The following is a 288,358-nucleotide window of genomic DNA, read 5'->3' on the forward strand; positions in this document are numbered from 1 at the left end:
GTAAGGGAAAACTGAAAACCTTTTAAAGGCCAAAGAATCTGCTTTGCTCCTTTATCCCTGGTGGAGAAGGGTATGTCTTCCCAGAGGTCCAAAGGGAAAGTTCTCAACCTGCCTCCTAGACTCCAATCAGACTGACAACTGCCATGGTTTCCAAAACTATAGCATCCAGCTTTGGGTAGAAAAGTTTGGACATTTGTCTAATGAGACAGCCAATACCTACTCTGCATCAGGCACTGAGGCGCTAAGGATGCAGACTGTGAGAGGCCTGCTTCGAAGGAGAAGCAGGTTACAGGATCGCTGAGATTCCTTCCTTCATATAATTTCCTCACAGGGATCAGAATTGGAAGGTAGCTAGAATCCAAGTGAACTAATGGTTTGGCCAAATATAAAGTGAGCAAAAACCAAAAAGTAGGCTCCCTACTCAGCCCGGGGGAAGAAATGCTGGGAAGGCTTCCTGGGGGAGGGGGTTACTTAGCAGAGTCTTGGGGGACAGGAAGGAGGTGGGCAGACAGAGGAAAGCAGGGGTGGGGGTGGGGGGGGAGGGGGGAGCACCACGCAGGAGGGTGCTGCACCAGGGGAAGAGTCCTCGGAGAAGGTGGGGGGTGAGGCAGCTGGAAGTGCTGTCGGTGGAGGGCGGAGATGGCTCTGCCAGGGTGACCAGGGCACGGGGAGGTGCTGAAGGAGCCCGTGCAGAGGGCCTGGCACAGCTGATTCAGGAACCCAAGGAGCCAGGGAAGGGTTTGCAGCAGAAGGGTATCTGGATCAGATCTGAGTTTTAGAAAAGGATCTTGACAGCACCTCAGGGCATGGGTTTGAGGTTGGATATTGGTGGAGAGGGGCAAGCTGAACAAGGAGAGAAAGCATGAAGTGTTAAGTCGCTTCAGTCGTGTCTCTTTGCCACCCCGTGGACTCCTCTGTCCATGGGATTTTCCAGGCAGGAATACTGGAGTGGGTTGCTATTTCCTCCTCCAGAACAAGGAGAAAGACGGGGCCTACTCTTATGCCCAGAACTGAGGCTGTAGGGATAAAAGGAGGAGATGGGTTCTGAGAAGGCAAGAGTGGAAGAACTGGGAAACAAATCAAGCAGGCTTAGCTGAGGGATACATCTGCTGGGTTGGGTATGATTCTAGAATGACTCCCAAGTTTCTGGTTTAAGCAACTGAGGGATAGTAGTATCATCCACTAAGATAAATAATAAAGAGCAGGCAGGTTTGCAGGGCAGGAAAGACGGTGATTTTGATTTTGAACACACTAAGTTTCTGTTGTGAGGTAGATCGTATTTCCAGAGATTATCCCAACCTTATCTCATGCACCACATGCTCTTATAACAATGTGACTCTAATATGTCCACCACTGAGGGTCTATGTTCCTTCTCCCTAAATATGGGTGGGCCTTTGTGACTGCCAAGACAAACAGAATATGATGGAATTGACACTAAGTGACCTCTAAGCTTGCATCATAAAAATTTCATGCATTTTGTACCTTGTTGCCTTGGGATGCTTACTCTCAGGACCCAGCTGCCATATTGTAAGAAGTCCAACTGGTACCAGCTAGAAAGACCACATGGAGATGCCCTGTGCTGGTCATCTAGACAACAGCCCAGCTGAGGTCTCAGCCAACAGGAACATCAACCACCAGATACGCGAGTGAAAACATATCTGGATAATTCCATGTCCAAACTGACAAGCTGTCCCAACCTTGACTCTTCCCAGTAGAGGTCCCTGACATTACAGATCAGCTATCCCTGTGGTGTCACCTTTGAAATCCTGACCCACAAAATCTGCGAGCATCATAAAGCAGTTGTTTTACACCACTACATTTTAGGCTGGCTCGTGAATACCTGGAACAATCTGTGTGAGAGATGTTCACCTGAATAGGTCCAGTGCAGAGCTGGCTGTGTGTACTGGAGCTCACAGCTCAGGTTCAGCTGGAAATGTTGAACTGGGCATCATTAACACATAGATTATCACTGAAGATTATCAATACAGGGGCTCTTTTAGGAAGTGTCTTAAGTAAGAAGATAAGAAGGGTGGGTCTGCACCTCTCAGAATATTGGAAATAAAAGCAAAAATAAACAAATGGGACCTAATTAAACTTTAAAGCTTTTGCACAACAAAGGAAACTATAAGCAAAGTGAGAAGAGAGCCTTCAGAATGGGAGAAAATAATAGCAAAAGAAGCAACTGACAAAGAATTAATCTCAAAAATATACAAGCAACTTCTGCAGCTCAATTCCAGAAAAATGAATGACCCAATCAAAAAATAGACCAAAGCACTAAACAGACATTGCTCCAAAGAAGCCATACAGATGGCAAACAAACACATGAAAAGATGCTCAACATCACTCATTATCAGAGAAATGCAAATCAAGACCACAATGAGGTACCATCTCACGCCAGTCAGAATGGCTGCGATCCAAAAGTCTACAAGCAATAAATGCTGGAGAAGGTGTGGAGAAAAGGGAAACCTCTTATACTGTTGGTGGGAATGCAAACTAGTACAGCCACTGTGGAGAACAGTGTGGAGATCCCTTAAAAAACTGGAAATAGAACTGCCTTATGACCGAGCAATCCCACTTCTGGGCATACACACTGAGGAAACCAGAATTGAAAGAGACATGTGTACCCCAATGTTCATCGCAGCACTATTTATAATAGCCAGGACATGGAAGCAACCTAGATGTCCATCAGCAGATGAATGGATAAGAAAGCTGTGGTATATATACACAATGGAATATTACTCAGCCATTAAAAAGAATACATTTGAATCAGTTCTAATGAGGTGGATGAAACTGGAGCCTATTATACAGAGTGAAGTAAGCCAGAAAGAAAAACACCAATACAGTATACTAATGCATATGTATGGAATTTAGAAAGATGGTAATGATAACCCTGTATGTGAGACAGCAAAAGAGACACAGATGTATAGAACAGTCCTTTGGACTCTGTGGGAGAGGGCAAGGGTGGGATGATTTGGGAGAATGGCATTGAAACATGTATATTATCATAAGTGAAATGAATCGCCAGTCCAGGTTTGATACAGGATGCTTGGGGCTGGTGCGCTGGGATGACCCAGAGGGATGAGATGGGGAGAGAGGTGGGAGGGGGTTCAGGATGGGAAACACATGTACACCCATGGCAGATCCATGTCGATGTATGGCAAAACCACTACAATATTGTAAAGTAATTAGCCTCCAATTAAAATAAATATATTTATATTTAAAAAAGAAGGGTGGGTCTGGAATCTAAGACTATATATTTGGGGAGCATTTAGAAAACAAGAAGGATGCAGAAGAAGCTAAGAGTAATACTGGTCTGGGTACAGAGTAGAAATGAAAAATAACTTGAAGTATTTCAGGAAGAGATTTGAAAGTGAAAGTATTAGTTGCTCAATCCTGGGTGACTCGTTGCGGCCCCATGGACTGTAGCCCATCAGGCTCCACCATCCACAGAATTCTCCAGGCAGGAATATTGGAGTGGGTAGCCATGCCCTTCTCCAGGGGATCTTCCAGACCTAGGGATTCTCCAGGGGATCTTCCCAATCCAAGGGTTGAACCCAGGTCTCCTACATGGCAGGCAGATTCTTTACAATCTAAGGCACCAGGGAAGCCAGTAGAGATTTAGGTTCTTATGAAATTACTGGAAAGACTGGTCGTCTGCTCCTAGCTGCCATAGCTGTGGTGCAGCTTCAGAGAGCTGCTGCCACCTCCCAGAGGACAAGGATCTACAGAGAACTCCTTGCAACCTCCCCGATCCATCTCGGCCTTGACCACTAGGTGGGCATGGAGACTGGTGCAGAAACTTCTCTTTGCAGCCCGTGCATCTTTTGTCGCTACAGGGGGAGAAGAATGACATTCACTTTCTAAACCCAATGAAAGCATCTCATGGCATCCAGAGTGCAAATGTGGTCCAGGACTCTGGAGCAAGAGAATGGAGAGAAATGCACCCCAGGCTTCTCCTACTAGAAAGCATAAAGGGGGGTGGAGGAGGCAGTGAGAGTGTATGCTGATTGCAAAAAAACAAACCAAACTGAACCATACGCAACCCAAGGGCAGTCCAAAAGAATAGGGCAGCTGAAAGTACAGAATACAATCCACCTTCAAAGTCAAGTCAGGACGTGAAATTGAGTGGTGGGGGGCAGTGGCTTATGGAGCCCAGCAATACTGAATTCCGATCCCCAACTGAATCACGGGGCTCACCGCTTTTCCTGGCTCCTGTTTCCTCAACTGTCAAACAGGGAAGAAAATATAAACATTGCAGTGTTGGTTGCGGGGAGAATTGAAGACAATACATGCTGGGTGTTGAGCAGAGAGTTTGGAACATGGCAGCAGACACGGTGGCCTTGATTGTTCCTGAGGTGAGGGGTCGGGCATGACTCCCTCCAGCAGTGGCGAGTCCTGCCCATGTGTGAGATTCCATCTAACTCAGTGGCAAGTCCAGTGGTGGAGCAGAAGCTTTCTGAATGGCACTTGGTCAGACTTTATCCAACAGCCCTTGATTTTAACACAACTCCTTTAGAGATCTTTAGAAAAACGGTGGCTGGTGGCTCAGACAGTAAAGAATTTGCCCACAGTATGGGAGACCTGGGTAAAATCCCTGAGTTGGGAAGATCCCCTGGAGGAGCGCATGGTTACCCACTCCAGTATTCTTGCCTGGAGAATCCCCACGGACAGAGGAGCCTGGCGGGCTACAGTCCACGGGGCTGCAAAGAGCCAGCCAGACACGACGGAATGACTAAGCATAGCATATATCCTCTTTAAGAGTTAGTTTCAACACAGACTTGGAAGGGTGGAAAGAAAGTGGGCCAAAACAAGAGAGAGCGCCTAAGAGCTCAAATTCACGCAGATGATAATGAACTGCAAGTTTTAGCACCAATTCTTCCATTGCAAGCTTGTCTGATCCTAGGCGAGGAGGCTTGCTTAGCTTTGCATATCTTGTGAATGCCAGTGTGTCTCTGCTTCCAAGTGGGTTATTTCCACAGTTGAATTATCCTCCAAAAGATGGACCAGGAGAAATACAGTGTGTAGTATCCTAGAATGCTTGGCATAGTGTAGTCGAAAGAGCATAGCTGGATTCAGATCCAGGCGACGCTACTTTTAAACTGGGTCAACACAGCTACATTCTGAACCTCTCTGAGCCCGTTTCCTCACTTTTATATTAGAAAAACCAAACAAACAAACCAAAAAAGTACTAACTACCTGGCAGGATTGCTGTGAAGATGAAATGAAATTAGTAAAGCATGGGAGCTGCCATTTACTGACACGTGTGTGCCGGATGCTGTGCTAAATGCTTTACACCAGTTCAGTTCAGTCGCTCAGTCGTGTCCAACTCGCGACCCCACGGACTGCAGCACACCAGGCCTCCCTGTCCATCACCAACTTCTGGAGCCTGCTCAAACTCATGTCCATCGAGTCAGTGATGCCATCCAGCCATCTCATCCTCTGTCATACCCTTCTCCTCCTGCCCCCAATCTTTCCCAGCATCAGGGTCTTTTCCAATGAGTCAGTTCTTTGTGTCAGGTGGCCAAAGTATTGGAGTTTCAGCTTCAGCATTAGTCCTTCCGGTGAATATTCAGGACTGAGTTCCTTTAGGATTGACTGGTTGGATGTCCTTGCAGTCCAAGGGACTCTCAAGAGTCTTCTTCAACACCACAGTTCAAAAGCATCAATTCTTTGGTGCTCAGCCTTCTTTACAGTCCAAGTCTCACATCCATACATGACCACTGGAAAAACCATAGCCTTGACTAGATGGACCTTTGTTGGCAAAGTAATGTCTCTGCTTTTCAATATGCTGTCTAGGTTGGTCATAGCTTTGCTTCCAAGGAGCAAGCATCTTTTAATTTCATGGCTGCAGTCACCATCTGCAGTGATTTTGGAGCCTCCAAAATAAAGTCTGTCACTGTTTCCATTGTTTTCCCATCTATTTGCCATGAAGTGATGGGACCTGATGCCATGATCTTAGTTTTCTGAATATTGAGTTTTAAGCCAATGTTTTCACTTTCCTCTTTCACTTTCATCAAGTGGCTCTTTAGTGCTTTATATACAGTTACTTAATTTAATCCTTAGAATAAGCCCAAGAGGATTTGCTATTTCTAATTTGTAGGTAAGGAAACTGAGGTTTAAAGAGATTAAGCAACTTTCCCCAAATCAGCCAGATACTATATGTGCTTTAGAGGCAGGATTTGAACCCCTGTTGATGGAAGGGTCTGGCAGGGGTCTGGCATAAAGGAAGTACTCAGGAATGGAAAATGTTACTATCCAGCCCACCCCTCATTCGATACACCTCTAACTGATTCAGAGAGTGACTTGCCAAGGGGCACCGGGGGTGTTGAAACTTAAACCTCCTGATTCTGAGTCTAGCACTTTTTCTCTTAACCTAAACAGTCCTCACTGTATCAAATCTTTTTCTGGGAAGACTAAACTTGAAGCTTAGACAGGCTGGACATGAACCATCCCATGTGCGTGGCAATAGCTCCCTCTGCTGGCCTCAAAGAGAACTGACCGTGGCTCTCTGGCTGTTAGGACTTTTGGTCTCAGCAGAGTTTGATTACCCTCGACTTCCTCCTTCATTAGAAAAAGCGGCGGGCGGGGGGGTGGGGGGGTGGGCACCCTTACGTCTCTCATTTACGTTATTACAAGAAAGTCACTGTTGGTCTCTGTAAACCTTGTGACCCTACTCAGACGGGCACGGACCCGGTCTTAGGGGTTCTAACATGTTCTTCCAGGCCCCTCTTAAAAAGATGTCCTTTTCATCATAGGGAACTGAAATGCAAAAGTAGAAAGTCAAGAGATACCCGGAATAACAGGAAAGTTTGGCCTTGGAGTACAAAATGAAGCAGGGCAAAGGCTAACAGAGTTTTGCTGACAAAGGTCTGTTTAGTCAAAGCTATGGTTTTTCCAGTAGTCAGGCATGGATGTGAGAATTGGACCATAAAGAAGGCTGAGCACTGAAGAACTGATGCTTTTGAACTGTGGTGTTTGAGAAGACTCTTTAGAATCCCTCGGACTGCAAGGAGATCCAACCAGTCCATTCTAAAGGAAATCAGTCCTGAATTTTCACTGGGAGGACTGATGTTGAAGCTGAAACTCCAAAGTAATGTCCAAAGTAATGTCTCTGCTTTTTAATACACTGCCTAGGTTTGTTGCAGCTTTTCTTCCAAGGAGTGAGCATCTTTTAATTTCATGGCTGTAGTCACTGTCAGCTATTTTGGAGCCCAAGAAAATAAAGTCTTTCACCGATTCCATTGTTTCCCCATCAATATGTCATGAAGTGATAGAACCGGATGCCATGATCTTAGTTTTCTGAATGTTGAGCTTTAAGCCAGCTTTTTGACTCTCCTCTTTCACTTTCATCAAGAGGCTTTTTAGTTCCTCTTCACTTTCTGCCATAAGGGTGGTGTCATCTGCATATCTGAGGTTATTGATATTTCTCCCAGCAGTCTTGATTCCAGCTTGTGATTCATCCAGCTCAACATTTTGCATGATGTACTTTGCATATAAGTTAAATAAATAGGATGACAATATACAGCCTTGACACACTCCTTTCCCAATTTGAAATCAGTCTGTTTTTCCATATCTGGTTCTAACTGTTGCTTCTTGACCTGCATAAAGGTTTCTCAGGAGGCGGGTAAGTTGGTCTGGTATTCCCATCTCTTTAAGAATTTTCCACAGTTTTTTGTGATCCACACAGTCAAAGGCTTTGGCATAGTCAATGAAGCAGATGTTTTTCTGGAATTCTCTTGCCTTTTCTATGATCCAATGGATGTTGGCAATTTGATCTCTGGTCTGCTTCCTTTGCCTTTTCTAAATCCAGCTTGAACATCTGATGCAAGGCCCTCTTATCTCAGCTCTGCTGAGTCAATCTGAGCCCTTTGTGCTTCTACATATATCACAGAAACCAGATACATTCTCCAGGGGAGAAATCCAGAAGCTCTTGGAATCTGACTCCAGAGGTCAAATAGACAGTGTTCAGTGATTACTACATACTCATTGTTTAATATTATGAGCAACTGTTAGTGTTACTAAATGATGGACACACTGATGGTCAAGTTCCTGCTTCACTGAGGGTTTAAGGAGACATTATGTATAAGTGTGTACTGCATGGTGCCTGCCACTCAGACAGCAAGAATTAATAATACAGTCACTAGAACAAAAAACAAAACTATGCCACTGTGTTCTCAGGACCAGTCCAAGCTCTCTAATCTCCTCACTTGCTTCCACAGATCAGGCACTCGCAGGCTTTTTAGCATGAGAATCTGATTGCTTGGCATTTCATCCCCAGTGCCAATCACCTGCCCTCAGTAATGCTGGAATCATCAGCCTTCTCCTGGCATTGGAAACAAACCTGTCATTTTAAACATTTCCCCCATCAATCCTCTTGCAATTACCAAGAGAGTTTGCTTTTTGCCTTTTATTTTCAAATTAGAGGAAATTCACCAAAACTTTTCCTTGATAGCATTCTTCCTGAAAAGAAGATAGGGTTCCAGGTTCCAGAGAGGAAAGGAACTCCATTACAGCCTGACAGACTCTGCCAGTTTTCACCAATGGGGACCAGGCAAAGTCCTGCTGATATATACAGGTCAACAGCAGTTTTGTAGCTACAACAAGGCTGACTGAATTTGTATAATTGTTTCATCCAAAGAGGTCAACTGGTTAAGGGCACAGACTGAGACAGTCCTGGGCTCATAGCCCCATCAGTCACCTTCTTGCTAGACAGTCTTAGGCAATTTGTTAATTTCTTTGAGTTCTTCAACCCCAAAATAGGGATAATGATGACAAGATCTCTCCTGCCAATTCTTGTGGGGGTTCTAGAAGATATTAAATGGAAACTTGGGTCTCTGCATCTGGCACAAACCAAGCATCACTTGTTTATTTAACAAAAATTAGTTGCACAGCTACTATGTGCTGGGCGCTGATCCACGTTCTGGGGATTCAGGAGTGAATGAAAGAGCTCCCAGCTCTCTGAGACCCCACCCTCTAGCTGGGAGACACAGACGCTAAACTTACAAGCTAGAACATATCTGGAGTGATACACTGTGAAGACAGAGCAGAGTAAGTGCTTTGAGGCAGTGGGGGGCATTGTTTTTAACAGAGGGCAAGCTGCTGCTGCTGCTGGTTTTTCTTTTTTTTTTGATAGGGAAGCCTTCTCTGGGAAAACGGCATTTGGGAAGAGACCCGAGTGAAGTTAGGAGACAAGCCTGGGGATACCACAGGAAGAGTGTTCTAAGCAGGAAGTCAGTGAGTGCCAGGCCTGCAGCAGGCGAGCTGCAGTGAGGGGCTGTGGGGAGTCAGAAGTGGCTGGGAGCTCGCACACGCGCTGGGGCAAGCGAGGCATGGGCAGCATCAGTCAGTGAGTGGGGAAGGCATGCGGCCCAAAGAGCCAGTCTCCTTCTGCTCCTTCTCCTTGGCCCTTCTTCCCACCTGTATTCAGAAATAACCTTCAAAATCATTCCAGTTCATGACCATCCACCATCTTCTTGACTCTGGAGAAGGTAAAGACTCGGGGAAACTGGATCTTGGCATATCCGGTTGAGAGCAGGCATTTGAACAAACTCCAATCCAGCACTCTTCCTGCCCTCTCCATTTAGTACTGTTCCTAATGTTATGAATATTAAGTACTTCCTAAGAGTGACTCATTGTCTTTACTGCCCGGGAGGGTTGTGCAATTATTCAATTGAAAAGCTTACCGATTAGACTTGGAGAAATCTAGACTTTGCTTATCTAACAAATATGAAAGCTGCATTTCACCTTTCCCAGGGCCAAAAACTAGTTATTGATTGCCTGATTTCCTTCAGGACACAGAAGTTAGTATTTTATTTTCAAACTTGAAAAAAATTTCAAAGCAGAAAGTCTTCCTAAAAACAGAAACCTGTCTATCAGAAATGTGTCTGATGACATCTAACAGACTGATGAAGCTACAGGAATCCTCTTCTTGTATCAGAGGTGGAATCTTGTAGGATATTTCAAACTAAATCTAACCCGTGTGTATATACGTGTGTGTGAGGTGCGCGCGTGTGTATACACATTACAGCTAATTGAGTACACAGTCGGGACCAAGGTGCAGACGGTGCAAGACGGTGGCATAGGTTCCTGTCACCAGTAGCTTGCAGTCAAGTTCACGGCCATCACTACCTGACATTTCCACAGAGCTAACATCGGCCTCTCACAGGCCTGGAGAAAGCTTCTGATTCCCTTAAGGAAAGAATCTTCAGCTTGGATTAAAACATTAGCAGGTGTAGTATTGGCCTTTATTCTTAGAAAAAGTCAAATAAGCCAAATGATAAAACATGAATTGGGTCTAGAGTATGGATCTGAAACAAAATGAGGATGGAGAAATCATTCCTTTCAATTACCTGAAAAATTCCACCAGGGGAAACGGAGTTATAAATGTTACTTAAGATTCCAGAGCTAAGTAGTTATAAGAGGCTACAGAGAAAGGTTTATGCCAGGCAGGCACTTGCCTACTGACAAAGAGCTGGAGATAAAAAATATCTCCAGAAACATTGAAATGACAGTAAAGTAAATAGCTCTATATCTGGAGGATAAAGGGCATCAGATAAACATATAAATAGCCAAGAATAGGAAGCACTGACATAATCATGAGTACTTCTCGCATAAAGAGACCTGGATTTCTGCAAATGATATTTAGTTAGCTAAATGTGAAAGTAATATTGCTAAGGCTTATCTGAAGAGTCAGAACACAAATGAGACAAGAATTAAACCAGACATGCTGGCTAGAATGCCTTTAAAATCTGTTTTCCGAGTCATAAAAATTGTTTGGAAAAGCCAGTGATCTAATAACTGTGGAAAACCCAAAGCTCGTAATAAATATTGTTTATCTCCAGTCTCAGCTCTTAGTCTGTGATACATGTACATACACTTTGTGAGCTTCTCAGCCTTGAGGATGTGCTCCTTAAGAGTCAGACCTCCATAACGTCCCAGGAGCACTTCCTGCTCTAAAAACTTCTTCTTTTCAAAACTATGAACACTCTGAGAGCAGTCTAGATCATGTTTCGATCTCTAAGAGCCCAACTCCTGGCACACAGTAGATAATCAGAATCTGCTGGTAGAACGAATGAACGATAAAGTGGAGGAACTGAAGGAACCTGAGAGAGACAATGCTGTGATCCCTTGTCCGAGAACGGTCTCGCTGGACCTTCAGCTCCTTCAAAGAACCACCGTCCACAGTGGGAAATGAAACAGGTCCCCAGCTTGGATGGGGGCTCCACTCTAACACTGCCGCCATCACTTCTAGGACTACCATCATAATCTAGGACTTCTGTCTCTCTCCCATCTCCTCAATCCACTTTTTCTATCTATCCCTCTCTGCTGGAGTGGGTTTTCCAACATAGCGTTTTCATGACAGGGTGAGCGGATAGAGCAGAGAGGTAGAGGCTGCCCATCCATCCATTCATCTTCAGTTTCCTCATCTGCTAAATAGGATTAATAATACTACCCATTAATAAGGCTGTTTGAATATTGTTATTGCTTTATAAATGCTGAGAAACATAAATGTTTATTAAATAAATAAAATCACTGAGATGTCTCAAAAGTTGTTACTCATTATGCCTTGAAAGTAAAAGTTGCTCAGCTGTGTCCAACTCTGCAACCCCATGGACTGTAGCCCATCAGGACCCTCTGCCCATGGAATTTTCCAGGCAAGAATACTGGAGTGGGTAGCCATTCCCTTCTCCAGGGGATCTTCCTGACCCAGGGACTGAACCCAGGTCGCCTGCATTGCAGGCAGATTCTTTACCATCTGAGCCACCTGGGAAGCCCAATACTATGCCCTGAGTAAGTAAGTGTAAGTAAGAGTTAGTCGCTCAGTCGTGCCCAACTCTTTGTGACCCCATGGACTGTAGCCCACCAGGCTCCTCTGTCCATGAGATTTTCCAGGCAAGGATACTGGAGTGGGTCGCCATTTCCTTCTCCTGGGTGATTAAGGAGACATGATTTTATAGACATTATAGCTCAGAATTTTTGATGATTGCAAACTACTTTACTACTGGCATTTGAATCTTGTGATGGTACACTATCCCTGGGCTTGGTGATAAAGGACTTGCAAAGTCCTGCCTTGAAATACCATTCACACAGAAATGTGGTCATAAGACAGCATACCACTGGCACAAGGTCTGCGCTATAAGATGGGCTACAGAAATTTGGCCTTTATTTTATACCTGAATGTTCACCTGGGTCAAATTTTCAATGGTCTATGTCATTGTCATTGGATTTGTATAGTCATCAAATTGGGTGACAGTGATTTATGCCTCTGCGTGCTCTACTTTTCTGGGCTTCATCATAATATTTGTGCATAACTACAGAGAGGAGGATTTCAGTACAGGACCGCTTCAGTGTTAACCAAACATGCCATTACCTTGAACCTGAATCTCATCAAACAGCCATCAAAGATCTGTTCTGTCTGGCTTTGTGGCACTTCACATATTTTCCAACTGTTGCTTTCTCACTCAAGACTTCCCACCCGAGAAGAGACTCACACTCCTTCCGAAGTGGTAATTTTGTGATCACACCTTCTGGATGTGTGATCACATCCAGAAATGGAATTTGCACGAGAGATACAGAGTCACAGGCAACTTGAAACATGCTTACAGATATTGCCAATATGTTCATATGCAATTGAGTTTCACACTGCAAAATTAGCATCGACTGAAACATCTGCTTGCAGGAATAAATTTTTGAGTCACCCTTGTGATTTTAAATACAGGGGCTTCCATCTGAGACACTTAGAATCCCTGAATCCTTTTTCTTGGTGTTTTAACACTATTCCATCAACGTTGACTAGATCAGAGGGAAGTGTACCCTTTAGGCCCGTGGACAAGCAGCATCTCCCCATGGGAGGCTCATGGACACAGTGGGCTGTCCTTAGGAGGGTGGGGTGATAGCCCCTGAGTGAGTTGAAGGGGAAATAATCTCACTCTGCGGGCCACAGTTCTTTAGATCAAAGTTGAGCATGCAATCTGACCTTGGCCAGACTCTCTGTTTGGGGATGCAGTGACCTTCGGGATTTGAGTGCGTGTGGGACATGTATGCTTGTTTAGGACTCCGCCCGCCCCCTGCCCCCTACCAGTACAGCATATACATCTTCTTTATTTCACTTCTTTACTTTTCAAAAGTGAAGAAAGAGAAAAGCAGATGTGTCGTGAGAAGACAGATCACTTGGTAGGAGGGCGAGAAGCAGAGGGTGATCTGAAGCTGCCTCGGTTCCTAACTGCTCTCCCGCCCCTGCCCTTGAGTCTGTGAAGGAACCCCAGTCCTTCCAGCGTCATCACCTCCCTTCCCCTTAGCCTAGGTGGAGTGCGGTTCTCGTATATTTAACCAAGTAACCCCTGACTAGGACAAATGGGTGGGCAAACATCGAGGAATACCGACTGCGCCAGCTGCTGCCTGGGTTTCGTATTGTGGCGTCCGAGTCCTGCTTTCACAGACCTGTCGTCTCAGAGGCGCCACCTCGTGGTGCGGCAAGGATCTGCCTTTTTTTCCCCCAAGCTGTGGGGTCTGTGCTGAAGAAACCAGCTAATCATGAATTTTTCCTCCATTACTCAGTTTCATAAATATTTAGAGAGCACCTTTCTTGAGCTGACACACCTGGAGATGCACTGAAGATGCTTAAATAATAAAACCAAGTCTCAGGACTTCCCTGGTGGTCCACGGTTAAGACATTGAGCTCCCACTGCAAGGGGCCTGGGTTTGATCACTGGTCAGGGAACTAGATCCCACATACTGAAATTAAGAGTCCACCTGCCACAACTAAAGATCCTGCATGCTGCAACAAAGACCCAGCACAGCCAAAAAAAAAAAAAAAAAAGTCCTTTATCTGTAGGAGCTTGATGCCATTAGGCTAAACATCTTCTTCAATCAGGCCTGTGATTCAAGAACAAATTTCATTTTAATTCTATCAATGACAAAAAAACCTTCCTTTCTAAACTATGGCAAATATTCTAATAAGAAGCCTTGAGATATTTTAAAATTTAGAAATTAGATAATCAGATCTCTAAAAAGAAGACTTCTGATGGTATCCATATAATTTCACATATCCATTATTTATATAGAATGATTGGGTATTTAAAAATCCAACTTAAAGTTTTATGGCAAAAAAAAAAAAAAAGCTGCGCATCAAACTTTCCTTTGCCTTGGCAGTGTTTAATTTCTTTGCTCAAAAAAAATTGTCTAGCATTGCTTTTGTATTTCTGTCCAGGGCCCCAGAATCTGACGCAGTTGCTATGAAAACTGTTTATTGGTGCCTTTTCACTCAGAAAGCAGCGTTTTCTCAGATATCAGGTACTGAGGCTCTGGGCAGAGGAAAGAGACTGATTTTGTATTGTACACTCTGATAAAGCTGTTCCTTAGCACTTAGAAACAGGCAAGGAAATGGAGCAGAGGGAAGGGGGAAAAAAGGAGAGGAACTGATCGCAGAAGAAATTAAACCCAAACAAAGGGTTCCAAACACACGGAGCTATTTTCCTCCCAGCTCTGCACTTCGCTGAGTGGTAAGGTGCTGAAATAGAAGAGACTGGGATGTCTCAAGCTCTGTCTCCCTCTGGTGACCACTCTTACTATCTTCGGACTCCTGCAAAGGCTGCGGCCATCCTTGTTTTCCTGAGAAGCTGAAACTCCATTGATAAAAATGCTCGTTCTTTCCTTTTCAAGACTCGGATGGGAGTTTCAGCTGGGGCGGCTGCGGAACACCCATAATGAACGACACATGCCTCAGGTTGAAGGTCAGTGTCGCAGTTTACCATGAGGTATCCTATGCATCACTGAAACCCTCTGAGCCTGCTTCCTGTCGGTACCATGAAGCGGAGAGCTGCAGGAAGCAGAGGTCTTACGGGCAGTGGTTGAGATATCCCCATCAGCGCTTGCACTGTGCCTAGCACAGCGACCATGCTGCAGAGGTGTTGGTCAGAGGAACTGGACTGGGATGGATGAGAGCGATGGCTTCCTGACAAGCCAGGCATCTGCAAGGAAGTATCAGCTATGAAAGGATGAGGGTGTGTATAATAGGAGTCGAGTTTCCATGCAGGAATTCACAGCTCATGTTTTAAAGTCAGATCATAAGTGGCACAAAAGATAAAAAACATAAAAATTCCCCAGATCTTAGTCACTAGAAGGATTTAGAAGCTTCTATCTCAGGGAGATTCTGGAGTCTTACTCTTTAGGCCAAATCCTGATTCCATCACTTTTCAGTTTGTTTGACTTTTCTGAGCCTTGGTCTCCTCCTCCATAAAACAGGAGTAAGATCACTCTCCACGCCCACAATGTTCTTGGGACTGATGGATTTAAATGAGACCATCCGTAGGAAGCACCCAGTAAATAAATAAGCAGAGGAAGTACTCAACCTATGTTACATACGATCCACACCATTCCAAGCTGAGCTTTTCACCCCCCAGAGGAAGACTGCACCCAGCGTCAAGGGAGAAACCTTGCTAACTGTAATTTCAGAAGCAATGGGGCTTAGCAGAAACAAAGCCGCTTTCTTTACTAAAATGTGGTTTTCAGAATTAACTGCATATTAGAATTGTTCAGGGAGCTTTAAAAAATGTCGAAATCCGGCGCCACCCTCAGAGGTCCTGATGTAATAGACCTGGGGTGTGGCTTGACACTGAGGTTTATAAAAGCTCTCCAGATGATGGTAGTGTGTTAGCCAAGGCTGGGGGCCATTGTTTTAATATTCAGAGTATTTCAACACACCACCTGCATGATGTTGGATTCTCTTCCTGGGTTTTTTTTTTTCACCTCATACAAAATCTGCTAAGGTGTACAAGTTAAAAAGCAATTTAAGAACCAAGAATGTTTGAAACCAGAGCAGCTTGACTGACGTTCAAGGATCAGAACACAATGGCAACGGACTTCGAAGTCCCACCAAGTAGTTTCATCAGTTGTAATGCTCTTCAGGGCTGTAAACCTGCCTCCATTCTCTTTGAAATCCCCTTACACTTTCACTCACACAGAAGGCAAAAGTCCCCCGCCATGTCCCGGAGATCCAAAGTGTGGGGTCCTTTGTACACACACGTACAACCCAAGTCAACAGCCAACACGAAAGGAAGCTTTTAAAGGAAAGAGTCACTGAGGAACTTAACTGCAGGGCAGCAAAGGAGATGGAAACATAAAGAACAGCGGAGGAAGGAGAGGGTGAAATGAGTTGAGAGAGTAACGCCGGAACATATATATTACCGTATGCAGAATAGATAGCCCGTGGGAATTTTCTGTGCAATGCAGGGAGCTCAAATCTGGTGCTCTGTGACAACCTAGAGGGGTGGGAGGTGGGAGGGAGGCTCAAGAGGGAGGGGACATATGTATGCCTATAGCTGATTCATGCCGATGCATGCCAGAAATCAACACAATATTGTAAAGTAATTATTCTACAATTAAAAATAAATACATTTTAAAAAAAAGAAAATAAGAAATGTAAATAAAAGGAAGAGTCTTTTGAAACATATGAAAGAACACAGGGAAGGGGTGGGGTGGGCATCAGTGGGAAGAATCCACCTCTTTCTTTGTGCTAAAGGATTTTGGAAGGGAGCCACCGGTGCTCTGTTTGTTTGAGGCCCAGAGCTCATTTGGGAATAATGGGGCCAAACCCCAGGAATGAGTATCTCTGGTGAGGGAGGGTTTGAGGGTGGTGAGGGGCATGCAACAAGCAAGGGCTCCCTCTCCAGCTGTAGAGGTCTGCACCTCTACACAGAAAAACATCACCCTGATGAGAGAGGGAGAACACATCCAGTGAGTCTAGGGACACAATCAGCAATCAGAAGGAGCCTTCGAATATAACTTGAAGTGTCCCTTGTCTAGTTTTCCAGCCCAGAGTATGGACTCTGGAGCCTGATGAATCTGAGTTTGAATCCCCATTTGGCCACTTACTATGTGATCTGAGCATGCCACTCAACCTGTCAGTGCCTCAGTTTTCCCATCTGTGAAATGGCAGTAACAAATATCACTCACTCCATAGAGTTGTTGAGAGGCTTAAAAATAATAAACAATGTCAAGTGCTTTGAATAGTGTCTGAGAAATGCTGAGGAACACATTCAGTGTTAATATTTTCATTATTTCTGATCCAGCTATGAAAAAACATTTTTAGGTCTTAAAAAAGGAAAATTTAATCAAAACAAAAGTGACTACAATCAAAGGGGTTCTAATGGGAGAATTCTTATACCCCTGCAACAAGGACCCTTCTTTAACTTTAGTAGAAGTGTTGGAAGAATGCCGTGGCTGAGATCAAGCTAGGAAGAGAAAGCCAAGTCAGGTCAAGGCCAGCTGGTATCCTCCAAAGCGACAGCAGGGGACGCTGCAGGAAAAAAATGCAGGCAGGGTTGCAGCCTTTTTGCCTCAGAGGAGAACTTTATAGGCCGTGAGGTGAGCGCCTTGGCAACACTGGGTTCCAAGCATAGGAATTAATTTCTATCAATTTTTTTTGTAGGGGTGACCAAAAATGACCCTCTCCATTGTCAGGTCTTGTAACTCCATTTTCCACTTAGCTAGACTGACTTACTGACCAGCTGGTCCCCAGCTGGTCCCTGAAAGCGTGAAACCCAATAAACCAGGAAGCAGACATTGTTCTCATTACACCATCTTTGGGGGCAATTCTGCTGCACAAATTCTCAGGGGTAACCTTAGGGGTCTTGAGACCTTTTGGAATATAAGATAAAACCCCTAAGGAGAGACCCAGACCCTCATCATTTACCCTCATCGACTCTGTGGCTTTTCTCACATTGCTATGTGGTAAAGGTAGGAGTCGGGGGCAGGGGGCAGGACCTTGTTGATCGCCAGAGTCAGACAGGACAGTCAGATACTTGGTCAAAGATATCAGAGTAATCAGTTCCAGGTTCACTTAGGCAATGATTGAAGAGTTAATAAATTTCCCAAACAGCTTCAGACTCAAGAGAAAGAGTCTGGAAATGCTAAGAATCAGACTCAAAGGGTAGCATGATAAAAGAAAAAGCTATTTCATGGTCTGTGTTAATGAGGCCACCATACGAAGTTTTCTCAGAAAAGGTTTTTCCAGAGGCTTTACAGTTTTTTAAAATTAATTAACATTTTACATTCAGCATCCCACGGATTTCACATCTGCCACTGATTTTCTCACTAATTGGAAAAGCTGTTGGTGGAGGAATTGTTAGATGTTTGTACCATCCACATTAGGGCATAATTAGAAGGCGGGGTGTAAACTAAAGAGAGGCAAGGCTGATGAAGCCGTGTTTACAGTAACAGAGGAATCTTCCCTCTCATAGACGCCTGAGCTCATTTCCACTAGAATCCTATGTGAGCGTAGGTACACATCCTTCTTGACAGCTGGCTGGTTGCTGTTTGAAACCATACAGTCTTCAGAGAGATCTGCCCTCTGAAGTCTTTTAACCTCAAAATCCCACGGAGACTACAATAGCCATGTAATATCTGTTCCCAGGTGTAATCAGGTGAGACTGCAGACCACTCCCATTACTATCAAACAGTACTTTGGAATGCTTTTCGATATATAGCTTACAGAGTTTTTACACTCTGTGGACGCTCCAGCCTGGCAGGAGTCAAACAGTTCCAGGCTAATAACGCAGACAGCGAGGCAGGGGCCAAGCTGAAGGTCCTATGACCGCAGTGTAGTTCCTGACACGACTGCTCAGCCCTTTTGTATGATCTTACTTAGGATACTGAAGACAGCATGCTGCTTCAATTTAAAACAAAAAAGGAGTACGAGCTGTTTGGCTAACATATAGCAGTTGGTCCTAGAAGGTAACAAGAGAAACATAACGTATTGGGTTGGCCGAAAAGGTTTGGGTTTTTCTGTAAGATGGCATGGAAAAACCCAAGTGAACTTTTTGGCCAACCTGGCATTTCCCCAGTCCACAGAAAGCAACTGTCTAACCGAAGAGATAAAGTAGCTACTGCAAATCAATACAAGAGAGGATAGGAGTGGCTGGTCAAAATGAGGCCACCGTGAAGGTTTCCGAAGCCAGAGCCCCTGCCTTGTGCAACAGCAGTGACATTGATGAGCAGTCAGAGCCCTTGAAGGACGGTGGAACTCCCGTGGGGTCTCTGCTTTCCTGCGGTTCTGGTGCTTTTGTACAAGGAAACTGCCACTGCATAGACTGACACAGTCATGTCGTGGGGGTCCCTTCCCCCATGATACCAGCTGTTGTACAGCACTGCCATCTTGGGGAATCCCTGGCCACTGTCAGTCAGACCGTCCCAAAGCCAGCTGCAACTTCCACGGTGACTTCCTCTAAAGCCTGCGGACCTTCCCTCTATCTTCTTGGCTTTGACCACACCCATAAGCTCATTCTTTGATTCAGCACTGGTTGGGAGAGTCTCTGCAAGGACCTCCGCCTGCTTACCATGTTGAGTGGTTTGTGCAGACTTCCATAGGCCTGGTTATTCCTTAGGCCTGGGTGGTGTATCCAAAGTCCCTAGGACCAGAGAGGTAACACGGGGGGTTGTAGAGGCGCTGGAAAACCACAGGGCACAGGCTCCTTCCATAGAAAGCAGCCACCACGCAGTTCTGGCCACGTGGAAGCGTGGATGGGGCATTGCCAGATCTTTCCAATTTCGCAAGAGAAACTGGAACAGTGGATGTATACAGGAAATTTGCCAATTTTGGAAATGTTCAAAACAAATTCAAAACTTTCAAAAACCGCAAGTCAAACAAAAGAACACACACACACAAAACTCGGACTGTATTCATTCTACACGTGGCCCAGATGGAGTCTGCCTTAAGCCGATGATCCCAGTCTCCAAAGATATAAACAGAAAGTGCCAACAGAACTGAGAGATGGGTGGTTTTGACGTCAGCTTGGGAAATCATGGAAGACTGGAAGAGGAAAGACCATGATAATCCAGTTGCTTCTCACCCTTCCCATTATCAAATTTTTTTTAAAAATTATGAAATATTTGTAATTTTGGAAATATTCTGCTAATATAGGCCCCTGTTAAGTCTCTCTGTCCCTAGAAAGCTGTTCCTGGCAGTTTATGCATGTTACTTTATGATGTAGTATATTGGGATAGAGGAAAATAAATCCTTGAGGCAAAATATATTTTCAAAACAGGAGTTTTAGTACATATCATTTTAAAAAATCTACAAGAGTGGCATCTGCTAAAAGAACATTTACTCTCTGAAAACATATCTGTAGCTGAATGTTGCCTTCAAGGAACTGGAAATGCCTCAGTTTTACCAAGAGCCTGTATATGAAATAAGATTGACATTCCGAAGATAGCTATGAAATGTTCTTTCATATGATGACGAAGTCATGCTTCTGTAACAATCTGCATCTTTTCTAATATAATATTTTTAAGGGAGAGAGCTGCTTTTAAATTTTTATAATGGTCATGATTACATACTAGAGAAAAGTGATTTATTTTTCATGGTATGTTTAAAATTTTATTTTTCATTAAAAACTTAATTTATGCAGAGTAAAATTCACCCTGTTTTGTGTATAGCTCTATGAGTTTTGATAAACACACACAGCTATGTGACCTCTATGTCAGTTTGATGTCATAAATCAAATATTAATACAAAGACAGTTTATAGTCTCACATACAGGTAGCCAGCAGGCACATGAAAATATGCTCAACACAGCTAATTATTAGAGAAATGCAAATCAAAACTAATTGAGACACCTCGTCTCACTGGTCAGAATGGCCATCACTAAAAAGTCTACAAATATCAAATGTTGGAGAGGGTATGGAGAAAAGGGAACCCTCCTACACTGCTAGTGGGAATCTAAATTGGTACAGCTGCTATGGAAAACAGGATGGAGATTCCTCAGAAAACTAAAAATTGAGTTGTTGTATAGTCCAGCAATCTCACTCTGAGGCATATATCCAGACAAAACTATAATTCAAAAAGATACGTGCACCCCTATGTTCATAGCAGCACTATTCACAACAGCCAAGACATGGAAACAATCTAAATGCCCACTGAGAGATGGCTGGATAAATGTGGCGTACACATTTACAATGGAATACTACTCAGCCATAAAAAAGAACAAAAATGTGTGGTCTGCAGTAACATGGATAGACTGAGAGATTATCGTACTGTCAGGGGAGTTCGTAATTTCCTCGGTTATGTCTCGCTCCAGCAAAAATATGAAGTGACTGGCGGATCGGTGTTACAGCTCAGTTTTATTTGGCAAGCAAAGGAAAATACACCCTCGAGGCTTGAAGACGGGCTGACCTAGAAGACGTGAAGAGAAGAGAGGCCCGAGACTCAATTTTGGCTCCTCTTTTTATGTATGTTTTCCTCCTCTCCCCGAGCCTGCCCTATGTAAAGTGGGGTAGCCAGGAGACTGTTTGCTTCCCCTGGGGTCCTCACTCCAGTCCTCGGACCTTCCTTTGTTGTGTTTTCGTGGGCTTTTCCCTTCTTTGTCTTTCAGTCACCACCATTCCGGACTCCTTTTTCCTATTCTAACTACCTAACAATACTAAGTAAATCAGAAAAAGGAAGATGGATATGATATGGTATTATGTGTGCATGGAATCTAAAATATGACACAAACTTATCTATGAATATGAACAGACTCACGGGCATAAAAGAACAGGCTTGTGGTTGCCAGGGGAGGGGTGAGTGGGGGAGAGATGAAGTGGGGATTTGGGGCTAGCAGACACAAACTGTAATATATAGGATGGATAAACAAGGTCGTGTTGTCGAGCACAGGGAACTGTATTTAATATCCTGTGATAAACAATGGAAAAGAATGGAAAAGAGAATGCATATATGTATAACTGAGTCACCTTGCTATAGAGAAGAAACTAACACAACACTGTAAATCAGCAATGCATGCACTTGTGATCGGTTGGTCAGTCCTGTCTGACTCTGTGATTCTATGGACTGTAGCCCACCAGGCTCCTCTGTCTGTGGGATTTTCCTGGCTAGAATACTGGAGTGGGTTGCCATCTCCTCCTCTAGGGAATTTTCCTGGCCCAGGGATCAAATCCCCATCTCCTGAATTGCAGATGGATTCTTTACCAGGGAGTCACCACGGGAAGCCCAGAAATCAATGATCAGTTCAGTTCAGTCGCTCAGTCGAGTCCAACTCTTTGCGACCCCATGAACTGCAGCATGCCAGGCCTCCCTGTTCATCACCAACACCCGGAGTTCACCCAAACTCATGTGCATCGAGTCAGTGATGCCATCTAGCCATCTCATTCTCTGTCATCCCCTTCTCCTCCTGCCCCTAATCCCTCCCAGCATCAGGGTCTTTTCCAATGAGTCAACTCTTTGCTTGAGGTGGCCAAAGTATTGGAGTTTCAGCCTCAGCATCAGTCCTTCCAATGAACACCCAGGACTGGTCTCCTTTAGGATGGACTGGTTGGATCTCCTTGCAGTCCAAGGGACTCTCAAGAGTCTTCTCCAATACCACAGTCCAAAGGCATCAATTCTTTGGCGCTCAGCTTTCTTCACAGTCCAACTCTCACATCCATACATGACCACTGGAAAAACCATAGCCTTGACTAGATGGACCTTTGTTGGCAAAGTAATATCTCTGCTTTTTAGTATGCTACCTAGGTTGGTCATAAATTTGACACTTCAATTTAAAAAGAAAAAATAATTTCAAATCTCAATTCATTGTTTCAGTTAATTCTTTTCACTCATTCAATCATTTAGCTCCTAAAATGGACCAGGCATAGAGAATACATGGCCCCATCCTTCAAGGAGTTTTCTGCTTTTTGATGAGCCAGGTATCTTAAAAGTGACAATGCAGTAAATAGAATAAACGGCTGTAAAGGATATCTATACAAATAGCATCTCATTTATTCCCTTAACTAATAGAATCTGATCCACCCAGTAGGATCAGGCCCCCTGTGAAGCACTGGGAATGTAACTATGGGCAAGGAGAGCTTGGAGCAAGCTCAGAAGCCAGCCAGCCAGCCGGGGAGGGACTGGATACAGAGAGGAGAGTGCCCCGCTGGGGAAGAACACAGATCTGTGGGGCGAGCACAGGGACCACACCTCTCGTTGGGAGCAGAGGAGAGCCTGTGCTGGGGAAGACGTAAAGGCGCTTCCGGAAATCCTAGTGCAGTTCCTCTAGCACTGCCCACGTCTGGAGGGGCTGAGGACACTGAGAGATACAGACACTGCCTAGTAGATTTATCACTGGTTCATGACGGAGAAAATGGATGAGTGAGCATGTCCGCTAAACTACAATCCAAGAAAGCTTCTGTTTGCATACTCTAATCAGGCCATAGATAAATGGCTATCTTGTTAACAGGGAGCCCATGATACACACACAGACAGAGCCCAGAAAGCCATTTATTAGGAGGGGGAGGACAGAGAACAGGCCTGGGTGTCTGGTACCAGCAGCCCTGCCCAGTCCCCTGTTGGCTCAGATCCAGGTGATGATAGCCTGAGCCTGGGCCTATGATGAAGTAGGCATGGCGGAGTTCACTCACAGCCAGCCACGGGGAGTTGGGATAAGAGGGTTACTCCAACAACCCCAGGGGGGCAGACAAGGGTCAGAAGGCAGCCAGGGCAAAAGGTTCCCTGGACTGGAATGCTTGGTTTTGTTCAGAGCCATTGGTATCTTCCGTATCCTCCCCTATGCTGGGCAGTGTTCCTCAGCTGACAAAGGGGATAGTTACTTTTTTTTTTCTTTTTTTTTTGCGGGGGCGGGGGGGGGGGGGCGGGGCATGGTGGTTGGTTCCACCATGTGACATGCAAGATCTTCCCCAACCAGGGATGGAATCTCTGCCCCCTGCACTGGAAGCATGGAGTCGTAACAACTGGGCCACCAGGGAAATCCTAACAGTTCCTGTGAATGATGCCCGAGTTTTTTGACTTGAATTCTGTGGCCTATTCACTCCCATCTCTTCCTTACAAATGAATGGAGATCTGCATCTCAATAAGTTCCATTCCCATTCATCCTCTTCAGCTCCAAGCTACACCTTTGCAGTCTCATCTGTGTTTCCCTGTATATATAGATGCTGGATGCTTTTCAAAGCTTGAAGTCAGGTTTAGAGTCAGATCAGTGGGGACGTGGGGGGTGGGTGGGGCAGATTTTCAGCCTCAGCAATACTGACATTTTGGGCTGGGAGATTCTATGCGGTAGGGGTGGTCCTGTACATGGCAGGAGGTTTAGCAGTGTCCCTGACCTCTACCCACTCGATGACCACTGCTCTCCCTCTAGTTACAGCAACCCAAAATGCCCAGGCACTATCTGGGGTCATTAATAATTTAATATTAGTAAATATTCTGTAGGGGGCAACATTGTCCCTTTTTGAGAAACACTCAGGTGGACCTGCATTCTAATTCTGGTTCTGCCACTTATTAAGTTTCTTAGGATCTCTGAATTCCAGTATCCTTGTCCATAAAATATTTTCTATGGCTGGTAAAATAATTGGAAAATTATATGGTTGATTAATTCCTGTCATGTGGCATATCTTCAAAAGGCAGCTATTATTACCATTTGAGTCCTCTATGAATTTTGCTAAATTTTTGGGTTGTAATTCCAGATTTCTGGTGACCAAAGAGTTCAAAAAGAACTGTGGAACTGACAGGAACTTCCTTGGCTCTCTCTCTGGCCAGGTAAAGAAGCTTGGCTTGGTTTGTATCACCTAAGAGTATAGTTTGGAGTCTCTCTCTGGGAAAGTCGCTGTTTTCAGCATTCCTGTAGAATGGGATCAGCAGCCCTATGGGCATAAGAGACTTCAGTCTTCATACAGCCGGCTCTAGGGTTTGAACTGCCTCCTTGACTTCTCAGCAGAGGCATGTACGTCACTGATAGTTCCTAAAGCCAAGGTTTGAATCCTCAGCCTTTGGGATTCAGGGCTCAGGACAGATGCAAAGTGATTTAGTAGTAGAGTTTTAAAATGGATTGTGAAGAGGGAAATATTTCTTGGAATAAGTTATAATTTTAAGAAAATGGCCTTTTAGCCTTGCTGATCAGGGTTTAAGGAATGTTCCCTCTTTCCCTCCATCCACCTCTATTCTCTTCACTTTCTCTCTCATTTTGAAGTTATGAAGATTTTAATACAATGGCATTGAATAGCATCCTTCAAGAAATGAACATTCTTCTATTGACCAATTTCTAAGAAAAGGGAAGTGGAAGGAGGCATAGAAAGAGGAGACAATATTTGTGGTTTATGAAAATTATGAGGTAAGATGTGAGCCATTCTCCTCCCTCTTTACTCTCCCCACCTGCCCTTTCCCTCTCTATAAACACCTTTCTACTTGCTCTAGGACCAGCCATGCATAATGATACGTGCAGGCTTAGGACATACACAGAAGTAAACAAGAATGGCAAAATTAATTGTTTATTACATGGGAGTGAGTCACAGGTAAAACACAAGTGTACTCTTCAGTTGCACACAGATTTTGGTTAAAGTTTTATTTCTTTGGAAGAATATGAGTGTGACATTCCTAGGACCCAAAGAGGAATATAAGACAATCTGGGTACCCAAGAAGTAGAGAAACTAATTGGGAGAGAATAAATAATAGAGCTATTGATAAGATTAAACTAGAAAATTGACTGAAAAGAGATTAGAACAATGCTCACATAGAGTAAGTGGTTACAGTAATAGATTTTAGAAGAGGAGGAAGCAGAGGGAAGAAGGGGGGGAGAAAAGGAAGGAGGGAGGCAGGAAGAGAGGATCCTATAAAATAGCATCCATTAAATGACAAATGAGAGCCACAGATAATTCTTTGGGAATTTAGAGAGGATTCCAGGACATGGGTTATTCAGAGAAAGCTCCTTAAGGGAAACATGGAGAGACATATGAAATGCCAAGTAGTGAGTAGAAACAGAGGTCTCGGTTTAGCCAATAACAAGTATTTCTAAGAGATAAACACTCATTAGGAAATAGTCTACTAAACATGAATTCTTCTGAGTTGCTACAGTTCTCTTCTGAGCTCCTCGAAATATCAAGCTAATGAAGGGCAATAAAGCCCATTGCCTCTTAGTATCTTAAAATGTGTATTTTTAGGTCACAGGCTTAAGATTTGCCTATGTAGTGAGTATTCCATGTCTGATGAAAACACCAAAATACATCTAGGAAACGGGCACAGTTATCTTCCCCAAAGGCAACCAAAGAGCTGAGACATGCCCTTGCTTACCCACCCCTAAGATGGAAGCCAGCAGTTTCTCTCAGTGAAGGGTTGTAAGTGCTTTAAGTCACTACCTGCTGCGGAAGTAGTAGCTTCTTATATGGTTCCTAAGTTTACCTCTTTTGGACTCTCAGATTCATATCTGAATCTCTCAAACATTCCAGTTCTCATATGAAGAAAAACATCGCCAAATATTTCATCTACCTATTGGCTGGCACAGTTGCTTCTTGCCTGGATATTCATATGTTTTCAGAATCTATTGGGATCCAGTCTTTATTTCCATTTAGGTCAAGAAGGAGGAGGATGTTCGTAGAAAATGAGATGATAGCAAGCCTGGACCCATCAATGCGAGGCTCTGTGTGAGGTCAATAATTTGGAATTCCTTCAAATGATATATTCTTTTTTATTAAATTGGGGTATAGTTGCTTTTCACTGCTGTGTTAGTTTCTGCTGTACAACAAAGTGAATCAGCTGTCTGTATACACATATCCCCTCCCTTGTGACCCTCCCTCCCATTCCCCCGGCCCAACCCACGCCTCTAGGTCACCACAGAGCGCTGGCTGAGTTGAGCTCCTCTTTCTTACACATGGTGGTGTATATACATATCAACCCTAATCTCCCAATTTGTCCCCCCTTCCTCTTTCTCTATATCTGTGTCTCTATTCCTGTCCTGTGAATAGGTTCGTCTATCTCGCTTTTCTAGATTCCACACTCATGCATTAACATACAATATTTGTTTTTATCTGACTTCACTCTGTATAACAAACTCTAGATCCATCCATGTCTCTACAAATGACCCAGTTTCATTCCTTTTTATGACTGGGTAATGATATAGTCTTTGTGTATCTGTTTGACCTTTACTCAGAGGGGTGGGGAATTATCAATTTTTTATTAAAACAAGTTGTGCAATTTTTTTGTTTTAGTGCTCAAAATTAAGACTTGCTCATATGTGAAGTAGGTAAAATTACTTATTTTCTTTTTACTTATTTGCAGTTGCCTTGGAATTTCCCCCTTTTGGACTGATTTCTTGGGAAGCCGGTTATCTAAACTTCAGATGATAAAACAATCCCTTATTCTTAGTAAACAGCTCTCTGGTGCAGTTGTGATGGGCAGATAGCCCTCTGAGAAGAGTAGTATTTACAGTCTACTTGAGAAGTTGTGTACTTTGTGAAAAGCAGGACCTATTTATATTTTGCCATCATGATCTGTGATCTGGACGGCAACTCGAGTTAACAGGTGTTATGTTTTGTTTTCAGTGTTTTCAGCCCTGTTGGCTGAGCAACTGGGCACAGCCTTTGGAGGTGCCAGGGCCAGTTACTCTGGGCTCCTCTCTGGCCATTCCAGAGGGCTCACTACTTAGGAACTGCTCCCAAGTGACTGGTCTCCCAGTGATAGGTAATTCCATTGCAACCCTATCACATATTCCATGGTTTTAAAAATTACAATTATGTCTCTCATTGTGTACTTTTCTCTTCAAATTGTATTAGGCATCCTATTCATTTTGAAGATGACTAATCCTGCTTGCAATCTGCTTTTACTCTGGTGGTCTACTTTATAATGTTTGATACTGGGAAAGTACGATGTCATAAAGACAGTCTTCAATTTCAGAAATGTAGGGGAACTCTAAGTTACCTTTAAAACCTTCTGTGGAGTTGGGGTGGGGGTGGACAGGAAAAATTATACCTCTGTCTTTGGAAAATCACTTAAATTGTTTCTACATTTCCTTCAAGGCCCTATAACTCTGCATGATTTTTTCCTTGTTTATCTCTGGCCTCTCCTCCTATCACTCTGCCTCCGCCACTCAATATTAGTCACAGGGCTTTACTTTATGTTCCTTAAAAATGCCAAACTCATTTCCAAGTCAGAGGGTGGTTTTGGTTGTTGTTGTCATCTGGAACACTGTTCCCAAGTTTCTACCTAGTTCATTGTCTTACTTCATTTAGGTGTCTAATTCAGCTACCACCACCTCAGAAGCCTTTCTTAACCACTCTGTCTAGGCAAGTCACCAGCCTCAGACTCATTCTCTAGCATCTTAACTTTTCTTCTTTGATATCACTATCTGATGTTCCCTGGAGAAAGAAATGGCAACTCACCCCAGGATCTTGCCTGGAGAATTCCATTGTCAGAGGAGCCTGGCGGGCTACAGCCCCCAGGATTGCCAAGAATCGGACACAACTGAGCGACCATCACTCATCTGATGTGACATGTATGTGTGCATGCCTGGTTGTGTCTGACTCTGCGACACCCTGGACTGCAGCCCACCAGGCTCCTCTGTCCACAGAATTTTCCAGGCAAGAATACAGGAATGGATCCTGCTCCGGGGGATCTTCCCGACCCAGGGACTGGACTCTTGTGTCTCCTGCATCGGTAGGCAAATCCTTTACCTTGCATCACCTGGGAAGCCCATCTGATGTTATAGTATGTATTATTTTCTTCTCTGGAACATAAGCTCAACTAAGCAGGAGTTTTCTGTTTTACCTACTACTGTGTTTCTAGTATTGTATCTCTAGGGCCCCAAAGAGGTACCTTTCGCTACAGTTTTAGGGGTTAACATAAAGGATATAGTAGGTAGTTACCTGGAGAAGGAAATGGCAACCCACTCCAGTATTCTTGCCTAGAGAATCCCGTGGACAGAGGAGCCCGGTGGGCTGTTGTCCATACGGTCACACAGAGTCGGACATGACTGAAGTGACTTAGCATGCATGCATGCATTGGAGGAGGAAATGGCAACCCACTCCAGTATTCTTGCCTGGAGAATCCCAGGGATAGAGGAGCCTGGGTGGGCTGCCATCTGTGGGGTCGCACAGGGTTAGACACAACTGAAGCAATTTAGCAGCAGCAGCAGCAGCATGTAGTTACCTAAAGAGCACAACCCCACAATGAGAAAAATTTATGGCCACCAGCTTAGAGTAGGTAGACAAAAAGATGTGGTATTTCAGGGCAAGTTTCTGACTTTGATTCCTGGCTTATAGCAGGGGCTTAGCATTATCTATTCTTGCATAAATCATTAAATGCCTCAAATTAAGAGCTGGAACTAGATAATTTCCAATGTCTTCTCTAGTTCTAAACTTTTACAAGTCTTTAAGATCTTAGAATTGTCATCAATTTAATGAAATAGGATGTATGAGATCCTAGACTAGGGGAATTCCATCAATATCATATTGACAAGAGAGAATGTTTAGGGAAGTAATAAGCTTGTGTCTCTTTTTTTCTTTTCCACTGGACTCAGGAAGACATAAAAAAGAATCAGAGTGTTTTCAGAGGGAAACTGGGCTAAATGATGGTAGGTGTGCTCTGTACTTTCCAAAGTGCCCCTGCCGGCCAACGTGGAGAGAAGTTTAAGAGTTAACAACTGTCACCAGGGCTGCAGGCAGGGTTGTAGAGAAGGGGACTAGAGATCTGCATTCCAATCTACCTCTTCCTTCCTGAGTCCACTCTTTACCCCATTTATTGTACTCTAGCTGTTGAATTTCCTCCTGCTGCCATTTGCCTTCTAAAGCTTCCCCTTTTCTGACTGCTCGATTGCTTTGGACAAAGATTTATCTTTCTTTTTCAACCAGATAGAATTCCAGTTCCCTGGTTCTCCTGGTAGCCCAGTTGATTAAAAACTTTTATATTAAATGGTCAATAGGACCTAAAGAAAACCTGAAGTTTGAAAAAATGATCTAATGTCTTCCTGGTTTTCTAGGGCCTGAAATTCATGGAGTTAGGAACGTCATCTTACATATATGCATCTTACACACACGCACACGCACACACACACACACACACACACACTTCCCCTGTTTAAATTACTCTTCAGGCTAGGAGACAGCAAATAAAGGCTTGCCTTGGTATAAATCCTAAGTGACCAATAACGGCCATCTACACACTAAGAGTAGCATATACATGCTCATGTATATCCTGATATTCATGGGTTTGAAGGTACAATCTTTGACGTTTTTCTAATCAGACCAAAATGAGCAAATAATGGTTTTCAGAGAAAAGGCTCTCGTAACCATTGCAATTTTTATGGTCTCATAGAACAGACTACAGAACAAATGTACTCTGTGATTTCATAGGATACTTTAATAACAATCCTAGAGGTCACCTTGATATGCTGCCAGAGTAGAGACCCTCATTCTCACTTTGCCATTACGGAATATCATCCCTCGTCCTGGGTCCCAGGGACAAGTGGTGATGATGAGTAGGACGGATTTTTGCATCTATGTAACCTTTCCTGGTGAGTTTGGAAATGACTGAGGGGAGAGGGCCTATGAAAAGACTGGAGTTTAATGTGTCTCAGAGCCCTGGGATGATAAAAGTGACATCATTTCTCTCTCAAGATCCTTACACTTGAAAAAAGGCAGTTCTTTAAAAAGTGAGACCAGTGCCGAGTGGCAGCCCTGGACATGAGGAGGAACTGAATTTCAGTACAGAGCAGGAAATGGCAACCCACTTCAGTATTCTTGCCTGGGAAATCCCATGAACAGAGGAGCCGGGGGGGGAGGGGGGTGGTGGTGGTGGCTGCAGTCCATGGGGTCGCCAAAAGAGTCGGACATGACTGAGCAGCTAAGCAACAACAGAGCCTTGGAGCAGTGACTCAAAATCCAGTGCAGCTGGGGTGTGAGCAGTGAACACAGGACAAAGCACTGTGGCTTTGCCTTGGATTTAAAGTAGATCTAACATCAGAATTTCTAAGGAAAAGGCCCCCAAATCTGCATTTCTAATGAACACCCCAGGTGACTGTGATGTACAGCCAGATGTGGCTGAGGAGTGGACAAGGGCTGGGGAATGTGTGTGTTGATTCCTAGAATCATAGGGACTATGATCCCTCGGGAAAGGTTCTGCATGAGTTTGCAGCAGGGGCTTACAGTACACACAGGGTCTTGCATAGTGGTGGGGCAGGAGTGGGACAGTCTTTAGCAAATGATTTTTAAAAATCAACTTACTAAATACATTGAAGTATCATTTACATACAGTGAAATGCATAAATTTTATTAAACAGTTTGGTGAATTTTGAAAAAAATATATTCATCTGTATAACATCCTAATCAAGCCATAGAACATTTCCAACACATGAAAAATTTCCTACCTGCATTTTCTATGCAGTCAGTCCTCTTACTGTCTGGATCCACACTCCCCAGAACCCCTATTCTTTTTTGCATCAATTTAGTTTTGTCAGGTTTTGAAATTTATATAAAGAAATCACACAGTATATAGTCTTTTGTGTCAGGCTCTTTTTGCTCAGGATAATGTTTCTGAGATTACACTACGTTTGTTACATCTATGAGTAGTTTTTTCCTTTCTGAGTAGTATTCCATTGTATGAATGTGGATGGACACATGGGACTTTTCCAGTTTTGTGCTATTATGAATAAAGTTTCCATAAATATTTTCTATGCTTTTTTCCAAGCTTTTTGTGGATACAAGTTTTCATTTCTCTTGAGTAAATACCCAACAACAGAACTGCTGGCTCATGCTGTTGGTACATGCTTAACGTTGTAAGAAATTGTCCATTTTCTGTACCATTTTGCATTCCCACCAGCAGAACCTTGAGAACACTTGGTATTGTCATTCTATGTAATTTTAGCCTTTCCAGTGATTATGTGGTGTCTTGTTGTAATTTGGATTTCCCCGATGACTAATGCTGTTGAGGATTTTTCTCAAGTGTCAGCTATATATGTATCTTCTTTTGTGAAATACTGGTTCAAATATTTTGCCTTTTTGGGGGTTGTTTGCTTTTCAGTAATATAAATATAAACATGTGCCTGCATGCTAAGTTGCTTAAGTTGTGTCCAACTCTTTGCGACCCTATGGATTATAGCCCACCAAACTCCTCTGTCCATGGGATTCTCCAGGCAAGAAAACTAGAGTGGGTTGCCATGCCTGCCTTGAAGGGTTCTTCCCAACCCAGGGATCGAACCCAGGTCTCTTATGTCTCCTGAATGGGCAATCAAATTCTTTACCACTAGCATTACCTAGAAGCCTCAAATATAAACATAAGAAAATAGAATTATTTATTTGTATGTTACCTGCTTTGCAACAATAATTATCAAGAACATCTTTCCATTAAATAAGTTCTGCAGCATTATTTTGTTTTAATGTGCATAGTTTTACATACTATGGATGTATTATACAACATTTATTTAAACCAAGATTCTCTTATTGGATAACTTGGTTGTTTCCGATTTTTCAGTTGCAACTTGTTTTGATAACTATTTTCATATAATAATCTTTGTGCAACTAGGTTTTTTTTTTCTTTGTATAATTTGCTGTAAGTGAAACTATTAGGTAAAGGTAAAATAGTGAAGCTATTAGGTTTCCTCTTTCAAGGCACTTTCCTGTTTTAATAATGACTTTTTCTTGGGCCTAAGCCTATAGATTTTGCATGGTGGCCATGTATAGGCGTGTGCTGATTTACCACCCCAAAGCATTGTCACGTGGTCTCTGCACGCAGGCATTGAAATTTCCTAGTGTCCGTGACTAATACTCTATCTCCTACTTCCTTCTCCAAGAAATTCTAGACCTCCATCTGGTAACCTATCAGATTTTTATCAGTACTTCCAAAAGGAAACTTCACTTTTCTGAGATTCAGAACAGAGATCTTCTTCTCAATGATTTAATAAACAAGTTTTTCTAGGTTTTTCTAGTGTCTATAGAACTCTGCAAACATATCGTTCATTCATGATGCAATTACATTGGGATCAAATGATTAATGTGGGATGTTCCCAATTTCCATACTTCACTCAGCCAAAGAGAATTATCAACTGACCAGATCAGTTTCCTGATTCTTTTCTTCTATTAGAGAGGTCAGGTCAATCTATATCATAAAGTGATGCAGAGAAGAGGGGAAAAGCAGAGAAAAGGAAAATGGTGTATTGAGAGAAGTTATGAGGAATTGTGCATTGAAATGCTCTGCACTGGCAGCAAGTGTGAGGGGGGTGGGGTGGAAGACGAAAGACGGTTTTAATAACTGTTGTTATGGTCTTTGAATTTGGATATGCTTTATGGTTTTTAAGAAACATAAGGGTTCGAGTTATTTTGAAATTACTATTGGCTGTGGGAATATATTTCTTGACTGCAACCTGGTTCCAAGATCAAACTATGTCTGCTCCAGGTTTATAAAAGTTATATAGGCTTAGGAATAGGTTTTCCTTGTTCATATCCTTTTAAAATTGTGCTGTGATTGTGTTAGTTTGCTGTTCATGAGATGGTAAGTGCTGGACACCTGTTTAAACAGATTTAAGACTGTTCCTTCTGGCCAATAGTTTCATTCTGTGCTCTTTTTTTTAAAAAAAAAAAAAACCCAAACCAAGACAATTGAGACATAAATTTCTGTTCTCCTTTTCTGTTTATATTTTTTATTCTATGATTTTTCTGAGGTAGGGAGTCCACATTAAAGGTCATAGTGCTTCTGGCTCTAGGGTTTAATTTCTTAAACACATCCCAGGTCAACTGGAGTGCTAGAGTTTATTACTTTTTAAAAACCAAACCCCTGCCAAGTGAAAGGAGAGAAGGGCATGTTTGGATGAAAGTGCTTGATGTTCAGATTCTGCAGTTTGTTGACATTTTATTGCTCAATGCAATTTTTCCTACCCTTCAGGGCATTGTGCTTAATGGTTTCACAAGAAACCAGTATGATGAGGCTTCAAAGCAAGCCCCAGGTTTTAGCAACAATGTTCTTATTCCAGTTTATATGAGACACATGTCCAAAACCTTGTATAAATCTGAAGTTTTTCTCATAAATACTCATGCCCAGAAAATATGGTAAGCCATGTTAACAAGCCATATTAAATATCATACACTAACATGGAAATAAACCAGGCACTCCCAATGTAATAACAGATTATCTTAGAGGTTGTGGGGAAGAGAGGTGTACCTAAACTAGATTTTAGATGTACTGCAGTAAATATATTCTGGTCTGTCACCAGTGGTCTGATAGTGCTAGCTATTGGGTATTAATCATTAAGAATTAGCTGTGTTGGTGTTATGCCTTAAATATCGAATTATTACAAATACATCAACAAGATGATGGATGACCCCAAGAAGTCTGCCCTTCATAGGTATTTATTCATGAGTATCTATTCCATAGGTTAAGGGAAACATGAGCAATTTATTACCTTTAAAGTGGTTCTCATATTAAACCACATACATACCAATAAAACATGAGTTTATGAGGGGATATATAGTTTTACGGTTAAAAAATGAAGTGCCAGTTCTTACACTTAGCACTTGAAGTAGTATCTAATCCCTCTTTTACTATTATCTGCTTCAGAAGCTGACTCTTTGCCCTCTTTTTATATTTGCACTGGATCAGATCCTTGTCACGGTCAACAGGCTTAGTTCTAAAAGGGCCATCTCTGGGAAGGCAGGCCCACAGAAATGAGTAGGCCTGCAGGAAGAAAGTCCTGGCATTAACGGTTGCCTCAACCTAAAAGTAGTTATTGACAGGGATTGTGGCATCTTATTCTCTGGAGCTTTATTAAAGAAATACACATTTTCTGCTGTTTGGAATGGTAACCTTGTGCTTCTTCTAGCAAGCACTGGGAGGCAAAGGGTCTCTCAGTTCTCTGCCCAGCATACCATACTTTTTTTAAAATTTATTGGAATACAGTTGCTCTATAATGTTGTTTGTTTCTACTGTGCAGCAAAGTGACTCAGTTATAGATATACATGTGTGTTAGTCTCTCAGTCACGTCTGACTCTCTGTGACCACATGGACTATAACCCACCAGGCTCCTCTGTCCGTGGGATTCTCTAGGCAAGAATACTGGAGTGGGTTGCCATTCCCTTCTCCAGGGGATCCTCCTAACCCAGGGATCAAATCCAGGTCTCCTGCACTGCAGGTGAATTCTTTACAGTCTGGGCCACCAGCGAAGCCTATATATATATATATATATATATATATATATATATATATATATATATATATATATATATATATATGTGTCCCCTTTTTTCGATTTCCTTTCCATTCAGGTCACCACAGAGCAATAAGCAGAGTTCCCTGTGCTACACAGTAGGTTCTCATTAGTTATTAATTTTTATTGATAGTATCAATAGTGTATATTTGTCAATCCCAATCTCCCAGTTCATCCCATCTCCTCTCATTACCCACCTGGTATCCGTAGGTTTGTTCTCTACATGTGTCTCTATTTCTGCTTTGTAAATAAGATCATCTATACCAGTTTTTTTCGGAGTCCACAAATACACAGTAATATATAATATTTGTTTTTCTCTGATTGCACTCTGCTTCTTGATGTGTTTATTACTGAAAAGCAGAAGAAAGGACTCTCTAACCTACAATAAGAAGATCTAATAGCAGGCAGGGCGCTTCCCAGGTGGCACTAGTGGTAAAGAACCCACCTGTCAACGCAGGAAACATAAAAGACACAGGGTTGATCCCTAGATTTGGAGGATCCCCTAGAGAAGGAAATGGCAACCCACTCCAGTATCCTTGCCAGAAGAATCCCATGGACAGAGGAACCTGGTAGGCTACAGTCCATAGCGTCTCAAGGAGTTGGACGTGACTGAAGCGACTCACACACAATAACAGACAGAGTGGGTAGAGTCACTCTTGGCGGATGGTATCCAGCAGGGTAATCCTTCAGGAACTAAAGTCAGCCAAACCTGCAACATTTAGGAGACTGTGAGGTCTGAACGCCTGTTTAGGAAAATGTTAATATGTTCTTGAAACTCCATCTGACAGCTATTCTGCAGTACTCATTGCACAACAGAGGAAATTTTCAGCCCTGGTTTTAAATTTTCTTCTCTCTTGTGGGCTTAGGGATGGACCTCAATGTTATTTTAACTTAGTTTCCTCCAGGCAAGGAGATTTACTTAATTAGGTAGCCAATCAAGAAACCCTGTGACTGAGCACTGGGTAGACTGCAGTCCATGTGCTCCTAATGGTTTGTGGTGTGTCTGGAAAACAGAAGGGGTGCACGAGAGGATGCCCAGCCATTTAAAATGTCTAGCAGGAGGCTGAAGGAGATGCAAATAAAGTAAGAATTTTAAGTGTCCACCATGCCAAGATAAATTCTGGTAAAATGGTTCTAAAATCAGAGGTGTGATTTTGCTTTGTTGTCAGAGTTTATGTCCAAGAAGAAACCACAGCCAAGAATTCACGTGGAATGCTGCTCTTGTACATACAGGAAGAAGGGAGCACTTTCCATTCCCTTCTGATAACTCTGAAGCTTAAGGATGAATTGCTTCCTCCTGGAGACATCATTACAACCCAGCAATTGCTCAGCATGTGAAATCATGGGATTTGTCTTGCAGATGTGTCTGCAGATCCAGATAAACAGGGAGGGTTTGCAGCCATGACGTCAGGAATCCATTTAGACAGGCTACAGTAGAATGGTTCCTTTCTCCTTGAAGTCTTCACAGGTTTTAGAGATGGGCTGTGACAATAAATCCTGCATGAAAAGGTGACTTTCCACCCCCCCACCACCAAGAGGCAACCACCATCAATAACATAATGATGAGTAACTTTCAATCTAACTTATTATTTATTCCCTGTATCTGCTACACACTGCCTGTAACAAACTTAGGAAAATTTAAAATAGCTTTATAAGTACATCTCTCTCAACAGAGACAAATTTAAGGGAAATCAAGGCTACAAATAACAAGAGATAAGTTCAGTAATCCGTTGACATGTTCTTTGTGTTAAATTAATTCAAATATGGAAAACGTGAAGGCCAAAACTGGGGTGAGAGAAGGGAAGTGTGGCTTATTCACCTGTGAGCAGCAAAACTTTTGCATAAGAGATGCAAAAAAAGAGGATGGAGCTTAACATAGGATGAAAGCTCTCTTCCACCTTTTTGATAATTTCTTTCTTTGAACTCAGGTGACATGTTTTACCTGTGTTACAGGGAGAGTTGCACTCAGTCACACGTTGCCTCTCCCTGTCCCACCAGCTTAAGGGAACAGAACATGACTTTTTTGTGATATAACCCAAGGCAGAGAAAGGAATAGACTCTTTCAGGACAAGTTACAGGAGACATATTGAAACATACCAGCACCAAGTTCATCTTTGCCAAGGGAAGACCCATGCCCCTCCCCACTTCCACCCACAGGATTCGAGGCACCATCCTGCCCCCACTGTCCCACCCTCCCTAGGCAGGGGGAGTAAAGAAAGTTAGAAAGGAAAACCCAAGCTGAATGCTTACGCCAAGAGGAGGCTGAACCTTGAAGAGGGTGAAAGAGTAAAAAGATGTGGCTCTAGGGATGAAGGTCAAGGAGTATGCCAGTTAAGGTCATCTGACAGGCAGCCATCAAAATGGGATTAGTTGGGCAAGGAGTCATTGAGGGGCAGGCCTGGGAAGGACCAAGGAGGGAGGAGCAGGCAGGGAGAGCCTTCAGATTGGCACACAGGGCTGACACCTATGTAGGGAGAGAGACGAGGAGAGCCTCAGACTGCAGAACATTCTGGAGAGAGATCTGGCCAGGTGATGGGAGTCCTGGGACACAGCCTGCCCTGGGAGGAGCTCCCTGGCAGAAAGAGATGCTCTGACGCCTCTGCTGTGCTCAGTCTCCAGCTAAGCAAGCAAAGGGAAGTGGGGCCACAGCAGAGCTGAAGGAGCTCTGCACAGCAGGGCATCTTGCATGGAGCCCGGCAGGGCTAACTGCATGGGCACCACCAGGGGGCATCCATGGTGTTGACCCAGGAGTGCCTGCAATGAAAGCTCTGAGCAGCTAGGATTCAGGTCCCAGGCAGGTGAAGAAAGTAGAGCTCCATTTCTGAAGCTCTGCCTACCTGTCTCCGTGTTAGAAAACATGCATTGCTTGACTAAGTTAAGGGCTGACTGAACGTTTGCCAAGATTCTAGTCGGATAAACTACCAGTAAGACCATTTGGCTGTGGACATGCGCTGCTGTGTTCAAATATGTGATTCACATTTTGACACTTGATACACAGCATGGGGACTGGGTAGCCAATCACTGTACCTGAGGATATCTCTCTGCTTCTACTGAATGGGAACTCACAGGGCACAAGCCTGGCCTCAGCCAAACCAAGAGTGAACTGTCCCTGCTTTCAACAACAGTGGTCATGGAGCACCATCTCTCCACAACCCCCAACACACACACATTGTTTCATCTTGCACTTTACATACGTGTGTGTGTTTGTGTGTGTGTGTGTGTGTGTGTGGTCTCTCTTGTCCTAGATCAACAATGAGCAAGTCGAGGTGACAGTTTCTCTTATTCTTTGAATCAGCATTGCCTTGCACACAATTGGTGTAAGTTTCAACCACAGTTAGAGAAAATGAATGGACAGGATTAGGGAGACCAGGGGTAGGTAAGTTGTGGAAAGAACAATAGGCACATTTATTTCAGCCTACTTATTTTCAGAAGATTTAGGGTGGGCTTATAGTAGTGATATGGCGCAACTATTAAAAAAGGATAAAGACGTAAGACCAAAGAATGAAGGTAGAGGTGAGAAAAACTACATACAGCTGGCCCTCCACGGCCATGGGTTTCACCAACTGCAGGTCGTGTCCTGTGTTACCAGCCACAGTCGAATGAACTGAGAATGCAGAACCCAAGAACAGAGAGAGCCAACTATGGGACGTTAGCATCTGTGGGCTTTGGTATCTATGGCGGGTCCAGTAACCAATCCTAAGTGGACATCTAGGCAAGAGTCTACTAGAAAAAACTAAGCTAAGGACTGCTACTGAGATGGAATGCAAACTTTACTTTTGACCTTTTCCTGGCAGGCAAGACAAAAAGGAAAACACAAGTTATATAAGGTTCTTGTTAGCTAATAAAAAGACACATGCCAGTTTTTCTATAGAAGCAGATTTTTTCCTAACACTAACTCTAAGAAGAATTTATTTTATGGCCCCTAACAGAGCCATTGGCTTTTTAAACATATGATGGTTTCAATAAGAATTTTATAAAAAAAAATACATAGAAACTTTTTTCTTTATGGTGATTTCTTATATTGGGAGATGACATTCCTTTGGGGGCTGAAGATGTAGTTCAGCCATCAGCAGTGAAATAAGGTTGATGGATCACATCTGGGGCCATAGCCTATAGAAGGACCCTAAGAAAGGTACTTGACATAATAATGACCACAGGCTACTACATTAAGTATCAACTTGATATGATTGGTAAACAAAGTTGTATGCAACTAGAGTATAACTTTGGTTGCACTTCTTTGAAATATGGCTGAATAGTTCTACCATGGCACAGGCATTCTGATTTGACATTGGTTCATAATACGGGCTTCCCTGGTGGTAAAGAATCTACATGCCAGTGCAGGAGGTGCTGGTTCGATCCCTGGTCTGGGAAGATATCCTGGAGATGGAAATGGCAACCCATTCCAGTATTCTTGCCTGGGAAATTGCATGGACCGAGGGGCCTAGCAGACACCAGCCCATGGGGTCACAAAAGAGTCGGACACGACTTGGCGACTAAACAACTTTGTCATAATAGTCTAAATTCTATGTACACATAATGATTTAGAATTGATTCTAGTAACTCCCAAACTCATATTAAGAGAAATTGCTCTGGAGGATGTGAAAAGTGTTCTAAAATCCTCTGGTTTACCAATCAATTCAAATACATAATGTATTTAAACATGTTTCCTTTGTACTCTGAGATTCTTCAAAGTTTGAGCAGGCTAATAATATCCTGTCATAGTCCAAGTTCCCTGGTAAGTGGGCTTTGACCTGCAGATTAGCGGGCAGGAAGTCTATTATAAATGGTTCTTGTTGGGGGTACAGAATAAGGCAGGGGAAGAAGCTGGGCCAAGCCCATGGGGAGCTCTGGAGCTAGAATGGCTTTTTGGAGTTGTTTCAAGTTGGGTGAGGGGTTGAGTTTATCTATCCCAACACTGAACAGTCCTTAGATACAGGTGCCCTGAAAAGGGCACGTCCGTGGGCAACGTGCCTCTCTTCAGCTGAGGGCAATCTCCAGAGAGGGCTCACACCTGAGGTCTCTGGCCCAGGAACACTGCCAGCAGCTGGGAAAATAAATCCTCTGTTTCTGAAGGTGGTGCATTACAACAGGTTATGAGATTTTGTCTGCACAGTTCACCAAACTAGCAAAACCTACTTTAATCCCGAAGCACAGCAAACATCTAGACCTAGTGGCAGAAAGAATACAATCTGTGAAATGTTCCTTTATCCCAACGAACTGGATGTACACTCCTTATTTTGCACGATGAGTACGTCAGCTAGGTTTCCTTTTCAGCTAGTACTACCAGAAGCCAGGCACCAGTGATTTAGTCAATGAAAAGAACTTATATTGCTCACCTAGGTAATATGCAGGACAGTCCAGGGCTTACATGGTGGCTGCGTCTCTTCTCTTTCATCCTTGGCACGTGACTTTGTTCTCAGGGCTGTGAGGTGTTGCTCTACCACACAGGGAAAAGTGCTGGGGCAAAGACAAGTGCCAGACAAATGTCTTCCTTCACAAAATTCTCTAAAGCTCCACTTCACCATTTTGGAACTTCTCAGGAGGTGCCAGTGGTGAAGAATCCATATGCCAATGCAGCAGACACAAGAGATGCGGTTTCCATTGGGTGGGGAAGGTCCCCTGCAGGAGGGAATGGCAACCCACTCCAGTATTCCTGCCTGGGAAATCCCACGGACAGAGGAGCTTGGGTAGCAAAGGGTCGGACACGACTACGCCCCCACGCATGCACGCTTGATTTCTACTGATATTTCATTGGCTAGAACAGAGTCACATGGTCATTCCTAATTTCACAGGCATCAGGGAAAGTAATTTTACTGGAGAACATTTGACGTCTCTTAATTAGGAAAAAGGGAGAAAGGATACTGAGACGGGAATAGCCTTGCCACAAAAAAATAGTTTAACTTCTTCATTCCTTGTTCCTGACTGGCCAAAGGACTCCAGGAACTCATTCCACAGAAAGAACAAAAAAATATATATTTATAAAATACAAGTAAGATGACAACACAACAGATTGTCATGCTTTTCAAATTTAACTCACATTTTGCACATTACATCAAAAGCAACTATGCATCTATTACCATAGATTTATGGTTGTAGTTCCACTGTTAGGGACAGAGTTGTACATGTGATAGGTGTCAGTGCGTGTTGTGTAAACAAAGGAACGTATCTGGCACACGATATAGCGCTATACTGTGTAGTGAGCTCATAAAACACATGCATCTTGCTGGCATGTTATGGGGGGGCCCTGCAGGGGTGGTTGGGGACTGGGTTTGAGTCTTTGCTTCAGTGTGTTTTATCTTGGTGATTGCCACTGCCAGATGGGTAGCTTTCTGATGATTTCTATAAACAAGGATTTTAGGAAATTAGGGGAAATAATTGAAAAGCTAGCCACATTATGATTAAGCATAAAAGGGCAAAGACCCTATCCTTTATGGAAAAGTTATTGTTCTGTCTTCTGTGTGAATCAGAAGCCTTGCTTTCTAGAATTATTTGATTTATAAATTTCCTACATAGGCAACTATAGTATTGAATATGATATTCGGTTTACAGGCATATTCAACCTAAGAGTGCAAGGACCCCAACGATACTTCCGTAGACCTAATAATCTTTTCTCCATACCTATCCCAGGTGTAGGGGTATGTCATTCTTTCCCTCTCCTTGAGGGTCTTTTGCTGTCAACTTATCTTCTCAAATATTGTCTCAATAGATAGTACAAAGTGTCCATAACAAAATTAAAAATGGAGGCCATGGTAAATGCCAGAAGGAAGATTTTGCATTTCTAGTATGCTCGCAGTTGAGGCCAATACTGACAGTGCCCAGTGACACTTTGGTAGTAAGGCACTGGTTTCAAAACCTGACTGCACTTTTGGAGTCCAGGGGGAGATTTTATAAATGCTGATACTTGGTTCTATCCAAGAAGTTGGATTTATTTGTTACACGGTTCGGTTTGGGCATCGGATTTTGAAAAGCTTCCCCAGGTGATTCTAAAGTGCAGTAAAGTTTGAGAACTACTGTGATAATTGAATGAGAATACTTTTTTCTGTAGGTCCCTCTAAATACACAGTTTGGTAGACCTCTGTCTCCTTGTATGGCCCTCTACAGTTGATACTGACTTCTGGGTCTCTTTTAATTCAAGGAGAGTGCCTAGCACAGGGGTTGATTCTTGGCATGGATCAATCATAGATTGTTGACTACTCAGCATATAGAAGGATGAGTGTTCTACTGATATGCTGTGGTGAAGGGAAAGGTGATTGACTTTTCATTGAAAACATGGGTCCAACACATTTCTACTTACTGCAGTTTCTTTGCCAGGTTTTTTGCGAGGAAGATCATATATAAAGGGCTTAGAGATCTTGAGAATTGAGGGTAGAGAAGAGAGAAGAAAAGGGTGAGAAGATGACAGTAAAGAGGAAGGAGAGACAGCAAGGGAGGAACTGGAGAGAAGAAGAGGATGAGAAATGGGTAGAATATGATGAATGCGGGAGAGTGAGAATAGAACAGTATTGAAAAATTGCTAGTAGATATTCACTAACCACCATCTATGAGAGGTGGTTCAACTGAGATCAATGACAAAAGACTGTTGAGATCAACAGATTTATGGTCTCATTAGGAGACACAAATCAAATGCTTGAAAAGTTAAATAAAGCTATGCAATTGTTAAAGAATACTGTGTGACCAGAAGATAACACACAGATAGATCAACAAATCAGAGTTATGGGCAATGGAGAGCCCAAACTCCATTTTTATGTGGGGAAATTGTATCAATCCTGTTGTAATAAATTCCTTATTCTTACTTTGCTTTATCAAGTTAACATTAAGCTTATAGGAGGCTACTGAAGAAATAACATTTAACCCATCTTTCATCAGCGAGTCTTTCAGGGAAATTATTTAAATATCTACTTTATATTCATTTCCTCTAGCCTGTACCAACCAGGATGTGGTTTATGAATATTCACTTTGAGAAAACAAACTTCTAAGAATATACTTCTTTAAGATAGCCTTTCCAGAGTCTCACCATACTCCCAATGCCATGATATACATCTAGAACTTTCTTATTAGGGTGGTGGGGGTCACAAATTTTTGTGAGAATAAATAATGGGAATTCAATCCATTCATAGTGGTGAAGGTTTGGTATCTTGTTATCTTTTTCTAACAAACATTCTTAATTTGATGTGTTGAACTTTGGCAATACAAGCCCCTTTAGTGACATAAAAGCAGCCAGACTTTAAAAGACGCTGACAGATGTTGTGATAGTTTTTTTTTTTTTTTTTTTTTTTTTACAGCGGAGCTGAGTTCCCTGTTCGGCTGCATGTAATTAGGCATGCAGATAGAGCTTCACTCCTTTTACTAGTCCGATGGGAGGGAGGGAGGGAGGGAGTGGGGGCTGGGGCCCCAAAGCTGTGCTTACTAAAACGAAACACTCTTTCTTCAACATGTAATTGTGTCTTGATTTCTATAAGGATATAAAGAGTTTGTGTCTTCAGTTTTAAAATTCTGCACAAACTAAGTTTGTGGTAAGGAAAACATCATATCTACTAATTTCAAGCACACATAATTCACCCATGTCATAAGCAACTTGGACAGTAAAGATATTATACATGCGTGATTTAAGACCAGCATTTTTAGTGTCCTAGAAACATCGTTAAACATAGTATGCATTGTCTCACGGTCTGGCTCATCTGAATCCGTTCGACTTGCCTATTTTTACCTTTTTTAAAAAAATTCTTTGTTCTTCTCTGGTTAGTACTGTGGTATCTAAAATGATAGTTTCAACAAACAATCAGATTGCCAGAATGTTCTAGGTCAGGGTAGCATCTCTTTCTTTCAAACACCTCACATTTCCTTTGCTGTGTTTAATTGGAAACTCTGTGTCTGGCTCATAAAATCTCTGCAGAATGCCCAGCCCCCTTCAACTTTTGAGTTTAAAAACACAGTCTAAGAACAAAATGGGGGCCTCTGCAAGTGCAGGGGTGGGCAGGCAGAGAGAGCACTCTCTGGATCTCCTTCCTTTGTAGATGCCTTTCGAGGGATAAGTCCCGAAGGTTGGCTCACATATGACTCCAGGATCACCTCCTCTGCACTGAACAGAAAGCACAGGAATCCACTTCTCACGTACGCCTGCCATATATTCTCGGTTAGAATCTTACACACTAGGACAGAGCAGTGAAATGTAAGGAAGCAAACGAACAGGGCACGTCAGGTCAAGGGGCACAGTCAGAACAAGGCATCTCATTGGAGGAGAAGACAATGTGGTAAACGTAGAACCGCACACAGCACCAGGCTCTCACAGGACCCGGATGAGGACAGTGCAGACTGGCTGACGTTCACAGACATGCTGCTTTATGAGCTGGAAGGAACCTACCTCCTAGACGGGTATGCCAGTCTCCTCCTTTCCCCAGATTTATTAAGGAGGCAGTGTCCCTTGCCCAAGATTAACGGGGTGTCCAGGACCAGAGCCAGCACCATAGCTTCCTGTGCTTCCCAGTGACCCATGTGCTAAGAAGACAGTGCTGTGCAGGACAGATGGACAGTGACGTGAGGACAACGAACAAACCTGTACCAAAGCCAAGCCTGCTATTGCTAGTGGTGGTGCCTTGGACATGGAATTTATACTTTCCGAAGTTCAATTTTCTAATCTATAAAACGAAAGTCATAATACCTTCACATAAGCATGGCTGGTACATAAAAGACACTTAACCATTACCTCCTTCTCCTAAACTTCATTGCATGTCATCAAGCCCAAGTTTGTTGAATGACCCACCTTTCCAAAACTGCCTGTTAATTCAGTACCTTGACCTATTTTGCCCACCAGGACACAGAATGGTCCATAGTTGATGGCAGAAACATTGCTAATAATTGCTAATAGCATACACTGCTCCCTCCTACTGATAAGAATACATACTACTTTCAAACTAAAACTTGACAGGCCTCTTACAGACCATGCCAACGCTTTGAAAATAAAACTCTTGAAGTTGCAACAGAAATACATTTTCACATGATAGGACAAAACCATCTGGAACTTACTCTTACATGGATTCAAAGAGCTGCATCAACAATAGGGCTGTTATGAACTCAGGCTCCACACTGTCTCCTAAAGGGATTAGACAGGCCTCATCATGTGTTAGAGGCAGAAAAAAAAGAGACCCAAGAAGGGGCTAAATCCTTAGCTGTCATTAGTATTTTCTCTTGTCAACATTGAGATTTGAAAAGACAGAAGGAATTGACTTACTTTATATACTCGTTTGATCCTTTAGTACTTTAGTGAAAAGTAGAATGTTTTATTTTACCCCTATGGGAAAGCAGCTTAACTGGGCAGTTTGTTCCTGAAATAAAATACCAGCAGTCAAAATATGCTTCAAGCTCCTTAGAAATCAGAACATCACAGACTTATTAGAAAGTAAGTGCCCCAAGCTTGCAGGTGGTTGTTAACATTGTTTTATTTCCTTTATACAAAAAGTAGAAACGACAGAAAAAAACACTCGACAGAAAACAACAGCACTGACCTGGTCTCCCGGAGAAGCTGAGCCCAAATTGCCCATATTATGGGGAAAGGGAGGTTCAACCAGCATCAGCAAACACCCATGCAACTGATGAGGCAAAATGGTGTCAGTGGCTGGTGGATGTCCTGTGGGGAGGTTGAATCAATCTTAAAAAACATACATTTGCCCAATCATGCTTTCAAACTGCATCTCTTTAAAAACAAGTTATATATACAAATATCACCCCAAAATGTCATATATGCTAGTGCTATAAATTTAAGGCATCCTAATCGTCTGGTCTTCTGCTGGTGAGGCATTGTTCTCATGATTCTATTTCCACAGAGGACAGTCCAGAAATTTCCAATGGTGTCCAAAGGGCAGCAATGAGAGATAATAAAAAAATGATTTATAAGAAGAGTTCTTTTGATTCTGGCTCAGCAACATGCTTTATACTGTAGGATTTCTTCATTTTTCTACTGATGTCATCATGCCTAAGTGGAAGACAAACCACAAGGCCAAAATTAGATAAAACTATGGTCAAGTTACAATACAATGCCACTAAACAGCTCACCCCAAATGGAAATTATCCTCACACAAACCACACTGAAGAACACTTCATTCCAGAATGCAAATTATTCTTTTTTTTTTTCCATATAAACCGCTCCTTAAACAATAAAAGGAATAGTCACATAATAACATACTTTATGGATACTTTAAAATTTGGCCCCGAAAGTAATTACTCAATCATGCTGATTGGAATCCAAGTAAAATTCTATAGTCAAATGAATTTTATCAGTCAAACAAAGTAGGAAGAGTAGTATTGCTTGTTAAATTGAAACAAGAGATATTTATATTTTATTCATGGGGTTCACTGATGACACTTCTTATTCTCCAGTAAACTTGAGTATTAATAGTTTAAAGGAAATGCTTATGCTCTGGGGGTGTGATTACTGAGTAGCAGCATGGTGGAAAAGCACGAGTAGGTATATCTATAGTAAAAAGAAGAGCCTAGGGAACAATAGTGCTGTTTTCCCTTCAATACTCAATACCTTGTAAATCTATGGAAAGAAATACCAGCTCAAGTCTAGGAACAGTTTTGCTTTTTATGTGAATTTCCCCTGCGAAGAAGCATTCATTTTCACTGAAATATTAGTCCCATTCTGGGTGTAAAATCTCCCGGACAGGAGTTATCTTCTGAGTGTGAGCAAGTGTGCATCCTACTAAATTCCTTTTTGTTGCTAGGCCAGACAAAAACAAACTGTTACTGGGAATGGTACTTGCTCACATGAGGCCACATTTGAATGGAGAACTCCAAGCATGGCTTTATGGCCCTCAAAATCATGCTTGCTTACAAAGATCATGTAGTTTATTCTTAGACTGGTTAATAATGATCATCATCACTGTCTGAAAGTTGTAATTCTTATTTTTATTTAGAGTTCATCTGAACAGAACTTTAGAGAGATGTTCATGGGAAAGAAAGGGAAGAGTGTGAAAGAAAAACCTGGTTGGTTAAAAGATGTTCTAGGAACTTCTAATTAAGTACTATAGATGGAATACATAGCATTAATCATCCCTTTCTTACAAAAGAACATGCAAATGAATAAAAAAGGCACCAACCTAAATGAATAAGGGAAGTGGAAGAGGAGACGATAACACACACAAAATGCCAACAACATTTCAGAAAGAGGAAAATGGATGAACATGTGGAATTGATTTAGCAGAGCAGGCAGGAAAAGCAGAAATCTAAGCCTACAGTCAGGGAACCCAACAAACTGATGTTCATGATGCAGGAACTAGAAACACTATGTATTTCTGAAAGTCGCAGTGGGTGCTGTGTGAGTGCTGAAAATAGGAAGACTATTTTAAAACTTTTTGGAAGTACCAGTTCATACCCAGATTACCTTCCCGACCTAATGCAGCCAGGTGACTGTCCCTTTCCCAATGTTAAGAGAGACTGCAGGTTACAATTTGCAAGGCATGGACCAGAGAGACTCTAAATTCAGCTGAAGGGGTGAAAACCATGGGATTAGGTGAAAGTTATAAAACACAGTTGTCAACCCATCCCCTGTTACTTTAACCCAAAGATTCCTGGAAAGTAGGTTAATAGATCCTAGGAGGAGACTGGAGTTTCCTTATCTTGAGAAATCAGCTGCCAAAAGAAAAGTCCTACAAATACTGACAGTGAGTTTCCCAGCCAAAGAGCCTAGTACTTAACCAGTCTGTGTGATGCAATATCTACCAGTCAACAAGCCAGAGCTTCTATTCAGTTTTAGAGTCTTATTCTTAAATATGAATGAGTTAGAGATCACCAGATGTTTGAGAAGATTGCTACCATGACAGACAGAGACCAAGATAAATAGAGAAACAGCAGTCAAACTGAATAGAGACAATATAAGGGGTGATAAGAACTTCAAAAAATTGTAACAAGAAAAACTGAGGAAAAGGTTTGCTATTTGTATCACAGAGGGCTAATGTTTATAATGTATAATACATAAAGAGCTGCTACAAATCAACAAGAAAGACCAGAATCTCAACAGAAATGTAGAAAGAATTAAAAAAAATACATTCATACAAATAAAGAATCTATGTAAAAGAATTAAGACGCTCTCTTTAATGAATACATAAAGACCTCTAAAACGATAGATGAAAAAAAGCAAGAAGCAAGACTATGTGTAAAGGATGCCCTCTTTATTGTAAAAAGGAAGGAGAGATAGACATATACATTTGTATTTGTATTTGAGTATAAAATTTAAATAAGTCTTGCATACTTAATGCTATAAAAAAGAGAAAACCAATAAAATGCTACTGAATATTAACACAATAATCAAAGAAATAAAAAGTTAGAAATTTAAAAGTAGAGTAAATATCCTAGAAAGAATTTTTAGAAAAAGCAAAAGTATGGATAAAAATAGGAGAAATATAGTTAGACAATACTTAGAAAAATAGAAAAAATAATTAGAAAAGGATCAGTTTAGTGTGTTGAACATCAGATTAACAGTATTTTCAGAAAAATGAGCAGAAAAGCAGTAGGGGATAAAATTTTCAAAGAAATTATACAGAAACACTTCCCAGTACCAAAGCACATAATTTCGAGATTGAAAAAGCCTGCTGAATGCTCATAACCCAGAAATGAGAATAGAATCATGGCAAAGTATCATGAAATCAAAATACTGGAGATAAAGAGAAAAATCGTAAAAGCTTCCAATGGATTAGAAATTAGGGAGAAACTGAGCTTCTTGACAGACACATTAGAAGCAAGCGGAAAATGAAATAATCTGTTCAAGATTCTAAGGGAAAATAGTTTCCTATCTAGAATTCTATACCCAGCCAAATAGTGCTAATCCATATGAGGGCAAAATGAAGCTATTTTCAGGCAGGCAAGGCCTCAAAACTTTTACTACCCCCTCACCTCCACAGGATGGAAGTTGTCTTTACCAAAGAAAGAATATAGACCAACAGAAAGGGAAAAGACAGATTCAGGAAATCACAGTGGAAAAGCCAAAGGCAATTCCCAGGATAATGTATATAGGAAACTGCAGGGTCACAGCTGTGTAGCACTGCCAGATAGCAGCAATCTAGACTGGGGCAAAAGGAAAGATGGTGTCTCCATGAACAGACTGAAACAGAGAGGTACCTAATTTGTCTGAATGCACTGAAAGAAGGGGTTTTGTCTCTAGCAGAGTGTTCAGAAATTATATACTTAAAAATAAAAATTATTATCTTCAAGGAAAACAAAGTTACATAAATAAAGAAATGTAACAATAGTACATTGCACGTATCTACTATGATAACTATTTAGATAGCCATAATAATAATAAAAGGTCAGTTTTCATTCCAATCTCAAAGAAAGGCAATGCCAAAGAATGCTCAAACTACTATACAATGCACTCATCTCACACGCTAGTAAAGTAATGCTCAAAATTCTCCAAGCCAGACTTCAGCAATATGTGAACTGTGAACTTCCAGATGTTCAAGCTGGTTTTAGAAAAGGCAGAGGAACCAGAGATCAAATTGCCAACATCCGCTGGATCATGGAAAAAGCAAGAGAGTTCCAGAAAAACATCTATTACTGCTTTATTGACTATGCCAAAACCTTTGACTGTGTGGATCACAATAAACTGTGGAAAATTCTGAAAGAGATGGGAATACCAGACCACCTGACCTGCCTCTTGAGAAACCTATATGCAGGTCAGGAAGCAATAGTTAGAACTGGATATGGAACAACAGACTGGTTCCAAATAGGAAAAGGAGTACATCAAGGCTGTGTTTTGTCACCCTGCTTATTTAACTTATATGCAGAATACATCATGAGAAACGCTGGGCTGGAAGAAGCACAAGCTGGAATCAAGATTGCTGGGAGAAATATGAATAACCTCAGATATGCAGATGACACCACCCTTATGGCAGAAAGTGAAGAGGAACTAAAAAGCCTCTTGATGAAAGTGAAAGTGGAGAGTGAAAAAGTTGGCTTAAAGCTCAACATTCAGAAAACTAAGATCGTGGCATCTGGTCCCATCACTTCATGGGAAATAGATGGGGAAACAGTGTCAGACTTTATATTTTGGGGCTCCCAAATCACTGCAGATGGTGACTGCAGCCATGAAATGAAAAGACGCTTACTCCTTGGAAGGAAAGTTATGACCAACCTAGATAGTATATTGAAAAGCAGACATTACTTTGCCAACAAAGGTCCATCTAGCCAAGGCTATGGTTTTTCCAGTGGTCATGTATGGATATGAGAGTCGGACTGTGAAGAAAGCTGAGCACCGAAGAATTGATGCTTTTGAACTGTGGTGTTGGAGAAGACTCTTGAGAGTCCCTTGGACTGCAAGGAGATCCAACCAGTCCTTTCTAAAGGAGATCAGTCCTGGGTGTTCATTGGAAGGACTGATGCAAAAGCTGAAACTTCAGTACTTTGGCCACCTCATGCGAAGAGTTGACTCATTGGAAAAGACTCTGATGCTGGGAGGGATTGGGGGCAGGAGGAGAAGGGGACGACAGAGGATGAGATGGCTGGATGGCATCACTGACTCGATGGACATGAGTTTGAGTAAACTCTGGGAGTTGGTGATGGACAGGGAGGCCTGGTGTGCTGCGATTCATGAGGTCGCAAACAGTTGGACACAACTGAGCGACTGAACTGAACTGAACTGAATAATAATAAACACCAAATACTGATTTAACTCCCAAGAGTGGTACAACTATATTGATGGTGGGAAGAGGATGCAGGTGTGTATATGTGTGTGTGCTGTAACGGGGGGCAGTGCTGGTTGCCAAATTTGTCCAAATAGAGCTAGACAAAGTTGGTTCATTGTTGAGAACATGGATTTTGGAACCAAACTGAGCTGAAACCCTGGATACATAATTTATTACCACTGGTACTGTGTAATCTTGGTCAAGATATATAATTTCTCTGTGTCTTCGTTTCTAATCTGGAAAATTTAGATAATAATATCTACCATATTGTGTCATTCACTGTGAAGATTAAAAGTCAATATGCATGAAGTACTTGGAATATTTTTTGGTACATTGTAAGTGCTTTATAAGCAGCAGCTATCATTTTTATCTTCTATAGTAAGACGCCAATAGACAACAAAGATAATATCTAAAATTGAAAGTCCATATAACCGTGTTATTGAGAAATACAGAATACTAGAGAAAACACCTAAAAGCAAAGCAAATGTCTGATTCAGGGGAGCAGGAATGAGAACAGGGGAGGCTGGACACATGGACAGCCAGTTTTTGTTATAAGGTGTTACTATCACATGTACTTATAGCACCTGGACAAAAAATATAAAAATCAATAAAACTTAAAAAAAAGTCTAAGGATATCATCATAATTTAGACACTGAGGAAGTATTTCTACTTTAATATAAGGGGTGCTGTGTTTAAAAACACTAAAAGCACTTTGTGCAGAACAAAACCCAGCATGATTAGAGTTGAGTCAATACCAAGTAAAATGTTAATTTGAGGCTTTTATCTGAATAATATCTGGATGATTCAAGACTCCCTGAACCCATCAATTACTTAGTCCTGAATAACCAGTATTCAAATTTTTTTTTAAAAAGCAAAACTGTTTGGGTAATTCTGGCATGAATTATTCAGATAATTTGCTGCTCCTGATTTCATTTTTGGATATAAAATCACATTCTCTGTGACCAAAATTGGAAAGAAGGCTTAAATTTAAGTAAGAGTTTTTCAAGTAATCTAACCTGCTGACTCATCTGTGCCTGGATTCCATATTTCTACAGCCCAGGGTGACTAGATGGCAAGTTATTTTAGAGAATCTGCCTAAAATGGCCCATGAGTATGGACTGCATATTCCTACTGATGGCCAAAACAGGTAGGCTGACTTAGCTATTTCTGTGATCTCCTTCAGACCTTCACTGAGAGCATATCTGTAAATGCCCATGTTCTAAAAAATGAGATTCTGGTTCAAAGAATAAAAATATATACTTGAAATACTCAATATTAAACTCACTGTAGGGGAGTAGACTTGTAATCAAAAGGCCTAGGCTTCTACAGGGCATACCATTCTTTCTTCAGGATGACAGGCTTGGTCTTTTCTTTTCCCTTCCTTCCTCCTTTCCCTCTCTCTAGCTTCCTCTCCTTCACATATTCTAAAGTCCCTACCCTGTGCCAGGCACCAAGCTAGACACTGGGGTACAGACTGCGGTATGATGGTGCTAGTAGGGTCACCACTCCCAGGAAGTTCTTACTCCTTTCACGGAGTTGACCATGGTTTAACTACATCCTCTCAATTTTCTCTTGATCATTCTCTTGCTAAAGGAAGGAACACGCCTTACTCTGGCATGGCAAAATTGCTAACGACAGTATTGAAACAAAGGACACTGGCAATCCAGGGGTCTGACATCCAGGAGAGTCATACAGCTGCACTGTCCTCCACGTGGGAAGGGATAGCTCGGATGGCTGTGGTTGGAGCAGGGATTCTCAGTGAAGACACTAGAAGATGTTTGGGTAAAGTCTCTACCTGATACTTTAAAAATTCAAGTGATTTACGGCTTCCTTAAAACTCCAGGCTTAGGAGAGTTTATAGACAGTTTATTAATGTGCAAAGACAGTGTAGTAGTGGCAGACATGGTGCAAATAGGACACTGGTTCTACATTCACCCCCTTTGGAGGTTATACAATTCCAAATTGGACTGTGGGGGAGGGGAAGGGAGAGGAAAGGACGGTGGAGGAGGGAGAAGGGAACTGTTTGTTCATAGCTGTTGGGAGTATGCCTAAACCAGATGAGTATGCTGAAAGGGTGTATTTCTGATGGGAGGATTTTGGTTTCCAAGGTAGATCTCCCCTCTGCCCCCTCCTACCTGCAGCCCATAGGTGTTCCTAACATTCATTTCCTGCCTTCCAAGTGCAGTGCTTTGAGATAGAACATGGGTTCTTCTTTGCAATAGCTTCTTCTATATCTCAACTCAGCACATTTTGATACTAAACCTTGTTCTACTGTCTTCCTATGATAGAATATGCTTTCTCCTTTTCCCAGAGGGTATAAGGAACTTGTGAATAAAAACTCCATGTGTGAATCACACTCTCATGAATCTTGCAAACCCTGGCAGATTTTGTAAAGGGTTTGCTAAGCTGTGCCCAGACACTGGAAAGCTGATCATGTGAACAATTCCCCATCACATGGGCATTTTTCTCCACACACAAGATTCTACTAGGCAACAGCCAAGAACAATGCCAAACTGTGACCCATTTCAGAGGAGAGGCTGTCACTTAATGGATGTAATCTGGAGAAATGGTTCCAGACTGGGACACATCACAGGGACCTGTATGAAACACAGGTTTTCACTTTGAAATGAATGTGAATCCTAGGGAGGCAGAGGTGGGGGTGGGCAGGACAAGAGCTGAGCAGGAGGAAACTGGGCAAATGTGGGGAGGGCTATAGGGAAAGGAGACAGATGAGTTCTAGGGCTTTCTGAGACAGAGGTGGTTGCCCCAGGTACACCAACTTCTGGCTGTGGACCCCAGAACTAGTATATCAGATGCAAAAACACAGAAAAATATACTCACATCAGAGATCAGAACATAAAACTGCACTGTGGGGGCAGAAACTCTGCCTACAGGGTTACCAAACCCCCTTTTAGTACTAGCACTCTGACAAGCTTTTCTGAACTGTTAAATTGGTAACAGTCAGTGTGCTCTCAGGGATTCAGTCTAGAACTATGCAATCAACATAATCTCAGCTAGTCCGGTCACACTCCTATGACTGGGTAATTATCCCTTCAAGAATCTCTAAAAGTTGAAAATACTTTCAGGTCACAAATTTAAGATTAAGGTGTGGTTATTTCATTTATACCCAGAGAAATGATGGCAAAAATGCTTTAGTACCAGGATCAGAGATTCCTTTTTGTTCTCCCTGCATCTTCGATCATGATTCTGGAATGCTGTTCGATGGGGCCGAGGGTATACACTGCCTGGGACAGGTTTCAGCCAGGGCCTCACCTCTACCTTCCCAATGTCTTCCCTGTCTTTGGCTCACTTTTCTGTTTAGTAATCTTTCCTGACAATAAGGACAGGTGTGTGTGTGTGTGTGTGTGTGTGTGTGTGTGTGCGCGCATGCACAGTAGGGGTACCCTGAACTCTGACCTCCAACTGGGCACAGCAGATGACCACTGCCATACCCTTACATCATTTCACATCATTCCAGTCCAAATTTGCCACTCTTTCTGAAGTGGCTGTTGAACAGTCTTGACATCTATATGAAATACGTGCTGCTAGCTCTTGGCTCCGGATGTATAAGTCCCAGCGTGGCTAATTCCTTGGCAGTAAAACCCACACTAATGGTGTTTATTGCTTAATGTCTTTTTAAGGAGTCTGCTCCCATGTTGGTGATAGGATTAGGGGCTTCCTGATGCTAACCCCTCAGGCCATGGTGCCACTGTGCTCAGAGAGGATATGACCAGTGGTGGCCAGAGGTTAATGCCATCTGTCTATCAGGGACTGGAATCGATGCTCTCTTTATGTGTTACAGATCTCACATAGACTTAAACTCTGGGAAATGAATGTCTTATTGGCATTTTAAGATAAGTAACTGCCAACATTCCCTTGGAGTTGTAATAATTTAAAACCAACTTGTCCTTTATTAAAAAAAAAAAAGTAAAGATAAATCTGCTTGTTATAAACAAAGTCATCCTCTGCAGTTGAAACACACTGAGAAAACTATTCAAGTAACAGAGCTGAATCTAATTTTAAAGGGCATTGAAAAGACATTTAGATTCTTTGCTATCAAACTGTGACCAACTTGAAAAAGTAATAGCAAAGAGAACCCCCCTCACAGAGCTGACATCAGAATGTTGTATTCATTCTCTATTTTTCCTTTACTGAGAAAAAAAATCTTAAGAACTAAAACGTGATTCAAGGATAGGGCTGGAAGAAGGGTCCACTGCTCCTCTCTTTCTCCCAGGGACATTCTGATAGGGTCACCAGTGGCATAATGCTGAGAGCCAACTTCAACCCAGTGGCTGCCACTGCTTTCCAAAGTTACATGATCCCAGGCAATCCCTGCTCCCCAGAGGAACTGTGTAGCCTTCAAGAAAATTCTTGGGTCAAGATTTGAAGGCATCACTGATAGATAGGCATTTGAGCTTTTTCCTTTTTCCCCCTCTTTCTGTGAGATGCCTGTGCTATGGATCCCAAAGGCAAAACAAGAATAAATAGGTATTTTGCATGTTCACATTCCCATGCTAGCTTGTTTCTCTGAGGGATCTTTATTTCAACTAGATATAGTCATCCTTACTTTATCTAAGGAGAGACCTGGGCTGGTCCTCCCTACCTCTGTGTGTGGTTAGTGAATAGGAGAAAACTTTTCACTCTACAATGAACAAACTAGTGCATTTTCACTTTTCATGGAACACATGTCAAACTAAAACTATGATAAAATACACATTGATTTTATATGACAGGGAGGGGGAAGGGGTCTGGATGTTTATCTAAATATCTGAATTATAATTTGGGGGTTTCTCTTTATTACTGAAAGAAAACTGTCTTAATACATAAAACCAGTGAATCTGATAGGTTCAAAACTGAGTCTTCAGAAGGACTGTTCCTTTAACTGAGAAGGAAAGTGTTAACCCAGTTGTCAGATATCTGAGTAGACTCATAACCTCCTTTTGTGCTCTGATCTCTGTAATCCTATTATAGTAGATTGTTAGCTTTGTCTCCCTGCTTGTAAGAAGACAGGATGAAATATATCTAGCAGGAGAATCTACTGTGATACTAATTATCTTGTTTTCAGGTGCTGTGGGAGCCTGGAAGAAATGAGAGGTATTTTCCCTCCGGCTTCAAAGGAGTTCCCCAAGGCTTTGTGCTTCCTTGCCTTAGAGTATTATTGGTGATTTCCCTTTAAGGACAAAGTCAGAATTTTCCAGGTACTAGAAGACAGAACCTAAGATGCAGACACAGAAGGGTACAAGGACGGTCAAGATAGGCTGGGAGAAACAGAAGTGGGCTGATACCAACGTCTGGGAAGGGAATGGGTTATTTTTTTCTATTTCCTTCCCAACCCAGGCACTGGGCTCTTAGCACTGGCCAAGCCGCGCTGCCCCAGTGTGATGGGAAGCAGCCCAGACTTAGGCAACATGCGAGCCTGACCTGAGCAGAACGAGGGTGACCCGCAAATACCACAGCTCCAAGGGGCTTCCTTCAACTTATGTATGGAATTAATGAGATCCCTAGGGGGACCCTGTAAAATGACAGGTTTACTTTTCCTCTAGCCTGAACGGAGACATGAAGTGGATTAAATTTGATTTAGAGGGAAAGAAAAAGAGAGTGACATTTCTTACACCTTAGGATTCTGAACTAACATTTATATCCACAACACACTGGCCTATATTTGTGTAGCTGCAATTATTATATATAAACACGTCTCCTCACAAACATTTTGGAGGATTCTGGAAGGGTGCTAAAAGGCATGCCATAGTCTTGATCTAAACGATGAGTCCTTTTGAAAGGGGGTTAGGGGTTTACCTCTCCTGGAATAAGCCTGTCACGAGGCACTTGACTGCAGCACCTCCCTGTCAGCTGCTCTCTGCTAAGCACTCCCCTGCCTCCTGCTCTGTTAGGGGTTGTGTGTATCCCAGGGAGGAAGGAAAGCTATGCCCAACAAGGACTTTGCTCAGGGAGCAGCCTGAGTCACTGGGGACCTTGAGATGATCCTTCTATATACACAGTCCATGCCTTTTGAATCACAAATATTGTCTTGAAGAAAGGCCTTTTTTGGTTGTTGATGGTGGTGGGTTCTCACAGCCTGGCTTATAGACCAGCATTGCAGTTCTGAACGCTGAACTAACTGCAGCATGGCAGGACCTCAGCTCTCCTGAGCGCAGCAGACTGCTGACTAAAGGAGCTTTCAGTCTATAACCAGCAATGAAGAACCTCAGCTCAGTTTCAAAGTTCTGATTATGATAGGAGGCTGACTCACTCCACCCATGGCAGGAAGTGTCACTTCTATACTTAGTCATGTGAAAGAAAGTGAAAGTGTTAGTTGCTTAGTCTTGTCTGACTCTTTGCAACCGGATGGACTGCAGCCCACCAGGCACCTCTGTCCATGGAGTTCTCCAGGCAAGAATACTGGATTGGGTTGCCGTTCCCTTCTCCAGATGATCTTCCCAATCCAGGGATCAAACCTGGCTCTTCTGCATTGGCAGGCGGGTTCTTTACCACCTGAGCTACCGGGGAAGCCCACCATTAAAACAAAGACTGAAAGTCAAGGTCAGCTGGGAAGCACAGCTTGTTTGTGCTCTGAGTAGATTCCTCTGCCCTCTGCTACTGGAATGAAGCCCCTCCATTAGGGTGGGTACCTGCTCCCTTTCTAAGGACCAGTTACAAATCTGTCAGCTTCTATTTGGGGGAGGAGTCAGAATTTTCTACTACCTAGGTGTCAGCGCCTGCAAAAAGTGTGCTAGGACCACCATTTAAAAGGTCATGCAATTTAAAGTGAAGGCCTGGCACTGCTGTGGAGACACCCTAGCACCACGTACCGTGCATAGTTACGCAGATGCTCTTCAATCAGCGTGTTAGAGGAAAGATTGATGCAGCTGCCGTACATCTCCTAGAGAGGTGCAATTAAAAATCATCTGAACACATGCAACAAGCTCAGCACATGCACAAGTCTCAATAAACAGGAGGCATGCAGGAGACAGGTTAAAGGATAGATGCTTTGGACACACTTTACGGTGCATGGGGAACTGCTGAGATCTTTGACTCCTCAGTGAGAGGACCCATTAAGTTACCTGGAGAAGTTTTATTCCAGCAATGTAAGTTTGGACATATTTAATCCAAAAGGCCTGGTGTTCAGGGGCACAAGCGTGACTTTTCTAAGCTGAAGCAAATACATGCTAAAGTCTTATAACAAAGACAACTCGGTGGAAATCAATGTGCAATTAAAATTTGTGTGTTGTTAATTGGAGTGATATTAACTAAAATTTGATTTTGGTACTGCAAAAAGAATCTAGAAAGTTCTTAGACCGCACCAGAATGGGGTTGTACCTTATGACAAATAATAAATTATGCAGGTGTTACTCTCTAGTTACTGTGAAGGATATTCTGGGTCCTTCTGTTTCACAGAGGGTTTCACACGTTGGCGGCTATACCATGTTTTTAAGGGCATAACAGGCACAAAGCATGCAGGAAACATTACCTAAAAAGATGTTCGTATCTCTTACTCACAGGATTTAAATCCAGATTATAACACGTGGTTTTACAATAAATGCAATTATACAGCGCAGTTCATGGCACACACTCTGCCATCCCCTGTGTGTGGGCAAGCACTGTAGACCACCAGGGCTTCCTTAGGGGCTTGTGTCTTAAGATGTCAACGTGGAGGTTCCTGCGGCATATTTATTCCAAAGGTCTTTCTGAAGCTGAGTAGTTAATTCTTTAGAAATAGAATTTCTATTTGTATACTGTTTAATTGGGCTCGAGAATAAACTGTCCAGTCACATGAGGAGAACTAACTCTTCCTGGGACAGAATCAGGGATAAAGAGGGGCCTGATTTCACACTGATTTTGTAATCTAGTCCTATAGACATGCCTCCCCGTCTACAACTCCTAATTCTCAATGATCAAACTACTTGGGGAAATCGAGGGACCAGGATATAATCTCCTGTGATCTGTTTAATCATCCTCTCTCAATTTCCAAAGGAAGAGTAAAAGGTACTCAACACAACTTATCTCATTAGAAACCCTGGAGTCTGTTTTTCCATGCATCCTTTAGAATTCTTCCAGGGATTCCCTCAAGGTGGCCAAGGGCTGTAATCTGTGGTGTTAGGAATAACATAATTAATTTAAAAGAATAAAAGGGACATTCTCCAAACAGCACTCACCGCCTTATTTTTTCCTTTGCTAGCAGAGCTCCCGGTGTTTCCCTTACCGTCTGTCACCTTCCTCCCAAGGGAGGTTAAGGGGAGGGTGGAGGTCTTCAGCTGGCTGGATGCCTGATAGTTATTATTATTGTTCTGGTTGCCACTGAGTGTCTCCATAATGGATCGGAAGGTTCCAAAAGGCCTTTTGAGCTGATCCCCTGATTCGCTACCAGCAGACGTCCGCTGGAGGGTCCTGCCCTTCTCTCGCTCCTTTTCTCCGTTTAGTTCAAGGCTAGTTTGCTCCATCTGCACCACCGGCTCCTCAAAGGTCACTCTGAGTTTTGAGTTCTGAGATGTCCGGCGCTTGGACGACGGGGACTTGAGGGCACTCTTGGGACTCGTGGCCACTTTCTGGGCAGCTGCACTGTCAGGGCTGGGCTGAGGGGCTTCTCCAGAGGGTTGGCTTGAGGGGGTGTTTCCTGAGCCCGGACACTGGGATTCCAAGTCTGGCTCGCTGCTCTCTGAGGTGGGGGATGGGCTGTGGCCTTCCAGGGATTTGGAGGCCTTGATACTGAAAGGAAACCTGCGTCCTGATGCCAAGGTATGTTTCTTGATCATCAAGTGGAGGCTCTCTGCACTGTCCACGCCCTCCGCACTCTCCACGATGGGCTGTGGTCTGGGCCTGTCAACCTTCCTCACAGGGGTGCCCTTGGGGTCCTCAGAGTTGTTGGAGTCCGTGTCAGCCTCGCTCAGTGGCCGCTGCATCAGCTGCTTCAGCCGCGCCAACTTCAGTTCCCTCTTCTCCAGGGGGATCTTTTTGGAATGTCTCGAGGAACTCTGAGCATCCTGGAATTCCAACGACAGCTTTTCCTGGGTGCAGACATTCTCTGAAATATCTTTTCCTAATAACTGACGGAGGATTTTATCAGAATCTTCATCTTTCACTTTGGCCCTAGCCCGGCTGGATGCTGACAGGCTTCCAAGAACCTGAATCCCCTCCTGGACTCCTGGTTTGCTTTTGGCTACAGACTCATCCTCTGCGTCTGGGGACTTCCACTGGGACTTTCTGCAAGCTGGGGAGGATGGTGAACTGAAAGAGGATGGAGGATATATGAGATGATCTCCTATTGGGTTAAAATAACTCAGCCATGAACCACGGCGTGGCTTTACTGCTGCGAATAACTTCCACATCACTAAGACTGAAATAAGAATAATGTCTGCTTCAATCAAACTACAAACATTCCACGGTGGCAACCATAACCAGAATGGGATGCCTCATACCTTATGCTGTGACTGCCAAATGTGTCTACTATTTTGTTTTTTCACACATCAATTTTGCACAAATTTTCCCAATCCCATCGTCAACAACCTTATGAGCCTACATATCCTTATTTCCATTTCATAGTTGAAGGAAAAATGACTCTAAAAGAGTAAGTGACTTGTTTACAGTCGTGGAAAGAAGAAATGGCAGAGCCAGAGATAAACTCATGTCTTCTGACCCTAGATCCAGTGCCTTCTTCCCTATGATAGCTCATTTTTATTCCTCTTTATAAAAATGAAATGTCTTCTGTTGCTATCTTCTAAAAAGATAATAAAGGAAAGTCCAAGAAAACGGCTCAGAGATGAAAGATACTTAACAATCCTAACCACCATCACTTCTGGTATTACCTGGGTGAAGAAAGAAGTGACTTGCCCTCTGATTTCTGGGCTTCAAGAAGTTGTTGGAGCTGGTTCTGTAGTGTGACACGTTGCATTGTCTGTCTGGGAAAAACAAATCCAAACAAATAAGTTCTCTGACACATGGCTACTACCATAAATTAATAGATATACATTTTCTCATGATAATTTGCAATATGTTGCAATAAATCTAAAACCCTGGCAAATGTGCATAATCTTCACCCTTATAATTCAGAAATTTTCCTAAGGATACAATCAAAAGTACTCAACAAGATATTTATTATTCACATGGCAGGCAGCTTCTTTACCACTAGTGCCACCTGGGAAGCCCATTAGTAAGAAAACTGTAACATAAATGCTCATCACTAAGACTGAGTAAATCAATTTATAATTATTTCTAGGAAGGCAGCTATTAAGAACGATAATATATCTGAATATTTGCGACATAGAGAAAGCTTCCCTAATATATGTGTGTGTGTATATATATAAACTATACAGTATGAAGTGTATTTATATAAACAGACACAGACACACACACACAGAGTGTAATTTACTTTCCTTAAGTTAAAAAAAAAAGTTACAAAATGCTGTGTGTAATATAATCTCATTATCTCATTTTTAAGAAGTCTCTCTCTTTCTCCTCAACCCCCAGCCACACCCCAAGCTAGAAGGATATACTCCAAAACATTACTCACTCTCCCTAAATTGTCTGAATTTATAAAGTAATTGAGTTAATTTAGCCATCAGAAAAAAGCTAAATAAAACAAAGGAAGCAAACTGCTTCCACGTTGGGTATGCTGTGCTATGCTTAGTCACTCAGTTGTGTCCAACTCTTTGCAACCCCATGGACTGTAGTCCTCCAGTTTCCTCTGTCCAGGGGGATTCTCCAGGTAAAAATACTTCTCCAGGTAAAAATGCCATGCCGTCCTCCAGGGGATCGTCCCAACCAGGAATTGAACTCAGGTCACCCGAACTGCAGGCGAATTCTTTACCGTCTAAGCCACCAGGGAAGCCCCAGAATATTGGAATGCTTAGCCTTTCCCTTCTCCAGGGGAACTTCCTGACGCAGGAATTGAACCAAGGTTTCCTACATTGCAGGCAGATTCTTTACCAGCTGAGCTGCTGCTGTTGCTAAGTTGCTTCAGTTGTGTCTGACTCTGTGCGACCCCATAGACAGCAGCCCACCAGGCTCCCCCATTCCTGGGATCCTCCAGGCAAGAACACTGGAGTGGGTTGCCATTTCCTTCTCCAATGCATGAAAGTGGAAAGTCAAAGTGAAGTTGCTCAGTCGTGTCCGACTCTTAGCGACCCCGTGGACTGCAGCCCACCAGGCCCTCCATCCATGGGATTTTCCAGGCAAGAATACTGGAGTGGGTTGCCATTGCCTTTTTCAACCAGCTGATCTACCAGGTAAATAACTTGGTATTTTTTGTATAAAGAGAAACCTGTGTATGGCAACAGCTGATTTACTCTAGACATAGAAGCATATGCTTCAGAATGTGCTTTATTTAAATTTAAGAAAATGGGTTAAAAGCCACAGGTTAAAGAAGGCAAAATCTGTTTAGAAAACACATATTATTATAGAATTTGAAAAAGTAAATTAAACTGATTCTGATTTTAAAGAAGTAAGCAGTATTTACTGATCTCTGTAGTATTCCTGCTGTGCTCCCCATTGCCCTCCAAAGATGTCTATCACATCCTAATCCCTGGAAGATGTGATTATGTTACCTTATGTGATAAAAAAGGGAATTAAGGTTGGACTGTGGGTGGGTCCAATCTCACCACATGAGTAACAGTGAAGAGAAGGCAGAAAAGGAGATCAGAGGGACTTAAAGTGTGGTAAGGACTCTACTTGCGGCTGGGGACTTTGACGATGAAGGAAGCAGCTGTGAGCCAAGCAATGCAGTAGCCTCGAGGAGCTGGCAATGACTCTCAGCTGACAGCAAGAAAACAGAGACTTCAGCAAGAAACTGATTTTGCTACATGACCTGAATGAGCAGGAAACAGACTTTCATCTGACAGTCTCCAGAAAGGAAAGTAGACTGTGAAAGCCCTGATTTTAATCTAGAGAAATTCATTCTGCTATCCTGACCTACAGAACTGTAAGATAAATGTCCATTGTTTTAAACCACTGAGTATGTGGTAATTTGATACAGGAGTAGAAAACTAAGCATCAAAACTGGTAGCAGCTCCCATGAGTCGGAAGGAAGAACTAAACCCATGAGTTATGTGTCCTTAAAAGAGCTGCTGAATCTTCGATGCTGGCTTGAGGAAGTTCAATCTTCTTGCCAAATGTCACTGCACATCCTCAACAGCTGTCGGCTACCTAAATGTAATTCTGAGAGATCGGATTTGCATAATACTCTTCCACCAGCCCCAGATAGTCTCCTTTTCTCAGAAGTGGTCAGTCTTAGTACTAACATTCCATCCCTAAGACTTAAGAAGTCTGTGATCTTATTTTATCTCGCTCAGTCTGTGACTCACACACTGAAATAAAGCAGAAGCCAGCTAACTTTCCCCTAAAGGGTCAAATATTAAATATTTTAGGCTTGCACACCACAAATTCTGTGTCATAATTACTCAACTCAGCTTATGTAGTTGTGAAATCAACACTCAGTAATATGTAAGAGAATGTGTATGGCTCTGTTTCAATAAAACTTTACAAAAACAGGTGGTGGGGAAAAAAAAAAGCAACAGGTGGTAGGGTGAATTGGGCCTCAGTGTATATATAGTCTATAGTTTGCTGACCCTAATCTAAAGAATAAACAAAGAATAAAAAATACACAAGAGCTTTCTACTTTTCCTCCTTTGAAATTTGGCACTGCCTGTCAAGTATTTTAGAAAAACATTAGGTGAGGGATTAAAATAGATGAAGTAAGATTACAGTCTCCTTTTAAAGGGTTTTTAGGTGTCAATGTGAATTATGACACAGTCAAGAAAACAATTTGGAAGCAATTAGGTTGACTGATGACAGGAATCCCAGGTATGGATGGAGAAAAAAAGGACTCTATTATCTAGATTCTAAAAAAGCCCTCAGAAAGGACTAATCAACTTTAATTATAATATATGAGCATGTGAAATATGAATATGTGAAAATATGTGAGCATTTGTCCAGTATGTCTGCTAGGCTGCTCTAACAAAGCACCACAAGTTGCCTTCCTTAAACAACCGAAGTTTATTTTCTCGTAGTTCTGGAGGCTAGCAGAGTGTAACCGAGGTGTTGACAAGGTTGGTTCCTTGGAGGGCTGTGAGGGAGAATTGGCCCCCTGCCTCTCTCCTAGTGTTTGGTGGTTCACTAGCAATCTTTGGCATTCTCTGACTTCTGAATGAATCACCCTGATCTTTGCCTTCCTGAGCACATTATCTTCTCCCTATGTGTGTCTGTCTCTTTGTCCAGACTTTCCCCTTTTGCAAGAACACCAATCATCTTGGATTGGGCCCAATCCTATGACTTAATTTTCATTTGATTACTTTTGTAAAGACCCATCTTCAAATAAGCTCACATTCCAAAGTCCTAGGGGTTAGGACTCCAGCACATCATTTTATGAGGCCACAATTCAACCCATTGACACCTACACTTATAGATTAGGATGTCTAAGAGAGCTGAAGAGTACTATTTCTAAATAACAGCTATGTTGATGAAGGACTGGTAAAAATATCCTACGAGGAAAAGGCGCTCAAGACTGTCTCCCACTCACAATTTTGGACTGGAAAACTAGTGTTTTCCATCCTTCCTCATGCACCCTTTGATGTTATTGGTGCCCTAGAGTCTGAAGGGTACAGTGGACTAAATAGAGTAAGTGAATTTCTGTTCTAATTTCGCCAGTCTCACTGAGACACACAGTAAGTACAAAACTAGTGTCTCCAGCATAACCTCTCTTATTTCATATTCTCATTGGCTTGACTACAACTGTCTACAACCTTCAGTTTGGAGACAGTGGAATAACTGCTGTCTATTAGCATACATGTGTGATTTATCCCAGGATCATCAGCAGAGAGAGCAGCCAAGACTCTGACCTTGAAGAGTTCTACCAATAAAGCAACTACTTAAAGCGCAGGAAAGGCTCTCCAACTCTGTGCTGAGAGATTGAGGGAAAGGTTTTTCAGTCTTTTCTCTGAGTACAAACCGTTAGAAAAAAACATTCCACTGGACTATTTTAAAGTTCCTCTCGATGGATATGTCTATACACTACTGGGGGGAGTATCCACTGGTACACCATTTCTGGAAGGATATTAGGCAGCATCTATCTACAAGTATCATGACAGCAAGGAGATCAAACCAGTCAATCCTAATGGAAATCAACCCTGAATACTCATTGGAAGGCCTGATGCTGAAGCTGAAGCTCCAGTATTTTGGCCACCTGATATGAAGAGCTGACTCACTGGAAAAGACCCTGGTGCTGGGAAAGACTGAAGGCAAAGAAGAAGAGGGTGGCAGAGGATAAGATGGTTGGAGAGCATCACCGATTCTACGCACATGAACTCGGGCAAACTCTGGGAGACAGGGAGGGGACAGGGATGCTTGGTGTGCTGCAGTCCATGGGGTCACAGAGTCAGACGTGACTTAGTGGCTGAACAACAAAAATCCACATGTATGTACATTTGTTCTGATAATTCCTTTTCTAGGAACTTCTTTTCAGAAATACCTACACATGTACATAAAGACACGTGTACAAGTATGTTTGCCTTGACAAGATAACTTCCTGAGGGAATTAGGAATTTGTGTGCATTTCCCCTTCAGTTACATCCAGACCTTCAAAGCTTGCTTAGCTCACCTGCCCCAGGGGAGTCTTGTGTACCTGGGCAGAGGACTGTCGGAGAGAAAGGAACCCCTCTAATTTTTAAGTTTAAATTTTTTTCTAGTGAAAGCCTAAACTCATTACAGACAGTATTCTAGGTACTGACAGGGGAAGGGTGGAGGAGTGCAGAAACTCTTAACCTCTAAGGTATGAGAGCAGAAGCAGAGAGAGAAATGTTTCCCAAGTTTAGCGAGGAGCCAGAGGATCTAAGGACTTGTCACTGTTGCATGAATTAACTTCTAACCAGTTAAGGCCTCCCACCAACTACAGATCTTTTTTCACAAGGAAAGAAGAAAAAAATAGTTTTTATGATTTTAAAGTAAAACTTCACTTTTATCCCCTAAAACTTAATTTTTAAGGTCTATCCTCCTAATCTGTTACCATTACTTTGAGTGCTATTCTTGATTTTCGATGATTCCCTTACCAGTATGGCAACGGTCATTTGGCCAATGTGTTCTCCAAGGGCTGACCTCTGTCCCCTTAGAGGGGCCTCAGCTCTTAGTCCTTCAACCTGCTTAACAGCCCCCCAGATGGCCTCGCCTTGGGCCCTCCTTTCTTCAAGCACACCATGGCAACTTCCCAGCCATGCTTCCCTGACATCTGGTTATGTAATGTGTACCCGCTTCATTATTTCATTAAAAAAAGAGCTGGGCTTAACTAGACAAAGAGTGTTTCAAGTAACATCATGCCGAGTTCACATCTTGAGGATTTTTCATTCTGAGGATTTGGGAATTGTCTGCTTAATTTTTATAATAAATTTGTGGCAATGGTTACCAGGGTACTTGTACTTTCCCAAATATACATTTTTCTTTTTTGAGAAAACTGAGAAACTGGCTCATCTTGAAACTTTCTCTCTCATGCTCTTTATAATTTGCTGAACTATTAAGGACTGAAGTTTGGAATGATGCCCACATGTGCTTTCTGCGCCCGCTACATCATCTGGGGCCCTGAGATGTGAAGACAGAGAGAGACTCTCTCCCCTAGTTCACTGTGGCTTAAGTTTCCTGCTGAGGAAGCTTGCTCTGCATTCTTTTTTTGCTTAAATATCATTTTGCCTCCACAGAGATGGCATCTTTAGCATGAACACCAGCTGTGAGGACTTGGAACGAGGGAAGGAAAGAAGATGAGGGGGACACTTGGCATTCCCGGTACCACCCGCGCGACGGAGCCTTCTGAGGACCGGGCTGACACCTAAGCACGACCGGCCAGACCGGGTTCTCATGGAACAAGCAGGTCACTCACTCCTTCAGCTGCTTGGTGAGCTTCACCACCTGGGAGGCTAGCGACATGCAGGTCTCCACCACCACCAGGTACCGGGAGCACAGGCTGTGTCCATGGCGCTCGGCGCTCTGGGAGGGCTTCTCCCCTGCGTGGTTCTGCATAGTGACATTTGCTCCGTACTCAACCAGGGTCTGTTAGAGAAGGCAGAGACACGTGATCTGTCAGGACTTCCCTCTAAACATCATTTTTAAAAAGATTTTTGAAGTATAGTTGATTTACAATTTTGTTAGTTTCAGGCGTGCAGCAAAGTGATTCAGTTATATATATATATATATATATATATATATATATATATATTTCTTTTTTCCAGGTTGCTTTCCATTATGGGTTGTTACAAGATATTGAATATAGAATATAGTTCCCCATGCTACACAGTGAACTCTTGTTGCTTATCTATTTTATGTACAGTAGTTAGCATTTTTTACTTTCATACTCCCAAATGTATCCCTCCCCCACCTCCTTCTTCCCTTTGGTAACCATAAATTTGTTTCCTATGTTTGTGAGTCTGTTTCTGTTCTGTATACAGAATAATCTGTATTATTTTTTAGATTCCACATATAACTGATACATTATAATTGCTTTTCTCTGACTTATGTAGTATGATATTCCTTAGGTGTGTCCATAAACATTACTTTTTAATGACTGTAACAGAAGATTGAATGGAACTTCTCCTGTTATTCCAAAACCAGTCACCAGAGTCCACAGCAGGACAGGGTTGGGGCAAGGAGCCTCACATAAAAAGAGGACTTCTAGTGAGATTTTAGCAGTCAGTATCAGATGCCTCCCTTCAGAACCTACAACAACACAACTGACCAACCTTCTTACTATCAACCCCACCCAGCCTCAGAAGGACACTGGGAAGGGGAGGAGGATGTGTTGTCCTTCGGGGTCCTTTCCTTCATGAGATGAGCAGGGCAGTGTCTGCAGTGAGAGGCTCTGTCCCTTTCAATGGGTGGGCTTATGAATTTAGGGATGCCCATAAGAAAAAGAAGGAACTTTTTTTACCTGTTCTGTTTTGGGCAGCACATTTGATCTGGTACGGAACCTACCCAATCAGAGATAAAAAGAACAGGGGAGAATTGTCATGGCAGGGGCCCGTATTCTCACCACGTGCCCTGCCGAGGATGTGTCCCCATAGATTGAGCAGGTGTTGTAGAAGGGAGCATGCTGTGAGCTTATTATCACCTGATGAAAATGGAGAAGGTTCTTTAGCAGGAGGAGGCAGTGGGAAGCAACACCGTGGAGAGGCTTGTATGGGGAGGAGGGCGCAAGGTTGGGGCCGCATCTCCCTGTCAGGTAGCTGTGGGGAGGCTCTAAAGGACCCTCCAAAGACCCCACCCACCACATCCACAGCCCCTGAAGGCTGCTCCCGAGGACATCAGTGGCAAACCTTAGTGAGCTAAAGAAGCAAGACAACTTTCAGGGAGATGCCATGACCCCTGCCAGTTAAGCAAAGAGACAGCTGACTTCCTGTCTCCATACTCCCTATTTGTCCTCAACAGTGGAGCCCAGGAGAGAGCAGTGAATAGGAGCTAAGGCGGTGTGAAACAAGCCAGTCAAGCTTCTATCCCAAACTCATTCCTTCTACCCTAAGCTGATCTGGGCTGGGGAGGAGAATACTTTGAATTAGAATTAAGACTGAGATTTTTTCAATTGGTTTGAAGTGTATGTTAACAGTCAAACAAAGGCAAAAAGTTAAGGAATCTTGTCAAGGTATCAATACTATAGGGGAGAAAGATTTGAAGAGGCATGGTTGAGATTGTTAATTTATTTTCTTTTTACTGTACTTTGGCTTGTGTGATCTTAGATCCCTGATCAGGGATTGAACCTGTGCCCTCAGCAATGAAAGCACAGAGTTCTAACCACCGTTATACCAGAGAATTCCCTGCCATCGTTAATTTTTAAAAATCAAAACTTTAGTTTTTATGCTGTGGTAACAACAGACTCCACAAAAAGCTGTCACATCAATATCAATCAACTGTTATAGTCTGATATATTTTTTTGACACTATCAAGATGAGTTTGTAGACCTCCGGATTTATTTTAGTAATAGATAATGTTTTCTCCACAAGAAATAATTGTTATTTTAAAATTTCTAGACTACTCAGACTCAGAGGTCACTAAGGAGCTTCATTTTCCACTCAGTTTAGGATTACTCGCCATGAAAAGTCACTGTGCCCTACAGTCACTTCCACTCAGCTCACAGAGTATCCCCACCTCACACTGGGCTCCCAGAGACCCAGCGTAAACACACACTGTTAACGTTCTCCTTGGCTCCGGCCTCTGCAGTTTTCTCTCCAGTGTTTCTCTCCATCATAGCAACACTTGCTCACTCCCTTTTCCACTTCCAATCTCTTTGAACCTACTTTTTCTCACACCCAGTGGAGAGACTTACTTCCAAGAGTATCCAAGTTTCCACATCCATGGTGCCTAGTGCCAAAAATATCATTTGTGTTAAGTGGAGATGAACACGCTGAAAGGACAGACTGCTTCTCCTCACATATTAAAAAAAAATTGAAATCTCAAACAGAATTAGTGATATCAGCCGGTTTTCTTTGGCTTGCAGTCATTTATTAGCTGATAAAAGTTTACTCTTTTTTACTTTGAGACTATTAAATATGACGGTGTTTTGTTAAATGGAAAAATGAAGTTTTCAGTCTTCATTCAATTATTTTTCCTCCACAAAAAGCAATGCTATTCCTTTCATCTTTCTGCAGACCCTGGTAGTAATTTAAATTTCTCTCTTTTCTACACACTTTGATTTCTCATCACTCCTTTCACAACTGGGTGTCTCAAATTAGAAGATGCATGCTTTGCCAGCAATAGTGGGGAAACTTCTCAGACACTTGGAATATTTGCTGTTAATGTGGCTTTCCACAGAGCAGTTGCATGTGAGGAGACCCTGTAGGGATCTTTTTGCTATTGCCTCTGCATGCTGGTTTTATTAGCTCTTGTCTCATATTTACAGCTTTTGCATATCTTCTCCTGTCATTTCCTAATCCTCTCTGCTTTTCTGAGCAACTGGTTCTCACTGCCCAGTTTTCTCTTTCAGATAGTCTACCAGCACACGGGAAAACCTTGGTAAGTGCCTGTTAAGTTTGGAATAAAAGAAATATTACCAAATATGGTGAAAAAGAGCACCGTTTTCCTAGAGTTCTCGAGTACACATAAGATATTTTGAACTATATGAAACTGGTGAGGTGAAAGTATTTTCTTTAATCATGGCCTTCACCCATACATTGTCAGCTGCTCTTTTCCTACATTTCAGGCAGATGTGGGGACAAATCCATGGATATTGGGTCATTTTCGATGATAAGAATGGTGTGATTGGTCAGACTCTGGTAATGATGATTTATGTTCCTAAAGTAAATTCCAGGCCAGTTCTAAACTTTGTTTCAATTCAAAGCTTTCCCTCTCCTTACACCATCACTGTCCCTCCTCCCCTTCAGCCCTCCTCCCTCATTGTTTTGTCAGTCAGAGCATTATACCTTCTAGCTGAAAAGGCCTATCCAGTTATTTAAAAAAATTTTTTAAGTTGAAGTACAGTTGATTTACAATGTTGTGTCGGTTTTTGCTATATAGCAAAGTGACTCAGTTATACACATGCAGGCATTCTTTTTTATATATTCTTTTCCATTATGGTTTAATCACAAGATCCTAAAAATAGTTCCCCATGCTGTACAGGCAGGTGGGAGAGGGCAGGCCTGGGAGTTTGGGATTAGCAGATGTTAAACCATTACCTATAGGAGGCCTGCCCAGTTTTCATATCCACGTGCTCCTCTCAGGGCCCCCGTCACGCGCTGTGAGAGCGGCAGCCCTGGTGTGGCTCAGCTCCGGGCAGCTCTGCGTTCAGCTGCGGGACGAGACACCGACCCCGCTTCTCGTAGGAAGCCTGTACTCTCTAAGCAGCCCTCTTGGAGGTCCCCTCAGGTGGCTGGGGCAGGGGGATGCCACCTCCTGTGGCTCCACTCCCCAACCTCTTTCCATCACTACACACATAAGACACAGTAAAATTCTCCAGGTATGTTTGGCTAAAAGGGTGAGGCCACCTGAGGCTGTTGGGTGGACTGGCTAGCCAATCAGGGCCCTGCCGAGCCTGCCCACAGGCTGAGGGGGTCTATATCAAGGGCTTCCTAGAATCAGTTCTGGGCTTTTTGAACGTATTGAAGAAGCTCAGTCCTGCTACAAAGAAAGGGAGAAAACCACAGGACCGTCTCTCCCCAGCCTACTAGCTGCTGTGTGTGTGTTTAGTCGCTCAGTTGTGTCTGGCTCCTTGCAACCCCATGGACTATAGCCAGACTCTTTGTGATTCCCTTATCTATGGGGTTATCCTGGCAAGAACACTGGAGTGGGTTGTCATGCTCTCCTCCACGGGATCTTCCCCATTGAGGGACACAACTTGCATCTCTTGTGTCTCGACTGTGCCATACTACTTGACACTCTAAGGAATTTTTCTAATTGTTTCCTGAAAATTCAGTCCTGTTTTTCAGACACTTGGGAAGGCGACGTGTGCTAATAACAGCAGGAACGGCCCACCTGCCATGTGACAGTCTGGGCGATATCTGTCTGACAGGGGTTTTCTGCTATCTGGAGAACACAGGGTACTTATCATCTACTGTCCTCAGCACTGGGGTTATCAGGCAATGCTGAAAGGGCAAGAGACCCTGTCCACGTCCTGTGACACTCAAGGAGAGACCCAGACAGCTATTTATGCCAATGCTTGTGTTAGAACTAACACCCCCCAAAAGATGTCCTTTTCATTATAGGGGACTGGAATGCAAAAGTAGGAAGTCAACAAACACCTGGAGTATCAGGCAAATTTGGCCTTGGAATACGGAATGAAGCAGGGCAAAGACTAATAGAGTTTTGCCCAAATGCACTGGTCATAGCAAACACCCTCTTCCAACAACACAAGACAAGACTCTACACATGGACATCACCAGATGGTCAACACCGAAATCAGATTGATTATATTCTTTGCAGCCAAAGATGGAGAAGCTCTATACAGTCAGCAAAAACAAGATCAGGAGCTGACTGTCGCTCAGATCATGAACTCCTGATTGCCAAATTCAGACTCAAATGGAAGAAAGTAGGGAAAACCACCAGACCATTCAGGTATGACCTAAATAAAATCCCTTATGATTATAAGCAGAAGTGAGAAACAGATTTAAGGGCCTAGATCTGATAGATAGAGTGCCTGATGAACTATGGACTGAGGTTCGTGACACTGTTCAGGAGACAGGGATCAAGACGATCCCCATGGAAAAGAAATGCAAAAAAGCAAAATGGCTGTCTGGGGAGGCCTTACAAATAGCTGTGAAAAGAAGAGAAGCCAAAAGCAAAGGAGAAAAGGAAAGATATAAGCATCCAAATGCAGAGTCCCAAAGACTAGCAAGAAGAAATAAAAAAGCCTTCCTCAGCGATCAATGCAAAGAAATAGAGGAAAAGAACAGAATGGGAAAGACTAGAGAGCTCTTCAAGAAAATTAGAGATACCAAGGGAACATTTCATGCAAAGATGGGCTGAATAAAGGACAGAAACGGTATGGACCTAATAGAAGCAGAAGATATTAAGAAGAGGTGGCAAGAATACACAGAAAAACTGTACAAAAAATATCTTCATGACCCAGATAATCACGATGGTGTGATCACTCACCTAGAGCCAGACATCCTGGAATGTGAAGTCAAGTGGGCCTTAGAAAGCATCACTATGAACAAAGCTAGTGGAGGTGATGGAATTCCAGTTGAGCTATTTCAAATCCTGGAAGATGATGCTGTGAAAGTGCTGCACTCAATATGCCAGCAAATTTGGAAAACTCAGCAGTGGCCACAGGACTGGAAAAGGTCAGTTTTCATTCCAATCCCAAAGAAAGGCAATGCCAAAGAATGCTCAAACTACCACACAATTGCACTCATCTCACACGCTAGTAAAGTAACGCTCAAAATTCTCTAAGCCAGGCTTCAGCAATACGTGAACTGTGAACTCCCAGATGTTCAAGCTGGTTTTAGAAAAGGCAGAGGGACCAGAAATCAAATTGCCAACATCCACTGGATCATGGAAAAAGCAAGAGAGTTCCAGAAAAACATCTATTTCTGCTTTATTGACTATGCCAAAGCCTTTGACTGTGTGGATCACAACAAACTGTGGAAAATTCTGAAAGAGATGGGAATACCAGACCACCTGACCTGCCTCTTGAGAAACCTATATGCAGGTCAGGAAGCAACAGTTAGACCTGGACATGGAACAACAGACTGGTTCCAAATAGGAAAAGGAGTACGTCAAGGCTGTATATTGTCACCCTGCTTATTTGACTTATATGCAGACTACATCATGAGAAATGCTGGACTGGAAGAAACACAAGATGGAATCAAGACTGCCGGGAGAAATATCAATAACCTCAGATATGCAGAGGACACCAACTTTATGGCAGAAAGTGAAGAGGAACTAAAAAGCCTCTTGATGAAAGTGAAAGAGGAGAGAGAAAAAGTTGGCTGAAAGCTCAACATTCAGAAAACTAAGATCATGGCATCTGGTCCCATCACTTCATGGGAAATAGATGGGGAAACCATAGAAACAGTGTCAGACTTATACTTTTGGGCTCCAAAATCACTGCAGATGGTGACTGCAGCCATGAAATTAAAAGATGCTTACTCCTTGGAAGAAAAGTTATGACCAACCTAGATAGCATATTCAAAAGCAGAGACATTACTTTGCCAACAAAGGTCCGTCTAGTCAAGGCTATGGTTTTTCCTGTGGTCATGTATGGATGTGAGAGTTGGACTGTGAAGAAAGCTAAGCACCGAAGAACTGATGCTTTTGAACTGTGGTGTTGGAGAAGACTCTTGAGAGTCCCTTGGACTGCAAGGAGATCCAACCAGTCTATTCTGAAGGAGATCAGCCCTGGGATTTCTTTGGAAGGAATGATGCTAAAGCTGAAACTCCAGTACTTTGGCCACCTCATGCAAAGAGTTGACTCATTGGAAAAGACTCTGATGCTGGGAGGGATTGGGGGCAGGAGGAGAAGGGGACGACAGAGGATGAGATGGCTGGATGGCATCACTGACTCGATGGACGTGAGTCTGAGTGAAGTCCGGGAGTTGATGATGGACAGGGAGGCCTGGTGTGCTGCGATTCATGGGGTCACAAAAGAGTCGGACACGACTGAGCGACTGAACTGAACTGACTGAACTGTGTGCATTTCTGGAAATACAAATATATCAATTTGATTCTTTTATTATCCACTAAAGAGACAAAGTTGATTTATCTAGACATTTAAATTCCCTTTTCCTGTTTTACTACTTGTTGCACTCATTTCTCCAGAGAAGCAGGGCCTGTGTACCTGTATGCACCCGAGGTAGCCATGCTGGGAGGCCACATGAACAGCACTGTTGCCATCTTGGTCCACTTCATCCAGCGAGATGCCCTGCTCTTGCATGAACTGAAGAAGCCACAGCAGAATCTTCTCCTATAAACACAAGGACAAGTTGGAATTAATTAGGCTGCCATGTAGAGCCAAATGACTGGAAAAGACCCTGATGCTGGGAAAGACTGAAAGTAGGAGGAGAAGAGGGTGACAGAGGATGCAATGGTTGGATGGCATCACCAATTCAATGGACATGGTTTGAGGAAACTCCAGGAGATGGTGAAAGACAGGGAAGCCTGGTGTGCTGCAGTCCATGGGGTCGCAAAGAGTCAGACATGACTGAGCAGCTGAACATGTAGAGAAGCCTAATAAGAAGACAGGAAAATAAAACTCCAACACGTGAAGCTTAGTTATAGCCACGCTTACCCTATGAAGAGAACATTTCCATTCTGTATGAACTGAAAATTCATGAATCTCTGACTAAAGTCAATGAAAGAGAATTGTGCTGAGAATTCAAAGAGCAGAAAGTTATCTCAGAAATGCTCTTGTTTTGCTTCCATATTCTTCAGGTGGAAAAACTGATTCAGAGAAAGTTTGAGCATCTCCTCAAAGTTACACAGTGAGACGGAGTCAATGCTGGAACCAGAATCCAAGTCTTTTGATTTCAAGGCAATATTTTTGCTACTCTGTTAAATTATCTGGTAGCTTTAAGAATATTATAAAACCTTGAACTATTGAGATAACTAGTTTCTACTTTATCACACTTCAACTATGAATTCGTAATCTCACACCTTTCAATCAGCAGGCTTCCAAAAAGGGGAAACATATAAAGTTGTTAAGCATAAGATAACCACACTGAAATAAAACTGGGACCCTCTTGATTTTTCTGATCAATTGGTGGTGGCATTTGAAAGGTAAAGGTTTCTCTTCTATGTTAAAGAGCACCAAACCTCTGAACACAACCTTTCCAAAGCAAAGACAGAACAGTCAGTGCGTGTTGTCATGACCTGTTTGCATTTTACCCACTGAGTCTTTTTTGGTATTTTCATGTTATGCTTAGTCTCAGAAGAAAGCAGGGGGATGGGATTTCAGGGTTTTAAAATAGAAAAATTAAATATAATGCTAAAAAAATACAGGAGTGGTAAAAACAACAGCATGAAATTTAGTGGGTGGAATTTGACATTTAAAAAGATGATCATGCCTTTCAAAGAGGCTTGAACCTCTCCTTAGCCTTTTAAAGGATTTTTTCCCAGTTATTTGCTTGGACTGGTCATGAACTTTTATACTTTTCTGGATTAAATTTGCCTGCACCTTCTGAACATGCCAACTAATCTGCTAAAGGAATGTTGGATCAAAACAGCCAACTCCTTTCATGTTTCTCCCCTCATGTGGGGAACGGGGCACTGTTTACGAAAGCAACTGTGATAGCAGGGAGAGACGAAGTATATGCACCACACTTTTTTTCACAGGAGCAAGCAGAAAATAAGTCCTCTAAAGAAAAAGAAGAGAATATGTAGTCAATACCCTGCAACCAACCAAGAATGTACCCTGGCAAAGCAGGGTGAGCTGCAAAAACACAGACCTTGTCGGAAGGGAAACCCTCCATGTCCAGAGAGAATGAGGTGGGGCAGAGCCCCGAGGCCAGGGCTAGGTGGCTGGAGGTGGATAAAAAAGAGGCCTATGTGCTCTCTTCTTCAGAGGCAAAGAAAGAAAGGAAGTTGAAACTGATACCAGAGCAAGTGATGTTTCAAATGTATAAGGCAGAACAACTTCTGTTACTTTTCCTATTTTAAGGGAAAAAAAAAACCCCCAAAAACTGAATTACCTTAATTTGGAGATAGATGATTAATTCATTTTTATTGAAGTACAGTTGTTCTGCAATGTTGTTAGTTTCTACTGTTCAGCAGAATGAATATATATATATTCCCTTTCTAAGATTTCCTTCCTATTTAGGTCACCACAGCACCTTGAGTAGAGGTCCCGTGCTACACAATAGGTTCTCATTAGCTATCTATTTTATACACCGTAGTGTATGTATATGTCAACCCCAAACCCCCAATTCATCCTCCCCCCTTCTTTTATCCAGAGGTTTGTTCTCTATATCTGTCTCTCCATTTCCGTTTTGCAAATAAGGTTATCTGTACCATTTTTCTAGATTCCACACATAAATGATATTCTATGATTCTTGTTTTTCTCATTCTGACTTACTTCACTTTGTATGAATGTCTCTAGGTTTATCCATGTCCCTGCAAACGGCACTGCTGCATTCCTTTTCGTGGCTCAGTCATGTTTCACTGTACACATGCATCACATCTTCTTTATCCATTCATCTGCTGATAGACATTAAGGTTGCTTCCATGTCCTAGCTGATGTAAATAGGTGCTGCTGTGAACACTGGGGTGCACGCATCTTTTTAAATTATGCTTTTATCTGAGTATATCCCAAGAGTGGGATTGCTGGATCATATGGTAGTTGTGTTTTTAGTTTTCTTCAGAATCTCAGTACTGTTCTCCACAGTGGCGGCATCAACTTATATTCCTACCAACAGTGTAGGAGGGTTCTCTCCTCCATATCCTTTCCAGCATCTGAATCATGTGACCTTAACTCCTAAAAAGATCTGGATGAGTGGGTATATCTCAAGATCAATGCCATGACCAACTGGTTAGAAGCCAATGTCTAAGAAATATCAAGAGGGCAAGCTGCTGTGCCTTTGCTGGTGAAAAGGACAGCCCTGCTATCTTCAATGGTCACTGGCAAGCTTGTGGTGACTTGGTTTGCTCCATGATATTAAACATTAAGATTGTAAAATGGGAGAGATTTTAGCGAATCATCCAATTCAACCACTCTTATTTTCAAATCGGACAACTGAAGAAAACAACTGGATATTCTCAGATATTCCAGCAGCTTCTTTAGCAAGTAAAGTTCAGAGGAGTTCAAGATAATCAGAAATATTTTTTATGTACGTTCTTGTCAGGCATACTTTCATGTTTTCCAGACTCAATTAAATATCATAATGGATATGTGTGTGCTCCACACGCACAGAAAATGCCCTTTGCTATAATTCACAGTGTTTTGACTTTTGTTGTTGTTGCTCAGACACCAAGTCATCTCTGACTCCTTGTGATTCCTTGGATTGCGGCACACCAGGCTTCTTTGTCTTTCACTGTCTCCCGGAGTTTGCTCAAATTCATGTCCTCTGAGTCAGTGATGCCATCGAACCATCACATGCTCTCATCCTCTTCTCCTGCCTTCAATCTTTTCCAGCACCAGAGTCTTTTCGAGTGAGTTGGCTCTTCCCATCAAGTGGCCAAAGTATTGGATCTTCAGCATCAGTCCTTCCAATGAAAATTCAGGGCTGGTTTCCTTTAGGATTGACTGGGTTGATCTCCTTGCAGTCCAAGGGACTCTCAAGAGTCTTCTCCAGCACCACAATTTGAAAGCATCTATTCTTTGGCTCTCAGTCTTTATGGTTCAACTCTCATGTTCAGATATAACTATTGGAAAAACCATAGCATTGACTATATGGACCTTTGCTGTCAAAGTGATGTCTCTGCTTTTCAATACGTTGTTTATGTCTGTATAGCTTTTCTTCCAAGGACTAAGTGTCTTTTAATTTTGTGGGTGCAGTCACTGTCTGTAGTGATTTTGCAGCCCAAGAAAATAAAATCTGTCACTGTTTCCACTTTTTCTCCATCTGTTTGCCATAAAGTGATGGGACCAGATGCCATGATCTTAGTTTTTTGAATTTGAGTTTTAGGTCAGCTTTTTCACTCTCTTCTTTCACCTCCATCAAGAAGCTCTTTAGTTCCTCTTTTCTTTCTGCCATTAGAGTCGTATCATCTGCATATCTGAGGTTGTTGATATTTTTAGTAATGGAGTTAGAGGAAATAGAATACTACATTCCATAAGAGCAGGAATTTTCCCCTTATAGAAATCTGGGGAAAACCTATAGAGACCTGGACTTTACAGGGGCTTGAGGCCTTGGGAGAACAGGACAAGGTCTGTGTAAGGCAGGAGGCACCCTGGCTGCTGGGGCTCTCCCAGTCAGGTGTAGTCCATACTGTTATGATAACCTGCTGCTTTTCTTAGGACGGCCTGGATAATTCTTCCTTATAATTACTTTTACCAAATTCAATATGCAAGACTTTAATCAAGCAAGAACCATTATCTTAATTCAGGTTAGTTGCTCCGTGGTGTCTGGCTCTTTGTGACCCCATGGATTGTAGCCCACCAGGCTTCTCTGTTCAAGAAACTCAAACGCTGGGAGACAGTGAAGGACAGGGAAGCCTGGCATGCTGCAGGCCATGGGGTCAGAAAGAGTTGGACACATCTAAGCGACTGAACAACAGGAGCAACAACATTATCCTATTGTTTAAAACAATGTAGGTCTTTGCCCAGCAGGTCAAATTCAGTTTCCTATGCTGCAGTGGACACTTTAATAAGAAGCTATGCAACTGGCTGCACCTTCCCAAGTGGCTCAGATGGTAAAGAGTCTGCCTGAAGCGTGGGAGACCTGAGTTTGATCCCTGTGTCGGGAAGATCCCCTGGAGACGGAAATGGCAACCCACTCCAGTATTCTTGTCTGGAAAATCCCATGGATGGAGGAGCCTGGTGAGCTACAATCCATGGGGTCACCAAGAGTCAGACATGACTGAGCTACTTCACTTTTACTTTATGCAACTGGCCTGTTTACTGAGAAGTAATATGGAAACGACCATCTCCCCTATGATACTGTGCAGAGAGGCACTGCTCAAAGGGATGGGCTGACTATCCACTTAGTTTAACAACCAAAGTTTAGGATTTCTGAGATGGCATGGAGATGGTTAGAATCCCTTGGTTTGGGTAAAAGCATCCTGGAGAAGACAACGGCAACCCACTCCAGTGTTCTTGCCTGGAGAATCCCATGGGCAGAGGAGCCTGGTGGGCTACCGCTCATGGGATCACACAGAGTCGGACACAATGTTGGCCACAATGTTCTGAGTGACTAAGCATAATGTTTAGCATCCACTCTCCTAGAAATGCTTTCTGCTCTGATTCTGGAAAACATGCCTGCAGAGACCCACAGTCCTACGGTTTAAACAGTGACTTATTTGACAAATATCCAGTAAAGAGAACAGAACAGATACAGCTACTTTCTTCAACTAAGAAGATCCTGTGAATGTACATCATATATAAATATATATCCATGATGCCTAGCTTTTCTTTTAGACCTTTAGTGTGTTCTCCCCACCTCCCCAGTGACCCCACCCCTGCCGTGTGTGTGTGTGTGTGTGTGTGTGTGTGTGTGTGTGTGTGTGTATGTGAGAGAGAGCCGAGCGGGTGGGGGATATTAAAGAATGTAACTTCAGACCTTCATGTTCCCATAGGTATTGCTTTTAGGGAACATCCAATGTAACCACATGGATGAGGCAGTTCTTCTGTATTATTCGTTTTACAGAATGCCTCTCCAACTGACATGCCATCCAATCACCTATATCTATTATATCTACCCATTCAATGTTCATCTAATGAATGAAAACTTACTTTATGTACTAGTTTCCTCTTCTGGGGATTTTCTGCTCTTTTGATAACCTGTTTTAATGCTTTTTTTGTGCATTCTTAAAGGCAATGGAATTTCTTTATACAGGCAATTAATACATGTAATTTATGAACTTTGCTGGACAGTCTAGTAAAAAATGTAATTGAAAAGTATGCCACAGGTGCATTGCTGCTATCAATAAAATCTCTATAGTTTTGTTACAACTGTAAGTTCTAAAGGAGGCAATTCTGTCTGTGATTATAAGTCATCAAATCTAACAAGCCATCAATTGTAAGATTCATTCCAGTTTTTGAGATGGTAAAATGTGAAAAAAAAAAAAGGCCAGCAAGAGTTTCATATTGTCACTTATTGTAAAATAAATGTAGAATCTAGAGACAGTAGAATGTGAAAAAAATAATACATCCAAGAATTGACTGAACAGGTTTAGGACCTCCTTGGTGGCTCAGACGGTAAGAGTCTGCCTGCCAATGCAGGAGACCCAGGTTATATCCCTGGGTTGGGAAGACACCCTGGAGAAGGGAATGGCAACCCACTCCAGTATTCTTGCCTAAGAATTCCATGGACAGAGGAGCCTGGTGGGCTACAGTCCATGGGGTCACATAGAGTCAGACACGACCGAGTGATTAACACACACACAAAGAGGTTTAGGCTGAAATTTTTTTTTTTTTGCCAAATTTATCTTATACTTAACTTATAGGTAAATAAATAATATTTGTAGCAATAAAAATCATAAAATGGAAGGTATCCAATAATCATTATACCAACATTTACTTAGTGTCTGCTCCAGGCTTCCTGTGACTTTTCTCATTTGGATCTCAGAGCAACCCCGTTAAGAAAGTTTTATTATCTCCATTCTAAAGATGAGGAAACTGAGGTCCAGGAAGACATTTTCTTATCTTTTCTTTTAAAATAAAGAAATACAGACAAGGCTCCTGGGCTAGCAAGGGTAGGGCTAGGATAAACTCAGACTGAGGAGCTAACGTTCTGTGTCTTCTGTGTATGAATATCTACCATGGCTCATGACCCATGACCCTTGACTCCATAAAGGACATGCTCCTTTGGCACCCCTTGGGTCACAGAAATCACGTTAACTGCCTGTCAGTCTGTGGGTTGTGGAGCTCTGTGCTGGTTATGCTTTTTCAAAGATCCCTGGAGAGCAGATTCTTGCTTGTGCCAATCAAAGATTTTTCTATGCACTTTCATCTGCAATCGCAGCACTTTCAGCGTTGTCTTCTTATTTCTGCCCCATGACAACAAAATAATAAAGTCAACAGAATATTTCTCCTTTTAAAAGTAAACTGTGGAAAAACTATGACACAGCCTGTGGAAGCAACCCCCTCACCAGCAGGCCCGTCACCATTCATGACCATTCGGAGGAATTCTGAGCCTCTTGTGAAAAAGTGACTTTTATTTTTTTTAGTCTGATCAGGTCAAACATTTAAAATGGAGAATGAACATCACACGGGCAAGTGTGCTCTTTCTCAGTAAATGGTTAATGCTATGATGCCTGTTGTTTCCGTAGCAGAACTTCTTGACCAAAAGGCACATTAAAGGTTTAGAAACAAAATGAGAAGTTTGATGTTGAAACAGTGACCAACACACCAGACAGGCCGGAACCCCCAGGCATGTGAGGGCGAGAGCTTCGCTGGGACCCTGAAGGAGACCATCTGAGCTTTCATACTTGAATAAAACAGTCCAAGTTACACAGGTGGTAGCTTTGACTTGAGATCATTCTGTCTTGATTGTTTCACCAGCAGCATCTCTCCCACGGGACGGCAAAGCAGGCCCATCTGAACATGTGCCCCTCTCCTTCCCCGAGTGTCCCTCACGCGTTCACCTTCATGCTCCCCGTGGCCGGTTCTGCTAGGTACTATCAGACAATGAAGTAACTGCGCTCTCTGAGACTTTGTGTGTCAAGAGGAGGAAAATCAATTCCTGTTACCCAAAGACCTATCACTCCAGGAGACCACTAAAAACTGCTGGCTATCCCACGGTTCTGGAGTCCTTACAGGTAATTTTTTACCAGAAAAAGGATGCCAATTGTGAGTCAAATGGAGCCCATTCTTTTAAGAATCTATAGTAGGGGCCAAGGGTAACTAAAATAAACCAGGAGAGAAATTTTCCTCTGTACTATCCTTTCCAAAAGGTATTTACTGAAGAAACAAAAGCATAACACACTCAAGAGCCTGCTCGATGAAAACCCTGCATGTGCTGAATCCATTAGAAAACCGTTCAGTAACAATCTTCCTTGTGAAAATATTAGGCTTGCAGTGGTTCCAAGTTCAGCATCTCCACAGGTTATCTGTTACCTAAGTGGCTGCAGCGGATGTAGGATGGCTGGGCTGAGCTTGCAGTCCTAATGGGTGTCTACATTTTCCACTTGGGTAGGAATGCTCTCCTGAAGGCACTGCTGGGGTTCAGAGCTGTACTTGAGGGCATTAAAAATGCTTATCAACTTGAAATAACAATCTGAAGACTGATACTAACATGAAGCAAATGTTTGACATGGCTCTTCACAAAGGTCACTGATTTCTGTATTTTCCTCTACTCCAGCCAAATAAACCACACTATCACCTGATCAAATCCCAGAAATGGCACTTTCTTTTGTTTTGTCCCAATGGCTTCAAAGTTATGAGACGCCTGCTGTGAGAGTTGAAGAGAGAAACTGGCACCTATAAGCAACATTTCCCGGGACAAAGAATACCAGATGCCCTATTATTGACTTAAAGTCTCAGAACAGCAATGCAATCCTTCCCTCCTTTTCTTTGGCAAGCTCTTCCAAAACTGCAGTCAGCTTTTCCACTGATATCTGAAACTCCTCTTTACATAAGCAAATGAAATCAGGGGTGTGAAACAATTATTCAGACAATTTGAGAATAAATAAAATTTCATCTTATACTGAGAATGATTTATGAGGACTATTTGTCTTCATAATTCTTGTGGTCATTTGAAAATACTATTCTCCCCTCTGCTGGCCTAAGCCAAAAAAGAGCATCTTTAGCAAATACTTATTAATTCTTATGGTAGTTCATAGAACACCATGGCTGGGGCTCATAAGCACAATACACAAAGAAAATGAAGCAATTACTCCAAAGACAGTGGCTTTTACAAATTTTGAATGTTCTTGCTTCTTTCTTCATCCCATAAATTTAGTACCATGAGCTGTGTTTAAGATACTCCAAATATCACAACATATTGTTAGATAGAATTATTTTTTAAAAAAAGGCCTTCTGCAGCTATATCAGTTCCATTGCAAACAAGCTACACAAATTTACACGGATGGAGAAAAAAACAGGATCTGGCCTCAAAGTCAAAGGACCTGAGTTGAGATCCAGCCTTTGCTCTTACTGGCCACTAGACCATATGCCAGCCACTTAAACGACTTCCTGTCTTCAGTCTCCTTGTCTATAGACTAGGGATAAAAACAACAGAACCCAATAACGTTGTTTTAAAGACTAAGTCAGATAATGTACACAAAGTCCAACGGCATGGTGCTTGGTACGTATAGGAAACATTACATATATATATATATAATTGAAGTTACCATATAAAGTATCACCTAACATGAACCCCACTGAAGAAAGGTTGTGGCAATATTCTGAGTCTATTTATAAATTTGAGACTGTCATGCTCGAAAAAGTATAATCTCTTGTTAACAACACCACAATTTACTGCCACTGGGAAAGTTTACGAAGCCAAAGGGATACGGTTATAAGAATGAGAAGCAATTTTCTTTGCCACAAACAAATGTGATTAAATCTATTTTAATGCACTGCTGACTTTATTTATATTTTCTTAAGGCTGAGATTGGCATTTTGTGGTTCCAGTTTTTTTAAAGATTATTTATACTCATCCTTCCCAAAGGGAGTTAGTGATGATTTTTTACTGCATACACTGGATTGTAACGTGTACATCAATTACTCACACTGGGATTTCCTAATGTAGGAACTGACTGTAACTGAGACTCACTTCGTTTGCATGATTGCTCATCTTTTTTTTTTTTTTTAAATTCTCTAATTCTTTGTTGAAGATGATAAAACAAGCTTTGAATACATAAACAAACATGAATAGAAAAACTCAATGTTGTATTTATTACCAAATTAATCTGAAAGTAAAATTTAGCAATGACAATTAAAATCCCAATAAAGATGGTTTAACCAAACGTAAACAGCCTATTTTGGAAAAGAAAACATGTATGAATATTTAAGAAAATTTTAGGTAAGTGATTGTTTTGTTTATCTTTAATGGAGCAAGGAGAGCCAACCAATCCATTCTGAAGGAGATCAGCCCTGGGATTTCTTTGGAAGGAATGATGCTGAAGCAGAAACTCCAGTACTTTGGCCACCTCATGCGAAGAGTTGACTCATTGGAAAAGACTCTGATGCTGGGAGGGATTGGGGGCAGGAGGAGAAGGGGATGACAGAAGATGAGATGGCTGGATGGCATCACTGACTCGATGGACGTGGATCTGAGTGAACTTCGGGGGTTGGTGATGGACAGGGAGGCCTGGCGTGCTGCGATTCATGGGGTCGCAAAGAGTGGACACGACTGAGTGACTGAACTGAACTGAATGGAGCAAGACTTCCTCAATTAATGTCTTACTAAAGATTTGCTTTTTAATTTTGGATTCAAGAAAATATATCATTTTTCCTTTCCACAGAAGTTAAATTTGTTTACTGTAGGAAATTTGGAAAGAAGTGAAAAACATAAAAAAAGAAAACAAAAGCCACTTATAATTCTGAGTGATAATTACTATAAACATGTGGAGACATAAGTTTATTTTTCTAGTCTTATTATTCATTTCTCTTTCTCTCCAAAATTCAGAGTTGGTACCAAATTACAGAAACAGTTTTGTATCATATATTTTAACTCAATATTATATAATGAATATTTTTCTGAAAAATTCTGTCATATGAATGTCTCATTATTTATCCAATATTCTACCATGAAATATCTAGGTTTAACACATTTTTTTTCCTATAAAAAATGCTACAATGAATATCATTGCCTATAAATCTTTGAATACATCTTTGACGATTTTTTAGGTTTGGATTTTGACATATTAAAAATTTAAAAAGCAGTAGATTATACAGTATGCAAAGAGAAAATAATAATTAAAAATTTCTTCATACCTGACCAAAACAACCTGCGTAATGAATAAGGCTTGGAAAATCCTTAGAACAACTCAATTCAGCAATGGCTTCTGTTTCACTCACCATCCAGCGTACACACTCCAACTGACCATTCTAGATTAAAAAGGAAAAAAAAAAGTTGAAGGTAATTCAAGTTTAAAAGTTACCTCACAGGTGGCATTTTTATCAAGAAAAAAAGTCACATGAATTTTAGCTTTTATTTCTGGCTTAACTCATTTACAATAAATGTATACCATATCTGTGATCAGTAATTTTTACTCTAAATCAACTGCATAGTTTTTACTTAAATATGTTCTCATAGTTTCATCAGTTATTTTAAAATCAATTTATTAAAGTATAATTTGCTAACTATAAAATGTACTCCTTTAAAAGTACAATTTGAATTTTTGGCAAGTATATTCTCTGGTAACTACAACTCCAATCAAGACATAGAACATCTCCACCCCTGCCCCCTCATTTCTAGTTCTCCTTTGTTCTCATACCGCTCACCTTTGCCCACATGACCACTCTGATTCCTATCACAGCAGAAGAGAATATGCACTCTTTAACATCTGGTTTCTTTCTACCTGGGCTTCCCTTGTAGCTCAGTCAGTAAAGAATCTGCCTGCAGTGCAGGAGACCCGGGTTCGATCCCTGGGTTGGAAGATCCCCTGGCGAAGGAAACGGCAACCCACTCCAGTATCCTTGCCTGGAAAATCTCATGGACAGAGGAGCCTGGTGGGCTGCATAATGCTTCTACCTACATAAGCTACTGCTTGGAGATAGCTTTTTTCTTTTTATTGCTGAGAAGTATTCCACTGTATGAATATACTACAGTGTGTTTATCCATTAACTCTTAGAACTGGCTTTTTCTCTCGGTAAGTTAGAATGTGAGGAGTCCAAAATAAAGAAAAGGGAAATAATCCCAATGCTACTTTCACTGAAGGAGTCTTCTCTTCCTTGATGTTCACAGTCCTTTTCTCCTGTGCTCAAACCCACACTGAGCAAACCAGGAAGACAGCTGTGACATACTCAACCTAGTGATTAAGACCCAGACGTCGGACTGGATTTAAATCCTTAATCCACCACTTAGTTACAAGACCTTGAATAAGCTTCTTCATCTCTCTGATACTCAATTTTCTCATCTATGAAATAGCAGGGGTTAGTAGCAGCTACATTATGGAGTTACCATAAAGATTAAATGAGGCAAAGCATGTCAGCTTCCTAAGCACACAATACCTGTTATCTTAGACTATATTAAAATGCTATCTTAGATCCTCATAATAACTCCGGAAGACAAATGAGACATTCAGCTGCTTCCCTGGTTTACACAGTGTGGGATCTTAGCCCAGGAGAAAAGAGCTACAGTGAGTGTGAAGTCAGGGAAGCCTATACTGAAAATAAGACAGGGGAAGTAATCTGCTCATTCTTCACTTGCTCTGGAATTTCAAGTAGTCAACTTGCAGCTAATCTCATGTAGAACAGTCACCTAGCATGATTAGTACCTGCTGAATAGCCCCACTCAGCTCTATCTCCTCCCGTTTCTTCCCTCCTTGCTGCCAAGGGAGGCTGATCTCTATGGGTTGATTCCCTTGGCCCCTGGCTTTTGACTGGGTTTGGCTGATGGAAAGCAGTAGCAGGAAACCAGGAAAAGAGAGTGTGTTTAAGGTTCCCTTTGTTCCCAACTCCCCCTTAATGGAGATGCCACTGGTCTGCTGAGTCCTACCAACCAGTCAAAGGTCAAAAGTCAGCAGTTCTACTCAATCCTCTCTGTCTCAAGTCCTTCCCCTGGAACCATGCTGAGCATCTATGAGCAAGACAATCTACATCAACGTGTATTAACACAGAATGCAGAAATATGAGACAATAGTCCTGATTTTAGTAATAGCAGGTAGAGTCTCTTCTCTCTCTTTGGTTAGTCTAACTAAAGGTTTACTAATTTTTAAGCAGCTTTTTATGAGACCAAATTTGGTTTTGCTGGTTTTCTCTATTGCTTTTCTATTGTCTATTTCATTCATTTTTGTTTGAAAAGTTTTACATTTCCTTCTTCCCGCTTCCTTTGAATTTAGTATTTTTCTAGTTTTGTGAGGTAGATTAGGTTATTAATTTGAGATCTTCCTCCTTTTCCTTCTTTTTTAAACACAGGCATTTACCAAAACATATATTTCCCTTTAAGTAAGCATGTAGGTATGTTGCATTTTCATTGATCTCCAAACAGCTTACAATTTTCCTTGTAATTTCTCTTTTGATATAATGATTATTTTGGACTATGTTAATTCTATATACTTGTGTATATCTTAAATGTCCTTCTGTTATTAACACCTAATTGCATTTCATTATAGTTAAAGACAAACACTTTGCATGATTTTAATTACTTTAAATTTACTGAGATCTGTTTTATGACCCAACATATGGTCTATAAGAGAGAATATCTCATGTGCACTTGAAAAAAATGCATGTTTCTGCTGATATTGGGTAGAATGTTCTGTTTGATGTGTTAGGCTTAGTTCATCGAAGAAGAAACATTTAAACAAATAAAAAGTTGCCAGAGAGGCAAAAGGAAATACTATATCATTACCATAAGTTTGAAAGCCGCATCACTTGTCATTAATAGAACTACCAACATAACAAAAATCTTATTAAGTTCTAGTTGGAAATTTTTACTTGCTAACATCTCTGAACTTTGGGTCACTCATTGTATGTTAAAAAGGAGAATCAGTAGGTTACATATTTTCTCACCAGACCAGCATTTTGTCTTTAGGCTTATGCAGAAATTAAAAGAGAATTAAGGTTATTTTGTTTAGATTCTAAATTTTTGTGCTGGCTCCATGTTAGAAAACAGATTGTTTTCACCTTTTTGAAACTTTCTTTACAATCATTTTGTTTAACTGTTCCCAAAGGGCACTTAATAATACCTTGAACTCCCACGGTATCTAACATTGGGTCCCCCAGAAAGCACTCAATAAATTTTGCATGGAGCTGGCAAGAATTTATGATGTTCCATTTAAGGAGTTTAAGTGTGGGAGGAGATGTTCTTAAGCTCTGGTATGACTTCAGGGCCCCTTTTCTAATGTAATCTTCTTATTTGATATCCTGTCTCTGACTCGGCTTCCTGTCAGCCAAGTCATATCATCTGAGCAACTTCTGCCCCTTTGTACCAAGTCTGTTTGTCTTTAATGACAGCAGGGCTCTCCAAAATGTGCTTAACGAGGTGAAACACCATCAGTTAGTTACCAGTGTTCAAAACAAGGTCTTAAAATGGAAGAATGATGACTTCTTGGGACTCCCTCAATTTCACCAATGTCCATCACAAGACACTAATGGACTGAGGCAGGACATGTGTCAGGACAGGATTGCCAAAAGGCAAGGCACGTGTTATAAAATATTTGCATTTACTGCTTTTGTAAATTCTAGATTAAATGAAGGAATAAAAGAACACTTCCATTTCTCAGATCATTGTCCAGAAGTAAAGTATGAAAAGCCTGAGACTGCAAAACTATAAGCGCTTTTGAGTCCTCTGGGTTTGATGCATATTCTTCATTAAAGCAAAAAAAAAAAAAATTACTAAGTTTGCTTGCTGATTGTATTAGAGAGAACCTATATTGACTGGAGGAGTTTAAGAATAAACTAATATGAACAACATAAAGGAGTTTGCCCATGGTTGGCTTAATGACCATTAAATTTCTTAGGCACCTTTCTACTTTGAAGATTCTTACTCCATCAAAACAAGCATTTGGGCACACAAATTAACAAATTTTATACAATTATGTGTGTGTGTTAGTTTCTCAGTCGTGTCTGACTCTTTGCAACTCTGTGGACTGTAGCCCACAGGCTCCTCTGTCCATGGGATTTTTCCAGGCAAGAATACTGGAGTGGGTTGCCATTTTTTTCTCCAGGGGATCTTCCTGACCCAGGGGTTGAATCCAGGTCTACCACACTGCAGGCAGACTCTTTACTGTCTGAGCCACTAGGGAAGACTTAACTACAATTATGTAGTTAACATATATTCAAAACCCACCACTAGTGAGGAAAACTAATGAGCACTGTATTTTATAAATACTAAAATGACAAGGTAGATGTCAGCAATCACTGGCACTGAAAGAATATTTTAGTCATGACTGACAGTCCCACTGATTACCAAACCCAATTCTTGCCTTCCCACAGGATTCTGACATGGGACTAGATCCTGAATTCACCGTCCTGCACTGGTAACTTACCTGCCTTATCCACCAGGCTATCAGTTCCTTAAGAAAAGAGACTATGTCTCATTCACATTTGTTTTGCCAGCATCTTAAAACAATGTCTGGTGGACTCAAAAATACTGTTTAACTTCACTATACTGAATTTTCACTCACATTTGTTTTTTCTTTTTTCTTGATGGCAGTTCAGCTCTTATTTGACATAGCATCATTGACAACTAAGGAAAAATGATATCTATCCACTGGGGTCATGGGTTTCTTATATGAGCAAAAAACCTAATCACTGAGTAACATTAAACACAATAGAAAGCAACTTTTTAACAATGTAAAACTTTGCTGAATGATAAATAAATTGAAGATACAAAAATTTAGATTTGCGTAAGAGGTATACAAGGGAAGGAAATTGCTTTTCAAATATAACATGTTCCTTAGTGAATTCACAAAGAGACTTTAACCAGCAAGTTCCCCTAGTATATTTCAATATAATTCTATTTGTAAAAATTATGATTATTCAGCTTTTAGAAGCCATAACTATTAAGCAAAGCAAAGTACAAATGCAGAAGCACAAGATGTATTATATTTCCCCAAACTTCACTTCTGGCTTCTTAATAAATGTGACTGAATTCCACATTTATTTGCCAAAGATCTTACAAGTAATTTTAGTTTAATAGCTAACCTTCTAGTGATGTGTTACATTTTACAGAGGCACTCACTACAGTGCTATAAAAGACAACATTTTCCTGTATCATTGTTTCTAGGTTTTAACTCTATCCCAGTCGGCATTAATTTGCCTAGTTTTTGACAGATAACATATTGTGCTCTGCGAGAGCCAAACTCAAACTCGGCACCGATATTCTAAAGAACTCCTGATACCGCAGACGCTTCAACTTCAGATGTAATCCATTAGAGGTCCACTTTATTCTCTGAAATCCTCCTGAGTGCTGGGCTAGCATGCCTTACCATACACTTATTCCCCATTCATCGTGCTCATTTATACTCACATTAGGAAAAAAAATGAAACAGCCTCACATAGATCCAGAGGTGGTTAAGAATCCAAACTGCAGTCACCATGAATAACAAAAGTTCTTAAAATGGCAACAGATCATTTTCCTTTCTCTTTATTAGCTGTTTTGATGCTTACCCTAAATTGGAATATAGTCTCAAAATCTCAAAGCAGTTAGTGACTGAGATGGTTAACCTTTTAAAAACAATAGGTTCACTTGCTGTTTGCTTGGAACATCACTCTTCTCTCTTTCCACTCTAACATTTAAGTTTACTAGAAATCTTACAAGGCAGGAACATGTGGAGGGCCCAGCCCCCAACTACCAGTCACCTTGATGGCCAGGCCTGCTGGAGTCAACTTCTCCACATTTCGCTCGTTGAGGCAGTCTTCTCCCATCAAAGAAGTGAGGTGCTGCAGGCACTCTGCGTGCCCCTGCGATGCGGCAACGTGTAAGAGATTGTTTCCACTTTCGTCGTGAATTTTGTCTAGATTGTCGGCAGCTAGGTGTGGCTGTACACATAGTAAGACGAGGAAAACTTAAGTCAATAAAACAGAATGAGAAGCTGTGGGGGTTTTGCTCCGGGCCTTGGGAAGAAGAGATGAACTTCCAGAAGCCCTGGTGACAGTCATGGGGTTGTAATAAGTCAGAATTCCTTGCTATGAAAGCACAGGAATGCTGAAGTGACTTACTTTCATGGGAGACAGGCAACAAAGATGAGTCAACGGGTCTGTAGAGGCTCCAAGCCAGCTTTCTAACAACCCATGGCAACCAGCAGGTTTCTTGTCTGTCTCCTCCACTCCTGCTATGTGTTCTGAGGGCCAGACTCTGCTTTATTCCCTGCGGTAGGTTTGCTGAATGAATGAACTACCTATCTTAACCATCTGCTTTGCCTTGAGCTTTAGAGAGCTGGCTCTGACAGCAAGCCTCATGATGGGTGCTGTAGTCTGTACTCCCCTGGGTACCTCAAGGCACTTTCACCCCTAAACAAACTCCTGGGCATCTTTGGACTCTGGTTTCTTCACCTCTAGTGAAGTTCATTGCCCTGAGCATGACTCATCGATAAAGACTGTTGGGTAAATTGAGAGTTATTATCATTTGGGAAACATAAAAACATGGGAAAGATAAAAGAAAGGAATGAACCAGAGAGGAAGAGCCAGGAGAAATGGAAAAGACATTTTCAAGAGACCAAAAAAAAAAAAAAAAAATTACTTTACTTAGTAAAATTGTTCAATGATATCATCCTATTATAACTCTAAAATTTGTGGTAATAGACCAAGTGCATTACATTTATCTATGCACAGCTTTACCATGAGTAGAATCACATGGCCAAGATGTGATGATTTTCCTTGAATGAGACTTTAATTAACACCACAGTGTCAGCTCAGGCTTACTACTGTTTGATCCATGTCTGGAAGCCAGGAAAGAACAATGTAGGCAGATGGAATGTGATTTCAGTTTAGTTTTCTCTGAGCCTAAGCAGAACAGACTTTTCTTACATCATGTTACTCTGTGTCTAGAGTCTCTGGAAAAGCTTCTTTATGCTCCCTAGACATGCAGACCTGGAACTAAATAAAAACTCCGTGTGGGTCAGAGGGCAATCAAGCTCTAGGGTAAGTCTCTATCTGCAAATGCTTTCAAACGTCCTGGTCCAAGTCTTCTGAATAATGATCAGGATAAAACAGAAGACCCTCTGTTCATATACCTGGCAGTTCCCCATCAGCAAGGAACTGACATCCCCACAAATAACTCAGCGAGAGCATTGGGAACCATTTGAAAAGCAAAAGGAAAGACATTAAGATTCGTATTTTTTAAAGTGCTGGGCTTTTTTTGGTTTTGCTTTTCCTTTAGAGTACATGTCCTTATTACAGTTGAATTCATGCACAGTTCAAGTGAAATAATACTCCCTCTATAGCCATTTGTTTTTCCTTACATTAACCACCTAACTTTTAATTTTAAAACTCCAAAGTCACATCGCCCAACTAAAGCCGTGAGCAGAGATTAAACAAAAATTGGAACAAAAGCATTATCATTCTGTTACTGGTGAACGGAGTTGATAAAGCTGGAGATCTAGATGGTTAGTGTGTGTGTAATGAATTAGTTCATACTCACCAGGAGAGATATCTGCCCTTCTCTAACAATGTTCAAGACGCTTTTTACTTTTTTCAGGTGCTCGCTCCTTTCTTCGGGCCCCTGGGAGCTGGTCCAGTTCATGCCACCGATCTGCTCCTCAAGTTTGGGGTCTGTTGCCGAGGACTGCAGATGGAAGGCCCTGAGCTGGCAGTCTGGTGCCATCGCCTTGTCAACTTTCCGACTGTGAGGATCACTGAAGGTCTTGTGTAGGACGTCCTTACCCTGGTTTTCAGGCTCATAAGCAGAGCCACATTTAACGGGAGGAGGAGAACTCTCTGATTCTTCAGGGGAGAGCTTCTGCTGGTCCTGGACAGAGGACGCTTTTCTCAAGTGAGGGCTTTTCACAGGAGAAAGAACACAAAATGGTGTCATGTTAGACGGGGAGCTCTCGGCATTTCCGGTAGGGCAAGCTTTGCCGGAAAGGCCATTGATGCTTGTGCATAAACCCAAAATTCTTTTTTCCGAAGTTGCCTTGGTGAAAGAGGCCAGCTGCTGACTGGATTTGATGTAAGGCACGTCGAGAATCTCATCCATGTCGAGGTCATAATGTTCCAGCTCCCCCAGCAGGGTGCTGGGTTCCGCGCTCTTCCTCTGGGGGCTGCCCTCCACAGCTCTGGGGCCGAGCTCCTCGGGCTGGGGGCCTGGGTCAGGATCGCCCCCTTTCTGGTACTCTGCCTTTTGGTCATCACTTTCATTGTTCTCCAGAGTCTCTGGCTGGTGTTTCAATGGGGACACTCTTTTCACTGGGCGGAACTTACTATACACATCGGCGATTCCTGTGGGCTTCTGCGTGTTTGTAATAAGAGTTGAGACACCACAATTCCAGCCAGAGCTAGACACTGTTTTAAAATAAATTAAGAGAGGAGACTATTAAATTGAAACACTGAAAACAGCATGGCCATGTAGGCAGACATGATCTACTCAAGTTGTGCTCAAAGGAAGTCTGGGTATTAAGGAACAATTTAAGAGAGAATGTAGACCATAAAACAGTTTGTACTTACCCTTGAAAATCAGTGAATGCTAAAAGAAAGTTACCACACATTGGCTCAGAATTAATTCACATAATAATAATAGTAGAAGCAAACAGCAGAAGAATACAAACCCAGACAGATACTGTTTTATTCCCTGAGTGGTTGCACCTCCCTAACAGTATGTTGATACTTGTCACCACTCTGAAAAACAGAATTGGAGGATAGGATCCTTTGCGTTTAATAAACTTCCAAACTAATTCAGGGAGAGAAGGTATGTACCTGCATTTGTGCACACACACATAGGAAAACCTTTAGAGCTCATGAAGTCTCAGAGAAAGAAGAGGTAAATGATTTAATATTGGGCAAACTTCAACTGAGAACTATTGAGTGATTTACTAGGTGATCTGTTAGATGGATCAGGGAAAGAACAGGAAGGCATGGAATGGTCAGGACTGGTTGGACTGCGGGAGATAAGGCACAGTGGGGTTCATCCCACCCTAGACTGATTAGTATCCAAGTCAACCACAGCTCATGAGCATTTGACAGTGCTTTCTGGCATATGACCAGCAACATAACACACTGCCACGCCACAAGGGAACATGCTCTTTTAAAGTCATTGCTGCCCTCCGTCATTTGGAAAGCTGGAAATGACAGGAGGAAGTTGCAAAGGGAGGGTGAAGCAGGCTAGTATTTTTCCCCCCTTCTCATTTCTGTGCAAAGTTTAGATAAAGATTGTATAGTCTGTGTTTGAGTGTCTGGTTGGGATGACGTGTCAAGTGAAACAGCAACACATCAGAGGTGAAAGATAAGCACCACCTCCTTCCACAGGGAGCCTCATATGACCAGCTGCCCCTGCCTCCCCTCAGAGGCTGACCGAGCAATGGCCTCCTCCCTCGGCCTCGATGATACAGCTTCCTCTCTGGGACAGTCCTCTGACTAGACAGATGACCCTGCACCCTGGTAACTTGCAGGCCACTGATTTATGGACGCTTACTCCTTTCCCACTTAGTTTATATCCTCCACCAAAGGGGTGAGGTTTCAGGATATCCTTTCCACTCGGCATCTCCCATCTCTGTCTCTTCTAGAACAGCAGTGGGTGGGAAGTGTTTCAACCAAAGCACCTGTGTGTGTCTGTTCTTTGCCAGCGAGCACAACCCAAAAATGGGCTTCCCAGGTGGTGTGGTGGTAAAGAATTCCACCTGTCAACAGAGGAGACGCAAGGGATGGGGGTTCGATTCCTGGGTTGAGAAGATTCCCTGGGTGGGAGAAATGACAACCCAGTCCAGTATTCTTGCCGGAGAATCCCATGGACAGAGGAGCCTGGTGGGCTACAGTCCATGGGGTCTCAAAGAGTTGGACACGACAGAGTGACTGAGTACACACACTCACACACACACACACACACACACACACACACACACAGCACAACCAAAAACTAAAGGAACCTGAGAGGAGTGTATATTCGGGACTGTAACTTCTGCAATAGCCGCTGCTATCACTGATTCTTGGGGTGAAAGTAGCATACAAATGATTTAAAGTTCCCCAAATTTAGACCTGGCCATTCTTCTTCCTACTACAATGTGTTCTCAAAGGACTCTGGTAAGTTCCAGAGTCAAAACAGAATGTGAGTGAGCGTTCTAAGCCTGAATGCTAGATACCTATTGGTGGGTGAGTTTTCCCCCCAAGTGGACCACAACTTTGCTTGTGGTCTCAGAGGGTCTGCACAAAGCAATCCTTCTCTGAGGACTTTCAGGAACCTACGAGAACACTGTCAGCTGTGGAGTGAGGCCAGGATTCTGTCTAATAAGAAACAGGTGTTAACTGAGAATACTCCAGAAGGGAAGGGAGGTATCTAGATGCTCTTAAGTTGCTGCTCCTCTGCCTTTAGCTAATTCTGCCTTTAGCTAATTCTGGTTCTTATATGTATACAGTTCTTGACACAGAGAAGACAATTAACAAATGCTAGTATCTGAGTTTGAATCTCATTCTGTACAACACAGCTAATTTCTTTAAAAATGCCCAAAGTGCATCCTTCTGAGGGATTCACAGCTTAATTTCACAGGGAACAAAAGTCCTTTTAATAAACTCAGAGGAGCGATAATCACCAACGAGAGCTGGATTTTCTAGTTATTCATGAAATGTAAATATGCAAAGGCAAAGACTAATTCCAACTGGTCCATTATAAATTTCAAAGTCTTTCTACCCTTTATATGTCCTTTTGCCCTATAAAATATAAAGCTAAAAAAATTAATGCCTGCCAGAAATTCTCGCCAAGCCTTTAACTCTTCCTTTCAAGAAACACATGGTTACTTACTTTTTAAAAAGAGCAGAGAAACAGTGGACACAGAGTTTATAATATGTAAATATGCCTTTAATTTTATCCATCAATTATCTGAAAAGCTTATAGTAGAATATATATATATATTCCTTAACATTTCTGAAATATACATTTATTATTAGGGATAGCATTTGCTAATATATTGCCAACTACCTTCATGTTTTTGGAACTTCTTGATAATGTGAATCTCAGGATGTAATAAAAAAATTTTCGAGCCACATAACTTAGTGGGCCAGTACAACGAGAGCATTGTACCAATGTATTTATGTATCATATAAGGTCGTGGGTTCAAAGGGCTACTCTTTTATGTTGGCTTTATTTACATGTGAAATTTTTTCCAAGTGATACAGGGAAATGGATACCATATGTTTCCCAGCTGTTTTCTTCTGACAGGGGCCATTAAGAATGCTCTATGGAAATGAATTCTGTCTGAATCTTATGAAAACACTTCTTTCCACAGAAGAGCCTAGAAACTGAAGACAGGGCATCAACATTAGGCTTGTTGTCCTCCTTATTCAAACCTATGATTTTTTTTTTTTTTTTTTAGGCTGAGTGTGAAATCTGTGCTTTTTAGTTTCTGTCTTGACTTCCTGGAAAAAAAACCCAGTTAGAAAAAATGGATTAGATGACAAGTTTTCATAAGAATGCTCTCATGTATTACCATATATTTGTCTGAGAAGTAAAATTTTGTTTATATACAAAAGATGAAACTCAATTAGTTTCTTTCTTCTAAGCTGGGAAAATGGGCATTTTAAGCATAACATCATTGCCTTTAATGACTGACAAGATTTTCACTTCCAATTTGATAAGTCTACCAAAAATTCCACTTATACTGTTGTTCTATGCCAACACCATAATAAATTTCTTATAATGCACAGAAACGAAGATCAGACTAACTATGGTTACTAGGAGGACTTTGAGGCTCAATTTGTTTCCTGGAAATCATGAATAAACAATTCACATGTTAAACTTTAAATCCCTGAAAATTTGATCTATTATCTTATGAGATCTTTACAAGCTCTGTAAGAATAGAGTCTGTGTCTAATTTCTCTCTATCCCTCAAAGCACCCAGGAAATTCCTTCATACGAGTAGGTTCTCAGTGACTTTTTGGTACAGTGGATTCATTTTCAACATCTTATGAAAGGAAACATATAAAATATACCTAAAACCAGTCCTGATTATGGCACACATTTTCTAAATGGTCAGTAGGTAAATGGAAGTGCATTTGAGGCTGATTTATAGGCCATAATTCCCTCTCCTAATCTAATTGGCATTTGGAATGTCTCCCATCTCCAGCAGGGTATTTCCAATTGCCTGCTGACCATCTACAGGTCACCATGTCTTCAACAAGCATCTAACGTGAGCCCACGTCACACAGGTATGTGTAACAAGTAGAATGTTCTGATCCAGGGATTTTATCACCTTCCACACTGGACTGCTTTCTCCTTTCCACTTCCTTATCCAACATTCACACACTCTCTCTCTCTATTCCATCCTCTCTAAATGTATTCCTGAATCATATGACCATGTATGCTGGCTCCCAAGCAAACCACCTCCAAGGCATCACTGATCTTTCTATTTCTTTTTTAAAATTAACTTCTGTTGGAGTGTAGTTGGCTTACAATGCTGTGTTAGTTTCTGCTGTACAGCAAAATGAATCAGTTGTGCATATACACATATCCACTCTTTTTTAGATATTTTTCCCATATAGGTCATTGCAGAGTAGTAAGTAGAGGTCCCTGTGCTATGCAAGAGGTTCTTAGTAGCTATCTATTTTACATATAACATGTGTTTATGTCAAATCCCAATTTCCCGTTCTATCCTTCCCTCCCTTTCCCTCTTGGTAACCATAGTTTGTTTTCTACATCTGTGACTCTATTTCTGTTTTGTAAATAAGTTCATTTTACCATTTTTCTTTTAGATTTCATGATCCAGCAATCCCACTCCTGTGCATATATCTGAAGAAAACCATAATTCAAAAAGATACACGTACCCCAAAGTTCACTGCCGAACTATTTACAATAGCCAGGACGTGGAAGCCACCTAAATGTCCACTGATGGATGAATGGATAAAGAAGATGTGGTTCATACATGCAATGGAATATTACACGACCATAAAAATAATGAAATAACTCCATCTGCAGTGACATGGATGGACCCAGAGCCTGCCATACTGAGTAGAGTAAGTGAAAGGCAAATATCACATGATATTGCTTATGTGTGGACCCTTCTCTTTTATGATCCCTGCCCCTCACCCCTTAGGCAGCGAGTCTTACTGGGGCCCGATCCTCAATCCTTCTCTAATTTGGTCCCTCGCTTCATCTTATCACACTGACTAGACCACACTGAGACCTTCCCATAGTCTGTGCAGGGTTCTGTCTACTTCTGAGGTTTTCCTTTTTGATCTCCTATTCAGATAATGATTTTGTCACTTCTTAATTTAGAAACTTTGAGGTGGCCTTGTACTGCCTAAAACAATATTCCCCCACTATGGGGGAGGCATATCCCAGTTCACAGAAACCACGCTAAATACCTATGATTTAAAGAACAAGCAAGCTTCTCACTTTTCAACTCTTTCTTCTTCTTAATTAATTTAAGAACTCTCAGTCAGGTGCTACAATGACTTTAACTCCTCCCCCAAACTTACAAACTCCTTTCAGAATAATGAGACTGTGGGCTTTCACCTCAGAGACTTTCATAAGCAAAGAGTTCACAGAAACGCTTTATTTCTATCCCATTTTAATGATGTCCTTGAATTTACTATGACACTGATTTTCCACTTATGACACAGACCTAAAGTTTCTCTTAAAAACAAATATGCTAAAAATAAGTGGTCTTAGAAAAACAGCTTTAAAATAATAATACAAGTGGTTTACAGGTAAAACAAAAATGGCAGAGAAAACTTTACATGTACCCATGTTACAGAAATAATACTTGAACAACTAAGTTTTGATGAACCTTTTACTTTCAGGATAGTAGCTAAATTCTTGAGCATTCTTTATTTTCTAATTTATCTTCTCATCTCAGCACCATTATTCCCACAGCACTAACTTTCCTCTGCCTTTCCATCGCTAAACTCACCCTTTCTGGATGTCCCATATCCTTTTTTCATTTTCCTTCCTTGTGATGAGAACCCCTGTCCCATGATGCCTTTGCTGCCTTTATGGGAGCTCATCTGCCAAGATTCCCCTCATGTGTTACCTCCTTGGTTCACTTCCTCTGACTTTCCCAGATAGTTGTCTTGCTTCTCAGTGTCCTGAGATAGACTTGCCCATACTGAGAGTCAGGCATTTATAAAGCTCTGATTCAACAATTCACTTAAGCAACTGTTTCACCTTCTCTACTGAGAGTCTCTTAAAGTCAAAGACTGGTTAAGAACCAATCTGTTTATAACAGCCCTCTCTCAAGCACAGCATGTCACAGATATAGGGACCAAGGACTAAACCTTTTAAAAAATGAATAAATGAATGAAGGGAGGAGAGAGGGCGTTGGGTAGGGGGGACAAAGGTACAAAGGAACATGCTAGACCAAAGATGCAAATATACTACATTACATATGAGTCTTGTCACAGTGAGTCACCCTTGCCCACATTTTGGACACACTGAATGTGTTGAATATTTCAAAGACAGTCTTGGTAAAGCTATTGAAGATGTGCTACGTATTATTTTCAAGTATTTCTTAAGTTCTAAGCCAAAATTGCTTCATCTGTAAAATAAAGGGGTTAGACACATGATGGCTAAGACCTGACCCACCTCTAAATTTCTATGACTGTATGGAATGTCTACAAATAACAGGGCTCTTTATTCTGAGTGACTCACTATGAAACACTATAATTCTTCTGGATCCATGTCTTTCAACAGATCCTCACAAATTTATAATTATGAGGCTAAGCTGATTGCTGACACAGAACAACTCTTTGGCTCTTGGGACTGATAAATTAGTATTTTCTTAGGAAGATAATGTACAGTTTGCGATTGCAACGGTGGATCCAATTTTTGAGACTGAACATCAGTGCTGGCTCCCAAAATGTCTATTTTACTTCTAAATATGGAGTTATGTGTCCATAGTAGAAAATTAGCTTTAGACATCAAGAAGAGAAAGGGGGTATCTTTATGATAAAATACTGTTTTCTTGCTATTTATTGTTAAAAGGTAAAGGAATACTATTTTCCTTGAGAAACAAAACAATCAGCTTTAGCTGTAATTGCCTTAACATGTACACAACAATGCCCTTCACATCTACAGCTACTGGAAACCTAGGCATCTTCAAGGACATGACTTCGAGGTTCTCCAAGAGGCCATTTCCTTCCATTTCTATACCTAAGAGAGGGATATCAATGAAAGATCAGGAGGATCCATGCTAGAGTCAAGTTTCCTTAATCCAATGTAAATGAAATTCATCGTGGGCCCACTTATCAAAAACACTTCAAGTTCCAAAGAGTGGTGACAGGTGACTTACATCATCTCACAACAAACAAAGGAGGATACGGAGCCTGACTGAAGATTACCTGCTGAGTGCTCTCTCGGAGAAGGCAATGGCACCCACTCCAGTACTCCTGCCTGGAAAATCCCATGGACAGAGGTGCCTGGTGGGCTGCAGTCCATGGGGTCGCTAGGAGTCGGACACGACTGAGCCACTGCACTTTCACTTTTCACTTTCATGCATTGGAGAAGGAAATGGTAACCCACTCCATTGTTCCTGCCTGGAGAATCCCAGGGACGGGAGAGCCTGGTGGGCTGCTGTCTATGGGGTTGCACAGAGTTGGACACAACCGAAGCGACTTAGCAGCAGCAGCAGCAGCAGCAGCACAGTGCTCTCTGTACCATCCATGGGGACTAGTCTAGAACCTGACCTAAGAAAGGGTTAACTCTGAATCTGGAATATTGTATCAGGCCACGATGTTGGGAAGAGCTGGGGGGAGTGAGGAATGCATGTTTCTGGAACATCCCCATGGAGTTGTCTGCTCATCCCTTTCACTGGTGCCACAGACCCTTTATTGAGCATGCTGTGAGGCTGAGGGGAAAGTACAGAGGATTTTCTTATAAAAATATCAACCAAAGATTTATTCACATTGATATGTTAAAATATTAATGGAAAAGATTCATTGATTTGGTTCTCAACTTCCTGAATTTAAGTGGCTGCTGATACCAAGCAGCTGTAGAAAATGTCAGATTCCAGTTTTGTAATTCTCAGTCCTACCCTGAACTGTCAAGACCTGCTCACATCACTTTGTGCCCCATCTGCACACATCTATTTGTTGGGTGAAAACTCATAGGAATACTCAAAATCCCTTACTACCTGGATAGAAAAGACTTCTTCACCAAAGATGTATGTTCTATCATGAAATGGGACATAATATTTTTACTACTTAAAATCTTTGGACCTTTTAAAAGTATGGTTCCTATAAAAGAGCAATGGGTGATTCCCAAGAAAGCACATGGTTTTAGTTATTCTGTTACCTAAAAGGGCTTCCCAGGTGGTTTAGTGGTAAAGAACCTCCTGCCAGTGCAGCAGATTCAGGTTTGATCCCCAGGTCTGGAAGGTCCCTGGGTCTGGAAGATTCCCTGGAGAAGGGAATGGCAACTCGCTCCAGTTTTCTTGCCTGGTGGCCTCCATGGGGTCTCAAAGAGTCAGACAGGAAAGCATGTTGACCTTTACTCTGACATCAGCAAAACCTTTTGAGTGGATTAACTCTTGTATCCACTCCAGTACTCTTGCCTGGAAAATCCCATGGACAGAAGAGCCTGGTAGGCTGCAGTCCATGGGGTCGCAAAGAGTCAGACACGACTGAGTGACTTCACTTTCACTTTTCACTTTCATGCATTGGAGAAGGAAATGGTAACCCACTCCAGTGCTCTTGCCTGGAGAATCCCAGGGACGGGGGAGCCTGGTGGGCTGCCGTCTATGGGGTCGCACAGAGTCGGACACGACTGAAGTGACTTAGCAGCAGCAGCAGCAGCAGCAGCAGCATCCACTCTAGGCCCATTACCAGGTTTCCTGTTTTTTTTCTCTCTCAGTGCTAAGTTGTAGAGAGAGATACACATCCACGCATGGTACAAAGGCTCAGCAAGCACAGAAGTGTGGAGACAGGGGAGAGCTCGCTCAGCATGGTTTCTGTGAAGTTCAGAACCACGCTTACCAGTTTTAACTGAAGGTGGCGATGTTTTACAGTGCTGATCTGTCAAGGCCAGGAAACATCGAGAGACTGCTCCTTCCTTGCTAAGAGAACAAGAGGCGCAGGGGGCTGGGCAGGGCATGGGATGGGGGTTGAAAAAAATCCCCATCCTCTACCCTCTACTCGACAGCTCCAACAGATGGCTGGCTCCCAGGATGCCATCAGTAAAGTTTTCTCTGTATGAAGTCACGTACCTACATTAGGAATACAGCTTTAGATTCAAGAAGAGAAAAGGGTGTATACATCTTTAGGATGCAAGAGTGTTCTCCCACTTTTTAAAAACTAAACGTTAAACGAACTCTGTTTTTCAGAAAAAAGTGGTAAGTGTGTGAACTTTGGTCCCATTTTGAGGGGGAAGCACTTAAAGGTCTGGAAGGGTGGAGAAATGGGAGGAAGAACCAGCCTGGCCTGCAGCCCCCTTTTTCACTAGGGTGTGCCCACCTGAGCTGATGGGGCCCCCGGCAGAGCTCTCCATTACAAGGCTGTGGAGGGAACAGGGCAGGCACAGGGAATGTAGCTAAGTGCAGACAGAGGCTCGTCCAGGAGAAAGCCGAGCAGCGCCACGCGCCCCTCTGTCTACTGCAGCTCAGCACACACTTCTCAGGCACTGTTATAAACTACCAGAAAATAAAAAACCTCTCCAAATGCTGTTTCTTAATTAGAACTTTCCTAAAATGTCCTCCATCTTTAAATTGCTAACACAATATGTTGGTGTAAAACCTCCTATGTTTCTGACTACAAGGCAAGTGTATGATTTCACTAGATGTTTTCATAGCAACTGCAGAGGGTGTTTGGTGCCTCTGTTCTTCTCACTTGAAAATAAATGAGAACTCAGAGAATTTTAGGCGTTATGTGGAAAATTACACACTATGCTGATGGCTCAACAAGGACCGAGATTCCCGGACTTCAACTTTCTTTCCATAATACCACAGAACTGCCTTATCAAAATGAAAAGCATCCCCTAAACATGTGGTTCACTTTATTTTTTTTTTTCTATTTGGGTCACATGTGGGCAATGGAATCCGAGACACCAGTAGTAAAACCTGGTTGTACTCATTTCAGATTCACTTTAGTCTAAATCCCAAACTGTACACTCTGTCTATAGATTTTGGTGACCACTGACTATGAAGTAACATTAGTAAAATGGCTTTTAATAACAAGTTTTCTTAGGAACAGTTGAGTGGAAGAAGTTCCCTACTTTGTTTATCTTTAGTGGCATCAGCCTAAATTTAGAGTCATCTTATCACCGAGAATTAGTTCTGAATTCAGCTGCCAATTCCTTCAACTGGTTAAAGATGGCAATTTCTTTGCAGTATAAGCAAGAGATACAAGAATAGAATAATACTTATTCAGAAGTGCTAAAGTAACTGGTAGAATGTTGAAAGCCCCCTCTTACAGGGTCCATTCATTCTACAAACATCTGTTGAATGTTCTCTGTGTGCACGGTTCTAGGGGTGCAGAGGGGAATGAAACAGACATAATCATCGTCCGCAGAGGGCAAGCCGACAGGCAGGCAAGTACACAGATGAATGAGAAATTACAAAATGCAAACTGCTCTGATGGAACAGGGAACAGATAAGAAGCCTCATCATGGCAATGATACTTCCTAAGCCAAGACCTGAGGATGAGAAGACAATTACTTGAAGGTAAGATGAGAATTACAATTTTCATCTTTCTCCTGAGGGGAAAATATAGGATAAAAGATGATTTTGTGGAGATCTGGGCAGAAGGAAGCCCATCCTCAAATGTCTGATGCAGGACAGAATCTGGCAGGTTTCACAGTTCTCATATCTAGAGCAGAGTGAGCCAGGGTGAAGGAGAGCAAAGATGAAGCTAGGCAAGGTTGTCAGGGGCCAACTCATTTGAGGGTTTTATTGACCACAAAAAGGAGTTTGGTTTATATTTTAAGTGAAATGGGGTATTCTTAGGGGGGTTCCACAGAGAATAAAAGGGTCTGTTTTACATTTTTTATAATTTTATTTATTTATTTATATATTGGCTGTGCTGGGTCTTCACTGCTTTGCTAGAACAGGCGCTATTCTTTGTCGTCGCTATCCTCAGACTTCTCATTGTGGTGGCTTCTCTTGTGGAGCAACAGCTCTCGGCACACGGGCTTTGGAGAAGGCAATGGCACCCCACTCCAGCGTTCTTGCCTGGAGAATCCCAGGGATGGGGGAGCCTGGTGGGCTGCCGTCTATGGGGTCGCACAGAGTCGGACACGACTGAAGTGACTTAGCAGCAGCAGCAGCAGCACACAGGCTTGGCAGTTGGAGCTCACTGGTTTAGTTGCTCTGTGGCATTTGGGATCTTCTTGGACCAGGGATTGAATCCTTGTCCCCTGCATTGGCAGGCTGATCCACTATCTACCAGGGAAGTCCAACTTTATATTTAAAAATACATCTTTGTGGCTACTTGGAAACGTGGGATGGTAGAATTGACGGTGAAGAAAGAAGTGAGACTAGTTCATGGTTGTTGACTCAGATGAAATGTAAGGGTGGCTTAAGTCAGTGCTTCTCAAACTTGAGGGCTTCCCTTGTGGCTCAGCTGGTAAAGAATCCATCTGCAATGCTGGAGACCTGGGTTTGATCACTGGGAAGATCCCCTGGTGAAGGCAATGGCTACCCACTCCAGTATTCTGGCCTGGAGAATTCCATGCATTGTATAGTTCATGCGGTCCGGTCACAAAGAGTCGGACATGACCGAGTGACTTTCACCTTCTCAAACTTGCATCTGCACGAAGGACTGGCCTGGAGAACTTGGTAGGATGCAGATTCTGATGTGGGAGTCTGGAGTAGGGCCAGGTCTACATTTCTAACAGGCTTACAGGTGGTGCTGACCGTGTTGGTTCTGGCCCCAGATCACACCGTGAGATGCAAGGGTCTGAGCAATCAGTGCCGTGGAAGTGTTTGGATTTTTGTAGATGATTCTTTACTCCCTTTGAGAATCCTTCAACTATGAGATTCTAGTATCCTGTTTCTATAACATGACTTTCAAATTTTTTTCTTAGGGGAAGGGTCAGGGCAAAGGAGCTAAGTAGACAAAGCGCATCTGTTTATTTTAAATAGGAAGAAAGAGCCCATTGGGAGACAAAGAAAAAGGATAAGCTCTTGGCCAGAAGTGGGGTGCTCTCTGAGATGCTGAGCAACTCCAAAGTCAGTAATGATGCTCCCCTCCCCAGTCATGCCATTGCCTTGATTGGGAAGGCGGGGCAGGGAAAATCCCTCCTCCCTTATGGCAGAGTGACTTCTGAGGAGAAAGTCACCTGGGGGCTGCACAAGGTCAAAAGCACTCAGGTTCTGTACCAGTTTTCCCTTGACCCTGGGCTTCATTTCTTCCCCTCCCTCCCTCCATGATGCTTATCTCCCTGAGTTCTCACCCGTCCTTATTGGGATTCCCTTGAACTCATTTCTACCAATAGGAGATTTCTCCACCAGTTTTGAGTTCAGTAAAACCAAAATACAGGGAGGAGACTGGGTCTCTGCCCTGAAGTTTTCTCCCTCTCTGACACTGCCTCATTCCTGACCTTCTTAACTGCGCAACCTTCTAGACAATCAGGGAGCTGCAGGGCTTATATCCATGGCTAAGCAAAGGGAAGAAATGTTCAAGTAAAGAGGGGGGAAAAGATGCAATGTATTTAATCTCTGCCACTGCCAGCCCTTTACATTATTTTTGACAAGAGTTTTATTTTTAACTTCTCTATCACCCCCCATTCCTATCTTTCCCTGTACTGACTTCATACTCTTTCTTTCAGAAACATAAGCTAAATATGGGGTTATGTGTTAATCCGTAAGTGTTAACGGATTAAAAGCAGACAGAGGGGGCAGCTCGGTTTTTCCTAAGATCTGTGGTTCATTCAAAGTGATGGCCATACGCATTTTGTAACAGCAGAAAAAAGCAGTGGATAAAATGGCCCTTACATCATGGTGACAACCATACAAAAAATAAGTCTCATGAAAAAATGCTAGAAAGAAATATAGTGATTTTGTTTTGGTGGCATGGTTAATTGCAGCTTTTACTTACCATTTAAAAAATGAATTATGTCACCTCTATAATTATAATTTTGTTAAAGAAAAATAAAAAATGACTAACATGCTCACCTATATGCTTTACTGTATGTAAATTTTTATTGTGGTTAAACAAGACATTTGTCATAAATGTCAGATTCTTTGCTGTATCAGGTTGAAGTGTTCATTTTCTTGCCTGAGACTTAACAAATTTGTTTCCCAGTTCTTTGAGTTCATTTTATATTAGATCATGTAAAATGGACTGGTCAGCAGGCTTTCAATTTAAACTTCTGTACCAACTTTCATTTTCATGCTTTTAGCATGAAACCTTAAATATTATATAAACAGGAGGTTTATATATTTATCATCATTAGCTATACCACAGCAGCATTGAGAGGATAAATTTCATGTCAATGTATTATTTTTGGTGCTAGCCAAAATCCTTGAAAAATGTTACAAAACCATGGATTTTCAAATGTTCAGGGTTTTTTTTTCCACAAAATTTGCATGCACAAGGGCTAAAAATATAGCAAATTCATAAGGTTTCTAAAATGACTTTTTACCAGATACTAACTTTAAAAAGTATGATTTTTCTTTACTCATTATCATACCAGTGATCTTCTCTACTATTTAGGTATTGAAATCCTTTCAGTGTCTCTTCTCAAACACACCCCAAGGCCATTTAATACTGTTATATAACCAAGTTTCCCAACCTTAGCACAACTAAGTTCTCAGATGCAGAACTGCATTAATATTTATCTGCCTTCTTTCATAAGAAAATTATACGAGCTGAGCAGATACATACTTGTAAGAATCATGAGACATTTAAACCATGAATTGAAACAAATGTGTATTTGAGTGTCCAATTAATTAAAAGAAACTCGAAGTCAATGAAATTGAATACATTTGATTTGAATACCATATGTTGATCTAATGCATTTAATCCTCATATGGAGGAAACGGGGAGCAGAGTTAACACTCCCTGCCTTGTCCTGTGGTCCTTCCCTACATAAGGAACCGGTATTAAGCAGAGAAAACATGCAAATATTTTACAAATAACTCTCTCTTATAGGTGAAAAATTCTCAGACATAACATCCTTGGTGCTAATCCTTGCCTCACACCACTAGCCACGCGTGGTTCCTCAGATTGCGACTACTCTTCAACTGTTAAACTTCATAAGGGCTCTGCAGTCAGTAGACTTGCCTTCAAATGCAGAATTCTGGGCAAAGTATTTGCTCTCTGTGAGTCTCAGTTGGCTAGTCAATAAAACGGGCATTTATTTTCCTTATCAATAAAAAGACCATTAGTATAGTCTTTCCTGTGAGAATTATTTTGAAAGTAAAAGTGTCAAGTGTTAGCTGATCAGTCGTGTGCAAATCTCTGCAACCCTATGGACTGTAGTCCATCAGGCTCCTCTCTCCATGGAATTCTCCACGTAAGAATACTGGAGTGGGTTGCCATTCCTTTCTCCAGGGGATCTTCCTGACCCCGGGATCAAACCTGGGTTTCCTCATCGCAGGCAGATTCTTTACTGTCTGAGCACCAGGGAATTATTCTGAGGACAAATAAGCTGCGTACAGAAGACCTTGCCTAACGCCTGGTACTCCGAGCACCTCAGACATAACTGGGAGAGCTCAGTAATACCTGCACAACTCCAAAAACATCCAGGTTTGTTCTCAGGCATCTAAGCCCTAGTTGTTCTTCTTCCTCCTGCCTTCCTCTGGTATCTGAGATCTCTTCACACTTCTTTTCAAAACTTCTTTTGCTGACAAAAATTCTATTTAGTCATACAGTGGCTCAGGCTGTAAAGAATCTGCCTATGACGTGGGAGACCTGGGTTCGATGTCTGGGTTGGAAAGATCCCCAGGAGGAGCACAGTTGACAGTATTACCCTGTCAGGGCAAATACAGATTTTAATAGGAATCCAGCCTTTGGCTATGGGAAGGGCACTCAGAGCAGACTCGTGGTGTCAGTGAGCAAATGGAAGGTGCAGGGAGCCTGCCCCAGACCTCTGGCAGAACTCGGCCATTTGCATTTTCAGAGTCCATGTGAAGCTGGCACAGGGCCCAGGGATGAAAAGCGGGTAACCCTGGGCTATATGTCTCATGGAGAAGCTTCCATGGGCAACCAACAGGGTTCATCTGAACTGCTGCTCTTCTCAGAACACTTGGAAAAACAGGCAGAAAGGACAGGCACTGCCACTAAGGGTGGCAGGAAAGATGTGTGCTAAGTTCTGAGGCTGATCAGTGGGGCTGACAGGTTCTGATCAGATCACACGTGGGGAGGCCTCAGGTGCAGTTCTGGGTGCACCACTTTTAAGAGGGATGCTGATAAATGAAACGTCCACAAGAAAGCAAGAAGCCTGAGCAGGATACACTCAAAACTGGGGAGGGAAATTTTAGCTTGGAGAAGACAAAACCAAGGGTGACTGCCATCTCCAAACACTTAGTGGCAGCACCGTTGCCCAGGAGGAATGGTCCTTCTCTAAGGTTCCAATGGAAAAAATCAGGTATCAGGATGTACATCTGAGGGCCGCTGATTTTGGCTGAACAAAAATTAACCACTGATTTTGGCTGAACAAAAACTAATCTCTGTGAATAGGTGGCTTTGTGAGACTGTGAGCTCCCTGTCACTAACATGATGGAGTATAGGCTTGGATGATCCCATCAGCATAGTAACCATCACTTTCTAAGATCTGATGGATTTGGGACTACATTAGTATTACTTTTAGCCTTTTAAAAACTCATTTATAAACAATCAAAACATTTTTCATTTAAATTTACAGAAGAGTTGAAAGAATAAAAGTACAAAGAACACATGTATACTCTTTACCAACATCCATCAACTGTCAACATTATACCCATCTACTTTTATTATCTGCTCTTTCTCACTTTTTCTCCTTTTTAAACTACATGATTTTTAGGGATTCTTCTTTGAGAGTTATGACTCTAGGCTTCCTTCCAGGTAATAGGAATTTAGAAAAATTGGGATTCTGTTGGCAGTGCTCTTAAGAGGTCTTAGCATAAAACCTGAACTCCACGTTGTTCCCTGACTCACAGGGCCCTGTACAGTTTGACCCTCCCTGAACGGCTCCCTGGCCTCATCCTCATTTTGATCGCCCCCGCACCCCTCCACAGCCACACTGGTTTTCTCTTCTGCATCCACTAAGCTGATTTCTGACTCAGAGGCGCTGCACTTGCTAGTTCCTCTGCCTCAAATGCTCTCCACTGGCTTTCCCATGGCTGGGCCCTAGGAACACTCCCTGATCCCCAAACTCTTCTCTCTTCCCCACTGTAAGTTACTTTGTCACAAGCCTCGCATCACCTCCTCACTATTGGGCATGATCTGGTTTATGTATTCATTTGCTTGCCTTTGTCTGTCACCCCCCAGGATGTAAGTGCTTTGAGAACAGAGCCTTGTCTATACCTTGTTTATTACCCTGTCTTCAGTGCATAGGACAGAAAACACACAAGTCACTTGAGGAATGAATAAATAAAAGAACGAGTGGCTCCAAGAACATCTATCTCATCAAAGATATGTTAATACTAGGATGGACGTTACTATTTGACGGCTTACACAGAAAAGTGCCTAACAGACTTAAAGGTAAAGAGACACATCTCTATTGGGTGGGGTATGCTTACAGTCACTGGGAGTTTAGGGGAAAGTTCCCCCATCCAGAAGACGTGGACTTTTCTCAGGAGCCAATGTGTCTTCTGCTGCCATGGGTTTGAAAAGATTATCATAACAGTGGAGATCTGCAAAAGCTCCTGGAGCCAACTCCTAGGTTTTTGAAACAAGACAGACCTGGGACCGGGGTAGGGGGGAAGTACGGGGAGCTGGGGACTATTTCTACATCTGAATGGCCAGGGAACTCATTGAGACTGGCTCAGTTCTTTCAGAAAGGGAAGGTGAAAACTTTACTATATTGAGATTTCTTTCAAAGGAGTTCACAGATAATTCTACAGTGGTGCTTTGCAGAGATTGATTTTTCGTGTGTTTCTTTTTCTAAGATTGCTCTTGCTCTGTTAGGAAGTGTTTTACCAGCCTCCAAATGGTCCATCAAGTTGGAGGTGCACATGTGGTTCCATTAAGGAGGCCTGAGTTTTTCCCGCAAACATTCATTTCTTGTCAGGCCCAATCATTGGTGATTACCTTGAGCATTGGATGTTTGCTCTGGGTGAGTCTGAAGGCATCTGAACTTGAAATTGGCCTCCTTCTCAACCACAGAAGAAATCTGTAACATCGCCTATTGTGGAAGTGGCTACAAGTCACATGACCTGGAGAAAAATGGAATAAACCACCCCCAGGAAAATTATTTTTAAAAGCTTCGGTTAATTCACTTAACTTGGTAAGCAAGAGAAACTATTTAACAGAGAACAAATTTTCCACTCCAATGGTGAGGGAAAATGCTAGCTTTTAAAGTTTTAAAATATCCTGAAATTAAATTACTATCCCTTAGTCTAGCTATCTGATAGAATAAGGAAATGTATAAGAGAACAGACTCCAGAGACAGACTTCCTGGAGTTTGAATCCCAACTCCATAATGTAATCGCTGTGTGACTCTGGGCAAGATAATTAACTTCTCTGCTCCGTGCCTCAGTTTGCCCATTTATATAATACAAACATCCTAATGGTACTTAGTTCACAAGGATTTTAGGATTGAGTCAATACAAGTAAAGGGCTTACAGCTGTACCTGGGACACTAAGCACTACTGAAGTGTTTGCTATTAAGCCTTCTTTCTTACTCTCCAGCTTCAACTTAAAAAAAAAAAGAAAATCTTGTATCGCCAAAGTACTTTCAGATACATCACCTAATTTTGATACTAACAGTAGCCTAGCAACACTGGCAGAAAAAGTTTCTTTTTTATTTTATAGATAATGAGTCACAGGCTCAAGGTCGGATAGAGGGTAAAGGGCTGAATGCTGACTCAGATGGAGGTCTTGGACTCTGAGGTTGGGGGCCTGTCCACCGAATCTGATGCCTTTGTCACTGATCACAGGGTTCAACTCTGAATCTGGTGATGGCTTTTAAGGAGGCACATTCTGATAAGTCTTGTGATCAAAGCCTCTGTTAACCCCATAGAAACTTGAGTGTGCTTGAAATTTAAAAAAAAAAATTAATGGAGTTAAGTGAAAACTTTCATTTGCACTTCAAACTATCTTCTATGACGATTCTGACCCGGACAATGAAAAATTACTTTCATTCACACAGAAAAACACTGAGATAAACAAACCTAGATAGACGAATTATTTTTCCCACCTCATCTAAACAAACTGTCGATAGTAAACAAACGATCCAGAAGAAAAGTAAATAAGCTTTGTACAGTTGTTTCAGTTCAAAAGGCCTAGAATTCTCGTAGCTGTATAGGTAGGACGATCTATTTATTTTCAAACATGATGCACCTAATTCAAGGATTATCTGAAGTCTTACATCATCTGCAGTTCTTAGGATTCTAGTTACTATCAGAGGTCCTGCTTTGGCAAGGTTAATGGTGATGCCTTAGAGTAATTAGCTGGAAAAATAACAAACATCATTTCATAGTTTAATGCTATAGTATCATTCCCATCAATATCCTTTTTTATTTTCATTTTTGCTCATCACAGAGAGAAAAGCAGAGAGGCTTAATTTGATTTTCGGAAGGAAAAACAATTCTGAATGTACTTTTATTTTGGTCGAGGGTGGGGGGGCGGTGCAAGGAGAAAAGGTCAGCCAGCTGGTTTTCATCTATATGCCATAATTCTCTGTTTAGTTTACACTATTAAACTCCAAAGCTTTGCTTTAATCTTAACTGTTACAGTATGCCTTACTGCAGATTCTATCATGTCGCATCCCTGATAGGATTTCAGACTTTGGCAAAGCACCATCCCCCAAGTTGGTCCTTGCCATCTGGGTAGTAAACGTATCCAACATTTTTTCATTGGCGCCTGCATCATTATGTTTTGTCACCAATGGTTTCTCGGGTTTGCAGTAAATTGCTGCGTATACTGTGGTTTGGAGCTGCCGCGATGATCGCCTACATTTATTTGTATACAACTGGGTCCTCATCAGGGCCTCCCTGTCCAGTTAGTCTCTGGAGGATGACCTAACATCTGTTTGTTGGGGGTGGGTGGTGAATGGAGAAGCCGTAAAACAAGAAGAAAACAGAAAGCAGGAGCAACCAATTTGATGGGGGAAGAGATTCCAGGAGGAGTCCCCCACACTCCAAAAGGCAGGTTAAAAAGAGATGAGTGAAACTTACCTGATCTGTCTTCATTTTGCGAATCACATCTTCGGCACAGTTCCGGGATGGTCTTGAGTGATGTGACTGAATACTGAACAGGAAGCCAGAGGAAAAAGAGTGTAAAGTAACAATTTAAAACAAGAACATTACATTCACTCAACTGGCCAGAAAACCAAAACACAAGAAGTGATACTTGAGTACAACATGTTTGTCCAGAAAGCCTAAGTTTACACTAAATGGGCTGCTTGGTGATCTGGCTGTAGCCCAGACTCTACCTATAAACATGTAAGTAGATGCAGATTAAAAAGAGGTCTGGACAGTCCTTTAACAAATGAGGTGGGGTGTAGCCAGGAGATATTCTATTTCTTCTGCTACTTGTGGAAGATGGATTTTTCTGAACCTTGACAGTTTCCAGAAGATGGCCATAATATTTGCACTCTGAATCATAAGAGTGAATCTATGTGTGGAAAAAAAAAGTCAAGAGGAGGAGCACCCAGCTTCCTACAGCATCCAGGCTAGCCAGGAGCCATCTCTCCTGGACTACAGACATGTCCCTAATGCTGCCACAAATCATACTGCGATTTCCATGGGAAATATCAGGATAATGCTATGAAAAGCGAGAAGAGCACGGTTCTGTTTGAAAGCTCATCTGTTTCATGGACAGATTATTCTAAATTGAAAGAAACCACCCTGCAGGCTCAGTCCCAGCACCAACTCAGGGGCTGCTATCAGGATGATAGATTATGACATAAAGGGGCATAAAATCAGAGGAGCTACAACAAATGTAAAATCAATAGTTATGATGTATAGAAATGACATTTGATGCCAATCAATCTTTCTTTGGAGAAAGGTGTTTTAAAACAATGTAAATAGGATGAACTCTTTCTTTAATCAAAGGCCAAGTCAGGGACAGTCTTCAATCATACTTTAATTCATAATATATAGCTTCCTAAAAATAATTTACTCTGCACCTTTAAGAACGACACTTATATAAATGAGCATGGATTCTGAATGACTTCACGTTGCAAAACTGGGAGGGGGATTGAGAAAAACAAAAACATTTAATCTAAAAGAAAAATGATCACGAGAAACTCATTAGGATTATTCCAGCATTACAAGTGAGGGATGTGTAATTGGGACACATTTGTCTATAGGAAGGTGCTTCAGTTAGCTTGATGCTGATGGATGAAGCAGTGTCTACACTGAGCTCCCCCTGTCCCACTCCTGCACTTTCCATGCAGTACCAGGACAGCAAGGCAGAGGGAGGGGCAGTTGGAGCTATTGTCAGTTTGCCAACTGCACATCACAAACAAATTAAATTTCCAGTACTTCCAAGTGAAAAATGAAATCTCAGATGACTAATTAGAGAAATGACTCTTACCTGTCTGATGCAATAACATCCTGTTTATGTTGGCTATTCCTCAGAGACTACAGGTGTTTTAGCAAACCCGTTCACATACTCCAGGGAAGGAAGATGGCCTCTTAAGCCAAAAATGCACTCCAAGGAAGTTTTTCCCCTCTCACGTTAAGTTCTTTGGGAGTGGGAGGTAACACAGGTACAGAAGCATTTTTCTTGTTACTAATAAGTTACCTTCTGTTTCTGGCCAAGTACAAGCTCTCTAAGGAAATCTGGTAGCTTCCTGAGGCCAGCTGGTACAGGTTAAATAATTACACAGTCTGTGATTCAATTAAAACTGGGCCTTTTGTTTCAGCTGCCATCAACCTCATGAAAGCACCCTTTGGCAAAGTCTTACCCTCTCTCTCTTTTTTCCTTTTTCTTCCAAGGCAAAATCTCAGACAGGAAATTTCAGATTGATTATGTTTAAATATAGTTAATGGTAAATTCAATAAGTTGCTCAGGGGGTCTAATGATAAGTATTTGATTAAACTGGGTGTGTTGCTATCTGCATTTCCAGCCACATGCATCCTAACTGCCACCTCCCACATCGGAACTGTCAGAACCTACGATTTATTAGCTGCACCTTCAGCTCCTCCAGTGTGACTGCAATGTACCTTCAGCTCCTCTGATGTGATTGCAAAGGTCCACAGTATGCAATCACTTTTAATTTGATGAGGTTTCCATTTCAACAGCCCACAGGATGCCTGGTTGGTAGAGGGACTGAGCTCTAGAGATGAGCCTGGCTGAGCCCCATCCACTGCCTCAATCTGTTTCACTTCTGGTGGCTCTGCCTCTCACCCACAGTTACACAGGAAGTCACTTTGGGGAAGGTATCTATCTTAATTCTTTATGGGAATATGACACTGTATAAAAAGTCATGTGCTTGCTCCTGGTCATGGAAATAAATAGTAATCGAAGACAAAGATGATGTGTTGGCCAGAAAATCAAAGTTTTGGTTAATTATAAGAATATATGGAATGTCAAATTCAGCAATGACTCTAACCTACACTGCGAACAAATCTATAAGAACACATGAGGGGAAAAAAAAATCAATTTGTGGATTTGTTTCAGCAAGTACATTGCTCTTTGGATACAAGATAAAACTTAAGAGAGTGCCATACAGATGGTTAAGTTGTGATATGAAGAGATACAGCAGAAATATGAAATTCACAAAACTGACACAAAAAATAAATTTTCATATCTGCAAATCTGGGAATAAGCAAACAACCCAGGAAGTCGCCTTTCACAAACACACTGTGATACCATCTGGGAGCTGTGAGGAAAGCTTTCCCAGGACTTCACCCGGGTTCACAGGACAGATGGCTTTTTATAAGGAGCTGATAGGTCACCAGCCCACCTATTCTCAGGACAATGGCCTGCTCCCAGGGTAGCCATGACTGTTATTTTGGCCTTAAGAGAACCAAAGCCCCATATCTTTCCTGTGTCTTGAGCCCAACCCAAGCCTTTATATTGTGTTCCCTTGATTCCTGTTATCCTTGAGTGACAAGAGAGGAGAGGGGTCTTGGAGATGGCCCAAAAGTACGATATTTCCTATCTCTGTGTTGCATTCTATTTTTTTCTTTTTCTAAGCATCTTTAGAGGAAGCAATATTTTTTATTCAGACTTCTTTTCCACTCCTCCAGCATGCTCCAAGGAAAGCCCCTGCCAAAGACCGAACAGTTGCCTCCACGTCTTCCATGTCCCTGTGCATTCAAAGTTTAGTTTCCCTTCAGTTCATTTACTCTGGGGCCTCCTTGCCTGCAATACTTTCTTCTGGCCAGGCAAATGCTACTGCTCCTCAAGGCCAGGGTTTCACAGATTTCTACACTCTCTGTGAAACCCCGCCTGATTGCTTCAGCCCTGACTGAACACACTCTTTCTAAAAAATTAGTCAACTATTTAAAATTGAAGTATAGTTGACTTACAATGTTGTGTTCACTATTGCTGTGTATAACAAAGTGACTCAATTTTATGTATATACACACATTCTTTCTCATATTCCTTTCCATTGTGGTTTATCATAGGATATTGAATACAGTTGCTGCCAAGGACTTTGTAGTTTATCCATTCTACGTATACCAGTTTGCATCTGCTAATCCCAAACTCCCAGTCCAGCCTCTTCCAACCCTCTCCCTCTTGGCAAGCACCAGTCTACTTTCTATGTCTGTGATTCTATTTCTGTTTCATAGATAGGTTCGTCTGTGCCATGTTTTAGATGGATGCAACTAGGGACTATCATGGGCTTCCCTGGTGGCTCAGCTGCTAAAGAATCTGCCTGAAATGCAGGAGACCTGGGCTTGATCCTTGGGTTGGAAAGATCCCCTGGGAATGGCCACCCACTCCAGTATTCTGGCCTGGAAAATTTCATAGACGTTATAGTCCATGGGGTCACAAAGAGTTGGACATGGCTGAGCAACTTTCACTTGACTTCACTTCACTTTTCAGGGACTATCATGCTAAGTGAAGTAAGTCAGAAAGGGACGCTTTTCTGCCCTTGATAAGAAAACCTTGTCGTGTGCTCTGTCCTTCCCCTGTGCTATGCTGGCTCTCACAAGTGCCTGAGGGAGAGGATGATGTCTTTAGTATATATGCATGGCACACAATAATTTATTCACTGTCTGAAATGCTAAGCTATATGCACATGTGATTAACCCTGGGACGTATTATAGATGGTCAAGCAAGTTCTTTCATATTTAGGTTGTAAGTGGGAATTCCTTCCATGCTTCTGCACTTGCTCTAAAATTACTTAGCTTTCTAAAAGGTAAATTTGACTAAGGTGCTTCTCAGTTTCAAATCTTCAGTGGCTTTGCCCTGCCCCTAGGAGAATGATCGATAACCCTTAGCATGGCATGGGCAGCCTTCCATGAGCTTAGACTCATCTCTCACCATTGTCCTCTTCTTCTGGTTGCAGTAATACTAAATTTCTTGTGGATCCCTCATAATATCTTCTCTGATCCTCTCAGGTGAAACTTATCTCAGCTTTCAAAGTGTGGTGGAGACCAATGGCATTAACACCATTTAGGGACTTGTTAGGAATTCACAAGCTTGGGCCCCACCCCAGAAACTTTAAGGCAGGGCCCAGCAATCCAGGAAAGACTGACAGCAGGAGGACAAGGGGGCAACAGAGGATAAGCTGGTTGGATGGCATTATCAACTCAATGAACATGAGATTGAGCAAACTCCAGAAGATAGTAGCGAACAGGGAAGCCTGGCGTGCTGCAGCCCATAGAGTCATAAAGAGTGGGACACAACTGAGCAACTGAACAACAACAGCAATCTGTGTTTTTACAAACCATTCAGGTGATTCTGATGCCTAGTGAAGCTCAGGAACCACTGTTCTTTATTTCTTTATCTTGGCCATATGTTCAGTACAGAATCCATCATGTGACATTTCATCTATACCTTTATATAATGTCTTTCTCTGCTTCCTGAGGGTATGGACAATATTTTATTTACCAGAGATACTGGGTACTTACTGAACTGAGTAAAATGAATTTTCCTAGGAAGCTCATGATATTGGCGGCAATACTAATACTAATAATGGTAGTGCTAATTTATATAGCACTAATCTTAAGAAACTTCATGTGCACGTTAGTTGCTCACTTGTGTCCAACTCTTTGCCACCCCATGGACTCAACTCATTGCCACCCCATGGACTCAACTCATCAGGCTCTTCTGTCCATGGGATTTTCCAGGCAAGAATACTGGAGTGGGCTGCCATTTCCTTCTCCGGGGCATCTTCCCTGGAGAAGGACCAGGGATCAAATCTTCCCGACCCAGGGATGGAATCCAGGTCTCCTGCATTGCAGGCAGATTCTTTATCATCTGAGCCACTGGTAGTACTTAGTAATATTTATATAGCACTAATCATCTTAGAAAACGCCATACCTACCAGTCTAGCAATGTAATCAGGACATATTTAAAAGAATAAACACTTCTAATATATTCACAGCATGAATGGCAGCTGATGCCTTTGCTTTTCATACAGAGACAATGGATCTGGAGCCAGAAGTTCTGGATTCAAGTCTTACTTCTGACATTTATTAACTCTGTAGTTCTGGGCAGAGAAATCATTTCTAATCTCTGAAGCTCAGTTTATTTATTTAGAAAACACTGATAATCAGATGAGATCATGTAAGTGAAGTCAATCTGCCAGCTACAAGATGATGTGAAATGTTCTGGTCTCTTCCCTCTAATCCATCTTCCTTGTGTGTACCACAGCTCTTCCCTTCTCATCTCTGTGCCTCTCATGATTCGCAGTTCAGGAGATCAAGACTTGAGAACTGATGAGACAGGAAGAGGGGGGCCAGGCTGGGACTGGAAAGGAAAGGAAGGACAGCCCAGCCTGTCTCAGCACTTTATTTCACTTCTTTGGTCTTTCCTCGTCCAAGGGAACCCATGCCCAAGAACAGACACGGAAACTTAGCTTCACAAAGTACACAGAGTTGCTATGAGGTTAAGATGATCCTACACACCCCAGTGTTGTCACTCTGCCATGCAAAACAGTTTGAACGTGCATGGGATTCATAATTACAGGCTGTGACTTCTACACTGGGCTTTGGGGACCTCTGACCACCCTACATACTATTCAGGGTTGAAAAGCTTTGGCCCTTGCTCCTGAGAACTGGAGCCAGTTGGGTGAATGAGCAGACATTACTCAAATGGTCACAAGCCACAGAAAATGAAAGAACTAAAATCCTAACACCTTTTCAAGCTAGAGACTTTTAAGCAACTAAGGTCTCATTGAGTTTCCAAAAGAAATAATTAGGTCAGTCATCCAAACAAATATCCTGAAATTCGTGGGTTCTCACGTAGCTTTCCAAAATTCAAGCAGGCATCTACACAGTCACACACTAAAAATGACAAAAATGTGTACACGCAAAGCTGGTAGGGAAAGCAAAGGCACACAGCTGAACAGAGACTTTCAGAAGTGCAATATTTTCCTAAAACTGTGACCTCCTCTCCAACGGCCCAACTCAAGGGAGTAGCGTCCTGACTTCACGCCCTCCCTAACAGGTCATGCTCTGCTTTCCCTTCTCTGAGGATGTGGTGCTCACACTCCACACCTTCATCAGGCTAGCATGCTGTTACGGCTCAGAACTCCTTCTCTTCCATCTCCTCGGACTCATGCTCCGCCATCACCCTCTCTTCTCTCCTTCTCTCAGCCACTCTCAACATCAGCTCTCTCCTCTGATCCTATAAAATTAAACAAGCACCCCCACCACCTCAGGACACACTGCCTCCTCAGCTGGTCATGGGTGGAATTTCCTGCTCGTGTGTTCACAGCCATCTTTTTTGAAAGAATTGCCTTGGTTCCTGTCTCCACTTCCTCATCTCTGCATTCACTCCTCCAGCCACAAAGCTGTGTTATTCGTGCCCTCACCCACAGGCATTGCTCTTATTGTGGCCACCGATGAGTTTTAACTGGAAAATCCAGTGGCACTTTTCAGGCACTGCTCTTTCTAATGACCCATTTCCCATGCTTGACCATTGTAAGTGATCCTTTAAATTCTTTAAATCATCCTTCCCCCTTTTTCTATCTCCCTTAGTTTCCTTTTATATCTTTGAACACTTCTTTCCTGTCTTCTTTGGAGAAGCTTCGTTTTCCTCCTTCCTCACAGGACACACTTCTGCACAGTTCCTTTCTTGGGACATTCTTCCCTTTTCATATTCCATGCTTCTCAGGTGACCTTACTGATTCCCACAATTTCAACCATTACCTCTACTAGACACTGGTCATCTACATATTCATATATATATATATCCTGTGCATGGAAAATTCTTGAAGAGATGGGAATACCAGATCACCTTTCCTGCCTCCAAAGAAACCTGTATGCAGGTCAAGAAATAACAGTTAGAACCAGACATGGAACAGTTTGGTTCCAAATTGGGAATGGAGTACATCAAGGCTGAATATTGTCACCATGCATGTGCAGTCCATGGGGTTGCAAAGAGTCGGACACAACAGAGTGATTGAACCAACCTAAGCAGAGTACATCATGCGAAATACTGGGCTGGATGAATCAGAAGCTGGAATCAAGATTGGAAAAATATCGAAAACCTTAGATAGGCAGATGATACCACTCTAATGGCAGAAAATCAAGAGGAACTAAAGAGCTTCTTGATGAGGGTGAAAGAGGAGGGTGAAAAAATTGGTTTAAAATGCAGCATTCAAAAACTAAGATCATGGCATCTGGTCCCATTACTTTATGACAAATAGATGGGGAAAAAGTAGAAACGGTGACAGATTTTCTTTTCTTGGGCTCTAAAATCACTATGGACAGTGACTGCAGCCATGAAATTAAAAGATGCTTGCTCCTTAGAAGAAAAGCTATGACAAACCTAAATAGCCTATTAGAAAGCAGAGACATCACTTTGCTGACAAAGTTCTGTATAGTCAAAGCTATGGTTTTTCCAGTAGTCATGTATGGATATAAGAGTTGGACCATAAAGAAGACTGGGTGCTGAAGAACTGATGCTTTTGAATTGTGGTGCTGGAGAAGACTCTTCAGAGTCTCATGGACAGCAAGGAGATCAAACCAGGTAATCCTAAAGGAAATAATATCTGAATATCATTGGAAGGAGTGATACTGAAGCTAAAGCACCCAATCTTTGGCCACCTGATGTGAAGAGCTGACTCATTGGAAAAGACCCTAATGCTGGGAAAGATTGAAGGCAGGAAGAGAAGGGGTAAACAGAGGATAAGATGGTCAGATGTCATCACTGACTCAATGGACAACAGTTTGAACAAACTCTGGGAGATAGTGTCGGACAGGGAAGCCTGGTGTGCCACAGTCCATAGGGTCACAAAGATATAGGGTTGGACATGACTTGGTGACTAAACAAATCCCGTGTGTGCATGCTCAGTCGCGTCCAACTCTTTGTGACCCCATGGATGTAGCCCACCAGGCTCCTCTGTCCATGAGATTTCCCAGGCAAGAATACTGGAGTGGGTCGCCATTGCCTTCTCTAGGGGATCTTCCTGACCCAGGGACTGAACCCGCATCTCCTGCATCTTCTGCATTGCAGGAGGATTCTCTACCATTGAGCCACCTGGGAAGTCATATATATCTCAGTCTGTTTTAAACATATAATTCTTTCCACCATTCAGACTCTATTAAAGAAAATTATTACAAATTATCCTATTTTAAATGCATTTGATTTTTGCTCTTATTCCTTGTCTTTGTCCTATGTTCCAAGAGGTATTTAAGAAATTGATGTGTCAAATTCTTCCATGCTAAAACACTGCTTGTGGTTGGTATTTAGGAAAATTCAGTAATTCGCTCTGACCATATTAGAAGTACACCAGGAATGACTCTATTGTAATGTTAATATGTACAGTCAGACAAAAGATGAAAATCCACATTGGTGAAGGGACGATGAGACCACAGAATTGAATGATCCTCTTCTACTGTGGGGAGTGGTCATGGGTGGGAAAGGACGTGGGTGAATGAGGGTGGCTACAGGTGACCAAGGGGCTGAGCAGAAGTCATTTTTCAATTCAATAGTTACATACCTGGATTCTATAGCTAGACTGCACGTTATAGCCTGACTTCACCATTTTCCAGGTAATTAATCTTAGTTACTCAATCTCTGCATATTACAAGTTTCTGTAAAATAGGTACTAATGGTATCTACATCAGAATGTGGCTGTGAAGATTATGAGGTAACAATGAAAAATATTAGGAATGGTGTCTGATGCATAGCATGTGTTCAAAAATTGTTATCATTATTATTTAATTAAAAAGTATAAAAATGAGCACTTAGAAATGAAGCTAAAATAATGGTAACTATTGAGGCAAAAATTACAAACTATAAAAGATTTAGAAAGCAAGTTATCTTACAGTAGGGCAGATGACCAACTACAGGCCTTATTTGACTTCAATGATTGTGTACTTTTAATTGTGAGCCAATAATCAATCACTAACAAAATATAAAGACTGACTTCAAGAATGGAGTTTGATACCATAACTAATTGTGACCTACTATTTAAGTTAACCTGACATTTCATAATATGCTAACTGTTATCACAGGGTATGGTAAACTCTGTGAGAACATAGGATACATCTGTGTCATTCACCTCAAGTCTAGAACCATGCCTGGGGCACTGTAAATGTTTAATACAGGCCTGTTGAGTCGACTGGTATAACATGTACTTGTTCATAAATGGTAAACAGTTTGCATAAATAACCTGCATAATCAACTTAATAAGTGTCATGACTTGGGCAAGATAAAAACTATTTCCAGAGTAAGAGAAGGGCAAAAAAGTTAATCAACCAATTGTTCGTTCTGCTAGGAAATCACTCCATATCTATAAGATTGCTCTCTACCTTCTCAGGTAGAGATGTCAGTCAGGTCCAAGTTTGGAGTCTGGGGACTTGGGTTCTAGGCCTGCACTCAAACACTAGTTATGGGACATAAATTTGAAATTAAATTTTGCCTGGATTAGATTATTTTAAATTCCTTTCCTGGCAGGTATTAAGAAAATGGGAAGACATACATAATATTAGAACAAGTGTGAGGTTTTGAGTAATGGTGAGCTGGAGAAGGGACCAATGAGAGGTAATTGAGACCTGGATACAAGACACTACAAAAAGAACACTGCCAAAAGTTGGGGCATTCTGAAGAGCTGATGAAACAGATCCTACTGAGAAGCACTTTAGAGAAGTTTGAACAGAAATAAGAGCAGGGTGATGGCTCGAAAGGGCAGGGACAGCAAAGAGATGGAGGCAATCTGAGGCCCCTAAACGTCTTAGTAACCTCCTAGGAAGCATCAAGGAAAGATAACAGGGTTTTAGAGCCCGTGCTAGAGAGGAGGGACAAGCAGGGTTCTTTGAACCTTAAGTATCTTTCTAGATTTTTTTCACACCTAAAACTGGAACAAAAGCTGTACTCTTTACCCACCCCAACTCAGTGCCTGGGTCCATGTGATAAGCCCTTCATGCCCTTTCTCAAGGTCTCTCACTACCTTGAAGCACTTCTCGGTCAGAATGTAATGAAATCTGGGAAGTGTCAGTGGAATGAGCTGAGCAAAAGGTGATGTACACATAAAGGGGGCAGGGGGGCTGGTATTTTAGTGTAAGTGATACCCAGTCTGTGGGACGGAAATGTGAAAACTCACCGAGAGTGAGGTTTATTTGGCATAAGAATTTATTTTTCTACCAGTGGTTTAAGCACTTTGCTAGCTTGCTCAGTCACTTCAGTCGTGTCCTACTCTTTGAGACCAACTCTCATAGCTCGCCAGGCTCCTCTGTCCATGGGACTCTTCAGACAATACTACTGGAGTCAGTTGCCATGCCCTCCTCCAGGGGATCTTCCTGACCCAAACCCACATCTCCTGTGGCTCCTGCACTGCAGATGGATTCTTTATCCCTGAGCCCCTGGGGAAGCCCCTTAAGCACTTTAGGAAAATGAATCCACATAAGTCTGTGCTATTACCCTGGGCTGCAAGGGCTTGGGTCAAAAGGGATAATAAAGTGAAAGGATACTTACTGATTTTGATCTCATCTGATTTGCACAAAACATACACTACGTGATTGCCAAAAATGTCAACTTTCACCAAAGCTGCAGTCATGGTGATACAGAAGAGCAAGAAAAATTCCTGTGCTGAGGAATAAAGCATTGTACTTAGTTCTATTCATATGCGTGTGCACACATGCCTGTGTGTGTCCATTTACATGTATGTATACATGTTTGTATGTACATGTAGGTATTTGTGAAAATATATGCATATACATATATATGCACTTGTATCTGCATATGAATAGAAGTGTGAGTTTATATATGGACATAAATATACACTTCATATCTTCTCCATAAAATATAGGACAATAGGTAGAGATGGAGTATTATGACTTAACAGATGGAAAAACTGAGGAACAATTAAATTAGGAGGGTTGCTTAAGTTCTCCTAGCTTCTTTTATTTTATTAATATTTATTTACACTGTATATCAACTCCTTTACTTTTGATAAGCACTCTGCAATCGCTTTAGTGACAGCTAGGGATAGCAATGGGTGAGATGACTGGTCCAGAGATGATTTTATCCAACCAAATTGCTCAAAAGAGAAAAAGTAACGCAAACAGTTCTGTATTGAAATCCTGACCCTCCCACTTATCTATCTGTAACCTTGTGAAAGTCAGACTATCTCTCTAAGCCTCATTATTTTCATCTGCCAAACAGGGGATTAAAAACAGGGCCCGCCTTGCAGAGCTGATATGAGGATTAACCAGGACCAATGATTTAAAGAGTTCATTGCAGTGCATGGCGCAGCCAACATTTGATGGCTCACGAGTGGAGCACTGCAGTGGATCCGTAGTTTGGCCTCTGCTTTGCTCAGTCCTGTGTATAATCTTATTTTAGAGGACAGCAAATTGGCCTCTCTTCATAAAATATACATCACGGCTACTAAGAACTCCATGGTAAAATAATATTCCAGAGCATTTTCCCTTTTTAAGATAGAGAGAGCTGGCTTCCATTGGAATAAAGAAGGGGCTCTGTAAACCATTTGCAACGACAGGAAAGTCCAGCTTTGAACCCGTGTTTATGTGTGTCGTCATCTTGCCCTCACAGACCCTCCGCCACTGCACAACGTTCTGCCCTTTCAGATGGCAGAGTTACAAGAATGTATAGTTTAAACTCTGCATTTTGCAAAAGATGAGCATTATTTTTGAGTCTGGGAAACTTCACAATTATTTGATTGCCTTCTGTGTTTTGTCTCATTAGGTAAAGGCAAAAAAGCTCTGCTTTTCTGTACCAATACACAGCTTGTGTTTTAATTAAAACAAGAACTAGGCTCATGACTGGGGGGGGGTAATCATGAAACAGAAACCCTATAATACGTAAAAGGGCTATGGTTGGAGAGTAAGAAGATGAGTTTTAAACTTGGGCATCTCTTTTGTAAACATCTTTTTCAAATGTATTATGCATTCCCCTTCCCCCTTCCTGCCACTAAACCAGGAAAGAAGCATAAAGGCTGTCAGAAAATGTTGTTTACAGAATTTTAACAATGCAGGCAGGTTTATGGGAGACAACATTTCTTGTTGGGCTTCCTGGTGCAATGATAAAGAATTTGCCTGTCAATGCAAGAGACACAAGAGATGTGGGTTTGATCCCTGGGTCGTGAAGATCCTCTGGAAGAGGAAATGGCAACCCACTCCATTATTCTTGCTTGGAAAATTCCATGGACAGAGGGGTCTGGTGGGCTACAGCTCATGGGGTCGCAAAGAGTTGGACATGACTGAGAGAGTATGCATGTACACATATTTTTTGTTATACCAGTGAATTAGCAAGTTGAATACATCTGAATTATATCCACTTAGCCCTTAAAGCAGATATAAATTTATTGCTAGGTTACCTAAATAGACTGAGAACAATCATTTCAATATTTTAGAGGCTATGTCCACTTCTTTTCCCATGAAGACATTAGATAGTCTAATATATTCTGACATGTTTAAGGTCTTAAACCTGGATGAGATGGAACAACTATAAAATAATCTACCATGTTACAGAGGATGCCAGTTAGAGTAGAGTTTCTTTAGTTTTAAGTGGATTGAAATAGACCAGGATTGTTCATCCTCGATACTGCCAGCATCTCAGGCTAGATAATTCTTTCCAGTAGGGTATTTTCCTAGACATTGCAGGATGTTTAAATCCATCCCTGGTCTCTACCCACCAAATGCCAGTTATACCTCCCCAGTTATGACAATCAAACACATCTCCAGGTATTGTTAAATGTCCCCTGGGGGAAGGGTAAAGTTGCCCCAAGTACTGGGGCTAAAAGCAGATATTCCAAAGACAGTGCTCCTAATTCAGTGGGTGACACTGGGCAAGTTAAACAACATCTCACACCTCAGTTTCCTCATCTATAAAAGGAAAATAATAATTTTCCCTTCTTCAGAGAATTATTGTGAGTATTAAACAAGATAATGCCTATCCCCTGGGAAGTGCTCAATGTTAACCATTATCATTAGTTTATCAAGTCTATGCAATTTCATTTTTCCCCTTCTGGTTTCAGTTTAAATGCAGGTTAAAGATCCAAACAATAGGAATATATCTAAAGGGGGTGAGTTTGAGTGCAGTTACACAATCACAGATGGAGATCTTTACTTATGTTTCAGAGTGGTCAGGCTATAGAAGCTCAACTATTGCATAATTCTGCATCCTAATTCGTGAAACAGCTTCAGTTATTGCTTAACATATTTTATTATCTTTCAAGTGGAGATTCCTAATTCATCAAAATTATGGGCTGCTGCCAGATGACTCTTCTATAAACACAACTGCTCTATTGTATTTTTTTTTAAAGTCTTGACATGATGCCTGGTCTTTTCCCTGGAGTTCTTTCTTCACCATTGGTCATATAAATATTATTGTAGCATTCATTGAAATAATAACAAAAGCTACCATTTTTAAGAGCAACTTACCGTGTGCCAAGATAAGTGCTTTCCGTATATTACTATTTCACTGAATCCTCGAAACAATCTTAAAAATGAGGTGGGTATCTCAGCAAGGCAAAGTTACTGTGCTACAGCCAGCAAAGATCAGGACGAGGCTGCAGCCCACACTGCAGCCCACAATGCGCCACCCTGAACTGATAATCATAACACGTGTCCCTTTCTGAAACACTTTCTGCCTTACCCCCACCACCCACATCATCATTCACTTTCCTTGCCTTTCCCCATTCAACTCAAAATACCTGGAGCGGAGTGGTTTTAAAAGAACCAGGCTGTGATCCACCTTAATTATGGGGCTTCCCAGGTGGCTCAGTGGTAAAGACTTCACAGATGTGGGTTCCATCCCTGAGTCAGGAAGATCCCCTGGAGGAGGAAATAGCAGCCCATTCCAGTATTCTTGCCCGGGAAATCCCATGGACAGAGGAGCCTGGTAGGCCATAGTTGATGGGGTTGCAAAGAGTTGGGCACGACTAAGTGACTGAGCATGCATGCATAGTGATTTAAAAAGGGAGAGGGATACCACTCACTTCACATCCATCCTAATGAGGACTAATAATCGTCTGAAAGCTCAAAGAGGGAAAGGCTGAATTCACATCTACGAAAAGGTAGGCAGATTCACCCATGGCTGAATAAAATGGGTGGTTCATCAAACACACCCCAGGAATCCAATTCTTACATAAAGTATGCGTATTTCACTTAAGGGAAGGAGTAAAGCAGAAGAATAACACTGCTGCCAGAGGCATGTGAAAGCCTGTTCTGAGACAGTCACTGCTGGTGACCAAAACCAAGGCATCAGCGGAGAGTAAGGTCAGAAAGCAGGTCCGTGTTGGCCCTGGGAAGAAAAGGCACATAACTTATTCAGAAAAGCCACCTTCTCGTCACACACTCTGAGAGTCAGCCCAGCTGGGCGAGGGTGTGAGAGGCTAACATTGCTGTCCAGACTCTGGCAGAATAGACCGTGTGGCCCAAGGTGAGTCACAAGAAGCTCTGAGCAAGCAGGCAGACCATCCACTCACGCAGCCAGGAGTCAGACTGGAAGCAGCAGGAAGTTCGTGAGTGCAGAGGACACTAAGAAGGTCATCAGTCCGCAGTACTACAGGATGAATCAGGGCCTCAGAGGTCAGCGTGTCCTGTCCTTAGCAATACGTGACTCTTTCCCAACAAGTGTTCAACCCATGTTTTGAAAGCTCCAGTGACTGAAAGATCTTATTGTTCAAAGACTAATAACTTGACCATCCTTCAGTCTGTGTCCTTGTGAATGTTAGTGCATGCAGGCTGTGGCACAGCCAGGCATATAAAAGGGACGAATTATGTACATTATGGACATCTACACCAATCGGGTTAATTACATTTACCCAATGAATAACTGTGACAAGAAAGAAACAGATTAGGAAGGGGAAGCCCAGTGAGGTTACATGCTTTCTCACCCAAGCTCACACAAAATGAAGTGGGATTCATTCACTTCCTGGTCAGGAAGGCCCCCAAACCACACTTTGTCTGCCACAGCAGGACTTCTGTTGTCAATTTCTAAATGTGGTAGGAAGAGCTTAGAATATAGACTACAACAGAGAAAGGAGCCCATATAGGTTAAGGCAGAATTTCCTGAAAGCACTGTTTGCAAGAAGCAATACTTACAGAGATGTCATCACTGAAGTCAATTTCATCCAAATCAAGGTATTCAGGGGCTTCCATTATTCTTCTTTGCACATTTTGAGTAACGTCAGCTACTTATAAAGTCCTGGACAAGAACGAAGCACAAGAGAAAAACAAAAAGGTTAGCTGCTTTATAACCAGAAACCATTTTATTTAGACAAACAAAATGAGAAAGGTAACCAGTACAAGGGCTGCCTTTGAGCACACTTTCCCGCTGGCTTCCAATGTCCCCAGTCTGGCTCTCTGTAAGCACAGCTCCTCCAGGCTCCCAAGGAGGGTCCCCAGTGGGTAGCCATGGGTCCTTCACTGTATTTCATTTGTGCCTGTTTGCTTTTGTCAGAATAGTAACTCAGGTCAGACTCTTCCCCTGTGATTAAGGCGGATCCAGCCCACATCTAACACTACACCATGGGGGAATGTATGGGCTTTGAGGATGGGGAGCAAAGCTCGAAATCTGAGGACAACCCTATTCAAATGTTTATGTGGGCGTATCCTCGGATCCTGGGCCTGGAGTAATGAGTTCAGCCTCTCCACGGTAATAACACAAGGACAAGGCAGATACTAACTAACCAACAATAATGAATATTTCAGAATTTGTAGGGCAACCTCCAGTTCACCCCTCAAAAAAAAAGGATCTAAACACAGATTTAAACCAAAGAGTTACTGCATCGCCCCTGCCTCTAACAGCTCTGCCTGCCAGAGCCAGATGGACCTGACACAGACGCCAGAGCGACCTCGGGCAGGACTTGCCTCTGGGCAGCCCGCAGCAGCTCTTTAAACCTGTCAAGGAAGACACATCACCTCCCAGTGCACTTCCCCATCACTTCTCACCGCCACCATCGGCGGTGGCAGTGGCACCTGCAGACGTCAGGAATAGGAACAAAGATCTCCTGCCGGTGCCTTGCTGGGCAGTTCTCTTCTGCAGAGCGAACTCTGAGATGCTGGAAAAGATTCCATTTTCAACTTGTTTTGCTTGTTACAAACACTGTCTTATGCACTCAGACTTGAGAATCTTAAATAATTTATTTTCTCCTCTTTCAGATCTCTAATGAAGGGGTAACTTGCCAAACAGTAAGGAATACATTATTGGAAAGTGAAAATAAATCTAGGCTGATGAGAATGAACTTATCAGTATAAGATCAAGATTGTAAAAATACCTAGTTTTTAAAGGAAAATGCTGACTCTGAAGGCACTGATTTCTCATTTTGAGTTTTTTTTTTAATCTACAAAAATAGCATAGTTGCAGCAAAAGAGAGAAAATCACTCTTCGTTCCATACCTCAAATCCATCACTTGACTCAATTTTCCTTTTCTTCCCTTTGCACATGAACACACCATTTTTATATATATTTAATTTACAGTGGACACAGAGTTGATCTAAGAAAGGATTAGGATGCATTACCATGTACAAATGTGATTATCCATTTAGAATATATATTAAAAGTTCTTCTGAAATCACAGAAGGTGTAAGATAAAAAGAAAATCAATGTATATTTGATGCCTAAATTCAATTTTATTATTTATAGAAATCTAAAAATTGGTTTGTAAGCAAATTGCTTGGTACAAAAATGTATCACTTTTCCTTTAAGCCTCAAAAAGGTTTTCAGAGAAAAACATGCACACTCATACTTGCAAATTACTCAAAATAACTTTCTCTTCCATTCTGGTGGATTCTGAGACAATCCAGACTTGGGATTCCAGCTTGTCAACTAACAGATCTTTCAATTCAACTTCTTTTCACTAAATCTGTACTCCACAGTGAACTGTTGATGTATAGACTCTACTCCCAAGGCTTTGGTGAACACAAAGATGATTCTGGGTGTTAGGATGGGGTACAGACAGACACAGGATCACCAGAAGCATGGAAACATGAGATGAAGTAGAAAAGCGTGAGTCAAAGCTGGGGAACAAGTGGATCTTTCAATATATGAATATAACAAACTAAATACAAAATGCACACGATCACATCTTAACTAAAGTTAACAGCCACTGAGTCTTCGTTTGAGGTGTTATTGACGTTATGAAGAACAATTTGCATTTGAGCACAGACATTCTAATGGAACATATCTAGTGGATAAAATAAATCATGACAATGAGAAAATCTTTATATTTGGTCTTGGAGGTTGACAGTGAGATTGTTTATTCTAACCGACTGGAACATAAGTGTTACAACAGTTCCAGCCCATTACACGAAGGCCATATTTATCTCAGTAGGTTGAATGGTCCCACCTCAGATTAAGTGGTCCAAGGCATACAGTATTCTTCTTTGCTTCCCAATGGACCCGCACATGCAGCCATCTCCTTTAACACACCTAATGCCATCTACAACACAATTGCTTCTGTCTAGTCAGTGCTTCTTCCTTTCAAGGGGCCACTCTGGAATTATTACATCCTCATTTATAAGGTAGAGAAATCCCTGTGGTTCACCAAGTCCAGGTCACATTCCCAGCATCAAGTCCATCTTTCAGCTGAGGATGAGCCGACAGTTGTCTCAGTGGTCATTACATCGTCTCTTCCTTCCCCATCTGCCTTTCCATGGAGCACACAGGACCCTCAAGCACTCCCTTCTGAGGAATTAGGGATGTGATGGGAACAGAGTCAGGTTTAGAGCAGCCGCTGCAACTAATCCAACAGAATAAGGAAGCTGAGCTGGGCTGGGGATGTGCTTTCCTCTTGTGCTCTTTGGGCACCATTTCACTTCCCCCACCCCCCACCCCCGCACCAGCCACAGCAGAAGCCAGCGAGCCCCCCTTTTCTGACAGCCCCACGGGCTCTGATGGGATGAACAGCCACAGAGGGCACGCCCGAGGCCCAGGAGCCAGGTCTGGCCCACAGATGTGATGTGTTTGGCCCCAGCAGTGTTTCTAAAAAATAGACTCTGTTGCCAGCTTGTAGACCTTTGGTGATTTCACATGAAACTCTGGATTTCTGGCTTCACTTAAAAAATATCTGAAGCTCTGGCAGCACAGGTCTGTGTTCCCCACAATAAATTATCGGCTGGAGCTGAGCTGCCGCTGCCCTGTCTAGGGGACATGTGCTCCTCAGCTCCCCCCTCAACCCCCATCAGCTCTGCTCGTCCACACATCCTGCCTGGCCTTGGGGGCATTTCAACCTTTGATCCTTCAGAGGATTCTAGGATTAAACCTTAAGTGCCATCCTCCCTGCTTTTCTTATTGGTGCCTCCTGTCAAACGATATTTCCTTCATTTGTATTCTAAGGTTGAAACTGTATTCTACAATTGTTTTGAATTCTCATACCACAAGAGCAGTAAAACACAATTTCTCACAAATAAACTACTAGCATGTTACAATATGTGCTTTTCCACAGCCTCCATGTCATCTCTTAGTATTAAAGAAAGGAAAGCTTCACCAGCACAATAAAATGTTAGGAGGGGGGGATTACATTTCTTTCATTTTACAACTGGAGGAAGAAGACATCTTTGCCTTGTGGTCACTGGCATTGTGCAGTTACACGGTGCCACTTCACTATTGTGACTGGAGGGAAGGGCAGAAGTTATGCCAAGGACAAGTCCAGAAAAGAGACCCGGACCATCCTCTGCGTGGCCAGCCTGCCAGCTTGGACCCAAGAGGGCCAAGCGGCTCCAGCAGACGAGAGTGGGTCGACAGACACCTCAGTGGAAAATATTTTTCAGCCTCCCCAGAAAGGGCAGTCCAGCTGAAAAGCCTTTACATGAGATTTTTATTGCTATACATCATAGTTGGCCCTGGACCCCTCTGGGATCTCAGAGACCAGTCATTTATAAATTTGCACGGCACCCTTACCCCATCAGCCCTGAGCCTACAAGCTGCAATCCCAGGTTCCTTCTCTCCTCTTTTGCCCACTTGCTTCCCCTCAAGCACACTTCTTACAAGACCTGTCTACCCTCAGATACTGTGGACTGGTTGAAATCCTTCCATTTCCAGGTCAGTTGGGCTTCTCTCTTCACTGACGTGGGCAAGTTTTAATCTGTTATGCACTGAGGCACGCATGTCGCGTGTTTCAGCTTTCTTTTGATGGCATGGTGGAAAAGTGAAGGTGGAGAGTGGGCAGGAGTGGGAAAGCAGAGAAAGGGAAAGGAAACATTTTCCAACAGCTTAAGTCTACTGCTCTGGGTGGGAAAAATTACAGCGAGGGAAGGAAAACCAATATTAGGATGTGGGGACACACGACTGGGTGGCTGGGACCCACATGCCATGTAGAAGCTATTGGTGACATGGTGCACCCTTTCTCTTGATGTGTCCAAGGCACCAGAGAAGCTTTACCCAAACTCCAAACTGATGCCAGTTAGAAGGGAAGAGAATAAAGAAGGACAGTAATGAGCATCAACTGTGCACATCTATAGGATTTTCCCTCCTTGCACAGAGTTTTGATAAACTGCCAAGAACAGAAGTCCCTCCAGTGCCTATTAAAATGTACAGCAGGGGCTCTGGCCCTAATAGGTCTATCAACGCCATGTCACCTTCTCATGGGGGACCTCAGTGATGGCCTGACTGCTTCCTTCAAGGGAAGATTCAATTTAGGAAAGAGCTCCAAGTAACTAAGAGTCCAGCTGAATAATAAAAAGTAGGCATCAATTTAAAAAATAGCCTGCCCTCTCCAGTATTAGGACTTTCGAGTGACATTTTCCTTTTTTTTTTTATAGTGAGTTGAAAACTGACTCTGAAAATAGTTCCAAATGAAGACTTACAAAATGTGTTGGGTAATGAATGGCTTAGAGTGGCCGACAAAATTTCTTTGAGGAACTACCCTCATTTAATGTATACATTCTGGTGTGCTTGGCTCATAAAAGGCTCGCTGATTTGCGACTATAGTCACAGATCACATAAACTGCTCTACTGAAATTCTTCTTAAAATGAATTGCCTCACTCCATTTTACAAGGAGTCAGCATGGACTCATTCTGAAGGCTCATGTTACAGATTTCTCCTCTTCTGCCAAAGTCACTATTGCTACATTTTACCAGTGTACTAGGAGGCCTGGTAATTAAAAGTTAACTTGGGCTTGTCAAAATAAATGAGCAGGGTACATTTGGTGATGAGGTAACCTTGGTTGATTTGCATTACAGCTTCTTTCTTTAGTCTTTAATTCACCAATAACTTGGGAAAACACCGCACTTGCCTACACCCTGACGCACACAGCCAAATTCGTACTGGGATACATTTTCAGTTTAAAAGCCTAGGCGTAGATATTGAACTTTCTTTCCTTCATATAATAAACGTTCAAAAAAAAAAAATCACAAACTGCATACTGGAAAGCTGGGGTGGAAAAAAGCAGAGTATATGAAATGTCGCCCCCAGTTGGCTCAGTAGATTGGCTGGCAGGGAGGCAACTCATTCCAAATGTTGGATTCAGTTTCTCTCACTCTTTGATTCAACAGTGGCCAGAGGCATGGCAGTCACTGAATGCTAGTATTGAAGCAGAAAGATGATAGAGGCAAGAGATTTCTACTGGAAAGAGGTAACTGAAGGAGAGCCAAGAAGTACACATCAGGAGAAAGGGGAGGGAAGCACAAGCTGTGTAGATCTCATCCTTGTCTTCATTTTCGGCATGTTCCTGAGAGCACATGTTAGGTTAGACCAACACTACTCTCTGGGCCAGTATGGGGGGAGACAGTGGGAAAAAAAGGCAATTACCATACACTGTGGTCCTTGCTGGGACACATAAATACACAGCACTGGACATTTGCAGCAACACAGAACTAGAGAGTGTCCTACTGAGTGAAGTAAGTCAGACAGAGAAGGAGACATATCACATGACACCCCTTATATCTGGAGTCTAAATAGAAATGATACAAATGAACAGACTGAAACGAAACAGAAAGAGACTCACAGACTTAGAAAGCAAACTCATGGTTACCGGGACGGTACGGGGAAGGGGTCGATAAGGACTTTGTGAAGGTCGTGTACACACTGCTATATTTAAAATGGATAACCAACAAGGGCCTGCTGCAGAGCACAGGGAACTCTGCTCAATGTTATGTGCCAGCCTGGATGGGAAGGGGGATTTGGGGGAGAATGGACACATGTATACGTACGGCTGAGTCCCTTCATTGTTCACCTGAAACTACCACAATATTGTTAATTGGCTAAACCCCAATACAAAATGTTTTTGGTGTTAAAAAAAAAAAAAAAAGTACACAGGAGCCTGAGTCACCTGAGACCTTGTAGATGAGGGAAGTGTGTGCGGTAGAGGTGAGGTCTAAGCTGACAGCTGAAGAATGAAAGGGCACAAATGGTGAGTGAGTCGATATGGGGCAGGAGGAAACATTCTGGGTAGAGCTGCTGTACAGGGGGGAGGCCGGGGTGAGAAGAATCCTGAAGCAGGATTTCCAGAAAGATGGCTAACACAGATTTAACACCTGCTGCTGTTTTTGCTTCAAAAAAATGGGTCTTGAAGGGTGATAGCTGGGGTGGGTTGATAAGCACAGTCGGCAGGAGACTATTTCCAAAGTCAGAGCAAAAACAGAGCGCGTGCTGGAGTAACAGATTCTCTGGTATGTCTGGAGAAAGTACAAGCGAGTATTTGCTATCAAACAGGAGGCTTTAATGTAATGTATTGAGCCCGCTCCAGCTCCAGGGAAAGGGAGCTGCAGTTCCAGTTTGAACAACCACAAGGATTTATGAAGCCAAACTTTATACCAGTGGTAGGTCTGGGTGCTCTTACAAATACTCTCTCACTCACAGTTCACCAAAGTCATAGGAGACAAATATCTTACAATCTCCTTCATGCAACAAAGGAAACCATGGCTCAGAGAGGTGCTGTGGCTGCCTCACACGCAGCCAGGGCTTCTGGTGGTAAGTTTGCTTTTTCTCTCTTATTTCAGCTTACCCGAACTGCAGGGGTAAAGGATGGGGTTACCTGCAAGGCTGTACAGAAAAACTAACAAACTTTTTGGTCAACCCAATAACACTCCACTTATATCAGACATTTTACTTTTTCAAAACACCTTCAATAGCTTTTTTTTTAATCTTCAATATATTTTATCTGACTTTATTACAAGTCCATGAGGGATGGAGAGGGTGTGTATCACAATTTGCAATCACATCCTTCCAATTTTAAAGATGGTAAAGCTCAGGAATGTTTTGGCCAAGGTGATGTACTCCTACATAGACAGGGACCAAGAAAGCTCAGACAAACCACTTCCCGGGATCAAGCCCATAGCTCTTCTGATCTGCATCTTCAGTTCAGTTCAGTTCAGTTCAGTTGCCCAGTCGTATCTGACTCTTTGCGACCCCATGGACTGCAGCACACCAGGCCTCCCTGTCCATCACCAACTGCCAGAGTTTACTCAAACTCATGTCCATTGAGTTGGTGATGCCATCCAACCATCTCATCCTCTGTCGTCCTCTTCTACTCCAGCCTTCAGTCTTTCCCAGCATCAGGGTCTTTTCAAATGAGTCAGTTCTTTGCATCAGAAGGCCAAAGTACTGGAGTTTCAGCTTCAACATGAGTCCTTCCAGTGAATATTCAGGACTGATTTCCTTTAGGATGGACTGGTTGGATCTCCTTGCAGTCCAACCAAGGGACTCTCAAGAGTGTTCAACACCACACTTCAAAAGCATCAATTCTTCAGTGCCCAGCTTTCTTTATAGTCCAACTCTCACATCCATACATGACTAATGGAAAAACCATAACCTTGACTAGATGGACCTTTGTTGGCAATTAATGTCTCCGCTTTTTAATATGCTCTCTAGGTTGGTCATAACTTTCCTTCCAAGTAGTAAGCATCCTTTAGTTTCATGGCTGCAGTCACCATCTGCAGTGATTTGCATCTTAGACTGTCCTAAAACATGACTGTGTCTCTGAACCATGTGGGCCAGAATTCCACAGGCATCCTCAGTTCTGAGCTGTACTGCTTTGGGTATGCAAGAACTGTAACTCCAAATAAATTGCTCTTTCCTCTTTCCAGTAGAGTCTAAAGAGAATGGTAGGCATGATCATCTTTAAAGCAAAGTATACAGACCTTTGTGTACCTAACATACCATAGGCCCTGAACTGGCCTATAAAGCATTATATTCCATAGCCAGCTGGTTTAATACCTCAAGCTCATCTTCAAAGAAAATTTGATTATGACCATCTTTCCTTATGTCTTATTGGAAAGACAAGCAAATCACCACTGTATAGGCTGTGTTTCTCTGTAGTTTTTAAAAAAGAAAATGAAGTATATTTGATTTAAAATATGGTCTTATTGTAGTTTTGAGCTCTAGCCTATAGTTTAAAATTCTTGCAAATGATTTTGGGGTATTTCATTATTTTTAAAATCTGATGCTGAGAATGAACTAACTTATAGCAAAATTTAGAGCCTGAAAGGACCTTCATTTTTAAGCCCTAATGCAATGGTACTTTTAAATTTGTATTTGTGTGTGTGTGCGTGCCGGGGGGTGGGGGGTGGGGGCAGAGAGATTTAAAGTGAGTTTAATATTTAAAATTCTTTTTGGAAAAGGAAGGGAAGAACCCATGCTCACAGTATCTACACAAAAGAAGACAAAAAGAATGTAGAAAAAATATAAACATATGTAAATACAAGAGAATATATATTGTGTTCAATGCTGGCTGCCACTACTTAAGAACCCACAGGCAAACTGGAATATACAGAGTGAGGAAGTCAAGACAGCCAGTGGCTGGCAAGCTCTACCTTACATGGCATGCCTAAAGAAATGTCTAACGGGGAGAAGACAAAAGCACTCCTCTCTCTCTAAGAACCCAGAAAGCCATCAGGTAAGAGGAGGATTTGCCTTCAAGGGTAAGGAACTTCTTGAAGGAAGTTTCAGGGATTCCAGTCTCAGTAAATACTTCTTACTAATGGTGTTTGGAAAGGGCATAAATGGAATGGGCTCCTTAATAAGATCACAACCACCCTAGCAAGAAACTGTTTATTCAGAGGTTTGGAGGGATTTTCTGAGGGAGAAAGATGAGAATCTTGCATTGAAAGAAGGGACAGATGACCTTCTAGGTCAGAGATTCTGTGAGGCCCAAACCAAGACTTCAGGATGGTCCTGACCAACTCTGAGCCCTCTCCAAGGTGCCACCATGACAACCTTTGTTTAACTTCTTTTCTACCCTATTTCATCTATCATCCTAATCCTACCAGGAGTGTAGATGAAATGTGAAGGGTAAGGGAGAAGACAGCGAGAGTCAGAGAGTTAAAGTGAACATAATTTTGAAAAGTGAACTGCAATGTGGTTCATTCAGTGAGAATATGATTTACTCTCTGTTGTAGATGAAAACATCAATTCCACAAGGACAAAACTATGACCTAATGAGGCCCAAACCAAAAGAAAATGTCTGAGGAGGAAAAGGAAACATTTCCAGCACTGGGAAGCTCAGCCTGGGTGTCCGCCAGCCATGCCTTGCACTGACTTCTGGAAAGAAACTACGGAACTAGAGCCATTACTCAGTTATGTACCAGAAACTCTCCAAATCCAAGTTCCAGATTTTTGGCACACCTGAAGTGGTCATGCTTTCCTCTTGATTCTGCAAAGATTGCTTGATTTTTACAGTGGATTTGTTTGGCAATTATTATTGACAATGTACGCAACACGGATGACAATCCTGATTCCCGTTTTAGAGAGCCATAGACATAACAGCAATGTGTACAGGAGCACTAAAGACTGCATCAGGTGTCCATCATCTTGGCTTCATTCTCATACTTCTAATTGCTTGTGAGGATTAAACTTCTGAGTAACTCTAGGCCAGTGGTTCTCAAAGTTCAGCCTGCATGAGAATCAACCAGAAGGCTTATTAAAAACAAGTTGCTGGGTCCAATTGCCCAAATTGTAGCTCTGGACTGGGACCTGAGAATTTACATGTCTAACAAGTTCCCAGATGATACCGATTCTGTTGGTCCCAGAACCACATTTGAGAGCTACTACCTAAGATCAATGGCTGGTTTCAGCCCTGGCTACATCTGCACTTAATTAAAAGATGGTGACCTCTTCCCTACATCCCCCATCTCCACAGATGTTAACTTCATTATATAGGATCCATGCCTAGTGCCCTTCTGATTAAACTTCCTCAGTGGACTCAACTAAGCATTTCCCATGAAGACCACCCAGAAACCTCAGAAGGTCTTAAGTCTCTGTGTGTGTGTATTTTAATTCTCAGTCCTATACAAGGGACAAGACATCGGCCTACCAAACCCTACAAAATTTGGGCCTTGGTTACTTTAAAAATTCCTTTCTCCATAGCACTTCACGGCAACAAAGATGTTCTACGTTTCTCCTGTTAATGAGATCCAGATTTAAAATTTCAGAAGGAGCCTTTTCAGAGCAAGAACTCCCACTTAAGGGCATCCAGTCACTAGAACCATAATGCAATTAATCCTAAGTCTACTCATAAAGAAGGAAAATTAAATGCAAGAATCAAGTAAAAAGTAACTTAAAATTCAATGTTTATACAACATATATGCATCATAAGATATATAAAATTATTATTTATTGAATCTGAAGCAGTCCAAATGGCCACTGGATAAATGTAAAAAATAAAATCTTGGTCATGTATTTTAAATTATAATGTGCTTATTTTTATTAAATCCAAGTTCAGAAAAATAGGTTATTATGGAGACTTGTCAATTCTTCCAATCAAAATGTACCAACTTAATAACCAAATGAGGGAATAAAGTCTCTTAAAATAAATATCTCTTTTTTTCTGAAGAGGAATAAAGCTGCATGTTAAGGTGATTAAGAAAGAAGAGTGGGTTAAATGTCTGTAGTAACCAAATATTTGCACATCTGTACATATAGAAAGAATATGATTTAGCAAGCACTGATTGTTTCATCCAATGGTTTTCTCTAGCCAAATTTGCTAAAGATAACTAGGGGACGGCAAATGAACAGAATCTGCTTCTAGATATGTCATAGCATGTCAAGAAAAAACACAAGATGAAAACAGATTACTGTTAAGTACCTTTAAAGGAATTCAGCTAGGCAGTGTAATCCTCAGTTTTTACAATATGCTGCTTTTTAACATAGTATCTTAAACAGAGTAAATACTTAACACATTGTTGAGTTCACTTCCAGACTATGATCATTGTTGGGTCCTACACTAAAAACTGTGGTATTGTCTGAAATCACAAATGTTGAGATGACTATTTTTCTTCAACTTATAATAACTCCAGGTTCAAATATCTTCTTCTTGCACTGTTTCCCTCAGAAGTCTTTTTTTGAGGAGAAGTCCTTCTTTCAGAAACTATCTGTTGATGAGTGTTGTGGAAGTTTGGCCTGACTCCCCAAAGTTAAAACAGAGGTTTTTTTTGCCATTAAGCATATGGAGAGAGAATAACATCTGCAGGCTGTGGTGTGGGTTTTTTCTCTTTGGCATCACAGAAGGACACCAACTTCATTCTGTAGTTCACCAGCATAAGCAGGAAAGGACTGAGTGCAGAGAAGCCTGAAGAGAGGGCTGTGAGAACAGCTGGAAAAAAGACACAGGCTGCCAAGCCTTTCAAGAAATAGACTAAGATAAAATGAGAAATCCAAAGTGGAGTGATCAGCCACATTAATAAAATACTAAACTTGGCCCCTCTTAGGATTTCAATTTCTGAATCATCATCTCCAATCCAGATGTCACCATATGCCATCTTCTTTCTCTCTGAAAGCAGAAAAGACATCCAGAAACAGACAAAGACTAAGGTGGCTAAAGGAAGAACATCAATCAGAACCAAAAACACTTTCCCATAGAAAAACTCTACTTGCTTGTTTCCAAAGTCAGTTAGGCAATCCATGTGAATCCTGTTTGTTGACAAAGGGTCTGTATCATTTTCTGCATTCAGGTATTCTGATTTTCTAGTATAGAGTAAAACTGGGAGGTATACTGCCATGCCTGTCACCCAAAGTGCAGAAACCACCTTTAAGGAATGCTTCTGATGGTCCGGGTTTGGAGGCTCACTCAAGGGGTGGACAGTCTGGTACAGCTTCTGGTGGTAGAGCAATGCAAAGTGTAACATGAACCAGATGGCCAGGGATGTCGTCAGGGCTCCCGTGAAGCGCAGAACTTTGCAGCCAGCTGAATCCAACGTGCAACCAGAAGAATAAACAATTTTCATGACATTCACCACCAGGTTCTTAATGAGGTGGACAAATATAAGACTGAAAATCAGAAGAAAGGATGTCTCTAGACGCCCAGTCATACACTTCCTTGTAGAATAAAATAAACACAGGTTTCCAACAAAGCTTACAAGGATTAGAAGGATGCAAGTGATGATTTCAAGCACATCCACAGAGGACTTCATGGTAAATGGCGAGTCAGTGAGCTCAGATGGCTTCTTCAGTTTGAGTCATAAGGCACTTGGAAAACTTTTAAGAAGTCTTTAGTAAGAAGACCTGGGTTTTTCTAAGCCACTACATTGACACACTCCTCAACTGGTGTCACTCTAATAGTTCAGAGGTGGTTTGTAACAGAATTATGTTTGTTCCAGTGCTGGGCCACTGGAAACAAAACAGCTTCTCAAGAGGATTCTGTTTTCTCATCTCTAGGGATTTAACTATAATGAGAAAGTTCTAGGTACCATCACTTAATTAAAAGTTCTCAGAAATGTATTTATAGCACTGTAATGCAATTTCCTAGACACAGTGTGATACAATTTTCAACAACCTTGAGGGAGTGAAGAAAATGAACTGTGTGGACAACAAAGGAAAGGTGGCCAGAGGTTGGAATGACCCTCTCCACTCAAAAAATATTAAAGAAGTGGGGGTGTTTGAGTAACAATGAAGGTTTCCAAATAACAAAATTATGTATTACTGATGACATTAATAACATGATAGAAATTTATGAAGTATAGCAGTTTTCTAATGTCTCTACCATTTTTGCAGAACAGGAATACTATTACCTGTTCTAATGATCTCTTGGGGGTTGTTAGGATTACGAAAGAGATGATAGAAAATACCTGTGAGGTCATAGGGAAGGGAATAAAGAAGACAGGGAGAGGGGGAGAAGGGAAGGGAAGGGAGGAAGAGAGACATCTTTACAAACATGGGCACTATGTCCAAGACCAAATCTTTAAACTACTGGTTAAACAATCTGATAGTCAGAAGTCATTAGGGAGACCCACCACTCAACCCTCCACCTCTGTACCCCAATTGAGCACAAGCAGCTAGGAAAAGATCTCTGCCCTCAGCATGACTACAGAGTACAGAGCAAGGACAGAAAAACGGCACTGAAACATGCTGCTCAAGTAATCACTTTCTGGATGAATTCTGTTGGTCATTCCCAGGACAAACTATTTTCCCTCTATTCTATATGCTTGTAAATTTCAGTTTCAATCATCCTATCTTGTACTGTCGCAACACACGCCTCCCTCTGGCCCAGCGGTGCTCTGAAGCCAGCTTGCACTGACTTGAGCAACCGTGCGAATCTCTTCCCAACTCTGCTCAGAGACTATGGAGCAGTCACTTGGAAGCTTGAAACTGGGTATCGCGAAAGTATTTACACCATGGAAATCAGCAAATCCTGCAACTCAGGGCTTTTGGTGGGGGAGGAATTGTTTTACTAGGACAATACTGGCCTGACCAAAAAATACAGAATAGAGTGATAAGATGTGAGCTGGTATTTTACCTACAGAATGATAAGATCAGTATTAGCTATGTTTTTTCCAGTAGTCACGTATGGATGTGAGAGTTGGACCGTAAAGAAAGCTGAGCACTGAAAAACAGATGCTTTTGAAATGTGGTATTGGAGAAGATCCTTGAGAGTCCCTTGGACTGCAAGGAGATCCAACCAGTCCATCCTAAAGGAGATCAGTCCTGGGTGTTCATTGGAAGGACTGATGCTGAAGCTGAAACTCTAATACTTTGGCTACCTGATGCGAAGAACTGACTTATTAGAAAAGACCTTGATGCTGGGAAAGATTGAAGGCAGGAGGAGAATGGGTTGACAGAGGATGAGATGGTTGGATGGCATCACTGATTCAATGGACCTGAGTTTGAGCAAGCTCCGGGAGTTGGTGGTGGACAGGGAAGCCTGGCGTGCTGCAGTCCATGGGGTTGCAAAGAGTCAAACACGACTGAGCGACTGAACTGAACTGAACCCTTTCAATAAGGGTATGTGTAAGCGGTTTATAGCAGTGTTAACAAGTAGGAAAGTTGGACCTTACAATTCCACCCAAGGGAGGTAAGCTTGGGGGCTGACACTTCCTATTAAACTCCTTATCCCCAGTTGGCTGTTAAGACAGGTAGCCAACTCAGAGTCCCCACACGACATTTTTCTTCCTTAAGAAACACCCATTACCTCAGTGTCAACTGCAATCAAACAGGCACCTCTGAATTTATAAAAACAATAATACAGTAATAGCACAATAATATTGCTCATATTGGTTACCATTTATTTACCATAAATTTGGGCCAAACCCTGTTTTGGTGTTCTGCTTTATAAATGTGATCTCATTTAATCCTTAATATCATTCTTATTTCACTAATGAGAAAGTAAAAGACCAGAGAGGAAAGCAAATTGCTCAAAGCTGCTAAGGAATAGATACAGAAATCAAAGTCAGGTATGACTGATTCTGAAACCACTGGTTCTTCACCACCACCTCTCCACAGTGCTGTCAGAATGCGGGTTTCCTGTTGACAGTCCTTGATAGTTTCCTAATCATTTATAATTGGTACACCCAACCTATAGAGCCCATAATATGCACCTCTTGGTAAGAGTTTTCTTGGGTTTATAATACACAAGTCATGTAGATTTTTTGGATAGCAGTCTTCTCCCTTCTCCTTCAATAATAATAACATACCTTAAGGGCATTTACACTTTTGAATATCATAAAGATCTTTAAACATTCTGTACACCAGTTCAAGATGCCTTACATGAAAGAGAAAAGGGTTGATACCAGCAGAAGTGAGGCCCCCATTCCTGACCATATTTAAGCAGAGACACAATGACCACCTGGAGTGAGTCTATAGATTCTTGAAAAACAACCCTAAATAGCAGACAACATACAGCCACCTTAAGATTTAATTTTGCGGTAGGGAATTAAGAAATTGTCTATGTGATGCTATTTTTCAAATATGCTGACATAGTAACAATTTATGGCAAATACTCTTAGAGCCGAGGGCTAAGGGTAAAAATGTTTTTTAAACCCCCTTCTCTAAAGGCTTACATAAACATTTGTTTTTCAAAGGATTAGCAAACATGTAATATGTTCCTTGGCAGCACAGCAAAAGTGTAAAATATAAATGTCATTTTTTCCCTTCAAGGTTATTTATATATCTTGATGGGTGTCTATTAAAAATAGCACACATTAAAATATAAGAGGAGTAAAACTGATTTTTGTAAATGTTGTCTTGACTGATGGATAACGCTTTTGGTAACCATGGCACAATATGGCTAAGGAGGCACCTCTGTAAGGCTGCCTCACTTGTCTACCGAGAACTACTGTGTGTCCAGGTCAGCAATGGACTCCAATGGTGATGCACAGAAATGGAGGCCCCTGTCCCTGCCTTCAAGAAGTGTGCGGTCTAGTCGTAAGAACACACTGAAGTTTAAGGCTATGTTAATATATATTATTTATATTACATGTATGGGGCTTCCCAGGTGGTGCTAGTGATAAAGAACCCACCTGCCTGCCAGAGCAGAAGACATTAGAGATGTGGGTTCGATCCCGCAGTCGGGAAGATTTCCTGGAAGAAGGCATGGCAACCCACTCCAGTATTGTTGCCTGGAGAACCCCATGGACAGAGGAGCCTGGTGGGCGACAGCCCGTGGGGTCGCAAAGAACTGGATACAACCGAAGCGAATCAGCACACACACACTCAAACCTATTATATATATACATACACACGTATATATCATTCAAGATAAATTTAAATAAATTATTTACTAATAACGAATAAATCATGAATAACACAATGTGATGAACTGTGTGGTCATGAGCACAAGAATAAAACACTCGAGAGAACAGAAGACTCCCTGTGGCCAGGTCCATTTTTAATCTCCATTTCATAGGAAAGGAAACTGAAGCGTGGAGACCCAGCAGGAAGAGGTGGCACAGAACCTCAGACCTTTTGCTTTCAACAGATCTTTTTGAAAGAGAAAGGGAAGGGGGAAAGCAAAGCTGACTGACTTGTGAAGCAGAGGTGTTAAGAAACCTGGGTGCCAACCCCAAGGCTCCCCCGGAACTGCAGTGATGAGCCGCTGACGGCAGAAAGCCCCTTTCTGAGAGGCAGGAATAGGGCCCAGAGCAGGGGGGCCCAGGAGGCCCACCTATTATCCTCCTCCTCCAAGGACTGCATCCTCCCTTAAGGAAGGTAACTGTCCTGTGTACATTTCAAGGAGGAAAGGAAAAAAAAAAAAAAACAAAAAACGGTTTCCTTTGGAAACTAAACACTGGCTCTGCCAATCCAACTTCACTGAGGTCATTTGAGAACTGAGGAGTTCAAAGGTTCTCTACAGCTTCGATTTACTTTGGCATAAGATTTAACAGAAAAAGAACTAAAGGAGAATTTATATGGCCCAGGCTGTTTTCCAAATCGCAAACTGCTAAAGTTATTTAGAATTTACTTTTAACTTGCAATCACATGTAAAGTGGCTCAGATGTAAATGCTTTCCGTGTGGCTTAAGGCAATCTAGGTTTCCTCAAACACACATGTGTGATTCTAATAGCAAAGATCTGGATTCGAAATCTCAGAGTATTTACTTTGGGTTCCTCATGATTAGAGGCTGCTGTTAACTTTATGCAGTGTCGGGTGGGAGTAGAAGAAATAAAACACGCTGCCTTCAGTTGGGCATTAAGTTCTCACAGTAGCGCTAAGATAAACAAATCTTGCAGGCTGAGGGAAGGGCATTTACTCCTTTAAATTGAGTATGTAATACAAATCAATGTCTTTTAAGAAGAGATGCCTGAAAGTTGATTCTAAGTCTGGATCTACAGGAGGGCACTGATTTCTTGTGATGATCAGTATAGCATGTATGGGGGAAGGGCACACAGAACCTTCTGGAGGGTGGCGCTGCTCTCGCCAAGCAGGATAATTCACTAAGTCACAGAAAGATGCTGCTTGAAGGTGTCTGTGGCCAGGAACAAATTGATATTTGCATTTTTATATAGAACAAAATGGAGGAAATTACCAAATCCTTTATCTAGTAATCAATGGCTGCCTGTAGGTTGTTTCAATTCTCTCCAAGGCAGTGATTTTGTGATTGGCCTGGGTAAGACTGAAAACACCCTAGCTCCAAATTGGAAGTGACTGGAGAGCAACTTCAGGCTGGCTGGGACCAGAGCAATTAAATGGTAATTGCCTTTTAGATATACTAATGTTGCTAATTATATTAGTGTGCTAAGTGCTGGGAAATGCGGGTAAGAGCTCCAGGCCACTCTGGTGGGGAAAGGGAGCTCAGATTGATTAAGCCTGGCACTGAGCTGGACCCTCTGCATATGTTCCCTCCTCAAATCCTCTCAGTAACTGAAAAGGAATTGCTAGCTTCAGTAGAGCTGAGGAACTTGCCTGCTTGGTTTCAGTCGTCCCTGACTGAATCATGAGTCCCACCAGGGTTATGGGGCCCCACAGAACAGGGGTGGGCAGGGCCTTGAGTGGGAAGGGGGACAAATACTGGATTCAAAGCTGAAAGAAAAGTGGTAGCAGAGAAAGCTGAGAGAATTGGAGAACCAGGCCGTGAAGAAACAGTCTGCTGGAATGAGGACCATGGTGAGGGTCTTTCCTTGCTGCATGTGGAAAGAAAGGGCCCAGGATGGGGAAACTTTGTGGGCAGAAGCTGGGGGAGCCTCTCTATCAGAACATAGGAGGCTAGGAGCTGCCATTGCCGAGAGGAGCTGCCATTGCCGAGAAGAGCAGCCCCCATGTCTGAGGCTGAAAGGCCTGCAGGAGCAGGAAGTAAAGTGGAGCAGGCAGTGCCTACACAGGACCTCTCTCTCTAGGGCAGCCTGTGAGAATGGCCAAGTCTGTCTGCAGGAATACGAACATGTCCCTAGGGACCTACACATGACACTCTCTAGGCCAGCCTGTGAGAATGGCAGTCTGTCTCTAGGAATCCGAAACTATAAGACCTGGGTTAAATCATGAACAGATTGTGAAAGGTTTGTCAGGTCACATCTGTTCTTAGCCTCAGATTCCTAATAAAGGTTTCCCAGAGACAATGAAAGTCGCTCAGTTGTGTCCGACTCTGTGACCCCATGGACTATATAGTCCATGGAGTTCTCCAGGCCAGAATACTGGGGTGGGTAGCCCAGAGAATCCCATGGATAGAGGAGCCTGGCAGGCTACAGTCCATGGGGTCACAAAGAGCTGGACACAAGTGAATGACTTTCACTAACACTTATATATTGGGCTTCCCTGGTGGCTCAGCTGGCAAAGAATTTGTCTGCAATGCAGGAGACTTGGGTTCAATCCCTGGGTTGGGAAGATCCCCTGGAGAAGGGAATGGCTACCCACTCCAGTATTCTTCCCTGGAGAATTCCATGGACTATACAGTCCATGGGTTGCAAAGAGTCGGACATGACTGAGCAATTTTCACTTTCTTTTAGAGACAATGAAATATATATAGTTCTATGTGTATATATATAAGTGTGTGTATAAACAAGCATACCCATATGTTTGTATGCATATGAGGTGTGGGTATGGTGTGTGTAATAAGGTTAGCATAGATCAAATGAAATCATGAACCCAGTCTGAAGGCTACAAAGTCTTGTATAACTGCCAGTTTTTGAGAGTGCTTATTTCCTAAAATCATAAGACAGTCATAGAGGTGCTTTCAACTTGTAAGTGGAAGGTGCTACATGGCTCTTTGGCAAAAGCTGGAATTCCAAATGCACTGTCTCTGCAGCCTAAGCTCAGTTCCTTGGCAGGCAGTTGTGAAAAACTACCCCCACCTCCTCCTGGCTTGACTCCAGCCCTAAGTCCCTTGGTCTACATCTCTACTCTATTGTTTAAGGGTTAAACCCATCACTCTTGTCTTCTTGCACCTGACTACACACATCAAGTCTCACCAACCCAACAAATATAACCCATCCCAGGGACTTTCCTGGTGGTCCAGTGGCTAAGATGCTGTGGTCCCGATGCAAGGGACCCAGGTTCAATCCCTGGTCAGGGAACTAGATCCTGCATACTGCAACTCAGAGTTCACAACTGCAATTAAGAGTTCACAACTGCAGCTAAGATGGAAGATCTCCTGCGTTGCAACTAAGACCCAGCACAGCCAAATAAGTAATAATAAAAAACCCCATCCCAGCTTTGGATTCCATCCCATCTCTTCTCTCCTTTCATCGGAACATCTCAAGAGGGGCATCTGCATTCATGTGTCTTTTTACTTCTTAACCCACCACAACTTTCTACTTCTTCTAAGGTCAGCTTCTACACTAAATCCAGTAATACCTGGACTTGTCTGATATTCTTCCTCCTTTTCCTTTAAGGGTCTAATAAAAAATTAGGTCAAAGGTCTTGGTCCACTGTTGCTATACACCAAAAACTAACACAACATTGTGAATCAAGTATACTTCAATTAAAAAAAAGTCTCACAACTATGTCAAATATCTGAACAAGAAGAAGTTGAACACAGATGCTTATTTTTTTAGATGAATTAAATGTGGTGGGTTGCTTTAGGACATTTTTCAGCTTCAAATCATTTAAAATCAATTAAGAGATGCACTACATGTCGTCAGCAGTTTCTTGCACCATCCTAGGCGCTATAGCAAATAGGGATTATGTTTTCTTTCTTCCTTTTCCCCTTTGTACTTAAGTCATGTTGGATCCTCAGTTTAAACACGCAGGCTTACTTCTAGTTCCACATTCATTTCCCCTTTTCCTGGGCCTGACTCTTCCAGGTGAGGTAAAGGGAGCAAATTTCAGCCATCGGGGCCCTGGTCAGTCTCAGCCTCCTTCCACAGAGTCTCCCAGGGAAGGAACTCCGTCACTTGCACACCAAGTCCCTTCTGGGAAGCAATGACAACTGGTAGAACAGGCTACACAGCATGGATATGTGACTTCTTGAACTGATGGCAGGAAGTGCAACAAAGTTAGGGAGACAAACAAGAGAAGTCATGGTACCTAGAAATGCAATGTTTCACACATAGCTTCTTTTCCTTTCAACCATATAGTTCATCTGTGACTCAAACCCTTATCAGACTTTCCAAACTCCATCCTCCAAGGTGAAGATCGTTGGAGCACAAGTTGCTACATTATTCAACTCATGTGCCTGCGTTTGTTATCATTATATCATTGTGGCGGAAGCGGGGTGGGGTGGAGCACTCCCAAGGCTTCTGAGGGTGGTTCTCGCCCAGTTCAGCCTCAGCTGGGCTGCTGCTTCAGTCGTCAAGCTCCAGCTGAGTCCCTGGCTTGCTCCCTCATTACCTAGTCATGTCGACATTCTCCAGTTTCCTCCTCTCCCATTTAAGCTGATTCTGCACTAGGTAGTCTGCACATTCCATTTCTACTGATAAGCCTTAAAAGTTCCCTGCTCTAATGCACTTCAGTTCTCGTCAGTCAACACTGCAGTTCCCTGCACATCTTTGAGCTTCACAGAGGACAAACCTGGCTCTCCACCATTTGCTCCATTCCTGAGGTCAAAAATACCCCGATTTCTGAATTTCCAACACATCCCCTGTGGTGATTTATAGTGGTAGTCCTTGTACCTCAGAGGGCAATGACATTTATAGTCACCTCACACTCTTGACAGATCTCTTCTCCATCATCCAACGATCACAGACATGTAAGTGATAGAGACTTGAATCTTCATCTGTAAAACAGGAATTTGACCTCTGAGGGTTAAAAAAATTTTTTTTAAATTGAGGTATTGTTGACTTACAATGTTGTGTTAGTTTCAGGCATACAGGGCCTCCCTGGTGGCTCAGATGGTAAAGAATCTGCCTGCAATGCAGGATACCCAGGTTCGATCCCTGGGTCAGGAAGATCCCCTGGAGAAGGAAATGGCAACCCACTCCAGTATTCTGGCCTTGAGAATCCCATGGACAGAGGGGCCTAGTCCATAGGGTTGCAAAGAATCAGACATGACTGAGTGACTAACGCACACCTAGCCCACATATAGCAAAGTGATTCAGTTATATATACATATATAAGTATCTGAATATATACACTTTTTTCAGATTCTTTTCCATTATAGGTCATTACAAGATATTGAATATAGTTCCCTATGCTATACAGTTCCTCTGCCTTTTCTAAAACCAGCTTGAAAATCAGAGATCAAATTGCCAACATCCGCTGGATCATGGAAAAAGGAAGAGAGTTCCAGAAAAACATCTATTTCTGCTTTATTGACTATGCCAAAGCCTTTGACTGTGTGGATCACAAGAAACTGTGGAAAATTCTGAAAGAGATGGGAATACCAGACCACCTAACCTGCCTCTTGAGAAATCTGTATGCAGGTCAGGAAGCAGCAGGTTAGAACTGGACATGGAACAACAGACTGGTTCCAAATAGGAAAAGGAGTACGTCAAGGCTATATAGTGTCACCCTGCTTATTTAACTTCTATGCAGAGTACATCATGAGAAACGCTGGACTGGAAGAAACACAAGCTGGAATCAAGACTGCCAGGAGAAATATCAATAACCTCAGATATGCAGATGACACCACCCTTATGGCAGAAAGTGAAGAGGAACTAAAAAGCCTCTTGATCAAAGTGAAAGAGGAGAGTGAAAAAGTTGGCTTAAAGCTCAACATTCATAAAATGAAGATCATGGTATCTGGTCCCATCACTTCATGGGAAATAGATTGGGAAACAGTGGAAACAGTGTCAGACTTTGATTTTTTTGGGCTCCAAAATCACTGCAGATGGTGATTGCAGCCATGAAATTAAAAGACGCTTATTCCTTGGAAGAAAAGTTATGACCAACCTAGATAGCATATTCAAAAGCAGAGACATTACTTCGCCGACTAAGGTCCGTCTAGTCAAGGCTATGGTTTTTCCAGTGGTCATGTATGGATGTGAGAGTTGGACTGTGAAGAAAGCTGAGCGCCGAAGAATTGATGCTTTTGACCTGTGGTGTTGGAGAAGACTCTTGAGAGTCCCTTGGACTGCAAGGAGATCCAACCAGTCCATTCTGAAAGAGATCAGCCCTGGGATTTGTTTGGAAGGACTGATGCTAAAGCTGAAACTCCAGTACTTTGGCCACCTCATGTGAAGAGTTGACTCATTGGAAAAGACTGTGATGCTGGGAGGGATTGGGGGCAGGAGGAGAAGGGGACGACAGAGGATGAGATGGCTGGATGGCATCACGGACTCGACGGAAGTGAGTATGAGTGAAGTCCAGGAGTTGGTGATGGACAGGGAGGCCTGGCGTGCTGCGATTCATGGTGTCGCAAAGAGTCGGACACGACTGAGCGACTGAACTGAACTGAATGCTATACAGTAAGTCCTTGTTGTTTATCTGTTTTGTATATAGTAGTCCAACTCTTTGTAACACCATGGACGGTAGCCTACCACGCTCCTCTGTCCATGGGATTTTCCAGGCGAGAGTACTGGAGTGGGTTGCTGTTTCCTTCTTCAAAGGATCTTCCCGACCCAGGGATCAAATCTGGGTCTCCCGCAGTGTAGGCAGATGCTTTACCATCTGAGCCACCAGGGAACCTGTATATAGTAGTGTGTATATGTTAATCCTAAATTCCTCATTTATCCTTTCCCCTTTTCCCTTTGGTATCTGTAAGTTTGTTTTTGAAATCTGTGAGTCTACTTCTGGTTTATAAATGAGTTTATTTGTATCATTTAAAGTCTGCCTGACTTACTTATCTTAGTATGACAATCTCTAGGTCTATCCATGTTGCTGCAAATGGCATTATTTCATTCTTTTTGTGGCTGAGTAATAGTCATATATATATATATATATATATATATACCACATCTTCTTTATCCACTGATCTATTCATGGATATTTAGGTTACTTACATGTCTTGGCTATTGTAAACAATGCTTCTCTGAACACTGGGGTGCATTTATCTTTCACATTAGAGTTTTATCCAGATATATTCCCAGAAGTGAGATTGCTGGATCATATGGTTACTCTGAGGGTTTTGTAAAGAGTTAATAAGATCATAGAGGCAAAGTCCTCCGAACAGTGCTCGACAGATATTAGTTGTTATTGCTTTTATTATTATTTTCACTACAGATCTACTACAATATCCCCAGTGATAACAAAAAAAACCACTCAATGTATCAAGGTCAGTGATGATTAAAAAATCAAGATTCTGCAGCTGGAATTGAAAACATTCATATGTTACCCTCCATTTTCCATTGTTTCCAAACTGTATCCATCCTCCAGTGCTAAAAAATTACAAGGGTCATCCTTTCAAAATCATTAACAGCCAGTCTTATAGAAGGTTAGAAGTTGACTGTGCTGACATAGGGCTGAGGAAACATGAAAGATCTTTCTCTCTTCTTCTATGTCTGGTCTGTCATTTGAAACTGATTATGTGGTAGTAGAAGATCAAATGATACTGATGGAAAAGCTGATCTGGAAAACCCAGGGGAGAGCATGAGCAAACATGCTGAACAAAATCACGCGGAGGCCCATAAGGTCAGTCAGTGAGAGAGCTCTTCATCAAGGGATGACAGTAACTCCGCTCAGGGAGGCCTGCTTATCCAACTTCCCACAGTTTCCAGGTTACAGAGGGACAGAAAAGTCATCATAACATGAAAATATTCATGAATGGGCTGCTTTAGCCACTCTGCCCTCAGCATCCCACTCTGCTTACAAGCAGCATCTCTCTGTATGCATTAATCAACATCTGTGGAAACCAGTCCCACGCGGGCTGTGGGATGTTTCCAACCCTCCTTCAATGCAGCACAAATACAACGCAAGTGGACTGGGAGCAAAATTGCAAAGCTTGCAAAAGATCAGGATCCATGAAGTCTGAAATTGTGTTGAGTAACTGCTTAAAACACACATCAGATCACTGGAAAACGTTGGAGGGGTTAATAATTCCAGAAACACATCAACAAGGATGATGGTGTAACAGACCTTTCACAAGAGAACGATTTGATGACAAAAGGTAAAGATAAGGCTTTGGATAACTTGATGAAGCACAAGGACCTTTTTTTTTGTTTGTTTGCAAAAATGATCATCATTATGTACTACAAAGACAAACACAAAATAAAGGATGTCATGTAATGTATAATTTTGTTGAAAGAATTAACAGGCAATTCATTCTAATGATCTAACCTAGGTCTCATTAAATACAGACTGAGGCATAGGTGGACTTATTTCCATAATTCCTATTTAATTTTTCAAGAGAGATTCGAATGATGTGAATTTTTTGTGTGTGTTTTACTATTTACTATGAAAACATGTTCAAGTTTTAAGTGACTTCACTTTTTAAGCGGGCTTTTATTCCTCTCCTGATTATTCTCAGATCATAAGGGCCTCTGGTACACATAATCACACTTTTTTTTTCATGAGAATATTTGGAGACATTACAAAATAAAACTTGAGTGCTAAGTGAAAGGGATCCAAAAAGCCATTTCTCTTCTTCAAGTAGAGTTCCAGCTAACAAATTTCATGAAGCTAAAGAGACAGTACTGTTTTTGAGCAGCTTCCACATGCCAGGCAGTTTACATGCCTAACTTGTAAAACTTACAACCACCCTGCAAAGTAGTTATAACCATCCCCATTTCATACTCTTTTGAAGGGGAAGGTTGGCTATGTTACTAAATATTTAGGTCTCAAGCAGCCAAAAGCAATTCGACATCAAACGTTAAAATTAAAAAAGCATGGTGGGAAAGTGTTTACAGGTGCTCCCTGGAACAATGTTTTCCCACTTCTGCATGAAAGAGCCTGGCCACAAGTACAAAAAAATCAACTCTGACTGCATAAAGAGGTGCTTAAAATCCAGCAGGTTCTCCAAGATGCAGCATGTTCCTTAACCAAGAATCCCTGGAGCACAGATCCTCCACTTAAGAAGCCGAAGGCACCATTACGTGTAGCTACAAATAACAGCAACACATGCTAGAGACCCAGCTCTTTATCTCTAAAACTACAGATTCATGGGCTGATGAGCACTTGGCTTTTAAAGACATATTCTGCTCTACCTTTTTCCAAAAAAAATAAAATTAATATGACTTTCCTCTAATAGCTATTATAATTCTCTCATAAAATCTTATTAAATAAAGGTCTTCACTGATTCAGTAAGCTTTGTGAAGAAAGGCATAGAGAATCCGCAAAGTGTATTTGTTCTGTTCAAGATTTAAACATCTTATGTTGTCACTAGGGGCAAAAGAATATTCAATGTGAAACTACTCAGAAATTTAAATGCTGTGACATTATTTTGATAATTCAAATCCAGCTAGAATCTAGGCTTCAGAGCGTAGTTTAGTAAATTATTCTGGGTTTAAATGATAGATTTCTCTGTCTTAAAACCAAAAGGACAAAGTACTGCTTTTGAAACCATTCTTATTTTTATATCAACTATATGGAATCATTTCCTATCTAGACAATTGTATATTAAAAACTAAAAAAACACTTTATAAAGTGTATTTAAAGGTTTCAGATAATTTTTAAAGCATTAAGTTAGAGGAAAATCTTAAAAAGCAAAGAATCGGACTTATTTTTAATAGATGTAATTTGTTACAAGGAAGACACAAATTCTTAGCTCTGGATCACCTTACGTCTTATTACATATATCCAGAAGTTTCTCTGAGTTCAAAAGTTCATAGCAACAATTTATAAGGGTCTTAGCTCTGAAGCAAGCCAGGAGGAAAGTGCTGCTTTTAATCAACACTCAGCTACAATCCTTATGCTAAACATCTCACCAATCGGTGTGATATAGAGTTCTTACATTGCCAAGACACCTCTCAGAAGTATGGTTTCCACAAGGTAAGTTCAGAAAAGTTACACAAATAACCTGCAGGTACATGCATTCCATATTTCTAACTTTTGAGAACTATAGCCTTAGAGAAAAAAACATTGTGCATACATCCTAGAGATAAGGAAAGGAAAATGATTTATTGTATTAGACAGAGACTGGGAAAAATGTGCTTTCTTCCTGGAAGTCTGATAATGTCTCTCTTTGTAGGCTCGAGACCACAAAGTGAGACTCTAAGAAGAGACAAAAGGTGGCAAACACAGGGGAATTCGAAGGGATTCCATTGCATATAAGGCTTCCCTTATATATAAAAAAGAAATTTTGTAAGCCTGAAATTTAAGCCTGTTTTGGGGTACAAAAGGACTGGAGACAAACACTAAAGTGATAAAGATATCTCTTCCTGAAAGATACAAGGCTCTTCTTTCCCTCCTTCTCCTTTCCTCCCTCTCTCCTTCCCTACCTCCCTTCCTCCTTCCCTCTCCCTTCTTCTCTTCTTCCTTCCTGCCACACACTTATCGAGCATCATGTGTCAGACACAGCCACTGAGCATTCAGCAGTGAATAAGCAAGACAGGCTCACTGCCCTAAGAAAATTCATTTGTTAAAATATAGTTCCCGGTGTTATACAGTAGGTCCTTTTGTTTATCTATTTTATATACAGTACTATATATCTGTTAATCTCAAACTCCTAATTTATCCCTCCCCTGTCCACTTCCTTTGGGAACCAAAAGCTTGTTTTCTATGTCTGAGCCGCTTTCATAAATAAGTGATTTTGTATCATTTTCTTAGATATCACATATAGGTGATATCATATGATATTTGTTTTCTTCTGTCTGGCTTACTTCACTTAGTATGATAATCTCTAGGTTGCTGCAAATGGCATTATTTTATTCCTTTTTTATGGTTGAGTAGTATTTCATTGTGTATCAGTTCAATTCAGTTCAGTTGCTCAGTCGTGTCCGACTCTTTGCAACCCCATGAATCGCAGCACGCCAGGCCTCCCTGTCCATCACCAACTCCTGGACTTCACTCATACTCACGTCCATCGAGTCCGTGATGCCATCCAGCCATCTCATCCTCTGTCGTACCCTTCTCCTCCTGCCCCCAATCCCTCCCAGCATCACAGTCTTTTCCAATGAGTCAACTCTTCACATGAGGTGGCCAAAGTACTGGAGTTTCAGCTTTAGCATCAGTCCTTCCAAACAAATCCCAGGGCTGATCTCTTTCAGAATGGACTGGTTGGATCTCCTTGCAGTCCAAGGGACTCTCAAGAGTCTTCTCCAACACCACAGGTCAAACGCATCAATTCTTCGGTGCTCTGCCTTCTTCACAGTCCAACTCTCACATCCATACATGACCACAGGAAAAACTGTAGCCTTGACTAGACGGACCTTAGTCAGCAAAGTAATGTCTCTGCTTTTGAATATGCTATCTAGGTTGGTCATAACTTTTCTTCCAAGGAGTAAGCGTCTTTTAATTTCATGGCTGCAATCACCATCTGCAGTGATTTGGGAGCCCCCAAAAATAAAGTCTGACACTGTTTCCCCATCTATTTCCCATGAAGTGATGGGACCGGATGCCATGATCTTCCTTTTCTAAATGTTGAGCTTTAGACCAACTTTTTCACTCTCCTCTTTCACTTTCATCAAGAGGCTTTTTCACTTTCTGCCATAAGGGTGGTGTCATCTGCATATCTGAGGTTACTGATATTTCTCCTGGCAATCTTGATTCCAGCTTGTGTTTCTTCCAGCCCAGCGTTTCTCATGATGTACTCTGCACAGAAGTTAAATAAGCAGGGTGACAATATACAGCCTTGACGTACTCCTTTTCCTATTTGGAACCAGCCTGTTGTTCCATGTCCAGTTCTAACTGCTGCTTCCTGACCTGCATACAGATTTCTCAAGAGGCAGGTCAGGTGGTCTGGTATTCCCATCTCTCTCAGAATTTTCCAGTTTATTGTGATCCACACAGTCATTGTGCATACATACAGATAAAGGGAATGCGCTAAATGTGCACTGTCTGACGAGGCAGCCATCAGCAGCTAGTGCCCACTGAGCACCTGTAAGGTGGCCATGGCAACTGAAGAACTCAGGTTTAGACTTTATTTCATCTTAATCTGTTATGTTTAAATTTAAATAACCACTTGTGACTAATGGCTACCATACTGGACAGCACAATTCCAGTGGATTAATCAGACAATAAACAAACAAGTATATGAAGCGTTTTCAGGTTTGGGTAACAGCAACAAAGAAAAAAGGCAGGCTGAGGATGACTAGGGAGAGAGGGTTGGACTTTTTAAATTATGGTGGATCAAGAAAGGGCTTTTTCTTAACAAAAGACATCAAGGCACACAAAATGTAGGGGAAGGGGATTCCAAGTAGAGGGAAGTGCAAGTGCAAAAGATCTCCAGTGAGAGGGAATGCAACAGGAGGAAAGAGCGGGAAGGCCACTGTGGAGGAGAATAGGTGCGAGCAAGCTTGAGGAGACCAAGTTTGAGAAGCAGGTGGAGGGGTGGGGGTTTCATGGCTTTATGGCCAGGAGTTTGAAGTTTACTCTGATGGTGGAGGGAAGCCAGTGAATGGTTCCAACCAGAGAGAGTATCATGAGCTGATTTATATTTAATGAGATCAGACCAACAGCTGATTAGAGACTAAACTGCAAGAATGGAAGAGTAGAAACAACACTCAGGAGGGAACCCAGAGTCAGGCCTGATGCTGCAGTGCCTTGGCTAGGACCACACCAGTGCCAGACTCTAGCCTGCTCAGAGGGTGGGCCAACCAGCCTTGGTGACTGATGCATGATTGGTGGTGAGAGTGCATGTGTGTGAGAGAAAAGAAAGCAAGAAATCAAGGAGGTTGATTTGAAAGGGAACTGTAGAGCTAATCCCAGTATCATACCAGCCGCTGGGGATGGAGTGCCATTTGAACTGTCGGACAGCATGAGAAATAAATGGTGCTCAAACTTCCAGAAGCAGTCAAACCATAAAAGCCCTTATCAACATGTCAGGAAGCCTGTGTGTGTGTGTGTGTGTGTGTGTGTGAATAAAATTGTAAGTAAAATGTGCCCAATTATTTCAATCCAGTCAGAAAGAACTTCAGACATATAAACTGTGTAATGACCTTTTAAAAAGGAAGCCAACTCTTGCAACATCTATTGTTGCCAAAATACATTTTGGCACAGTATTAAACACAATCTACATATATTTATACATGCATAAATGCCACCCACCTTTAGAACCAGTTATTCTAAACCATAATCATATGCTATCCAGTAGGAGGGTTGGGGTTCAGACCACTTCAACCTCTCGTTACTGTATTGTTTTCAAGTGTTTAACCTTGGAATTGATAACATATTTTCCCTGACATGTCTGTTGGTGTGTTATGCACAGAAAAAGCCCTAGAGGGGCCTCACACATATAGTGTTATCATTGTATATAGGCATTAACTTAAATTCAGCTCTATAGTGAGAGGGAGGAAGAAAGGAAGGCAATTGACATACCATGAGAAATTCTACTCACCATTCTCCTCAACGAGTCTGGGCCTGAAAATGAACATGAGACTCAAGATAGGAAATTAGCTGTTCCAACCATTTATTTGGTTCCATTTCATGCTGTGGGAATCCTACCATGTCAGGCAGGATCTAGTGTTACTTTCCCCATAATGTGGCCCTACATCATCTGATGTGCAAAGACAAAGCACTGTTTCCAATGTTGGAGGAAAAACTGACAGCACTGGGCTTATGGGAAGCTGGATTTTAAGGGCAATTTAACAGGCATTCAGGGGTTATTGTGACTAGACATATTTTCTGCCTCACGCACCAAATTTATAACCTAATCACTTTATAGAATTGGGCTTCACTCTATACCAGGGAGTCTCCAATGTCCAGGATCTAATGCTTGATGATCTGAGGTGAAGCTGATGTAATTATAATAGAAATAAAGTGCATAATAAATGTAATGCATTTGAACCACCTCCCCTCACCCCATCCCTGGCCTTCGGTCCATGGGAAAACTGTCTTCCACAAAACTGGTCCCTGGTGCCAAAAAGGTTGGGGACCACTGCTCTATACCATTATGTATTGGCACAAAGTTGCTTCAGCTTTACTCAGAAGGAAAATCATGAAGGATCTTACATGGCTACCTCTCAGTTTGAAAGAACTTGAAAATCAAGCTTTCTTGAGATTTTTTTTTTAGGGGAGGCCATCCTACAGATGAGAAACATTAACACAAAAGAGAATGTACAAATTTTGAGGGGTCTTACCTAATAAATTTATGGCCTCTGAAACACGATTTTAAATCTGAGTTGAATTTGTTGTGTGTTTATATAACCTGTGGAGAAGGAACAGAAAAGTCTTTGCATGGAATTTGCTTGCCACTCTAGAAACGTCTATGGTATGAGGTTAAACTCTTGAACAAAGAATGCATGTACCCCCCCTCACACACTAACTTTTATTCTACTAAAGAGTAGTATGATCTCAAAGCCTAAACATTCCTTTGGAACATAAAACCAGAATTTGTATCCTGGCACTTGCAAATTTGGGAGTGTGCCTAGAAAAACAAACATGTTTTCTTTAATTAGCCTTAACAGAAAAGAAATACAACTGGAAATTAATATTGTTGGTTTTAAAATGCAATAGAAAATAGAAAACATGGTTCATAAACTCCAAAGAAACCTGAGTTTGTCCTATGCTTTACTCTGAAAAGAGAGTATAAAAATAAATAAAAGACCAGTTGATCTGCTTTAAAAGGGATGTTTCATTTACTGTTTTTGATTAGTTTGTGTTTTTGCTCATGTTTAAACTCCTACTAGGCTGATCATTGAAAATATCATATAACCCTAGTCACATAATATTAACATGATTACTTCACTATATATTTGCTCCAAGACAATCAACTCAGTCAGGGCAACTTTGCTTTCAATTGCCTTTGCTGAAAAGCTGCATAAACATCCAAGACCAGTTAATTCTTTCCATGGGCTTTAAGCCTCATTGACATGCAGATGAGAGCCTGATCAAATGACAAGCCTGGGAGCCAAGTGCTGTGAATGAGTTTACCCACACAGACATGATGGGGACTCAAGTCTATGGGCCAAGAGGAGGATGCAGCAAGAATTCTCTCTGCTCCCTATCACAGCCTCTCTGGAAGACCAGGGTCTCTTGCAAAGAATATTAAACTAAACACAATTCTCAGAACATTCTTCCTTGAACACAACAAAACATGCAACAAGTAGGAAAAAAAAAAAGGAAATTCTAGCTTGTGCCTTAACAAAATGAAATGCCCAGCTTTCTGAAATAGGAAGATGAATGTGAACCAAAGAAGTCTAAACTCAAATGTCTACTAGGTAGGGCGGGTCATGTAAATGAGTCAGCTAGAAAACCTGACTTCTAAGTCAGAAAGAGAAAAACAAATATTGTATGTTAATGTCTACATGTGGAATCTGAAAAAAAAATGGTATAGACGATCTTATTTACAAAGCAGAAATAGACATAGAAAACATAGAAAACAAACCTATGAATACCAAGGGGGAAAGAAGTGTGGATGGGATGGATTGGGAGATTGGGGTTGACATATATACATTATTATGTATAAAAGTGAGTGAGTAAAAGTCTCTCAGTCGTGTCTGACTCTTTGCAACCCCATGAACTATACAGTCCTTGAAATTCTCCAGGCCAGAATACTAGAGTGGGTAGCCTTTCCCTTCTCCAGGGTATCTTCCCAACCCAGGGATCGAACCCAGGTCTTCCACATTGCAGGCAGATTCTTTACCAGCTGAGCCACAAGGGAAGCCCATTATGTATAAAATATATATGAAACAGATAACTAATGAGAACATACTATGCAGAACAGGGAACTCTACTCAATGCTCTGTGGTGACCTAAATGGAAAGGAAATCCAAAACAGAGGGGAGATTTATGTATATATACAGCTGATTCACTTTTCTGTAAAGCAGAAACTAAAACAATGTTGTAAAGCAACTATACTCCAATAAAAATGTAAAATAAATAAATAAAGACCATCATGAGTTGTTTTGAAAAAATAAAAAAATAAAGAAACTCCAAAAGGGCAGGATCTGGCATGGTCACTCTGGTTTTCAGCTATATACAGGCACCCTGCCTCATAGCTAGCACACAGTACATGCTCAATATGCATGCATTATTAAATATGTTAATAAATGCTGTCATCAATTAGCTGCGTAATTTGTCTCTAGGGGAACCCTTCTCTTCTTTGCTCCAAAACATGGTGCTTGGGTTACACCAGTGGTTTTCACACTGGCTCAGCCTCACCCCATCCCCATCTTGGGCCCTCCTCCTATTCCTGCTTTAACTCAGCAGCTGTTTCTTCCCCTCTGTTATCTTATAACTGCTATAATGATTTCAAGGTTTTGGTTAAAAAATACACAAATCATAATTGTACAGCTTAATGAATTTTCACAGACTGAGTCCATCTCCCTCTTGTCTCGTCTCAGTCACTGCCCCTCCCCTATCCTAATTGACAACTATCCTGAGTTCTAACACAACAGACTGGTTGGCCTTGCTAACTTTACATAAATGGAATCACAAAGTATATACTCTTGTACTTGGTTTCTTCTGTTCAACACGTTGTTGTTTGGAATATTCATCCATAATAGTGTGTATAATTATTCATTCCTTCCAGCTCTAATTCTACTGATGCTAACTACTAAAGCAATACACAAGAAAAATACTTTTGAAAACAGCCAAGGCAATATAATTGATCTTGGTAATAAACAGAAGCATAGCAGATACAGCCTAGGCAATATCATCTTAGTCTAAAGGTGCATTAAAGGATTTCCCATGTTGATGGGGTTCTGCATCCACTGGTGATAAGTAACTGGAAACTGGTTGATTCCAGACCTGTTCTAGACAAACTTTCCAGAGTCCACAGTTGTATTAACTGTTCATTTAAAGCCATGGCATATCAACTCTGGTTAACTACATATTTATCTGTAAAGCAAGGTAGTAGCCTGCAACTCAAATGCATGAAGACAATAAAATGAAATATTTGTTTAAAAATGGACTCATGTCTTCTTTTCAAGGAACCCAAAGTTGTTTTATGTTGTCATTTGCTCTCAACGATTTTTTTCTTGGCTTGTAACTGTGAGGAATAAAAAGACTGACTCTCTTTACAAGGTTCACAGTGAGCGAGAAAAAGTTCTGGAGGACTGGAGGGACAGGCAGAACACAGAGGACTTAAAGGGCAGTCAAACTACTCTGTATGATACTGGAAAGGCAGGTACAGGCCATTATACACTTGTACAGATCTGTCAGCTGTAGAACACTGAGAGCAAACCCTAAGGTAAACTATGAATTCTGGGTGATAATACTCTGCAAATACAGGGTCATCAGTTTTAACAAATGTACCACTCTGGTGAGGAATGTTGATAATGGGGGAGGCTGTGCAAGTAGGGATAGGGGCAGGAGGTTTACAGGAAATCTCTGTATCTTCTTCTCAACTTTGCTGTGAATTAAAAATTGCTCCACAAATAAAGGCTGTTGAAAATATTATGAAAGTGGGAGAACTGACAAGTATCCAGGAACTTCCCATAAAGCAATTTCTGAAATATTTATACTAATATTTATATTAATAACAATTTATACAGTTGTATCATAGGGAAGGCTGAGAGTCTATTTTTATTAGACAACTCTTCCTATAAACTTTTACAATAGTAACATTTCAAGCAAAACTGTTTCTAGCACTTTTTTTTAATAAGATGAAAGTATAAATCTCTGTGTTTTCAGTATCTGTGAAATCTCAAAAATTGTTTGAGGTGTAAAAGATATCCTGGTGATTTATTATTTTACTTTTCTGCATTTAGGTTCTGAATTTGGGAAAGCAAAATTCCAAAGTTTTCAGAGAAAAGTAGACACTTCATTGAGCTAGGATCAGAGATGACTTTCAAGCAATATCTGGTAACAAGAAAACATTGAAAAATAAGCAGAAATGACACAAAAAAACTGAAAAGAAACTTAGTTCTTTCATAAGTGAGAAATTTTTGCCTTATTTTCTTAAATAATCAAAGATATGAAGGTGAAGGTGAAGTCGCTCAGCTGTGTCCGACTCTTTGCGACCCCATGGACTGTAACCAACTAGGCTTCTCCATCCATGGGATTCTCCAGGCAAGAATACTGGGGTGGATTGCCATTTCCTTCTCCAGGGGATCTTCCTGACCCAGGGATTGAACCCGGGTCTCCCGCATTGGAGGCAGACGCTTTAACCTCTGAGCCACCAGGGAAGCTTAGTAAGGTCAAAATAAAGCACTTCCTTAAAAAGCTTTGCTATCTAAGAAAACAAAAATAAAATAAATAAAAATCTTTGATTTTGTACATAAGAGTGCTAATTAGTAAACCAAAGAAACAGGCCATCAAATTGAGCACACTTTTTAAAATGTTAACAATTCTCATTCCTTGTTTTCAGACTCAGGTAATAGAAGCCAGGGCAAATAATATTTACTTTCCAAGTTTGGTCCTTCATTAGAATAGGACTCAGGAGGTCTGTGAGGTCAACTCTTAGCCCAAAATTAAAGCATATGGCCTTTATATTAATATGCAATGCATTAATATCAAATCAAGAAATATAAAAGCTATATGAAGTTTTAAAAAGGTTAAAAAACATTTTTTAAAAACCTCCAAGAGCCTTTTCTGTAGTGAGGAACTATTTTCTAATCCTTATATAGAACCATGAAGAAATGTTTCTAATGTTTATGATACCACAAAATCTGGCAAATCCAAAGAAACCCCACTATAATTCCATATTTACAATTGTCCTTCAGTAAGAGAAGAAGAAAGCTCGGTAATCAGAGAAGATAACAGAAACTTGGACTTTAACCCTATTAATGAGGGTCCAATGGAAACTCCAATAATTTAAAAGAAAGCTATCTTTTCTATGGATTTTTTTAAAAGACATCTTAGTAAACAAAAAAATAGTTTTAAAAAAATTCCTGGAAATTTTGCAAAGACCCCTGAGCCTTTAATGCAAGCAGCGGTGTAATCTTCAGTGACAAGGTAGAATTGGTTATACAAGAAACTCATTGTTCTGGGAGGCAATGGATAAAATCCAGTAAGAGGCGCAGAGGCATAAAAGTAATTAATGACTTTCACAGAAATTACCACATGTACCAACTTAATACATTTGTGAAAACATCATAAACAAATGCTGAACATCCAAGATTTTCAAGACTTCACTTTGCTCATCTGTCATAAGCCTGATTGCTTCCAATACAGCCATTAGATGAATCAGACATGCCTGCCTCCTAGAGGATAACAGTGGGTGAGATCACAGTATCTTGCTTTTGGGGAAACAACAGGTCATCATTACTGACAAATCCTTTCTTTTGAGGAAGGGCATCATCTGGTTTTCTGCTTTAAAGCCCACATATTGTATACAAACTCTTCTAGTTTGGGACAGACTTGGCCAAATTTGCTAAGCAGCCAGCCTTCCTCAATGAGGTCAATACAAACATCCCAGTTAGAGGGCTGGGTCCAAACACAGAGATGTTGCATGCTGCTGATTAGTACCCTTTGTCCAGGCCTGTTTAGGTCCTAATGACATCAAATACAAAACAAAACTATTTACTAACTATGCCAAGCACATAACCACTACAGACGAAATAATGTCTTTAATCAGTCCACATTCTTAATTTTCCTCTGGAGTCAAAAAGCACATCTATTAATGGGGGGAAAGATGTAAAATGAGAAGAGAAGACACCACAAAACTTCCGGTAAAAAAAAAAAAGCATGAAAAAGGATAACACTTTCATATCCAAAAGAACACCGAAGTTTATCTGCTGAATCAACAGAAAATGTTAGAGGTAAAATAAGATCTGGGTTATAGTAACTGATGCCCTAGATACAGAGTTAATGTTTCTAGCAAAGATCTTCAGGATTAAAGAAAGTAAACAGCACTCAACACTACTAGCAAGGATAAATACTAAATGTTATTACATGGTCTTCAGTGTTCCGGCTTCAGTTAAGCCTCAAGAAATCCCTCAGTGCCACCCCAATCTCTTGTGAACACCTTTATCTCATCTACCTTCTTTTCATCTCACCTTCTCATCAGGGACCCACCTTTTTGTTCGGCTTTGCCAGGAAGCACCCTGCCTCTGGTTTGGACATCCATCTTGTGACCACCCCATCATACACTTCCCATGATCCCTGGGCTTTGTTGCACACATAAGCACAAAAAAACTAAAATAACATAGTTTTTGCCCCCAAACATTTGCAATTAAAGCTGGTCAGGGATGAGCTGTGAGTCCGTCTGAGCTAAAGTATAGAAAGGTGATTTCTGAGGCTTTTCTAGTAATGAAAAATGATTCAAGCAAAACTCTTTTAACTGTAAACATCTTGTGAGGCATTATTTTTTATGCACAAAAGAAATGCAGAAATCTCAACTGTAATACCTATTTAGAGTGTACTGAAATAAAACAATAATGTTAAAAATCATGTCATCCCAATTAAAAATTATATAAGCTGAAACTAATTCTGAGAAATATCTGAATTAAGATAAAAGAAGAAGTCTATTTTTAATGGGAACTTACAAAATTATTTGTCATATTTCTTTCTACTAAAACATAAAAATCAGCAAACCTATTTATGCATTTACAAGTCGTTCAGGTGAGATGGACTCCTGAATTCAGATACTGCTGTGCTTAACTTATTCCAAATGTAGAAATGTGCCATGATCAGGAAGATGCAATTCTTGAAATAAATCTGTACAGAATAAACTTTTATTACAGCTGAATGAAAAATTGAGATTCTCCCTGCCATTAGATCCTTTTCCATAATTTCCTAACTTAAGAACTTACTAAGTGTGTATCGAATATGACAAAACTGTACTATTCACATAGGGAGAAATACAATTTAGTGGCTCTTTCTAAAGACCATTCAGCTGATGGGGGAGCAGAAAGGTGTGGAAGTTCAGAGGTGGTCTACAGGCTGGAGAGGATGGGAAGTGGCAAGACAGGGAGACAGACAAACAGGATGGTAACAGGCAAGGCAGTTCCATCAGAAGTATTTCAGCTCAATGGGGCACCACCGTAGATTTACAAAATAAGTGAAAGTGAAAGTCGCTCAGTTGTATTCAACTCTTTGCAACCCCATGGACTCTACAGTCCATGGAATTCTCCAGGCAAGAATACTAGAGTGGGTAGCCTTTTCCTTCTCCAGGGGATCTTCCCAACCCAGGGATCGAACCCAGGTCTCCCGCATTGCCGGCAAATTCTTTACCAGCTGAGCCACAGGGAAGCCCAAGAATACTAGAATTGGTAGCCTATCCCTTCTCCAGAGGATCTTCCCGACCCAGTACTCCTGCAGGGTACACTTATGTGTCTACAGTAGGATGCAGAAAAGAATAAAGGAAGTGAAGTGTGACAAGTCTGAAAAGGCCGTCTCCCAGATCCTCAACCTCTCAGGAACACAAGTAGCACTGTAATGTTTTCTTTAAAGAGAGTAATTCAGTCAGTTCAGTTGCTCAGTCGTGTCTGACTCTTTGCGACCCCATGAATCGCAGCACGCCAGGCCTCCCTGTCCATCACCAATTGCCGGAGCTCACTCAAACTCACGTCCATCGAGTCGGTGATGCCATCCAGCCATCTCATCCTCCATCGTCCCCTTCTCTTCCCGCCCCCAATCCCTCCCAGCATCAGGGTCTTTTCCAAAGAGTCAACTCTTTTCGTGAGGTGGCCAAAGTATTGGAGTTTCAGCTTCAGCATCAGTCCTCCCAATGAACACCCAGAACAGATCTGCTTTGGGATGGACTGGTTGGATATCCTTGTAGTCCAAGGGACTCTCAAGAGTCTTCTCCAACACCACAGTTCAAAAGCATCAATTCTTCGGTGCTCAGCTTTCTTCACAGTCCAACACTCACATCCATATATGACCACTGGAAAAACCAGCCTTGACTATGCAGACCTTTGTTGGCTAAGTAATGTCTCTGCTTTTCAATATGCTATCTAGGTTGGTCATAATTTTCCTTCCAAGGAGTAAGCATCTTTTAATTTCATGGCTACAGTCACCATATGCAGTGATTTTGGAGCCCAGAAAAATAAAGTCTGACACTGTTTCCACTGTTTCCCCATCTATTTCCCATGAAGTGATGGGACCAGATGCCATGATCTTCGTTTTCTGAATGTTGAGTTTTAGGCCAACTTTTTCACTTTCCTCTTTCACTTTCATCAAGAGGCTTTTTGTTCCTCTTCACTTTCTGCCATAAGGGTGGTGTCATCTGCATATCTGAGGTTATTGATATTTTTCCCAGCAATCTTGATTCCAGCTTGTGCTTCTTCCAGCCTAGAGTTTCTCATGATGTACTCTGCATATTAGTTAAATAAGCAGGGTGACAATATACAGCCTTGATGTACTCCTTTTCCTATTTGGAACCAGTCTGTTGTTCCATGTCCAGTTCTAACTGTTGATTCCTGACCTGCATATAGGTTTCTCAAGAGGCAGGTCAGGTGGTCTGGCATTCCCATCTCTCTCAGAATTTTCCACAGTTTATTGTGATCCACACAGTCAAAGGCTTTGGTATAGTCAATAAAACAGAAATAGATGTTTTTCTGGAACTCTCTTGCTTTTCCCATGATCCAGCGGATGTTGGCAATTTGATCTCTGGTTCCTCTGCCTTTTCTAAAACCAGCTTGAATATCTGGAAGTTCACGGTTCATGTATTGCTGAAGCCTGGCTTGGAGAATTTTGAGCATCACTTTACTAGTGTGTGAGGTGAATGCAATTGTGTGGTAGCCTTTCCCTTCAGGAAAGCATTCTTTAGCACTGCCTTTCTTTGGGATTGGAATGAAAACTGACCTTTTTCAGTCCTGTGGCCACTGCTGAGTTCTCCAAATTTGCTGGCATATTGAGTGAAGCACTTTCACAGCATCATCTTTCAGGATTTGAAATAGCTCAACTGGAATTCCATCACCTCCACTAGCTTTGTTCATAGTGATGCTTTCTAAGGCCCACTTGACTTCACATTCCAGGATGTCTGGCTCTAGGTGAGTGATCACACCATCGTGATTATCTGGGTTGTGAAGATCTTTTTCGTACAGTTCTTCTATGTATTCTTGCCACCTCTTCTTAATATCTTCTGCTTCTGTTAGGCCCATACCCTTTCTGTCCTTTACTGAGCCCATCTTTGCATGAAATGTTCCCTTGGTATCTCTAATTTTCTTGAAGAGCTCTCTAGTCTTTCCCATTCTGTTGTTTTCCTCTATTTCTTTGCATTGATTGCTGAGGAAGGCTTTCTTATCTCTCCTTGCTATTCTTTGGAACACTGCATTCAGATGCTTATATCTTTCTTTTCTCCTTTGCTTTTCACTTCTCTTCTTTTCACAGCTATTTGTAAGGCCTCCTCAGACAGCCATTTTGCTTTTTTGCATTTCTTTTCCATGGGGATGGTCCTGATCCCTGTCTCCTGTACAATGTCACGAACCTCCGTCCATAGTTTATCAGGCACTCTGTCAATCAGATCTAGTCCCTTAAATCTGTTTCTCACTTCCACTGTATAATCATAAGGGATTTGATTTAGGTCATACCTGAATGGTTTGGTGGTTTTCCCTACTTTCTTCAATTTAAGTCTGAATTTGGCAATAAGGAGTTCATGATCTGAGCCACAGTCAGCTCCCAGTCTTGTTTTTGTTGACTATATAGAGCTTCTCCATCTTTGGCTGCAAAGAATATAATCAGTCTGATTTCGGTGTTGACCATCTGGTGAAGTCCATGTGTAGAGTCTTCTTTTGTGTTGTTGGAAGAGAGTGTTTGGAGTAATTAACACCAGAAAAAAAATTAAAGAAATATATAGTTCAAAATGCTGAAGTGAGTTATTATGGTTAAGAATCCTCTCTTTCTTGTCAATAAAGACCTAACAGGTTACCATTACTTTTTCAAAACAGTGGAAACAGTGTCAGACTTTATTTTTGGGGGCTCCAAAATCACTACAGATGGTGACTGCAGCCATGAAATTAAAAGACGCTTATTCCTTGGAAGAAAAGTTATGACCAACCTAGATAGCATATTCAAAAGCAGAGACATTACTTTGCTGACTAAGGTCCATCTAGTCAAGGCTATGGTTTTTCCTGTGGTCATGTATGGATGTAAGAGTTGGACTGTGAAGAAAGCTGAGCACCGAAGAATTGATGCTTTTGAACTGTGGTGTTGGAGAAGCCTCTTGAGAGTCCCTTGGACTGCAAGGAGATCCAATCAGTCCATTCTGAAGGAGATCAGCCCTGGGATTTCTTTGGAAGGAATGATGCTGAAGCTGAAACTCCAGTACTTTGGTCACCTCATGTGAAGAGTTGACTCATTGGAAAAGACTTTGATGCTGGGAGGGATTGGGGGCAGGAGGAGAAGGGGACGACCAAGGATGAGATGGCTGGATGGCATCACTGACTCGATGGACGTGAGTCTGAGTGAACTCTGGGAGTTGGTGATGGACAGGGAGGCCTGGCGTGCTGCGATTCATGGGGTCGCAAAGAGTTGGACACGACTGAGCGACTGAACTGAAGGGAAGACTTAAGAACTTTTTTAATACATTAAAACAGTTCTAGTAGAAAGAAAACAGCCATATTCATTTTTCTGATTCTGCAAAGTGAATCATTGGCAGTTAATACCTTTTGATGTACTATCAGTGGTACTCACTAGAACCTCATAGGAAGTCTTAAAAACAAACAATGAAAAAAACAGTTTTTCTCAAGCTCCAACCCTCGGATTCTGATTTAGCTGTTCTTGGAGTGGAGCCTGGGAGCAAGTCATTTTAAAGCCTGACAAGAGTTGAGAATTACTGTGCTAAATAAGTATCTTGAGATGAAACAAATAAATACTTGGGCTTTTAATGAAGGAAAAAACTGAGGCACATTCTATTCATAATTACTGGTGATGGATAATTCAGAGTCCGTCTGGTGATGAATAGTTCAGGTGGCTTTATCATGAGGCTTTCATTATCAGAGAAAAATTGGTAATAGGAAAAGGCTAAGCCACCTTTTCACTGAAATAGTGAAAAGCATAACGTTGGGTTATTATCGTAAATAAATTCATTAAAATTATATCATAAGGAAAATTTTAAGCTATAACTGCAGCAATGAACTGGAGTAAAGATTTAAGCAAGTAGACATAATTTTTCTTTCCTGACACAATTACACTACAGTTCAGCCTAAACTAGAGCTATTATTTCAAAGGCTCCTCAAAAATGTCATCAAGGTAATTTTCATATGAAGCATCTACTTATGTCTTCATCCATTTTTGTCCTCTCATTTTTAATTGTTCATTGGTCTCCCTCTGCTGGATCCTCATTTATCAGTGGATTTATATGTGATGCAGGCAGTTTTCCAACATCACTTGTTTTGAATTAATAAACTCTTTATGTATACGTAATTTTATTTCTTACTTATTTTTGACTCTGCTGGGTGATCTCTGCTGCATGGGCTTCTCTCCAGTTGCGGCGAGCAGGGCTACCCTCCAGCGGTGGTGCTTGGGCTTCTCATTGCAGTGGCTTTTCTTGTTGCAGAGCAGGGGCTCCAGGGCGCTGGGGCTTCAGCAGTTAGGGCACGTGGGCTCAGGTGCCGTGGCTTCCCAGCTCTAGAGCGCAGGCTCAGTAGTTGTGGTGCACAGGCTTAGTTGCTCTGAGGCCTGTGGGATCTTACCAGGTAAGGGATTGAACCCGTGTCTTCTGCACTGGCAGGTGGATTCTTTATCACTGAGCTAGCAGGGAAGTCCCAGAATTAATGAATTCTTGCAATCAATTTGTTATATGGATTGCATGTGTACCATATTTTTAGCACTGCATTCTTTTTGTGTTACATTGTTGTAAGCATCTTATAATCAGCCCCAAACTGGTTAGTAAAAACATCAGCTTACTGAGATTTTAGAAGGCTACTTTTATAACCAGTCACTTTATCAGTAAGTATTTTCCTCTTATGATAGTTCAGCTTGTAACCAAACTGTGGGGGCTTAGACAATGAAGGCTCTTTTTATCAGAACATTATTTAAGAACATCAAGGTAATGAATAACAGTAATTCTCTAGACCATAATGCTCCAGAAATTGAAAGCCAGGTTCACATATCTTTTTTTCCCTTTAAGGAGCAAAGATGTCTTAACAAATATGAGAGAATAAACTTTATATTGTTTCTATGTCCCACATTTATTTAAGGAACATATAAAATGCTCGGAAAATTAAGATTTTCCCATTTGTATATCAACTGTTAATATATTTTGAATGAAAGATATACGTCCCTCCGAATCTGAAATAATGGGAGGATCCCAGAAATTTAAGAAAAATATAAATATAATCAATATTTGTGGTATTTTTTACATATTGAAAATTAATTTAAGAGGTAAAAGCAAAATACAAATAGTTTGCTTTGCTCATAATATGCTTGGTTATGTTCAATATTCAAACACTGAGAAAAAGAGAAATAGGAAGGGAAGCACTTATTTTTATGTTTTTAACAAGCAATGGCATGAGAGGAAAAATCAGGATGAATGTTTGCCAAACTCAACCTTTTTCTTCCACAAAAACTTCACAGTTCTAGTTTAGATGAAAAAGCATTAGATATTTCTTTTCACAATATTCTACAAGTAAGACACAAACAGAACTGCTTGAATACGATGCTCATCATTCCAAGGCACCAGGATGAATGTGTTATTTTAGTTAAAAATGTAAAACATCTCTAGAAATTGAGAGCATAATCAGAAGGGAGACAAATGAAAATCAGTATTTTTTTTTTTCAAATTGAGACTATCTGCACATATGTGAAAGAACCAAGAACTTTCAGGATACACGGAGAAACAACATATTCTTATATGGTTAGGCTTATGATTTTAGCATACTCTACACTTGTGTGCACACACACACACAGACACACACACACAAACACACACACACACATAATTGTTATCTCTGCACCCTGGCCTCGAGCACAGAAGTCTGTCAAGACACAAAAAAGAAATCATCCCCTAAAGTACTCCTACAACCAAAGAAGGCAGAGCTGGTGAGCAGATGTTCTTTGCGGTAAAGATGCTGTGATGACCACTTTATCCCAGCAAGCTTTGAAAAGCACTGCTCACACAGACCTTCCAGAAAGCTGTAATATATTATGGATAACAAAGAATTCAGTCTATCTTTTCAAATAATTTGTGAGTAAAATGAAGAAAGTCAAGCAACTCTGGCTTCCTGTAAGTCCTACTGAAGTATATGTTTTCACTCCAGCTGCATTAAAACACTGAGTTTAATCTAATGATAAAAATTAGCTCACTCACATCTGGGAATCATTCCTTCAAAGCTTGCCTCAAACTGTGTTCTAATTATTCGGTAATCTTGTTAATGTGATTTTAAAAGAAACCCTACAAAATCCACTGACAACTGCTTTCATTGAATCCATAATTATATCCATGTCATTAGTGTCTCTTAACAACCCCACAGTTCATAACATATCTCAGCAGTCAACATTATTACTTTTTTGTGGCTACTAACAGATTTATGTCTCAGCTTTATGCTTATGCACTGGACATGCCAAAAATAGATCAAATAGATCATTTATCAACTCTACTTTCATTCACCTAAACCCCAGGAAATCATCAGATAAGCAAATAAGAATGTGAAATTCCTATTACTCAGTGACTAGCAGGAAGACATGTACTTCAGTGTCTACTAATTTCGCTGTCTCTGAAATAATCTCTAATAATTTTAGAGCTTTATAACTCTATTAGTCCATGAATCCATGTTTTGCAGGAGAGAGACGGTGAGTTTATTGGTCAAACTGCCTTCTACTTGAATGAAGAGAAAAGAGGAAGTTTTATTTTGACTCTGGAAACATCATCAGCTATTTGAGACAAACTCTATCCCCTCATCTTTAACACTGGAATTCTACTTTTAACATGTTCTAGTGATGCTAATGTACTTAGAAAATATAAAACCACACAGAGCAAATCATGGGATAAATGAAATACATTTTTAAGTTTTAAAAAAGTCCTTGCAAGGATGAATTCTAAAGAAGTACAAAAATGCTACCAAACGATACGTGTAAGCCATCCTGTTGGATGTGCAAAAGTCACAAGAGCATGATTTTCCTGAATCTCTAACACTTCCAGAAAGACCTGTAGGTATGGGTTGTAGTGGATCACCTCAAGGAAGGAAATCGTTAGAAGGCATGCTTTCCTGGGGGGCAGGAAAAAAAATTCATACTCATTTCTGTATCCCCTACATCACACATCAGGATGTTTTGCATGTAATAGAAACTTAATATGTCCATTGAGTGAATAAATTCCTAAAATGGGGCTTTCCCAGTGGTTTGCTGGTAAAGAATCCACCTGCAATGCAGGAGCTACAGGAAACGTGGGTTCAATCCCTGGGTCAGGAAGATCCCCTGGAGGAGGGCATGGCAACCCACTCCAGCACTCTACCCTGGAAAATCCCGTGGACAGAGCTGCCAGAGGGGCTATAGTTCATGGGTTCCCAGAGCCGGACACGACTGAAGCTACTGAGCAGGCACACACGCACACTCCCAAAATGTTCTACTATCAGACAGAATTTCAGGGAATGAAAGGCTACTCTATTTCCTCTTTGTTTCCTGTCACCTCCACTCATCCTATTTCCATTATAAAACCATACCAAAACCTCTGGCTCCAGATGTTGAGCTATGCTATAATCTATGAGGGCTAAGATATGACCGTGTTATGCCACAGATGGAGGATGGCAATAACACTGGACAGAGAGCCTCGGAGAAAGGTCTCAGGCAAGGACATACCACCAACATACTACATAAGACCAGGTGAACCAACACCCCTCCAAACCGCAACAAACGAGAGGAATAGGACACACTGTTCCCTTGGCTCTTCCACTTCTGTTACCAGGCCATGATAAACAGGGCCCAACCCACGGACCTAGAGCTGCCTTGGCCTCTTCAGGACTTTACATATATCTCAAGAAGCATGTATGAGAAAAAAAAAATCCAGTATTTTCATTAATTATATTGATCCTACGTTTAAAAGTAAGAAACAATAGGTACTTTGAAAGAATTAAATAGGTACTATAATTAGGAAACTCATGAGAGCACCCTAATCAACCAACAACAATAAATCTGATATTAACATTTTTTTTGAAAGATCAATTGCCACAGACCTTTTGTTGATAATGCTAGTGAATTCTGGTGTCTGCCTATGACCAGGTTGGCTATTCCTGTCATATAAAATTTCAAGTGGTATTCAGTATACAGCCTGAAGGGGCTGCAATCTTCACAATGCCTGGTACACATGTCCATAATTATTCAAGACAAAAGCACATTTTGTGGAATGTGTATATTTACCATTTGCTAAGCTGACATCATTTTATCCCATTCATTTCTGAGCCTTATATTTAAGCCAAGGATTTTGTGTTCTATCTTTATGATGAAATTCAAATTTTCTACTAAAGGCAACTACTTCAATTCAAAAGACTGAGTGTATGGTACTTATAAACATTTGCAATTGGTTAAAAATAGGGAGCTGAAAAAGTAAGCATAAAGCAAGAAAAGATTCTAAATACAGAATAAGAATTTTAAACTCAATAAATAAATTATTTCCTTTAAATTCCAAACTTTAATTGTTACTTAACAAGCATTTTAAGGAATGCTGTATTTGTTCTTCCGTACCTTCCAGTGAAACCGTCTAATGACAGGCTTTTGCTTATTGACACCTTCTTCCACGGTTGCTTGTATAAGAAATGTTGGTACTTTCCAACTGTCTTCTGACTTCATGCATCATCTGGACTTTCTCTCCTCATTTCCTTACAGCTCAAGGCCTTCTCTCATCTGAAGCCATTGTTGGTTGACATGAAAAATGGACTCTAGTACAACTAATTCCATCAAATGAAGGAAAAACCTAAATCTCAATTATGAAACAATTAATTATAAAATCATTAGGTAGATTTTATTATACTTGAAGCTGTGCTTCTTTTCCATTAATAATTCTCTCAATTTATTTTCAGCTATATTAGTGATCTTTAATATCCTCACTCTATTTTTTTTATAGAAAGTGTCTCTAAATAATTGACTGACTCAGTCGACAATTTCTCATGGGTTACAAATTAGGTGTCAGGTATAGGTCTGTGTACTGCACTTCCTAAATAAATCACAAATTTCCTGCATTCATGTAACTTAAAGAAAATATTTTTTTAAAGCAATTTAAAATTTTCTGAAATGAGCCTTGAAGGTAATATAGCTTACATTTTGACAGGGGAAAAAAACAACAAGCAATATATAACTACAGGCTGAGATAGGTGCAAGGAAGATAGAGCAAGTGAGGCTGAGAGTCATACGGTTATGCGTCTTTAGCAGTGGCTAGAGAAGGCCTGGTAAGATGACACTTGGGTAAAGGTGTCTGAAAAGAAAAGCAAAAGAAACCTATCCTGGCCTTAGACCTTAGCCACCTTATCTTCTGTAGCTTGGTCATCACCAGAGCTGATATTTTGATCCCTCTCTAAGACTTCTCAGCTGGAGAACCACAGAGCAACGGCTCTCAGTCTGGCATGATTTTGCCACAAAGGACATGGGGCAATGTCTAGACATTTCTGTCACATCTGAGAGGAGGTTACATAATCACATGTAATTGGTAGAGGCCAAAGATACAGCTCGATATCCCCCAGTGCACACAGAGAACCCCCACAACAATGAATGATCTGACCCCAAATGTCAGGAGAACCAAGGAGGAAAGGCTTTGCCATATATGGTGAAGCATGCTTGGCCTCTCCGAAATATTCAATACCTACACCTAAGAGAAAACCAAAACCATTTTCAAAGAATATCATTTTAAAGAGTATCTATGCAGAGCTTACTTACAAAACAGTTTCAGTGATTCATTAAAGCAAAAATAAAGATATAGTTACTAATGTTTCACTATTTCAGTTTGAGTAACTGTTTACATATAAAATTTATCTGTTCTTTCAAATACTCAGTAATTAAAACCTGCACGAATTTCAACAGTCTCCAGTAAAAATTATTGAATTTAAAAAGTGTACCTAATATAATGGTAAGTTTCGGCTTGAATAAAAAGACTTTAAACTGTAGTGATTGCTAGGAGGATAGTGAGATGAAGGGGGAACATGAAAAAACTACTTGACTGGCAAGGGTTAAACTCCAGAAGTAGACACTGAGGTATCCACATAAGAGGCTAGCAGAAAATAATACTTGGCTGATTTAGTTTGGCAGGGCTTCGCAGGTGGCGCGAGCGGTAAAGAACTCACCTACCAATGCAGGAAACCTAAGAGATGTGGGTTTGATCCCTTGGTCGGGAAGATTCCCTAGAGGAGGGCAAGGCAACCCACTCTCACATTCTTGCCTGGGAAATCCCGTGGACAGAGGAGCCTCACGGGCTACAGTCCATTTAGTTTGACAGCTAAGTACCTAAGTAGGTTTCAGTGTTAAAATGTTCTGTTTTTATTGTGTCATTAGAAAACCTGGTTGATACGAAGGCCATACAATGTTTATAATGAACATATTTGTTAGAGCTACTCTCAGATGCCATCTGCCATGGGATCTCCTCCAAGCAAGTGTAATCACAAGGTTAGGAGGAAAGGAAGGAAAAAGACAGTCTATTTTCTTACTTAAGGAAAATAGAGAGATAGATCTTCACATATCAATTGCAAAAATCCCCTATACATCTGTAAGATAAGAACAACATATCTTAAACATTCTGCCACTGGAAAAAGAACACAGCCTGCTTATCACACTGTTACCATGAAAAACAGGGACAAATGAAGAAGCTCACACTGTGGGATGCATTGTACATATTGCTGAGAGAAGAACACAGCTGGGAGGACGCAGGCTGTGTTAAAGTTATGGGTTTGGGACCAGGATTGAGTCCTTTCACCACCACTGACCAGGAGAATGGCCATGGCAAGTTCCTTAGCCTTCTATAAGCTCCAGTTTCTTTATCTGTCAACTGGGAAAAATGGTCATCAGAGTCCCCTGTCATGAGGATTAAGTAACTAGACAGACACTAGAGTACCTGCGCTTGACTGGGCACTCCATAAAGCTTTGGTAATTACTGACAGCATTATGGATACAACTAGTCGCATATGGACTGAAATGGTCCTGCCTTTTCTTTAGCACCCAAATCCACGTCCAATGATGTGAATCACTGTGAGAGATGCCAGCTTGTTGCTTGCCAGAGGTCACTGGACTCATGTAGCCGTCCTTCCTATGGACACGACCTGAGGACCTGGGCAATGAGTAGTGATGGGACACAGAGCAGTTCTGGTTCCATTTTTCCACCCCCAAACCACCCATCTCAGTTTTCTCTACTCTTTGAGTGACTTGGATAATAAGATAACAGGAGAGGAGAGGTAGGAGAAAAGGAGAAAGCACAAAATTATCACTCTGGGTGTACTAATATCGATGGCTAGCAATCAACATCCTGACTGCTGTGAGAACATGCAGCTGATGGGCAAACATGGCTAAAATACAAAACATTTCATGAAGCACCACCCACGGAAGTTCTACTCTCCTGGAGAAAGAGGTGGCTAGGAGACAGCATATTTTACTGAAATTTGCTAAACTTTCTCACAGTTTAATACTTCTTTAACTTTTAATTCTGCAACATAATCAAGAAGTGAATTTATGAGAGGCAAAGGATTTTAGAAACAACTAAATTTTGGATGGCGTATTGTTCATTTTTGTGTGATGGCTATTCCCATGACACACCATGTAACTCCTATCCAGCATCTCTAAGATACCAAAAGTGAAAGTGAAAAGTGAAAGTTTAGTCACTCAGTCGTGTCCGACTCTTTGTGACCCCGTGGACTGTATAGCCTACTAGGCTCCTTCGTCCATGGGATTTTCCAGGCAAGAGTACTGGAGTGGGTCGCCATTTCCTTCTCCAGAGGATCTTCCTGACCCAGGGATCGAACCCGGGCCTCCAAAATTGTAGACAGACACTTTACCACCTAAGCCACCAGGGAAGTCATGACACCAAGGTACCAAAGGTGGGCTTAAAATGGTAGAGCCTTTCCCCAGACAATGCAGATTCCTAAAGAACCCCAAGAGTCAAAGGCTTCGATTGCTTTTCTGAGGAGGTACGAGACAGACCAAAGTTCTAAACAGTGACAAGAGGAACAGACAGTCCTACAGTTTTGCAAATAAAAGTGCCAAAAAAAAAAAAAACCAAAACCTGGAGGTTCTTTGCATTTGCCCACACTTAGGCAGACTTCATTTAAAACTTGGGGCTGGGTTAATATCCAAAAGATTAATAAATCTGAGTCTTTAAATGGTTTGCCTTCTTAATACACTAACTTGCAAACTGGGAAATAGATGGTTCCTTTGATTTAGGCACCATAAAACCATAAGTAATGTTGATTTTGTATTTCAGAATTTTGGAGGAGTGTCAGTCACCCAGTCATGTCTGACTCTGTGACACACAGACTATAGCCTGCCAGGCTCCTCTGTCTGTGGAATTCTCCAGGCAAGAATACTGGAGTGCATTGTCATTCCCTTCTCCAGGGGATCCTCCGGACCCAAGGACCACACTGGGGTCTCCTGCATTGCAAGCAGATTCTTTACCACCTGAGCTGCCAGGGAAGTTATTTCAGAGTATGCACTACCAATTTGTGTGTGTTAACTAGAAAATGCCAATGACTATAAGTAGCCAGTTCATTTACTGACCACAGTGCGTTACCCTGACGACCAAAAGTAACTTAAGTTTCAAAATCTTCATCTAGGCCAGGAAACTGAGACTGCTCAACCTGTAAAGTCTGTATACTTCTCTTTCAACACTTTAAAAATGTACCCTGTCAGTTTTAAGAGAGACAAGGTGCTGACTATCCTCACTGGTTAGCCAAGACATAAAGTAGAAATTTCTGGCACTAGAGATTCTAACGTTTAAATATGTCCTTCTTTATGGTAGAGCAGGCCCCTAGGGTTGAAAGTAAGGGAGGGGTTTCAAGCCAAAAATGCATTTAAAAACATATATCTTCCCTCTTACTTCATGATCACTAGAATCAATTTATAAATGCCTAATCTCTATTTAAGTTTTAATCCTAAGGTTACTAGAGCTAATTTATGGAAGTTCTCATGTAAGCAGCCTGAAAATCAGCTTAATAAACAGGTATTACTCACCATCAGCAAGTGCCTAATAACTTTGTCTAGACACAGGTGACGAGCAGTAAAATTCACTCTAAAATTTCCACGGACTTGTGGGATTCATGTGGTTCTCTGAAATAATGAAATATAAGTGTTCACATATTTTAATAAAAAAGGGTAATTGAAATGATTGTTTATGTTTGTAGCACAAAGTAATAGTAAATATTGAGGATATTATGCACAATTGACAAAGCTGAATACTTTAAGGGCAGATTAACTTTTTAAATTACTTTCATAGCTGCTGTAAATTATTTGAAAAACATTCCCCGGCTTCAAGGTGTCAACACTTTGAATCACTGGTCTTTAACTCGGTGATTCTTAGTATTTATTGATGAAGGAAAGGAACGGAAGCTTCCCTGAAGAGGTCTGTGTTGGAAAGCACTAGAATATTTCATCTCTCCCTACATTAATTCCCATCTTCATCCCCCCCTTCATTCTTACCAGGGATCCTAGTCCCAAGGAGAGGGAAATGGGATGGTTCTCTGTATTCACATATATGTTCAGGGAATCATACTTCAGAGTACTATTTATATTTGGCTCCTCAGTATTCAAAGAAACTCAGTTTCAGCTTGACCCCTCCACATCCATCACATGTTTGAGAAACATAGCAGAATTCCCATGTTCTCTACTGAACAACTGAAACAAAACTCAGCACATGGAAAGAACACCTCAGGTGCAATGGGGGAAAAGAGTCTCTCCACAGTTTCCAGCTCTAAGTAGGCTTCACACAGCAACTGTCTCTGAGCTGCTTGTAAGGGCAATTTATGAGTTCCTGACTGCTATAACATACTGTGCTCTTAAAAGGAAAAAGGCAATAGAAGTTTGGCTCCTTGCTGGCATTCTGTTTTTTATAAGATTATTATATTGTCTTCAGGCTGGGTTGAGTCTGAAATTAATATAATTAACCTCCTGCTCAGCTACATGCATATATTTTCCATTCTCATTCATCTTTTCTCTCTGCCCCTGCAGACAGACTTGGAAAGGAAAAAAAACCTATGTTCAGTGGTCTAACATTCATTGTTAGTTTCCAGACTTCTGTTCTAGAAGCCAGCATCAGTCGAATGTGAAAACAACCTGAGAAATCACAAGAGACCCCTCACAGCCGACCAGCGTACTTTCCATAAATAGCACTTACATTTTCTGTTAAAAATGTTACAAAAACGTATCAAGGATATCAGACAGACAAATGATCAGATAAAAACTGGCTACAAAGGCTTAAATCAGGAAAGGAAATCTCATGCTGAGATATAAATGCGAAAGAGGAAATTGGGTATTCAATTTTGGACCAATCAATAAAAAGACAGTATCCCAAATAAAACAGGAGTCCAACTTCCTATACCCCCACCTCCTTTTTGGACTAAAATATATGTGGCTTAACCTAGAAAACTGGAGCATTTTTTACACTTGAAGAAGAAAATTTAAATCTATCCAAAGCTGGCTCTGATTTCATTTTGAAGATTCTATTAAGATAATTAGATTTCTACTCAAACTGTACTGGCATTCCATATATGTCCAATGGAAGACAATCAGAATTCCAGTTTCCCATGACTTAGATGGGAATGAGAACACTGGATGCCTTCGGGCCATATGCAGCCCACATCAGGGATTGATTTGGTCTTCTCAGTGTTCTAAAATTAAAGAATTTTACAAAAACATCCATATTTTTATCTTCTCTTGAACATTAGATGTAGAGAAATTGGTACTACTTTTCAAACTGATCACAAACCCAGTTGCTTCCTTCAGATCAGGACACCAATACGCAAGCTGCCACCCCTCCCCCGCTGTATAAGACCCAAGTCCCCCTCTTGGTATCTGATTCCTTCCTGCCTGTGTATGCACACGCCTTTAGGCTACCCTAGAAGCAGAGGTGTGCATGAATCCTTCTATAAACGCTTATGTTTATCCCATAAAGAGGTTTTAGGAAATGAACATTCCCTTGAAGACTTAGGCCAAGAGATTCAAATGACATACAAAACCACATTCAAATACTATGGGGATCTAAAATAACAGTGAAACCTGAAAGTCTTTATTAAATCCCTGTCCATTATATATGAATTCTCAAGATATAATATTACTACTTGATTCCTAACTTCACTGTGGGGGGGAAAAGAGAACTCAAAGGGCATCTTTAATTTGGTTCTTATTCATAAACTTTATAAATTATCAGTATCAGCATAATTTAATATATGTAGGGATAGATATGAAACAGTATTACTATAGTTCTGTGACCATTTTAATACCAAGAACAATAAAAAAATAATAAATTCTCAGTTGGCCTTGACTGCAGCACTAGTACTGATAATTAAGTTTACAGCCATTTATATTAATACTGATAAATTGGGAAGCTGAGTTACGGTTGTTAATGAAGACATGCATTCATGATATAGTCAAACCTCTACAAGTTTGTATACGAATATCCTTCTTTTCTCATTTCAAAAAGCAAACATACTTTCATCTGTTTTCAATATTAAAGCCCCAAATAATTTATAATGCAGTTATACAATATATATGGGACACTGCATCAATCATGTCAAAATCTGTTTCATTCAACTGTTCCTGAAATCCTCCATTAAATTAAGATTTGCGTAGAAACCAAAGTCATACAAATAAAGTAATCACTGCTTAAGAAAAGACATAAAATACTTCAGATTGAGATTGTCATTTACTTTTATCAAAGAATATATGTGACTGAAAATATTACAATGACTTGCCTTATTCCTTTTTTTACTATAGAAGATGAAATATTATATGAAAATCTGACAAATGTCTTAAAATCCTCATGGACTATCTGACACAAGCAGTATCCTATTCAAATAAGCAAAGTAACAAGAGAATCTTGCCTACTTCAATTGTGCTGTCAAAAGCAAATCAGAGGACGTCGACTGTCATAGAGCAATGGAAGTTTTGTGTCATTTGTAACCTGATTCAACTGTGGAGATCAGTCAACCATAGTTCCTCAAAACACAGAACACAGTGTATAAGAACACTGTCCAGGCACTCTAATCAAATGAGAAGCCCACAGGAAGTTATTCTAATTTAAATGGTTTAAATTCATTTCAAAAGGCATATACTTCAAGTGTATATATTTATATTTTTCCTAGCAGTACCCCAAATGATTTCTTTCTACTGGTTCCAAGAACCCCTCATCATAAATGAAATGCTTATAATGTGGGGTCATTCAAAGTTTGGAGTGTTTCTATACTTACTGTATACACACACATACACCTCCTTCCCCATATTAATCTCACTGAAGGGGGGATCAAGCATGGGATTTGGAATCAGTACACCCAGCTTCACCTCTGACTCCTAAGCATATTTCAGCATCGTGAATTTCCTTTACCCACTAACACATCTACTAAATGGGGACAGAAGTATAGGGCAGAGATCATCCCAGAAGGGACCTGTTCTCATAGGATGCCGGTCCACTGTCATCCGCACTACAGCCCTGATAAGGGAGGATAAAAATATTTGCCTTTTACCAATAGAAGTTGTCTCAAGGGTCAAAAGCAAATTTCTGGGATTTGTGAGGACCTAAACCCGGATTAGGAGACATGGTTAAAACAAGGGAAGAAAGTTAACCACTGAAGCAGAAAATCTCTGGCTAGAGTTAAAGGATTAGAACCAACTGTAGCATGGGATCCAAAAAAGGGCTTTGATTTGGATGAACTTGGCTTCGAGTCATGACTACATCACAAACTAGCTGTGTGATCTCAGATGTCACTTAACCTGTCTGAGTCTGTTTATTTACCCATACCATCAAGAGAACAGTACCTCCCTCACAGAGGAGTTCCGCAGATTAAATGATAGGTTAAGCTCCTAACAGGGCTTCCCTTGTGGCTCAGCAGGTAAAGAATCCACCTGCAACGTGGGAGACCTGGGTTTGATCCCTGGGTTGGGAAGATCCCCTGGAGAAGGGAAAGGCTACCCACTCCAGTATTCTGGCCTGGAGAATTCCATGGACTGTAGAGTCCATGGGGTCACAAAGAGTCGGACATGACTGAACCACTTTCACTTTCAAGCTCCTAATACAGTGCACAGGACTAAAAGTGGCTCATCCTATTTATCTATTCCACACTCTTGCACACATATGTGCATTCTCCTGATGACCAGTAACTAAATATATGACCACTTCCCTTTTCTATGCAAAAGACTTATTCAAATAAAATTTTTCTTGGTGTCATTTCCTTGTAAAATGAGGCTTCTGTGATAACACTATATATAACTTAAATGTAAACAATAAGATGCAGATATTATTATTATTTTTTTCTTCTTCTTAAAGTTTCAAAATATTTCAGTCATTTATTCTAGAGGGCACTGTTGCTTCCAGTTCAGGATGGAAGGACATCATCCCCAGTTGCTGGGAATGATGTTGCCCAACAGCCCTCAGCTGTCCTCTTCTCTGGGAATCGCCCCTGGCTAGACAGAGATCCTCCACTCTCTGCTGATCGACTGAGGCCTTTGGTGAGACTGCATCAGAGCCCAACTTCTGCCCACTCCCTTCCACAGGTGTTGATCCCAAGAGCACTCTCTGATAAACTTCCAGCATACAGTCTACTTACCAGGAGTCCCAAAGTACAACAGTTACAGTCCAGAGTAACCATCTGCCAAAGCTGCTGCTGCTGCTGCTGCTAAGTCACTTCAATCGTGTCCAACTCTGGGTGACCCCATAGACGGCAGCCCACCAGGATCCCCCTCCATGGGATTTTCCAGGCAAGAGTACTGGAATGGGTTGCCATTTCCTTCTCCGTCTGCCAAAACTAGCCAGTATTAAAGGTTACTGGGGTCAGGCTTCCTGCAACATCATAAATGAAGCACCTTTTACTTTTCATAAGAGCTGGTGCATCAGCTTCTCTACAACTACAAGTGGGTACTTTTGACTGAAGAAGATGAGAGAAAATAACAAAAACAGATTATTTTAACCAGGTAATCAGCTTTTCTTATTTGATTCCAGAATCAAATGGTTAACTGAACTAAGCAGTTGCTTTGACATTGTCAAGACACAGCCCTGCATATGGCCTATAAAGAAGCCTATCCTTTGGGTCTTTGACAATTGTTCAACTGAAACTTGTCTATAAAACTGCTCTCCCTAACAAATACATTCCACTAAAAATGAATCTGTGGTGATGGAGAAGACTCTCGAGAGTCCCTTGCACTGCAAGGAGATCCAGCCAGTCCATTCTGAAGGAGATCAACCCTGGGATTTCTTTGGAGGGAATGATGCTGAAGCTGAAACTCCAGTACTTTGGCCACCTCATGTGAAGAGTTGACTCATTGGAAAAGACTCTGATGCTGGGAGGGATTAGGGGCAGGAGGAGAAGGGGACAACAGAGGATGAGATGGCTGGATGGCATCACGGACTCGATGGACATGAGTCTGAGTGAACTCCAGGAGTTGGTGATGGACAGGGAGGCCTGGCGTGCTGCAATTCATGGGGTCACAAAGAGTCAGACATGACTGAGCGACTGAACTGAACTGAACTTAAAAATCAATCTAAAACATTAGGTTTTATTTTTATTTTAAAAACAATTATACAATATCTTGGTTGTCAAGAAAAGAGAAACAGGAAAAACATGCTTGAAAATATGTATTTAAACTGCCTAAAAGTCTTCCTCCTACACTTTTAATTGTGTTAGTTGTTAAAAGTGAAAGCACATTGTCAAATACACTTAAAAGTACATTCTCGCCAAACCTATACTGAGTTAATAATATCTCTGCCAACTTAATAATACTTCCTAAACACTGAACTAAGTCCACACCAAGAGGGTCAACATAATTTTTGCCTAAGTGTCCTAAATTGAGAAGAAAAATCCACTAATTACTGGACACTTACCTAAATTCTGTGGCTAATTCATTTGCATAGGGGACAACGAAATAGTTCACATGCTGTTTATTCTAGGACTACCCTAAACTACATGAGTTTAAGCACACTATGTGAGTCTGAGCAAACTCCAGGAGACAGTTAAGGTCAGGGAAGCCTGCAGTTCATGGGGTTGCAAATAGTCAAACACAGTTTACTGAGTGAACAACAGAACTGTAAAACTGCACAATATCTGCATATTTTCTATAAGGAAATTTTTCAATTACAGACTAGAACTTCTAAAAGTAACAATTTGTTTAATATGAACCCAGTTTGAAGATGAGGCTTCATTATTACAATAATTTCTCTAATCCACCCTATATTTTCCTCTTTAAATGCCACTAACTTCTGTCCACTGATATGACCCTGTGTGCCCACTCTTACTCATTACTTCTACCCTGAAATTGCCTCAAGTATGAATCAAGTGTTGACCTTGAACAAAGACCTAACTGCCAACTCACTCGTTTGTACACTGAACACTTAAACAAAGCATCTTAATGTGTCACAGATGTCTGACAGACGAAACAATATAAGGACCAGGAGCATGGGCTTGGATCTGAGGTACCAGCTTCAAATCCCAGCTGGGCCTCTTGTTAGCTGTGTAACTTGAGCAAAGCGCTTTAAAACTTTCTTCACACTTCAATTTTTCCTCCACCTATACAGTGAGATGTTAATCATTCCTAGCTCACTGGGCTATGGTGAAGGTGAGTTAACCCTTGTAAAGCATCTAGGACAGTGCCTGCATATGGTTTGAACTTTACTATTACTGGTTTCTCACTCTATTTTCATTTCCTTGAGTTCTTCTTCTTATCACCTCCTTCAGAGGATGCAGGCCTGTTATAGCATCCTCTCTACTGTTACCTGACTTACTCTCTTAATCCACTGCTCTGTGCTTCCCAAAGCTCAGTTTTCCATATCCACCTGCTCTTCCTAGTGGCCTCCATACCAAAACACAGCTTCCATTTGCCCACTGTTTCTGACTTATTTCCAACTATCTCCAAAAACTGTACTGGTAGCATGATAAAATGTAAAATGCAATTTATGAACATGACTAACCAGCGAGGCACACGAAATGCAGGACTGCTCCTGTCATGCAGTCACACACTGGGATTTTTTAGTGAGTTACCAGCTCAGGCACGTCAAGAACCCACCTGCCAATGCAGGAGACTCAAGAGACTCAGGCTTGATCCCTAGTCTGGAGGATCCCCTGGAGAAGGAAATGGCAACCCACTCCATTACTCTTGCTTGGGAAATCTCATGGACAGAGGAGCCTGGTAGGCTATAGTCCATGGGGTCACAAAGAGTCAGACACGACTGAGTGCCTGCACACACACACATAGTAAACTCAGTTCAGTTCAGTTCAGTTTAGTCGCTCAGTCGTGTTCGACTCTTTGCGACCCCATGAATCGCAGCACGCCAGGCCTCCCCGTCCATCACCATCTCCCGGAGTTCACTCAGACTCACCTCCATCGAGTCCGTGATGCCATCCAGCCATCTCATCCTCTGTCGTCCCCTTCTTCTCCTGCCCCCAATCCCTCCCAGCATCAGAGTCTTTTCCAATGAGTCAACTCTTCACATGAGGTGGCCAAAGTACTGGAGTTTCAGCTTTAGCATCATTCCCTCCAAACAAATCCCAGGGCTGATCTCCTTCAGAATGGACTGGTTGGATCTCCTTGCAGTGCAAGGGACTCTCAAGAGTCTTCTCCAACACCACAGTTCAAACGCATCAATTCTTCGGCACTCGGCTTTCTTCACAGTCCAACTCTCACATCCATACATGACCACTGGAAAAACCACAGCCTTGACTAGACAGACCTCTGGCAGAGAGACACCCTAATAGTTTGACTGCTCAAGGGAAATGGGAAACAACTAAAATGTAAGATTTTCAAGTTTCAAATGAAATACAAACTTAAATTTTGAAGAACCCACTGCTTTTCTGTAAATGAGGTATGGTCTCTATCAGCAAAGGGCCTTTACTTCTACTCCATCTAATACCATAAACAACAACATGCACTCTGGCCCACGTTCCCGAAACTCTTCGGGGCTCTGTGAGGTGGAAAGAACTCTATCTTGCTTTTATAATAGCTACTGTGTACTGGCTACGCAAGGCGGGCAGCAGTAAAACCTAGTGGGAGTCAATACACTGCGTAGATGGGACTCGGAAAATACCCAACCAACAAATAGGTTCCGTAATAATGTGACATTTTTATAGTCACATTTTTTAAACCCTAACGGCGCCTGACTGGTACATATTATGGTATTTCAATTTAGTCATTTATCTAAAAATGAGTTTTATCTTGCCTCATAAATAAACAGTGACATTCCAGCAATTTGAAAAGCTCAGCTTCACCTTTTGCTGCAAAGCTCATTTTACAACTGCAGAAACATGCCCTTTTGTGCCATGTTGCTTAATCTTTGATTTATGGCCCTTATCTTTGTGCTAACCTCTTTCTGTAAACTACATGAAGTTTGCACAAGCTCAGCTATTTCATTCTCATTTCTAATCTTAATGGGTTAGTTTCTCCCTAGTGGCCGTGTCTCTCTATCAAACAGGATAAGGAGAAAGTATTCACTCTTTAAGTTCACCAAATATTATTCAGTGTCTCAGTACATTCTCAGTCTGAAATAAGCAATGCATTTCCCTGAAAGCCTTGGCAAGCTCTTCCAGAAAGCCTTTCCTTTCTGCTGCCCCCTGCTCCTCCCTCTCCTTGCTCCAGTGGGCCCCCTACAGGCAATGGCTGCCTCCCCTCCCTCCTTCGCACACTTAACTTCCACTGGACACCCTCAGCTAGCAGGCTGAGAGAGGAAAATGAACATGGCACCTTAGAATTGCTTCTCCTCCAGTTCCATCTTGTCCGCCTTTCAGTGATGATGTCTGGATATTTACAGGGTCACTCCAACTTCTCCCAGAGTCTATCTAAGGCTCTAGGTTAATTAAGGAAACACTGGAGATGTCTTAGATGGAAGTGTACTTGATTTAAAGGAAATCTACACCCAAGATGATGGAATAATGGTAGTTTCTTAAGTCTTCCTTCACCTGTATCCATATGTTATAGACTTGGCAGGTGTACTTCAAAGTTTATGCTCTGGGGTTGCTGCTAATGACTTGTTTCATCACAGATGGATTTTCTTCTCCGTTTTTTCATTACTTATGTTGTTTGGAGGTAGGAAGAAAAGGATTTCAACTCTGCTATTTAAAATAGAAGTCTTTAGAAAATATTTGTGAAAGTATAGGAAGATGCTGATGATATAATACAAGTGAAAGAAATCCAGCATACAAAATAATATATCCAGGATGGCACATAATTATGATGTGATGTCAAATACATGAAGGGGATAACACAACAAAATGTTACATCATTTTCTCAGGGTTGGAGAATGATTTAACATTTTTTTGTTGATATTTCCTTGTATTTCCCAAATTTTGTTTTGAGTTTTTAATGAATAAGCATTACATTATATTCAGTGAACAATGTTTAAAAAAATACATCCATATAGCAGCACAATCTTGTCTAGGAGTCTTGACTAAACACAAACTTATACATATATGTACGTTTTTTCTTTCAACAAATATCTACTGAATTTCTGCCAGGCATTATGGTAGGTTTGGGGAATACAGCAGTGAACAAATGAAAGTCTTGCACACAGCAACTTTTATTCAGGTCGGGGAGATGGATGATAAATAAGCAGATAAAGCTAGGTTATGTTAAGTTGGGATAAGTGCTATACCACAAAAAAATAACATAAGGTAAGGGTACAGGGAGGCCTGGCGTGCTGCGATTCACGGGGTCGCAAAGAGTCGGACATGACTGAGCGACTGAACTGAACTGAAAGGTACAGAGAATGACAGTGGATTGAGAAGAGCCACCAAATGTTATGTTCTTCCCAGGTGGCACAGGTGGTAAAGGACCCACCTGCCAGTGCTGGTCTCATAAGATGTGGGTTTGATTCTTGGGTAGGGAAGATCCCCTGAAGGAGGGCATGACAACCCACTCCAATATTCTTGCCTGGAGAATCCTATGGACAGAGAAACCTGGTAGGCTAGAGTCCATAGGGTCACAAAGAGTTGGACGTGACTGAAACAACTTAGCTTACATGCACATGCACCAAATGTTTTGTGTCTGCATCAATCAAAGAAACTGAGGAAGACGAAGATAAAAAGCAGACATTTAGAAGAGACTTGTTAAATCAATCCTACAGGTTAATTCTGTGTTCATTATCAGTTAGTCATTAAATCAATATATGTATTTATTTCTGGGCAATTCTCCTTAAGGACACAATATTTTTATCTTGAGATATATATGAATTATATCTTAGGAAACATTTGGAAAGTAGCATATTTCAAGGATTTTTTTCTATTAAGATGTTTAATTAGCTAAAATAATGCATAGTAAAAGGGACTACTTAATGAACATTCAACACCAATGAACTCGAGAATTCCCACCATAAGGACTTAACTAGGTATCATATTTTAATACCCTGTGTGCCTTAAATGATTACTGATCACTTTCATTGTTCACCTGACCAACTATTTTCAGGAAGTAGGTGGGAAAACTAAATGCACTTAGGCTGCAGCGTGGCAAAAACAAAGTCCCTTGAAGTGTATCTTACGAAACAAAAGTGTCATTTTAAATATGAAACAAGGCAACACCTCACCCATATTAAAACATCTACCAAACATGATGAAAGGGCATCAAAATCCATGAGTTTAAGTGTGAATACAGTCACTGCTCCATTTCCCACCTTTACTAAGCCGTGCGGATCCACACGGAGCTCAGCCCGCACTTCACTGATTGCTTGCGACAGCCCAGCCCGCTCCAGGAGCACATGCCTTCCTTTATTCACTGAATCATTAAAACACCCCAACAAAGAAAGTACCTCCACTTTGGAGGTACAGTCATTTCTTCCGGGTCCTGTAGCTGGTAAATGACTGAGAGCAAGAACTCAAACCAGGCACTCTGATTCCAGGGTCCTCACTTTTAACCGTTACTTCCATGAGTCAGAGCAAACTCTGGGAGCTGGTGAAGGACAGGGAAGCCTGGTGTGCTGCAGTCCACGGGGTCACAAAGAGTCGGGCAAGACTGGGTGACTGAACAACAACCACCCAACTGACAGTCCTTCGGCTTACAATGACCACTGGAAGCTTCACTTTCTGACCCTGAAAGAATTCTGAATCACATTACATACTTCCACACTTGAGCAATTTTGGACTTAATTTAATAATCGCATGTGTACATTTAACTTTAAATATCTCTTTTAAGAGCCATTACCATTACTCTCTCAGGATATATCTGCTTTTACCTTTGTTTCCTCTCAGGCTGTTGCCTCACAGTTCACTTCTGCACCTAGACGGTTGTTCCTCTCATCCTAAAGAAGTTGTTGCACCAAAGTTATCAGACTTGTAAGTTAAACAAACTAAGTTTCACAGCAGGTTCTCTGTATGGAGCACATGCTGGGTCCTCCATTCTTCCATTCAGTCACCTAGCCAGCCATCTGTTCAATAGCTCTAGGAATCACTATAACATTGGGTTGGCCAGAAAGTTTTGTTTGGGCTTTTCATACTATCTTATGAAGAATTCTTTCCACTTGATTTCTACTGCCTCTACCCTTGTATGTGCATGTGTACGTGTATGCTAAGTCATTTCAGTCGTGTCCAGCTCTGTGCGACCCCATGGGCTGTAGCCCGCCAGTCTCCTCTGTCCACGGGGATTCTCCAAGCAAGAATTCTGGGGTGGGTTGCCAGGCCCTCCTCCAGGGAATCCTCCCGACCCCAGGACTGAACCCCCTTCTCTTACGTCTCCTGCACTGGCAAGCAGGCTCTTGACCACTAGCGCCATCTGGGAAGGCCCTATCCTAGTACAGATATCTTTTAAATTCTCACTTGTTTTGATAAAATACTGTCTTTACTGAACTCCCTGTAACAAGTCTCTTGCCCAATCTTTACTTTTCTTCCACATTCCTGTTCCAAATCATAGCTTGATTTTGTTTTTTCCCCTTAAAAGAGAATATATGTGAATAAATTAGCACCTTGCTTGGCCTATAGTGAGTGCTTTGTCAACACTATTATTTTTTGCTGTAACTATGAGCTAGACACAAGTGCTGGGATTATGGCAGACATGAACGAGACATGGTGCCCGACACTGAGGAGCCTGAAATCTAGTGGAGGAAAATAAACAACCTGTCACCACATACTTGTAGAAAAATCTCACCCTGACCTGGATGGAGGCAGTGGTGCAAAGGAGTGAGCAGACAGGGTAAGCAGTCGTGAAACAGGAAAAGGAAAATGCCCAGGAGACTAACAGACTGGAAATCACAGGCGCTCCATGTCATTGAAAAAGTCTGGAGAAGGGTAGGGGCCCCAGGAGGCTGGACAAGCAGGCAGAGCCAAAATCCTATGGATTTGTATGTTATGCTAACATTTTGGATTTTATCCACAGGCAGTGAGGACCTGCTAAAAATTTTACTAGCTGTCATTTATGCAATAATTAGAAATATCAACCTGGTAACCATGAGATAACTGAACAGAAAGGGAGATGGAGCTGGGTTAAGAGGTTGCAGGGGTAACCAAAGAGAAAGATGACAGCAACCTAAATAAAGATACTGGAACTAGGCATGAAAAAGAGACAATAATGTTGAGAGTAACTGAATAAATAGGGAAACATATTGAGATGATGTCAGGAGATACTGGGGGTTCCAGAGAAGAGAGCGTCATGGATGACTACCTTGAAAATTGGGGCCATTATCTAAACTAAGAATCAGAACAGAGTCAAGGTCTTGAGGGAAGGGTGATGGGTTTACTGTGGGAGTGGAGATTTTGTTACAGCCGATTAAACATCAAAATGTAGGTAAGCAGAGGACAAAGGGGATCTGTAGCTCAGGGCCAGAGATAAAAATTTGGAAGTCACCAACACAGATGATAGTATGAACCCCAAGCATAGATGACACAAGAGTCTGTGTAGGGTCATTTATTAATATCACTCATCGAAAAAGATAGAAAGGCTCCCTTCTTATATACTGCAAAACAGATAAAGATTTGGCTCCATCTAACAGAAGCAGAAGATATTAAGAAGAGGTGGCAAGAATACACAGAACTATATACAAAAGATCTTCACAACCAAGATAATCATGATGGTGTGATCACTCACCTAGAGCCAGACATCCTGGAATGTGAAGTCAAGCGGGTCTTAGAAAGCATCACTACGAACAAAGCTAGTGGAGGTTGATGGAATTCCAGTTGAGTTATTTCAAATCCTGAAAGATGATGCTGTGAAAGTGCTGCACTCAATATGCCAGCAAATTTGGAAAACTCAGCAGTGGACACAGGACTGGAAAAGGTCAGTTTTCATTCCAATCCCAAAGAAAGGCAATGCCAAAGAATGCTCAAACTACCGCACAGTTGCACTCATCTCACATGCTAGTAAAATAATGCTCAAAATTCTCCAAGCCAGGCTTCAGCAATACGTGAACTGTGAACTTCCAGATGTTCAAGCTGGTTTTAGAAAAGACAGAGGAACCAGAGATCAAATGGCCAACATCCGCTGGATCATCAAAAAAGCAAGAGAGTTCCAGAAAAACATCTATTTCTGCTTTATTGACTATGCCAAAGCTTTTGACTGTGTGGATCACAATAAACTGTGGAAAATTCTGAAAGAGATGGAAATACCAGACCACATGACCTGCCTCTTGAGAAACCTATATGCACGTCAGGAAGCAACAGTTAGAACTGGACATGGAACAACAGAATGGTTCCAAATAGGAAAAGGAGTACATCAAGGCTGTATATTGTCACCCTGCTTATTTAACTTCTATGCAGAGTACATCATGAGAAACGCTGGACTGGAAGAAGCACAAGCTGGAATCAAGATTGCCGGGAAAAATATCAATAACCTCAGATATGCAGATGACACCACCCTTATGGCAGAAAGTGAAGAGGAACTAAAAAGCCTCTTGATCAAAGTGAAAGAGGAGAGTGAAAAAGTTGGCTTAAAGCTCAACATTCAGAAAACGAAGATCATGGCATCTGGTCCCATCACTTCATGGGAAATAAATGGGGAAACAGTGGAAACAGTGTCAGACTTTATTTTGGGGGCTCCAAAATCACTGAGGAAGGTGACTGCAGCCATGAAATTAAAAGACACTTACTCCTTGGAAGGAAAGTTATGACCAACCTACACAGTATATTGAAAAGCAGAGACATTACTTTGCCAACAAAGGTCCTTCTAGTCAAGGCTATGGTTTTTCCAGTGGTCATGTATGGATGTGAGAGTTGGACTGTGAAGAAGGCAGAGTGCCGAAGAATTGATGCTTTTGAACTGTGGTGTTGGAGAAGACTCTTGAGAGTCCCTTGGACTGCAAGGAGATCCAACCAGTCCATTCTGAAAGAGATCAGCCCTGGGATTTCTTTGGAAGGACTGATGCTAAAGCTGAAACTCCAGTACTTTGGCCACCTCATGGGAAGAGTTGACTCATTGGAAGAGACTCTGATGCTGGGAGGGATTGGGGGCAGGAGGAGAAGGGTACGACAGAGGATGAGATGGCTGGATGGCATCACGGACTCGATGGACGTGAGTCTGAGTGAACTCCAGGAGTTGATGATGGACAGGGAGGCCTGGCGTGCTGAGATTCATGGGGTCACAAAGAGTCGGACATGACTGAGCAACTGAACTGAACTGAACTAAATGTTATCACCTGCCTTACAATTTCTCAAGTCTGTTAGATCCTAACACTCTCCCTGAAGTTTTCTGCCTGGTGATCTCCCGCTTGGCCTTAAACTCTTAAACCAAATGTCAATTTTCCTGAGAAACCTTGATAATCTGACCACTTTCCTCCAGATTCTAGGTGGACTTCATTACTCCGACCCCTTCCTACTACAGCACTCAGCCTACGTCTCTACTATTGATAGCCAATTATGTTCTCCACTAGATAGAAAGTTCAGAGAAGGAATGACTGCCTCTACACAGCAAAGGGTATTAAAGCATGTTTACCAAATGATTGCATAAAGCAGCATGTCCTTCATCTGCAAACACCATCCATTACTCAACTTAAAAAACCTATGCCTACATCTGTTTGGCAAGCAGCCATGGAAGGTTCTTGGGTATAGTGTGATATTTTTAGGATCACTTAGTATGATCTACTAAGAACTTTATTTTATTCCCACACTGCTGGTATGTATGCCGACACATCTGATGTGCTGAAAACAGTGTTATCATTTAGAGTAATAACTACGATGAATGTACTACTAGTTCCTCTTGGTGACTATGCCACTGTATTTCACTCAATATGAAAAAAGAAAATAAGAAGAGAGAAAATCTAAACAGAAGTAGATGGGTGGAAGGAAGCAATGGGAGGCTTTATGAGGGTCAAGTGGGAGATTGCTATGGCACTTGGATATGATGTCTCCTCCAGAAAGGACAACTTAAGACAATAAATAAACATATAATTAAGAAAGTTTCCATTGGTTTTAAGTGCCCAATATATAAAAGGCACATTCATTATAAAGAAAGACAACATCAATCTTACCTGGATGTTCTTTTGAAGAAAATGTTAAAGAATAAAAAGAGATCCAAATGTTCAAACAACAATCCTTCCTTCTAGAAGCATTAGCCTCTCTGGAAACAAGATATCTGTTTTTGCCACTTAGCTCCTTGAATGGAAGGGACAATCTATAAATCCTCATTTGGACTGACTTCAAAAGGCCTTTCAGATTGCTATCCCTCCCTTGACTCTACCTAACTGTAAAAAAAAAAAAAAAACAGAGAGAGACATTTCTGAAGCCCACTTTCTTTCTAATTTCTTAGTGAATACGTATACAATTTTTCCAAGATATATTGAAAGATGCATCCACATGTTCTGAAATTTCAACAACTATGACAAATTCATTATCAAATGGAAAGACATTGTAGGATGTTTAGTTTTTCAAACTGATCACTGCTCCTTCAGGGAATTCATTAGTTTTCATTCTTGCCAAACAGTTTAATGAGTGTACTATAAGCTAAAGATGAGATGGCTCCAATTATCACAGAGTGGCCTGTTTTATATGACTTAAGAACGAGAACTCTTCGATGGTAGTAAGAAAAGTGCATGTTTGCAGAAAATCTACTATACAAGCATCATAATGCTGGTCTTTTATTCAGCTGTGAGTATAAATAAATAGATCTACCCTCTAGAGTCTGTAAGAAATTCAGTGCTAACGATCATATATCTTCATACCACCAAGAGGGTATAAATGTGAAAATGCTGAGCCCTAGCTCTTACAGTAATTAAGGTGAAGATGCTGAGGTGTCCATGACTCAACACAATTTTACTATTTAGCGGTCACAAATAGAATGTATTATATTTGGCATATCCATTCACTCCAAGTAGGTTATGTTTTAAGTTAGTAAATACTTTGAAATTGTAACTTTCTTTTCCAGACATTATTGCGACTCTGTACCCTGTACAGAAAAACAAGGACAAAAATCTTCAATTCACTTCTTCAGTTCTAGAATGGAAGCACTGAGTGCCTTAGCTCTTGACTTCTCTGTTTCACTTTTTCTGCTTTTAACATCTGCAACATGGTAGTTATTTTCTTCTTGTCTTTTAAAAACCTGAAAACATCGTAATCACAATGAATATGACAAACCCAATATTTTGTAACAGACAACAACTGCTGATGATAATCATATTTAACCTTGTTGAATACTATTATGAGTTGGTCATTGTTTTAAATTCTGCCTAAACCACGTCATTCTTACAATGACCTCTGAAACATTTGTGCCAGGTTCCCATGAGGAAACGAGTGGCACAATCAAATGCAATTTGTGGGTATTTTAATAAAGAGACCATTTGCAAAGGTGTGGGCTGGGTTTGAAGAAACTACAAGAGATGGTGCAGTACCCTAAGCTAATAAGACCAAAGGGGAGCAGTTATCGGTATGAAATAGCTGCAGGAGGGCATAGTTCCCATAATTCAGAAAGTAGCCTTAGGGAGATGCTCAAGTGCCAGGAGCTCATCTCCTGCTGATGCCTCTCACTGACCAAACCCAATCAGAAAGCAGGAAACAAGCCTGCTGATTCAGTCCAACTATCTCAGCACACAGAGTAGGCTGAGAACGGAATAGAGTGGATTAGAATCCATTTGATACCATTCATCCCAAACTTACTTTGAGTAAGTGAAATAATCAGTAGGTATCTGGTAGTGAAAGATAAAATCATATCAAAATATCCAGAGGTTCAGTAAGCTGCCCCAGATCACCCACACACAGTAAGAGACTAAGCCAGCCCGTGCTCCGAGACTCATAACCAGCGTAGCAGTCTGCCTTCATGCACCGTCTCCGACCCACACCATTTATAAGCACACTGTTGGGTGTTTCAGGTGACAGCGAGAATAACAAAAAATAATCAACACCCTCTAGAAGCTTGTAACCTGTGTGCCAGTTTTGTTCTCTCACCTTTCCATCTTACTACTATCAAATTTCCAAATTCCCTTCTAGCATCAACAGTTCCATAAAAGCAGGTCTTAAGACTTACAGTTCCTTCCCTATTCCAACTAGTGGCTGAGCAGTGAGACCTTCCATCACAGAGTATTTTGCCCAAGTGTTTGACAGTATCCTGCTTCGGAGAGATGCTCTGAACATAAATTACACAGCTTACACGATGATATCTTTTGAGAAGTCAAGCGTTTATAACCTCTATTCACTGCACTGAAGTAAACCTTCAGTCTTATAATTGATACGTTTACTTGCAAGACATGCTGAAGGACTCACTTATCCAGCCAGCATGTATTAATCATAAGAATGAACCTAAAACTGTGCTAGGTACTTGCAAAGACTGAGAAACATTTTTACCAAAATCAACAAGAGGTTTTCTAACAGAAATGAGCCCTTAATTATCCAGAGGGAAATTTAAAGTGTGGTCCCTTGGACTGCAAGGAGATCCAATCTGTCCATTCTAAAGGAGATCAGACCTGGGTGTTCTTTGGAAGGAATGATGTTAAAGCTGAAACTCTAGTACTCTGGCCACCTCATGTGAAGAGTTGACTCATTGGAAAAGACTCTGATGCTGGGAGGGATAGGGGGCAGGAGGAGAAGGGGATGACGGAGGATGAGATGGCTGGATGGCATCACTGATTCGATGGACGTGAGTCTGAGTGAACTCCAGGAGTTTCTGATGGACAGGGAGGCCTGGCGTGCTGCAATTCATGGGGTCGCAAAGCGTCGGACACAACTGAGCGACTGAACTGAACTGAATCCCCAAGAGTGGGGCTTCTCAGGTGGCAAAGAATCCGCCTGCAATGCAGGAAACACGGGTTTGATCCCTGGATCGGGAAGGTCCCCTGGAGGAGGAAATGGCAACCAGTATTCTTGCCTGGAGAATTCCATGGACAGAGGAGCCTGACAGGCTACAGTATGGGGTCACAAAGAATTGGACACAACTGAAGTGACTACGTATGCATGCACGCACTCACCAAGAGAGGTCATGAGCACATATGCTGGGTGCAGTCAGGATCCTGTCCCTCAGCAGTACCCTTCTCAAAAGACATAATCTCCCCAGATTCTTCTGAGTTTGGATTTAGGATAAAATCCTGTAATAAGCACAGGCCAATCAAAAGCTGTTCCTCAACACAAACAAGGGTTCTGCTATTTTCCATCTTTTAGGAAGGGCCTCTGCTTTGAAACATCAGCCCTGTGTACAAAGGCCTGACTCCAACAGATCAAACAGAAATTTGTCCCTGTGGGTTTTTTCTTAGTTCTGCTTTTGAGCTTGGGGAGGCCATTCTTTCATGCCTGATCTTGACTGAAATAGCACATAGAAATCTTTCGTCTTTTTCAGGAACAAGGCAAATGAACTGGCATCGCTACCCCCTTTCATGCTGTGCAAGCATTAGCTTTGCATTTTTAAAAACTATTGTACAATGTGTCATGCGGTGAGGTTTGCCAAAGAGAGGGAAAGGGAAAAAGGAATAGCAGAGTTGATTTCCTGCATGCAAGTTTTAATGATTTTGGAAAACCATCAACTTGGATTAAATGCTGATTCTAATTTGACAGCTTCCCACTAATGGCGAAAATGCACAGCCATCAATTAGCTTCGTGATAATTCTACATTAAAGAACAATCTATTTCCTCGGTAATTCTAATGAATGGACAAATTCATTTCATTAAAAACTCAAATACTTGATGAAGCTTATTTTGTCCAAGAGCTCTAGGTAAGATCTTTCAAACACTCTTTCAAACATCCTCGAAATGTTTGCTTTAGTGCACATACCTGGGCTTTCTGTGGCCAACAAAAGCTGCAAGACCTGTGCCGCATGAAATGCATTCACATACATTATGAGACAGAAACAAAGAAGAACTAACTGACCAAGTCCCTTAGTAGGAAAAGCTTATGTCCCTCTTACCAAGTCAATCTGTAGCTTGTGAAGAGCTGTTATTTCCTAGCAACAAGAGTAAACACTGTGCTACATTCAGGGCCCAAGATTTGTAACCACGTTAATCTGCGAGTACTCAACTTAATTAAAGATTAGACTTTTAAATTGTATTTTTAGTGCACAACAGTACTGTTAAATTATGATGATCAGCGGCTAAGTGTGCTTATGTCTGCAGAACTCGGGGAGTAAAAATGAATCATTTATTTCCATCTTGATATGACTGCCCTTCTCGGAGGCGCTTTTCTCCGAGTTCACGGGCCTTGGAGTTCATTGGAACTGTATGGCTAAAACACAGCTTGGAGACCTCATTTATGAAAATTCCTTTAAACCTTTCACCACTTTGACAAATCCAGTCCAAGTTCACCGAGCCAATTCAAAAGTAGCTCTCGGCCTTTTATAGGTTTTCAATTACACCAACACAGCAACACCAGAGCCGTCATGTGGGATGAAGGACACTGCAGATACGGAGAGCCACGGGTTCTTCTCAAGAGAGGCAAACGAAAGCAGCTTTCCCAAAACTCGAGCCAACAGATGAAAAGCTTTGTCTGTCCTGAACCATCCTCGACTTATTAAAAAGACATCATCAAATTACTTAAACATGGTTAGTGTTTGGTTATCTACAATAGGATGTATGCTATGATGTTTCTAGTTCTTTAGAATTTACTCTGCAAAAATATTGGCAGCTACTCTGCCCTCCAACTGTTCCAAATACAATTTTTTTTGAGAAATTGTTCAAAACATTCTCTAGACTTCATTCATCCTCCTCCTACATAGTGTGTGACAGCAGGATTTACTTCTCCCTGTATGCACTCTGAGAAACAAAACCTGCCAGCAGGTCAATGAGCTTTCCAGGTTGAAAATGGGAATCAACTGGAAGACAGAGGTTAGGCCTGATTCCACTTTCTATTTCAATGCTCCCTCTTTTCTGAGACATGAGGTCCTTAAAATGCTTATATGACTTAATAGATCAAACACAGATATTTTCTCCCATTTTCAAACATTTGACTTTATGTGAATATGTGGTTTGTATGGTATTGTGGCAGCACCAACCTTTGAGACTTGGTAGAATGAATTATTTTACACAGCATTTTTCATTAGGGTAAAGTAGACAGGCAAGCACATGAACGTTAGTTGGTTAGGGGCACGTGCAAAATTTAAATACTGTACGTGCAAAGGCAAACTAACTCCGGCTATAAATCTCCCATTCTCTCAGAGGGTGTGGTCATGACTCTCAAACCACTGGAAGCACAGAGAAAGCTCATCATCACGACTGCAACAGCTCCCTGATGCTCCCTGATCCCCTCTCTGTGGATTTAATATTCTAGATGTCAGTTGGCCTTCTTTGCAATCTCAGTAGGAGGCTTGTCCAGTGGATGAGGTTAGTTTTGGTATTCGGCCTGTCCTGCTTTTTTCCCCTTCTGTTAAATAAGACCAGTGTGATTTAACATGCTAGACTGCAATAAGTTCCCCTGGGATTCAATACTAAAGGAGGCGTAGCTTACAGCACAATTCCAGGCTATAGTGTTCCTTCTGACTGTCCATTCAGTCTGACTCCAGTGTGGTTCTGTGGCACCAGAAAGAACCAGGAATTGAAAGGCAGGAGCCAGGGCTGGGAGGTGAGCCTCATATACCAGTCTCTTCAGTTCCTGAGATTACATACAACCTCCCCCTCCTTCAATGCATTCAATGTCACAAATGCCAACTGTGGGCTCTGAGACACTGCACTCTACACCAGGGACAGAGAGATGACCGACACGTTGCCTATACTCTCAAGGGCCCAGGTTCAAGAGTGCAGGCGATCGAGTACAACACCTCTTATGGGGTGACAGAGGGGACGCAAGCTAAGTGCTCGGGGGACAGAGGTGGTGGTGGGGGCTGAGTCTGCCCTTGGGGCTCCCAAGGCAGACGTCAGAGCCAAAGCCTGCAGGCTGCAGTGGGAGCCACCAGCCACATGCGGCAAGTGAGCATGGCAAACGTGGCTGGTCTGAGTTAAGAATAAAGTATACCCAGTTATACTCAATATCTTGTAATAACCTATAATAGAAGACAATGTAAATATATATACATATATACATGTATAACTGAATTACTTCATGATATACCTGAAAATAACATAGCATTGTAAATCAACTCTATTTCAATAAGAATTAACATTTTTTAAATAAAATCCATCCAAATTTCAAAGAGTTTGGGAATGCAAAGAATCTGATTAATGATATTTAAAAATATCAGTTACATGGGGAGATGCTAATATTCTGGATATACTAGGTTAAGTAAAACATTGCATGTGTGCTCTGTGTACGTTCTCAATAGCTTCAGTCATGTCCAACTCTTTGCAACCCTATGGACTATGTAGCCCTCCAGGCTCCTCTGTCCATGGGACTTTCCAGGCAAGAGTACCGGAGTGGCCTGCCATTTCCTCCTCCAAGGGATCTTTCTGACCCAGGGATCGAACCTGAGTCTCCTGCATCTCCTGCACTGGCAGGTGGATTCTTTACCACTGAGCCACCAGGGAAGCCCAGGTAAAACAATATTAATTTCACCTGTTTCCTTTTACTTTTCTCACCATGTCTACTGGAAAATCTGAAATGAACCATGGATTCTATTACTTGCAGCAGGTAGTTCTGGTCACCAGCGGATGCTTGGGGAGAAAACCCAGGAGGCTGTCTTGGGGTGTTGTGGACGAAAGGAGAGAAGGAGCCACAGAATGAGAGAAGGGAAAACACGGGATCTCACGAGGGGCTGCAAAGAGGAGAAGAGGCTGATGGTGTGTGTGCTCCCTGAAGAGCACTTATCATCGGATTCATCTGCAGCAGACACACCATTACATGAAGGCCAAAACAAGGACAACAGTCACATCATCAATAAATGAGAAGCAGGCTCTGATTCCCAGGGAGCCATGTTCTACTGGGACCAGACTGACCAGTCAGCCTGTCTTCGTTCCATCTGCGGCTTGTCGTCTAGTCCCTCTGCCTTCTCCCCTGCAGAAGGGGCCTGAGAGGAAACCACTTTGCTTATGTGTCCCCCTTTCCAGCCTCATCTGCTCCAGCGTTACAGGAGGCTCCCGTGGCAGAAGCAGCCACTAGACCAACTTTGTCAACAGAGAGGCTGAGGGCCGTCAGGACTGACAGAGGCTGGGAGTCTCCCTAGCGGGGTTTCATGCCTCACACAGTAAGAGGAGCGGGCGCGGAGGCTGCAGGAAGGAGCAGTGATGCAGATCGGGGTTCAGCGTTTAATTCCACACTCACCACTTGGCAGCTGGGTGAACAATATGTTCCTTCTCTGAACTTCACTTAGGACAGCTTAAAACAGGGCTCATCATGCACGTCTTTGGGGCTGGTTGGCTATGATGTTCTTTTCAGAAAGGACTGGCACATGGTGAGCATGATAAATGGTTGCATGTGAGTACATGGTAAACACTCAACAATGGCTATTACCGTTCTTCCAGATTACAGCTTTTAAGCAGGTTTTTAACCTGGAGTATATGGAGCCGGGGGAAATCCACAGATGGAAACTCTTGAAATCAGATACACAGTGTGTGTGTGTGTGTGTGTGTGTGTGTGTACATCTTTTTTCTCTAAGGAAAGAATCTATTGCTTTCATCATACCCTCAAAAGGCTCTCAGACTCAAAACAGGTTAAGAAACATTCTATGGCTTCCAAAATCTTTAGCTCCTTTTGTGTACCCTTAGTATATGTTTCAGTGTGGTTCTCAGAATGAAGCCTCTTCGGTGTCTGTTCAAGAGACCTACGCATTACACACAACAGGACAACCTCTGTAAGAGGCTTCTATTGTCTGGCCGCAGCAGAAGCACAAGAACATGATGGGAATTTCTAAGGTAGAAATTCATCTTGATTTCAACTACCTACAGAACTGGTGTCCTTACCTCTTTAAATGCATCTCTTCCCATGGTGTTTCTGACATAACGGATGGCCAAGGGAGGCAGCTGGAATGTTTTACTCTTAGGAAGTGGTCACTTCATTTTAGAAAAACAACGAAAGCATCATAACAGATGACTCAGAAGAGCCCAGTCAGAGATGGGGTCTACTCCTCAATGGCCCAGCTGAGGGTCTGGCAGCTCTTCAGTCCCCAGGAAGGGAGAGCTTAGTGGCAAGCAAGCTGCTTCAACTCTTTACATGTTAGTCTTCTCAGATGGAGAGAGAGGATGATAACTTAATACCTCCCTCCTAGAGCCTCTGTGAGGATTCACTAAGAATAAATGGAATGCCTCTGAGCTGGTAAGTACCCAACACAGAGTAAGCACCACAGATATTAATTAATAGATGGCCTCTTTATGGTAGGAAGGAAAATTATTCCTCATCTGATCTCTGAGCCATAGATTCTAGCCTTGATATTCACTTTGGGCCACTTGCATTTTCCCAGCTCTTTTCTAAGGTAGCTTTTAGTGACCAAGTAGGAAACAAGCAGTTGGGAGAACTGATGGAAAAGTGTTTGAGCAGCATTTTCAAAAGTAACCTGTCTTCATATCCAATGATCCGAGAAGCAAATGTGAGAATCAAGTTAAAGGAAACAGAATCAAGTTAAGGTGATCTAAAAGAAATCACCTTAAAAACCTGAAGGTTAACAACTCAGTACACATATCTCATTCATTCATTTTAAAAAATATCCCTATGAGAGGCACTGTTACTAAGCACAGGAATATACAAAGACGATGAAGGGCGACGCCTTGCTCGAGACATTCAGAGCAATGGCACAGACAGAAAGTATACCCAATGCTGTCCCACAGGGTCAAGTCCAAGGCAGGGCAAAGGTTTCTCGAAAGAGTAACACTTGAGTTGTGTCAGGAAGGAGGAACAGCTTTTCACTAGGTCAAGAAAGGAGAAACAATACTCCACAGAGACCACAACAGACACAAAAGCATGAAAATGAGAGAGAAAATGGACACTCGGTGACCTTGAGTGCTAGAGAGGTCATCACAGCATGGGGAGTACGTGGGCAGCTAGAAGTCACTGCGCACCCTCCTCCCACCCATCCGCTGTGTTCAACAGGAGGCAGGGCACACATCGTGGGGAACCCCAGAATTTATGGTCAAGAGCTTGGGCTTCTTCCCCAGAGCTATGAAATTTCAAATGGTTCTTTCTTTAAAAAATTGAGATACATCTGACATATAACATTACAGTAGTTTCAGGTGTACAATATAATGATTTGATATTTGCATATATTATGAAATGATAATCACAAGAAATCTAATACTATGCAATATAGTATTATTAACTATAGTCACCAGGCTGTATATTATAGCCCCATGACTTTTATTTTACCGCTGGAAGTTTGTACTATTTGGCCATGGACATGTGGTTCAATTTTAACTCTTTGCTCTTTAGAAAGAACTCTCAGGTAGTGGTGAGGAGAACGGCTTGGTGGGGAGAGACTGGGAGCAGCATTTGAGGGGTGACTTGGGAGGAGTGAAGGAGTAAAAAGCAGTGAGGATCTAAACCAGGGGTTTCCAGCCTCCAGGATTTAACACCTGATGATCTGAGGTGGAGCTGATGTAATAACAATAGAAATAAAGCACACAATAATTGCTATGTGCTTGAATCATCCTGAAACCAACCCCCCACCCCACCCCACCCTGACCCTAGTCCTTGGAAAAACTGGTCCCTGGTGCCAAAAAAGTAGGGGATCGCTGATCTAAACCGACGTAGGGAAAAAGAATAAGACTGAGAGATGGATCTGGAGGCCCTGGTGATTGGTTAGGTGGAAGTGGAAAGGAAGATGGAAAGACCAGGGCCATCCCCAGGTTTACGGCTTGGTGGCTTAGCAAGATATACTATGTCCTCCAGGGACAACAGATGGAACAATAGGTATCTTCTGCTTACACAGCCTCCACTCTCTTTTTTTCAGTATTTTCTCTTTAAAACCCACCCGTTTCCTGCTCTCAGGTCACGGGGTTTAGGAGGACTTCACTGACCACCCTCCCCCCATAAACCTCCCCACCCTCCCATACACTTTCCCTGGCACCCAGCTACCCCTCACATAGACTCCCTCCTGCTCCTGAAGGCTCCAGGACAGGACTGGGCCCATCATCAGGGCTGAGCCAAGGAACATATTCCCAGTCTCTGGCCAAAAAAACTGGTTCGGGCATGAGCATATGATCAAAGTGGTCTAATTAGAGTTAATCCTGAATTACTCTCTTTTCCCACAGGGATTAAGTCTAAAGCTGCTGATGAACATTTTACCACCATGAGGAAGACAGAAAATCAGAACTTGGTCCTCCGTGAACTTTTCCAACACAGGAGCCAAGATATGTCCCTTCCTTCCTACTTGAACACTGGGTTTCTGTGACTTGCTGCCAAGAGTCCCGACAGATACAAAAAGTAAAGACAATTGTGTTTCAAAAAACCCCAGGGTCTATTTTTGTAACTGGGATTATAAAAACCTGTATTTCTGTGACACAAATACCTTAAAACATTTCAATCTACAAAAGGCATTTAGGGGACTTGATAGCCAATTCTGCGAATAATGAAAATCCCAGAGAAGGAAATGGCAACCCATTCTGGTATTCTTGCCTGGGAAATCCCATGGACAGAGGAGCCTGGTGGGCTACAGTCCATGGAGTGGCAAAGAGTCAGGCATGACTGAGCAACTAAACCACCACCATCAGTACCTTACAACATTTCAATCTACAAAAGGTATTTAGGGACTTTATAGCCAATTCTTCTGTGAATAATGAAAATCCAGACCAGACTGCTTTAGAAAATGTTACTGTGGCAGATAATGGCACATTCACTCACTAAACTAACGTTTATGGAATATCTTCTGGGATATAAAAAAGTGTGGGCTTGGGTTTGAGCTGGTCCATCCCAGGCCCTTCCATAAAGCACAGCTGTGTGTGCCCCTGAGCCGAATTCTGGGATATGAGTGAGGCCAGATGTTTCAGGCCAGCCTGACAGCTGCACTCTATGGTAGGGAGGCCACCTGAATTTCAGACAGGCCACCTATAAAACAAGGCTGGCGAAGCAGCACCTCCACTGAACCCTCAGGTGAAAGAAAAGAACGTGTTTTGCACTCCTCTCCCCTCTAATAAAACGTCCACTGACGTTTACAGAGGAGCCTACACAGTGCTGGCTCTCTCCTGCCACTAGCATGGGTGTTAACTGTCACAAATGCACTGGCATCTCTATGTAAATATGCCTAAAGTGTCACCTCCTATCCTGCCCACTTCCCAGTAGCTGCTGCTGCTGCTAAGTCGCTTCAGTCGTGTCCGACTCTGTGTGACCCCATAACGGCAGCCCACCAGGCTCCTCTGTCCCTGGGATTCTCCAGGTAAGAATACTGGAGCGGGTTGCCATTTCCTTCTCCAATGCCTGCATGCATGCTAAGTCGCTTCAGTCATGTTCGATTCTGTGCGACCCTATGGACAGCAGCTCACCAGGTTCCTCTGTCCACGGGATTCTTAGGCAAGAATACTGGAGTGGGTTGCCATTTCCTTCTCCTCCCAGTAGCCAGGCCCAAAGAAATCATCAAGTGTTCATCTCTGGCAGGGATTTGTTGGTTCTGCTGCCCTGTGTCCATTCTCAATTCTGACAGCAGTGCTCCCAAGTCCTTTGAGGAAGCACCCACCTACTCCCCCATTGTGTGCTATCTGAGCAGGGCTGTCAATGAACGCTTCTGGCTCAGCAGTGTGCCTGCCACTCAAACTAGGCCAAAGGAGTTCTTCCTGCTTTGCTAAGTACAAGGGCAGAGCCTTCCAAGGGCCAACAGCCAGCTGTGTGCCTCAGGAACAAGACCTTCAGTTTCTACTCCCCAGCTCCCCAAAGGAGTTCTGTTTCTATCCTGAGAGTGGTTCTGACTTCCCTTTGACTCTCAGGATATCCTCCAGGTTGCATTTGTTTTCTGTTGCTTTACAACTAGAGAAACATAACTGTATACAATCCACTGTGATTTAAACACTAAGCAATTGTAACATTCATAGTATACTCTGCAGCTTATAAAGCATTCTCACGTTCATTTATCTCTTTTAATCAATCTTCCTGGCACCGAATTTTTCACCTCCCCCCAAATAAATCACTTATTGATTTCTCTATTTCTCACAACAGCACAATCATTCTTTCAGTCACTTAAGCTTTTTTAAATCTCATAATGATTCTGACTCTAGGCTTTCACTAACCTTGTATAATCAGTCACCTAATCCAAAATATGGGATCTCCCAGATCAATCCCTGCTTCCCAGGTGGCACTAGTGGTAAAGAACCCACCTGCCAATGCAGGAGATACGGATTCGATCCCTGGGTTGGGAAGATCCCCTGGAGGAGGGCATGGCAATCCACTCCAGTATCCTTGCCTGGAGAATCCCACGAAGAGAGGAGCCTGGCCAGCTACAGTCCATAGGATCACAAAGGGTTGGACAGGACACGACGGAGCGACTTAGCCCAAATGCACAGATCAATCCCTTCCTTTCCATCCTCTCTGCCTCCACCTTTGTCAGAGCCTTCCACACCCTTCAACAATGGATTGCTGACTCTGCTACCAGCCTACTGTCTCCAAACCATCCTCACACCACTAGCATAGGATATAGCTAAAATTTTATTATCGTTGTCATTCCTTTTCTTTCTGTGGTTTACAGAACAAAGATTACAGGACAATGATTTATAGGGCAATTCCCTAAACTCAATTCTGGGCTGTCTCCAAGTACACTAGCTTACAGTACGCTATCCCTCAGCACAAAAACATTGGCTGAAACAAGCATTTTCATACACATACTAGGTTGAAAAAAAACTGCCACAAATTCTTGCAGCTCCCGCTGACAGCAAGTAGAGTCTTTCAATACCCTCTTGAATCTGGGGAGACCCTGTGATTTGATTTGGCTGAGGGGAAGGTATAGCAAATATAATGCAAGCAGAGGCTTAAAAATCACCTTAAACTGGGGTTTGTTCTTTTGCCGCTCTTGGAATACTGCTTGTCTGTCACATAAAGAAGCCCAGGCTAGTCAGCTGGAGAATGGGAGGCATGCCACAGTTACCTGTTAACCTGACCTAATAACTATCAGACATAAATGAGACCATCCTAATCATCCAAACTACCAGGTGACTGAAGATATCAGAGGAACTCAGCCAAGAGCAGCAGCAGAACCACCTCACTGAACCCGGCTTGAACTACCAACCACACAATTGCAAGCAATACAGTCATTTTAAGCAATGATTTGGGGCTGATGTGTTACACAGCAATGGATAACCGGAAAAACATCTAAGCTGACTTGGTTACTTTCTCATGGGAATTCCTTTTCAATTACTGCTCACTGTCTTGTGCAATTAATCATAAAATATTAATCAATCAGCACTTTTCCAGGACCCAGCTGTCAATCATATCAATTAAAAATCAAAAAATTAATCATTTCAACACATATTTTGATCAATAATTTTAAAAGCTTAAAAAGGAGTGATAAGATATATAAATTATAAAATATAAAATCCTATTATCTACAGGCATGAAATCATGCATAGTATACATATTAGTAACCACTTTATTGAATCATTTCCAGAAAATCAATTCTTGCAAGTAGAATCTGCACACCAATCTAAGGGGCACAAGGAAACAAGCATGTAAAGGTACAAGTTCCACAGAAGCAAATGTTTGATTTTCACCAGGAAATTATTTTTCTCCCAAGACACCTATTTCTCCTATGTGGTTTGCAACCCTAATCTGACAGACTGCCAAAAAACAAACTTTCTATTCTAAGAGTGTCACTTGATTCTCTTGTTGGTATTCAATTAGATTTTGCATTTAAAAGAAAAAATTCCCTGGTGTTTCTTATAATGTTGCACCTGCTCCTTGGGAGATTTCCTCTTTTGACAAGAAATGCCTTCAATCTGGCAAGAAAAATGACTCTAGGCTTTCTCTGATAATATCAAAGATCATTTGTTTGTATTAGATGTTTATGTGGGTTTTCCTCCTCTTAAGAGCAGTAAAATACTGCTGCAATTCCCTCCAAGACAACAGTGCACAGAAAGTTTCTTGGCCTCTGTCCTGAATTTCCACTGTACACCTGCACAAGACCAACTAGTGGAAAGTGGCAGAGCTATGACACAGTAGGCAGAGAAACTCATTTGCCTTAGCCCCTTCCTTTTGGACATCCATACACAGTAGCAAATGTCAAATCAATAACTGCAGCATCATTTCAAATCTACCATATTGTAACCTTTCCTCATGAAATGCTTGCTCTAGATAAAATGAAGTTTATGTTCAAAGCTGTATTATTTATTTTTTTAATATTTTATTTCTAACTGAGATGTCCAAAGATCCTTAAGAGAAGCACCACCTTCTTTCTGTGTCTAGACTTGAAACTCCTACATATTTGGGTAATCTTCAGTTAATACTGCCTTCCAGAGAGACTTCTGCAATGGAAACAAAATGTCACACTTTTTCAAATAAAGGACACCTGAAGGGTGTCTCCCTAGACTCCAGCCAGGCTGAACGTAATTTAACATTGAGATGCATCAGAAGTACCCAACAGACATTCTCTAGATGTGAACCCATTAGCATACTGCTTTCCTAAACCTTATCCTCTCTGTCTTTGAAAATTTCAATATATACAAAGGAAATACAGATTTCAACCCATTCCCAACTGGGACGTCTGCTCCATAATAAGAGAAATAGGTTTTTGCCTTTCTGCAGATTCAGCAGGGAAAGCCATGCTTGAAAATGATGTGTTTAGAGTGACACCTTGGAGAACTGACACCCTCTGCACACATGCAATCCTCATAAACCTCCCCAGACAGCCCTTATTTCATTCTGCACACTGCACCCTGGCTGGGCTCCACAGCACATGGTGTGTGGTGAGACTGTCCTGCAGCGGTTCTCCCTTCCTGGCGGCTCTTTGATGGACAGTTGTCGGTAACAGCCAGGAGGAGAGGGGTCCAGCCACCAGCAAGTGAAAAACGGGCCACCGACAGTAAGCTTCCTTAATTAACTTTCCCAAGGCAAGCCTGTTCCCACAGGAAAAAACACCACGTTTCCCCTCTCCTAGCGGTCCATTGAAAATGAGCAACAATGCTGTTGCCTTTTTGTTTCCTAAAGACTTTCTTCCCCGCAAGCAGTAGCGTGTTCCTCAAAGAATGCTAGTATTTCCTGTGGAAACTGTATGGCTGCCAGTAATGGCTCATAATTTTCCCTCTTTTCCTTTCGTAAAAATGAAATAAACAAAACGTGGCATTTGACAATAGCCAAATTACCAGTCACCTCGCTTACCACCTGCAGATGAGAGACATCACCGCGAAAGGAGGCCAGGAGAGAAACACTCCTGGCTACAATTGACCCGGACGAGCGGGGAACACAGGACAGCGCCCGAGGGTGGTGCCCTAGAGAACCGGGCAGCCAGCGGGCGGCGGTGCCCAAGAGCGAGGGGCTCCCCTTGGGCCGCGCGGCAACCCCAGGCGTCCCTCTTTCGCGATTACTATTATTGTCGGTACTGTTTCTGTGACTATTACTTCGTCCCTGGTTACCTCAGTTCTTAGGAGCCTCGGCACTGCCCATCCCTGCCTCCCACACCATCCCAGGTGGCAGGAAGAATAACCACACGAAACCGGCAAAGGAAAAGAGCAATCCTTTGGAACCTGGGGTGGGGGCTCCTCCCCCCTCCCTCAAGAAGAAGAGAAGCCGCTTGGCAGGCGCCGCCAACGTTACTATAGAGACCTCCCCCCAAACCCTTTCTGCAGAGGCACCGCCGCCACTCGAGCCGCCGGGATTCGCCGCACAAAGGGGCCCCCCCCGGGGCTCACGGCGGGGCGGGGGGCACCCCCGCCCGGGTCGCCCGGTGCAAACTTGGAAAGGCTCAGTCGCTCGCGCCGTCGCGCCCCACCCCCGTCTCCCCGCGGCGCCCACCCCGGGACCTGGACTCACCCCGGGCGCCCGGCGCTGCGGCTGCTCAAAAATGCGGACGGACTGACGGACCGACGGACAGATGGACGGCGGCGGCGGGAGCAGGAACCGCGGGAGCCGGCGGGCGGCGGCGGCGCTGCCGCGGCCCCGCTACGTCACAATGCGGCCGGGCCTCCGGCGCCGCTCCCCCCCGGGCCCCCCAGCGGGCGCGCGGCAGCGGGAGGAGGGCAGCCCCGGGGCGGCGGGCGCGGAGCTGGCGCGGAGGGACGCGGGGCGCCGAGCGCGGCGCACCGCCGGGCGGGGGCGCGGTCTGCACGGCCGCGGCCGCCGCGCCCTCCCGCCGCCGCCGCGCGCCCGGCGCCCGCCCCCCGGCCCGCGAGCCCCGCGCGGCCTGACTGACGGCGACCCTCCCCCGCCCGCCCCGCGGCGCCCGCCGCGCGGCGGCCCCCAGCCCCGGCCGCGCAGCCTCCGCGCCCGCGAACCTGCTCTTTTCCTCTGTACCTTTGGCCCTCGCACCTCTGTGTCTCTGCTGCTCAACTGGCTGTCTCCGATCTCCTCCCCTCCCACTTTTTACCCCCTTTCGCCTCCGGCCCCCACCCCTGCTGGGCGGCCTCTCCCCCCACCCCCGGGAGATGAAATCGCCCCTCACCGTGATCCCTGCGTCAACCGCTGCCATCTCATTGGTCCCCAACCCATTCCAGGGTTCCAGCCTCGGCCGGGCAGAGACACTCGGGCAGGGGGCGACGGAACATGGGCACGGTCCTGGGAAACGGCCCTGCTTCGGGAGCCCCTTGGCAGAGGATCTTTGCGTTGGCACAGTCCTAAACCCCAATCCTCCCCGCCCGCCCCCAACCCGGTCTCGCCCACCCTCGAGGACTTCGCCAAGGAAGGCAGGCTGAGGGGTCTTTGCCCGGAAGGTTCCGTGCTCGAGTATGGGTGGTGGATGGAGGAGACTTTGGTCTGAACTGATGGTGTTTCTAATTCAGCAACGTTTAATACACCGACGGCCCTTTAGTAATATGAACTTTAAGCAGCTCTGTCTTGATTGGGAGGGGGCGGGGAGCTGCTGGACGAGGCATCCGTCAGTCAGCACTGGTGACTGACTCTTTCCTTCCTTATTTCCGAAGTGAAGTCTGGAGGAGTGGAACCATTGATGCTAACCTTGGCTCACGATCGTCTCGCTCTTGCCCTTTGGAAAGCTTTAAATGGTTTTTAAGAAGGCTCTTTCCCCACCCCGGCAGAGATGGCTCAGAGAAGCTCACTCAGCAAAGCCTTTGAGGGCCACTGTCCTGCTCCTGGGTGTGGCCGCTTGTCTGATGCTGCTCCAGAGCAAAGTGTGAGGAAGCAAGTTCTCTCGTCTGTCTGCTTAGGGGCCGCCTGGTTCCCTTGCCAACTCCGGAGGACAAGAGTGGCGCAGCGATCCTGGGAAATTTGACCCCATCTGGGTTAGTGGCAGTGGGATGTATAGCATGTGTAAGGCTGTCACTGAAAACATATTACCAGTAAAAAAGGAAGGGCATGGTTGTTTAAAAACTGTGGTTGCCTGGATGACTAGTGTAGTCCCTGCGAGGTCCGGGGGCTGCTGTGTTGGCGCTGCAGGGAAGAGGCCCCAGTACTATCCGAGGACACACCCAGCCCTCCCTGCCCTGGACCTCTTTGGATGAGGAGTACATAGTCTCTGAAATAAGGACTGCCTTGAAGGCCAGCAGAAGACATTTCACATGCTTTTGATTCCATTTCCAATTGAGAAACTAAATTTCTCTCTCTGCTGTCTTACATAAACAGCCGAAAGTATGTTCTGCCGGTGTGGTAATTTGTTTACTGTAATTCATCATATATAAGACTTTAAGTACATACACGGAAAGTGGCTTCACAATTTGAAAATACCCACTATCCCTCAGAAAATGTAAAATCAGATGACATATGGCACTAAAAAATACTTGAAAATATTGGGTTTAATTCTTTCACATCTGGTTAAAATAAAAATGCCTTTTTTTTTTTTTTGCCTACTATAAACTCTCAGAAAAGCACATCTTGCTTCCATCCAGTAGATATGGATGGAGTTGGTGTCACCCTTGATATGTTCTATACACAACACACTTTTATTGCCATCCTCTTAAATATTTTGACAGCCTGCTTTTGAAAAATCAAATTTTAACATTGAAGGAGTAATTTTTTGAAGTTATACATGGCTATCTCCTTCCAACTGCCTTAAACATCTAACAGTAAGTAGACCAGTGTTACCTCAGTGTAAACGGTTCAACAAAGAATGGCTATGATCCTGTTACATGGACAGAAAACATTGCTGAGGAGAGAAAATATCGGTTTTGTGTAGCGAAGGAAGAGCATGCTATAGTCTAAAAAAGCAGTCTTGAGATATTGTTTCAGAAATTTTCCCATTTTTTTTTAAACTTCTTTTGTTATGGTTCATTCTAACATGTATTTGATTGCATATTTACCATTGTTTCCCTGTGATTATTTTTACACTGTGCCTTAAACCTATGCTTATACACACAGGCAATGAGTTTGCTTTCACTTGGACCATTTGTTGGCTTGCTTCTCCTGTGCACAGTCTTGCCAAATCCTAAACCACAAACTGATACACCAAAGTGCAGAAGTAGTGAAGTAACTGGAGTTGAAACAGAGCTGCTAGATTTTAGATTGGATGGCAAGAAAGCCGCCTTTCTCAAAATAACGCTGACTTTTTATTAAGTTAATAAGTTGCTCTGCCCACTCCTTCAGTGGCTTCTTACTACCAACTACTCTCTGACACTCAGTTTTCTATTCAAGCAGCTGCCTCTACAGGCTAGTACTAACTATGGAATGGCTTAGCAGCCATAGCTACTAGATCATTTACCCCTTTTTAGAACTCCCAGGCCTGCACAGCTTGGAGTGTGCAACTCTTAGAGCACTTATTTCTGCTTCACGTCCATTTCTTCTCCCCTACTATTCAGTTGTCAGTTTCCATTCATGCCAGGGAGTTCATATTACTCATATTTGGATCTTCATCACTGAGCAGATTTTTATATTCAAGAGTTAGCTACTGAAAATAATTAGTACAGAAATTCATTTCACTGTAAATCATCTGCCAAAGAGCTGCCATGTAATTATTCATTCAATTATTACAATTAAACAGCTGCCTCTTTCTTTTTACCCAGTTTCCATAATATATCTTTATTGTGCTACAAAAATTGAATAAACCTGCTACAACACTGCCAACGATCAAATAGAAACTGTTCTTTTTTCTTTTCCCCATTCTTTAACTGTTGATTTGCTTAATAAGACATCCACCTCTGCATTAAAGGCTCTGATTTTTATTTCTCATTGCAGAGTGTGAATCACTGAAGAAAGCCCTGTTTGTGGTCCTTTCTGATTTCTGGTTGGAACCTATAATTCAGTTGGGCCCATGCTTTTGGGCTTCCCAGGTGGCTTAGTGGGTAAAGAGTCCAGAGGCAATGCAGGAGTCGCAGGAGACATGAGTTCTATCTCTGGGTTGGGAAGATCGCCTGGAGAAGGAAACAACCCATTCCAGTATTCTTGCCTGGGGAATCTCATGGACAGAGGAGCCGGAGAGGTATAGTCCAGTGGGGTTGCAAAGAGTCTGACAAGACTTAGCACCTAAACAACAATGTATCAAGAATACTTCACATGCAAATATAATTGTATCAGTCATGATAGGTTAGGTTATACTATAGTAACAAACATTCAGGAAACAAGTAAAAACTTCCACAGCTCATTAAAAATGCATTTCTTGTTCTCACTGTATGGTAATTCCAGGTCAGCAGCATCTCTGCTTCATATCTTTTTCACTTTAAGAATCCAGCCTAATGAAACAGCCACTAACAGCAATATTGCTGGTCACTCTAGTGAGGGAAAGCGAACTTGAAGGTCTTATATGGGAAATCAAATACTCCAGCTCAGCAATTATACAGGTCACTACTGGTCACAATTCATTGGCCACAACTAGTCATGGGCTCCACTTCTCACATGAGAACGAGGAAGTGCATCCTACAATATGACCAGACATTTGGTAAATAATAAGATAAGGAGATATGAACGTACTACAATTTACTGTAGATCTTATAAAACAGGAGAAAAGTCTTTGTGCATTTTACAAAAAGCCATAGAGCTGAAGTATAGAAATAGATGATAAACAGAAGTATAAATTCTATAGCAGTTCTAACTTCTGAAATAACCACAAAATCAAGAGCAAAGAAATGTGACTGACATACAACGATTAGGAATCTAACTTTTGAACACTTTTGAGTTTCTTCAGACAACCTTTAAACTTCTTTCAGTTCAGTTCAGTTCAGTTCAGTCGCTCAGTCGTGTCTGACTCTTTGTGACCCCACGAATCTCAGCACGTCAGGCCTCCCTATTCATCACCAACTCCCGGAGTTCACTCAGACTCACGTCCATCGAGTCCGTGATGCCATCCAGCCATCGCATCCTGGGTCGTCCCCTTCTCCTCCTGCCCCAATCCCTCCCAGCATCAGAGTCTTTTCCAATGAGTCAACTCTTCTCATGAGGTGGCCAAAGTACTGGAATTTCAGCTTTAGCATCATTCCTTCTAAAAATCCCAGGGCTGATCTCCTTCAGAATGGACTGGTTGGATCTCCTTGCAGTCCAAGGGACTCTCAAGAGTCTTCTCCAACACCACAGGTCAAAACCATCAATTCTTCGGTGCTCAGCCTTCTTCACAGTCCAACTCTCACATCCATACATGACCACAGGAAAAACCATAGCCTTGACTAGATGGGCCTTAGTCGGCAAAGTATTGTCTCTGCTTTTGAATATACTATCTAGGTTGGGCATAACTTTTCTTCCAAGGAGTAAGCGTCTTTTAATTTCATGGCTGCAGTCACCATCTGCAGTGATTTGGGAGCCCCAAAAAAATAAAGTCTGACACTGTTTCTACTGTTTTCCCATCTATTTCCCATGAAGTGATGGGACCAGATGCCATGATCTTCGTTTTCTGAATGTTGAGCTTTAAGCCAACTTTTTCACTCTCCTCTTTCACTTTCATCAAGAGGCTTTTTAGTTTCTCTTCACTTTCTGCCATAAGGGTGGTGTCATCTGCATATCTGAGGTTATTGATATTTTTCCTGGCAATCTTGATTCCAGCTTGTGCTTCTTCTAGTCCAGCGTTTCTCATGATGTACTCTGTATAGAAGTTAAATAAGCAGGGTGACAATATACAGCCTTGACGTACTCCTTTTCCTATTTGGAACCAGTCTGTTGTTCCATGTCCAGTTCTAACTGTTGCTTCCTGACCTGCATATAGGTTTCTCAAGAGGCGGGTTAGGTGGTCTGGTATTCCCATCTCTTTCAGAATTTTCCACAGTTTATTGTGATCCACACAGTCAAAGGCTTTGGCATGGTCAATAAAGCAGAAATAGATGTTTTTCTGGAACTCTCTTGCTTTTTCCATGATCCAGTGGATGTTGGCAATTTGATTTCTGGTTCCTCTGCCTTTTCTAAAGCCAGCTTGAACATCAGGGAGTTCACGGTTCACATATTGCTGAAGTGTGGCTTGGAGAATTTTGAGCATTACTTTACTAGCATGTGAGATGAATGCAATTGTGCAGTAGTTTGAGCATTCTTTGGCATTGCCTTTCTTTGGAATTGGAATGAAAACTGGCCTTTTCCAGTCCTGTGGCCACTGCTGAGTTTTCCAAATTTGCTGGCATATTGAGTGCAGCACTTTCACAGCAGCATCTTCCAGGATTTGAAACAGCTCAACTGGAATTCCATCACCTCCACTAGCTTTGTTTGTAGTGATGCTTTCTAAGGCCCACTTGACTTCACATTCTAAGATGTCTGGTTCTAGATTAGTGATCACATCATCATGATTATCTGGGTCGTGAAGATCTTTTTTGTATCGTTCTTCCATGTATTCTTGCCACCTCTTCTTAATATCTTCTGCTTCTGTTAGGTCCATACCCTTTCAGTCCTTTACTGAGCCCATCTTTGCATGAAATGGTCCCTTGGTATCTCTAATTTTCTTGAAGAGATCTCTAGTCTTTCCCATTCTGTTGCTTTCTTCTATCGAGCTTATCTTTGGTATGAAAGTGAAAGTGTTAGTCGCTTTGTCATGTCTGACCCTTTGCAACCTCATAAACTGTAGTCCTCCAGGCTCCTCTGTCCATGGGAATTCTCCAGGCAAGAATACTGGTGTGGCTTGCCGTTTCCTATTTCAGGGGATCTTCTTGACCCAGGGATCAAACCTGTGTCTTTCTTGCATTGGCAGGTGGGTTCTTTACCACTAGCATCACATGGGAGGGCTATACTTATGGGTATTTGTATGCCTGAGCTGAGTCTGATTAGGAATTTAGCATTCTCACCTAACCTGTTTTCCATGATCACGTCTTCACTTTCTAGTGATTTTTTTCCCTGCAATATTTCCTTTTTTTTCCTCTTCCTGGAGCAAGTTTTAGCCTTTTGCTTCATTTTCAGTTCAGTTCAGTTCAGTCGTTTTAGCAAGTCTAATAAAGTTAAAATTGGGAAGGGGGATGAAATTCAAACCTAGCAGCTTAGCTGCTTATAATATAGCAATGTCAGTAGAAGATTAGGTATAGGAGAAATTTTATGCATCGTTAATCTGATTTGCTGAGATTATCGTGAGATTCCATTTAATCCTGTTACTGTACTTTACCCTGGAGAAGGCAGTGGCACCCCACTCCAGTCCTCTTGCCTGGAAATCCCATGGGCGGAGGAGCCTGGTGGGCTGCAGTCCATGGGGTCGCTAAGAGTCGGACACGACTGAGCGACTTCACTTTCACTTTCCACTTTCATGCATTGGAGAAGGATATGGCAACCCACTCCAGTGTTCTTGCCTGGAGAATCCCAGGGACGGTGGAGCCTGGTGGGCTGCTGTCTATGGGGTCGCACAGAGTCAGACACGACTGAAGCGACTTAGCAGCAGCAGCAGCAGCAGCAGCAGCAGCACTTTACCCATCCTTACAGATCACTGGCAATTTTATTGTTGGGATTTTTAAATGGGAAAAATTAGACCATGCACAAAACTACAATCAGATGAATGTCTTGCCATTTGTTCTGAGACACTCTGGAGCAAAAACACACCAACCCCCCCCCCCCAAAACAAACAAACAACTATCCATGAGGCATTAAGGGGTTTTCAGTAAATCAACTGATTTGGGACCGTGATCTTTCCCCTGTGTTCCTCTTCCATAACGAGCTACAAGCAGGGTGCAAAAGTTGGTGTAAAGATACCTAGAGGAATTCTGGATTCAAACTCTATACAAGTATTCATGGCTAGATTTAACTATAATTACTTTAACCCAATAGTCAGATTTGAACCCACTCCAGTGTTCTTGCCTGGAGAATCCCAGGGACGGGGGAGCCTGGTGGGCTACTGTCTATGGGGTCGCACAGAGTCGGACACGACTGAAGTGACTGAGCAGCAGCAGTACTTTATTCTACCTAAAGTTGATTTGGATGCACTATTCATGTTGGCCTTGAGAGACACTGCCCATTCTTAAGCTTCATCTGCAAACCTGCCATTGTGATTTAAAAGCCATGTTTCTGCAGTAACCTGGGTTCAGTGAACTGGTCTTTTTCTAGGGACTCCACCTACATCATCTTCAGTAGGTCCGTTTTTCCTGGATACTTTTTATGGAAAACCTTTTCCCTTCCAGAGTGGCTTGTTGCCCTCAGATCTATTTGAATTGACCTCTCACTATGGGATTTCCCTGATGGCTCAGATGTTAAAGCACCTGCCTACAATGCAGGAGACCCAGTTTGATCCCTGGGTTGGGAAGATCCTTTGGAGAAGGAAATGACAACCCACTCCAATATTCTTGCCTGGAGAATTCCATGGAGAGAAGAATCTAGAGGACTATAGTCCTTGGGGTTGCAAAGAGTTGGACACAACCAAGCTACTAATGCACACTCACATCTCACTATGTGTCCACTGATGCCTCTGCTCTGAATCCATTTGCTGTTGACAATGGTAAAACTGCCTAAGACCTGTGGCTCCCACAGATTAACAATCATTGAGAAGTGTACCCACCTTATTGTGTTCTGGGCAATAGCTTACCATAAAAAGCCTCCTCCCTGTGACTTTGATAAAACCCACGGTCCACTCTTTCTCATGACTTCATAAGATTTGCACGTGACTCTTTTGTTTACCCAGGACAAGCCCAAACACAGATTTTCCCCTTTCTGCCTGAATGTGCTGACAAGAACAGACCCAGACCCTCCAACTTCCCATTCTTTGTCTCATGAATGAATAGCTGAGATTACGACTGTGGGTCCCTCTGAAGCTTCCTAGACACAGAGAAATACATTTCCTGTTCAGCTAACTGACCTAGACTTCCTCTGATTACAACCATCCCAAATGTAAGTCATCTCACTTGTAACATGTCTGTCCTTCCCTACAAAGTTCTAATGCAACATCACCCATCAGAAACACTCTGGTACTCAGGGTTGGGGTGTTCTTCCTATTTTAAGACCCTGAATAAAATCATTCTTACTTGTCTGTTTTTTGTCTTTAAAGACAAAAAACATCCTTTCGCCCTTTTAAATTCTAGTGTCTCTCCCATCTTCATTAATAGCTACTCTAGTCACTGATGTAAATTGACATTGAATCTATTCTGATGTCTCTCTTTTACGTTTTCAAGATTTTACTACAGTATATAATCTGTGGGGGAGAAGGCAATGGCACCCCACTCCAGTACTCTTGCCTGGAAAATCCCATGGATGGAGGAGCCTGGTACGCTGCAGTCCATGGGGTCGCTAAGAGTCGGACACGACTGAGCGACTTCACTTTCACTTTTCACTTTCATGAATTGGAGAAGGAAATGGCAGCCCACTCCAGTATTCTTGCCTGGAGAATCCCAAGGACAGTGGAGCCTGGTGGGCTGCCGTCTATGGGGTCGCACAGAGTCAGACACTACTGAAGCGACTTAGCAGCAGCAGCAGCAGCATAATCTGTGGGCTTCCCAGGTGGCGCTAGTGGTAAAGGACCTGCCTGCCAACACAGGAGACCAAGAGACTCTGGGTTGGACAGATACCCTTGGAGGAGGACATGGCAATCCACACCAGTATTCTGGCCTAGAGAATCCCATTGACAGAAGAGTCTGGAGTGAGGCGAGTACAATTCATAGGGTTACAAAAAGTCGGACATGACTGGTGCAACTTGGCATGCACATAACCTGTATGTTGAATATTGCTATGGTATGTATGTGCTTGGATTCAGAGTTTTTATTGTTTTTATAATAGAGTTTAATTGTCTTTTTTTCTCACCTATTCTACCTGAGCACCGGAATCATGCATTTGGAGATAACTGGATGGCTCTACAGATGTCCATGGCTATGATGTGGAGTAAAGTGATTTAGAGTTTATGAGGATTAAAACTATAATAGACTGGTCTCTGACTTGATCTTTAATCAGCTTCTAGGGATTAATAGAACAGAAAGTTTTCCCCCTTGCATAAGTCATGCAAAGACATTAGAATTGGTTACCTCTAAGTACAGAAGAAAGCTGTCAGTGAATGGAATGCATAAGTAATTATAATCCCCACTGTTCCAAACTAGAATAAATCCTATTTCCAAACAGTTTTGGTGCAGAAGTCCAGTTCTGAAAATGAAGTAAGATATTCAGCCTTCCTAGATATGACTATCTTACAAGTTTCACTTTCTTCTATAAATTTATAGCTTCCAGTTTCCAATTCCTCGTCCTGGGGACATATGGTCCTCTTTAGAAGAAATCAAGGAAAGAAAAGCTAAATACATATTGGACGGGATGAGAAAAGCTGATGGCTGATGAAAAACGGTCCTTGTAAATCATGGGAAATGTTTTAAAGGCGGTTTGTGGGAAGAATACAGAAAGTTGTAATTGTTGATAGACTGAATGCTTTTAAACTCAAAGTCCAAAGTAACCCTCAGTATAAAGGTTAAGCACCCTGATCTGGGAGTCAGACCTCCTGGGATTAAATCCCAGCTTTCCTTCTTACCACCTTCAAAGTCACTTCATGTGTCCAGGCCTTACTTTTCACAGCTACGAAATGAGAGGTTAATAGTACTTACTCAAAAGATTGTTATCAGCATTAAATAAGCTAATATTCTAAGAAGACTTAAAAGTAAACACATTAAAAGTTTAAATAAGTATTTGTTAAATAAATGAACTCTAGAAAACCTACAGCACCTGGGTGAATTCACTGGAAAAAAATGGGACCCTAGAGCTGACTGCTGCTTTGTTGGATGGAAATATCCCTATTTCTCTATTTGTGCCATGGCATTAAACAGCGCTAGAATTCTCTTTTTCTTAGACTACAATAATAGTACATTCTAAATTTCTATATGGTATGTGTATAGTTGTCTGCAAATTTACTTTTATTATAATCATTTAGATCATGTGACACTGAGAAAACCTTTCATTTCATGTTTTAGTTTTGCCATTGGTTCTCTGACAATTTAAAGTTTAAAAAAACTTTTAGCCTCCAATTTCACATTTAACTTTGGTTTGTAAATAGCATTTAACATTCGACTGAGAACTCCAATGGTGATTTGACTAATAATTTAGAAATAGATGAAGAGGAAATACTTTTAACAATGAAACATTTTTAGTGAGAGGAGTATCTTCCACATTTAACTCTAGGGCAGTCAATATGATTTTGAGATGCTTATCATTATAGTGATATAAATGGAAAAATGCAGTCCTTGGAAAAATGCAAGGTACTTGGTTACACATTTATGCAAATATTTGCGCATTTTCTGTGCACTAGGCATTTTGTTACCCACTCCAGTACTCTTGCCTGGAAAATCCCATGGGCGGAGGAGCCTGGTGGGCTGTAGTCCATGTGGTCGCTAAGAGTTGGACATGACTGAGCGACTTCACTTTCACTTTCCACTTTCATGCATTGGAGAAGGAAATGGCAACCCACTCCAGTGTTCTTGCCTGGAGAATCCCAGGGACGGGGGAGCCTGGTGGGCTGCTGTCTATGGGGTCGCACAGAGTCGGACACGACTGAAGCGACTTAGCAGCAGCAGCAGCAGGCACTGTGTTAATTGTTTAGGATATTGGACAGAATAGACACACTAGACTGATCTTATAGGTAGTCAATAAACAAGCATGTTTCAGTGTTGCCAAGAGCTATGAAGGCAAAAACAGAATACTGTGGGGAAAAAAGGAAAACAAAGAGGATATACTATAATATTGGGTGGTCAGGGAAGGCCTCTGAAATTTGAAGAAAGAAAAAAGGACAACTATGCCAACAGTGAGAGAAGAGTTCCAGGTAGAAAAACCAGCTTGGACTGCTCAGTATCAATCCATGCAGAAACCAAGGTGTTCAGAGTTATTCTCAAACAACTAAGTGATTTAAGGAGGGCTACTGGGGCTTCCCAGATGGCTCAGTGGTGAAGAACCTGCCTGCCACTGCAGGAGATCCAAGAGACATGGATTAGATCCTTGGGTCGGGAAGATCCCCTGGAGGAGAAAATGGCAACCTACTTCAGTATTTTTGTCTATAAAATTCTATGGACAGAGAAGCCTGGCAGGCTACAGTTCCAGGAGTTGCGAAGACTTGGACATGACTGAGTGCATGTATGCACATGCCCATGCTCACACACACACACACGTCATTTACCACTTGGCCTGGTACACACAGATACAAAAGCAAAATCTATCATCAATACCACCATTAACCATATATTTGGGAAACACAAGTGGAAATGTTGACTTATTAAAGTGCTTATAAAGCATCTGTGAGAGCAATATAACTGTATTGTGCTAATTCCTAGACAGCAAGTCTTCAAAGAAAGTCAAACCTCCTAAGCATACTCCCTGGTGTGAGGATTAAGCAGTGCTAGTGGAAACGTGTGGCCAGGTATAACAGAAAAGAGATCCAAAACACTGAAGAACTGAGACTGGAACATAAAACACATTTAAGAACAAGTCAGCAGAAAATCATGAGGGTGTTAAAAAAAATCTATGAGAATCATAAATAATCAGGTAGATGCATTTTAAACACAGTGTTTTCTTATATGGAATTTAACAAGAATTGTGACCTATGAATTTGGAACGCTTCTCCTGGACTCTAACTTTCCACGTTTTCTAGGACCGTCATGACCTTGGCAATGGCTTTTAGTAGCTACACTGACCAGGGGGAAAGAACATGGAATCTTGGTACAGAATCGAGGAAATGAGGATTCGGGTCTGGGGAAGAAATTCTCCTCCTCACAGTCTCCTGATGCTCAGAACTACATAACATTATATGAAAGCATAACAGGTCCACAGCAAATGCTCTAAGTATGACCTACAGGGTCCTTCCAGGGCTACACTGCTCCATACAGTAGCAACTAGTCAGAGGTTGCTATTGAGCTCTTGAACCATGGCTGGTCCCGACTGACATGTGCTGTGAGTGTAATAGGCACACTGGATCTCAAAGTCTTAGTGCAGAGAAAAGAATGTAGAATATCCATTAATAATTGTGTACTGTTGGAATATATGGGTTAAATAATGTGTTGAAAATGAATTTCACCTGTAATCTTTTTTTAATCCAGCTACTTCAAAACTTAAAATTGAATATTTCTCTCGCATTATATTTCGATTGGACAGCTCGGTTCTAGGGAATGTGAAAAATCACCCCATCATACCTGCTCCCCAGTATCCATCCTAAACCGTTCCATCAAAATGGATGGCAGTGTTGTCAGAGGTTGGCTAGCCAGTTTCAGGTTTGGATGGGAGGTAGGAGATGGATGGGACAGTTACACAGTATTAATGTGTAAAATTAATGCTTCGTAGAAAAACTCATCGATAAGAGTTAGACAATATTTATTGATGGGCTGTAGATGTTCCCAAAGAAGGAAACCAGGAGCATAAAAAATAAAACAAAACACTATATTATCCTTGTGCCAAGTGAACGAAGGGCTGCAGAAGATATTGTCCTTCAGATTACTTTAGATTTTTGTTAAAAAGGGAGCATGAATAATTCTCCAAAATTATATTGAACCTTCCTTTCTTTCCTCTAAAACAGCAACTAAACAAGCAGAAAGAAGCCTTTTACAATCAATAAGCTAAGGTATTCTAAGCTAATGAGTATTCTGCAAACTTCTTGACAATAGCCACACTCCATGTAGATTATGCAACAGATGTTGATGATGCTTAACATGACTGAGGATACAGAAAAAAACTATTGTGTCTTCATACTTGGCTGAAGGAAAAATCTTTTCCCGTGAAAAGATCTGCATAAATGTACTCCCTTAGCAAACTGACTAACATGTTAGGCTTCAAAGTGACCAGACTGTACACTTACTGTTTTACTAATCCTCTGGCTTCCTCTGTTTTGAAATGGTTACAGAAAAGTCCATTTTGGAATATTTTGCCCTTGGCTTCAACACTTGGCAGAAAAGCTCCCTGTTCTCTGCTCTTCCTTGTGTTAGTTATAAAGCTGTTTGTCATCTCCAGTATCCGCAACACCTGCTTTTTTTAAAGGACTGCTGGCTCAGGGGAAAGAACATAAGTTATTTTTATGCAACAACTCGCCAACTCAAGGCTTTTAAAAACCCCATTTGAAACAGTGTTTTCTCCCCCCACCCCCACTCAAACAAAGTATTTTAAAAATCAAACTCTTTCATTTTACCAGCTTCCTTTTGAGATAAACCACTGGAAGGCAAATGACAGGACAGTTGGGTAAACCAAAGCATGAAACTTTTGATCATAACAGGATACACAGGGGAAGAAAAACACAGGCAATCTTGTCTCCCAATTCAGAGAGAGATTTTTCACAGAACTTGGAGAAACTTGAGGAGGAAAAATTTTCAAGAATTTAGGAAGACCAAAAAGATGAGGGAGGCGCTTTTACTTTTTCTTATGGAGAACGACAGAGTTTAAATCCCATGTTTAGTGTATATCTGTTGTTTTTGCCTACTTGGCAGACTTTCTCCCTTCTTGTAGCAGCTATTATCTTTTCTTCTGGGAACACTCCCTTCCTCAGCTGATAGATGTGTTTATCACTTGACATGCCTCCCTGGCCATGGCGATGGGCACATGACCAAGACGAGCCAATCAGAACATCTCATGCTCTTGGCCATAGGTTCGGGAGGATTGGTTGTGGCTATTGAGAAAGAAGCATTCCTTCTCGTTCTCTTGGGGCTATTAGTGCTGAGAGTGATGTAAGACTTGGGCAGTTGTGGCTGCCATCTTTGCGACTCTGAAGAGAGCCTGACTGAGCACGAAGACAGTATAGAGAAAAGTAGTACTAAGAGTTGTAAAAGGAAAGAAATCTTGATGAAAAAATTTAAGCCCCCAGATTTCTTACTTATATGATCACAAAATTCCCATTAAGCTTTTCTTTTCAGCATCAGCTAGTTTGAGCTGGGTTTCTGTCTGTTACAATCAAAAGATTCTAACTAATACAGTATGTTTGAGTGCAAATAAAAACTGTGTCCAAAAAAAAAGAGAAAGGAAAGAAAATAGAAAGCATAATAATGGCTTCCAAAATGAAAAAAAGAAAGAAAAATGGAAATGATTAGGTAATTTCTCCTCTTTTCTCTCAAATGTATTAGCAGAAATTACACACACATAATTATACACACAGAAATTCTGTCAATCTTAACTCACCCTTTAGAATTGAACACAACTTAAATAATTGCAATAAAATTAACCATTTCTGGCATAGGAAGTAGTCTGAATGCAAAAGTGCAGTTTTTTAAATCATACCTCTCAGCTTTATTTTTTGTTTTTATTTTTTGTATTTCACCATTTCCCTATTTTTTAAAACAAAAAAAATGATGGCTTTTAAAATTAATAAAACAACATACACACTCATTTTAAAAATCATTAGTAAAGAAGTCATTAAAAATAAAAATCCAAATCTTACATTTCAAACCTATCCTTCAAGTGTGTCTTTAAATGTACTTTCCCAGAACCTCTTCCTCACCTTCAAAAAATATTTCTTTGGCTTTTAACAAAAATGGAATCAAAGTAATGCATCTGGTTCCCAAATTAATTCCTTTTTAAACAAAAACATTCTATGCACATCTTTTCATGCAAAAACATAAGGTCCACATCATTTTATTTAGCTGACGACCAATATTTCAATTAAAGGGCTTTCCTGGTGGCTCAGTTGGTAAAGAGTCTGCCTGCAAGGCAGGAGACCAGGGTTCAATACCTGGGTCGGGAAGATCCCCTGAAGAAGGAAATGGCAACCCACTCGAGTATTCTTGTCTGGAGAATTCCATAGACAGAGGAGCCTGGTGGGCTACAGTCCATGGGGTCACTAAGAGTCAGACACGACTGAGTGATAACACACAATCTTTCAATTATTGACAAATATTTAGTCTGTCTCTAGTTTCTTTGTTTTCCATTGTTAGATCTAGTGCTATATCAAATGCCCTCAATATATTTTTATACTCTTCCCTTTTTCAAAATTGTTCTCATTTGTATTATTGTTGTAACTGTTTCCTAATCACAAACTGTGAGCTAATGATCAGAACAAGAACAGATTAAAGTCTGCGTCTTGCACACAACTTTGTGCACACACACACTGGATGTGATGAATAGGCAGCAGTGAGGCACCATTTAAAGTGTGACATCGGAAGGAACACCAACATACACGAGGCGACCCAGGACTGGTGAGGTCTACACCCACGATCACACAGGCGCAAGTGGCCCTTCCTCGTGTTGTGTGTAACATTCAAGTCACACTCCAGGCCTACAGGTCTTGGCAGATGACTGACCTCTTCACCTACCATCTCTGCCGTTTTCACTGTTAGCTTCTGTCTGTTATCACACAAGACAGTAAAACAGCTCTTCACCTTTAGGCAGATATCTGTGGTCCATTTGTCTAGATCAAGAGCCGTACAAGCACCTCTAATTCTGAATTCTGTGGGGGGATTTGATCCCTAGCAGGATTGACAATATAATTGCTACTCTTTAATCAGCTCAGTGGACAGGACTCATTTATTTTATCTTCTGCTTTGAATTTTTTTCCAAGGGAATGTCAAGAGTTCTTTAAAATAGTTGGAGAGTTTTTTTAAAAAATAGTTCAGTCTTTTCTTTTTGCTTGCGTATCATTACCAGACATTCAGACAGTATTAGCCCCACCCCTGCTTTTTTTGGCAGTGGGAAGGGGTGTTGTTTATGGCACTTTAGGTTACTGAAGCCTGACCCATTACCTGTAATATTTTCCTCTACCTTCTCCAGGCAAGGAAACATGAAAAAATGATCCCTTCTTGTGGTGGTTTATCACATGGCTTAATTTTCTTTACACTGACCTTTTTGTGTCTGAAAGCAGGGGAGTAAAATGTCCTGGCTGGTGTGTAACGCTGGTTCTCAGATAACCTGAGCAGAACAGGAAGCTTAGGTGCCTTGCCTGTGACCCCACTCTCACTTCTATTTCATTGTCTCTCCAATACTGTTGTTGAAAGTAATAAAATATTGGGTTGGACAAAAAGTTCACTTGGGTTTTTCATAACACGTTATGGAAAATCCTGAATGAACATTATGGCCAACCCAATAACATGAGGTGATTTTTAAGGAAATCTCTGATTGCAGCAGATTACATGTCAAAGAACCACAGCCAGTTAAAACAGCAAGACCTGCCTCTCTACTGACAAGGAAGAGAAGCTCCTGATGGCAGATTCCTGGTTCAACAATGAAATGCAGGGAAGTGTCTGAGGCCCAAGGCAACCCAACTCCTGGAAGGGCTTTGCTTTCCTGTTTGGCGATTACCAATGAGTCATAACTGGTTGAAATCCTAACAGGGTCCTTTCCTTACTCGAGGCCAGGACTTGCCTGCAAAATTGTGGGGTAGGTCAAGTTTATGTTTGGTACCAACCACCTCACTTAACTTTTCAACTCCTCTCCATTTTTCAAAATGCAAATCTACTATCTTTGGGGGTTGGACTTCCTGGGACCAGACTTGACTCTTAGATCTGGGCTATGTATCACATCTCAGACTTTTCTGTCTCCACTCAACACCTGCCACCAAAATACGCTTGTCTTGTATCCCACTCCCTCTGGATCCTAATAGGATCTGGAGGGAAGCCTACGTGCCATGTGCCATGCAGTTGTGTCCAACTTTTTGTGACCCAGTGAACTGTAGCCCACCAGGCTCCTCTGTCCATGGGATTTTCCAGGCAAGGATACTGGAGTGGGTTGCCATTTCCTACTGCAAGGGAGTGAAGCCAATAAACCCATATAACTGAAGGTCACTTGTGGATACATCTCTTGGGAAATACGTGCAGCCAAGAGGTTCCCCCTGAATCTGGTTGGGAATCTTTATGCAAAAGGAATGAATATAATGGTGGGGCTTTAAGGCACTTTCTTAGGGGAGATTTTCAGTGACAGAGGTGATTTAGAAACTCCTCAAAGCACATGAAGAGGCAGCCCTTTACCACAAGAACTTAGCCTGGCCTCCTATCTTCTGCCATTTTGACAGGAAACTTGATGGGCTGTCTTAACACAGCAGCAATTATAACTTAGCAATCCTTCGGTCTCCTCCCCACAGCAGGGGAAGAAAGCTCTGCCAGGGAACATTCTCCAATATAAGGCAGCTTTTTGACATTCTACAAGAGAGGCAGTGAAAGATCTTGTTTGAAACACATGGAGTTCACTGCTCACTTTTCTCACACTTATCTCTCTCCTCCTCTCTGGCTCATCTGCCCAGGCTTTTAGAGGACACCTACATGACTAGGTGTGCTCACTGCTTCTACAGAACCACACTGAAATGCCTACCATGTTATGTTCAATGAGGGAACTCAAAAGAAACACATGTGGGATCAAACTGGGATAAAGACAGCACGGTTCCAACTGAATAAAACATTCAATTATTCCTTCTGTCTCTTATCTTTTCAGTTGGGTCCCATCTTTTCTGATACCTTCAAATGCCTGTTTCATATAATTGCTTTTTCTTTGAAAAGTATAGATTATATACAGTATTTCAATCTCATTATCTAAGAAGCAACTGAAAATGCAGTATGTAATATAACTGGCTTTTTGTTAAGATCATAGGGAAGAAAAATTAATCTAAGGTTCTTATAAAGAAAGTAGACTATTTTTCTGTATTTCTTTAAGTAAAAATTTATTTCACAGACTGTAATGTTTCCTCTGAATACTTCCTAAATTCAGTGATTGGTCTTTGGTTAACCCTTCTAGTTTCTCTGTGTTCTTTAATAAGGCAGTTTGGAATAGATGACAATGTTGTTTTACCAGGAATAAGTCTTCCTGACCACTTAAGCATTTTGGATATAGTTATATCTAAATACAGTACTTTCTAATTTTTCCATAGGTGATGCCCTTTGTTCAATTTACTTGGATTTTAGCACAACATGAAGAAAATTTATAAATATCACCTTAGTTAATTGCATATTCAGTGAAGAAGCTATGTGAAGGATAAAGGAAAATTGAAGGCTTTGATTTGAATCGCGTTAAGGGTTCATAAATCAATTCTAAAAGGAATATTTATTTACTATTCACTCAGTTAAATATGTTCATGCTCAAGAGAAAAGAATTACATGGGAGGGGAAAATTTTATATATATATATAATAAAATGAGATTACAGTTATAAATCCCTAATCAGGGGATCTTAATGGTGACAGGACATTAGAAAGAAGCTAATTGGCAATGTAAGGAAGACCTAGGGCAGGAGGGAGATTTTCAGATCAATAGAGTAAACAACTGGCTGACATCGGATAGATAAGAAAAACTTATTTCTACACAACCATCTAAAAGCATCTCCCCCTTGCTCTAGTCTGGGAAAGGGTGAATATATAGTGAAGTAGCAAATAGGAGATGAATTCGGGGATTTCAAGCTTTTAGTTTGGGGCTTTGCCACAGTCCTAAATCATCCCTAAGGTCTTAATTCATCCTTCCCTCCTTTCTCCTCGAACCATCTGTAAAGACAATAAAAATATCAGTTATTTTAGCATCTGAAGGTAAAGGCTTACAAAGAAGGCAGAATTCTTTTCAAGAATTTTTTTTTCTAGAATATGCCTTAGTGACCTGAGCCTGTTTGGCTATGAAAGTTGAGCCTTTCCCCTCCCCCCATCTCATCTAAAAGGATTCCCCACCTGTGATGTGATTGTATGCACACTAAGTCACTTCAGTCTTTGCAACACCGTGGCTCCTCTGTCCATGAGATTCTCCAAGCAAGACTACTGGGGTGGGTTGCCATTTCCCTCTCCAGGGGATCTTCCCAGTCCAGGGATCGAACCTGTGTCTCTCATGTCACCTGCATTGGCAGGTGGGTTCTTTACCATAGCACCACCTGGGAAGCCATGTTCTCCCCTGCTGTTTATCTTGGCAAATTTCTAAAGCCAAAGAGTTGGTTCTCCTACCTAAGAGCAGAAATCTGAAAATTGAACACTGTGTAGATTTCACTCAAATATGTATGTAATAAATTTGAGTTAAATATTTACACTCAGAAAAAGGTTGAAAGGCATGTAATGTTTGCTTTTTTCCTTCTAACATAATTTTTCCAAAAGTTTAGTTTTTGTTTCTTACATATAAAACTGCCTAGACCCTTAGCTCGATCATCAGCTCCTTAGTGCAAAATTCAGTCTCAAACTGAAGAAAATAGGGAAAACCACTAGGCCATTCAGGTATGGCCTAGATCAAATTCCTTATGAATACACAGTGGAGGCAATGAATAGATTCAAGGGAATAGATCTGGTAAACAGAGGGCTTGAAGAACTACAGACGGAGGTTCATAATAATGTACAGGAGGTGATGGTCAAAACCATCCCCAAGAAAAAGAAACGCGAGAAAGCAAAGTGGTTGTCTGAGGAGGCCTTACGAATAGCTGAGATAGGAAGAGAAACAAAAGGCAAAGGAGAAAGGGAAAGATATACCAACTGAATGCAGAGTTCCAGAGAATAACAAGGATAGGTAAGAAAGCCTTCTTACATGACCAATGGAAAGAAAAAGAGGAAAACAATAGAGTGGGAAAGACTAGAGATCTCTTTAAAAAAACTGGAGCCACCAAGTGAGAATTTCATACAAAGACAGTACAATAAAGGACAGAAATTGTAAGGACTTAACAGAAGCAGAAGAAGCTAAGAAAAGGTGGCAAGAACACACAGAAGAACTGCACAAAACACCTCTTAATGACCCAGATAACCATGATGTTGTGGTCACTCACCTAGAGCCAGACATCCTGGAGTGTGAAGTGAAGTGGGCCTTAGGAAGCATCGCTACAAACAACGCTAGTGGAGGTGATGGAATTCCAGCTAAGCTATTTCAAATCTTAAGAGATGATACTATTAAAATGCTATACTCATTTTGCCAGCAAATTTGGAAAACTCAGCAATAGCCATAGGACTGGAAAAGATCAGTTTTCATTCTAGTTCCAAAGAAAGGCAATGTCAAAGAATGTTTAAATTATCATACAATTGTAGTCATTTCACATGCCAGCAAGATTATGCTCAATATCCTTCAAGCTAGGCTTCAGCAGTACATGGACCAATGTACAAGCTGCATATAGAAAAGGCAGAGCAAGCAAAGATCAAACTGCCAACATACGCTGGATCATAGAAAAAGCGGGGGGGGGGGGTGGAATCTACTTCTGTTTCACTGACTATGCTAAAGTCTTTGACTGTGGATCGCAACAAACTGTGGAATATTCTTAAAGTGTTGGGAATACCAGACCACCTGACCTGCCTCAGAGAAACCTGTATGCAGGTCAGGAAGCAACAGTTAGAACCAGACATGGGAAAACACACTGGTTCTAAATTGGGAAAGGAGTACATCAAGGCTGTATATTTTCACCCTGCTTACTTAACTAATATGCAGAATGCATCATGTGAAATGCTGAGCTGGATGTATCACAAGCTGGAATCAAGATTGCCAGGAGAAATATCAACAACCTCAGATATGCAGATGATACCACTTTAATGGCAGAAAGCAAAGAGGAGCTAAAGAGCCTCTTGATGAAGGTGAAAGAGGAGAGTAAAAATCTGGCTTAAAACTCAGCACTCAAAAAACTAAGATCATGGCATCTGGTCCTATTACTTCATGGCAAATAGATGGGGACAATGTGGGAACAGTGTCAGATTTCATTTTCTTGGGCTCCAAAATCAATGCAGATGGTGACTGCAGCCAAAAAATTAAAAGATGCTTGCTCCTTGGAAGAATACCTATGACAAATGTAGGCAGTGTATTAAAAAGCAGAGACATCACTTTGCCAACAAAGGTCTGTATAGTCAAAGCTATGGTTTCTCCGGTAGTCATGTATGAATGTGAGAGTTGGACCATAAGGACATCTGAGCCCCGAAGAACTGATGCTTTCAAACTGTCGTGCTGGAGAAGACTCCTGAGAGTCCCTTGGATAGCAAGGAGATCAAACCTGTCAATCCTAAGGGAAATCAGTCCTAAATATTCATTGGAATGACTGATGCTGAAGCTGAAGCACCAATACTATGGCTACCTGATGTGAAGAACTGACTCATTGGAAAAGACCCTGATGCTGGGAAAAATGAGGGCAAGAGGAGAAAAGGATGACAGAAGATGAGATGGTTAGATGGCATCACTGATTTAGTGGACATGAGTTTGAGTGAACTCAGGGAGATAGTAATCTACAGAGAAGCCTGGTGTGCTGCAGTTCACAGGGTCACAAAGAGTTGGACACAACTTAGTGACTGAACAACAAGACCCTGAAAACATAAGATAATCAGAAAGAAAAATCACTGAACAATGGAGGAAAGGAAATCTTCTGACCCCATTGGCCCTACAGGGAGCCTCTCCCTATTTCAATAAAAGAAAACAAGCCTTTTATTGTTTTAGCTTAAAAGATTGAAATTAAGGTACTCTGACTTAACGTGTATCTGACTTAAAATATTTTGCATGTAAAACAGCCAAGTTAGAGAAAGCCTGGTTCAGCAGTAAGAACCATGTGACACCTAAAAAGCAGGCATTTCAGTGGGGGAAGGTTTTCATGGAGAGCCAAATAAGAAGCAGCTGGGGCTCTAGCATTCCTCCTGATCCCAGACGCTCCAAAACCAGGAACTCAAGCGCCAGCTTAATGTGTGTGCTACAAGAGCTTATCTTTAAATAGTTGCTCTATTAAATTCATCTTTCATCTATTAATAGAACACCCCCCTCCCCTTCAATACCCAGCCTAAAAACACACAAAAAAGGGTCTGGTTCTCAGAGAAATGGTGGAGAATCCTTATTCTCCTGTGCTTGAAGGACTAGGTGCCAGGGTGGGCATAGGTCACCATGAAGAAGTGTTTAAATTCGTAAACTGTAAAAGTATTATACAAAGCTTCCACACTACATAAGAAACTAGGTAGTTCAAAAACAAATGCCTTTGAAACAGTTAAAGGACCTGGTGAAAGGATTTTACCACAATCTAAAACGTCTGGAAAATGACATCAGGAGTTTGTCCCCCAAAGTACCAGGATATACATGAAAGGCCAAGCAAGATTTAAGCATAAGGAAAAGTGTGAAGGTCTAGGAGAAGGAGATATTTTAGATAATACTGCATTTGACCCTCACTATTGTCTTTTAAGGCACAGATGCGTCAGCTGCTTGCCAACCTTCCAGGCTGTGTACTTTGAATGAAAGTCAGTGCGGGGACAGAGGACTTAGAATCAAGTGCTGTAGGTCGAGTTCATACAAGGATCGCATTTTTATCTGTTTGCCCTTGTTCAGTCCTAGCGACACTACAGGATCACTTGACACAAGTTGTTTAGTCTTCCTAAAACTAGGTATCTGGCCTGACCACCTTCTCCAAAGGAGGATTTTTGCATATGTAAGCGGACAGTCTTAATCTAATGAGTGATGGGCGGCAGACTGAAAGAACAGCTTGGGGGCTTAGATGTTTGCACCGAGGACAGTCAATCCACGGTGGAAAATCTGTGCTTGTTCATGACAGGAGTAATGATGTACTGTCATTTCTGCTTACCTACCGACTCACAGCTACCACATGGCCAGACCTGTTGGCCCTGCGCTGTCCTGTACGTCAGAATAGAATGACCGCTGCTGGTGTGACCTGGCCACGGTGGGAAACACATACTCTCCCATCTTGCGGGACCGCCCAGCACAGCACAGGTTAGAATTGCCCACCTGATCAGGGTGTATCTTAATGTTCAAGGCCAGCCCAGACCTGCAACAGACCTCTTCCCACTTTTCAAGGTGACTGTGGAACGGAACTCGGTTGAGACGGTCTGAGACACTCTGTAATTTGCAAATGTATGTCTGGAACGAGGTAAGGAGATAATGGCCTGCAGTTGCTTTGGGCACCACCCCAGAAACCTGCTCATCCATGGACTGCTCTTCACTACAAATCCTGGGGGAATTCCTGTTCCCCTTGACCTACCAAACTCTCCTAGTCCCGACATTACCCCGATGATGGATGGCCTGGGTTATGCGTCTACCTGACCCAAACACATTTTGCAAAGCCAAATATTTCTGTCAGTACAAAATAAGCTTGCTTGCCAAAAACTACAAACCCACAGTTCCAATCTGTTAACACTTGTAAAAGATACAGATAGAGAACAATCAGTTTCCTTGGATTCTTAGGTCTCCTGTGTTGCCTTTAGTATTGTTTTTAACTACCTTTCAATTCTTCTTTGGACCCCAGGGTAATCACAGATTTCAAGAGAAAGCCTAAGTGTCTGGATGAAGAGTTACCAGTTTGGTTTCTGAGAGCAATTACGAGGCATCTTGGTGTGGAGGGATTTTTCTGATGTGGAATAAGTCACAGTTTAGAATCAATGCTTTAAAACTTTTCTACTCAATAATACTCAAATGGCCATACATACTTTAAAATCATTGTAACTACAGTTATTTAAAGAAACATACGCTTCATGTGTTTCTACATTAAGTATGTCTAAGGAAGAAAATTCTGATCTCATACTGATGATGTAATGTATATCAGAAGCCAGTTTATTCAGGTGAGTGAACTAGACCTTCACATGGGAAAGAAAATTCATACTGGATATTTTTGCATGGTATTTGGCATTTGACATTACCACATCAGTTCATAAACTTTTTTTTGTTTGTTTTTTGTTTTTGAAGGTCGGGGGGTAGTTCTTCATTTTGGCACTGATTCCATAAGAAAACATATTGCAAGTTTTAAATTCTGAGCGGTAATAGTTTAGACACTTTGTTTACAAAGCTAACATGAAATCTGCTCATCAGAGTTGAGGGTAAGCTCCATGGGGCAATGCAGTAATTAAACTCTGTAAAGCTGTGGGTTCTTAGATGTCGTGTCTCCCAAGAAGTTCAGTACTGCAATCTTGTGATTATAAGAGTTTGCTTTGTGATCATCAAAGGGGTAGGTTTGTGTGTGTGTGTGTGTGTGTGTGTGTGTGTGTGTAAGCAAATTACTCTTAAACCTATCTACATGGATGTTTGAAATACAGCTCATCAGGCTAAATTAAAAACACTCTTTGTTGCTCAGAAAATGTTTCTCTTTTTGAAAAGTGCTGATTCAAACCAGTCTGTTGTATTAATTCACAATATCTCTATGGAATTAAAGTAGGAGGAACAGGAAAGGCCTTTGTACTAACATTTAAGGACCATACATATGCATTGTTTTTATTATGTTAGCAGTTAGTCAGATTACAGGTGGGGCATCACAAAGGCCAACTATTTTCATCTCCAAGTCAAAACATGAGTTTTTAAAAATTATTTTAAGAAATTGAAAACTTTATTTGGGACTTAATCAACAAGTCACATTGGACACACTTTTAAAATCATAGGGCTTGTTAAATTTGATTTAGCCATTTTTTACTAAAATGAAAAAAATCTGCTGGTTAAAGTGGTTCTCGAGGTTTAAAAGAAATTTAAGATCAGTTTTCCAGTAGCTCGTATGTGACATGGTCACCTTCCTTAATTTATGCATTCTTTTCTCCTGACCCTAACACACATACACACACACACCCGAGGGTGTCAGGGTGTCCAGATTCTAGGGAATAGAGAAAGAGAAAAATTTGAGGGCAAATACTGCCTGACATTAAGACTTTACTAACCATCTAATATGAAAGTGTATAGATTCTTCCCAGGTGGTGCAGTGGTACAGAATCTGCCTGCCAATACAGGAGACACAAGACACTTGGGTTTCATCCCTGGGTAGGGAAGACCTCTTGGAGGAGGGCATAGCAAGCCACTCCAATATGCTTGCCTGGAAAATCGCATGGACAGAGGAGCCTGGCAGATTGCCGTCTATGGGGTCACAAAGAGTCGGACCCAACTTAGTGACTGAGCACACAGGCATAAGCATCAGAAAGGATATCCCAGATTAACCAACATGCACCTGAAAAAATCCCAGCACCTGTCTTAAACTCCTTGGACAATGGATGGTAGACAATATATCTCTTCTGGAGGAGAAGGGGAGCCAGAGGATGAGATGGTTGGATGGCATCACCGACTCAATGAACATGAGTTTGAGCAAACTCAGGAAGATAGTGAAGGACAGGGAAGCCTGGTTTGCTGCAGTCTATGGGGTTGCAAAGATTTGGACACGACTTAGCAACTGAACAACAACAATATATACACTCAAATAATTTACCTGCCTGAGATTCACCAGGTACAAACAGCCACAAATTGAAAGAAATTTACATCTGATGTATCCTCACTGACTTGGGTAAAGATCTCTTCCTTATAGATCTAGGATGATGAGCAGTTATTTTTCTCTTTTTCTTTAGATCCCACCAGGAAATCCAAAACTTCAGTGCTGCCATCCTTAAACCCCAGTCCCCCACATAAGTCATGCTTGTAAATGATTTCCTATCTGACTTCTACCCTTGTGACAAGTTTCTCTTATTCTATCTTCACTGTCAATAAAAATATTTTAAAATATATTTATTTAGGTACTTTAGATATTTGTATGTCCTTAATTTCTGTAAAGTTCATTTTATAGATAAGGAAATCGCTACCAGTCAGAAAGGTACTGAATGGCTCAAGAAAATGTCCTTGCAGAGTAATAATTGGCCTGTCCCTGGAAATCCAGGCATGCTTGACTGACAGCTGTCAGGGTTAAAAAGCCATCCTTTTATCAGCGTAGATGGCCTCAGACTTCTCCAGTGATTCCAGAGGGCCTTGACTGTTCTGTTCTAAACCTTCACTTTCTCAGGCTTTTGGAACCTAGCCTCCTTTAAGATGCCACCAGGCAGCATTTTCTCCATAAAGCCTTCACCAGTTTCCCTGGGTTGGAAAGACTCACTTCCTCTGAACACTAACTGTTCTTTGCTTACATGGCCTGTATCTTAGGGCGTTTAAGACTTGCTGATTCACGCTGTCACTTCTGGATGTGTGTTACTCTCAAGACTACCTGCAGGCCCCATGGTATTTACCTGTCTGCTCTGTTTCAATGCTGAGCATAATTTGATGCACATGCTATGTTCTCAGTAAATGTTAGTTGAATAAATGAATATAAAATTAAATCAATTAATGAATAACAATACACAAATGGCATGCTATCTACAGTGTCAAGATCCCTATACGATGGTGCAAAGAGTAAAGAAAATCTCTTGGCCTCAGCATCCAATCCTACAATTCAATTTCTAGATTGTATTTTACACTTATTTTTCCTTGCAGGGAAATTAAGAGATGTTCATTTTGCATTATAGAATCACTCCAATAGACAAACAATCCACATTCACAATGTTGATATTAATTAATATGCCATCATCAGAGAATAAAATTCATTAATAAGCCTGCACGTTAATGGCAGAAGAAACACTACTTAAAGCTATAATATGCAGATTGAGAAATGCTACTTTGTTAACTGTAAAATCTTAGCTTGTATTCACATCCAAAATATTTTTGGCTACTAATCCACCACCTTGTTCCATGTAAGATCTGAGGAGACAATGGTGTATTCTTTTTCTCTTGCACGATCCCATATGAGGATTCAGGTTCACAACACAGATTATTATTATGAAGTATTAGTTAATATTCCATAATTAATAATTACTTTTTCTCTCCATAAGATTGTAATTTGATTCCTATGTCTTTTTTGTCTTCATTTCTTTATCTTTACGTCTTCATTACTAAAACATTGACGATAAATTATTAAATAATTAGAAGATAGGAAAAGACTTAAACTCATTTTTTAAGTTCAACTTTGGAAATAGTTAGAGATTCACATGAAGTTTTAAGAAATAATTCAGAGATCTGTGTACTTGTTACCCAGTTTCCCTCAGTGGTAACATCTTACAAAACTACACGACAATATGTCAACTAGCATATTGATATTCAGTTCAGTTGCTCAGTCATATCCGACTCTGCAACCCCATGAACTGCAGCACGCCAGGCCTCCCTATCCATCACCAACTGCTGGAGTTTACCCAAACCCATGTCCATTGAGTCGGTGATGCCATCCAGCCATCCCATCCTCTGTTGTCCCCTTCTTCTCCTGCCCTCAATCTTTCCCAGCATCAGGGTCTTTTCAAATGAGTCAGCTCTCCACATCAGGTGGCCAAAGTACTAGAGTTTCAGCTTCAACATCAGTCCTCCCAACGAACACCCAGGACTAATCTCCTTTAGGATGGACTAGTTGGATCTTCTTGCAGTCCAAGGCACTCTCAAGAGTCTTCTCAACACCACAGTTCAAAAGCATCAATTCTTCAGTGCTCAGCTTTGTTCACAGTCCAACTTTCACATCCAAACATGACTACTGGAAAAACCATAGCCTTGACTAGATGGAACTTTGTTGACAAAGCAATGTCTGTGCTTTTTAATATGCTGTCTAGGTTGGTCATAACTTTTCTTCCAAGGAGTAAGCATCTTTTAATTTCATGGCTGAAATCACCATCTGCAGTGATTTTGGAGCCCCAAAATATAAAGTCAGCCACTGTTTCCACTGTTTCCCCATCTATTTGCCATGAAGTGATGGGACCAGATGCCATGATCTTCGTTTTCTGAATGTTGAGCTTTAAGCCAACTTTTTCACTCTCCTCTTTCACTTTCATCAAGAGGCTCTTTAGTTCTTCTTCACTTTCTGCCAGAAGGGTGGTGTCATCTGCATATCTGAGGTTATTGATATTTCTCCCAGCAATCCCGATTCCAACTTGTGCTTCTTCCAGCCCAGCATTTCTTATGGTGTACTCTGCACATAAGTCAAATAAGCAGGGTGACAATATACAGCCTTGACATACTCCTTTTCCTATTTGGAACCAGTCTGTTGTTCCATGTCCAGTTCTAACTCTTGCTTCCTGACTTGCATACAGGTTTCTCAAGAGGCAGGTCAGGTGGTCTGGTATTCCCATCTCTTGAAGTTTATTGTGATCCACACAGTCAAAGGCTTTGGCATAGTCAATAAAGCAGAAATAGATGTTTTTCTGAAACCCTCTTGCTTTTTCCATGATCCAGCTGATGTTGGCAATTTGATCTCTGGTTTCTCTGCCTTTTCTAAAACCAGCTTGAACATTAGGAAGTTCATGGTTCACATATTGCTGAAGCGTGGCTTGGAGAATTTTGAGCATTACTTTACTAGTGTGCAAGATGAGTGCAATAGTGTGATAGTTTGAGCATTCTTTGGCATTGCCTTTCTTTGGGATTGGAATGAAAACTGACCTTATCCAGCCTGGTGGCCACTGCTGAGTTTTCCAAATTTGCTGGCATACTGAGTGCAGCACTTTCACAGCAGCATCTTCCAGGATTTGAAACAGCTCAACTGGAATTCCATCACCTCCACTAGCTTTGTTCATAGTGATGCTTTCTAAGGCCCACTTGACTTCACATTCCAGGATGTCTGGCTCTAGTTGAGTGATCACACCATTGTGATTATCTGGGTCATGAAGATCGTTTTTTTAGTTCTTCTGTGTATTCTTGCCACCTCTTCTTAATATCTTTTGCTTCTGTTAGGTCCATACCATTTCTGTCCTTTATCGAGCCCATCTTTGCATGAAAGGTTCCCTTGGTATCTCTAATTTTCTTGAAGAGATCTCTAGTCTTTCCCATTCTGTTGTTTTCCTCTATTTCTTTGCATTGATTGCTGAGGAACAAAGAATTGAAGAAAGTGGGGAAAACCACTAGACCATTCATATACGTATGATCTAAATCAAATCCCTTATGATTATACAGTGGAAGTGAGAAATAGATTTAAGGGACTAGATCTGATAGACAGAGTGCCTGATAAACTATGGGCGGAGGTTCGTGACACTGTACAGGAGACAGGAATCAAGACTATCCCCAAGAAAAAGAAATGTGAAAAAGCAAAATGGCTGTCTGAGGAGTCCTTACAAATAGCTCTGAAAAGAAGAGAAGCAAAAAGCAAAGGAGAAAAGGAAAGATATACGCTTTTGAATGCAGAGTTTCAAAGAATAGCAAGGAGCGATAAGAAAGCCTTCCTCAGCATATTGATACTACTGCAGGCAAAGTTCCCTCTTGTTGCTTTTTATAGCCACACTCACCTACTCCCACCTCTGCACACTGCATACTGGCAACCAGTAATCTGTTTTTCATTTGTATAACATTTTTTTCCTGTATGGTACTCCAGAATCATGTGTTAAGAAAGCTGACCTTTCTCCATTGAATTCCTTTTGGACTTTTGTAAAATATCAGTTGAGCATGTTTTGTGGGGATCTATTTCTGGGTTCTCTATATTGTTCCATTGACCCTTATGTCTATTTTTGCACCATTATCACAGTGGCTTGATACTATGTCTACATAGTGGCCCTTATTTTTGGGTAGAGTTATTCTTTCTACTTTATTCCTTTTTCAAGATTATTTTAGCTTTTCTAGGTGCTTTGCCTTTTCGTGTAAATATTAGGATAGGCTCGTCTTATCTGTGCTTACAAAAATCCTTGCTGGAATTTTGGTAGGAATTATTTTGAACCCACAGATTGATTGGAGGATAACTGATATCTCTATTAGACTGAGACTTCCAGAACATGAAAGCATGAATAGGAATGTCTGCCTATTTAGGTCTTTAATTTCTTTCTTTGGTATTTTATGACTTTCAGCACACAGATGCTGTGTATGATTTGTTTGGTTTTACCTAAGTATTTTATCTTCTTTGGAAAGATTATTAATGATATTGTGATTTTAATTTTGGTTTCAGCATATTCCTTGTTTATTCATTGAAATGTGATTTATTTTTGTGTGTTGATCTTTTTCCCAAAACATTGCTCAACTTACCAGTTTTAGGGATTTGTGTGTGTGTAGATTCCTTAGGATTTTCTACACAACCATGCTATTTTGAGACAGAGACAGAGACAGTTTTATTTATTTAACGTCTATAACATTTTTCTTTGTCTTCTTTCTTCCCTTCCTTCTGTCTTTCCTTCCTTTTGTCTCATTGCAGCAGCTAGAGCTTTCCAGTACTATGTTGAATGAGAATGGTGAAACTTCTTTGCCTTGAGTCTTTCACCATTAAGTATATTATTTACAAGTGTTTTGTAGATACATTTTAACCAGTTGAAGAAGTTTCCCTCTCCATTCCTAGTTTGCTGAGGTTTTTAAAAATTATGCCTGAGTGTTGGATTTTGTCAAATGCTTCATGATCATGTGAGTTTCATCTTCATCCTGTTGATATGGTGGATTATACTGATTTTCAAATGCTGAATCAGTTTTGCATGCCTGGAATAAATCCTACTTGGTCCTAGCATATAAATATTTTTATTCATTGCTGGATTTCATTTGCTAATATTTTGTTGAGGGTTTTTGCATCTAACTTCATGAGAGATATTGGCCTTTAGTTTTCTCTTTCTGTATTCTCTTTGTGTGATTTTGGTATCAGGGTAGTATTAGCCTCATAAAATGAGCTTAAAAGTCTTCCCTCCTCTTCTATTTTCTGGAAGAGATTGTGTGAAATTGGTGATAATTACTTAAATGTTTGGTAGAATTCTTCAGTGAAATTGTCCGTGCTTAGAGATCTCTATTTTCAGTTCAGTTCAGTTCAGTCGCTCAGTCGTGTCTGACTCTCTGCGACCCCATGAATCGCAGCACACCAGGCCTCCCTGTCCATCAGCATCTCCCGGACTTCATTCAAACTCACATCCATCAAGTCGGTGATGCCATCCAGCCATCTCATCCTCTGTCATCTCCTTTTCCTCCTGCCCCCAATCCCTCCCAGCATCAGAGTCTTTTCCAATAAGTCAACTCTTCGCATGAGGTGGCCAAAGTACTGGAGTTTCAGCTTTAGCATTATTCCTTCCAAAGAAATCCCAGGATTGATCTCCTTCAGAATGGACTGGTTGGATCTCCTTACAGTCCAAGGGACTCTCAAGAGTCTTTTCCAACACCATAGCTCAAAAGCATCAATTCTTTGGCACTCAGCTTTCTTCACAGTCCAACTCTCACATCCATACATGACTACTGGAAAAACCATAGCCTTGACTAGATGGACCTTTGTTAGCAAAGTAATGTCTCTGCTTTTGAATATGCTATCTAGGTTGGTCATAACTTTTCTTCCAAGGAGTAAGCATCTTTTAATTTCATGGCTGAAATCACCATCTGCAGTGATTTTGGAGCCCCAAAATATAAAGTCTGACACTGTTTCCACTGTTTCCCCATCTATTTCCCATGAAGTGATGGGACCAGATGCCATGATCTTAGTTTTCTGAATGCTGAGTTTTAAACCAACTTTTTCACTCTCCTCTTTCACTTTCATCAAGAGGCTTTTTAGTTCCTCTTCACTTTCTGCCATAAGGGTGGTGTCATCTGCATATTTGAGGTTATTGATATTTCTCTCTTTTAGGAGGCTTTAAATTTCTAATTCAATTTAGTGCTTGTAGAACTATCCTATTTTGCCTGAATTGAGTTTTGGAGCTTGTGCTTTTCAAGTCTATTTCTTCTAAGTTGCCAAATTATGAATGTAAAGTTGTTTGTATTATTCCTTTATCATTTTGATGTCTGCAGTATCTGTATCAATAACCTCTGTTTTATTTCTAGTATTGGTGATTTGTATCTTCTTTCTCTTTTTATCTTTGTTAGTCTTTCTAGAGATTTATCAATTTTATTGAATTTTTCAAAGAACCAGCTTTTTGTCCCATTGTTCTTCTCTACTTTTTCCTATTTTCAATTCCATTAATTAATATGCTTATCATCATTATTTTTTTCTTCTCCTGGATGGTGTCAAAAGTTTATTTTTATTTCTATTATGTTTTATAGCTAATGATTTTTGATTGACATAATAGTCAGTCCATAAACATGATTTTAGCTGTTAAATACAGAATAATCTTTAAATCGGTAACAATGTTTAGTATTGAACTGTTTATAGTGACAAAGTTTAGAGAGAAAACAGGAAGATTCATTAGTTGGCACATAGTAAATTCAAGTCTTAAGTTTTAATTTGCAGAGATTCTGGATACTTATAAGTATTCCATCTCAATCTAAAAAATATCCTATTGGAGGAAAATTTGCAATATAACTCTAAGTCACTGTAAAAGATATGTTGAGAAGTAAGAAAGTTCTATAAAATGTCTTTCTTCCAAGGAAGGATGGGGAAACTATAGGGTAGAAAATAAACGGAAGAGAAATGAATTATCCACACAGGAAAGAAGGGATATTTTAGCTGAAATATAGCTGGAAAATGTAGGCAGAGGTCTTACATGAGAGTAAGGAAAAGGCAGAAATGTCTGAGTCAGAGAAAGATCGCTCCCTAAAGAGAAGTGAGCTGCCAAAAGTACAGGGTTTGTAACTGAGCTAAGTTGAGAATAAATGTAAAGAGAAAAGAAAGATTTTTCTTTAAAAAATATATGTATATACATTTTAAGAAGAAGTGAAGGCCAAGATTAGAAGTAAAAACACTAGCTAATTAAACTTTAGGAGCGTACGAAATTAACTCATAGTCCCTGCCCTCCTAAAGCTTTCAGTCTAACCAACAGATTCTGTTATATTGGATTTATCACATTAAAAATAGATGTTCATCTATTAGTTTACATTGTTAATTGCTTAAGAGAGGTAGAGTTTAAAAATTACAACCTTTAAACTTATACGAATCCCTGAAGTTTAGCCAGCGTGTGTCTGCCTTAGCAATTAGTCCTTTTGAGCTAACAGTGTGTTGGTTTTCCTGTAGACTACAGAACTGATAGGGCTTACCTGGTGGCTCAGATAGTAAAGAATCTGCCTGCAATGCAGGAGACCCAGGTCGGATCCCTAGGCTGGGAAGATCCCTTGGAGAAGGAATGGCTATCTGCTCCAGTAGTTTTGCCTGCAGAATTCCATGGAGAGAGAAACCTGATGGGTTACACTCCATGGGGTCATAAAGATTTGGACACAACTAAGTGGGAAAAAGATGGGGAAACAGTGGAAACAGTGTCAGACTTTATATTTTGGGGCTCCAAAATCACTGCAGATGGTGATTTCAGCCATGAAATTAAAAGATGCTTACTCCTTGGAAGAAAAGTTATGACCAACCTAGATAGCATATTCAAAAGCAGAGACATTACTTTGCCAACTAAGGTCCGTCTAGTCAAGGCTATGGTTTTTCCTGTGGTCATGTATAAATGTGAGAGGTGGACTGTGAAGAAGGCTGAGCACCGAAGAATTGATGCTTTTGAACTGTGGTGTTGGAGAAGACTCTTGAGAGTCCCTCGGACTGCAAGGAGATCCAACCAGTCCATTCTGAAGGAGATCAGCCCTGGGATTTCTTTGGAAGGAATAATGCTAAAGCTGAAACTCCAGTACTTTGGCTACCTCATGCGAAGAGTTGACTCATTGGAAAAGACTCTGATGCTGGGGGGGTTTGGGGGCAGGAGGAGAAGGGGACGACAGAGGATGAGATGGCTGGATGGCGTCACTGACTCGATGGACGTGAGTCTGAGTGAAGTCCGGGAGTTGTTGATGGACATGGAGGCCTGGCGTGCCGCGATTCATGGGGTTGCAGAGAGTCAGACACGACTGAGCGACTGAACTGAACTGAAGTGACTAACACTTTCACAGAACTGATACGAAACTAGAAAGAAAGAAAGTGAAGTCGCTCAGTCGTGTCCAACTCTGTAACCCTGTGAACTGTAGCCTACCAGGCTCCTCTATCCATGGGATTCTCCAGGCAAGAATACTGGATTGGGTTGCCATTAGTACAATAGCTGACACAGCTGAAGCAACTTAGCATGCAGAGCTGATTCACTTTGCTGTATAGCAGCAGAGCATTGAACGCTGTAAAGCAACCATAATCCAATAAATTTTTTTTTTTTAAAGAAGCTGATGCTCACTGTTTACATCTGCCAGAGTATAAGAACAATCAATTAATTCCATTTTATTTCTAAAGTTAGTTCTGGACAGAAGTTTCTCCCAAGTCTCTGAATTTGCCCTCTCTCTATTTTGCCTTCTCTTCCCCTTTTGTCTCCCTGAATGTAAACCTTCAATAATGCTTTTTGCTCAGGTCTTAGGGTCTGTTACATCTCAGACTGGAATGTCTTTTGTCGTTCCCAAACCCACCGCCCCCGCCACTCTCCCCCAGCCAAATTTCCATGGGTACTTTTAAAACCAGCTCAGCAGTCACCTCCTCTGGAAAATCATTCCTAAGTACACTTTCCCTCCAGTCCTCTCTCTGTATTCTGCTTGTGCTAACACCCACCAGTGGACTCTGTACTGCATTTTATACTCGCCTTCCTAACTAGGCTTGATGACAGAGATTGGGTCTATGATTCTCCTGTTCCAAGTTCCCAGCACAAGGACAGAGCCTAGTAACAAACGCTGTTGAATGAGTGGATACATGTACAAGCTAGCGATGGCCGTTAAATAACCTCATTAAAATAGCTTTAATACCTCCACAAAAATATTCAGCATCTGTAGAGTACCCTTCCTTTTCTGAAGTAATAAAAGAGTTAGTTTAAAAGATATTTTTAATAATTTGTGCACTTCCTTGACATAGAATGATTGCTAATTAGTAAGTCCTAACTTTATGAAAGAATAAAAACATAAGCAAGAAATGTCTTTTGCCTTAAAAAATTAATATCTATTAAAGGAATGAGAAGGCAAGTTACAGACTGGGAGAAAATACTTGCAAAAGTCATATATTATGAAAAACTGTTATCAAAATAACAGTTGAAGAACTGTTATTCAAAATAACAATAATAATAATAATTAGAAAGAACTCTTAAAACTCAAAAATTTAAAAAAGGCAACCAATTAAAAAATGGGCAAAGACCTTAACAGACACCTCACCAAAGATGAAATATAGATGGCAAATAAGCATATGAAAAGATGCTCAAAATCATACACCATCGGGGAATTACAGATTAAAATAATAATGAGATACTACTACATACCTATTTGGAGAAGGAAATGGCAACCCATTCCAATATTCTTGCCTGGAAAATCCCATGGACGGAGGAGCCTGGTGGGCTACAGTCTATAGGGTCTCAAAGAGTTGGACACGACGAAGTGACTTCACTTCACTACATACCTATTAGAATGTCAAAGTCTAGAGCACTGACAACACGGAAATGTCAGTGAAGACACGGAGCAACAGAAGTCTCGTTTGTTGCTGGCAGCAATGAAAAATGGTACAGCTACACTGGAAGACAGTTGGGTGTTTTCTCACTAGAGTAAGCGTACTTTCCCATGTGATCCAGCAGTTGTATTTCTTGGTATTTACCCCAAGAACTTGAAGACTTATATCCACACAAAAACCTAGACATGGATATTAATTAGCAGTTTTATTCATAGTTGCCAAAACTTGGAAGCACCTAAGAAGTCCTTCAGTATTTGAATGGATATATCCATTTTTAAAACAGGGCCAGTATATAGCATTAATAATTTATTGTATAGGCAATGGGGAATGAGGCAATGTTTAATTATAACAGAGGATATTTATCTATATTTGAAAAAGAAAACATTGAAGTAAACTGTGTAGATAATATTTGAAACAGATAATACTGATTTGAAGAAAACTATTGGAGTGGCGTATACTAAAGGATAGGTAGACATTTGGAAATATACTTTTATCACACTAGAAAACTGATCATCAAATCTAAATTTGGACAAGCTAAAAGTAGAATGTTTGGGTGGATGTCAGATGTAGCCATAACAATAAAATCTAATATCTACAGACACATCCTAGCATTTGTTTAAAGTCAGAAGTATTAGAAGATCATGGCTCCTTTAAGTCTAAGCACCTACTTTTCAAGACAGCCATTAAGCAAATAAATTCATGCTCTCCAAAGTGCTATATCCAGACAATGAAATATTTCATCATTATTCAGTGTTATATAGAAATAAGCATCAAGCCACAAGAAGACATGGAGGAACCGAAATGAAAGAAGTCAGTCTGAAAAGTCTACATGCTACATGATCCCAGCCACATGACAATCTAAAACAGGCAAAACAATGGAAATGGTAAAAAGTTTAGCACTTGCCAAGGGGAGAGGTAGATGAATAGACAGAACACAGAGGATATTTTAGGGCAGTGAAACATTTCTATATGATACTGTAATAGTGGATAAATGCTGTTATACTTTTGTCAAAAACTCACAGAACTTACAATTGTGAACCTTAATGTAAATTTTGGACTTGTGGTGATGATGTTGCATTAATGTAGGCTCATCAATTGTAACAGCTCTGGTGCAAGATGTTGACAGTGGGCAAGGTTGTGTAAGGGGCAGTGGGGAGGAAGGGGAGAGGGGAGTATGTGCACCCGTGCGTGCTCAGCCATTTCAGGCGTGTCTGACTCCTTGCGACCTTATGGACTATAACACGCCAGGCTCCTCTGTCCATGGGATTCTCCAGGCAAGAATACTGGAGTGGGTTGCCATGCTCTTCTCCAGGGGATCTTCCCAACCCAGGAATGGAACCCACGTCTCTTATGTCTCCTGCATTGGCAGGTGGGTTCTTTACTACGAGCGCCACTGTTTAGGAGAATTCTTTGTATTCTCTGCTCAATTTCGCTATGACCCTAAAACTACTCTAAAATTTATTAGGGAAAAAGAATATGTCTTCTATATTTTTTGTGTGTATGTAATTAACATAAAGATGACAGCAGTATTGTATAACAGTGCAAAATGTAGCTACTTAAAATATATCTGTGAACCAGCTGCCAGGACAGTGCCTGAGAGCTTGTTAGAAATGCAGAAGCCCAAGTATGTCCCCAGACCCAGTGAATCACAGTCTGTGTTTTAACATGTTTCCCAGGTCATTCGTGTGAACATTAGAGTTAGAGAAACACTCACATAGAAGATTCAGAATGAAAGTAGGAGCAAGAAGAGCCAGGTTCCTTCTCACCACATCCACTCATGTTGGTTAGCATTGGACAATGCACTGAAACTGCAGGTTCAGTTCAGTTCAATTCAGTCGCTCAGTCGTGTCCGACTCTTTGTGACCCCATGAATCGCAGCACGCCAGGCCTCCCTGTCCATCACCATCTCCCAGAGTTCACTCAAATTCACGTCCATCGAGTCAGTGATGCCATCCAGCCATCTCATCCTCTGTTATCCGCTTCTCCTCCTGCCCCCAATCCCTCCCAGCATCAGGGTCTTTTCCAATGAGTCAACTCTTCGCATGAGGTGGCCAAAGTACTGGAGTTTCAGCTTTAGCATCATTGCTTCCAAAGAACACCCAGGGCTGATCTCCTTTAGAATGGACTGGTTGGATCTCTTTGTAGTCCAAGGGACTCTCAAGAGTCTTCTCCAACACCATAGCTCAAAAGCATCAATTCTTCAGCACTCAGCTTTCTTCAGAGTCCAACTCTCACATTGCTAGTCTATAAATCAAGAGAGTTGGGCTGGCTCAAAGGTTCTCACATTGTGGTCCCTGGACCAGCAGCAATAGTATAATCTGTACTTGTTGCAAATGCAAATTCTGCTAAATTAGAAACTGTGGGGGTGAGCCTACCATCTGTTTTGTAACAAGCCTTCCAGGTGTTTCTGATGTGACCTAAACTTGAGAACCACTGATGACCTCCAAAGTCCTGCCCAATGTGAACATTTTATGATCATCTGAGAAAATAAGTGTCATGAGATTTTATATATGTATATCTGTGCATGTGTGTGTATAACTTGAAACTAAATCCTTATGCACTTTAAACAATTAACTAGCATTCTTTTTATTTTCCATTGAAAAATATTTCTTATATTGCTAAAATTTCCATTGAATCTTTTTTCTGTAACAAAAGCATAGTACTTGTACCTGGATACAAAGAGAAAATTTGATTTGGTTTGAAATTTGATTTGAAAATATCCTTCAGACAAAGAAACTCTGAGCTTGCTACCCATTAAGAGACAGATTTTAATATGATATAAAGGCTTTTTTTCCCCTTTGTAATTAGCAAAACCACATATTTTTAATGCCAGGTTGACTGGCTGAGGTCATTTTCATTATCATAATTCCCACTGAATGCTAAGTATGTTTTCTTTCATCCAGCAAGAAAATCTGAAAAAGAGCAGATAATGTAAACTTTAATTTTGGTTAATCATAGAAAAGAAGTCCCTGATCACGCATTAAATACTGAATCATGAAACAGCTAATGGGATTTAGTAAGGAAACATATGGGTGCTAACTTCTTATCTGATTCCAGCAAGATGAGAGAATTTGACTTCATCTAAAATTTTGTCATTCTGAAGGAGATGAGCCCTGGCTGTTCTTTGGAAGGAATGATGCTAAAGCTGAAACTCCAGTACTTTGGCCACCTCATGCGAAGAGTTGACTCATTGGAAAAGACTCTGATGCTCAGAGGGATTGGGGGCAGGAGGAGAAGGGGCCAACAGAGGCTGAGATGGCTGGATGGCATCACAGACTCAATGGACGTGAGTCTGAGTGAACTTCGGGAGTTGGTGATGGACACGGAGGCCTGGCATGCTGCGTTTCATGGGGTCGCAGAGTCGGACATGACTGAGCGACTGACTGAACTGAACTGAAAATTTTGTCAAAAACAACACAGACAAGCACTATTTTTAACTTCTACTTTTATCCTAAAGAATTCACAGTGTCAGCATCAAACAGTTAGTTATTTTGAAAGAAGGAAGAGTAGGTACATAAACCATTAGCTCAGTTTTTATTATCAGACAGTTGCTAATATTGTTGTGGATGAGGGAATCTACATCCCAAAATTGTTGATGCCTGGGCCCACGTTGGCATTCGCTTCATGAGAAGACCACCCAACAGAGCTCCAAGGGGCTTTCTTTCCTGAGTCTGATTGTGAACTGTTTCCTACAAACGTTAAAATAGTACTAAGATGATATATTTGTGTGATTATAGGCTTAGTTTACCTGAACCATTGAATTTTCCATAGGCAAGCCATGGCAACCCATCACAGGGACCTCAGTTGCTGACTCTGACATCTTCTGTCCAGTTCAGTGTTCCCCAACCTTTTTGGCCCCAGGGACCAATTTTGTGTAAGACAATTTTTCCATGGACCTGGGAAATGGTTTCAGGATGATTCAAGAACATTACATTTATTGTGCACTTTGTTTCTATTATTATTACATCAGCTCCACCTCAGATCAACGGGCATTAGATCCAAGATTGGGTTTGGGGTTGGGGACTCCTGATCTAAACCATTAGATTGTAGCCACAGAACTTGTGGGTGTTTTGTTTTGTTTTTTCGTGTTTTCTCTAAGGATAACTGTTCTCTTGGTTTTTTGAGTCTTGCTGAATAGAACAATTCCACCAACATTTCTGGTCAGATTTTCAAAGGAATAGTTTCCATTTTAGCAAGACAAAATTGCCTTTTTACCTCTTATTTTGCAGAAAAAAATTAGGAGTTTTATGCATAAATCAGTCAAAAGCCTGAAAAATAGGGTACCCAGAAAAGAGTGGGCCCTTGACAATCTGGCCTAAACGTGTTGCCAACAGCAATAAATCAGTAGGGTTTTGATTTCCTATAAGGGTTTTGATTGCCTCTCTCATCACTATCTCCCCAAAGGAATAACATGTTTGGGTCACAAAGGGCCAGATTGGATCAAGCATGAGATATGTAGTGGAGTGAAGGATGTGATGCAGAGGACAGCTGCTGAAATAGGCTCCGTAGAGGATATATTCAGAGAGGCATCAGTCCCTGAAGAATCCACCCCTCCAGATCCCAAAAAGATAGCCTCAAGTGGCTGAGAGAGATGAGGGAACCGGAGAGAAGGGAACCAGGATAAAAGAGGGATCACGGGAGAGGGAATGGAGAAGAGGGGGGGGGGGTGAAGAAAAGGGGACAATGGAGAAAATAGAGGAAAAGAGGGAGAAAGCAAAATGGGGAGGAAGAGGCGAGCTGAGAAAAGAATAACCTAGTAAGATGTGGAAATAGGGATGTGAGGAAGAGCCCAGGTCGGGAGGAAGCAGAGAAGGGGGAATGGTAAAAGCCAGAGGGGTGAGACTGGTGGTGTTTATATTGCGGGGGTCATCATGGCTGTGGACCTGGAGGTTCTGTCTAATGAGGTCATGATAACTGCATGGTAGACAGCCTACAGGAGCTTCTCGCCAGCATGTGTCTGGCAAATGCATCACTGGCATGGATGAAATTAGCTTAGAGCCAGGGCTGTTCTCCTGAGATTTGTTGCTTTCCTAGAGTAGGAAAAGCCACAAGGTGAAATTTCTCTGCTGTGGTCATTGGAGATTAGTACGTATGGTCAGAGGGAGACTCCTACAGTATTGTCACCTCTCGAGTAGCCTTGAAAACTCCCCATTACTCCTCCCATAGTGGAATTTCAGTCACTGCAGGACATTCTATTGTCCCTCAAGGGTTTTCTCTCATTCAGGATTTATACCAGAACCCCTGCTGTGACATGACAATATTGGTCACAGCCTCACTCACAACTCTGTGTTCACTATATGATAAATGTACACTGTATTTTTCTAATATTTATTTTTAGAACATAGCCCTAGTGGGAAATTTTGGGAAAGAAGTCCAAATATTTCCTTAGTTTTACCTATTGTGTAATAAAATTAAATTTATTTCTGTTCAGCTGGACCATGAAATGCATATTATGTATTTATTAATCTCTTTGTTATGTTTGGACTATATGTAAGTTTACTAAAGACACTGGGGTTTGTCATTTGTATGTTTTATGATGTCAGATTTCTTTTCCCAACTATTTCATACCTGTTTATCCCAAGAGAAAGTTTCATATTGTAATGAGCTGGATATTACTTCATGTAATAAGTGTTCTATAAATAAAAATATGCCTTATTCCTTTTTTTTCACTCTTTACAAACTCTAAGTTAACATCTCTGACTACTTTTTAATAATTTTAATATCCTGCTATGTTTTGTTTTCAGATTGTTCTCCTGAAATGCTAGAAAATAAATGACTCCTAATAAAACACCAGTTAAAGAAATCTTCAAAAGTCTTTGCTTGGTTTTGTTAGAAATAACTCCTACATAGGCAATTTGGAATGTGTTCAACACAAGTGTGAATCATCACTATGTAATCTTTGAGAGTGTGTTGAAAAGAAAATCTTGCAAAAGAGAAAGTACCTTGCAATAATCTTATAGCATCTGGCTCACACCTGGACAAGTAAAATTTACACTGTTGCACCGTGATAATTTTAGAATTGTAATATGAGCTGTCTTTGGATATTATACTTTATTTCAGACTATTTCTACTACCAAAACTAATTTAAGCCATTTTGTGCACAACAAAGAGTTGAAGTAAACGTTGGAGAGAACTGATTAATTACAGTGGCATTCTCTCAAATACGAGCCAGACTTAGCTGTGTGTGAACGTGTAAATCTTTGTGTTACTATGATGCTCAGAAGTTTGAACTCTACTTTCTTTAGTCTATACATTTTAGCCTAAGCCATGAACATGCCCATCTACAAGATTTGTATGTAAAACCTATTTATACAGAGGAGTAACATCAATATTTGCTTTCCACATAATGTAAAAATGTTAGTGAAGGCCAGAAAAAATTTTTTTCTTCCTCTTTGGGCATTGTCATGGTTTCTGAATGTGATTCTAATTCAGTCCTTCATAATGTCAAATATGGTACATAGGCAGGCATTCAGAGGGTTTTTTTTCCCCTTTGCATTTCTCTTCTGGTCCATCAGTTCTTAAGTTTTGTTCATGAAATAGTTTTGTTAAAAGGTAAGAAGTTGCCTATAAAAACAGTTAATTTCCCCCCCGCCCAAAGATGTCAAGCAAACCTCTGTATGTAACTTTCATATTATCTTTATCAATGGAGCCTCTCTTTTCCCTCTCACCTTCCTAACCCCTCCACTTGGGTATGCCCTATTTGCTCAGTTCCCTCATGTAGGTTTGCTGATGTTCGCTCAAACAAGTCTACACACACACTCTTTTTTCCCCCCAGCTTAATTTTTCAGCCCTGATTCTACTACTTGATGTCTGAGATCAGGACAGGTGAAGTAGTGAAGGAAGCTGATTGGGTTCAGTACACTCCCTTCTTTCCTTTTCATTTCTCCAGTCTTTCCTCCCTCTCGCTGGATCAGTCCCCTCAGGGCTGATACCTCTGGGCTCTCTCTTCTCAGCTATGTCTTCCCTACACATGTACATCCCTTGGGAAGCATCTCCAATTTCTGAACCTTCCCTAGTTCTGCAGTCCATCAAAATGCATCTATTTTCTGCCACAGGGTCTTTCTCTTTCATAGATGATGAAAGCACTATTGAATTCAGCGTACAACCACCCTATCCACGCAAGATGAGGTAATGTACTCACTTTTGTGCCGGGCAAAAGCAGGGTTTTCCCCAGCCATGTGCATACTGATTGTCTTCTAGAACTTAAGACACATAGCCTCCTCAGAAGCCCTTCCCTGACCTCCCTTCTCTAGTCTCTATTCCATCATTGCTTAGTTCCTTCACAGTGTTAACACATTTGTACTCACCGTATTAAAGTTCGCTGGAAAGTATATAAATCATAACTGTACAACTTGATCGATTTCTATATGGTGGCCTCCTTGAACCCAGAAGTGTAACCTGCCCTCTTCTGAGTGACCTACCTCATGCCTGCCTTGGATCATTATTCCTCTTCCATCCCAAAGATAGCGACCATCCTAAAATCTGCCCCACAGACTAGTTGGCATGTTTTTCAACATTATAGAGTATGCTCTTTCACTAGACTTCTTTTATGCAATATAATATTGGTGAACCCCACCCAGATGTTGCTTATAGTAGTTCATTCATTCACTTCATTGCTGAACATCATTCATTGTATAACTACACCACAATGTATTTATCTATGTCACCACTGATGGACAATTTGGGCCTACTACAAACAATACTGCTATGAGCATGAGGTCCATTGTTTTGGTACACTTCTCCTGGGTATAGAAGTTCAATTACTAGATCACTGAATGATTTTTCAGGTTTAACATATATTGCAAGTAAATTTTCCAGAGTGACTAGATCAATTGACACTTGTACCACCAAAGTACAAGATGTCAAAAAACATATTGACATTTGGTATTGGTGATCATTTATAAAAATCTAGCCACTTTGGTGAATGTGTTATTATATCTCATTAAGGTTTTCACTTGCATTTCCCTCATGATTAATAAAGTTTAACACATGCTCATTTTTGTTGGTCATTTGGATAAGTCTCTTTTATGAAGTGTCTTCTCAAATTCCTTGCCCATTTTTTTCTATTGTGTAATCTTGTCTTTTTTTTTTTAACTGATTTGTAAGGGTTCTTTATATATTCTAGATATGCATCCTTACAAGACATTTGTATTGAAATGTCTTCTGCCACTTTCTGGCTTAACTTTTCACTCCGTTAATGATGTCTTTTGATAAACAAAACTTCTTAATTTTGATGTAGTTTAATTTGGAAATGTTTTTCTTTATGATCAGTGCTTTTATTTTTGTTTTAAAAATACCTTTTCATCACTTAAGGTCAGAAAGATATTTTCCCATGCTATCTTCTAAAAGCACTTTCACATTTAGAACTACAACCCACCTGGAATTGATGTTTGGATGTGATGTGCGATGAGAATAAAATTTTGTTTATTTTTATATACGAATATCCAGTGACCCATCATCATTACTGAAAAGGCTGCCCTTCCTCCACCCTAAACGGAGTCATTTGTATCATAAACCACAATTCCTTTGGGGTGTAGGCCTATTTCTAAATTCTCTGCAACATCCCCTTGATTTGTTTCTCCTTTTCTGAATACTGTATTGTTTTAATAACTGTACATTTATGATATGTCTTAATATCCACTATTGTAAATCTTCCAACCTTGTTCTTCTACAAGGGTTTCATGGTTATTTTTGGCCTTTGCCATTTCCATATATGTTTTAGAGATAGCTGATCAAAACCAAAGACCCTAGTTCTAGAAAAATACACAAATATACTCACACAGAGCCAAACTTTTTTTCTTGAGAATGGAAAACCAGACAAGCGCATAATGATAATGAAAAAAAAATGCCTTTCATGAACACCTATTTTAAACTTTAAAATAAAATTTGGTAACCTACTATATCTGGCAAATCCTACTTAAAATGTGGCCTCTGACTGACATTCACATATGTGGACAGGCTACCGAATATTTCTGTGTCTCGGTTCTGTATTTTGCAATCTTCGCTTACTATTCCTAAGGTTCAAATGAAATAATATATACAAAGCACATCTAAGAGTGGGACAGAGGGAGCCAGAAAAAGTTGGTTATTGTTATTCTTTTATCACAGCACTCTTTCATTTAGTCTCCTACTATAATTCATGATTTCTGGTCTCTTTCTCTTACTAAATTATAGGCTCCATGGTAGAACCATCCTCGGCCCAGGCAAGAGCCTGTGCTCCAGGATCTATTCTTTAGCAAGCCCTGTGTATCACAAACATCACAATCCTAAATTTATTAAAGGATACATGGGTCACTTCAGATTCAGCTGTGAAGAATGGCACAAGGTAGTGTGTGTCACCCTAAAACAACAGCTCTTCTGACTAAACTGTTCAGATCCAGGGAATATTATCGTCCTTATTTCTTGTTTTATGTGCTCAAAACAAAGGTGACTGCATTTGAATGTTCTAAAGGTTAGCTGGCTGTTCCACTGTGCATGTCAGAAGCAGCGTGGTACTGGCATACAAACTGTCATATAAACTAATGAAATAATAGACTAGAGGGCCCAGAAATAAATCCATGCATGTACAGTCAGCTAACCCTTGAAAGTGGGCTAAGAACAGAAGCTGGGGAAAGGATAGGCTCTTCAATAACTGGTGTTAGGAAAACTGGATATTCATATGAAATTGGGTCTTTATCCCACCATATGCAAAAATCAGCTGAGACCTGAAGTGGTAAGCATAAGGGCAGAAAACACATAGAAAAAGCTTACTGACATTGGTCAAGGCAATAGTGTTTTTTGTTATGACATCAGAAGCAAAGGTAACACAAGCAAAAACAGACAAATGAGATTATATTGAACTAAGAAGTTTCTGCTCAGCCAAGGAAACAATCATCAAAATGAAGAGACAACCTATGGATAGGGAAAATATATCTATAAACTATATATTTGATAAATAGTTAATATCCAAAACATATAAAGAACCCATATAGCCTCCATAACAAAGCAAATTAAAAATCTGATTTTAAATGGACAAAGATGTGAATAGACATTTCTCAAAAGAAGACATACAAATGGTAAACAACTATATTAAAAAGTGCTCAACATTATTAATCATCACAGAAATTCATATCAAAACCATAATAATATACCACCTCACACCTGTTGGAATGGCTGCCATTAAAAAGGCGAAAGGTAAGTGTTGCCAGGATGTGGAAAGAAAGGAATCCTTACACACTCAGTGGGAGTGTAAACTGGTGCTCCTTACACACTCAGTGGGATGTAAACTGGTGCAGCTATCATGGAAAACAGTACAGAGGTTCTTCAAAAAATTAAAAATAGAACTAACATATGATCCAGCAAGCTCATTTCTGGGTATCTACCCAAAGGAACTGAAATCTGGATCTTTAAGAGATCTTCATTCCCATGTTTGTTGTAGCATTATTCACAGTAGCCAAGATACAGAAACAAACGCAAAGTCTTTTAACAGATAAACGAAGACAATGTGGTATTTCTCTCTCTACCCTGCATCCTCTTTCCTTTCTCTCTCTCCCCCCGTCCCATGAAATACTATTCAATCTTAAAAAAGAGAACCCCTGGAGGACATTACGCTAAGTGAAATAAACCAGACACAGAAAGACAAGTCTCCCTCATTCTTGGAATGTAAAATAGTCAACTCATAGAAGCAGGTCTTTGGTGGTTGCCAAAGATCAGGATAGAGAGGCGAAAATGAGGAGATGTTGGGCAAGGGTGCAAAGTTTCACTTTGCAAGATAAATGGGTATAATGTACAGCACGGTAACCAGAATTAACAATACTATACTGTATTCCTGAAATTTGCTAAGAGGATAGATCTTAAATCTTCTCAACACACACACAGGTAATAGAAAATTGAAGGCATAAGTTATTTAGCTTGATTACGGTGGTCTTTTTACAACATATGCTGTGTTGTGCTTACTTGCTCAGCTGTGTCCAACTCTTTGCAACCCCATGGACTGTCACCCCCCAGGTTCCTCTGTCCATGGGGATTCTCCAGGCAAGAATACCGGAGTAGGTTGCCATGCACCCCTCCAGGGGATCTTCCCAACCCAGGGATCAAACCCAGGTCTCCTGCATTGCAGGTGGATTATTTACTGTCCGAGCTACCATGGAAGCCCTTGAATACTGGAGTGGGTAGCCTATCCCTTCTCCAGGGGATCTTCTGAACCCAGGAATGAAACCAGGGCCTACTGCATTGCAGGTGGACTCTTTACCAGCTGAACTACCAGGGAAGCCCTTTACAGTGTACACATATATCAAAACATCATGTTGTAGCCTTTAAACACACACGATTTTTATATGTCAATGATATATGTAAATGTTGCTTCCCTGGTGGCTGAGTTGGTAAACCATCTGCCTGCAGTGCAGGAGACCCAGGTTCGGTCCCTGGGTCAGGAAGATCCCCTGGAGAAGAGAATGGCAACCCACTCCAGTATTCTTGCCTGGAGAATTCCATGGACAGAGGAGGCTGATGGGCTACAATCCATGGGGTTGCAAAGAATTGGACACCACTAAGTGACTAACACTTAAACTTGTATAACATTTTAATTAATGGCCTTAAAATATTTAGACACATGGCATGTGGGTTTCCATTTGCACTCTTGACAGGGCCTGGAAAATATGAGGTAGGTCTCTTCTTAGAATCAAAGACATGTCTTATTCCCCTCTGTTAATCACACATTAATGCCAAACACATGATGGTGCACAATAGGTGCCCTCTATCCCCAAATGTTTAATTAATGAATGCATCCTTATTGAGTGAATTTATGGTGGGACCATCAGGTATTTTAGAGCCAGTAAGCCTTTTGACACCTCTAAATGACACTTGATATTTAGACACTGTCTACTCCAGCCGTGAGTAAGATCATTGCATGCTCAGACACCCTGCCTGGAAATGTGCTTCTTCCTTCTTAACACCACTTCCTCCCCCAGGAGCTCAGGCACTCCTTCAGAACCCATCTCTTGGGGCTATCGGATTAAACTGAGCAGGAAAACTGGTAGAAAGGTTAATGCAATTGATTCCACAACTTGGAATGGTTTGAATTCAAAGGTTTAGTTGCTAATTTTAGTCCCAGGGTCAAGATATTGAAAAAGTAGACTGTGTCTCTGTTTAAATCATCTTCCTTAATGATGATGTAAAGTAAAATAGTCTTAAAACATCCTGGAGACAGGCAATATATTTTTAAAACTTTTTGGTTTGTGTGTATGCCCACTTAGACTGGGTATAGATGAACATAGCCGCATAAAGTTGCCAGTTTAGGGGGAAAAAAGACCCATACAATTTTGGGCTTATTACAAAATGTAAAAAATATGATATAGACCTCCCACTGAGTAGCTCTGAATTAAAACCAATTTTTACTTAAACATGTGGCATTTCTCCTTATGTAACTGTTTTTGGGCCTCTCCTCACCACCCCTCATCCAGAAAAATAGTTTTGAAATAATAAGAATAGTTTGATTTAAAATGACAATCTGTTTTAATGCTTTAGCCTAAGTTCTTCATTTGGGTTCAACCTACTATTGCCATCCTGGTACATGGTACAGTATTCACTTAGGAACTATAATCCTTATTCAGAGAAACTCTTTGGTACACACAGCTCTAGCTATATGTAAGACACTTTATTTTCTGAAGTAAATGAAAATATCTCTGCAGGAGTTAAACTCTCAGAATAGGTCTACTTTGGGGTTTCAACAGCTTTTCTGATTTCTAGCCCAGCACCTTGTATTAAACAAGATGTGCTTTATCAGCCAATAAATAAGAACAATATTTGCCTTCATGTTTATCAACTCAGACCCTTTCAGTCTTGTCTTCATCATACATTTTGCCACTTAAGGCAAAGTCAAGGACTTTCAGTTTGTTTATATTTATCTATTGCCTGCCAAATAATCCTCTGCTCTCAAATGCCCCAACCCCCCACAAACCAGGGTAAGAAAAGAAGTTTAAGTTACTCTTATTTGATGCCTTTATTTGGTTCTTTCATATTTCTGAGCTTACTTTTCATCCATAAAATTAAAAATAGAAGTGAAAGTCATCCTTGTTTTTATAATTAAACCCTCATTTCATCAAACTGGATTTCATTGGCAGGACTTAAAGGCGTAACCTTCCGCTTATTATCACCATCCTTTACAATTCCTGCAATCATTATTTCTGTGGCAGATGACTGTGGTTTGGGCTTTTTTGCAATTGTTGTTGTTTTAATATATGTCTCTTTACTGTTCTTTGGAAAGTGGCCATTGCTAGTATGGAGGTTCTTCCATATATCCAAGTTTATGTTTGCCAGATGCTCTAAAGTAAATGATTATTCAAAACATATTTTAATCCTTTTTGTTTTCATCCATAGCTTAAGTTTGGCACTCAAAGACTAATGAACTTAAAACATCATTTTCTCCTTATTCATTTAAAAGTCACATGCAAATGTAAGACTCTTTTTTTTCTGTCTATGCAAAATGCTAGAGACATTAATTCCACAAGTCCAATAGGGTTCCCTGAGGCTCAGAGAAGCAAGTGTGAGGGGAATGGCCAGGCCACTGAAGTGCACTGTGAGGTCTCTTTCCCTACAACCACAATGGCATAGCTAAAGGCCAAACTTGCACCAATGGTCAACCCAGCATTCATGATCCAATGTGTCATGATTTTACAGTAAAAAGGAGTTGTTTACTGTGTAGATGCCTTTAAAAAAGAGATTTCTTTGCTTTCCAAAGGTCTCTGTCTCTGGAAAAAAGTACACGTAGGTTGTGATAACGTTTTTCTTCATCAACAATCTTTAATATTATTATAAATGCTTATGTTACTACGATCAGTCTCTTCTGAGCAAATGCCAGTAACTTTCACAGAATCATAGCCAAAGAAGTGGGAATGTGACAAACATCTAACCAGTGGGCCTCAATATGAGTCAGAGGACAGATAGTTGTAGGTGCTGAGTTCAGTCTGAAAGTCCAAATTAGTTTCCACAAGACAAGGTAACCTGTGCAGGCTGTCAGGACGGCAACAAGGGCGCTCAATGGAGACAGCTTCAGGGCTCACCCAGCAGGGAAACCATATTCAAAAACAGGGCCAGGAAGCCAAAGATGAGTGAGATGCTGGCACAGAAGTAAAAATTACAGCAGAGCTACCATTTGGAATTGCTTATTAGAGTCCCCAGAGCAAGTGTGGCTCCTGGGGCAAGCTAAAGAAAGGCACTCCAGCCAGTGGAGGTACAGGGAGGGGTGTTTCTGCTTTACACACGCACATCGCTCTTGGGTAGAGCAGACGTCTGCCTTTGATGCTGGTTCCCAGATTCCACCCATCTGAGCAGAGCCAAGAGGAACTGGCAAAGGGCCTGGAGCTGGAGAGGGTATGTGTGTTTGAAAGCTTATACATTATTAAAAATTATTAAAAGTGTTGGTAACCCAAAGCGAATTCAGCCACGCATTCATACACAGACTCTAACAGGTTAAATGGCTTGGGCTGTCCATCCTGACCAGTATTGAAACAAGAGCTGGGCCGTCTGCTGCCCCATTTCACATGGACCCACAGTGAAGAGGAGCAGCCACCATTCTGCATGGGTGGGCATCTAAGGTTTCAACACTTTTTCTCCAAGAGAAGTTTTTTTCACCTTGCTCCTTCTGCCTTGCAAATCATACTAGCTGGCAGCAATAAAGTAAAAAGCCATGGCTTCTGAGTTTGCCCTTGACAGAGTACATCATCAAATGCTCAAACAGGAAAGGATTTTTCACAATCACAGTCTGATTCAAAGTTAAATTGAGTACTCTTTGGTGGTTTCACAAGAAAAATAGCATTTAAGATGGCACAAGAAAACATTATTTCTTATGGAATTAATGTAAAAACAGATATGGAATTTTATATTAGAAAGCAGGAGAAAGAATGAAAGTATTTACCTTCTTTTAGGATGAATGACCACAAAATAAAGTTCTGTTGATTTTTTAAAATGTAGCCTTAAATAGAAATATAGTAGCATATACAAAAAACCCAGAATAGTCACAAGTCTATTTTAATATACTTCTAATTTTAAGAAAAAGTATGCAGGATATGACTGTCTTACATTTTGCTTAATAGGTAGAAAATATTATCCAAATCCTTCCTTTTCAAAGAATGGCCCACAGACTTGCAGCAGGAAGATCACTTGGGAGCTTGGGAGAAATGGAGAACTGTGGGCCCCGATATGATCTACATTTTAACAGATCACTGGGTGACTTACCTGTACACAAACTTTTTGAAACACTCATCTGAATTAACCATTCACCAAAGGCTTCCCAGGTGGCTCAGTGGTAAAATAATACTCTTGCCAGTGTAGGGGGCACAGGAGATTTGGGTTCTATCCCTGGGCTGGGAAGATTCCCTGGAGGAGGAAATGGCAAACCCGCTTGAGTACTCTTGCCTAGGAAATTCCATGGACAGAGGAACCTGGCAGGCTACAGACCAAGGGGTCCCAAAGAGTCAGACACAACTTAGCAACTGAGCACTTTAGAAAGACACCTTTTCCTCCAGCACCGCATATAAACTTGCAAACAAAGTAAAAATCAAGTTCGTTCCGCAAACAAAACTTCAAAACGAGTCAGTCCCCTAGTACCCTCTTCAAACATTCAGGAGCCACCACCTATTTCTTTACTTTTCTTCTTCTTTCTCTGAAATACTTCCTAGGGTAAATATCTTCCCTTTTTGCATGGATTGTTTCACCTGTGACTTTGGAAGCTTGAATAACAGCTATGGTATGACAACAGAAAGAAGCAATACTGAGAGATTTATAGGAAAGAAAAATAAGTGAAAGACATGGCATAAATACAAAATACAAGCAAAAATATCATGAATGAGAGAAATATCTATGCATTTTATTTATATTGCAAGTAGATTGTCTATCTAAAAGAAGGCATACTAATAGCTTCTCATAATTTTTGCTAATTAAAAGATTGTAAATTCTCAAATAATACATAAAACAGTGGTGTCCAAAAACATTATTATGAAGGGAGAAATGTCTTTTGTTCTTTCAGTGGCCCAGCATCCACTTACCCATTTCCAGATAATTACCCTATCAATTTTCCTAAACTGAGATCCCTTCTCTTCCCCCCTGCCCCAGCTGATTCTCAGCCCCCCCCCCCCCCCCCCCCCGCTATAGGTATTATCCTAGATCACCTTTGGATATGGTGGAGATACAGTGGAAAGTCTGACACAGCATACAGGCCTAAGCCAATCAGAATTGCTGTTCTCTAGATCAGAGTGTTGATTTGGGTATAAGCGCAGATTTTATTTTCTTGGGCTCCAAAATCACTGTGGATAGTGATTGCAGCTATGAAACTAAAAGATGTTTGCTCCTTGGAAGGAAAGTTATGACAAACCTAGACAGCATATTAAAGAGGAGAGACATCACTTTGCCGATAAAGATCCGTACAGTCAAAGCTATGGTTTTTCCAGTGGTCAGGTACGGATGTGAGAGCTGGACCATAAAGAAGGCTGAGCACCAAAGAACTGATGCTTTTAAACTGTGGTTCTGGAGAAGACTTTTGAGAGTCCCTTGAACTGTAAGATCAAACCAGTCAATCTTAAAGGAAATCAGTCCTGAATACTCATTGAAAGGACTGGTGCTGAAGCTGAAGTTCCAATACTTTGGCCACCTGATGTGAAAAGATTCTGATACTGGTAAAGATTGAAGGCAAAAGGAAAGGAGGCAGCAGAGGATGATTGGACAGCATCACCAACCTAATGACCATGAGTCTGAATAACCTCCGGGAGACAGTGAAGGACAGGGGAGCTTCGCATGCTGCGGTCCATGGGGTCACAAAGAGTCAGACACAAACGACTTAGTGACTGAACAATGCTTTTGCTGCTGCTAAGTTGCTTCAGTCATGTCCAGCTGAACAATAACAAAGCACAAATCCCAAATTAACCAGCCAGGTCCGGTGAACCCAGAGCTTTCAACTGAGTAATTAGGAAAAGACTTTCTCTCTTTCTTGCCAGGGCTGATACGGACAGGAGAAGAGGCAAAAGCTGTGGCAGCCTCCTTGTCACCATGAGGGGAGGGATTGTTCTGAAGACAAAGCCACAGAGAAAGTAGGGCAGAAACTTGGAAATAGGGGAAAACTGGCTCTTCATGATGACCTTGTTTGAAGCCCTGGAAAAGATGTGACTAAAAGCAGACCAAAACTCTGTACTTTTCAACTATTTAAGACCCCAAATTCCTCTTTTGCTTAAATTAGATTGAATTCTGTCACTTGTATTCAAGGGAAATATAACTAATACATGTCTGTATATTCCTATGTGCATAACAACATAGATGGATCTTATTATTTATAATTGCATATTTAGTTTATTGTTTACCTACTATTTTTAACCAGCTTTTCTTAACAAAAAAAAATCATGAACATCTTTCTGAGCGAAGAAATTTAGATCTATATTGCTATTGTATTGGATACAGGATATCTTATAATTTGTATTATAGTTTATCATCAGTTTCATCCTGAAGGATAGTTACAGGTTATTTATATACATGAAAAAGAACCTCAAATATATTAATTTAGCCTACAAAGATTTCTTTGGGATAAATTTCTGGAAGTGGAGATATTAGGCCAAAGGTATCTAATTTAAGACTTTATACACACTCCTACACTGCTTTACAAAAATCTGTAGAATTACATTTACATCAATATGACTTGGACAATTCAGTGTTCCCTACAGTCACATAAATATCTGCTAATTTCATGAGTAAAAAATAATATTTGTAATTTCTTTTCTACTTCTCTACTAGTGAGAGTGACTATGTTCCACATGTTTGTCAATCCTTGCATTTCTCCACTTGTGAACTACCTATTATTTTTTTACCCATATTTCTGTTGGGGTGTTTGACTGCCTTATTGTTATGCTGGAACTCTTTATATATTAAGTGTATTAATCTTTTTCATATATATACCAGCTTGTATTTTGATTTAATTTAAAAGCTTATTTCATGGCAGAGAAATTTTGCATTACTATGTAACCAAATTTATCAAAATTTAATTATGGAACTTGTATTACTTATATTGCTTAGAAAGATTGTCCCGTATTTTATTCTAGTAGTTACTGGTTTCTCTCTTTTCTTTTCTTATCTTTTTAACTCTTACATTTAACTCTTTGATCCATCTAGAGGTTATTTTACCATAGGAATTCAGCTTTCTTTTCCCCAAATGTCTAGCTGGTAATCACAACGTTATTTACCAGAAATTCTATTCATCATATCACCAATTGAAATGCCTGCCATCTTTATCATATAATTGATTACCATGCATCCTTGCGTCTACTTCTGGCTGCTTTATTATGTTTCAGTTCAGACTGTTTCTGCCTCTTGTGGCAGTTTTGTGTCAGACATTATAATTTATAAATATAATATCAAGTAGAATAAGTACTCTTACATTTTTAAATCCTTCCAAATTTTCTTAGCATTTTCATTTTTTTAAACTAACTTTAGAATAGCTAAAAGATTTCAAAAGAAACAGTACTTTAATATTGAATAAAATACATGGATATTATAGATTATTTTGAGGAAAGTGAATGATAGTAAAATATTAAGTATTTAAATATTAAGTATATTAAAGTAAATTGAACAAAGTAGGGAAAACCGCTAGACCATTCAGGTATGACCTAAATCAAATCCCTTATGATTATACAGTGGAAGTGAGAAATAGATTTAAGGGCCTAGATCTGATAGATAGAGTGCCTGATGAACTATGGAATGAGGTTCATGACATTGTACAGGAGACAGGGATCAAGACCATCCCCATGGAAAAGAAATGCAAAAAAGCAAAATGGCTGTCTGGGGAGGCCTTACAAATAGCTGTGAAAAGAAGAGAGGTAAAAAGCAAAGGAGAAAAGGAAAGATATAAGCATCTGAATGCAGAGTTCCAAAGAATAGCAAGAAGAGACAAGAAAGCCTTCTTCAGTGATCAATGCAAAGAAATAGAGGAAAACAACAGAATGGGAAAGACTAGAGATCTCTTCAAGAAAATTAGAGATACCAAGGGAACATTTCATGGAAAGATGGGCTTGATAAGGGACAGAAATGGTATGGACCTAACAGAAGCAGAAGATATTAAGAAGAGGTGGCAAGAATACATGGAAGAACTGTACAAAAAAGATCTTCATGATCCGGATAATCACGATGGTGTGATCACTCAACTAGAGCCAGATATCTTGGAATGTGAAGTCAAGTGGGCCTTAGAAAACATCACTACAAACAAAGCTAGTGGAGGTGATGGAATTCCAGTTGAGTTATTTCAAATCCTGAAAGATGATGCTGCAAAAGTGCTGCACTCAATATGCCAGCAAATTTGGAAAACTCAGCAGTAGGCCACCGGACTGGAAAAGGTCAGTTTTCATTCCAATCCCAAAGAAAGGCAATGCCAAAGGATGCTCAAACTACTGCACAATTGCACGCATCCCACATGCTAGTAAAGTAATGCTCAAAATTCTCCAAGCCAGACCTCAGCAATACGTGAACTGTGAACTCCCTGATGTTCAAGCTGGTTTTAGAAAAGGCAGAGGAACCAGAGATCAAATTGCCAACATCCGCTGGATCATGGAAAAAGCAAGAGAGTTCCAGAAAAACATCTATTTCTGCTTTATTGACTATGCCAAAGCCTTTGACTGTGTGGATCACAATAAACTATGGAAAATTCTGAGAGAGATGGGAATGCCAGACCACCTGACCTGCCTCTTGAGAAATCTGTATGCAGGTCAGGAAGCAACAGTTAGAACTGGACATGGAACAACAGACTGGTTCCAAATAGGAAAAGGAGTATGTCAAGGCTGTATATTGTCACCCTGCTTATTTAACTTGTATGCAGAGTACATCATGAGAAACACTGGACTGGATGAAGCACAAGCTGGAATCAAGATTGCTGGGAGAAATATCAATAACTCAGATATGCAGATGACACCACCCTGTGGCTGAAAGTGAAGAAGAACTAAAGAGCCTCTTGATGAAAGTGAAAGTGGAGAGTGAAAAATTTGGCTTAAAGCTCAACATTCAGAAAACGAAGATCATGGCATCCAGTCCCATCACTTCATGGGAAATAAATGGGGAAACAGTGTCAGACTTTATTTTTGGGGGCTCCAAAATCACTGCAGATGGTGACTGCAGCCATGAAATTAAAAGACGCTTACTCCTTGGAAGAAGAGTTATGACCAACCTAGATAGTATATTCAAAAGCAGAGATATTATTTTGCTGACTAAGGTCCGTCTAGTCAAGGCTATGGTTTTTCCTGTGGTCATGTATGGATGTGAGAGTTGGACTGTGAAGAAGGCTGAGCGCCAAAGAATTGATGCTTTTGAACTATAGAGAAGACTCTTGAGAGTCCTTTGGACTGCAAGGAGATCCAACCAGTCCATTCTGAAGGAGATCAATCCTGGGATTTCTTTGGAAGGAATGATGCTAAAGCTGAAACTCCAGTACTTTGGCCACCTCATGTTGACTCATTGGAAAAGACTTTGATGCTGGGAGGGATTGGGGGCAGGAGGAAAAGGGGACGACCGAGGATGAGATGGCTGGATGGCATCACGGACTCGAGGGACGTGATTCTGAGTGAACTCCAGGAGATGATGGTGGACAGGGAGGCCTGGTGTGCTTCGATTCATGGGGTTGCAAAGAGTCGGACACGACTGAGCAACTGAAGTCAACTCAACCAATATTAAAGTATTATATTAATTAGTAATTAATTAGTAGTATATAGTAAGTTAATAGTAAATTAATTTAGTAAATTATTAATAGTATAGCAATAGAGTAAATAACTTAGCAATTTATTAAATTAATTAGTAGTATATAATAAATTAAATTCAGTATATTAACATTAAAATATTAAGTATATAATATAAAATATTAAGTATGCCAAAACATGTCATGCATTTGCATTTATTTAAATTATATTTAATGTTCTTTAGAATATTTTAGTTTTCTTTTATATACCTGATTAAGAATATTTCTTACCCAGTTTATTCCAACATATTTTATTTTTGTGTTTTTACTATTTTCAATACTTAGCTTTTTTGCCAAATTTGGATAATTATATGAAGAATATCTTCTTATTTATAGTTTTAGGGATATTTAAAACAATATTTTAAAGTCAGGTATAGGTCTTAAATTTAATCAAATATGTTTTAACACCTATTGGGAATTGACTCATTGAAAGAAATCAATGTATTTGCCAATACAGAATTGAATATGTTCTTGGAGTTCATCTCACTTGGTTATATTGTATTACTCTTTTGATGTAATGCTAAATTCTCTCTGCTAATATATCATTATATAATGCCATGATTATATATATATAATGCCATGACTTTATATATATATATGATGCCATGATTTTGACTATGTGGATCATAATAAACTGGAAAATTCAAGAGATGGGAATACCAGACCATCTGACCTGCCTCTTGAGAAATCTGTACGCAGGTCAGGAAGCAACAGTTAGAACTGGACATGGAACAACAGACTGGTTCCAAATCAGGAAAGGAGTACGTCAAGGCAGTATATTGTCATCTTGCTTATTTAACTTATATGCAGAGTACATCATGAGAAACGCTGGGCTAGATGAAGCACAAGCTGGAATCAAGATTGTTGGGAGAAATATCAATAACCTCAGATATGCAGATTACACTATCCTTATGGCAGAAAGTGAAGAAGAACTAAAGAGCCTCTTGATGAAAGTGAAAGAGAAGAGTGAAAAAGTTGGCTTAAAGTTCAACATTCAGAAAACGAAGATCATGGCATCTGGTCCCATCACTTCATGGGAAATAGACGCGAAAACAGTGGAAACAATGTCAGACTTTATTTTTCTTGGCTCCCAAATCACTGCAGATGGTGACTGCAGCCATGAAATTAAAAGATGCTTAATTCTTGGAAGGAAAGTTATGACAAACTTAGACAGCATATTCAAAAGCAGAGACATTACTTTGCCAACAAAGGTCCATTTAGTCAAGGCTATGGTTTTTCCAGGTGTCATGTATGGATGTGAGAGTTGGACTTTGAAGAAGGCTGAGCACCAAAGAATTGATGCTTTTGACCTGTGGTGTTGGAGAAGACTCTTGAGAGTCCCTTGGACTGCAAGGAGATCCAACCAGTCCATTCTAAAGGAGATCAGTCCTGGATATTCACTGGAAGGACTGATGCTGAAGCTGAAGCTCCAGTACTTTGGCCACCTGATCTGAAGAGCTGACTCATTTGAAAAGACCCTGATGCTGGCAAAGATTGAGGACAGGAGAAGAAGGGGATGACAGAGGATGAGATAGTTGGATGGGCATCACCGATTCAATGGACATGAGTTTGGGTGAACTCCGGAAGTAGTGATGGACAGGAGGCCTGGCATGCTACAGTCCATGGGGTCGCAAAGAGTCGGACACGACTGAGCGACTGAACTGAACTGAACTGAATATATCATTCACAGTTTTTGTGAGGAAAGAGAGAGGGGAAGAGGGAGAGAGGAAAGAATCTGTTCGATGTTGCTATCTCACATATGCTAGGGTAATAAAAGAGTTTGAAGAGAATTCCTTATTTTGTGTTTCTCTGGAACAAATTCAAATCATGTTGGAGTAATCTGTCTCTTGGAAGAATGAAAATAATTTCCAAAAATACCTTCTGTGTCAGAAGCTTTTTGGAGAACTTTAACAACATTCACAATTTCTTGCACAGTTTGTAGTCTATTTCCTCTAAAATCGAAGTTTTAAAATTTACTAGTATAAAGTTGTGCACAATATTGTCTTATGATGATTTTCTCTTTATCTATAGTCATTTCTCATTTTCATTTCCTTATGTTATGAATTCATGTTTTCTCTCTCTCTTCTGTTCTTGCTCATATTTTGTAGTGGTAAATTATTTATTTCATTGTATTTGATTCTCCCATCTCCCTAGAACCATCTTGAATTAATTTATAATTTCTATCAATTTTCTCATAGATTTTTGCTTTTCATTAAAATGTTTATTTTCCTTATGTTTTTCTAAAGTTTATCTTGAATTTATTTTTCTAGCATAACACGTGGCACATTATTTGCTTATTTACATTCTTTTCTTTTAGTAATATAAATATATATAGTTAAATCTTTTGCTCACTTATTTTTCAGACACAAAGCATCTGACTTCAATGCAGGAGACCCGGGTTCGATCCCTGGGTCGGGAAGATCCCCTGGAGAAGGAAATGGCAACCCACTCCAGTATTCTTGCCTGGAGAATCCCATGGACGGAGGAGCCTGGTAGGCTACAGTCTACGGGGTCACAAAGAGTCGGACATGACTGAGCGACTTCACTTTCACTTGTGATTGTGATGTTATTATTTACTTTATGTGAGGACAATTTTATATAAAAAAATGTTTTGTTCCTAATTTTCTTATTCGATTCTAGCACTGAATGTATTTTTTGTTGGAGAATTTTGCTTATAGTATTTCTACTTTGAGGAACTTAGTATTTTTTTTTTCAATATTTATGACTATCTATGGGTCCTTGAAAAAATGACGCATTTCTTTGTTTCTAAGGTTTAATATTAAATATCTACATATTTATTAAATACTACTATACATATTGCTATTTGATCTGCTATATTTTATTTTTTACAGAAAGTGAAGTGTTGCCTTTCACTATTGTTGTGTTCTTAGAAATATATCATTTATCTTCAGTAATTTTATAGTTTATTCATATTTTTGCTCATAAAGGATAATTATAACTTCTCTTTGTATTTTAACCTACATCAAGTAACATGAGCCTTTCAGTTTGCATTCACTTCTGCTTGATGTTAGTATAAACTCTCCTGTCACCATTTTGTTTATTTAGTAGAGCATGATGCTGTTTACTTTTATCATGAAGCTAACATGTTAGAATTTTTCCATACCAATGGCCTTTTCTGATTTTAACGTCTTGCATCTCCTTTATTTGCTACCTACTTCATTGATGTTTGAAAAAATATACGGACAATTTTAAATTCAAAAAGCACTTGTGGTTAGTTTTAAATAATTTGCTTAAGCCTATGGTTCTCAATATATCAACTTTCATTTGAAGTACAATTATTTATCCTCAGTTCAGATCAGTACAGTTCAGTCGCTCAGTTGTGTCCGATTCTATGCAACCCCATGAATCGCAGCACGCCAGGCCTCCCTGTCCATCGCCAACTCCCAAAGTTCACTCAGACTCACGTCCATCGAGTCCGTGATGCCATCCAGCCATCTCATCCTGGGTCGTCCCCTTCTCCTCCTGCTCCCAATCCCTCCCAGCATCAAAGTCTTTTCCAATGAGTCAACACTTCACATGAGGTGGCCAAAGTACTGGAGTTTCAGCTTTAGCATCATTCCTTCCAAAGAAATCCCAGGGCTGATCTCCTTCAGAATGGATTGGTTGGATCTCCTTGCAGTCCAAGGGACTCTCAAGAGTCTTCTCCAACACCACAGTTCAAAAGCACCAATTCTTCAGTGCTCAGCCTTCTTCACAGTCCAACTCTCACATCCATACATGACTACTGGAAAAACCATAGCCTTGACTAGACGGACCTTAGTCGGCAAAGTAATGTCTCTGCTTTTGAATATGCTATCTAGGTTGGTCATAACTTTCCTTCCAAGGAGTAAGCGTCTTTTAATGTCCTGGCTGCAGTCACCATATGCAGTGATTTTGGAGTCCCCAAAAATAAAGTCTGACACTGTTTCCCCATCTATTTCCCATGGAGTGATGGGACCAGATGCCATGATCTTCATTTTCTGAATATTGATCTTTAAGCCAACTCTTTCACTCTCCACTTTCACTTTCATCAAGAGGCTTTTTAGTTCCTCTTCACTTTCTGCCATAAGGGTGGTGTCATGTGCATATCTGAGGTTATTGATATTTCTCCTGGCAATCTTGATTCCAGCTTGTGCTTCTTCCAGCCCAGCATTTCTCATGATGTACTCTGCACATAAGTCAAATAAGCAAGGTGACAATATACAGCCTTGATGTACTCCTTTTCCTATTTAGAACCAGTCTGTTTTTCCATGTCCAGTTCTAACTGTTGCTTCCTGACCTGCATATAGGTTTCTCAAGAGGCAGGTTAGGTGGTCTGGTATTCCCATCTCTTTCAGAATTTTCCACAGTTTATTGTGATCCACACATTCAAAGGCTTTGGCATAGTCAATAAAGCAGAAATAGATGTTTTTCTGGAACTCTCTTGCTTTTTCGATGATCCAGCGAATGTTGGCAATTTGATCTCTGGTTCCTCTGCCTTTTCTAAAACCAGCTTGAACATCAGGGAGTTCACGGTTCATGTATTGCTGAAGCCTGGCTTGGAGAATTTTGAGCATTACTTTACTAGCATGTGAGATGAGTGCAATTGTGCAGTAGTTTGAGCATTCTTTGGCATTGTCTTTCTTTGGGATTGGAATGAAAACTTACCTTTTCCAGTCCGGTGGCCTACTGCTGAATTTTCCAAATTTGCTGGCATATTGAGTGCAGCACTTTCACAGCATCATCTTTCAGGATTTGAAACAGCTCAACTGGAATTTCATCACCTCCACTAGCTTTGTTCATAGTGATGCTTTCTTAGACCCACTTGACTTCACATTCCAAGATGTCTGGCTCTAGTTGAGTGATCACACCATCGTGATTATCAGGGTCATGAAGATCTTTTTTGTACAGTTCTTCTGTGTATTCTGCCATCTCTTCTTAATATCTTCTGCTTCTGTTAGTTCCAGACCATTTCTGTCCTTTATCAAGCCCATCTTTCCATGAAATGTTCCCTTGGTATCTCTAATTTTCTTGAAGAGATCTCTAGTCTTTCCCATTCTGTTGTTTTCCTCTATTTCTTTGCATTGATTGCTGAAGAAGGCTTTTTTATCTCTTCTTGCTTTTCTTTGGAACTCTGCATTCAGATGCTTATATCTTTCCTTTTCTCCTTGGCCTTTTGCTTCTCTTCTTTTCACTGCTATTTGTAAGGCTTCCCCAGACAGCCATTTTGCTTTTTTGCATTTCTTTTCCATGGGGATGGTCTTGATCCCTGTCTCCTGTACAATGTCACGAACCTCATTCCATAGTTCATCAGGAACTCTATCTATCAGATCTAGACCCTTAAATCTATTTCTCACTTCCACTGTATAATCATAAGGGATTTGATTTAGGTCATACCTGAATGGTCTAGCGGTTTTCCCTGCTTTCTTCAGTTTACGTCTGAATTTGGTAATAAGGAGTTCATGATCTGAGCCACAGTCAGCTCCTGGTCTTGTTTTTGCTGACTGTATAGAGCTTCTCCATCTTTGGCTGCAAGGAATATAATCAGTCTGATTTCGGTGTTGACCATCTGGTGATGTCCATGTGTAGAGTCTTCTCTTGTGTTGTTGGAAGAGGGTTTTTGCTATGACCAGTGCATTATCTTGGCAAAACTCTATTAGTTTTTGCCCTGCTTCATTCCATATTCCAAGGCCAAATTTGCCTGTTACTCCAGGTGTTTGTTGACTTCCTACTTTTGCATTCCAGTCCCCTAGAATGAAAAGGACATCTTTTTTGGGTGTTAGTTCTAAAAGGTCTTGTAGGTCTTCATAGAACCGTTCAGCTTCAGCTTCTTCAGCATTACTGTTTGGGGCATAGACTTGGATTACTGTGATATTGAATGGTTTGCCTTGGAAATGAACAGAGATCATTCTGTCGTTTTTGAGATTGCATCCAAGTACTGCATTTTGGACTCTTCTGTTGACCATGATGGCTACTCCATTTCTTCTGAGGGATTCCTGCCTGCAGTAGATGTAATGGTCATCTGAGTTAAATTCACCCATTCCAGTCCATTTTAGTTCGCTGATTCCTAGAATGTCGACGTTCACTCTTGCCATCTACTGTTTGACCACTTCCAATTTGCCTTGATTCATGGACCTGACATTCCAGGTTCCTATGCAATATTGGTCTTTACAGCATTGGACCTTGCTTCTATCACCAGTCACATCCACAACTGGGTATTGTTTTTGCTTTGGCTCCATCCCTTCATTCTTTCTGGAGTTACTTCTCCTCTGATCTCCAGTAGCATATTGGGCACCTACTGACCTGGGGAGTACCTCTTTCAGTATCCTATCATTTTGCCTTTTCATACTGTTCATGGGGTTCTCAAGGCAAGAATACTGAAGTGGCTTGCCATTCCCTTCTCCAGTGGACCACATTCTGTCAGACCTCTCCACCATGACCCACCCATCTTGGGTGGCTTAGTTTCATTGAGTTAGACAAGGCTGTGGTCCTAGTGTGATTAGATTGACTAGATTTCTGTGAGTATGGTTTCAGTGTGTCTGCCCTCTGATGCCCTCTTGCAACACCTACCATCTTACTTGGGTTTCTCTTACCTGGGCGTGGGGTATCTCTTCACGGCTGCTCCAGGAAAGCACAGCCGCTGCTCACTTTGAGCAATTAAGCAATAAATGTTAATTTTGACAATCATCATTTTTGTTTCTAAGTCCTTCCTCTCATTTCCCTTGCTCTAAACTTGGAATGGCTGATACACAAATTGTTTTATTATTAATTTGTGCAGTAATTTTACCTCCAAGTTGGTGGTCTGAAGAAATACCTATTATACTGCTCAAAACAGACAAGGGACCAGCAACTGCATTCATTGTTCAAGGACACAAATTTTATACCATATTTCTGATTGGTCACTTTACCTCATTACCTTGGCTGACAAAAAGGACTGTTTCAAAACTGAAAATTGTTTTTATGAATGACCCACTCTCATTTTGTGCCACCTCGTAGCTTTCAGTGGCTGTAGCCAATATATTTTAGTTCAAAGTCCCCCTTCTCATTAAAATTCAAGAGGAAAATGTAATCAGCCTTATTCCCGTACAAACAACAAAACAAAACCGCTGGAGGATAATGCTCCATTCGACTTTGACAGTGGAAGCCTATCCTATGTTGATTAAGCAATGATGTAGCTTGGTTCCTTTCTTATTTTTTGAATTATAATATTTCTTATGGCATTATATTAAAAATTAACTCATGGCAGGGGATAAGGGAGAGAATAGGAATGAAGCATATTTTCCCACCCACCCAAATTGTGACCAACTGGCAGAAAATACTGAACATGTCAACATGTCACCCTGCTTTGACTCAGAACGAAAGTAACAGCCTTTGGTCCTGTCTAGTCCCCAAGCACCAGAATGAATTCTGACAATCATACCTTTTTCTCTGTGGGTTTGCTTTTCTGGCTGTGTGTGTGTGTGTGTGTGTGTGTGTGTGTGTGTGTGTGAGAGAGAGAGAGAGAGAGAGAGAGAGAGAGAGAGAGAGAGAGAGAGAGAATCCTCATGTGTACATAGATGTCTGCAGGAAATATATTGTTTCAATCCCTCTGTTCACATGTAATCAACATTCCCACACTTCTCACACTGAATTTTGGAAAGTGAGCCATTGCAGTGCCCCATGTCTGCTTTAATTAGCCAAAGAATCAGAATTGGGAGACTCTAACTCTTCTAAGGGATGTTTCAGCATGGTATGGCTAAGAAGTTTGCATGGCAATAGAGTGATTTAGGAGCAATGCCCTGTTTTTTCTCTCTGCTTTGGAAACCGAAAGGGTTGTTTCCTTTTATCTTTTTTCCTGTTACTGTTAAATTTTATTAACCATATAAAAAGTATTAGAAACTTTTTGGATCTGATTATGATTTTGGTCCAGAAAATGTGTAATCCCCAATGAAGAATATATTAAGAGAGTCAACTCTTTCCCAAAACTGTATAATCAGATGTTAGTATATGAATAGCTTTTGGCTTGGCTAGAAAACATGTCTCTTTATCCCATCTTTTTTTACTTAAGCTATAAACTTTCAGAGTAATTTGTCTCCTTTATCAGGGTCCTTGCAAGAAATAGCTGGCACATTCAAGTCAGATAACTTGAGGATCATTTAAAAAGAGACCTTTACAAAGGTATAAGCAGAGGTATAGAGAAACCAGAAAGAATGGTGTGGTACCCCAGCTTGAGAAGGCAAGGGGGACATTGCTACTGGAATAGGGGAAAAATGAAGGGGTAAAGAAGGCCTCTCACAAGCGCTGAGATTTTCAGTTAAGTAACATGGCCAGCCCAAATCAGCCTGCAGGGAGGAAATGGAAGTAAATGCCTGAACCTCATTCTCTTCTTTCCCTCCAGTCTCCTGATGGTGCTCCCACTGGTCAACACTACCAGATTTCATAGGGCAAGAGAGCCTGTGATGATGAGGTTTAAGTCAGCCCCTGGTGTGCAGAGCATGACAGAAAGGGTAAAGGGCAACTGCAAGACATTTAGCACAATTCTGTTAAAATCTACCAATATCCATTCAATGGCTACATGTGAGGAATTCCTCATTTCCAAGATTTCATCATTTACATGAATTGGAATCCAAGAATGTTCCATGAAAATGGAATCTTTAGGTTGTAGGGGATTATTACAGTAAAGTGAAAGCAAATAGGTGTGTGTTGTTCTAAGATGTGTATTCCAGTACTGATGTCATCATGTTCTAGTTGCATGACTTTGGATGAGTCACTTCCCATCCCTTGTATTCAGGGGCATCTATCAGGACGGTGATGATGGTCACATCTTTTTTACTTGTGTCTCAGGATCATTGCTTGTCTAAAGTTATCTAGTGAATAAGAAACCACTCTATAAGCTATAATAAACTTTACTTTACTTTAGAAACATTTCTCTGAAGCCATGACATTTCCAGTCTCTTTACAAATCAAACTTCCCTCCTTTCCAAAGGAAGTAATCTTGTCCAAATTGGTTGGTTGTTGGACAGTTTAGACATTTATACCTCGTGGAGCAGGATGAGAACTCAGAGTGCATACACAGACTTTCCCCAGAGAATTCCCAATTTCCTTCATCACATCAAGGAAATCTTATAAATAATGTCATATATAGAGAGAGTGCTTTGCTCATTAATTACATATGGTTCCCTCCAGAAAGAAGATTTGGCTTGTCAAGAGCACTGCTGATTTGGCTCTCACTAGGGAAGTGAAGAGACGATGCAACAGCCATTGCATTAAGGACCTTCAGGTACTGTCTCCCTAGCTCTCTGCCTCTGAACCTCTGAACTGGTTCCAGATGTTATGGAAAGTGCCATCCACAGGTATTTGGGGATGTATATTCTGTGACTAGTTTAGTGACAAAAGAGTATCTTAATTTTGGAAGACTTTAACAAACTTTAGAAATATAAGTAGATAAAATAAAGCAAGGCAAACAAAAAATACTTCTATGGGATAGAAAAAGGAAAGAAACCAAGACCAAAAAAAACCCGAACTATTTTGAAATTTAAAAACACATACAAAAGCAATAGTAATAATAAATACAGGCTTAAAAGTATTTAATAAAGTAAAAATTAAATATAAATGAACTAGTCAATACAAACTAGAAAAAGGACAAAAAACACATCCAAAGAAAGTATAAGAGGAGTTAAAAGAAACAAATTAATTAAAAGCACAATAGAATATATATTTAATGTCAAATGTCGACTCTCTGAAAATACCAATAAACAACCCTTTTGTAACCAGATCAAGAATTTAAAAAATAGGAAACTATAATTACAGATTTTTTTTGAATAACAGAACATTTTTACAAAGTAGCTTTTAAAATTGGAATGAATGGCTTTTCCAAAAAACAATAAATAAAATTTCACAGTGAAGTTAAAAACAGAATAGACCAGCAGTAATAGACAAAATATAAAATGTAAAATATAGACAAAAGCCAGGACCAAAACATTTTATAGATAGATTCTACAAAGTCAGATGAGGTTATTGAGAGACTGCAAAAGTGGAACTCCTATAAAGCTATACGAAAAATCCTTCAATATAATATCAGCATTTTTGTGAGGGATAATTCACATAGAATGTTGTTTAGTTTCAGATGTACAACATAATGATTTAATATTTGTATAGATGGCAAAATGATCACCACAATAAGTGACATTTGTCACCAAACGTGCATGCATGCTTAGTCGCTCCAGTTGTGTCCGACTCTTTGCAATACTACGGACTGTAGCCTGCCAGGCTCCTCTGTCCACGGGGATTCCCCAGGCAAGAATACTGGAGTGGGTTGCCATGCCCTCCTCCAGGGGATCTTCCTGACCCAGGGATCGAAACCACATCTCTTATGTCTCTTGGGCAGGCGGATTCTTTTCCACTAGCACCACCTGGGAAGCCCATCTGTCACCACATACAATTGTAAAAGGTAGCACTCTTAGTAAAGAATTTCATTAAAATAATAATATGTATCATGATCAAAAAGGGTTTAACACAGTATTGCTAAATATTGGAAAAGTGATAGATAAATGTGTCATTGGAACAGTATAAGGAATCCAGAATCCAGAAATGCATTTATCTGTGTGTGCCTACAATGGAGTAGGCAAAAAGTGGTGTTGGGACAACTGGCTGTCCTTAAAAAACGGTTAGATTCATACTTCAGACAATTTTTGAAAATTCAATTTGAATAATGAGTATAAAACAAGAATAATATATATTATGACCAAAAAAAAATTAAAGTAATAATGCCAGATATTGGAAAATTAATAATCAAATTGATTGATAGAAAAGAATGGGCAATTCAGAAACAAATTCTTATGAAAAATGATGTACTATACATCAAATATGTATATATATCAAATATGTACTATATAATAAATGGTGCTTAAATAATTAAACATCCTGGAGTGTGAAGTCAAGTGGACCTTAGGAAGCATTACTATAAACAAAGCTAGTGGAGGTGATGAAATTTCCACTGATCTATTTCAAATCCTAAAAGATGATGCTGTGAAAGTGCTGCACTCAATATGCCAGCAAATTTGGAAAACTTAGCAGTGCCACAGGACTGGAAAAGGTCTATTTTCATTCCAACCTCAAAAATGGGCAATGGCAAAGAATGTGCAAACTACCACATAACTGTTCTCATTTCACATGCTAGCAAGGTCATGCTCAAAGTCTTCCAAGCTAGGCTTTAACAGTACCTGACCTGAGAACTTCCAGATGTACAAACTGGATTTAAAAAAGGCAGAGGAACCAGAGATCAAATTGCCAACATCTGTTGGATCATAGACAAAGCAAGAGAATTCCAGAAAAACATCTACTTCTGCTTTATTGGCTACACTAAAACCTTTGACTGTGGATTTCAACAAACTGGAAAATTCTTCAAGAGATGGGAATACCAGATCACCTTGCCTGCCTCCTGAGGAAATGTATATGCAGGGCAAGAAGCAATAGTTAGAACTGGACATGGAACAATGGCCTGGTTCCAAATTGGGAAAGGAGTGCATCAAGGCTGTATATTTTTACCTGCTTACTTAACTTATATGCAGAGGACATAATGAGAAATGCCAGGCTGGATGAAGCACAAGCTGGCATCAAGATTGTCGGGAGAAATAACGACCTCAGACATGCAGATGACACCACCATTATGGTGGGAAGTGATGAGGAACTAGAGTCTCTTGATTAAGGTGAAAGAGGAGAGTGAAAAAGTTGGCTTAAAGCTCAACATTAAAAAAACTAAGATCATGGCATCTGGTCCCATCCTTCATGCAAATAGGGGAAAAATGGAAAAAGTGACAGACTATTTTCTTGGGCTCCAAAATCACTATGGATGGTGACTACAGCCATGTAATTAAAAAATGCTTGCTCTTTGGGGAAAAAAAGCTATGACAAACCTAGACAGCATATTAAAAAGAAGAGACATCACTTTGCCGACAATGGTGCTATGCTATGCTCAGTCACTCAGTTGTGTCCAACTCTGCAACCCCTATGGACCGCAGCCCATCAGGTGCCTCTGTCCATGGGGATTCTCCAGGCAAGAATACTGAAGTGGGTTGCTGTGCCCTCCTCCTGGGGATCTTCCCAACAAAGAGATCGAACCCAGGTCTCCCACATTGCTGGCACATTCTTTAACATCTGAGCCACCAGGGAAGCCTTGCTGACAAAGGTCCATATAGTCAAAGCTATGATTTTTCCAGTAGACATGTAAGGATGTGAGAGCTGGACCATAGGAAGACTGAGCAGCGGAGAATGGATGCTTTCAAATTCTGGTGCTGGAGAAGACTCTTGAGAGTTCCTTAGACAGCAAGTAGATCAAACCAGTCAATCCTAAAGGAAATCAACCTTAAATATTCATTGGGAGGACTGCTGCTGAAGTTGAAGCTCCAATACTTAGGCTACCTGATGTGAAGAACTGACTCATTGGAAAAGACCCTGATGCTGGAAAAGACTGAAGGCAGGAGGAGAAGGGGACGACAGAGGTTGAGATGGTCGGATGGCATCATCAACTCAATGGAGATGAGCTTGAGCAAACTCCAGAAGATAGTGAAGGACCGGGAAGCCTGGCATGCTGCAGTCCATGGGGTCACAGAGTCAGACATGACTGAGCGACTGAATAACAACATTTAAAGTAGAAAAAAAAATAAAGTTAGATCTCTATTTTATCCAATGCTAAAAAAAATTAAAAATGAATTTTAGTTTGCTTAATAAGTAAGGTTAAAACAAAACAAAAAAGCAAACAAAAGAACTTTGGAAGTCCAACTCTTTTCAACCCCATGGACTGTAGCTTGCCAGGCTCCACTGTCCATGGGATTCTCCAGCCAAAAATACTGGAGCAGGTTGCCATTTCCTGCTCCAGGGGATCTTCCTGACCCAGAGATCAAACCCAGGTCTCCTGCATTATAGGCAGATTCTTTACCTTCTGAGCCATTATATATATATATATATATATATATATATATATATATATATATATATATATATATATATATATATAATCTTTGGATAAAGAATACTTCTTAAAAAAATCAGAATTCCTGATGAAAAGACAGAAGTTTTTCTATATGAAACTTATGAACCTTTTTGGATGTTTTGTTATTGGCATGACACAAAAGCTCCATCCACATATACCCCATTTCTCTCACTGACTGAAAATTCTGGGCAAAATACAAAACAACTTGAAGACTGAAATGTAGACAAAAGTAGGCGGATGGTAGAAAGGAGTCAAAACCTGGAGAAGTGACTGCACAGGGGTAAGACTCTCACTGTTTCGTTTCTGTCCCTCTTTTCTCTTGTGGCTTTGCCCTCTCTGCGAAATCTTAAGAGTGCTGCAGGAGCAGCAATACAGTAAGTGGCTAAAACTCCAAGAAACATCCTGTATTTCTGGCCAGAGGAATGAGGAAAATGAGTGTCCAGGGACTGGAGAGTGAGAGGAGAATCCCAGAGGGAAGACCTGGAGAGGAACGTGCCCGGATTCTCAGTGCGAACCTGCACTGTACAATGTCAGGTTCAGCCCTGCCGTATGGAAGATTTTAACACCCTTCTCTCACCACATGATAGAACCATGAGAGAAAACCCCTGTACAGATTCAGACAATCTGAACAACACTCTCAGCCATCTTGATCTAATTTATAGAAGACTATATTCAAAAACTAGAGAATTACACACATTTCCCCCCAAGTGTTCACAGAACACTGACAATGATAGACTGTATACAGGGCCGTATATAACATGCGTTTATACAATTTAAAGGATCAACATTATACAAAGGGAGTTTGCTGACCACAATGGAAATTAGAAATCAAGATTAATAATGTATCTTAGGAAAATCCTAAATATTTGGAAATTAAGTAATAGTCACAGGTTAAAGATGAAATCAGAAGGATAGTTAGAAAATATTTTGAATCAAATGACAATGAAAATACAACATATCAAAATCTGTGGGATGCTGCCAAAGCAGTGGTGAGAGGAAAACATTGCTTTAAACAGTTATATTAGAAAGAAGAAAGCTCTAATAGCAACGATCAGAGTTTCACTTCAAGAAAATGAAGAGCATAATAAACCCAAAGTAGGGAGAAGGAAAGAAATAATAATGAACGGAAATCAATGAAAGGAAAATGAACAATAGGGAAACTGCTTAGCAAACCAAAAAGTGGCTCTTTGAAAAGGGCAACAAACTTGACAAATTTCTAGCTAGACTGATCATGAAGAAAAAGAGAGAGAGAGAAATAATGTCATCCATATGAGAGATGAAAAAGGTGTTATCAACAGTGCAGATATTAAAGAGCAATAATAATGCTAGGAATAACTTTATGCTAAAATAGAAATATTGAAATGAATACATTTTGCAAAAAATACAACATATCAAAATTGACTTAAGAAAAAAAATGATATAAATAGCTCTATATTTACAATTTACTTTGTTATCAAAACCTTCTTAAGAAGAACAAGTTCAGGCCTAGATAAATTTATCGGTGAATTTTATAAAACACTGAAGAAAGAAATAACACATCAATCTTATTCAAATATAGTAAAAATTAGAGGAGGAGGAATTACTTCCCAATAGTTTAGTAAAGAGAGTTTGTATGTTCAATTGATCTTTGGCAACATTGCCAATGCAATTCAATGGGGAAAAGAATTTTTTAAAAAACTCACAGTGCTGAATCAAATGGATATCCACAGGGAAAAAAACAAGTATCAGTCCTCACATCATATGATACCCAACATGTAACTCCAAAAGGGCCACAGATACAAATACAATATACAAAAGAACAAACTAGAAGAAAATATCTTTGCAATATTAGGGTAGTTTTCTATCCTAGACAGAATGTTGAAAGCATGACACGTGAAAGAAAAATTAAGTCAAAAGTCTTTGAAAATTGAAAACCTTTTCTTATTGACAGATGCCAATGAGACAACAAAAAGGCAAGTCATGGATGATGAAAGAAACTATTGGCAAAAACCAGATATCAAACAAAGGACACGTACCCAGAAGACATAAATCACTTGTAACTCAACTATAAAGACTAAAACCTAAAAAGAAAATGGAAAATTTGAAGAGCTGCTTTACAAAAGAAGCTATACAAACATCTAATAAGGGCATGAAATGATGATCAATAATATCATTAGTCATCAAGCAAATATTACAATGAGATATAACTATATATTCATTAGAATGACTAAAACTTTTGTAAAAACTGGCCATACCAAGTGTTGGCAAAAATGTGGCAAAACCAGAACTCATAGTACTGCTGCCAAGCACAAAAATGGTATAATTACAGGGGGAAAAAAGTAACTACAAAGCAATTTGAGCCCTAGCCACCTGTTCCCATTCACAGTGAAACCACTTAAAATAGTCTATATTTGCTTTCCAAATTCTCTGGTGAAATATAAACATCTTATTTATGTTGCTTATAAGGCACTCGTTATATGGTATTCTGTCTTAGCTTGAATGGACTAAGAGAGAAATTGGTACCAAGAGTGAGGTGTTGCTATAACACAGGCCCAAAACTCACTGGAAAAGACCCTGATGCTGGGAAAGACTGAAGATGGAAGGAGAAGTGGGCAACAGAGGATGTGATGGTTGGATGGCATCACTGACTTAATATACATGAGTTTGAGCAAGCTCTAAGAGTTGGTGATGGACAGGGAAGCCTTGTGTGCTAAAGTCCATGGGGTCATTAAGAGTCAAATACAACTGAGTGACTAAACTTAAAAGTATAGAAGTAGCTTTAGAACTTGGTAATGAGTGAAGAGGCAGACCTCCTGACCTGCCTGTTGAGAAACCAATATGCAAGTCAGGAAGCAACAGTTAGAACTGGACATGGAACAACAGACTGGTTCCAAATAGGAAAAGAAGTACGGCAAGGCTGTAAATTGTCACCCTGCTTAATTAACTTCTATGCAGAGTACATCATGAGAAACACTGGGCTGGAAGAAGCACAAGCTGGAATCAAGATTGCTGGGAGAAATATCAATAACCTCAGATATGCAGATGACACCACCCTTATGGCAGAAAGTGAAGAGGAACTAAAAAGCCTCTTGATGAAAGTGAAAGAGGAGAGTGAAAAAGTTGGCTGAAAGCTCAACATTCAGAAAACAAAGATCATAGCATCTGGTCCCATCATTTCATGGCAAATAGATGGGAAAACAGTGGAAACAGTGGCTGACTTTATTTTTTTGGACTCCAAAATCACTGCAGATGGTGATTGCAGCCATGAAATTAAAAGACGCTTACTCCTTGGAAGAAAAGTTATGACCAACCTAGAAAGCATATTTAAAAGCAGAGACATTACTTTGCCAACAAAGGTCCATCTACTCAAGGCTATGGTTTTTCCAGTAGTCATGTATGGATGTGAGAGTTGGACTATAATGAAAGCTGAGCACCGAAGAATTGATGCTTTTGAACTGTGGTGTTGAAAAAGACTCTTGAGAGTCCCTTGGACTGCAAGGAGATCCAACCAGTCCATTCTGAAGGAGATCAGCCCTGGGATTTCTTTGGAAGGAATGATGCTGAAGCTGAAACTCCAGTACTTTGGCCACCTCATGCGAAGATTTGACTCATTGGAAAAGACTCTGATCCTGGGAGGGATTGGGGGCAAGAGGAGAAGGGGACGACAGAGGATGAGATCGCTGGATGGTATCACTGATTCGATGGATATGAGTCTGAGTGAACTCTGGGAGTTGGTGATGGACAGGGAGGCCTGGCAATTCATGGGGTCGCAGAGTCGGACACGACTGAGTGACTGAACTGAACTGAATGAGTGAAGGCTGGAAGAGTTTTGAGGTGCATGCTAGAAAAGTCTTACATTGCTATGAACAGACCATTAAGGGTGATTCTGGTAAGAGCTGTTCTGGGAAGGGTCATTCAGGAGAGAAGAACTCTCAAGAGAGAGCCTCATTTTTCTTAGAGAATACCTGAGTAATCTTGACCAGGACACGGGTAGAAATGTGGACCATAAAGGTCATTCTGATGAGGTCTCAGACAGAAATGAAGAGCTTGTTATTAAAAACTGGAGAAAAGGCAATCCTTGTAATAAAGTGTCTAATAACTTGACTGAACTGTGCTCCTGTTCTGGTGTTTTGTGGATGGTAGAATTTGCAAACCATGAAATGGAATATTTAGCTGAAGCAATTTCTAAGCAGAGCACTGAAGATGAGGCTTGGATCCTTCTGAATGCCCATAGGACGATGTGAGAAGAGAGAAATGACTTGAAGTTGGAATGGTCCTGCAAAAAGGAAGCAGAACTTAGAGAATGGACACATTCTCAGCCTACCCATATTGCAAAAATTGAAAAAGTGTGTTTGGGAGAGAGCACTAAGGGTGTGGTCAAGCATCTCTTCAATAAGGAGATTGGTGTGTGTTTGCACCATGGATTTCATCATCAACCTCAGCAGGAAAGCCACCAGTTTGAGCTGAGGAGGAAGAAGATGGGAAGGATGAAGGAAGATCAGATGGCTGGAGTTCTGGCATTTTACAGGATGAAACTATAGAAATATTTGATCATGAACGTGCATTGTTCTTTGAGACAAGGAAATAATAACCCTGAAGACAATGCAGAGATCAACAGGGCCACCCTCTTGGTTTCAAAAGGAGACTATCACCTCACTTTCGAAAGGACAGATAGCCTCTGCTCAAAGCCCTGGGGGTGGGGTTGCCCAGAGCAACCTGGGGGTCCCACCCAGCCCTGGCAAAGCTTCAGGGGCAAGACCATCCCCCAACCCCCACAGTGGGGCTACAAGATGGAGCTTCTGCCCTAGTGTCTGGAGGGTGAGACCTGTGTTCCGCCTAGGCCTGGAGGCCAGAGCATCAAGCCGAAGAGGATTGTACTCCAGCCTTCGATCCCACGGAACACGTCTTAGAGTTTGGGCTTATTCGGGGCCTTTTACCCCTTTTTTTCTTTCCTATTTCTCCCCTTTGAGATGGAAGCATATGTTTACTCTGACCTTCTTGTAGTGCCTGTCAGGCCACACTGTTCCTACCATAGGCCCTTTGCAATCGCTGCCCCTACTGTCTCAATAGTCTCCATCTCCAGGCCTTGGAAAGGACCACAATCACTTCTCAATCTTATGCTCAAATATCTCACAAGACACTTCCCTGATGACCTTGTCTAAACAGAACTCCCAACATTTTCATCATTCTTAGTCTCCTGTTCTGTCTTGTTCTTCTTCAAAGAAAAATATTTATTTTATTCCCCCTTCCACTCTCAATGAAAGACCCAAGAGTTCCAGGATTTTATGTTCCCCATTTACTGTTATGGTCTCAGCGCCTGGAACATGGTGGGTACTCAACAAATACTTGCTCTCTGCTGGTTTATTTATTTGAGCTCTAGTTGTTTTCTAAAGAAAATTGTGTGGTTCGCTCTGATTCTCAAGTGTTTGCTATCCCCTCCGCCTTCTCCATCTTCCCTGTGGAATTCAGGAATGGCTGCGGCACCCTCCCTGGACAGAAGCTTTAAGAGCCTGCACACAGCTCACCATGCCTTCTTTGCTGCTCCACCACAATCACCAGTGATGTTCTAGACAGAGGCTGCTCTGTCAGCCTGAGCCCCAGAGAAAATGCTCTGGAGCGAAGCCCCCATCGATCATGTGGCTCTGTGGCATGTATAGTAAATAAGCTTTGCTATATTAAGCCACTGAGATTTGGGGGCTGTTCGTTTCTACGGTATAACCTAATTTATCCTGACTGGTACAGACACCTATGCAACCATAGGGCCCAAGAGGATCTCAAACACATTTGACAAACTGTGTAAGCTTGCCCGAGTTGGCTGTTCCTGAACAATCTAATGTTTTGCCATCACAACATTTTCTATGAAAAGAGAGAGTCAAAGAAAAGCACTGGGACATTTGGCATCATCAGAAGTTATTTTCTTTCTTCATGCTTTCATGAAAAAGCATTACAGGAGAAAGCAAAGTAGCTTATGGATTTAAAAACTGTTTCCCACACATGGCATAACTTAAAATTGAATAAGAAACTTATAAATCAATTTGGTTCTAAAGCTTTGCTTCAGGCCAACTGAATAAGCATCCCTGAGACTGGTGTCTTCAAATCTGTATTATTTTTAAAGTTATCTAACTGACGATGATGTAGCTAGTCCAAAAATCAGTTCTCAAGGTAAATGTCTCTATACTTATAACCCTAGGACATCCAGGGAAATGTACAGATCAGCAAGAATCCCTAGCCTACCCAACTTAAAAACACAACCACGGAGAAGGAGAAGACAACCCATTCCAGTATTCTTGCCTGGAGAATTTCACGGACAGAGGAGCCCGGTGGGCTACAGTCTATACAGTCCACAGGGTCACAAGGAGTCAGACACGACTGAGTGACTAACACACACTTGAAACTATATAACATCTGAATTTGTTTTAAAAGAACCAAGCAAGGGAACAGAGCAAGTGGAGGTGGAGAAAAGACTGACGATAAATTGATAACTGTTGGATCTGAATAGGGGTTAAAAGGAATTCACTATACTATTCTCTCAACTTTCTCATGTTTGACATTTCTATAATAAATTTTTAATGTTTAGAAAAAGAAAAAAAATCCAGCGTCTTGCAGATGAATGGATAAAGCAGATGTGGTACATATATACAATGGAATATTACTAAGCCATTAAAAAGAATGAAATAATGCCATTTGTAGCAACATGGATGGACCTAGAGATTGTTATGCTGAGTGAAGGAAGCCAAACAGAAAAGGAGAAATAGCGAATGACATGCAGAATCTAAAAAGAAATGATACGAGTGAACTTATTTACAAAACAGAAAAGACTTAGAGAATGAACTTATGGTTACGGAGGGAGAAGAATGAGGGAAAGAGACAGTTAGGGAGTTTGGGATGGACATGTACACTGCTATATTTAAAATGGAAAACCAACAAGGTCCTACTGTATAGCACAGGGAACTCTGCTCAATGTTATGCGGCAGCCTGGATGAGAGGGGAGTTTGGGGGAGAATGGATCCAGGTGTATGTATTGCTGAGTCCCTTCCCTGTTCACCTGAAACTGTCACAATATTGTTTGTTAATTGGCTACACTCCAATATAAAATTAAAAGCTTAAAACACACACACACATCCCAAGATATGGCTTCTATAATCCCTCATTGAATTGCTATGCTTCAAATTTGTCAGAGGAAATTCTGGAAGATAACTTTCTAAAGAGGAAAATATTTGTTTTCGCTTCAGTGGTCATTAAATGGAAATGGCTTACACTGAACAAAATTCTCTAGACAGCGTCACTTAGATTGTCTCATAGAAGTAGACAGAACTAAGAATTCCATTTATAAACTCACTACAATTGTTTTCTATTTAGATATTGTAAGATTGACTTGGATCTAGCAGGAGAATTTCCTTTATGAATACAATATGAGTTTGTTTCTTCCATTATTTTATAAGCTATAATTCAGATAAAATAGAACCAGTTACCAAGAGTCTTTCAGGAAACACCAAAATGTTACTGTTAGATGCCAGAAACTGCCAGAGTCAGATGTGAAGAAATAAATTGAACTCCATGTGGATATTTCCATGTTGGTATTTCCAAACACAGGCAATATAATAAGATCTTGAATCTCACACAAAAAGGCTTTTTACCTCCATCCATACCTCATCCCAGGAGTCCCTCCCCCTCACAGGGATGAAGAAATGAAAGAAAGAGTTGCAGCTTTTGAACTTTTGTTTGATGGCAGGGTTGTGCTAAGTCAATTTAGTCCTGTCCGGCTCAGTGATCCCCTGGACTGTAGCCCACCAGGCTCCTCTGTCCATGGGGATTCTCCAGGCAAGAATGCTGGAGTGGGTTGCCATTCCTCTCTCCAGGAGATCTTCCTGACTCAGGGATCAAACCCACGTCTCTTACACCTCACTGCATTGGCAGGCAGGTTCTTTACCACTAGTGCCACAGGGCTGAAGTTCTCATAAATTTAAAACACTGAAGGAGAGGGCATCTGTGCCACCAATAGAGTTGGAGAAAACACACTCACTCTACAATGCCCTGAAATGAAACAAGGAGTCTGACACCAGTTTGTAATGTCTTTGCTTTTAGGAGCAAGGGGCAATCGCACTAAACAATCCCTCTCCAAAATGAGCTGGCTGGTGTAATGAAGGTCACTAAGCCAGAAGCAGTATCTGGGAGCCATGTGGTTTGCTGGATTCACGGATCGTCTCTGCCTGCTATGGCAGAAACTCAGCCTCATCCAGATATCCATGCATCATTCAGGGAGAAACAGAAATAAACAGCTGCCATTGCTGACAGACAAAGAGAACTGGCCCACCACATCTTGGCTTCTTTGCCTTCATGTTTAGCAATGCAAACACAAATGAGCTTTTTCTTTCCCACGAAGTAACTAATTAGTAGGTAAGTTATTTCAAGTCCTAGTATTACTACAAAGAAAAATAAATTCCTTTCTGGCACCACCTTAAAAGAAAAATTTCAATGGGATTATATTCCTTTAATCTATATGAACATAATAATACCTTCTTTTTTTTAACCATTCCTCAGTCAAATCCCTATCACATGCTTTCTTCATTCCCACTTAAAAATAGCTTTTATATCTTGGATTTTATGATTTAACCTTGCCAAGACTAGGCAAAAGTACAGACTTTGGTCAATTATCTGCATTATTTGGCATAAGTTAGAAATTAAAACACAATGTTTGAATTATTCTGAAAACTGGGGAGATAAATATAAATCACATGCATGCAAAGAGAAAGAGACAGAGACAGACAGACATGAAACACACACTATTCCATATAGCTCCAGAGTGCTGGGTGATCCTGCCATTGTGCAATTTTTCTGCTCAAATCAACCTGTGAATTGAATGAAGGTGAGCGTTGCCTAGAACCTTGTGAAAGTTTCTGCTTTTTCAAAATTTTAAGTGAAAATGTTTTTAACTAAGAATTCTTTTGTATGTGTCTCCCTTCTCCTCATAATTTCAAAAAACTTATTTTAAAATTTAACAGATTAGGTGCTTATCATCACAGGTTGTAGTCACCTATGCATGTAGGCATGCTCAGTAGCTTAGTCGTGTCTCTTTGTGACCCTATGGACTATAGCCAACCAGGCTCCTCTGTCCTTGGGATTTTCCAGGCAAGAATACTGGAGGGGGTTGCCATTTCCTACTCCAGGGCAACTTCCCAACCCAGGGACGAAACTTGCATCTCCTGTAGGTGGGTTCTTTACCACTGAGCCACCTGGGAAGCAAACATTGCTGGGTAAAGTGAAAAAGTTCTTTCAGGTCTTTCGTCTGCCTATTGGTTTGAGCAGTGAAATGTGCCTCTTTAGTCTCATGCTCCCTTCAGCTTCTAATTTCCACATAATAGCAAATTTTGAGCTATATTCCAAGATTGTCGATAGAGCAACATCTTTCTTAAATCATGGAACCTATCCCAAATTCACTTTATCCAGGGGGAAATGTTACTTTATTTGTGTAAAATTTTAAAGAATATATACATTTTATTTCTAATTTATCTGTAAGTTCCAGCACAAAAAAAAAAAAAAAGGAAAAAAGGTCTCAATTGTTTAAAAAGTTTGTACTTTTGTAGCAGTTATTTGCTAATCTATACTACATTTGAAATTTGGGAGAACAAAAAAGATCTTTATTAAATCCTTTATTGTACTTTATACTACTTCAGTGTTTATTTCATTTATGATACTTATTATTTATTAAATAATTTTATGTAGATATTTTTAATACTTTACTTCTCATTAACCTACAAGTTCCAAGAAGGCAGGAGAGTTTGCCTGTCTTACTTGCCTCTGTGAAATGTAAGTTAATGCATAAATTTATTTGAATAAATGAATGTGTCTGAATAACTGAGCCATCTACACAGTAGGGACAGAGACAGTGTTTGCATTTTAGCTAATCACAAACTGTCCAGGCCATTTACAGGAACTCAATCCTCAGTACATAGATCAAAGATCTGATAATATTTAGAAAATGGTCTGAGAGTTACATGCTCTTTTGTCACTTCGTAAAATGCTGTCAAAATAATCAAGGAGAATAGTGATTGAGTGAAGCTATGTTGCACACACAAAGCACGAGTCTCTGAGAATTTGAGGAAGCAGTGAGACCCCGAGCGGTTTGGTGTAGTGTCATAGTGGTTAACACACTGGAATCCTTGTCAGAATACTGTCTGCCATTACTTACATGTGGAACCTAAAACGCAAAACAAACCAGCAAGTATAACAAACAGAAGCAGACTCACAGATACAGAGAACAAACCAGGGGTTACCAGTGGTGGGGGAAGGGCACCCTATGGGTAGAGGGACGCATAAGCTACTGGATGTCGGGTAAGCTCAAGGATGTGTTATACAACACAGGGAATATAGCCAACATTGTGTAATAACTGTAAATGGAAAGTAACCTTTAAAATTGTACAAAAATAAATAACTAAATAAATCTTTAAAAAGAATCCTTGTTAGAAGTTTTGTACATCAGTAAATCTCTCAGAACCATTTTAAATTTGGAACTGTGTATCAAGAACCGAGAAAAGGACTGAGATTGTAACTTACATACAGATGAATTAGTTTGCCATTTCATCTGCTTAGTCTCTCAGTCGTGTCCGACTCTTTGCAACCCCATGGACTGCAGCCCACCAGGCTTCTCTGTCCATGGGGATTCTCCAGGCAAGAATACTAGAGTGGGTTGCCATGCCCTCCTCAAGGGGATCTTCCCAACCCAGGGATCAAACCCAGGTCTCCCACATTCAAGGTGGATTTTTAACCATCTGCGCTACTAGGGAAGCCCAGTTTCATAGATGACCCCTGAATCAGAGACACAGAACAGTCTGTTATACACAGCAAGAGCAGTAACACTGCTATGCTAGTCACTGAACCTAGGGCATGGGCAGGGAAACCATACTAAACCCATGCAGGAAATAGTTGTACCCCAGGAGGGGGACCCCAAGCTTAGGGAACCTGAATCTTTTATGACGGGCAGGAAACAGGGAGATGCTGTTTCCCAAGGCTGCCCACTGGTACACATCCTCAGAAAACAGCCAAGAAGAAAGAACAGTCAGTACGTCCGTTACAAGATGTGCATGTGAGACTCATGGACAACTGTCAGCTAACACTGTGCCTCTGAAAGGTTTCCTCCCACCCCAGGGCCTTCATTATATTAGTAAATATACAGGGATGGGCGCAAAGATACACACAAAAATATCCTCCAGCACTCTATACGGCTCTCTCTTTCTCTCACATACATACACACACACACACGCACACACACACACACACACACACACACTATTGTCAGAAGGTGGAACAAAATGAGTGAAGGTCTACAAAACCAAACGGTCGACT

At 41.2% G+C, this 288,358-nt stretch overlaps 2 protein-coding genes across 12 annotated transcripts; both read right to left on the reverse strand.

The window, feature by feature from the left end:
• Positions 1–45,355: 45,355 nt before the first annotated feature.
• Positions 45,356–208,589, reverse strand: SNCAIP (synuclein alpha interacting protein). 11 transcript variants are annotated; one of them, XM_069591682.1, is made up of 13 exons: positions 208,060–208,369; positions 176,917–177,012; positions 127,064–127,166; positions 111,596–111,668; positions 91,846–92,705; positions 90,066–90,245; positions 84,534–84,647; positions 73,839–73,964; positions 66,462–66,631; positions 60,412–60,504; positions 58,765–59,833; positions 57,421–57,491; positions 45,356–45,906 (listed from the first exon to the last, which is right to left on the reverse strand). In XM_069591682.1, exons 3-13 carry the CDS (start codon positions 127,118–127,120, stop codon positions 45,822–45,824), a joined length of 2,898 nt encoding a protein of 965 aa, XP_069447783.1. In that variant the 5' UTR covers positions 127,121–127,166; positions 176,917–177,012; positions 208,060–208,369; the 3' UTR covers positions 45,356–45,821. The 11 variants fall into 11 exon arrangements, with proteins under 11 accessions (XP_069447783.1, XP_069447784.1, XP_069447781.1 ...); XM_069591683.1 differs by lacking the exons at positions 176,917–177,012; positions 208,060–208,369 and adding an exon at positions 208,540–208,589; XM_069591680.1 differs by lacking the exon at positions 176,917–177,012 and having other exon boundaries at positions 208,060–208,406.
• Positions 138,336–139,307, reverse strand: LOC138441747 (uncharacterized). The gene has a single exon (XM_069592828.1). The coding sequence runs from the start codon at positions 139,305–139,307 to the stop codon at positions 138,336–138,338; it is 972 nt and encodes a 323-aa protein (XP_069448929.1).
• Positions 208,590–288,358: the final 79,769 nt, after the last annotated feature.

The sequence above is a fragment of the Ovis canadensis genome, chromosome 5 (genome assembly GCF_042477335.2).
Source record: "Ovis canadensis isolate MfBH-ARS-UI-01 breed Bighorn chromosome 5, ARS-UI_OviCan_v2, whole genome shotgun sequence".
In the NCBI taxonomy this organism is placed as follows: Eukaryota; Metazoa; Chordata; class Mammalia; order Artiodactyla; family Bovidae; genus Ovis; species Ovis canadensis.

Bases quoted from the DNA above. Each gene is read 5' to 3' on its own strand.
- SNCAIP (XM_069591683.1), bottom strand. From the start codon at position 127,120: ATGGAAGCCCCTGAATACCTTGATTTGGATGAAATTGACTTCAGTGAT. The intron at 111,669-127,063 runs GTAAGTATTGCT...CTTCCTGTTCAG, and splicing joins ACTTCAGTGATGACATCTCT to TATTCAGTCACATCACTCAA. The intron at 45,907-57,420 runs GTACGTGGTGCT...TCTTCCACTTAG, and splicing joins CATCTGCGTAACTATGCACG to GCATGATGACATCAGTAGAA.
- LOC138441747 (XM_069592828.1), bottom strand. From the start codon at position 139,307: ATGAAGTCCTCTGTGGATGTGCTTGAAATCATCACTTGCATCCTTCTA.